Source organism: Rattus rattus, chromosome 3 (genome assembly GCF_011064425.1).
Source record: "Rattus rattus isolate New Zealand chromosome 3, Rrattus_CSIRO_v1, whole genome shotgun sequence".
Taxonomy (NCBI): domain Eukaryota; kingdom Metazoa; phylum Chordata; class Mammalia; order Rodentia; family Muridae; genus Rattus; species Rattus rattus.
Window position 1 is genome coordinate 57,380,813 of NC_046156.1, and position 288,358 is coordinate 57,669,170.

Sequence of the window (288,358 nt, forward strand, 5' to 3'; positions counted from 1 at the left end):
GTTCACTTTTAAGAGGGCATTTCTATTTGCTTGTGTGTGTGTGTGTGTGTGTGTGTGTGTGTGTGTGTGTGTGTGTGTGTGTGTGTGTGTGCGTGCACATGTGTGTGTGTGTGTTAGCATATTTTCCTCCATCTCCTGCTATGCTTACTCCTCCAAGGTTAGTAGTTTTGCCTCCACTTGCCTCCTAGGCCTCACTTCTAGGATCAGGTCTAACGTTGGTGTTTTGATGTTTCCACTTCATCCACTGTGATGTTGGGGACAGCACAGAACCAGCTGTGTGGCTTGGTTCCTGGTCTCGAGGCAGGCTTTGTCTTCCTGCTTCCCTGCCAGGGGGTGGTAGAGCTATTTTCAGACTCCTCTCATTGGCTCATGCACTCTGTCTGGCTCCTGTCCTCTCTACTTTGTTTGAAGTCTGTTCTGTTTTCTGCCACACTACAGGAAACAAAAATCTTGGCTTTGGGGCTTAGACCCCAATGGATTTCTGGCAGTAGACTGCCAAATGCTTTAGGTTTCAGTTCCTCTTCTGGTTCACAAATATGTTTATTTTGTTTTTAGGCCTGATTATGTCCTTTTGGTTTTCTCTTTCTATATTTAGCTGTCATTACTTTTTTTTTAATTTAGGGGGAAAAAAGGTTTGTCTTTATTTTTATTTTAAGCAGATGGGTGTTTTGCCTGAATGTATGTATGTGCACCTTGGGCATGCAGTGCCCACAGAAGCCAGAGGAGGGCATTGGATTCCCCTGGATAAACAGTCATGCGGGCGATGTAAGGAGAATCCTGAAACACCTCTCCAACCCCCTTCATTGCTATTTTCGTGTGGGAAAAGGGATGGTTAAAACACGACCTTGCTATACCAACCTCGGCAGATATATTTCTGTGTGGGCCTCGCTCTCTTCTCTTGTTCTTCCATTAGAGGCTCAGCTCTAGAGAGAAAGGAACTGCGTTTAATTTCCACGTGGCCAACAAGTTCCACACCCTCCTCTGAAACACCAAGTTAGGATGACATAAGAAGACGGTCAAGTGGAGACTTAAACAAACAACTAATACATATAAACTAAGAGACTACTAGTTTTAGATCCATAACCCAAAAGGGCTTGTTAATAGTCTCTGATGGCCCTTGACCTCTACTAATTCTAGCCTCAGAAAAGCTACCAAAGAGGAAGGATCTGCAGGGCAGACATGCTTATCTGAGATTATTGCCTGTGTAGGTCAGGGACCAGGAGAGGGAAATGTGAATGAATCCTTAGTAACTGAGGCCTTGTACCTAGGTTAGCTCCAGTCAAGAACCATGGGAGGATGATGATGATGTAATGTATGTACTCACTTGTCCAGCAAAATCAGTGCAGAGAATGGTGTGAAAAGCCTTAAGTGGTACTTCAGTAGAAACTCCTCTTTCTCCTCATGACATCCTCTAAGGCTTTTCCCATCTCTTTTGTCCTGACAACTCCTATTCATCCCGATGCCTAGGATAAAAATATTCCTTAGTGTACTACATCCCATCCATAGAGGAAGCACCATACTTATCTATTTAATCCTCGAGACAAACCCATGAGGTTTGCAATTTTTAAATGAGGTTTCTCATTTTTAATATTGTGGATGAAGAAGAATTAAGAGCAGGGCACATATTCAAAACATAACATGTAAATGGTGAATAGCACATTAGGCCCGACTTTTCCCAGCACCAGAGCTACATTCGTTTGTTTTATGTAGGCTACCTCACATATTTAAGTCATCTTTGATTCCTTACAACACAGTATAGCACCAGAATACATAAATCAACAAAATATATTCTCAAGCTAGCTGCCCAGAGTAGACTTGAAGTAACTTTAACATAAGGATTTATAAAGACTGTTTGACCTCTCTTGGCATCGGATTCCTCTTTATAAATATGGATATGAGCATCCCCTTTTGAAGGTGTCTGGAGAGGTTGCTGAATTCAATAGATCTCTGTTGTCACTTCTGTGCAGACCATTCAACTTACATCTTCTCTCCTGGCTGCCTAAGGAGATAGCTGTTCTCTTCTGTCCACCCCGCTTAAGTCCCTGCTGCAAGCCTGCTTGTTACTGGAAAGAACGGATTACTCTTTTATATTTCTAAAGTGAGTGAAGTCTATGCTAGCGGCAGCCATGGTTCCTCCATGTCAAGGCACACTAGGTATTGCTCAAGACTTGGTCAAAAGCCCGAGAAACTAATTCCAAGTGAAAAATAAATTACTAGGCCTGTGTAATTATGTTAGAAGCTTCCTGTGACAGATGTTTGAGTTGATCAAGTTAGCAAGAGAAGAGGTTTGTCTTGGATCATGGTTGGAGGCACTGGTTCACGATCCCACAAACCCATTGCCGTTAGTCCTCTGGCAGAGGTACTGGATGACAATAGCAGGGGACACATGGTAAAGCTGGGAGCAACACAGAAAAAAAGAGGAAGAGACAATCTCTTCAAGGGTACACTTTTAACATCTGAAGATCGTGTGCTCCTGGGGGACATTCCAGACCCACACTTGGGCATTCTGCCTGTGGCCTCCAAAAGCCTACGCAATCTGCTCATCTCTGAGTTCCTGGTATTTGAACTGTTCTATGATTGCTCACAAGTCCAACTCCGACATCTCAAGGTGAACTCAGCCATGAGCCTTTATAGAAATCAAAACAAGCTGCACCATTCCAAGGTATAAAGGTACAGTGTAAACATCATCATTCCCAAAGGGAAGGACAGGAAAACAGCAACCCAGGAGGGCTAAACAAAATCTTAACCACTCCATTTCCAGCATCCACGGTAGTGATCTCACTCTGGTGAGACGAGACTATCAGAGAGGCTTTGTGGCCGCATCCCCAGATTCTGCCCACTGCCTGCAGAGCCTCTTAGCACAATGGTTCTCAACCTGTGTGTTGTGACCCCCTGTGGGTCACATAGCAGATATCCTTCATTCTAGAAATTTATATTATGCTTCATAACAGAAGCAATGTTACAGGTAAGAAGTAGCAACAAAAATGATGCTATGGTTGAGGGGGGTCACTGCAGCATGAGGAACTGTATTAAAGGGTCCCAGCATTAGGAAGGTTGAAACCACTGTCTTAGCAGATTCTCATTCCATATTGCAGGCACCCGTGACTTCTTAGGGTCTTCCGTGAGCCATGGCATCACTCTCAGAGTTTTGGACATTGCCCTGTCAAGGTTTGCTTACAGAAACGTTGGCCCTTGATGTCTACTGTATAGCTATTCAGTCTTTCTTTTGACTTATCAGTGCGAACAAATGTTTGGGTTTTGTGTGCGTGCAGAACCTGTATTACATGGAGGAATCAAGGTCTGTTGTGTATGTGAACCGTGTCTGAGCTTGCCTGGGCCCAGGCCTCCACGTGCCTTGCTGGATAGTGATACGAACATGAATTCCTATGCACCTTTGGGCATCCTGACTCTCTGGCAGATCTGAACACTCAAGTGGGGGGAAGGGGAGGAGAAGTGCAGACTTTCTCTTCCAGCTGATTTCATCTTGGCTTTTTTTACGGCAGCCCAACTGAGACCCATAGACTAAGATTAGGGAAAGGATAGTTAGGCAGAGGAAGGGTAGACATGTCTACATTTCTACATCACATAAGTGGGAAACTTATTTTGCATTGAGCTATGGCTGTTTTGCCTGCATGTGGATATATATAATCTGTATCTATATATATCCACAGTCCACATATTCTCCTGCACCACTGCAAGGTCATTGAGCGTGAGGATTCCTACTGCTCTAGTCTTGAGACTTGGTAGAGTCATCACACAGTAGTTCCTCAGTGAGCAGTCACTCATCTCAGAGTGTCTGTCTAGGCTTATTTGGGTTTGCTGACTTTCATGCAACTAACCTAAAAATTTCATAGCTTTGAACCACAAGTTGTCCCTGATCTTTGAGGAAAGTGCTTTCTCGACACAAATAGAAGTGGAAGGAGCAAGGCTAGAGCCTAGTTATTTCCCTAGGCATTCACGAGGAACACCTGGTAACTTCTCTTCTGGCATCGTTCTTGGACAAGTTGGGAAGCAGGTGAAATGCTGAAGGAACAGCTTATGTAAGTAAACAAAAACCCCATCTTTTTGCATTACCCCCTGCTTCCTCCTCATCTCCCGAGTTCTGCTTAAAATAGGGCTAGATGGTGAGACTAGATCTAGGAAGCCCGGGGCAAGGTCAACACTGCTCTGTGTTGAAAACAATGAAGAGTCAGTAGGTTAAACACGCGAGGAACCCCCATGCTGCAATACTTGAGGGGATCCCAGGAATGGTCCTAGCAGTTTGAAACCTGTAAGGATAAATTTTGTTTTGTTAACTTTTAATAATTCTAATCTCCTAAAATAAGAATTAACTTAGATAGATTTGTAAAAAGGGAAATTACCGTTTTATCTGCCACTTTGGAACCTTGTCTACGCCTTTGATCAAAGCCTGACTATGCTTTGAAAATGAAATATTCTCTTTTAGGCATCTGGAATGAAATTCCTCTTTGTTAAGTTCTTACCCCTCTACCCCCACTCCAGTTCACATCTCTGCTTTCCATGGATTGCCCTCAGAGGGTCAGTGTGTGTTCATCCTGTTCTGACTGGGTCCACCTCCTGAAATCTGACCTTAACTTTCTCAAGTACCATTCTTTATAAATTTTTAATTTAATTAATTATAAATGTAACACAAACAGAACACACGGGGGAAATTATATATAATACCAATGTCTTAAGAGTTATAATCTTTTCTAAATGTTTTCCTTTACTGTATTTATATGCATATTCTTATATATTTGTAACCACAATGAGTACATTTGCAGCTTGCTTTTAAAAAAAGCACTAACTGTTTTCTCTTTAGAAGTGAAAGAAGATGGAAGGGGAGACGGGAAGAAGACAGAGGGAGAGTTGGAGAGGTAGAGGGGGCAGGGTGGGGAGAGGGAGGAGGAATTGGTAATGGTCTGGAGGTTGGTTGTAGGAGTGTAACAAAAGAGTTGACTGTATTTGAGTATCTGCAAAAATCTGTAAAATTAACACTTTAATCTCTTACAGAAGAATAGGCAAGGGCAAGAAAGGACAAGGCATGCAGAAGACTCTTCATCGGCTATGAGACTGGAACAGCCAACGTCACATTTGTAGTGTTTGGTTACGGCAAATGTTTCTTGCAGTAAACAGTGTGGGTGTTAGCTAGGTAATATTAACTTCTCAAGATTTATACAATTTATGTTTTGTTCAGAGGGTGGTATTTGTTTCCCTTGAAAAGAATGACCTCAGCTTTCAGAAATCATCGTGTTGGGCTTTCAAGAGTCTCAACATTAGTGATCTGTGAGACAGACACACTGTATAAAGACAGCAGTTTCTTACATCCATTCACAAGTGTCCCACTCAAATCTCACTTTGGATCCAGCACTCAGAGCGGTGGCCCTTAATACTTTTTACATCTTGTGTTGGTTTTTTTTTTTTTTTTTTTTTTTTTTTTTTGGTAAAGCAAAAAAGACTTCTTTTGTCCTGTGGTAGGAAGTTAGGATATGCAGAGCTTCTAGAAATTCCTAGTGGAATGTAGTTCTGAATCGTGCCAAGGAACATGAAGTTTTCTTTGATTTCTGAGGCTGACTTCCCACCCCTGCCATTTATGGGCCTCCTCTCCAATTGCCAACTACCAGTTAGGTAGGATGTGTGCAAGAAACAGAAGGTAAATTTAAAAAAAAATATGCTAAAAGCAAACTAGATGCAAGACTACATATGCATTGTTGAGAAACTATTATACTTTATCACAACCTGGCTCTTCTCAATATTATAGATAACACAACTGACTCAGATTGTTTTCAAGCCTCAACTTCAACAATATTGTCTTTTGGGGTTTTAACACCTACTCATTCATTTTTATTATGTTTTGAGCGGGGGTGAGGGTGACTAGAGTGTCCTAGGGACTGAACCATGAGGTTATCTCCTGTCCGACCCAGGTAGCCGAATTCCTCGGAGAGGAACCCAGTAGAAAGGGTAAAGCTGCCATTTTAACACGAAACCCGCACATGACTAGTGCCACTTCCTTCTTCAACCAGCCTCGCGTGTCCAAGAACGCGTGGAAGTTTGAGACCCTGATGTTGAACCCTGGGCCTGAGTCTCTGTTACTGAGGCAGGCGTTAGCCTTGGTCTCTGGAACCCGTCAGTTCAGAGAACCCCAAATTCCAGGGTCACCTTCGTGATCTGAGTGCCTAGTCCCCCTCGTCTGGCCACCCGGGCTTCTGGGGGCTCCGGGCTCCGGGCAGCGGCCAGGCCCAAGCGGCCCGGCGGGCGGGGGAGGGGCGCGGCGGCCGGGAGCGTGCGCGCGCACCTCACACTCCGCCGCCCGGGGACGCCCACTCGCGAGTCAGGGCGGCAAGCCGGCCCGCGCCCCCACAGCCGCTCTGCTCGGCCCAACCGGTGCCGGCCCCGCAGCAGCTCCGCGCTCGCGGGCCTCCATAGGCCAGGGACTAGCCAGGGGCCGCGGTCTCGCGTCGCCGCCAGCGCGAGTGTGCGAGCCACCCGAGGCCAGGCCCTGCCGGAGCCGCCCTGCGCCCCGCCCGAGGCGCGGCTGCTCGCTCGCTCGCGCGTGCCCGTCCGCCCTCCCGCCCGCCTCTCCTAGGCGGTGCGAGGAATGAGCCGGCGTCGGCCCCGGGCTGTCGGTCCGAGGGCCGCGGCCCGGCTACCTCGCACGCCGCCAAGGCGCAGGGGCTCGGCCGCCGCGGCTGGGCTCGGCCAGGAAGCCGGCGGCGGGGCTAGCTGAGGAGGAGGAGAGGGAGGAGGCGGAGGAGGAGCCGGGCGGGGGCGGCCGCTCGGCAGAGGAGGAAGTTCCGCTCCTGACATAGCGCGCGGCGGCGCGGGCGCTGAGGTGTTCGGGACGCCGTCGCCCTCGCGGCCTCGGCTGAGGGTCGTCGCTGCCACGCGGGGCGCCGCTGCTTGGAATCCGCGGAGGCTTCGGAGGAGACCGAGTGGAACCGACCTGCTGCAACTCCTCGTCTCGCCGGGCGCCTGCCGGGGCGGGCAGCAGCCTCTGAGCATCGCGCCGGGGCGCGGGCATGGCAGAACCCACCTTGCAGCTTCTCTGCAGTGTGGCTCGCCCGGTCCGCTCTCGGGAATGAAGAGGAGACTCGCGATCACCCGGTGAGGAACTGAGAGCCAAATGGCGAGAAGATCTTACCGGACAGAAATCAGCGATCGCTTGGGAGGTCACCCGGGCTTCTGGATGTAATCGGAGACCATGAAAGAGGTGGCCTCGTAAATAATCATCATAATAAAAAAGCACAACAATCCTTTGAGAGGCGGGAAGTTGAGTTTATTCATTTTTTTTTTTGTCGAGGTTTTGAGAAACGGTTCGATGTGTTGTACATTTGATATAAGATGAGAACTTTATAAAGTATTCCGTCCAAGAGCCTAAACGATGACTACCCCAGCGCTGCTGCCCCTGTCTGGTCGTAGGATACCACCTCTGAACCTGGGGCCGCCCTCCTTCCCACATCACAGGGCTACCTTGAGACTCTCCGAGAAGTTTATCCTTCTCCTCATCCTTAGTGCCTTCATCACCCTGTGTTTTGGGGCATTCTTCTTCCTTCCAGACTCTTCAAAACACAAACGCTTTGATCTGGGCTTAGAAGATGTGTTAATTCCTCACGTAGATGCGGGCAAAGGGGCTAAAGACCCCGGAGTCTTCCTGATTCATGGACCCGACGAACACAGACACAGGTTCGTTTGTTTCTCAAATTCTGGTACTCCCTTTTGGGAGAGCAAGGTACAGTTCAGTCTCTCTCTCTCTCTCTCTCTCTCTCTCTCTCTCTCTCTCTCTCTCTCTCTCTCTCCTCTCTCCTCTCTCTCTCTCTCTCTCTCTCTCTCTCTCTCTCTCTCTCTCTCTCTCTCCTCTCTCTCTCCCCCCCCCGCCCCCCCCGCCCCCAGGAAATGATCAGGGTGTTGAACGTTGTTCAGAGCTGGCTGGGTAGAACCATAGACTGGAAGAACTCCTAGGGTTTCTAGGTTTTTACCGGCCGAATGAAGTGTTCAGTTAGACTCGTTTGCTGTGGACAGCAGCGAGCGGAGATACCAGGATTCAGCGTGCGCATATTGAGAACGTGTCTCCTTCAGCCTTTCTGCCACCATGTGAAGTCACTGAATGTTGACAGCTTGCTAGACTTTGTTCACCCAATTCCCAATCTCTGGTTTGTGCTCTTATTTTATTTTATTTTATAATTTTAAAAGATGGGGTGTGTATATCCATAACTACTGTAATTTGGCCAGTTAATCTGAACTTAGCCCTTGGCTGGGTATAGCCAAGATGAAATGAAATGGAAGCTCTGCTTCCAACCTTTAAGTCATTTCTAGACTTTTACCTAAAAGGACACTTTGGAGGCAATTTGCTTTTTCTAAACACTTCTCTCGTAAGCTAATTCTTGAGTATGTGAAAGAGAACTGTGTATGAGACGTCACCCGAATGGTAGAACCCCTGTAGAAAATTGGTAATGGTTTTAACCTAGTGTGAGGATTTTAAAAAAGCCTAGGTTCAAATGTGAGCCTAATTTAAATATTTGGGACAATACATATTGTAATGAGGGCTTTCTCACTTTGTCAATCAGGTAGTTAATAATTACTTGCTTGGTAGTTCGTTGACTTTTGGCCTTACCTTATGAAGTACTTTTAATACAGTTTCATGTCATTTTTCTATAATTTGGGATTTTTGGTATTTTCAGCTTACATACTTTTAGATTTTTTTCTTTAAAACTTCCCTTTGCTTTGTAACTGAGAAAAACCTTACTTGGTCTGGGAAATATATGCTGGAAAAAATTCTGTTTTTCTGGAAACCTTATTTCCCATGGTATGTATATATGATACGATGAGTATTTGGGAAAAGTGTATTTAAGGCTGGCATCAGAGCTCTTTGACAGCAGTGATGTATTAATGCCATTTAGCTATTACGCTCTACTGTCATGTACTAATAAATCGCTTCCTTTATATTTTGTATGAGTAGAAGTTTTTTTTTTTTTTTTTTTTTTGGTTCTTTTTTTTTTGGAGCTGGGGACCGAACCCAGGGCCTTGCGCTTCCTAGGCAAGCGCCCTACCCCTGAGCTAAATCCCCAACCCATTTTTTTAAATTGCAAATTTTTACTTTAAAATTTCTATTAAGAGAGTTAAGAAAAGTTTTCAACTAGTTGAAGCTAAAATACATTTGAATGAAAGTGTAGATATGTGCATTTTACTGCACAACCAAATTTACTGCACAAATTCAAAAGATCTGCTTAAGTCTTGTAAATAACAATTCTTAAACTTTAGAGCCCAGGAATGTGTATGTATTTATTGTCGTTATTCAGAACACCTGGTTCCTGAGTTTGGCGATGGAAACAAAGTTCTAATGGCTAAGGGGTCAGCTGCATTTTTTGTTAGGAAGAGTCAGGGTAGCTCTTGTGTTGCATTTGCGTGGTTACTGAATCAAATAATCAGAACTCGTGTATGGGGAGTTGAAATAGTGAAGGAGCTCTGTGTTACCTCACTATGGCTGTGGCAGGAACAGTTTGTGTTTCTCTTTGTTTACTACTTTGTTGTTGCTTCCTCTCACCTGAAAACAGTCTGTTTGGAATAATTTTACTTTGAGCAAGGATTACATTTAAAACTACAGAAACTAATGTGCAAACATGAACTTGATTAAAAATAATTCAGAAAGATAGTTTTACAGAATTATTTGTGACTTGTTTTGTGTGTTTGTAGTATCTTAGAAAGCAAAAATTAGATGTGTGTGTGTCCTGTGCATGCTAGGGACAGGGTTGAGGAGCCTCATTACTGTGTAATTGGAGGCAAATCGAGGGCACTATTTCTTGGTACTGGTGTTTAAGAGACACTTGTTGGGATAATGTTTCTTTATGAATGCACAGTTAATGTAGTACCTTGGGGCTTTAGTTCAGTAGTTAGTCATTGTACAGTTTCCACTGACAAAAGTTTGTGATTTTTTTTGGAGCTAATTTTTAATCAGCTCAGATTGCTTCCTCTGCATGACATTGACATCTAGTTTATGGGTTGTACTGATGACATAATACATGCAGAGTCCTCAGTGGAGTTCACAATTTCAGCCATAAGTCAGATATTGTTATCACTTATTAGAATGGGAATGTTTGAATTAGGACTTTGCTTTAAGTATTTTATGTTTCTGAAAAGGTAAGTACAGTTTGGTTAATATTTTGAGAGTACACCAGAATGTTACTATCAAAAGGAACATTTTCTAACTATTATTTTCTAACTAAGTTATTAACAACAAATAGAGCCTGCTGTGTGGATGGCTTAATGATTCAGTAGGTGATTTTGGTTTTGGGAGTTAGAAAGTTGTACTCAGAGCAACCAGACTGTCTAGCATTTGGAGTGGAGAGGAATGAGAATAGGAAGGTTTCATTAAGGGAGAAGAGGCTCTGAAACTGAGAAAAAGAAAGGTAAATGAAGTAGTGATGCGAGGCGGAGTGGTCAAACAGGCTGCACAGGAGAGCCCTAGTGGAAAAAGCCTGGCATCCTTAAGAAGTGCTCCTGTGACTGATGTGGTACCGTGTAGTTGTGGCCAGGTGAAGAGAGTAGATGGGGCAGATATGGAGTTACAATTCCTGTCTATCCCCTAGTTACAGAAGCTTGAATTAGTTAACTGCACGAAGTGGGAGATTCATATGGAAGTCTGGATTTCTGGTTTTCCTTAAAAGAATTTGAGACTAGAACAACACTCAAGTGTCTATTTTCTGATGGCTAACACTCAGTCGGAATCTGGCTCCCTCTTGACAGGCATGTGCTCTCCATTTTATGCCACTCACTTAAGGTGTCAAGTAACATAATAAATCAATGCTCAGCCTGCTGGTAGTTAGGTTTGCATTTCTAGGCTGGACTCAAGAGTCTGTTCCTAAGTATTTTGGTCTTCATTCTAAGTAGCTGCTGGGAAGTCACTGAAGCAAAATGAAAAAAAATCATTTTGAGTTTAAAAAGCAAGACCAATTACTTTTGTGCAGGACAACCAAGGTTTGAGGTCTAGGACACAAAATATTAACTGTGGCCATAGTAGTCATACTGTGGAGAAGATACACTAGTGAGAAATGAAGTTGAATTAAATTTTAGACACTTGTGGTTGGCTGAATATAGAAGTTAAGGTAGGAGGAGGGAATTGAAAGTTCTGAATTTTCTTGTTTTTATGGTCTTGGATTAATATAAACTTTTTTTCCTGTTATACCTTTATTTTTATTATGATTTTTGCCTTTATTTAATAATGGTTTTATGTGAAGTTAGTATTTGCTTGAAGATACCTTAGCGTGTTCCCTTTTGTTAAGTAGCTTACACAGTCTTTCAGTGAACTTTTTATATGTTTATAAAGCATTTTTAAAGTGCCAATCAACTGTCAAGGTGATAATAGCACAAGTTGTACTAATAGTTTAGAATTACATTTGTGATTTTAAGTCACCACAAATAGGAATTTGTTATAGTGCCCATTAATGTTATTACAAAGTATACTGGTTTACATAAAGTGTATCTTTCTAACTTGTGTCTAGACAGTTTCTTTTCACTTATCAGTCTTTCATTTTGAAACTGACATTGCTTATATAAATGACATTATACAAATGAGATTAACCTCCCCATGTGTTTCTTTAAAACATATTTGGGGGCTGGAGAGATGGCTCAGCGGTTAAGAGGTCCTGAGTTCAATTCCCAGCAACCACATGGTGGCTCACAACCATCTGTAATAGGATCTGATGCCCTCTTCTGGTGTGTCTGAAGATAGCTACAGTGTACTCATATACATAAAATAAATAAATCTTTAAAAAAAATAAAACATATATTTGTAAACTATCTTTTAGTTGGGATCATGTTAATTCAAGTTGAATACTCAAAGAGTCACATGTGTTTATTTCTAGTTGCTCTCTGTCTGTCTGAGCTTATTACATTACCAAGTACAAATTACACACTTGTCCTGGTCCCTCTGGTAAGCCATCACACACTCAGGACAGGGTTAGGTGGCCTGGGTTACCTTTGGGGGAGCCCCTGTGATTTCTCCAGTTCTCAGGACTGGGAGTCTGGGCAGTGGCTGGTGACTGGGTGGCTGGCAGCAGATCTGCAGGGCAGGGTCTTCACCCTTGGCTGTCTGGCTGGGGCTGAAGGTCACAGCTGCATCATACTGGGCCTCGAGCAGCTTGATGTGCTTCAAAGCCTGTAGAGCTTCTGGGGAGACCTTTTTCATACTTTCCAAAAGATTGTAGTTCTCACCAGAGTCCTCAGACAAATCATAGAGTAGCAGGGGCTCATGAGAGGTAAGAGGGTTGGCAGCATGACAGGTAGGTTCTGAAGTGGTGTCATTGGGCAGAGCCTGGAGTGTCCTGTAGTTTTTTTAAAGGGAAAAAAATGTAGACTTTGGAATAGGAAGAACCTAAAGTGGAATTGTAATTTTTATTTGGTGGCTATATGACAGTGTAGTAGATGTAATCACTTTGAATCTACAGTGATCACATCAGAGTAGTGTGTACTTTAGTGGGTGTAGAGGTGTCTTAATAGTAGCACTCTGGAAGCAGGGGCAGGTGGATCTCTGAGAGTTCAAGGCTAGCCTGGTTTATATAGTGAATTCCAGGCTACCCAAGGCTATATAGTGTCTTAAAAACAAAATAAAACAAAGACCCAAACACATATAAAACCCCACAGAAGTATTGTAATAAGCGATTGTTGAATTCTCTTTCATATTTATTTTTATTTATGTGTATGTGTGAATATCTCTCTCTGGGTGTATGCCTGTGTAAGTGTGCACTTACCTGGAGAGGCCACAGGTGTTAGATCCCCTGTAGCTACTGGCCCTGGAGTTGCAGGCCTTCGTGAGCTGTTGGGATGTGGGTGCTGGGAATTAAACCTTTGTGTTCCTAACCACTGAACCAGACCCTCAGATTCTTTACTCACATCATGATTGTTCGTTTTTGTTTATGATTCATTGTTGCTTTTTAGTGCTGCATTTATTAGTTATTTCCTAATAACTAATGCTAGACAAGAAGTAACTTAAAGGCAGAAAGATTTGCTTTGCCTCAAAGCCGAGGCATACAGCTCATTACGTGGCAGTGGGAGCAGCTTGGACTATAGTGCTGAAGAAGCAGGAGGAATTCCAGTGCATAGCTGGCTTGTTTCTTTTCCTTTTTTATTTAGCCCTTGAACCTAGTCCATTGGATGATGCTCCCCAACTTCAGGTGGGTATCTTATTCTCAGTTAAATGTTTTGGAAACACCCTGGACAGACATAACCTGACATGCCTTGTAGTTGTAGAAGAAGCCCTGAGTGAAGTCTTGAGTGAATGAGTGTTGTTGGCATGGGCTCAGTCTTGCCAAGGACTCTAGGTGGACCCATGGAAAATTGGCAATTGTTCCCGTATGGTTCAGGCTCAGGAAAGCAAAGTTTGAGTATTTACTGATAAGTGATCAGGATATATGAAAGCTAGCAACTACATGTTTACAGCTGGAGACTGCTTGCCAACAGAGACCCCCTGCTGACACTAGGCAACTCCTCCCCATATGCTGTGAGTGATTTCACTGAGGTTTTGGGTTACAGAGGCAGTAGCTACCATTCCATCAGCATGTGTACACCTCCATCTTTGTACATGTGTCTGGATATATGTTCTTTCTTCATTCTCTCACTGACTCTAGTCAAGGTTTCAGGACCCAAGACATGCAGGACGACACAGTGCCTTATTAGTGAGCTAGGTATTTATTAATTTAATCAAGTTGACAGTTGAAATTCACCATCATAAGTTTGCGTCCTTGTCAACTTGCCCAAACACATTTTTTTAGTGTGTTTTTTTCTATCTCCATCCCCTATAGGCTTACGGCTGCTTTATAATGCAAAATACATTCATTCCAACTTCAGAAGTCCTCAGAGTCTTAACAGTTTCAACACTACTCAAAAAATCTAAGATCTCTTTTGAGACTCAAAGCAATCTCTTAACTACAAGTCTCTTGTCCCAAAAAATCCCATAAAACAAACAAAGCAAGGTATTTATTTTCATATACAATGGCACATTATATAAACATTTCTACTCCTAAAAGTAGTAATGGCATAGCAGTGAAAAATAGGGCAAAGCAAGACTGAAATCAAGCAAGACAAGTGCAAATCCTGTAGCTACATGTCTGGTATCCATGGTTCTTGATAACATACGAGCTCCAACAATATTGGGTAGTCATTCCTTTCCAGGTCTGTTGTCTACAATACAGGGTTCTTCTCCTCTTCTTGTGCTGGCCTATGCTGTCCCTGCAGTTGTTTTGGCAGGTACATCAGGTTCTAGCATCTCCAACTTTCCGGGGTTTGTTTTTATTGTAACTTAGGCTTCACTCTCTTAACTCTATGCAGTGGCCTCTTAGAGCTTCCTTGCAGGGCATCTGACCCATGTTGCCTGGCTTCAGTGGATTTCTGGAACCTTGTTAAAGCCTCCATGACCCTGTAATTCTTTAATTTTGCATGCGTGTGAAACCAGCACTGTGTGTACAACACTGCCAAGTTTTAATGCCAAGTCAAAATGTAGTCTGGCGTGCTATTTTACAAGGCCTCTGTGCATTGGCAGTTGAACCTGGGCAGACACTTCCCAGGCAGGTATTTTCTAGCAGGAAACCCCTCAGCAGCATCCTGAGTGCAGACTCTTTTCAAATGAATTTGTGTTTTACAAGCTTAGTCTTCAGTGGGTAGAGTCTTGTCCTAAGAGAGAATATTTCTCTTTTAAAAATATTTTAAGATTTATGGTTTTGTGTGTGTGTGTGTGTGTGTGTGTGTGTGTGTGTGTGTGTGTTGTATACATGCTGTGGTGCACATATGAAGATTCGAGAACAGAATGGTTCTTTACACCATGTGGATTCCAGAGATTGAACTCAGGTTATAGGGTTTTAAGTGCCTTCCAGAGGGACCTTTTTTTTTTTTTTTTTGGTTCTTTTTTTCGGAGCTGGGGACCGAACCCAGGGCCTTGCGCTTCCTAGGCAAGCGCTCTACCACTGAGCTAAATCCCCAACCCCCCCCCCCTTTTTTTTTTTTTTTTTTTTTTTACAAATGAGTGATTTCTCTTTAATTGCCTTACTCTCTCAACTTCCCCTCTAAAATGGTTTTTAGATTACCTAATTATATGTATGTACATAGGTTTGTGGAGGCCAAAAGAAGGTGTTGGATCCCCTACATCTAGAGTTAGAGGTAGTTTTGAGCCTTCTAAAATGGGTGCTGAGAATTAAACCCAGGCCCTCTGCAAGAGGAGAGTGTCCTCTTAACTGCTGAGCTGTCTGAACGCTGTAATCTCCTTAATGACTGAAGATTCTTTGCCTATGTCTGCCATGTCTAGAACTTTAAGCTTACTCCTGTTCCTTTTCTTGCTAAACTCTACATTTTCCCTATTTTCTGTTCTCCCTTGTCATAAATCTGGGCAAAAGCAGTGAGTAGTAACCATGCCACAGCGTCAACGCTCTGCCATAGTGAAATTTCCTCTGCTGAACAAACTAGTCCATTACTTTTGAATTCAGCTTTGCTCAAGTTCTCTGGACACAGGCAAGACACAGCTATATTCTTTTCTAGAATGTAATATGAATGTCCTCTAGTTCAGTTTCCAGGTGAGTTTTTATTTCTGTCTGAGGCCTTGTGAGCTGTGACTTCACTGTCTGCATTTTTATTGGCTTTCTGTTCCTCTGCTTCCACCAGAATGGCCCGTTAAGTTTCATTTACAATATTCTAGGGCATCACTCAAGGACTTAAACTCTTCCCAATTTTGACTTCTGTTGCCCCAATCCACACACACACACACACACACACACACACACACACACACACACACACACACACACACACACACACAGAGGTAGGAAGTATTTACAATAAATCAGATTTATTTAAAAGTGTTCTTTGGCTTTCTTATAACCTTACCATTTATTAAACACAAAAGCAAGTTTGCATACTAATGATATGGATGTGTTTATTTTTACATAAAGAATGAAATCTGTGGCCATTTTAAAAAAAGAAATCTTCCCGCAGCCATGGCTGCTGCCACTGCCTGGAGCTCCATGGGCCTCTCCTTCGCTCCGCCCCGTGTGAGGCCGAGTCCAGCAAGCCATGGCGCCCGGTGCCCTAGCCATCGCGGACCCTGGAGGCTGGGCCCCGGGGCAGCAGCAGGCGGCGCGGGACTACGAGCTGCCTCCAGATTGACGATGCCAGCACGGACAGAATAGCTTATGATGCTTATACCCACTCATCACTTCCGAGACATTGAACGGAAACCAGAATACCTCCAGCCAGAGAAGTGTGCCCCACTTCCCTTCCCTGGCCCCGCGGGAACCATGTGGTTTATCCCCGATGGCTGTGGCATTGCCTGTGCCATTGTCACCTGGTTTCTGGTCCTCTATGCAGAGTTTGTAGTCCTCTTTGTCAAGCTGATTCCATCCCAAGACTACGCATACAGTATCATCAACGGAATTGTGTTCAACCTGCTGGCCGCCTTGGCTCTGGCCTCCCATTGCCGGGCCATGCTGACGGACCCCGGGGCAGTGCCCAAAGGAAATGCTATAAAGAGTTCATCGAGAGCCTTCAGCTGAAGCCTAGGCAGGTGGTGTACAAGTGTCCCAAGTGCTGCAGCATCAAGCCGGACCGGGCACACCACTGCAGTGTTTGTAAGCGGTGCATTCGCAAAATGGACCACCACTGTCCTTGGGTCAACAACTGTGTCGGCGAGAACAACCAGAAGTACTTTGTCCTGTTCACAATGAACATAGCTCTCATTTCCTTGCACGCCCTCATCATGGTGGGATTCCACTTCCTGCATTGCTTTGAAGAAGACTGGACAAAGTGCAGCTCCTTCTCACCGCCCACCACTGTCATCCTGCTCATCCTGCTGTGTTTTGAGGCCCCGCTCTTCCTCATTTTCACATCAGTGATGTTTGGGACCCAAGTGCACTCCATCTGCACAGATGAGACGGGAATAGAACAATTGAAAAAGGAAGAGAAAAGATGGGCTAAAAAAACAAAGTGGATGAACATGAAAGCCGTTTTTGGCCACCCTTTCTCTTTAGGCTGGGCCAGCCCCTTTGCCACACCAGACCAAGGGAAGGCAGACCCGTACAAGTATGTGGTCTGAAGGACCTTGACCAGCATTGCCACTCAGACCACATCACAGCACTCCCATCCGCTCTCGGGAATGTTTAGGCCAAAACTCTTTTTTTTTTTCTGGAGCTGAGGACCGAACCCAGGGCCTTGCATACCACTGAGCTAAACCCCCAACCCCTAGGCCAAAACTCTTAAAACTTTTTTGTCTTCAAAAAAATGGCTGAGCATTGCAGAGAAAAAAAAAAAGTCCTTATTTTATTTTTTAAGAAAAAAAAATCATTCTTTCAATTTTTTGATGACTGAAAAAAAAAAGAAATCTTAGCTAAATATTTGATAATGCAGGAAATAGAACATCTTCATTTTTTCGGTTGACTAGTATTTTAACTTTATAATCATCAGTGCTGAGAATGGTGTTTCACATAAATTAGTATAAAATGGCAAAACGTATAAAAGTATTTGCCTGCCTGCCTGCCTGCCTGCCTGTCTGTCAATCATCTGGCTATTGTATCTATGTGTATGTATCTGAATATGCACATGCCATAGGGCTCATTGGAGCCCATGTGGATGTCAGAGGACAACTGGTGGGAGTCAGTTTTCTCTTACCTCATGGGTTTCTGAGGATCACACCCAGGTCATCAGGCTTGATGGCGACTGCATCACCTGCTGAGCATCCCACCGCCCACAGAAGGCACGTTTAAAGGGCTTTTCAGAAACACCTGGAAATTCTGCCATAACCTTAAGCCAAAATTCATTTAATGATTTTTAAAATAAAACTGAAGTCAGCAACTGACATAGCATTAAAAATCAAACATTTTAATATTATACAAAGATCAACTAATACATTCTGATTAAAATACTAGAAGAATTGGCTTTCATAGTTGACTTAATTATTTTTGTTGTTTAAGGAGAAACATGTACAATACAGCATTGCAGCTCATAACATACAGTGGTCTTGAAACAGTTTATTGACATTGCATGGTGCATGGTGGCACATGCAGTATGAAGTATCCATGCTGTGTATTCAGAATCAGGGGTGCAGTGAAGGCAGGGATGAACTTGGGTGAGCATTGCTAGAGACACCCAGACTCACATGTTTGCCGTTGAGTACATCTTTGGTTATTGCATATTTGCTGTTGCCGTATTTTCATGCCTCCTGTACTCAGTTATGCGTTTCCATCTGTGTTCCTCACCCACATTTTAAGAAGCTGAATTCTACTAGCAGATCCAGAGTCTCCCATCTCCTCCTGTAAACCAGTTCCAAAGGACTCGAAACTGTGTGGACAGGATGTCACAGCAGCGACCCCACTTCTGGTTCCAACTTTCTGTATTAGTTACTTTTCCTTTGCTGTTGCCAAATATCCAACAGGAAGCAACTTAAGGACAGAATGAATGGTTCTTTCTGGCTTTTGGATTAGAGTGAAGGTTGAGGAAGGCATGGCTCACAGTCTTGTCCAAGAATTAAAGAAAGGGACTGTCCATGCACATCTGGCCCCAGCCAGTGGATGTAATCTCCATCCTTAGGGTGGGCTCCTCAATCTATTTAACTGTTTTTGGAACTCAAACGGACGAGCTCAATGGAGTGCCTTATTAATGCCCTCAGTGTTTATTGTTTTAATTAAGTCCATAATTTAAACGAACTATTATAGTATAAGAGTTACAGATTTAATAGCAGTATTGCATTTTTAATTTTCTTTTTTTTTTTTAACTCCTTTGATACGTTTTCTGTGTCTTTAGACCCCTAATATGTTTATTTTCTATTTTGAGACAGAGTCTTGCCATTTGCTCAGATTTGCCGTGAACTATTGACTTTCTGCCTCAGTCTCCCAAGGTGGCAGTGTTACACCAATACCCATCTCCTTCTTAAGGCTTTTGTCCTTTTGAGGGTTTGTTGTTTTGTCTTCTGGTAAGTCTGTTGAATAAATAGTCCAAGACTTTTGTAATATATTTTCCTCTGTTTAACTCTTGGTTGTTTGTGTTGCTTCTCTTTATTTAGATATAAATTAAATATGGACTGTGAGCTTCTTATTTGTGAGCAACAGACTAGAGTTGGTGCTTTTCTTATTATTTTTGTTCTTTGGATGAGAATACTGAATGACTACCTTTCTAAACTCTGTAGCTGAGGAACAAGTGGTTTGTATTCATAGACTTACTATATTGAGGAGTAGGTTTTTATGCCGTTCTCAAGTTGAGAATAAGTTGGTAGTGTCTCTATGATTCCATCAAACACAGTGTAGCTGTTTTTCCTGGTTCGAGAGTTTGTCTCGGATATAATGAAGATGATTGGAAGGTAAGGTAAGAGGTGTGGAGAGCTCTGTATGTAGGAAAATGTAGGCAGTGCTCTAGACTTTGATGGAGGCTCTGACTGAGATAGGGGCACTTGCTAGATGATAGATGAGTATTAAGGACAGCCTCGTTGTTTTAAATCCAAGTAAGGTTATCAATTAGTAAAGAGGGCATCTGGATTCTGATGCTAACTCTGTGATGGCTGCGAGGTTATTGTATGTTTTTGGTTCTTTGATGGTCTGAGTTCTTCTTTGTTTTTTTCCTTCACTTTAAGTCATTCGTTTCTTGCACAAATGTAATGTGGGAGACACTGTGCTGTGAGCTGCTCACTCACAGGACAGCCTTTTGTATATTCTTATTTAAAGCCCAGTTTTCATATGAAGCAAAAATACCTATAACTTGGCATTATTAGTTTTAGCATTTTGAAACCACAGGATGCTTTTTATTCTTGTATTGGTTATTTTAAGATATGAGTATTAGATGCCATAATAGGTGGACAGTATTTATTATTATTGTTATTAAAACATATAAATGTTTTATAAAGTTTGCTCAAACTCTCATTTATTTACTCAAAAAGCTATGTTTTCTTTGGCTTTCTTAAAGAAGAGTTCTAGGGCTAGAAAGTGCATTTCTTAATTTTTCTATTTACTTCCTTATTAAAATACCAAATTTATAATCTTAGGATATTCCTTCCAAAATATTGACATTGATTTATGTTGTATAGATTAAGGTTGTCTTTTTTAAATAATTAAAATGTCACTGATTTTAAAATTGCTATCAGTTATTTTTTTTTAAAGCAAAGGAAATAGAGTTTGCCTCTTTGAGTCCATATCCAGGTAGCTTTTCTGATAAGAAAGGTAGAATAGCTATAATTTAGGAGGACAGTCTATGTAACAATCATTTCAGTCAACATTGCACTCTGGATCTATACAGGATAGAACTCTTGTAACATTAACAGTGGGGCAAAAAACCAAAACAAACACCCAGCCTATCGCTTGACAGAAGCTTGGCGAACAAGGAGTAAGGGAAAAGAACCTGCAGCTGGATCTGGGGAGGACTCAGGGGATCCACAGAAAGAGTGCAGTGGAAGCTTTTGCAGACCTTAGTGAACTTTAAAAGTTTGAAAGCATAAACCCTCAACACCAAAAGGTTTTTGCTTAGTGAAGAAGAATGATGGTTGTACATTATCTGTTTATAAGCAGAATATTATTTTCTATATTGACTGTTGTAAACCCTTGCATCTGTACTTGTGAAATACTTTGAGCATTTTTAAAATACTTTTTTCTAATATTTCTTCTGTTGTTTTTTGAATCCTCAGTTTTTGTTACTATTATTTTATTTATTAATAGCTTGACTTATTCCTTTAGCTCCTCTGCTATTAGAGTCTTTAAGGATTTTTCGAATCTTTCTCATTGTTAGGGTTTACTTAAAGGGTCATGTAATCATTGGTTACTTACCTGTCTTTCCCAATACAGTCTTGAGGACGAATGATATTTTATATTTTATTTCCAATGCTGCAGAAAGGCCCACTTGTAAAACAACAGTGGAAACCACTAGAAATAATTCATATTTGCCCAGTCTAGAACAAACTCAGTCCTTGAAATGTATCTGAAACTACTCTGCATTGAATTTCCATTTTTTTTCTGAAAAAGCAAAAGGGTAGAAACATGTGATGATGCTTTCATGTGTTTAATCCTCTCTAGTTTTTTCATCAGATTTCATCATTTAGTAATCTCATTTTGATACTCTAACATTTGAATCATGTCTAAATTTGGAAAGTTTCCTGCAGAAGCTATGTATCAACGCAGGTACATGTTATATTCCCTACTGATTGAAGATTACCAAAATATCCAAACTCAGTCTGTGTATTTCTTGAGTAGGAAAATGATTTTGTTTCTTTGGTTTTTCTGTTTGTTCAAATTCTGCTAGAAATGTTTATTTTGCTGTTGAATTTTTGCTGAAACTTTTTGTTTGAATATTGTTGAGATAAAATTTATAGTGGAGATTGTTTATTCAAATTGGGCTTTAAGATTTATTTAAAAACCTCCTTCAGAGGATATTTTTTGTGATATTATATAGTCCAGAGGAAGGCATCATTAGGTAGCATTAGACTAAAAGGCAAGAAGTAGAGACTCTGATTTTAGTCTCGGCCTTTATTACTATTAAGATATTCTATTTAATGTTTTTTTTTTTTGTGCCTTGATGTACTTATTTATGAAGTGAAAGAATTGATCAAATCATGTTTTGCTCATGAATGTTAACTAAAAGTAATTTTTGCAATAGGGAACCGACAAGTGTGCGATGCTTTAGTTTATACAGCACACAGACTGAGGAGATAATATGTTCTTTTTTATAGAAATTAGTGTCATTTTTGTACATAAAATAAGTTATAAAATATTTTTTAAAAGGTGACTAAATTTTGTTTATAGTTTGATTATACAGTATATACAAATTTAATAAACTAAAATGAGGGCTAAGATGGTGGCTCATTGGGTGGGAGTGATTAGGGCATAAGTGTGAGGACCTGAGTTCAGATCCCAGAACCTATGTAAAAGCTAGGGGTAGCCATGAACCAGTAGCCACAGGGCTGTGGGGAGTGGACTCAGGAGGCTCACTGGGCCTTGCTAGTCAGCCGGCCAGCCTAGGCAAAAGACAAAAAGGAGGGCTGTAGATTCAGTGAGAGACCGTGTTTCAAGGGAGCGTGCCGGAGAGGGCTAGAGCAAAGCTGAAAACACGTGAAATGGCCGTTTTACAGTTCCAGTTCCTCATTAGTGTAAAGCAGTTTACTGAATGTTTCGTATGTGCCATCTCGAAGAAAGAGTTCAATATATTTACAAAGTGTTTCTAGGTGTCACTTTTCAGAGCTGTGCTGGCAGTCACATGATTTGATTTACTATTTAAGCTGTGAGGGTAGATTTTTGGGAAAAACAGTCCCCGAGTGACCAAGTCACCAAGCCCCTTAAAGGCGTTCACTGCCTCCAAGGCACAGATGTCCTCTGATTTAACACTATCATTTTCTAACCTCAGTGTCGAGAGATGTCCCTGAAAATACCTGCTTTCCTCTGTTCAGCCAATCTTACAAGTCAGGCAGTATTTTTTTTGAAAGGGAATAGGGTAATCTGGGGATGATATGTTATAGTTCTGCCTTTTGGCATTTTGACATTTATAGATTTAAAACCTCATCCTTATTATTTTTGTATCTCTTTTAGTTTCTCCTTAGTGGTACTGATACTACTATTAAATTATTTTATTAAATCATTAAATTATTCAGCAAGTGTTTGAGTTTTTAATATGTACCAAGTAGTATGCTAAGTAATGGGGGTTACTATGAAATACAGAAGATTAATTTTTGATAGTGGACTCTACTGAAATCCGAATATTACATTCAAATCGTAATATCATTCTTAATGCATTTGTCTGTGAGGTTCTGCTTTGATATTTGGATAGCTGCTCGCGTTTGTGTTGAGGTTAGTCATTGCTTTTGCTTTTATTTTTGTTTTCTCTGATATAGTTTATGTTATTAACTGTGTGTTTAATGTTTGGACTGGAAGTAAGTGGCAGGTATGACCACTTTTTTGATTAGTAATGGACTCCAGCATATGGAAAGAGAGGTCGGACACAGGCATAGGTTAAGTAAATAGTAGTTTCAGTAAATAGATATTAGGCGCTGTGGCTTTGTACACTGTCACATGTGCATGCACAACCCCCAGTACTAAGGCAGAGCACTGTGGAAAGTCCGTGTTTGGTATGTGTCTACTGATGTGTTAAAAAAAACCTGTCAAGTGTTTTTCCATCCTTTTGTGATGCCACAATAAACATTTGCCTTTTCACGGCCCAGATTTTCATCCTCTAGTTAAAACTCCAGTGGCAGGACGTCAGGGTGAGGTAACCGTGAGTGTCTGGTTCTCTTGCAAACTCACTGAAAAATGAAAATTGACTGCGCCTTCATGAGAACTTTTAGCTCACATGAGAACGTTATCCTGACAAATTTACAGTGTATTTTTCTTGATTCTGCAAGTCTAGGAAATTATCTCTGGAAAAACCTTGCACTATATGGTGACCCAAAGAAATGTTGAAGAATGTCCCTGGAAGCTGTCACGTAACAGGCTAAATGACCCACATTTCTGTCACTGTAGTATTAGTTAAATAAATTATAATGGCTTCATATTTATAAAAAATGTCTATAGATCTTTCTAGTTACTACCAATAAAATCACAGTTTTTAATAGTTTTGTATCACTGCATTTTAATATCTCATGTTACGTATTCCCAAATCAGTCTTGGTTTTGGAAAAAGTTAAGGGCGTACGTAATAGATGACCAGGCAACAATAAATGTCAGGGTCCCCAGTGTTTAGTGTTGTCAGTTCTTAACATTTCTTGTTTTAGCCGAAGATGTATCTCCGAAGTCGGATTTTGGGCTGACGCTGTCATTATCAGAGCTTGGTTTTATGTTTGTTAATGCCTCACACATTGTTCCATATTATGATTTGTGTATATTTTTGTGGCTCTGTTTCAGTTACCCACTTAGGTATTCTGTTGTGTAGTTAGTGCTGACGTTATGTGTTCCTCAGTAGAGAGATTTTTAGAAAGGATTGGCTCACTCTGCAGGAACATTTGGAGTGTATTATTAGGTGCATCTAGTTTTCTTCAAGATGAAAATGTGTAATTACTGGGTTGCAGTGTTGTTTCAGTAACCTGTGACATTTAGAGTTCTGAGTTGACACTTCAACCTGTGTCTTTATAAACCCTGGTATTATTTGACTACAGAACATTTTACCAGTGTGATCACCTTTAGTTTGTGTTTTCTTGATTATTCATGAAGTGAGAATATTTGTGAACACATTTCTTGGTTGTTTAGGAGAGAGTGCATTCTTGGACACTCTCTCCTTCCTTTTGTGTTTGAGAAGGTGTTTCTTTGTGGTCCTAGCTGCTTTGGAACTTCTGGGCTCAAGGAAGGGAATCCTTAGCTTCAGCCTCCTGTCTCTGGGATGACAGACATGTGACAACTACTACACTCAGCTATGTTGATTTTTCTTTAAAAATTTTTTTTGCCTTTTTCTTTCACATTTGTAGAAATTATACATTGTATGTGAGTTCTTTTGTTAAGTGTGCTAAACATTCCTTCTTGTTATGGGCACCCTGCTAGTGAATTTTTTGTGAACAAGACACAAACTAGACTCACCTCGGAAGAGAAAACCTCAGCCGAGGAACTGCCTCCATTGGATTAGCCTGTGGTCTTTACTAATCGATGGAGCAGGGCCCAGCCCGCTGGCGGGTGGTCGTCCCTGTACCGTAGAAGAGGATAGGCAGCTTGAGGGAGCAGGTCAGCAGGCAGCGTTCCTGTGGCCTCTGCGTCAGTTCCTGCCTTGGCTGCCCTTGATGGGCTATAACCTTTAAGACTGACAGACCCTCTGCTTCCCCAGGTCGCTTCTGGTCAGTGTTTACCACAGCATCAGGCAGCAAAAGAGGACAGGTCCTTGTCTGTGTTTATGGTTTGTATCTTTAGTTTTATGTAAATTTAAAAATTTAATGAGATGTGAAATGATTAGCATTTTCTTTTATGGTCTTACTTTCTGGGTTTTATATTATAAAATTTTCCTGAAGTTACAGCCAACACTTAAATTCTTGTGTTTTTAAATTTTGCTTTTTATTTCTAAAGATCTAATTACTCAGTACTGATTTTTGTAAATGATAAATAATAAGGAACTGATACGTTTTCATATCACCCATGTGCTTTCTTATGAATGTCCAGTTGTCTCTCTCTCACTTATTGAGGCGTCTTACCTATAGATTTATGATACCATTTATACTAGATGATTTGTTTCTGAGTTTTTTTTTTTTTTAACTATTTTATATATTTCCATTGGGACAGTGTAATTTAGATGAGGGTAGATTAGATCAAGTGTGTTCTTCTAATGTGTTCAAAATTTTTCACCTTAATAATTCCAAGCTCATAAGTACTTTTATTCAGGCAAAATTCATTTAATGTGAAACTAACCATTTTAAAGTGATGACTTACTTAATGGCATTTGTAGATATAATACTAACTACCATCCCTAATTTGAAAACAGTTTTAAACATTAAAGGAAAACACGGTTTCCTTTGAAGGTAGGTTTTTCAGTTTCTGTAGACAGCTGTCAGAATTTTGATAAGAGATTACCTTAAAGGCTGAGGATTGCTTTGGGTTCTATCAATACTCTAACGATGTTAAGCCTTGGAGTTTGTGATAGCTTTCTGTTACTTAGGCCTGCCATAAGCTCTTTCTGCATTGTTTATGGTTTTTATTCTCAGTATTTTTGCCACCTTAAATTGTTAAAGGTGAACCCCTGAACTGAGAACGGGACCCCCGCTGAAGGAATCAGAGAAAGGACTGGAAGAGCTGAAGGGGCTCGAGACCCCGTATGAACAGCAATGCCAACCAACCAGAGCTTCCAGGGACTAAGCCACTACCCAAAGACTACACATGGACTGACCCTGGGCTCCAACCTCATAGGTAGCAATGAACAGCCTAGTAAGAGCACCAGTGGAAGGGGAAGCCCTTGGTCCTGCCAAGACTGAACCCCCAGGGAACGTGATTGTTGGGGGGAGGGAGGTAATGGGGGGAGGATGAGGAGGGGAAGCCCATAGAGAAGGGGACGGGGAGAGGTTAGGGGGATGTAGGCCTGGAAACCGGGAAGGGAAATAACAATCGAAATGTAAATAAGAAATACTCAAGTTAATAAAGATGAAAAAAAATTGTTAAAGGTGGTTTTTTTTTATTGTCTCTTTAGCCATTATTAGAAATATGATTGTACTCTTGGCAGGGTGTGGTGGCACACACCTTTAGTCCTAGCACTTGGGAAGCAGGGGAAGCAGTAGGTGGATCTCTGGGAGTTCGAGGCTGTCCTGGTCTATGTGAGTTCTAAGACGGCCAGGGCTACATAGAGAGATCCTGTCTTGAAGTAAAAAAACAAAACAAAACAAAAAACAAAAAGGAAATATGATTGTATTCTTAATTTATTGATTCATTTCTGGTATATTTAGACACATTTTTTAATGTCTGTAATTTATCCTGAAACTTTGATGCATCATTTATTAACTATAGTAGTCCTTTTGTAGGTATTTTGTCATTTCAGGTATGCACACACCATGACATCTGTGAATAGTCATAGTTTTACTTCTGTTCAGTTTTGCATGCTTTTTTTTTCCTTGCTGAAATTTTATCTGCTCATAGAGTACAGTACTGAAAGCTTCTTCATTGAGTGCTGTAGCCGGGGCTTCATGTTGAAGTCTGCATCTTTTTCTAGTTGGTTATTATAAAGGGCGCTGCATTTTGTCACGTATTCCTTTATCGTAAGTAGAGAGGTTCCTTCATTATGTTCATGTGTTACATTTCATTCATTGAATTTTTTTCTTCAACCATTTTTGCATTGCTGGAATAAGCTCCAATTGTTCATGATGTACAATCCTTTAAATGTGTTATAAGATTTGGTTTGCTAGAATTTTGTTACGGATTTCTATACCTGCATTTCGAAGGGGTATTTGGGTCATTTATTTTTTTGCCATGTCTTTGTTTTTCTTGGTTTTCAGGGTAATACTAGCCTTATAGAATGAGTGAGGAAGTATTTCTCTCTCTGAAGAGTTTAAGGATTAATGCAAATTCTTTGGCTGCTCAGTAGAATTCACCTATAAAGTCATGTATTCAGGTAATGGTTGCTTTCCTGGTAAACAAGCAGGAGGACGTCTCAGGAGAAACTACGGCCCATCGGTGCTCAGTTCAGACATAGCCTTGCAGAACAGGGTATAGAGAGGAGCATCTTGCTGCATTTCAGATCTCTTCCCAGATTTCTAAAAGTGCCTTGGTTGTGAGTGCTTAGTGGTAAATAGTAGGCTTCGTGCCAAGTTCTTATATTCCCCGTCTTCTCATCCAGCTATGACCGTTAACCATGTAGCTAGGGCTCCTCTCAACTTTTCAGGGTTTTTGGTAGCTCAGAATTTTCCATTCTACATTGAATTGCCTTATCAAGAATGGAGAACGGACGGATTTGCTTAGTTGTTGTTACTAGACTATTCTGCATTACAGAGCTCCACGGGAGATTACAAATACTGGAAATTACCTGCAATGTATGTAACTGAAGTGTTTATTGAAAGGGAATTGGGTGTCTTTCAGACTTGACAATGTCTAGAGAACATAGATTTGGGAAATAGGCATTAAAACCAGGTATACAGAACCTTACTGAAGAGAGAGAACAGACTAGGGTACCACAGTCAGAGCTGTCGTCAGAACATTAGTGTCAGTGTGATGCCTTTAGTTGTGCGTGCCTCTGTTGCCAAAGTGGCATTCTGAAATAAACTAAGTCCTAATAATATGAGGGTCTGTAGAGTTCTGAATAGTTTTTACATGGATAGGATTTTGAAGAATGAGCGTGAACTCACCACAACAGGAAGAGAGTGAAGGAGACTGTAGGAAAAGACCATGAAGTACGACAGGTGTGGTAATGCTGAGGTCCTAGGTTGAGGTCAGAGGGTGGATCACAGGGGATTTTTCAGGATAGTGGACAATGAAGGTTAGTAAGGAAAACTGGACTTGTAGTTTACATAGGGAGTGCTTGAGAAGGGAAGCTATTTATTTTTTGATTTGAATAGGTAAAAGTCCCACAGCTCTAAGAGCCACGAAAACATTAAGGAACCAGTATTAGCAAGCAGCTTGTGCCTAACCAGAAGAGGTGGAGGAGCACTGAGTGACCATCTCAGTGAACACCAATATATGGTTGCTTTTAAGCAGGAAGAAGTGTCCTGCTCAGAGTAGAACCATTTAATGTATGCTAAGCACTGTTTGGCATTTAACAGCATGGGAGACACTGTACATTTCACAATGAGAGGGGGTGTGGAGTTGAACTTCTTCCAGATCACGTAGGCATCGAATTTCTGTGAGTATATGTAGGCTGATGTCATTATGCAGGTGAAGGCAGGTACAGGATAGAACAAGGCCTGTCATTAGACGAGGAGGAAGGATGGATGGGAGACAACTAATTTTGACAATTTCATGTGTGTACACAATGGATCTTGATTATGTCTCCCCTACCCCCCTACTTTCCTCTTCCTCAGATACCCCCTCCTACCTTCATATCATCTGGCTGTTTGTAACCACTGAGCCCACTCAGAGCTTAAATGCTGACTGATCTCGTTGACTCTATCTTGCGCAGTTAGTTACCCATAGCTGTAGTGAGCTCATGCCTTCAGACACCAAGTCCTGTCCTGAAGACAGCATGTTATAGCATTCTTTCCCACCCTCTGGCTTTCATCGTTTCCATCCCCTTTCTGCGCTCTTCCCTGGCCTTTGGGGAGGTGTAGATGTCCATGTAGGCCTGAGTGAGCACTCCTTAGGTACTTGTTCTCAGCACCTTGACCAGTCCTGAGTCTTTCCATTCGCCACTGTTCGTTGCAGAAAGAAGTTTCTCTGGGCAACGTTGAGAGCGGTACTAACCTGTGGGGGGTGGGGTCTAAACATAAATGTTTAGAAGACAGTTTGACAACATGTCCATTTCGTAGAACAGCAGTACTGTTCCCCCTAAGACCTGTGACCTCAGAGGCTGTGAGATCTTGATCAGGTTTATAGTACTCCATATATAATATACATATTCTCATATAATGTACACATACCCACACATACATATATCTCTATATCTCCGTATATCACATCATATAATATATGAATTCCCTCTGTAGAGCGGAAAGCGTTGGTTACTCCCAGTACCTTTATGCTGCTATTGCATCAGACTCTTTTCAAACATTGTTTGGGTATTCTAGGTCTTGTGCATTTCCTTGTAAATCTAAAGTCAGCTTTCAAGTTCTGTAAAAGCCTGAACATTTTGTGTGAATATGACTTTGGGAGGATAGTTGTTTAACAACATTGACTCTGATTCACAAATATGGTATGTCTTTTTTACTAATTTGGATTTGTGTAATTTGTGTTTATAGTACTCAATGTAAGGCCTTATATGTCTTTCTTTAATTTGTTCTTATAGTAATTCACATTTTATACTACTTTAAGTAGTTTTAAAATGTTTGCTCTTTTTATTTGTTAATTTATAAAAATGTATCTTATTTGAGTATTCACTTCATGCAGCAATCTTGCCTCCCTCCTAGCTCCTATTTGTATTAGTGCTCTCTCTCTCTCTCTCTCTCTCCCTCCTCTCCCTCCCCCTTCTCCCTCTCCTCCCCTCCCTTCCTCCTCCCTCCCTCCCTTTCCTCCCTCCCTTCCTCCCTCCCTTCCTCCCTTCCTTCCTCCCTCCCTCCCTTCCTCCCTCCCTCCCTCCCTCCCTCCCTCCCTTCCTCCCTTCCTCCCTTCCTCCCTCCCTCCCTCCCTTCCTCCCTCCCTCCCTCCCTCCCTCCCTTCCTCCCTCCCTCCCTCCCCCCCTCCCCCCCTCCCTCCCCCCTCCCCCCCCCCCTCCCCCCCCCCTCCCCCCCCCCCCCCCCCCCCCCCCCCCCCCCCCTCCCCCCCCCCCCCCCCCCCCCCCACCCCCCCCCCCCCCCCCCCCTCCCCCCTCCCTCCTCCCTCCCTCCCTTCCCCCCCCCCCCCTCCCTCCCTCCCTCCCTCCCTTCCCTCCCCCTTCCTCCCTCCCTCCCTCCCTTCCCTCCCTCCCTTCCTTCCTTCCTCCCTTCCTTCCCCCCTTCCACCTCCCTCTACCTTTCCCCCCTCCTCCCTTCCTCCCCTCCTCCTCCCTTCCTCCCTTCTTTCCTTCCTCCCTTCCTTCCTTTCCCTTTCTTTCCTCCCTCCCTCCTTCCCTTCCCCCCTTCTTGTTTCCTTCTTTCTTTCTTGTGTATGTATGTAGTCCTGGCTGTGCTGGAACTCAACTCTATAGACCAGGTTAGCTTGAAACTCAGAGATCTACCTGCTTCTGTCAGAGTACTGGAATTAAAGATGTGGACCACCAGGTTGCACTACCACAGAACTTTTATGTAATTATATTATCTGTAAATAAAACATCTTTATTTCCTCCCTCCCAGTTTTCATGCCTTTTACTTTCTCTTTTCTTATTCTCTTAGTTAGAGCCTCTAATATCATAGATGTAGTAAAAATGAGAAAGCTTGTTAAGCATAGCATGAACATGTTCGGTTTTTCATCTTTAAATATGATCTCAGGTGTAAGTTTAACATGGACATTTCTGTAGATTACGATTTTCTCTTATATTCCTAGTTTGCTGAGAGTGACTTTTTTTCAATTAAAAAAAAAATCAAGAGTGGCTACTTAACTTTATAAATGATTTTTCTCTTTATGCTATGTTCATTCCTTTAAGTCTAATGTAGTTTTCTTTTACACTATTAATTTTGTATGTCTCTATGCATGTACACATTGTATGCATGTGTGTATGGGTATGCTTGTATGTATGTTATGCATGTATGTATGTGTGTGCATGTGGGAGTGCTGTATGTATGTGCATGTGTGCCCGTGTGTGTGAGTGCTTGGTGACAGGCAGTGCTTATGTGAGGTCAGAGAATGACTTACAGTTTGGTCGTCTTCTCCCATGTGGGTCACAGGGATCAAACTGAGGTCTTCAGGCTTAGCCATGGGATACCTTTACCTACTCTGGTCTCTGGTCTTGTGTTCTGGTTTTTGAATGCTAATGGATATTTGGTCATTATATACTATTGAATCCTACAAGTGTTTTTCTCTGTTCATGAGATACTGTGGTCACTAGTTTTATTTATTAACTTCTTTTATTTGATCTAGTGTTAAGGTAATACTGGACTCATAAAATGAATTAAGTTTTTCTTCTTTAGTTTACCAAAGTTTCTGTGGAACTGATAGTAATTTCGCCTTGGTAGAAGTCTTTGGTAAAAGTTTTTGGTAAATCCTTGGTAGAAGTCTTTGTGAAGTCATCCTAACAGATTGTTGTGTGTGTGTGTGTGTGTGTGTGTGTGTGTGTGTGTGTGTGTGTAAGATTGCTGTTGTGCCTCTCTTCTTATTTCTTTTTCATTTTTCTTTTTTTTTCGGAGCTGGGGACCGAACCCAGGGCCTTGTGCTTGCTAGGCAAGTGCTCTACCACTGAGCTAAATCCCCAACCCCTTTTTTATTTCTAACATTGGAAATTTGTTATGATTTTAGTGCCTTTTACCCAGTAACCAGTAAGAGAAGGGTAGGGATATAAAACCAACTTTACCTGACATTTGTAGATTACTACCCAATAACAAACAGTAAAGCATACATTCTGTTAAATGTAGATGCAGTTTAGATTTATTTATTTATTTTTTGGCTCTAATTAAAGGACTTGGGTCATGTGAAGTATGTTCTTCGCTTCAGTGAAAGAAAAACACTTTGGTAACATGATGGCATTGGATAATCTCCAAATGGACACCTTCTGAATCATGGGCCAGAGAGGAGATGAAAGTGCAGTTGGATGAGCAGTTAGGCTGTAGTGGACTCGACGCGCTGGACTGTACACTTGAGCTGTGTGCATGGAAAGAAACAATCTTATCCTTATTCTGAGATGCATTGTGTGATACTGATGGAGCTGCTGCAGGATGAAGAAGACATCTTGCCATGTATTTGCTTTTGAGATAGGGTCTTGGCAGCTCAGGCTGATCTAGAGCTCACTATGTAGCCCAGACTGGCCTCAAATGCACACTCCTTGCCTCTGCTTCCCCAGCGCTGAGATTATAGGCATGTGTCATCATGCCTAGTTATTGAGATATGTGTTACAAAACATGCAGTGCACCCATTTTAGTTGTTCGCTGACAGAATGCCAGGCATTGTTTTAGTTCACAGATGCAGAAGTGTCAGTCCATTGTGGTATGGAGGACATGTTAAACAGAGCAGTCTACATGGGGATGAGGCAGGAGGAGAGCAGGGACAGTATACCCACAAGAACCGGCTTCAGTGGCCTACTTTCTGGAGTTTAGTGTTTAACACCTGAAAATTCCAGAACCTCCCAAAATAATGCCACTAACTGAGGACCTGTCTTTTAATAAGTAAGATTGCGTATGTGGTTCATTTTATATTAAGGCCATAATATTCATGTAGAGTTAGGTGGGAGCTTGAACTGTATCCTTTAGGCAGAAGACTTCCAAATTTACCTGTCCACCCTAGGTAGCTGAGTTCTGTGCTTTGGTGACCTTTGACTTAGCATGACTCAAGTCATACTTATCTTCTCACTCTTTCTTTTTATCAGTTTCTTTTGTGTGTGTATGAATGTGCACATGCACATACATATGTCTGTGCATACACATGCACATGCACACGTGTCTGTGCATGTGTGTGAAAACTAGAAGCTGATGTCAGCGTCTTCTATTGCTCTCCACCTTATTTATTGATTTATTTTGAGACAGAATCTTTTACTCAACCTGGAGCTGATAGATTTGATAGAGTAGCTGGCCCCAGGTCCTTTTGTCTCCACTATACCTGGACTGCTATTAGAGGTGTATATTGAGCTTTTTTTTTTTTTTTTTTAAATCAGGGCATGGAAGCACATGCTGCGATTTAAAAAAAACAGTGTATGTGAGTACACTGTAGCTATTTTCAGACACATCAGAAGGGGGCATCAGACCCCATTACAGCTGGTTGTGAGCAACCATGTGGTTGCTGAGAATTGAACTCAGGACCTCTGGAAGAGCACACAGTGTTTTTAGCCTCTGGGCACCTCTCCAGACCTTCGTTGAAATTTCGCCAAGATTACAGGCATGTGTCATTAACCTAAGCTCTGTGCGGTTGGGGTGCGTTTTTGTTCATTTGCTTGCTTATTGTTCTTGAGACATGATTTGGATCTGAGCTTAGGTCCTCATTGCTTGTGTGGCAGGCACTTTACCAACAGAGCCTCCTTACCTTATCTCCTCTCCACCCCCTTCCTTCTTTATTCTCGTGTTAACTAATGATACACCTTTCTTTCAAGTCAGTACAGAAAAATAGCACTTTTAACTCCCTTCTCTTTTTATATTTATAGACCCAAATTTATTTTACTTTTTTTAAAGATAAAACCCCTCCCTTCCCTTTTCATATTTATTCACCCAGATTTAATGATTTTTGTTTTTTTTTTTTTAAGATAAAAAGAAAACTTTGTGTCTGTGTAGGGTATGAACTGTGTGTGAGGAGAGCATTGTATTCCTTGGAGTTGGAGTTAGAGGTAGTAGTGAGCTGACAGACATGGGTTCTGAACTTGGGTTTTCCAGAACAACAGTAAGAGCTCCTAACCACTTAGTCATCTCTCTAGTCCCTTGGTTCTGACCTTCTAAAATCTCTAATATTTAGAGCCTTTTCTTCAAATCTAATTTAGTGCCCCACTTCATATGTATGGTGTCTTTGATCTTCTAATTCCTTTCCAGTCTCTGTTTTTTCTCTACCTAAGTTAGTCTTGACAGCGTCTCAAGCGCAGTTGTGCTGTTTCAAAGCCCTTTAGTACCTTCCTCTTGTAATCAGGAGCTACTGTAACTGTTATTTGTGCTTTTCTTTCCCCACCCATTTTCTTGTTAAACTTAGTCTATCCTACTGTAGTGTGTTTCCTTCCAGCCGACCTGGTTTGCTTTCTTGGCCATGACAGGCAAAGCACTTTGTTTAGTCACTTCTTTTGTGCCACCATACACTCTACTTTCTTGTTCAGCCTGGCGGATTCCCATGCTTTTAATTTCTATTTGACAACCCCTCCTTCTCTGTCTATGCAAATCAGGCCGCACTCCGTATTGTTAACATATAGTTATATCGTCTATGTGTGGTTTATGTTTTCTGTAACAGTTGCTGGGTCCTATTTCCTCTGTTGTCATTTACTCATTGTGTACTTACTCTGCTTACGAATTTGATTCATTCCTATCAGCAAATCGTGTGTGTGTGTGTGTGTGTGTGTGTGTGTGTGTGTGTGTGTGTATTCCCAGAGCCTATTAAAGTTCTCTTTACTTTTGGGGAATGCTGGCTAATTATCATTGAATTTAGTGAGTGGTAACTATTAATTTGAACAAAAATTACTATTAAGAGGAAATCCTATTAAGACTTATGTTAGACTGATCAATAAGTGTGTTCATTATATAAGCAGAAATGAGTTAACAGCCAAATTAGTGATAGTACCTGAAGAAAGACAGTGAGTTTGTGTTGCTGGTCGTGGACTGTGTCATCGTGTAGCAGTCAGTGCTTTGGAGCCTGGGAATCTGGTGATAGATTGGTTCAGTGGTTTTCTCAGTGCTTGACTTCAAATCTCAAGTCTTTTCATGTGGCTGATACATTGCTTGTATTGAGACAGTTAGGCTTCTCCATTAATATGTCTGAAGCAGAGGATTCACTCTTATGGAATGGGGAGTCCCAGTGGTACGATTTGTCCTCTGATTCTTAGCATAATCAGTCTGCTAGAAAATGCATGATTTGGACGACCATAATAGTATACAGAAAGTTCCTTGTTGTTCATGTGAGAGTGCTATTCTGTGCACATAGACTACATCCATTTGCGACTGAGAATCATCTTAGACTGAATTGTGAATAACTCCCTTATAATAGTTGGCACCATGTCATATCCTGGCCACCTCCACATTTGAGAGGTCCTTCTGTCATGGCCTTGAAGGTGAGCCATTTCTTTTTAGAAGGTCTTAATTTTCTTTAGGCACATTGCACTAAATTGTGTAGGATTTCAGTTGTGTTGTTTCACTATTTTCTTTACCAGTTGCCAATTGTTCTCTAGTCATTTTCTGAAACAATTCTTGTCTGTATTGTACATCACTAGCAATTTACATAACTCAACTATTTTTCCTACCTTCTATGAAATTTCCCTTTAATATTATTAAAACCAGATAGTTGAAAAGGCTGTTTCAAAGATAGTTTTAGAATTTTAAGGTGTCAATTTTAGCAAGGAAATAGTAGGCACACCCAATCTCGCCTGTGGAAATAGACACGATGTTGCCATGGAAGAGGCCATGAAGTGGGAGCTGGAAGGCTTGGTGTGCAGAAGGGTGGGGGCAGAGGCTGTGGTGGGTGGAGAGTGTCTGTGGAGCACTGCCTGGAGCTGTGGAGCACTGCCTGGAGCAGAGGCTGTGGTGGGTGGAGAGTGTCTGTGGAGCACTGCCTGGAGCAGAGGCTGTGGTGGGTGGGGAGTGTCTGTGGAGCACTGCCTGGAGCAGAGGCTGTGGTGGGTGGAGGTGTCTGCAGTGCCTGGAGCAGAGGCTGTCTGGAGAGTGTCTGTGGAGCACTGCCTGGCAGACCCCTCCTGGAGCAGAGGCTGCTGGGTGGATTCTGTCCTGCCTGGAGGTTTGGGTGGGGAGGTTCCTGGATGTGGTGGGTGGAGACTTGTGCCTGTGGCAGACCCCTCCTTGGCATTCCTGTTGGTTTGTAGGCTCCTATAGACTTGTGCCTGTGACAGAGGACTGTTTCAACGTCCTGTTCATTCTTCCTTTCAGCTCATGTTTAGTTTCTGCTGCTGACACTTTCCCACCGCAGTCAGGTAGAAGCTGTGATAGCATCTCGTTCACTCATCTTGAAGGGAATGGCTTTTGTAGTTTAGGAGTGATTATACCGAGTGACAAGAATTATATTTGCCTTTGGAAAGTATCTTTTATTTGGTTGTTTTCTCTTTTTCTGCTTTGATAGGAGGTACAGCCATCATAAATGGATGTTGAATTGGACTCTATTTTTACTTCTAATGAATGATTTAATTGTTTTTTTTCTTTAATCTATTAGTGGACAAATTTTATTGGTAGAATTTTCTAAAGCTCTTAATATTTGAGGAAGAACTCCAGTTATGTATTATCCATTTAGTCCTAATGTTTTTCTCTAAAATGCTAAAATTTAAGGAGTTCAAATTCTTATTTTTAAAAGTAATTATAAAATTTATGTAAATTGTCAGTTCCCACATGTTGCTTTCAAATGTACTTCACTTGTGGCTGAGCAATTGAATCTAGCATTTAGCTAATAAAGTAAAATATTGGGAGCTATTACACGACAGTATTATTAACAGCTAGATGTTCTGTTACTAACCACCTCATGAGTTTTAATGTGGGTTTGAGGGTGAACTTGGCAGGTTGCTTGCTTTAAACACTGTTGTTATAGACACACTTTGGCTAGGGCCTTATTTCTTTTTGAGCCTTTGTCGTCTGTTGTGGCAAGCTTTCCATGACAGGTTTGAACAGAAAGCAAAATCTCTGAACATAATAGTTTTTTTTTTGTCTTATTAGAAGAGATATTTATTCAAAAATCTCTTACCATGGTACCAGGAAAGAAAGGATCATGATGCCATGAGACTGCTAGAGAAACTTCTAACCCAAGAGTTCGAGCTTAGAGTCAAAGAAAGAGTTTAAGAGTGCTTTAAAAGGAAGGGAAGAATATGTGCAGGAAGCCATTGAAAGAGGCGTTTAGGGGACCACAAGGGGTGTGGCTGAGCACAAAGGATGTATGTGCATGATGAGTCTGCAGGGACCGAGGGAGGCATATTGTGTAGCCTTTTGTTTTAGTATGGACAGTAAAGCCTTACCGTGTGGAGGGAGTAAGTAAAGGGTTGCAAGTGTGGGTGCCGCAGTTGTATGATTGCAGAAAGCTTTTTGTCCTGCCGTGTTCTTCTCAATTCTCTGTTGGGGAATTAAAACTTTTTCTGGACAGCGTTGAGAAATATTTAGGGAGCACAATGAGAATTTCTATTGGATTCCATTTAGATGATGAGCGCTATTTACTAGGATGAAGACTGACAAAATAAAGAGAGTTTTAGGGATGGAACCCACTATTCTAGTTTGGATTGTCCAATGAAGGCTTCAGAGAAACAGTTACAAACACTGTTTTGGGATTTGGGTTAGAAATAAGAATTTTCCTTTTGCTAAGTGAATAAAACTAATTTTACATTTGCATATGATCTTTGAGTTCATATTACATGCATTTTATTCACAATTCAATCACATTTTCTGAAAGATGTTTTAATTTTTGTAGATGGCCTAAGGCTGTTGGTCTAAGAGACTAATTTTATTCTTTCTTTGTGCCCTTTGGTTCAGATCTTGAAGTAAGACTTTTACTTGGAAGCCTGCTTAGCTGCTGCTCTGTGGGAAGCCGTGTGGTTAGAGAAGAAAATATCGAGACCATAGCAAAGTAGCTGAACTGTAGTAGGCTTTAGACGTGCATAGCCTGGGAGTTTAACATTGATTCATCTATTTTTGGAGGTTTTTGTGTTGAGCAGTTTTCAAGCCATCTAGAAACAAACACAAGTCCTATGCATGAAGCATCTTCTCATGTCTATATGTTTAGGGACCTACTTGAACTAACAGCTGCTGTTCCCAGGGATTTGCAGGTACCACATAAAGAATTTAGGAGTTATAATCTTTAATGGTGGCCTTAAGATTGAAGGTTTGTGCAAATATGAGTGCTGTTATAGACACACATGATCAGAGAAGTGTTGGTACTGGACTAGAGGGGAGAGAGTAGGCACGTCTTATGCTACTTTTGCCTTTTTTTTTAAACATACCTTTTTTATTATTTATTTATTTATTTATTTATTTATTTATTTTTTACAGTTCAGTCATTACCCGCCTCCAGGTCCACCCTGCAATAGTTCTTCATCCCATTCTTCCTCCCCTCCTGTCACCAAGAATATCCCCCTGCCCCAAAGCCAGGCCTCCCCACTCCCTGGGGGCCTCTAGTCTCTTGAGGGTTAAGTGCATCTTCTCTTGCTGAGGCCAGACTAGGCAGTCCCCTGATGTATATGTGTCAGAGGCATAGGAATAGTTAGTATATGCTGCCTTCACTCTTATACCTTTTCAGCTTCCCTAAACAGGAAGAAAGGAACAAATTCTGGGAAAGACTGTAAAAATGTAAAAGGCCCAAATCATCCTAAAACAAGGCCTACATCTTTAAAGACAATATCTATACATGTGTGGTTTTATTTCTGGGTCTTCAATTCTATTCCGTTGATCAACCTGTCTGTCTCTGTACCAATACGATGCGGGTTTTATCACTTACTATTGCTCTGTAGTACAGCTTGAGGTCAGGGATGGTTCTGTTATTGTTAAGAATTGTTTTCACTATCTTGGGTTCTTTGTTTTGCCATATGAAATTGAGAATTGCTCTTTCCATGTCTTTGAAGAATTGTGTTGGAATTCGATGGGGAGTTGTGTTTGATCTGTGGACTGCTTTTGGTAGAATGGCCATTTTTACTATGCTAATCCTACCAATACATGAGCATGGGAGATCTCTCCATTTTCTGAGGTCTTCTTCACTTTTCTTCTTGAGAGACTTGAATCTTGTCATAAAGATTTTTCACTGGTTTGGATAGAGTTACCCTAAGATATTTTATATTATCTCTTCTAGTAATCATGTGTGCTTGGCAGAGGCTTTCTGTCCTACTGAGAAAAGGGGGCTCATCAGAGAGGCGACATATGTTTATTGTCACCCTGCTAATGAAGATACCACAGCCTCACTGATGGCATAGTCAGAGAGATGTCCTTGGTTAGTGTGTTCTGTCTTGCTAAAAGGGCTATGGAGAATAAGGAGACTAAGTAAGTAATTTTTGGAAATGTGTCAGCCATGTCTTTCAGAAAGCTCAGGCCCTGTAAAATGGTCTTCATTCATTGAGAAGCTTTGAAAAAAAACCAGATGGGACATGTTGTGGGCTGTGTCCCATGCCATCCACTTCAGCTCACTCTAGATTGGTGCATAATGCCTGTTTACAGGGGTGTGGTGGTGGGGAGATCTTTACAGTTATACCCGAGAGCCTTTGCAAACACGGTGGGCTTCTGAGTGTTACTCAGCAGTTAGTGAGGCAGTCGCCATGCTGGGAGCTGCTACTGAGCTTAGTGGCTACATACTGTGCCCAATACGTTTGGACACACATATTTTTTTTTTCTTTTTTATTGGATTTTATATATATATATATATATATATATATATATATATATATATATATTTCAAATGTTATTCCCTTTCCCGGTTTCCTGGACGTAAGCCCCCTATCCCATCTGCCTCCCCTTCTTTGATAAGGGTGTTCCCCTCCACACCCACACCCCTTCCCATCTCCCCCACCCCTCAACATTCCTCTACACTGGGGGTCCAACTTTGGCAGGTCCAAGGGCTTCTCCTTCCATTGGTGCCCAACAAGGCTATTCTCTGCTACATATGCAGTTGGAGCCCTGGGTCAGTCCATGCATAGTCTTTGGGTAGTGGTTTAGTCCCTTCGAGCTCTGGTTGGTTGGCATTGTTGTTCTTATGGGGTTGCAAGCTCCTTCAGCTCTTTCAATCCTTTCTCTAATTCTTCTAACTGGGGTCCCGTTCTCAGTTCAGTGGTTTGCTGCTAGCGTTTACCTCTGGCTGTGTCTTTCAGGATCTATATCCGGTCCCTTTCAGCATGCATTTTCTAGCTTCATCAATCTTATCTAGTTTTGGTGGCAGTATATATATGGGCCACATGTGGGGCAGGCTCTGAATGGGTGTTGCTTCTGCCTCTGTTCTAAACTTTGCCTCCACATCCCCTCCTATGAATATTTTTATCCCCTTTTAGGAAGGAGTGAAGCATCCGCATTTTGGTCATCCTTCTTGAGCTTCATGTGGTCTGTGGATTGTATCTTGGGTAATTCGAGCTTTTGGGCTAATATCCACTTATCAGTGAGTGCATACTATGTGCGTTTTTCTGTGATTGGGTTACCTCACTCAGAATGATTGTTTTCTAGTTCATTCTATTTGCCTATGAATTTCTTGAAGTCATTGTTTTTGATAGCTGAGCAGTACTCCTTAGTGTAGATGTACCATATTTTCTATATCCATTCCTCTGTTGTAGGGCATCTGGGTTTTTTCCAACTTCTGGCTATTATAAATAAGGCTGCTATGAACATGGTGGAGCATGTGTCTTTGTTGTATGTTGGAGCATCTTTTGGGTATGTGCCCAGGAGAGGTATAGCTGGGTCCTCAGGTAGTGGAATGTCTAATTTTCTGAGGAACCTCTAGACTGATTTCAAGAGTGGTTGTACCAGTTTGCAATTTCACCAAGAGTGGAGGAGTGTTCCTCTTTCTCCACATCCTCACCAACATCTGCTGTCACCTGAGTTTTTGATCTTAGCCATTCTGACTGGTGTGAGGTGAAATCTCAGGGTTGTTTTGATTTGCATTTCCCTGATGACTAAGGATGTTGAACATTTCTTTAGGTACTTTTCAGCCATTTGATATTCCTTAGTTGAAAATTCTTTGTTTAGCTCTGTACCCCACTTTTTAAAATAGGGTTATTTGGCTCTCTGGAGTCTAATTTCTTGAGTTCTGTGTATATATTGGATATTAGCCCTCTATGAGATGTAGGATTGGTAAAGATCTTTTCCCAGTCTGTTGGTTACCGTTTTGTCCTAATGACAGTGTCCTTTGCCACAGAAGCTTTGCAGTTTTATGAGATCCCATTTGTTGATTCTTGATCTTAGAGTATAAGCCATTGGTGTTCTGTTCAGGAAATTTTCCCCAGTGCCCATGTAATCAAGACTCTTTCCCACTTTTTCTTCTGTTAGTTTGAGTGTATCTGGTTTGATGTGGAGGCCCTTGATCCACTTGGACTTAAGCTTTGTACAGAGCGATAAGAATGGTTTGATTTGCATTCTTCTACATGCTGACCTCCAGTTGAACCAGCACCATTTGTTGAAAATGCTATCTTTTTTTCCACTGGATGGTTTTAGCTTCTTTGTCAAAGATCAAGTGACCATAGGTATGTGGGTTCATTTCTGGGTCTTCAAGTCTATTCCACTGATCTACCTGCCTGTCTCTGTGCCAATACCATACAGTTTTTATCACTATTGCTCTGTAATACTGCTTGAAGTCAGGGATGGTGATTTCCCCAGAAGTTATTTTATTGTTGAGTATCGTTTTTGCCATGTTGGGTTTTCTTGTTATTCCAAATGGATTTGCAAATGGCTCTTTCTAACTCTATGAAGAATTGAGTTGTAATTTTGATGGTGATTGCATTGAATCTGTAGATTGCTTTTGGCAAAATGGCCATTTTTACTATATTAATCCTGCCAATCCATGAACATAGGAGGTCTTTCCATCTTCTGAGATCTTCTTCAATTTCTTTCTTTAGAGACTTGAAGTTATTGTCATACAGATCTCTCACTTGCTTGGTTAAAGTCACACCGACATATTTTATATTATTTGGGACTATTGTGAAGGGTGTCATTTCCCTAATTTCTTTCTCACCCTGTTTATCCTTTGAGTAGAAGAAGGCTACTGATTTGATTGAGTTAATTTTATACCCAGACACCATGCTGAAGTATAGTTTATCAGACTTAGTAGTTCTCTGGTGGAACTTTTGGGGTCACTTGAGTATACTATCATATCATCTGCAAATAGTGATATTTTGACTTCATTTCCAATTTGTATCCCTTTGACCTCCTTTCATTGTCTGATTGCTCTTAGCTAGGACTTAGAGTACTATATTGAATAAGTAGGGAGGGAGTGGGCAGCCTTGTCTAGTCCCTGATTTTAGTGGGATTGCTTCAAGTTTCTCTCCATTTAGTTTAATGTTAGCTACTGGTTGGCTGTATATTGCTTTTACTGTGTTTAGGTATGGTTCTTGAATTCCTGATCTTTTGAGGACTTTTATCATGAAGGGATGTTGAATTTTGTCAAAAGCTTTCTCACCATCTAATGAAATGATTATGCGGTTTTTTTCTTTGAGTTTGTTTATATAGTGGATTACGTTGATGGATTTCCATATGTTGAACCATCCCTGCATCCTTGGGATGAAACCTACCTGATCATGATGGATGATTGTTTTGATGTGCTCTTGGATTTGGTTTGGGAGACTCTTATTGAGTATTTTGGCATCAATATTAATAAGGGAAATTCATCTGAAGTTCTCTTTCTTTGTTGGGTCTTTGTGTGGTTTAGGTATAAGTGTAATTGTGACTTCATAGAAGGAATTAGGTAGTGCTCCATCTGTTTCTATTTTGTGGAATAGTTTGGACAGTATTGGTATGAGGTCTTCTATGAAGGTCTAATAGGATTCTGCACTAAACCTATCTGGTCCGGGGCTCTTTTTGGTTGGGAGACTTTTAATGACTACTTCTATTTCTTTAGGAGTTATGGGGTTGTTTAGATGGTTTATCTGTTCCTGATTTAACTTCGATGCCTGGTATTTGTCTAGAAAATTGTCCATTTCCTCCAGATTTTCTAGTTTTGTTGAATACAGACTCTGTACTAGGATTTGGTGATTTTTTTTTTAATTTCCTCAGATTTTGTTATGTCCCCCTTTTTATTTCTGATTTTGTTTAATTTGGATAGATTCTCTGTGCCCTCTGATTAGTCTGGCTAAGGGTTTATTTATCTTATTGATTTTCTCAAAGAACCAACTTTTGGTTCTGTTGATTCTTTCTATGGTCCTTTTTGTTTCTACTTGGTTGATTTCAGCTCTGAGTTTGATTATTTCCTGCCTTCTACTCCTTCTGGGTGTATTTGCTTCTTTTTGGTCAAGAGCTTTTAGGTGTGCTGTCAAGCTGCTGATATATGCTCTCTCCTGTTTCTTTCTGCAGGCACTCAGAGCTATGAGTTTTCCTCTTAGCACTGCTTTCATTGTGTCCCATAAGTTTCTGTATGTTGTACCTTCATTTTCACTAAATTCTAAAAAGTCTTTAATTTTTTCCTTTCTTTCATTACCAAGTTATCATTGAATAGAGTGTTGTTCAACTTCCTTGTATATGTGGGCTTTCTGTTGTTATTGAAGACCAGTCTTAGTCCGTGATGATATGATAGGATGTGTGGGATTATTCTATCTTCCTGTATCTGTTGAGATCTGTTTTGTGACCGATTATATGGTCCATTTTGGAGAAAGTACCATGAGGTCCTGAGAAGAAGGTGTGTATTCTTTTGTTTTAGGATGGACTGTTCTATAAATATCTATTAAGTCCATTTGGTTCATAACTTCTGTTAGTTTCTCTATTTCTGTTTCCATGATCTGTCCATTGATGAGAGTGGGGTATTGAAATCTCCTACTATTATTGTGTGGTGCAGTGTGTGATTTGAACTTTAGTAACATTTCTTTTATATATGTAGGTGACCTTGTATTTGGAGCATAGATATTTAGGATTGAGAGTTTATCTTGGTGAATTTTTCCTTTGATGAATATGAAGTGTCCTTCTTTGTCTTTTATGATGACTTTTGGTAGAAAGTCAATTTTATTCCATATTAGAATGGCCATTTTTAGCTTGTTTCATTGGACCCTTTGCTTGGAAAGTTGTTTTCCAGCCTTTTATTCTCAGATAGTGTCTGTCTTTGTCTCTGAGGTGTGTTTCCTGTATGCAGCAAACTGCTGGGTCCTCTTTACGTATAAAGTCTGTTGTTTATGTGTTTTTATTGGGGAATTGAGTCAATTGATGTTGAGAGATATTAATAGTGATTGTTGCTTCCGGTTATTTTCATTGTTAGAGATAAAATTATATTTGTATGTTTCTCTTCTTTCAGTTTTGTTGCAAGGAGATTACTTTCTTGCTTTTTCCAGGGTATAGTTTCCCTCCTTGTGTTCGAGAGTTCCATCTATTAACCTTTGTAGGACTGGATTTATGAAAAGATATTGTGTAAATTTGGTTTTGTCATGGAATATCTTGGTTTCTCCATCTATGTTAATTGATAGCTTTGCTGGATACAGTAGCCTGGGCTGGCATTTGTATTCTCTTAGGGTCTGTATGACCTCTGCCCAGGATCTTCTGGCTTTCATAGTCTGTTGAGAAATCTGTTATAATTCTGGTAGGTCTGTCTTTATATGTTACTTGACCTTTTTCCCTTATTGCTTTTAATATTCTTTCTTTGTTTTGTGCCTTTGGTGTTTTGATTATCGTGTGCCAGGAGGAATTTCTTTTCTGATCTAATTTATTTGGAGTTTTGTAGGCTTCGTGTATGTTTATGGGCTTCTCTTTTCTTTAGGGAAGATTTCTTCCATAATTTTGTTGAAGATATTTACTGGCCCTTTAAGTTGTGAGTCTTCATTCTCTTCTACACCTATTATCCTTAGGCTTAATCTTCTCATTGTGTCCTGGATTTCCTGGATGTTTTGGGCTAGGAACTTTTTGCGTTTTACATTATCTTTGATGGTTGTGTCGATGTTTTCTTTGGTATCTTCTGACCCTGAAATTCTATCCTCTATCTTTCTTGGTGACACTTGCATCTATGACTCCTGATCTCTTCCCTAGGTTTTCTATCTCCAGGGTTTGTCTCCCTTTGTGCTTTCTTTATTGTTTCTATTTCCATTTTTAAATCCTGGATGGTTTTGTTCAATTCCTTCACCTGTTTGGTTTTGTTTTCCTGTAATTCTTGAAGGGATTTTTGTGTTTCCTTTTTAAACACTTCTACTTGTTTACTTGTGTTGTGTCCTGTATTTCTTTAAGGGAGTTATTTAGGTCCTTCTTAAAGTCCTCTATCATCATCATGAGATGTGATTTTGTATTTAAATCTTGATTTTCCTGTGTGTTTGGATATCCAGTATTTGCTTTGGTGGGAGAATTGGGCTCTGATGATGCCAAGTATCCTTGGTTTCTGTTGCTTAGGTTCCTACCCTTACCTCTTGCCATCAGGTTGTCTCTGCTGTTAGCTTGTCTTGCAGTCTCTGACAGTGGCTTAACCCTCCTGTAGGCCGTGTGGTGGTGTGTCAGCACTCCTTAGATCTGTTTTCTTTCAGCTGGACCTGGGAACAGAGATCTCTGCTGATAGGTGTAGGCGTTCCTGGCCACTGACTTTCAGCTCTGGTGCAGGCAGAAACCTGAAGGGTCCTGCCCCTGACTGCTCCTATGTCCCTGTGCCCAGGGGGCACAGATGGCACTAGGCAATTTTCTCTTGGTTTGGGAATGTAGCAGAGAGTAGTCTCCTCTGAGTTCTCAGGAGTGTCTGCGCTTTTGAGGGTCCTTTTCTCTCTCCCACGGGACTTGGGTGCAGGAAGCTGTGTGACTGGTTCAGTTCAGTTCCAAGTGTAGGCCAGAACCAGTAGGTTCCTGCTGCTGACTGCTCCTATATTCTGTATCCAGAGGCACTATCCAGAGGCAATTTCCTCGTGGGCCAGGGATGGGGCAGAAGTGGCGGTCTGTCCTGGGGTCTCAGGAGTGTTCGCACTTCTGGGTGTTCAGCTATCTCCCCTACGGGATTTGGGTGCAGGGAGCACCCATCCTTTACAAGCCAACTAAAAGCCTATTTAATAAGGAAAAGCAGAAAAAGGAGATTTCATTGTGGCCACATTAAAAAGGACTTGAGGGGCTGTCACTGGATCACTATCTTTCTCCTCAGTCAGCTCCTTTAACTGCCTTATAGAGGACAGGTGGCTTGTTAAGGCACTGGATGCTAGCCTCTAGCTGCCTTCTTGAAACTTTAGTACTATCTGAAAGACAGAAACTGCCCTTGAAAGAACCCCTAGGCTGTCCGCTTTTCTGAGCCTGTGCGTATCCTGTGCTTGTATAGGAAGTTGGGGAGACTCTTAGCTGAAAGTGTCAAAACACTCACCTGGAAGAAACTCCACAGAAGCCGAAGTCTGCGGCAGGGAATTGAGGGCTCCAGCAGAATATCCGTCTCTTCTCTCTGGTCCTCGGTGGAAGTGTGTTCTCATGCTGATTCTCTCATGGTTGTAGATGTTTGAAGAGAAGAAGGAATAGTTGGGTCACTTTGAACTTAGCAGCCAAAAAAGAAGTTTTTATCAGGTGGCTTTGTTCATTTTTTAATCCATAGAGAAAAGTATTTCCTGGTAGACCCCCTTTTTCTTATTTATTAAATTAGGGTTATGTGGCTATCTGTAACTGTGGGCTGGTGGGAAAGATTTGGTTGGCATAGATGAATTATGATGTGTTACATTGGGCAGGCACAATTCTCTTTTATTTTTAGTAAGATAGCATTGTTCTCTCTGTCTCTGTCTCTCTCTGTCTGTCTCTGTCTCTGTCTCTCTCTGTGTCTGTCTATCTCTATCTCTGTCTCTCTGTCTCTGTCTCTGTCTCTTTCTCTCTCTCTCTCTGTGTCTGTCTGTCTGTATTCTGTATTCTGTTTAAACATGTAGTGAAGGACATCTGGATTTTTCTAGTTTGGACTTATTGTGAATAAAGCTGGCATAAATATTTGAATAAACTTTTCTTAAAATTTATAGTAAAGGATATATAATGCTGTATCCTGTTAGGCACCTCGAAGTGCCGTGGCATTAGGTGCATTCACACTGCTGTACAGCGGTCACTCTTCTTCATCTCTAGACCTCTCTATGCTGGTAACAGAAGCTCTGCACCCATAAAGCAGTGCCTGTGTCACCCCTGCTGCAGTCCCATGCCAGTGTTTTACTTTGCAGCTCTGTAGCTGTGCCTTCTCCACACGCCTCACATAAAGGGAATAGCCTTCTATGACAGGCAGTTAGGAGTGGGAAACACAACCAGCGTTTTCAAAACCCCGAGAACTGAAACCTGAAACATTTGTGGTCTCAATTATTTAGGATAAGAAACACTGTATTCACCACTAACTAAATTAGAACTTTTATTTTTAAAAAAAAGTTGAAGAGCGTTTTAATTAGTCTTGATCAGTTGGGAATCAGCACATTATTAAATCTTGGCCATTTGCCGAGTAGTTTTAGCAGCATATGCTGTACTAAATAAATGAAAGTTTCCTACCTCTAATCTCCCCTGTCTCTTCCCTTGTTCTAGATTCATGTTTTTGTCTTCTCTCTGCTATTCAACACCACTGACTGACTTCCTCTCCCTTTTCACTGGTCCCTCTTGTTCTCCTTGCCCTCTTCCTTGCCCTCTTTCCATGGATCCCTTCAAGTTTCTCAGTTTTCTGTTGTGGAATTAGAACTTTTTTCTAGGTTTTCCCTTTCCATGTAAAATATTCACTCAGTATTTGGAATACATTTTCCTTCTCACACCACCTTATATTTATCCTGTTCTTTGGCCAGATGACTGTTTGTCACTGATAAAACTATCGTTAGAGTTTAGTAGGAGAATTTTAAGGTGTTGAGTACTACTCTGACCTTTAAAATTTTTTTTTTAATTTATTTTTATTTCCCAGGGAAGAAGAAGAGCGTCTGAGAAATAAGATTAGAGCTGATCATGAGAAAGCCCTGGAAGAAGCGAAAGAAAAATTAAGAAAGTCAAGAGAGGAAATCCGTGCAGAAATTCAGACAGAGAAAAATAAAGTAGCCCAAGCAATGAAGACAAAAGAGACCAGGGTACTGCCGCCTGTCCCTGTCCCACAGCGTGTAGGGGTCAGTGGTGGGGACCCAGAAGACGAGGAGATCAGGAAGAAAAGAGACAAAATTAAAGAGGTAATAAGCCGAGGTTGGGATGTGGAGACATGTAGATCCACGTCTAACTGAACATTACTGGTGTTGTATGTGCATCTATGCTCTTCTGTGTAGTTGTGATTCTGTCTCCAGGCCGACAATAAGGGTTGGAGTGCTGTCTTTTTCTTTATTGATCATAATGTAAGTTTTTGAAATTAAAAATGTGATTCAAGTTTGTTTAGATGGTTAGATGGCTTGGCCATGTTAGGGATTTTTGAAGCACAGGGTTTTATAGAAGAGTAGAATTTGTGTATAAGTTTATGAATAAGCAATTTAAAATATTCAGTTTGAATGAGTTATACCAGATGCTCTGCAGAGCCTTTCATAGTTGAGATTTTAAGCAGTTTGTGCTGTTTGAGACATGTTTTAAGGACTGTACTGCTATTAGGACCATGTTCCTTCCAAAGGTTCTTCATGGATTAAATAATAGAAAAAGGTTGATCTCAAAGGTCTTCAAATTTATTTAGCACCAGAAGTCTTTTTATTGTAATTCTATGAATTATAGATTAAGAGAACACCAACTCTAGTGAACTGAGCTAAACTGTGTTTATTGGGGTTCCTGATAATGTTGAGTAGAGTTTATAGTTAAGCTGCTTATGAAGAAGCGTCATCAGGTGCAACAGCATCGTCAAGAATACATTTAATTTATACAGATGGCTATATGTCCTGGTAATGGATACATATTTAATGTATTTTAAACCTGATCTGTGAGATTTTTCTCACTGCCATGACATTTTTGACAGGAGCGACGAAAGGAGGGGGAGGAGGGAGGGGAGAAGGAAGGGAGGGGGAGGAGGGAGGGGAGGAGGAAGGGAGGGGAGGGAGGGTAGGTGGATGGGCTTCTTTGACTCCCAGTTAGAGACATTGCTGTGCTAGGGAAGGAGGGATGGCTGGCCATGTTGCATCTGCAGTCTGGAAGCCAGAGAGCTGTGAATCAGCTGGCTTCTGCCCTTTCCTCCTTCTCTCCCCCAGTTTCAACCAAATGGAAGGGATGGTGCCACCCACTTTCAGGGTCGGTCTCCCTCCTCAGTGCAGCCTCCTGGAAGCATCCTCGTTGACAGAGCCAGAGTTGGTCCTAAGTGTCCCCTTATCCTGTTCAGTTGACGTCCCATCTTGATGGCCGTCACCCGTGGCTTTAGTACTATAAACCTTGATGAGTGAAGATGGATGGACATTTTAATTTTTGCCTGTCATTGGGGTGTGTTTTTTACAGTGGCAACTTAGTATATTTTTCTTGGCAGCGTACTTTTTATGACAGCTTTTTGTTCAGATACTTTTGTTACTCATCTTCAGATGTCAGTATAATGTTTTGAAATATTTTCTTACATATGTAATGATTTAGATGGATAATCATGTGCATTTAAGGGAGTTTCAGGCTGAGGCCCGGTGGTTTGCCAGGTTCCATAGAGGTTCGTATTAGCAGTGCATTTGGGCTCAGCTTGTCCCATTCCTTTACTAGGCTTTCTTTGACTTACTGATTCCAGTGACTTTTTGTAGATAACTTCTGATTACATAATCGTCCTGTTTTGAATAGTAGTACTTTTTCTTTTTCCTTATATCTGTTTCTTAGCCTACTGCACAGGCTAGACCTTGTGTTCACTATTTTTAAAAGAAGTGATGAGAAACAACAGGACTCGATTAGGTGCTCACTCTAGAGCGTAAGTGTTTGGTACGTTGGCAACTGTTGGTACGTTGGTAACCTCTTAGGTTGAGGATATTTCTTTATAATTACAGTTTAAGGGTTTGTATCATGCGTGTTGAATTTTGTGAAATGCTTCGTTTATATTTTTCTTTAGATAATTGTCTGATTTTTTTTTTTACTTTTTTGTTAATATGGTGAATTTTATTTACTTTTTTTAAATGTTAACTCACCTTATATGTCTGGGTGAAACTACATGTAGTCATGTTAACATATTTTCTTTATACAGTGCTAATTTGTTGTGGAAGAAATTTTGCCTGTATTGGTCTGGAGTTTTCTTTCAATGTTTTTGTCTAATTTTGGTATTTGATTGATACTGGCTACATGAAGCAAGTTTTGAAGTGGTTTAATGAGTGGCATGTTGTTAAATGATACACTGCAGTTTGCTGCTATATTAAATGTTGTGTAGCTCAGAACTACATAGGTTGTAAAAAACTCAACTCACGTTAGCTGACACAGAGTGCTTATTAGTTTAATGGCTTCAAATGAGGGCATTAGGGTTGGATGATTTGCCTTTGTCTCTTTTCTTACACTACTTGGTTTTTCCTTAATAGGAGAGAGTTAGCCATGAACAGTTTTAGGATTAAATTATATAAACCCTTCTGATCCTAAGGGAGATCATCTTCTGTGTCCTCCCGTTTAGACTAAGGTCAATCCAAAGGCCTTGATTACCTACTTGATCCATATACCCATCCAGTCACGATGAGAGAGCAAGGCTTGGCAGCTTACGACCTGTGGGCTAAAGCTTTTCATTTGCCTGTTTTTGAAAAATCAATTTTAGTTGGAATACAGACATGGCCATTTGGTTACATATTACCTAGGACTGCTTTTGTGCTTTTGTAAGACTTTAAACCTTTTGGTCTCTGGTCTAAAGGTAAGAGATTGTAGAGTCAGGCTGAATTAGTTGTTGGTAGAAGCAGGGCCTCTTGATTGACAACCCAGTCATTAGTTATCACAGTGAAGAAAGAGGGGCTGTTCCCCAAAGTATTAGCACTTTATGAAAGGAAAGAATGCCAGATAGCTACCTCTCTTTCTCCACATATCTTTCTGATTACATCTAATGTTTTGTTGTGTAAATTAAAATTAAGTATAGTTGTTTTTGTTAGGGTTTCTGTTGCTGCAGTGAAACACCGTGGCCAGAAAGCAGGTTGGAGGGAAGGGAGTATTTGGCTTATACTCCCATATTGCTCTTCATCATCAAAGGAAGTCAGGACTGCAACTCAAACATGGCAGGGACCTGGGCACAGGAGCTGATGCACAGGTCATGGAGGGGTGCTGCTTACTGGCTTGCTCCTAATGGCTTGCTCAGTCTGCTTTCTTATAGAACCCAGGACCAACATTCTAGGGATGGTACCACCTACAATGGGCTGGACTCTTTCCCATCGGCCACTGTTAAGCAATGCTTTACAGCTGGGGAAGCATTTTCCACCTACAATGGGCTGGCCTCTTTCCCATCGTCACTGTTAAGCAATGCTTTACAGCTGGGGAAGCGTTTTCTCATTCGCGGTCCCTCCCTTCAGATAATTCTAGCTTGTGTCAAGTTGACATCAGAGTAGCCAGCATAGTAGGTATATATGTTTTTATAGTGAAACAAATGTTAATTGAATAACAAGCTAATGTAGGAAACATGGCAGAATGGGTAAGAATATAGCATCCCAACTCTAAATTATATGAAGTATAAAGTAGTCTGTGGATAGCTTCAAATGGTGCGTTACAGTTTTTCTCTTTGCAGATGATGAAACATGCCTGGGATAATTACAGAACATACGGATGGGGCCATAATGAGCTCAGACCTATTGCAAGGAAAGGGCATTCCACTAACATATTCGGTAAGGTAACTGTTTTGAATTACTCTTTTCCCCCATTCTCTATCTTTTCAAACAAAATCTGGCTTTTAAAAGTACTCTCCCAGGTCTGTGTCTGTGCAGTTATGCTGACCTGTCTGTCTTGGTGTGTCAGGATTTAGTCCTAGTGTGCTGTAATGTACAGCTTTGTGTTACTCTACTCACACACAGCTACTTCAGACATTTATCTAAGTATTTTGAAGATTTTTTTACCCTGCGTTTTCTTTTGTTTAATGTCATGAAAGGTAGATATATATTTGCAATTTTTTCCCCTTAAAGACAGTAAACTACTACTAGTGATACTCATAAAGGAAAAGGGAACAGTTTAGAGATTCTGGTGTGCTAGAAGCTTAATATGTCACACACTACAAGTAGTGATGCCATGCATTATGACTGTCTGTCTGTCTGTCTGTCTGTCTGTCTCTCTCTCTCTCTCTCTCTCTGTGTGTGTGTGTGTGTGTTGAGGAAGGGGATGAATAGATCTGAGGAAGGTCTTTATCATGGAATAGAGAGTGGTCTGAGGAAAGGCTGTATCCTTCTTGGACGTGTTAGTTTTTCCTGTTCAGCTCGGTTCACTTGTTAACTGTAACTTGCCCTACTAATTTTGACCAGCAAATTTATTAAACCTAGAATTAATCTTGGGGCTTGTCAGAGCTGTTCCTTGTGGTCATCACTCCTTCCTTTTGCTTTTGACTGTTGATGTATTAGCTATCGTGGTAGTATCTGTAAGTGAGAACAGGACCACTCACATGCTGAAGGCACATACACTAGTCACAGGCTATGAAGGTTTTATTATTATTTATAGTATGCCGTAGTAATAATTCAATAACAATAGTCTTGTGAGGAATTTTTCTAATGGCATTTCTTGAGAGACAGAGACAGAGACAAGAGAGAGGTTGAGAACTGAGAAACTGTGTGTGTGTGTGTGTGTGTGTGTGTGTGTGTGTGTGTGTGTAGAAACACTTCCCTCATTCCTCCCCAGGGTGGAGGTCAGTTCTGGTCTTCTACCATGGAGTTCCAGAACTCAAACTCAGGTTGTCCAGTTTTGGAAGTGTCTTTACCTGCTGAGCCTTGTCCCCAAACCCAATTTTTCACTTCTCACCAGCTGTCTCATTTGATATCCCAAATTTCATTATGACTTTATAGAATTAAAATCATAGAGCAATCAAACAAACAGACAAACCAACAGATAAAAACCCTTAAATCCTTCCTCTGTCACTGTACGTCGAGTGGACAGGTTATCGAACTTTAACTCACAGTATTACAGGTTGTAGAGAATTAGTCTAAAGCATGTTTTTCCCTTAGCTTTTATTGTAAATGATTCATTCATGTAATAACTGAAATCAGTGCTCCCTGCCTTCACTGGTTAGTCCTTGCCACCAGAGCACTTTGCAGGTGACAGAAAACCCATCTCAGAATGGCTTGGACTAAAATCTGTTCTGCTGTCTCAGTGGAGTCTTGGTGTAGAGCTGATTCAGCTCAGGCCCACCCCCACCCCCACCCCCTCGGTGTGCTGACTTCCTCTCAGGATGGTTTCAGTATTCGGGGTTTCATGTCTTACTACTTACTCTATTTGTAGAATCAGGGTATCGTTTGGGTTTCTTAGAAATAAGATTGAAGGAATCTTTGATTTTTGTCTTCTCTAACTGATGGGGCATAGTCAAGTGTCTTACCCTCTGGGCCTGCTGCTGCAGGGGACCAGGAGTAGAAGACACTACTGCTGGACATACCTTAGCACTGGCCCTAGCTACCCAGACATGCTTAAGAGAAAGAATCCTTTGATTTTCAGAGACAAAGTTTTGCTTGCTTATGTTGGTCTATAATTTAATATCTTCCAACCTCGGCCTCCCAAGTGCTAGAATTACATGTTTGTATCACCATGATTGACTAAAGTGGTGCTTTTTGTTTTTGTTTTTGTTATGAGACAGGCTCTTTTCAGTGTGTATCTTTTGCTGTCCAGAACTCACTCTGTAGACCAGACTGACCTCAAACTCTTCCTTTCTTCCTCCCTCCCTCCCTCCCTCCCTCCCATCCATCCATCCATCCATCCATCCATCCATCCATCCATCCATCCATCCATCCTCCTCCATCCATTTCTGAGAAAAGGATCTTACTATGTACCTGGGTGTTAGACTTTAGTTCCTGAGTGCTGGGATTTAAAGGTGTACACCACAGGGGCTGGAGAGATGGCTCAGCAGTTAAGAGCACTGGCTGCACTTCCAGAGGTTTTGAGTTTAATTCCTAGCAACCACATGGTGGCTCACAACCATCTGTAATGAGATCTGATGCCCTCTTCTGGTGTGTCTGAAAACAGAGACAGTGTACTCATATACATACAATACATAAGTAATTCTTTAAAAAAGACACTCGTGTGTTCCCATGACACAGCCGTGGTTTTTTCTTGCACTGTGTTTTGCTTTAGTAGCAGGCTGTTGCTCTTTTCAATATTAGTTGTGAAGCACTTTGTTTTTCTGGAAAACAATGTAGAAGATTAATCTTATTTTCTTCTGAATACTTCATATAATTTTCCAGTGAAACTGCAAAACCCAGAGAAATTTTAAAAAGGGTTTTGAAATGTCAGTTTTTCTAATTACAAGGACTATTCCCTTTAACTGTTTCAACCTTGATATGTGCGCGCTCTCTCTCTCTCTCTCTCTCTCTCTCTCTCTCTCTCTCTCTCTCTCTCTCTCTCTCTCGGGGTGTGTGTGTGTGTGTGTGTGTGTACATACAGGCATACTCACACTGGGAATGTAGCTTAGGGCATCTACTAAATTTAAGTATTCTTGCCCTATCCCCAAAGTACAACCCTGTTTATTGGTTTGAAATTCTCTAATGTTAGTATTAAGTGTTATACATTTTCTGCTAACTGCTAAATTTAACCTTTTCTGAGATTTTTATATTTTTATTCAATTAAAATATCCCTGAATCTAGAATCCATATATTGATTTAAATGTCTAAAATCTGAACATCCCTCTAATTTCAGTCCCCCATGTGGCCTGCCATTTGACCCTGACTATTTTTGTGACACTAGTGAGATCAGATGGCAGTTTTATTTTTATTAGTGAATTTATTTGACCATTAGTAGCATATAATATTTGTGCATTGCTTTGTTTCCATGCCTTATTGACAGCTGTATAGAGTAGAACTGTCAGCCTTAACATTGAAGTAGAATGTATTTCATAAAACATGTAGAATGTGAGTGGCTCTTGGGATATTTGATCATTCATATAATTACTGTCCTACTAATCTAAGATTTTGAAATTTATTGTGAAAATAAAGTAAGGCTTAGAATTTTATCTTGACTTTTTTATTTCCTATTTTGATTTTTAGTTTGTTTCTTTCCTTCTGAAATACTAGGTTAGCGTAGATCTATTATGATTTCTTTTATAGAACCGTCTTTCAGATCAGTTCTTTTGACACTTTTCTCTGTTTCTAATATAGTCCTGCCTTTAGCACTGGTAGACCGACTCTGTTTTTCATGCTCGTTGGTTCTTTTCCCTCTCAGTAGTGTTGCGTTCATTTACTTTCGTTTGTTCTCATTAAATAGTAAAAATTTAAAGTCATTACTTTTTCAGAACCTTTTGACATTCCCATAAATTAAACAGCTGCTATATCCCCCGCCCCACCACCCTTTTGAGACAGGATTTTCCTGTAGCCCTAGCTGTTGTAGAGTTTGCTCTGTAGATCAGACTGTCCTCCAACTGAGAGATTCCCCTCCCTCTGCCTCCAAAGTGCTGGGTGGTATTAAAACGTGTGCCACTATGCCTGGCTGTGTTACACATTTGTACTGTCATTTTTCCATTTATTTACTCATAGGTAATTCCAGTTATTTTCCATTTTTTCCCCAGGTGAAATCTTGTGTTATTTAGCATTATGTAGACAGTGATAGCGATGACCAGTAGTTTTGTTTCCACTCATATATTCCTCAGCTCCTCATTTACGTACAGGCCTATCAGTGGAAATAGCTCGGATGGGGCAGAGCAGACAAGGAAAGACTAGTAACTGGGGAGCATGGCTGCTACTACAGCAGGGGAGGGACAGGAACACTGACAGGCTTCAAGGGAGCTCAGGGAAGTGCGAAGAACTTACTAACATTATCTTTTAGATGCATTCAGACAGGTATATGAGAGGCAGGAATACAGGAGTGGTTAAATGCCCCAGTAAAGCCTTTATCTTAGTAAAAAGCTGAAGCTCAAGAAAAGTAAATGAAAACTTTCTGTGTAATAACTCAAAAAGGCCATTCTCGATGGTACTGACACGGACCGAGTTGGGAGAAAACCAAATAATGTTATCAGGGCACTGTATTCTTGTTTAATTAATAGAAAGATAGATGACTGATGAGGCAAGGGAATTATTAGGAACATTTGAGCCAAAAGGTATGTAACTTAAGGACAAAGATCAAAAGATATTTGTGTCTATAGCTTTAAGCCACTGAGAGGGAAAAGTAGTTTTACCTACACCCCAAAGAGAGAGCGAAAAAGGAAGAAAGAAAGACCAGGAAGCCTTCCTGTTTCCTTGTCCTTTGTGCAGTGCCTATCTAAGTATCCGCTGTGTTTGCTTCGTTCAGTTGATCTCTTGTTACCTGCTTTCTGAAGCTCTTTAAAGATTAGAATTGTCAGAGGTGGTGGTTTCTTGTATTTTCATTTTTCTCTATGTACATTTTACTTCATGATTTCTTTTTTTCTATCTGTTTTTTTTTTTTTTTAAAAGAGTATTAACATAGTTGGGTGTGGTGGTGCATGCTTTTAGTCTGAGCACTGGAGAGGCAGAGGCAGCTGGATCTCTGAGTTTGAGGCTAGCCTGGTCTTGAGTTCTAGGACAGCCACGGATACAAAGAGGGACCCTGTCTTGACCCCAAACCCAAACCCAAACCCAAACCAAAAAAAAGAGTAATAAAATTTATTAAAATTAGTCTTATGAATTTTTAAAAGATTTATTTATTTTACTTATATAAGACTTTATTTACATATTTATTATCATATATACCCCTTCTATGAATTTGAACCAAAGGGCATGGCTTATGTTGTGACTTACCCGTCAGTTTGAATCATTGCCCTCCCCTTGCATTTTCATACTTTAGTTAAGTATGTACTCATGTTCTGACCAAGGCAAACAACAAGGAGAATCTACTGTTAGTTCTCACTTATTTTTCTATTAGCTTCCCAAATCTTAACTGTTCCTATTACCTGGTCCAATAGAAAAGTGAGTAATGACATTACTTAAATGTAATCTTTAGTTTACTCTTAATGTATACAAAATTAAAATAGATCATATGAAGGGGATTTTTTCAGTTGTTTTTTTTTTTTTGTTTATATTTCAAATGATGTCCCCCTTCTCAGTTTTCCCTCTCCAGTCCCCCACCCCACTCTGCCTCCCCTTTGCCTCTAAGAGGGTACTCCCCCCACCTACCCACTCCCACCTCACCCTTCTAGCATCCCCTTTCTCTGGGGCATCAAGCCTCCAAGGGATCAAGTGCCTCCCCTCCCATTGATGCCTGATAAGGCCAGCCTCTGCTACATATGTACTGGGAGCCATGGGCCCACCTGTTACTCTTCAGTTGGTGGTTTAGTCTCCGGGAGCTCTGAGGATCTAGGTAGTTGATATTGTTCTTCCTATGGGTTGCAGTCCCTGAAGGGAACGTTTTTAACAACAGCTATTTCTTCCTCCTAAATAGGAAGCTCACAGATGGGGGCCACCATAGTGGATGCTTTGGATACCCTTTATATCATGGGGCTTCATGATGAATTCATGGATGGGCAAAGATGGATTGAAGACAACCTTGATTTCAGTGTGGTGTGTATACTTTGGCAATGTATCTAATATTTAAAGTTAACTATAAAAGGACAGTTTAATGCTCTGATCTGGATATTTATATCCTCCTAAATTTATACTAATCCCTCATGTGTTGGAACTAGAAAGGGTCACTGGGAAGTGATCAGTTCATCAGGACAGAGCTGTTGTGGATATAATTAGTTCCTTGTAATGTAGTCCTTGAGAACTACTTTGCCTCATACGTGAGAGGTCACATAAGTACCATTGTGGGCCAGCTGACTGGTGCTTACCAGTCCCGGAATCTGCCGGAGCTGTTGATCCTGGACTTTCCAGATTCCAGGAAGGTGAGGACACATTTCCATGTGTTGAACCCGTGCTAAGTCTTCATTCTTCTTTTGGGATTATCCTTTGTTTTATTACTTTTCTGTAAGTACTCATCTTTTCTCATTGTCTTCATATTTCTTGCATTTATTTAAGGTAGTGTCTTAGTTAAGGACATAACGGGGGAGAAGGGATGACCTAAAGTCTAACAAACTAATAAACTGCTTTACGTTATAGTGCTTAGTTTATAACATTTATAATAGTAGTGAGAGAATAATTGAGTGCATCTATTGTTACTGTTATTATTATTATTCCAAACTATTGAAGAATTCGTTACTAATGTACATTTCTGAGAAATAGCCCAGGGAGCTGTGTACATGCGACTGTAAGGTAGGCAGCCTGCCTTCTGTTGTGTAGGAGGGAATGTGCTTCACCTCTGCAAAGCTCCAGGACTCTGTTGACCCCACTCATAGTGTTGCAGCCAGTGTGACCAGCTGGGTAGCTGCATGTGGGGATGTGGAGCCAATGCTTGGCGTTAGTCAAGTCTTCCTTGCCTGCTGATTGCTCTCCACCTTATACATCGAGTCAAGGTCTCTCACTCGAACCCACAGTCTACCTGTTTGGCTAGTGAGCCTTCTGTGGGGAATCTCCTCTCTCCTATCTCTGCCTATTTGATGGGACTATGGGGCGGACTGCCATACTTGTTTGGCATTTATGGAAGTGCTAGAGATTGGAACTCCATTCCACATGCTTTCATGGAAGATGCTTTACCTACTGAGCCATTCCCTGGTCCAAGAAGTGTCCTAAGCCTGAAGAGAAGCATTCAGACTTTCTATTTAGAGTGTTTTACCTATTCCCTGGGTATCAGATCCTCTGGGCCTGGTCTTATGGACAGTTGTAAACTGACATTTGGAAATTGAACCCAGGTCCTTTGGAAGAGCAGTCAGTGTTCTTAACCACTAACTAACGCTCCAGTTTCTGTTTTATCTATTGATATTTATTATAAAAACTTTTTACTATGTTTATGTATGTATCACACAGTGTGATAAAATAATAGAGTGGAGATTGTCAGAGAGCTTGGGAGAGTCTGTTCTCTCCTTCCACATTGAAATTATACAAAATAGTTTGTATTACATATGTAAGTATTTGTGATAAATGTGCTTCAGTTTGTTTGCCTTTCAGTTTTGTTTATGATCTTTTCTTGTAGATAATTTATATTTATGGTAATTTTAAATTCATAGTTGATTTATTACAAAAAAATTTGATTTTATTTTTACATATTATCTGCTTTCTTAAGTTTGCCTGTTGTCATATTTTCTTCTACTACTGTATTTATTTTACTTTTTAAATTTCTAAATATCCATTTTTCATTTTGATGTATATGTGCTGTGAATATCGATATTGGTTTCTGACATAGGAATGGGTTTTCAGTAATATTAGTTTATTAGCCATAATTCTACTGGTTTTTGGCATTTACTTTATTAGGTTATGTATTAGCAAAGTACTAAAACTTCATGAGAAGAGATAGAAATAGAGTTGTGCTATAATAATTAAAATAAATAATAGAATCATTAGAGGAGATTTTTTTGTTTTTGACTTGAGATTCATTATTCAGGAAGTGGAGGCCTTCACAGGGAACCAACACTAGTCAGACTTAGTGAGTACTGAGATAATCTCACAGGCTTGGGGTCCACCAAATGGCCCAGTGCTGTTAAGTAGGAAGCTGTGCTGATAGCAATAGAGGAACTTCTGTGAACCAACAAATGGAAGTCAGGATTTGTGACATGAGAAATAAAAGTCCAGAATATCAAAGCCAAACATTCTGTCTGTGAGAAACAAATGAACTGCTAAAAAACTGAAATTCTGAAAACGGTCAAGTGTTATATGTATATGCGTATTTTTACTTTGTCTCCGCAGAACTCGGAAGTGTCTGTGTTTGAAGTTAACATTCGCTTTATTGGAGGGCTCCTTGCAGCATATTACCTGTCGGGAGAGGAAGTGAGTACAGTCAAGTAATCCCTTGTTTGTTTGATTGCAAGAGTTATGAACGGTGTGAATGGAAATGTCTCTAGTAATTTGACTACTACTGAACTAAAGATTTTCTTGTAATATAAATTTTAGAATTCACTTACTGGGTTTTACAAAATTAAAGTTTTGGTTGGGTTTTATGAACTTAGAGAGTTGATAGATTAATAGTTTTGACTCTTGGTTTACGAACATTTTGTTATCATTTTAGAAGTTTATTTTGGTTTTTGAAAAGAAATGCTTATGTTTAGTAGTATCAAGTCCACATGTGTTTCTATACATCATATACCTGCCTGGTGCCTGTGGAGGCCAGAGGGGGGCATTGAATGCCCTGGATCTGGGCAAAAGACAGACAATTGTGAGCTTCCTCGTGAGTATTGGGAATTGAACCAAGGTCTCCTAACCACTGAGCCATCTCTCCAGTTCCTGTTTAGTTTTTTAAAGAGTGTTATCTATTGGTATTTCTTATAAAACATTTTTTTATTATACATTAAGTTTATTACATTTATGTGCATGGAGGTCATAGGACATGTGTGGTAGTCTGTTTTAGATTTTTCTGGTTTCATTAATTCTGGTATCCCTAAATAGAATAGATGCTTTGGGATGTCCTTTATGAAGAACAGTATCATTAGTAAAAAGAGTTGACTTATTTTTCTCTGTAGAGAAGAGTATTTTTCTCACCTTAATGCATTTCTAAGATGTCTTTTATAAAGTTTAATAGGAATTGTCAGAGTAGGCATCCTTGTCTGAATCTTGATCTTAGGGGAAAAGCATTTAGTTTTACACTATTAACATAATGTTGGGTATATTATTATTGTTGTTGTTGTTGTTATTAACTATTATTATTGTAGATACCCTTTATTATCTTGAAGATATTCTCTTACACTCCTAGTTTGCTGGGCTTTCCCCATCAGGAGTGGATGTTTTGATATCAAATTATTTTGGCATTTAAAATTTTTAAACCATATCTCTTTTATGGATTGATTGATTGATTGATTGATTGATTGATTGATTGGGGTGTGTGTGTGTATGTGTATGTAGAGGTTAGAGGACAGCTTGGCAGAGGTCTGTTCTTTTCTTCTACCCTGTGGGTCATGGGGATTGGAGTCAGGTAATCACCCTAGTGGCAAACATTTTTATTCTCTGTGTACATGTGGAGGCCTGAAGTTAGTGTTGAGTGTTATCTTGCTCGCTCTCACTTGAGACCAGAAGTTGTAGATTTGGCTAGTCTAGTGAGTCAGCTGCCTCAGGGAATCCTGTGTAGACATAGGTATTATAGGTAAGCGATCATGCCTACCCTGCTTTTTCAGTAGGTTCTGAGACTCCGCATTCCAACCCCTACACTGTGTAAGTGTTTTACCCCCGAGCCGTCTCTCCAGCCCTTGTCTTTCAATACTTTGTGTCTGCCAGTAATGCTGACTTTTTAAAATGAATTGGCATTCTTTTTTTTTTTTCTGGTAAGATTTGTGTAAACTCGATTCTTTTCCTAAAAGGTAGAATTTCCATATGAGGTAACTTAGGCTTTGATTCCCTCTACTGTCATATTTTATAACAATATATTCAAATTATTTGGTAGTTATAACATAGTTGAAAAATAGAATGTGTTTTGTCTTTGCACAAAGCAGTGTATGACTCTGTGTCCTTACACAGTGATGCCCCATCAGACATGCCCAGGTACTGGTCTCATTTCATCACTGGGAGATTGGCAGTTAGTGAGTAGAGCAGCTTCAGGAAGTTGCTTTAAACACAGCTGTGAGGAGGAAGTTTTGGATCCGGAAGAAAGGTGAGGCCCAAGAGTGGGTGTTCCTCATTTTCCTGGAGAAAATCTAGTTCTCAAAAGCTTTTGGAAGAAGCCCACCTCTTGACCTGGGAAGGAGAAAAGCCCAGACTTCCTAGTTGGATGTAGGCTGTGTCAGAGGATAGGATTGAGCAGCAAAAATTACAGACTCAATTCAGAAGACTGAAAAATTTTGGAGATTTTAGAGGAACTAAGAGTGTGAGCTATAAACTCCACCCTTTTCTAGTTCTGAGTAAAAGCTTTGTGGCAAGATTAAGAGCCCAACTTTGCTCCAGGGCGCAGAGAGAAAACACTGACTCCCTCTGGCAGTCAAGGGAGAGTGAGAATAGCAGAGCAAGAGATCCAGACACCCATGGTGACCACGCTCAGACCCATGGTGACCACGCTCAGACCCATGGTGACCACGCTCAGACCCATGGTGACCACGCTCAGACCCATGGTGACCACGCACAGACCCATGGTGACCACGCTCAGACCCATGGTGACCACGCTCAGACCCATGGTGACCACACACAGACCCATGGTGACCTCGCTCAGACCCATGGTGACCACGCTCAGACCCATGGTGACCATGCTCAGACTGCCTTTGAAACTGTGGCAAGGTCATGGTATAAAATGAAAGCTGTGACTAAAATAGAGTTTTGTAAGCTTTACTTAATAAAATTTAAATCACTGTTCCGTCTACTCTGTCCTCCTTTGGAACTGTTCCCAGTCTTTTTCAAGGTGAAGGACAGGGCAGGAAGAAAGAATCAGGAAGTGCTGAGAGCAGAAAGTGAGGGAGGCTACAGCTGAGACTGGATCTAGCTACCACCTGTAGCGTTTGTTTTTCACAGCTTTAACAAGGGTTCAACCCGCCCTCTAGCCCATCACCCAGCAGAGGCAGTGGGAATCAAAGGATAAGGGGAAGTGGACCTGTTTAGAAATAGTTCTTTGGGCAATTCCAATCTTTGTTGTTCTCAGTCCAGTCCACTAGCAAACACCAAATACGATCCAGCAGCTGCAGTTCAGTCCACTCAGAAGATACCACGCAGGAATCAGCAAGAGCAGGTCAATCCAGAAGAAACTGAGGCTCACCTGAGTGTAGCTAGTGGCAAGAAGCCACAGGAACGACAGGAGAGGTTCTTTGTCGAGTTTCTCTCTATGAAGTCACCACAGGCAAAGCTCAGCAACACAATTGGAGAACCAATACATGCGTGTGGTCAGCAGAGAATAGCGAGGTGAACCAGGCAAACCAGGGCTGCAGCTCCCACTGCCTGTGGGGTCATATCTGTGTTCTCTCTAAACATCATGTGTCCTTTCACGTGTTTGCTCTAGCAAAACTTTTTTTATGTGTGTCTGCTTCAGCAAAATACTCTTTCACCTGTGTGCCCCAGCAAAACATTATAATCAGAGTCTCCAAAGAAACTAGAGATGTACACTTTACCCACCCTTACTAACTCTATAGAAGAGTTATTTCCCCTTCCTCTGCTGGACTCATGGGCCTTGGGGCGAAGGCCAGGCAGAGGCAAAAGGAAGAAAGAACACAGCACTTTCTATTCTTTCTGCTCAAACCTTTGTCAGCAAAGAACAAGGAAGTTACGAAGAGTAGGAAGAGGACATTGTAAGCATTGCATCTAAAGCAGTCCAAGGGCAAGAGGCCGAATCTTGTCCTCCATGCCAGTCTTTCTCTGAAAGCACGAGAAAGACAGACAGGGAAACATGGAGTGTGTGGATGTCAGGAGGGCACCCACAGCTCCAAGGATCCATCCGAATGTCAGTGGGTACCTGAATGGAAAATCATGGGCTTATGTTTATTTTTTGAGAGGGTTAATAGCTAGGAAAGGAGGTCTTCATCAAAGCATTGACTACTTTTGTGACTTAGCTGATTAATCACAGTAGCCAAGATTCTGTATCCTAGAGCCAGCCTTCTTATACCACTTCTGGGGATTTTGTGCATGACCATCCTTTCATTTACACTGTGTGCAGCCAAGATGAGCCCCTGTGTGTTAGCAGCAGAGCTCGCCCAGCTCTATTTTTCTTTGGCATTTGACCCAGTAAAATGAAGAGACAGTGCAGATTAGCCAGAAGCATCATGCTGTCCTGGGAGCCTCTAGACACAGGGAAACACACCTGTAGTGCCTTGTTATTTCAGACTTAAGGCTTGTCTGTGTGTGAGTCCACGTTGGGTTCCCTGGAGCTGGAGTCAGAGACCAGCATGAGTTGCCCAACACGAGAACTGGAACTGGAGCTCTGGAAGAACAATCTGTTCCATTTCTGCAGCCCCTTACTGCCGGTTTTATCCGACTGTTAGGATTTCCTGTTTGTCTCATCTGGTTTTTAATTTCTTTTTAAATCATTTTAAAAGTAATTTAAAAATATGCCCTTTAAAATATAATCTTTGTGATATTTTAATCTCTATAATTGACTTACTATTTGTATTGTATGTGTACATTAGACTATATCCATGGCACATCGTATGAGACAATTTAGTTATGAGCTGTACACCAGCCCTCTCACCCCTCTATGATTATTTATTTTATGTGTTTGGCCTGCATGTATGCATGTATGTGGATCATGTACCACGGTGGTCAGAAGATGGTTTTAGATCTTCTGGAACTGGAGTTACCATGACTGTAATTATCACGTGGGTGGTGGGATGGAGCCCAGGCCCTCTGCCAGGAACAAGCCCTCTTGATTGCTGAGCCGTCCCTCCTGATTCAGACACCAGCCCCTTTACACCTTCAGACCAGTCTCACAAAGTTGCTGAGGTCACTAAAGTTTCCATCTTTTGCCTTCTTCTTCTGAGTACCTGAGCTACAGGTGTGTGCTGTCATCTAGCAAAGCTTCAGGGATTCCGTTGCTGGTGACTTTTGAAAATAGTGGTTCTTTGTTCTTTTATATACAGATGTTTAATCCGCTCTATTGTCAGTCATCGGATCTAACTTCACTTGTATGTGAGGATCTCGTAATGATAGCCTCTTAATTTTTTTGTTATATATTTCAGTTTTATGTTAAAATTCATACTATATTGTTAGAATTTTTACTTCTGATGTCAACTACATTATGGAGCTATTCAGTGTAAAGGGGAAAGGCATTTTTTATTGATTGTAATTTCAGTGATTTTTGTTAGTCTTCATTTTTGTTTACAGGTTTTGTATTTTATCCCTTTGGGTAATGAGTTTCTATAGCATTTTGAAAGTTGATTTGCTGCTAGTGAATTCCTTCTGTTTTTGTCTTTATTTTATCCTTATTTTTAGAAGGTTTTTTGGGGGGGGCATAAAATGTAATTTGAGAGTTCCTTTTAGTACAGTGATTTTCAACCTGTGGGTCACAGCCCCAAATGACCATTTGACAGGTGCATATCAGATATTTATATCATAATTCATAACAGTAGTAAAATTATAGTTCTGAAGTAGTAATTAAAGTAATTTATGGCTGGGTGAGGGAGCTATAACATGAGGAGTTATATTAAAGGGTTGCAACATTAGGAAGGTTGATAACCTCTATATTAGCACTTTGAAGATAGCACTAAATCATCTTATGAAGGAGGGATTATGGCGAGAAATCTGCTTTAGTCTTTACCCTTCTATGTGTAATGTTTTTCTCATTGGCTACCATAAAGATTTTTTTGTTCATGTTTTGTTTTATGTGAAGGATACGAGTGGTTTTACTTTTCTCTTGAGGTTAGGGTAGGGCTTCTTTATCTTACTTGATGCTTGTTGGTCTCAGATTATCTTTAACCTCCTTGAGAAACTTTTTAATTACTATTTTAAAACATGGTTTTTTTCTTTTCTTTTTTTTATTAACTTGAATATTTCTTATATACATTTAGGAGGTTATTCCTTTCCCTATTTCCGGGCAAACATCCCTTCCCTCCCCCCTTCCTTATGGGTGTTCCTCCCCATTGCTGTCTTTCACTGGGGGTTAGTCTTACCAGGACCCAGGGCTTCTTTCCACTGGTGCTCTTACTAGGATATTCATTGCCCTTCAGAGTCCAGGGTCAGTCCAATGTTTTTCCTGGAAGCTCTGGTTGTTTGGCATTTGTTGTACATTGGGGTCTAAGCCCTTCAAGCTAAAGTTCAGTGGTTTTGCTGGCATTCATTCTGGCTTTTGTTTTATCATCCATCTTGAAGGGTGGCTGTATATGTATGGGCCAGAATGGGTGTTCCTTCAGTTTGTTTTTAATCTTTTCCTCTCTCTTCCCTGCCAAGGGTATTCTTGTTCCCCTTTTAAAGAAGGAGTGAAGCATTCACATTTTGATCATCCGTCTTTAGTTTCATTTGTTCTAGGCATCTAGAATTCAAGCATTTGGGCTTGTTGGTGCATACCATGATTCTTTCTGTGATTGGTTAGCTTTTAATTTTCTTCCTTTTGAGAAAGTCTTTTTTTGATATGAGTAATATTTTAAAATGTACCATGTTTTATTCCTCTGTTGAAGGCATCTTTTCTTTTCAGCCTGGCTTTCCTCCTGAACATAGTGGATTTCATATGTTGCATCTTTTTGGGTATTGGACTGATCCTTATTTTCTGAGGAACCTCAGATTTTTCAGAATGGTTGTACCTGCAACCCCACCAACAATGGAGGTTTTTTTTTTTTTGCTGTCACCTTTTTTGATCTTAGGTGTGAGGTGAAATCTCAGGGTTGTTTTTTTGCATTCCCTGAACCCTTTTTAGGTGTTTCTCAGCCATTCGCATTCCTCAGCTGTGAATTTTTGTTTAGCTCTGAACTTCTTTAATAGGGTTATTTGTCCCCTGCGCTCTAACTTTTGAGTTCTTTGTATATTTTGGATATAAGGCCTCTATCTGTTGTAGGATTGGTAAAAGATCTTTTCCTGTTGGTTGCCAAAACATGTTTTATTCCGTTTGCTTTTTTCCTGGTATTTCATTTTTGGACTAAATAAGTTTTTTTTTTTTTTTTTTTTTAATAAGATTTTTTTTGTTAAAGTTTTCAGAGTACTTTAATCATAGTTGAGAGGAAATTATAGAGATTCTTATACCCTCCGTGTGTCCCTGATCCCGGCCTCCCCCTTATGCTGTCTTCCACCATGGTGATTTATTTATTACAACTAATGAATTTACACTGTCAAATCCTTATGTGTAAGCAGTTGACAGTATGCCTCAAACAGTGTGGTACATTCTGTGGGTATGGACAAAGGAATAGTGACATTTATGCCCCATTACAGTGTTACGAACTGTGTTGTCCCTGCTATTCTAGTTAGCTTTCTGTTTCTCTGATAAACATGACTAACAGCAAGTTGAGGAGGAAAGGGTTTGTTTCAGTTTATAGTTCATAGGCTGCTTACAGAGAGGACAGGGCAGAAACTTAGGGCAGAACTGAAGCAGAGACCATGGAGGAACACTGCTTACTTCTTCTCTCTATGGTTTGCTTGTCCTTCTTCCATCACCCAGAACCACACCACCGCAGAGATCAGTCACCCCACATCAGTCAGGGCCAGGAAAATGCCCTTTAGACTTGCCTACCGGGCAATCTCATGGAAGTGCCAATGAGAAGAAGAACATAGGAATGTTTTAAGACTTTGAGTTAGAGGTTGTTATTTATCTGAAGTACTATTTTATGTGTGAGTGTTTGATGTACTTGATTATTTTAATATCAGTAATAAGAACCAAAATTAATTTGAGGAAATTTAGGAGGGAGGCTTCAGACTCTCGGCAGAAAAGTTGAAGCAAAACATTGAAGTTTGGTTGCTGATGTCATGGATAAAACCAAATAGTTAAGGAAATATGTGTTGCTAACATATATTTATTTCTACTTTTGTATAATTGTAAGCCTCAAAGTTTAAAGAAGAAACAAGTGGAGTGGGTTGGAATTCGGAGTTTTGATTTTTCACCTTGCATGACCCCCACTCCCCACCAGTGGTATTTATGAAGCTTTTTACCTTTTGTACTTTAAGTTTCCTCCAGTATAAAAGTCAGCTTGACAGTTGGATTGATTTAGTTGTGGGCAAGTACCTATGTAGTGCTTGAGGACTCAGATGCTGCCCCTGTGGAGAGGTAGAACTCAGGTTTTCTTTGTTGATGCTTTTGGAGGTTTTAGACCATCCTAGCAGGGAGGGCATAACAGTGTAGAAAAGGAAGCCAGGAAAGGAGGAATGTAGGACTAAGCCAGGTTAAAGTAGGGCACCCAAGTGCACGCGCCCCGTGACCTACTTCCTCCTTCTAGGGTGACTTTGTACCCTTCACCACAAGAGCACCAGCATATGATACTCGTTGCTTATTAGATCAGGCCTTTCACCGTGTCTCAGGGAACACGTCATAGCTGCTGTGTCTGTCTTACTACAATCAACTTTGTAACATTAACCAGAAGTTTGTGAGGGTAGTGAAGATTTTTACTTAGTTTAAAATAAGTAATACAAATTCTTAAGGTATGTCTACTCAGGGGTAAGGCCATGCATTTCTTTCCTGATTTTCTTATTCAGTAGACTTGCATTACTATATGTCATCATTTTAATTTGAAAGTCCTCACCAGACCTGTTTCTGTGGCTCTAACATTGAATCTACATCTGTGATGTGCCGAAAATAAATGCATCATAGAAAAATAATTTGAATTTGGCATTATCTGGTGCTGAATAAGTAGGAAGTAGGCTTCTTTCATATGAGCTAAAGTTAACTATAATTTATAATGTGACAGAGTGCTTTTGTTGTATTAGAGGTGTAACCAGAGTAAGAAATGTTTTGTATGTATCCCATTTTCTGGTGTAGTGAGGGTTACATGCTGTCCTAACAAAGCGTTACTCTTTCCGGAGGATTTGTTATTATCATAAATGTGATGTGTTATTTTTCTCAGAAAAAGGCCTTTTCTATTAAATATTCACAAGTTAAGAACTTTTGATGATTTATTCTGTTTACTCGATACAGATATATGGCATTTCTTTAACAAGGTTGTCTCTCTTCATTTTTTAAAATAGTATCAAAGTGTCTTCCCAGCTAAGAAAGCATAACTTATATGGAAAATGGTACCTGGAACCTGTCAGATAAAATAGAGAAATTGTTAGGTGGAGTTTAGTACACACTCATAGATAATAAAAACAAACAAAAAAAAATAACAGCAGTAAAATCTGTCTTTACTGAAACATAAATATCCTGAATCAGTTTAGGAGTATTTTCTTGGACAAATGAATAGCTTTTAAACCCAAAGTACTGCTAAATAAAGTCATGAATAAAGAAAAAGAAATGTTAAGTATTAGCACTTTCTGGTTTAAGTATCAAGTTATTTTGGAAAAAGTGATCTTGCTTCAGAAATTGCTGCAATTTCTATTGAAATTTTGACTTTTTTGTTGTCTACAAATGTCCCAGTAATTGGGTAAAATATTCCCCTAAACTTTGCTGACTGACGTAGTTTGCCCTCTGTTGCTGTGATAAGCACCCTGACCAAAAGATACTCTCCAAAAAGGAGAGGAGAGGGTTACCTCACTTTACTGCGCCTAGTCCATTAAGAGGGGAAGTCTGAGCAGGCGCTCAAGGCAGGAACCTGGAGGCAGGATCTGCAGCAGAGTCTGTGGAGGAGAACTGGCTTGTTCCTGCTAGGTTGCTCAGCTAGCTTTTTATATAGCTTAGGCTTTCTTGCCCAGGGGTTACACGGCCCTGTATGAGTGAGGCCCTCCCACACCAATCATTAAGAAAATGTCCTGCAGACTTGCCTACAAGACAGTCTGATGGATGTCTTTTCTCAACTGAGGTTCCCCTTTCCAAAATAAATACCTTTAAAACTAAATAGTAAACCAACATAAATATCTTTAAATATATTCGTTATTTTCCTCTTCAGTGTGTTGGGTCATATATGCATTTGTACATAGTCTTGTCATGTATACTTGAAAGTTTCAGTGGTAATACTAGTTTATAGCTGATTATGTTTGTGGCTATTGATTTGATTGAGAAGACAGACTTTATAGCTGTTTGTAACAGGTAGAAATTTAGGGTATAATTTATGAGAAGAGAGTGCTCTGGAGGAAAAGCCCCAGATGCTGTACACAACTCTACTTGGTTGGCTGAGTCCTAAAAGTAAGCATGTATTGAACAGACATCAAGCCTCCAAGATATCGCTCTGATCTTGTGTATGCCTGTACTGGCTGCTGTCTGCTGTAAGGAGAGATCAGTGGATTTTGAGTTTAGTTATGTGCTTCAGAAGACGTAAAACAAGCATCTCTCAGAGGATATAACAATATCTAAAGTCTCAGAGTACGATTTACAGTGACCAGGTTTCAGTTCAGAATTACTAATGTGTGAAAAACAAGGGAAAACGTTACTTCCATATGAATATTGACCTGTCTTGGGCTTCCCTAGATTAGTCAATAAATGTTTTATAGAATCTTTCACAGCTAGGCTCAATGACATGGAAATATTCTTGAAGTTACTGCAGAGATGAAAGTTGTAATAAATAGTAAATCTATGAAAAAAGAGCATTAAAAGTCTAGAAAAGAGGAATATGGTATCCGAAATTTTTTTTTACTGTACAGCTGTCATTGAAAGTAACATCACTAGACTTGAAGCTAGAGCAATATATTATTTAGCATGAAGAAAGAAAATAGAATCAGAAAGCAAAAAACTAATAAGTGCTTCAGAAGTTTGGGATAATGTTAAAAAGTCTGATATACATGTACTTTGGGTAAAGATAGTTGAAAGACAACAGCCATATTTTTTCTATATTTGGCTGCACACCTGAAATTGAAGACATGTTTTCTTAGCATGTGTCTTGGTTAGGGTTTACATTGCTATGATGAAATACTATGATCAAAAACAATTTGGGGAGGAAAAGATCTCATAGAACCTAATCGGCCCTACGTCCAGGAGGTCCCACTCACGAAAACACGGAGATGGAGATCGATGCAATAAGCAAGAGGTTTAATGATCCAGTACACTGGGGTGACCCTGTACTCAGGACAGAGGCGACCCCAAAGAACACAGGCCCACACCCTTTATACTGTTTCAGGGAATAGGCTTTAGGTTACAGCATGAGTTGGTTATTTCTCGTTGGTGGCCGCCTATTGTCCTTTGAATTCATTGGAGGCTCTTGGTGGGGAAATACCTTTGGCATGCAGAGGGGGTGGTTAGCTCATTTCCTGGAACAGGGTGTTTTCCTAAATTCTACCTGGTGTTTGCCTAAGGCAGCCTTTGTCCTTAAGTTTGAATCTTATAATCTCTTTCATTTTATAGTCTAGTCTGTTGTGAAGGGAAGTCAAGGCCGGAACCTGGAGGCAGAATGGAAGCTGAGGCCAGGGAGGAACGCTTGTTTACTGATTTGCCCCCCATGGCTTGCTCAGCCTGCTTTCTTGTACACCTCAGAACCACCCACAGTAGGCCAGGCCTCTCTCATTAGTCATTAATCAAGAAATCCACAGTAGTCTTCCTCCTAGGCTAGTCTGATGGAGACATTTTTCTGAATGTTCCCACTTCCCAAATGACCCTGGCTGCGTCAAGTTGACGGAAAAATCTAACTAGGGCAGCATGACTAAGCACACTTAGTCATATCATAGTCACACAGCTAGAAACCAGGGATTAAAACAGAAGTTTGAAAGGACTGATGGGACAAAATGATACCATAGAAAACTATGATTTAAATAATTGAAACCATGGAGATTAATTTTCATCTAAGTCCTTTAAAATGATGTATTAATTAAAAGCAAAAAACAAAACTCAGAATATTCCATACAGTGTTTAACTGTAATGTATATCAGCTATGAAATAATGAAAGACTTCACAATAAAAGTTACCAACAGAGATGAAGATCGCTTCCTGTTAAAGGATGAATACATTAGGTAGATACAACAATCCCAACATTAAAGCAGTAACTCACTTTATTTTGGGCACCTAATAATAGAGCTTCAAATGAATGAATCAGAAATGGATAGAGTTAAAAGATTCCTTTTGAATTCTTGAAGTAAAAAGGCAATTCCCTTCAACAGTGTTTGCAAATTGATAGGACAGACAGAAAATTAGTAATGTTGTATGGAAGCCCTCAGCAGTAGTGATAGCGGTGTAAGTGAATTGATGTTTGTAGGACACTTCTTCAGGAACTACAGGGGACACAGTCTTTTTAAGTACATATGGTATGCATGTGCTGGGCAGCGAAGCACATTTCAGTCAGATTATGAACAAGTTGAAAGCTGCTCATATGTAATGGCTCACTGTAACCCCAGTTCTTTAGGAGACTGGACTGTAGAATCCCAGTCTAGCCTGGCTTGAGGCTTTGAACAGAATGCCTTCGAGTAATATACACACCAATTAAAGAATTGCAGGGGAGATTAAAGATGTTATAAAGTTGGTTCTTGGAAAGTATGAACAAATTGAATGAAGCTTTTAAGCTAAATAGAAGGAAGTAATAGAAGATGGCTTCCGAAATCAGGAACGAGTGCTGTCTCCATGGTTAGGCTTTCATTGCAGAGGCCATGACACTGTTGGGAGGGAGTACGAAGGTTTTTGGGCTCATAGAGAGCACTGTGGAAACCAGGAATACTAAACATGGCCAGCTGTCTTTTCAAGGGAAAAGAAGTTCTACCTGTTTGTCAGTAGCCTGGAGATGTGTGCTGACTGTAGGGCCAGACCTCGAAGAGCTCCCACAGGAAGGACCATAGTGACTAATAGTTCAGGTGACCTTTGCACCATCTGTGTGGTCAGGTACTTCCCCAAGCTCCCACCAGGACCAGGACCAGAGGTGGCTAATAAGCCCAGATGACCTCTGTGCTCTTTGTATGACCAAGACTACACCAGGCCCTCCCCTAGGCCTGTAAGATTACACACAGCCAACTCCAGAACCCATCTTCTTGGAAGAAGTGACATGCATTTTCAGAAGGGTTTCTATTACGCCTTCTTGTGCACGAGGGATTGTATTACACAAGGAAACCCTTGTGCTGTACTGAAGTATGCCTACAGTAAACTGCCTGAGGGCCCACTCTGGAAGTATGAACTAACCTCAGCTAACTGTGTTGATCAGGATTTTTTTCTTGCCTCATGACTCTGATGTTTACCAGTCTGCAGTTGATCAGGATTTTTTTCTTGCCTCATGACCCTGATGTTTGTAGAGACCCCCTCCCCCGACTCACACACAAGACATTAAAAACATAATAGTGGAATGTACCCAACATTGCTTTTCAAACAATGATTTTAGGTAGAATGGACACGTTCTCTGAAAATTTTGTCAAAATTAACTCATTAAAACCAAAAACTGTGAATAACCTCATATATAGTATTTGAAGCGAAAATGAACATTTTAAAATTAATTCCAAGGTAAGTGGTTTTACTGATTACTCTTATCAGATATGAAAGGAAAGAAAATTCAGTCTACTACAGTCTTTTTGACCTGTTTTTCTACCCCATAGGACTTAAATGTTAGGGAGTGGTGCTAGCCCCTCGGGGTCCTGTCAGTTGGCTCTCACACGAGTGTTTCTCTGGGTGGGGCAGGCTGGCCAGAAGCTTGCCCAGGACCTGTCTCTTGGGTTTGCTTCTTCTTGTTGCTGCTCTTCTCCACCTCTTCCTCCTCTTCTTCCCCTTCCTTTCTTTTCCTCCTCCTTCTCATCCTTGTTTCTCCTTTTTCCTCCTCCTCTTCCTTTTTCCCCTCTCCCTTTCCTCCTTACACCTCCTCTTTGTCCTCCTCCTCCACTTTTAATTATTATCTATTAATTGTACAAAGTAAGCACTTTCATCACACCATGTCTGTACATGTATGTGTATAGTGTACTTTGATCATACTAACACTTAGCCTGCTATGTTTCTATCCCCATTCCCAGTGGTTTCCCGTTCACCTTCCCATGCTAGTCCTCTTCCTTTTCTAAACAGTCATCTCATGGCTTTGAGCATTAATTCCAGATGTGGATGAAAACAGACGAGATTTGTCTTTCTGAGTATGGTTTATTTATCTTAACATGAGGATGGTCTAGTTCCATTTCCCTGCAGATGACATAATTTTGGTCATATATGTTGTGTATGTGTATAAACTTAACTATGTATATATATAGCACATATCTTTGATCCATTTATCTGTTGATGGGCAACTTGGCTCTTCTCTTTCAGAAACTCAGGAACTTCTTTTGATGGTGTCAGTGACTGACTCAGGAGCTCCTGGGAACTAAAAGGGTGCTCTGTCCTGTACAGGGAGCACCGTCCCACTCTTCTGAGGCTGTAGTGACACTGACAGCCAAAAGAACATTACAGATTTGTAAACTCTGTGAACATATAAATAAAAATACTGAAAAAAGTTAGTAAAGCTCAACCAGGAAGAATATGGAAAAAAATGTCTCAAGTATAAGTTGGCTTTCTATCCAGAAAGCAATGCTGATTTAATATCAAAGCAAAACAGTTAACATAGTTTTCCATTTTAATTAATGAAATAAAGAAGGAAAGTAATGAACTATTTGCAACAAATTCAGCAAAACAAATGTGATTGGATGGCATATATTAATAGAAATAAAGAGAAATCATATTTACATTTAACTTTGTACTGATGTTGCAGTTTTAAAACAGAGGTAAAGACCATATCCTGTTGTATACGTCTTTTAGATTTCTTCAAGTTTTTGAGATACCCGGTAATATCTTCATTTTCTAAAAAAATTTGTTTTCTAATATTATGTAACCAGAAGTACATCTCAGGGAGGGAGGACGGGGGAGGCAAAATCAAACAGAAACATTAACAGCAACTCAAGGACGTCTGTCCAGGCTGCATTAACAGCTTTTTGTTGTTAAATATATGAAGTAAACGTGCGTGTTGATGAAGATTCTGTTTTTCTGATTTTGTTTTTCTTTTTGTATTGTGTGTACGGTGTGTGCATGTATGTGTGAACACATTAAGTGCATGTGGAACCCTGAATTTTCTTGTGTGTTCATGTGTGTGTGGGTTAGGGGGTGCACATGTATGTGTAAGTTTGTGTGGAGGCCTGAGGGTTGTGTTGGAGTCATTCTGGATTGTTCTTCCAGCCAAAGCTGGAGCTTTCCGATACGGCTAGTCTTGTTAGATAGCTTGCTTGGGGATCTCGTCTTCAACTTCAGTTTCTGTATGTCATACCCACCAGAATCTATGTGGGTTTTTGGCAGTTTGAATGCCAGTCTTGATTCTTTCGTGGCAACTGCTTTAGCTACTGATCCATTTTCCCAGATTTTTTTGCAGGGGGTGTTGGGGGAGGAAGGTAAAATACAGATGACGACCAGAATGTGTTCTTGCTTTGTAACTTCGGTGTCCACTGAGGATATCACATGCCGGAAAGCTTCCTCAGTATGCACTCAGATATCCACTCTAGTTACCATGTACTCTGCAGTAAGGATGACCTGTGACCGCTCACCACACGCCTCGCTCTAACTCGTACATTGTGGTCTGCGTATGGAAGAGGTGGCAGCAAGCGATCCTCCCCTGTAATATTTGACTGATTGTGCTTTTGTCGCAGATTTTCAAGACTAAAGCAGTGCAGTTGGCCGAGAAGCTCCTTCCTGCCTTTAACACTCCTACTGGGATTCCTTGGGCAATGGTGAACCTGAAAAGGTAAACTCTTATTTGAGCATTGATGCTCCAGATGACTTAGCTGAATTTTGACATTTTTGTTTGTAGAGATTTCTGATTGCCTACTCCCACTATGCTTTCAAGACTTATTTTTCCCTTTGTACGTTTAGAAGAAAATCAAAGCCTTTCCTTATTTTTAAGCTCTGTCCTTTACTTTGAGACAGGTCCCCTGCCTGAACTCCATTCCAGTTGCTAGTACTTGTCTCCAGTTCTGTTCAGTGTTACAGTGTATTAGAAGTATTCAGCCTCCCCCTCACTTCTTACACACTACTTACCTTCTTCTAAGGCAAGGTAGAAGGCAGCATGCCTAGAAATCAAGACAGTCTGTTCCTGATGCCGTGCTAAGGATAAAGGAGCACACAGTTCTGATGTAGGATCCTCATTATAAGGTCTGGTGGGTTCAAGGCTGAGCATGAAGCCTTAAAATAATTATTCTTTGTCATCAATTTCATTCAAAGACACTGATTTTTTTCCTTAGAAATGGATGAAATACTTTCTTTGTATTACTTTACACAAGTCATACAAAAATTGAACAATCCCAAATTTTCATTTTCATTTAAATCATTTATGCTGATTGAAACTCTGGCTGTTCGTGTTTTCACCAGGTCATGTTTGCATTTACAAAACACCTGAAAATATGACTGTTGGTCTCTTACACCCAGATACCTTAGAACAAGTTGGTAGTGTTTCTTTTTCTGTAGGCGTGAACCTGTGACCTTCTAGATTGTATGCCCTTGTTGTAACTATAGTTTGCAAGTCTTTTCTCCTTGTTTCATAACCAGCTGCCTTACTAGGCTGACAATTTCCTTTGCTTTGCTTTAGTACCAGTGTAACTCCTGATAGTTCTCCTGTTGGTCTCTTCCCCTTGGCCTTTGACTTGATAAAGCACAGTTTGGAACTTAAGTTCATTATTACTGTTTTTATTTACCTTATTACCTTTCTAAAACAGCTGCTGTGGGCAGCCCACTTACACAACTGCTTTATTTCAGTATTTCAGTGACACTAAGACAGCAGTGATCTGTCTCCAAATGTTTATTATATCCAGAACTTTCCTTTCATATAAGTCTTTTTAACATTAAAAAAATTATCTGTCTGTATGCATGTGTGCACTTGCATGTATGCATGCATCTGCATGAATATTGTGGAATAGTAATAACATGGTCAGAGGACAGCTTTGTAGGACTTTATTTTCTCCTACCATGTGAGTTCCAGGAATCAAACTGAGGTGGTCAGGCTTGGTGAAAGGAATCTTTATCTATCGAGCCATCTTGCCAACCTTCATTTCTTTTTAATTTTTAAAAGATTTATTTTTAATTCTGTGTGGGGGCATGTGAGTCAGAAAAGCATCATGGTCTGGAACTTCTGGAGCTGGGATAACAGTTGGGAGCCACCTGATGTGGGTGCTGGGAATCCACAGGGCTCTTAAGCCATCCTTCTAGCTAGCCCCTGGCTATTTACTTACTTATTTATTTATTTATTTATTTATTTATTTATTTATTTTCAAGATTTAAGGTTTAATCTGTTGTTCTACTTCAGCTCAAAAAGCTTTATCTTGTCATCCAGAGCTGGTTTGTTGGGATGGACTTTTATACATTTCCTCTTATCTAGGAAGCCGTTAGTTGTACATACATTCTTTTTTCTCTCTCTTCTTTTCTCCTTTTCCTGCTTTTTGATCATTTTATTATTTGATTTAATTTTTATGAGTGTTTTATCTGCATATATGTATGTACACCACATTCATTCTCTGGTGTCCAAGGAGGTCAGAAAAGAACATTGAGCCCCCTGGGACTGGAGTTAAGATGGTTGTGGGCTGCTGTGTGAGAACAACAAATATTCCTAACTTCTGAGCGCCTGAGCTTCTAGACCCACACTGATTGATTGTGTGTGTGTGTGTGTGTGTGTGTGTGTGTGTGTGTGTGTGTGTGTGTGTGTGTGTGTGTGTGTGTGTGTGTGTGTGTGTGTGTTGTGTGTGTTTTGTGTTTTGAGACAGGATTTATGTACTCGTGGCTGTCCTGAAACCTTTGTTGACAAAGCTGGCTGTGAACTGAGTGATCTGCCTGCCTCTGGCCCCTGAGTGCTAGGATTAAAAGGCGTGTGCCACACCACTTGGCTCCTGTTGTGAGTTTTCTGAAAACAGAAAGGTGTACATTTGCATCATGGCTAACTCAGGGTGGGGTGGGGTCCATCCTGATGACTCCTGGCCTGCCTTTGAGGTTACATAGAGTAACAGTGTGGGCAGGCCTTGAGGCTTTGTGGAGTGTGCTGTCTTGGTTAGGCCACAGTCTAGAGAATTACTGTTCTAAAATTGAACCTGTCTTAGCATTAAAAATCTTTTAAAAAGTTTTAAAAAATAATCATTTAAGATAGCATATAATGTATAGGCTTGTTATATAGCATCTTCACATATATGTATCCTGTTTTCTGCATATCCCTCCCACTCCCTCAGTGGCCTCCTGAATGCCACCGTATTGCTCTGGGCTGATTTCCTCCTGCCCTTCCTTAGGTAGTCCCACTTCCGTTCCCATATCGCGTATGTTTTATTACCTCTTCCCTCCTTCCCTAAGATCTCGCTCTCTTCTCCATCCACTTTCTAGTTTTAAGATCTATACTTAGGTTCTACATGTAAGAGAGAATTTTTCCCTCTGAGTTTTGCTTACTTAATTTAATGTGATTTCCAGTTCTATTCATTACCCATAGGTATCACTTTGTTTCATTTATCTTTATGGTTAAAAAAACATTTCACTGTGTCCACGTGCTTCATTTTATTTATCTGTTCATCTGTAGGCTGGTCCTGCTGCTTGGTTCTGTACAGAACACGTCAGCACACGTCTCTGCATATATTGACATGGGTATACACCCAAGCGTTATAACTGGGTCATATGGCAGTTCTGTTTTAGAGTTCTAAAAAAAGTGTGTGTGTTTGGGGTGAGGTGTAAGTATGCACATGTGTGTGCACATGTTACTCTAAGACATTATTTTCCAGGAGCCATTTACCTTCCTGAGAGAGGTAAATCGCTGCCTGAGGCTCAGCGATTCCTCAGCTGGCTGACTAGTAAGCCTCAGGATCCGCCGGCCCTGTTTGCCCAGCATTGCCCTGCCTGTGCGTGCGTAGGGTTTGTTTTTTTTTTTTTTTTTTGTTTTTTTGTTTTTTTTTTTTTTTGTTGCTGTTATTATTTTGGTTTTTTTTTTTTATTTTTTTTTTTTAGTGCAAAAGCAAGAGGTTTATTTTCCAGCCTCAGTCCCTCGAGGAGAGTAAATAGAAGGCGACCCCACATGCTGTGCCTAGTTTTTATGTGTGTTCTGGGCATCAAACTCAAGTCGTCACGCATCATGACATGTACTTTAATATCCTCGGCTCTGTGTTGTTTTATTTCTTCATAGCATCTGCACAATTTCACCTCCCGATCGTGCACCAAGGTTCCCCACATACTCACCACCATTGTCGGCTTGTTCTTTCCTTTTCTCTTTTCTCCTACCACCCCCATATGATAGCAGTTCTATGGGGGGTAAGATATAATTTCAAAGTGGATTCAATTTGCATTTCTCTACTTGCTAAGGATTCTAAATATGTTTTTCAAGTATTTATTGAATATTTGTAATTCTTTCAAGATTTTTTTTGAAAATTGACTTCATTATTAGCAAATTTATTGATTGAATGATTTTCCTCCTCTTTGATGTGTAATTTTTGTAGTCCTTTATATATTTTAGCTATTAATTTCCTGTCTGATATATAGTTAGAAAGGATTTTTTTTTCCCATTCTGTAGGTTATCTGTTCATTCTGGTGATTTCCTTTTGCTATGAAGAAGCCTTTTAATTTCATGTAATCTTATCTGTCAGTTCTTGGGATTATTTTCTATGCTATTGGAGTCATTGTGCATCTCCTGAAGAGTTTCATCTGTGTCTGCCTCTGGAGATTCGACACTTTCATGTCTGTGTTAAGATCTTTGATCCATTTTGAAGTGATTTTTGCATAGAATGAGAGATAAGTATCTAATTTTATTTTTGTTAAAGAGGTTATCCTTCCCTCAGTTTATACTTTTGACACCTTTGTCAAAACTAGCTAACTGAAGCTCGTGGGTGTTTCTGGGCTCTGTTCCCTGGTCCGCGTGCCTGCTTTGGTATCAGCACCATGCTGTTTTGTAGTAGAACTTGAGGTCAGATTTTTATCATCTCCAGCCTTTCTCTTTCTGTCTTAAGAATGCTTCAGCCACTCGGGGATTTTAGTGCTTTTGTGTAAACTTTAGGGTTTGGTTTGCTAGTTCTCTATAAAATGTATTTGGGATGTTTATGGGGAATATGTTAAGTATCTGGATACCATTAGAGAATATATGTATTTCATGATATCAGTTGTACCAGTCTGCGAGCAAGTGGGGTCTTCCCACCTTCTGATGTCTTCTTTAGTTTTTCCCCTGAGTGTCTTAAAGCTTAGACTGTAGTTGTCTGTTACCTTCTTGCTTGGGATTATTCTGGATTATTTCTGAAGGTGTTATAGTTGAGAATTTCCCAATTTTTAAATTAACTTATTATTGTTATGTAGAAAAGCCAGTACATTTTGTGTGTTTACTCTGCACCCTGCTATTTGCCTAAAAGTATTTGTCAGTTATAAATATTGGTAGAGTCTTCAGAATCTTAAATTTAGGGTCATGTTGTATGTAAACAGGGTTCCATGACTTTTTCCTTCCCTGTTTGTGTCCCTGTGGTTTCTTTCCCTGATGAGTTGCTTAGGACTTTGAAAAGTATATATTGAGGTTGGCACCTCTATCTTTCCAGATTTCAGAGGAAATGTTCCTGTCTTCCTGCATTTAGTATCTTGTATATCACCTTTATTATGTTGAGATATGTTCCTTCTATTCTTAGTGTCTTCATGGCTTTTGTCTCGGAGAGACTGAACTTTTCCAAAGGTCGTTTGTGCATTGATGAGGGTTTTGTGTGGCTTGTTTTTAAGTTTATTTATTTGCACTTACGTTTGTTGATTTGAAATGTTTAACCAACTTTTAATTCCTGGAATGACCCCAACTTGATCAGGTCTACTCATATATTTTTAAATTTGATTAGCAAGAAATTTACTTAGGAGATGAGCCTATATTCATTGGGAAGGTAAATCTGTGCTGTTCTTTTCTGTTGTCTTCACCCAGATTTGTTATTCAGGTGATAGTGGCTGCACAGAGTCAGCTCCTTTCCTGACTGTTTTATGTGGCAGTTTGAGGAGCATTGGTGTTAGCTGTTCTTTAAAAGTTTGCTAGAGTTGGGCATTGAACCCATCGAGTATCAGGCATTTCTTAGTCGGGAGGTTTCATTATGCCTTCAGTCTCAGTCGGTATTATGGGTCTGCTTAGGTTGTCTATATCCTCTTGGTGTAATTTTGGTAGGTTATACCTGTCTAAGGATTTATGGTGGGAGGTGATGATGCACACCTGTGATCCCAGTGCTCAAGAGCAGAGGCGGACAGATCTCTGTGGGTTCAAGGACAGCCTGGTCTACACAGGGAAACTGCCTCAAAAACAAAGCAAAAACCCCCAAAACTTATGTATGTTCTACAGATAATTTACTTATTTTATGTTACAAATTTTCAAACTATACTATTTTTATTTGGATTTCCCTAGAGTCTGTAGTAACTTCTTTTTAGTCTTTCATTTTCTTAATTTGAGTCTTCTCCACCCTTGGGTTAGTTTGTCTAGTTGTGTGTGTTCAAAGAACCCTGATGCTCTTGGCCTGAGGCTGGCTGGCCTCTTCCTCTGTGTGATGCTATACAGAGTGCTCTCCTTTAGTATTCTCTGCAGTGCTGGCTTAGTGGTGCTTCTGGTGAAATGTTCTCATTTCCCTATCAACTTTAACATGACTGCCCAGATATAGTTTGGTTCTGAATATATTTCATGTGTTCTGGCTATTGGAATTGCATGTGCTTGCCCTTTGTACATGTATTGGCCATTTTCCATTACAGTTTTAATTTGTTTCTTTGTTTTGTAGTATTAACATCTTTTTTAAAGATTTGTTTATGTAATTATGTAGTTTGTGTACATGAGTGCTCTATCTGCATGTACACCTACTTGACTGAAGAGGACATCAGATCCTCACAGATGGTTGTGAGCCACCGCTTGGTTGCTGGGAATTGAGCTCAGGATTTCTGCTTTAACCACTGAGCCATCTCCAGCCCCTTGAGCATGTCATCTTGAGCATGTCATGGAGAAGTTCTTTGGTCTGTTCCTGTGGATTCCAAAAGCCTCTAATATTTTTTCCTTCTAGATTTTGGAACTCTTCTGCCGTGTGGCTTTCTGCACGGAGTGAGGAATGCCATTTCAGAATCTGGGCTATTGACACACTATGGTTTACACTGTGACGGTGTTCCTATTGGGCATGTGTCCTATTTCCACCACACTGATTTCACCTTGGTCAGTTTCCCTCTTTGCTAACAGTGCCCTCTCCTGGTCATACTTAGTATTTCAGTCTGTGGGCCGTTTGATTCCCTTCACTATTGCCATTTCCCAGAGGGTGACTATCTGGGTGGCTAATGTTTTAGCTGGGATAGCCTTAAAGAGCGCTAACGTGTGGAAGACTACAGTACTGAGTTAGGACAGCCAGAGGAGCTGTCATTGCACCATTGCACTTTAAGGCCTTCTGAGTACAGATGGCCTGCTGGAAGGGATGTAGCTGAGGCTATCTCATCTACCCCTGACTTAGTGTCTGTGTCTGTGGGCAGTAGGTAGACTAGAGAGGTGCATTTACCCCCTGCCTCAGGCTCATGCTGTCCCAGTACAGGATACCTTCCGTTGTTGAGATCTTCTAGCATCCGTGGGTAGGCCTGCCTTTACTTATGTATTTATTTACCTGCCTGACTTGAGCTTCCTGCCACATGCACCATTTGATGTGTCATTGTCTGGTAATCCTGCTTTCTGCAGCTGCCTCCCTAGTCCTTCTCTTTATTCAGAGGCCGTGGCAAGTCAACTTGATTTTTAAGCAATAGTGTCTCTGAAGATGGTATACTGCACTGCCCTTTGGTCATATGGAATACAAAATGAAATTCATCCTCATACTGACCCACCCCTTGGAAGAACTCTTGTCTCATCCAGACTTGAAACTGGGTTTGGGGTTGAGAGTGCTGTAGACTTGTCTTTAGGAGGAACTGGCTGCCTCTGGTCTGGCTCACCTCTAGAGGGTGGCTCGTGTTTTTCTTTCCCTCCAAACACCAGGACCGGGGCTCTTGTCTCACTTCTGACCTGGGCCTGACTATCTTACCTTGCTTGTCTCTTTCATTGGCACAGCTTTTGGGTGTTTTGTTGATTCTGAAGCTCTTCCTTCCATCTTTCTTCTTTAGAAGAGAATCTGCCTCCCCTTCTCTAGATCTCCCCTTTAGATCTCTCTCTCTCTCTCTCTCTCTCTCTCTCTCTCACACACACACACACACACACACACACACACACACACACAAACTCTTACAAAGGGACAGCTTTGGAAATCTTTAAATAAATGTTTAAAGGATATTTTCAGTTCATGTAAATTCTAGGTTTATGTTTGCTCCCCTTTGAAGAGGTTGTTTCTATCTTGTTTGAGTTGTTATTGTGTATCCCTTGATTTTTTCCTCTGACTTTGCCCTTCATATTTGCTATTTAGCCGTTTTAAGATGTGAAAAAAATGCCCCAATATCATTTTTCCTGACTTTTGATTTCCTTCTGAAGCTCAAATTAATTACACTCACAAGCCGTCCTACAAGCCCCAGAGTTATTTTTCTTTTGTTTGATAATTCATTTCCCCACCTGTCTTCATATATTTCCTTTTATGTAGTTTCTGAATTTCTTAGGCTCTCTAAAATAATGTATATTTATTTTCTTAACTGAAAATACCGATAGAAAACATGGTAGATCTTTTAATTAATTTATTTAGGAACTAAAAGACTCCAAATATAACACAGTGCTTGAAAGTTGTGCAGCCTTTATTAAACCATTTTTCCCCCATTTTTAATTTTTATGTATTTTTAATTGGGGATAGATATTTTTCACACAATATTATTTTGTATGGTATCCGCTCTCCCTCCTCCTCCTCCTAGTTCTTCCCCACATCGCCTTCTGTCTTAATCCACCCCAATTCTGTCTCTTCTTAGAAAACAAACTGGCATCTAAGGGATAATAATAAAATACAATAAGATAAAACAAAAACCAACAAATTGGAATATGACAAAATAACCAAGCAAGAAAAAGATCCAAAGAAAAAACACAAGACATGCACAGTTGAGAGCCAAGCATGAAGCTCAAAAGACACAAGACTGAAAGCCATACTATACATGTAAAGAGCCTATAAGGCAAAACAAAAAGTGCCCTGATGTCACATTATGAGACAAAGTACCTCCAAAGATCCCATTGAGTTTGTTTTGTCTTGGCCATCTTGGCTGGGCATGGGCCTACCCTTAAAAGTGGTTTGTTTCCCAGTGAGTGAGACTCCCTTGGAGAACACTCATTTTTTATTTCAGATGGCTATTGATTAGAGAGAGAGTCTTGGTGGAGGCATGTGTCAGCTTTCAGCTCTAGGACCCCATCTGGTGCAGACCCATGCAGGCTCTGTGCATGCTGCCACAGTCTCTATGAGTTCATATGTGTGCATCCTGTTGAGTCTGGAAGGCTTTGTTTTTGTCCCCTCTGGCTCTTATGTTCTCTTCTCCCTCTTCAAAGAGTTCTGCCCTGAGGAGAGGGATTTGCTGAGGGACATTTTTTTGGGCCTGAGTGTTCCTCAGTCTTTCACTCTCTGCATGTTGTCTGTCTCTGGGTCTCTGTATTTATTCATATCTGCTGCAGGATAGAAGCTGCTCTGATAATGGTTGAGCAAGGCACACGGATCTATGAGTATAGCAGAATGCCATTTGGAGTCACTGTATTGCTCTGTTCCTTTAGCAGGACAGTAGTATTTGCTTTTTCCCTAGGTCCCTGGCCTATCTAATCTCAGGTTCTTGGTTACCAAAACAGAATTGGGTATGGGTTTTATCTCATGGAGTAGGCCTTAGTTAATGAAATATTGGTTGGTTACTCCCCTAATCTTTATGCCACTATTGCACCAGCGTGCCTTGCAGACAGGTTATCATTATATAGCAAAGAGTTTGTAGCTGGGTTGCTGGTATTTCTTCCCTGGTTGTGTTCGGCATTCCTCCTGTACTCTGTAGACTAGTTTATGTAAGCTAGTTCATAGGAACAAAGGCGCTAGGTAGGTACCAGCTTGACTTCTTCATGTTCAATGAGTTGTGTAGAAGTCATCTTCAGCAATAGAATAGGGCCTTACTTCAGTTTGTGGAGAGCCATCCTATCAATAGTCTGGGTTGTTTAAGGGTGACACCTAGGTCAAGAACTCGGGCAGCTTTTGGTGATAAGAGATGTTCAGTTGGGGTTTCGTCTTCCCTGTCATTTAATGACTTCATTTAGACCACCTTCATATATGTGTATATTTTAGGATGCTTCTATTGTATTAGAGTTCCATTTAACCCCTCAAGTAGCCATTAGTTTTAGCTGTCCCTTCCTGTATTCCCTCCCTACCTCCCTCTTTCCCTTCTTCTCTCCTCCTCCCTGTTTGAGCCTCCCTTTCTGTGCCCCCATATTCGTCCATAACTATTTGCTCTTCCTAGGGATATCAATCCCTCCTTGCTGGTCCCCTATTCTCTACCTAACCTCTGTGGTTATATGGGTTTTTAGCATGTTTATCTTTGACGTAAATGCTAATACCCACATATAAGCAATTGCATACACATTTGTCTCTCTGGATATGAGTTACCTCACTCAGGATGGCTTTTTTTTCCTAGTTGCATTTACCTTTGAATTTCATGATTTCACTTTAAGAAAAAAAGAACAGTTGAGTAATGTTCCATGATGTGAGTGTACCACATTTTCTTTACGTATTGATCCATTAAGGATCATATAGCTTGTTTCCAAATTCTGGAATAACCTGATGAATGAACAGTAAATGAACTCGGCTGAGGAAGTGTCTCTAGTATTTCTTAGTCTTGAGGTAGATCAATTACCATCTTTTTGTTTGCTTGCTTGTTTAAGATTTATTTATTTTATCTGAATACACTGTTGATCTCTTATAACACGCCAAAAGAGGGCATCGGATCCCATTACAGATGGTTGTGAGTCACCATGTGGTTGCTGGGAATCGAACCCAGGACCTCTGGAAGAGCGGTCAGTGCTCTTAACCGCTGAGCCACCTCTCCAATTACCATCTTTTGAGGAACCACCATATTGATTTCTATATTGTATGTGTACGTTTGCACTCCCACCAGCAATGGATGAGTGTTCCCTTTATATCCTTGCCAGTAAGAGCTGCCATTTTATTGATCTTGCCCATTCTGATGGGTGTAAATGAAATCTCAGTGTAGTTTTGACTTTTATTTCCCTGATGACTAAGGATGTTGAACATTTATTCAAGAGCTGGTCAGTCTTTTGAAATTTCCCTTTGGAGAATTTTCTGTTTAGATCTGTACCCAATTTTTTAATTGGGTTGCATTCTTGGTGTCTAGTATTTTTGAGTTCTTTATATATTTTGGATATTAGTCCTTTATTAGATGTGTAGTTGGTAAAGATCTTTTCCCATTTTGGGGTTGCCACTTTGTTCGAATGATAGTGTCCTTTGCATACAGACGCTTTTCAATTTCATGAGATTGCATTTATTACTTGTTAACCTTAGTGCCTGTGGCATCAGCGTTCTGTTCAGAAGGTTTTCCCTGTGACAATGAGTTCAAGACTTAGAGATTGTTGTCTTTACGCAGGTGAAGGCAGGCACAAGATAAGGCAAGGCCTGTGATTAGGCAGCGAAAAAATGAGGCGGGCACAGAATTTTGAAGAGAGGAGAGAGAGAGAAGAAAGAGAAGACCCTAGATGGAGGCAGAGAAGGATGACCCAGATCCATGTGGCCTTAAATGGCCATAGGTAGTTATGAATATTTCATAAGGGCTGGATTTTTATAGGACAGTTTGTCTTATCTAGGTGGGCAGTTTATATCATTATCAATTGGTTGTGAGTATATTGTGTAAACATTTTGTGGAGTTTGAATTTACTGATATTAATCTGATCGTTAACTTACAAATTTATTGAGTTTTGATTTTAGCCGATTACTGGAGTTGTGACTGTAACCACAGGGGCAGATGCTGGGAACGTGAGCAGTGTGCAGCAAGGTGAGACAGGCGGTCTCTGTATGGAACTGGCGTGGGGGCGACCCGCCTCGGAAACTAGAAGGATGGCAAGGTTGCTGCCAAGCTCAGAGAGTAGTCAGCAGCAGCATAGAGGGGATGGGAGCTTGGCGAGTTGGGTCGAGACACTTTGCTGATTGAGACGAAAATACCCCACATATGCCATGTGGCCCACCAGAGCTAGCACTGGTGTGGGTTGGTAGATTTTTTTTTTAAATATTTGCCGATAAAAGACTATTCCCTACTTTCTCTTCTATGAGATTCAATGTATCTGGCCTTTTATTGAGGAGGTCTGGTCTTTGATTCATTTGAAGTTGAGTATTATGCAGGATTATAAGTATGGATCTATTCGCATTCTTCTACATGCAGTCATTTAGTTTGACAGTCCTATTTGTCGAAGATGTTATTTGCCACCTTGTATTTTTTGGCTTTATTTAAAAAAAAGAAAATCGGGTTTTTGTGTTTAGGCTTATTTCTGTATCATTGATCAATGTATTTGCTAAAACAACAATTTAATGAGTTAGAAACACCTCATTATACCAACAACAAGACACTGTTTAGCTGTAAGTAGTAACAATAGGAATGAGGAATAAAAAATAATAGATTATAGGCAAAATTATAGTTTTATATCATATTAACACCTAATTTAAAGATAAAATGCAATTATTTAAAAAGTAATGCATAACTGGTTAGATTAAGGTGAGAAACACGTTTGGATTTGAGGTCATTGTTAGAAGAGTCACACAAGAGGAAGAGCTCAGTCTGCCACAGAGAAGGCACAGCCAGTTTCTAACTGAACAACTGCGCCATCAGAAGGGCATTCCTAGCCATCACAAGGACATCAACCATGTCTTAAAGGATGAGAAGGAAACTCAGTTATTAGCAACAGACTGCCTTACTAGCCAGAATCCACTGAAAATTACTAGACACGCTGTGAAACAGGAGGATGTTACATCATCAGGAGTGAAATCTGTCAGGAGAGAAGCAGCAGAGAAATAGTAATAGAGATGACCTCTAAGGCCTTGGACAGGTTTTGTAAGCGTGCTGAAGTACTTAGAGGGAAGTGTCAGCCATGAGAAGAGTGACGTATAAAAGGACCAAAATGCAGCTTCTAGAGCTAAATACATATGAGGCAAATTCACTTGACAAACTTAACAGTTCTTACCACATCTTGAAGATCTGTGAGTTTGAAAGTAAAGCACTAGAAATCACTCAAATAAAATCATGGAAAATAAAAACTAAAAGGCACAGGCAGGTATGAGGAAGAAAGTTCGTAGTGGTCTCTTGGGCAGGATCATATGGTTCAGTGCACGCATGGGGAGCAAGGGGTTGGGGGTGGGAGCCTGGGAGGAGGAACAGAGGCAGATATTCTGGTTCAGAGAAATAATGTCTAAAACCTTACCATATTTGATAAATTCACAGATCCTGGTATTTCATGAAACTTGGCAAGAGACATAATTTGTCAGAAAAAAAATCGATATTTAAAAAGTGCCTTGTCTCTTCCATTTTCTTCCTTTTCCCACCCTACTTCATGAGATTCAGAGTTATAGACAATTAAAAAGCTTTGAGAATTTGTTTCTAGCAATCCTCTGTTCCTAGAAAAAAATTTAGTGATATCAATAGAAAAGACAGACCTATACCAAGAAATTAAGAACAGTGAAAATGTATTTTATAAAAGGGGTATTTTTCTGTTCCTTTAATTACTATTTTTACAAATTTTTTCCTAAGTTTTATTTTTCTCACAAAATTAACTATTCAAAGCAGAAACAGTAACTTGTAGAGTGGGAAAAGCATGTGGAGGGAAACACAGTCACAGCAGCACAAGCTCTGGTGTGCAGATGGGAGGTACAGGTGCTTCTAAGTGTATGGCGAGGTGACGTCTCAGAGAACCGAAAGTAGCCTATGCAACCACATTGGTGAACAGCATAATACAGTGTGCATTGTTTACCCTTGCGGCTGTGTAGCTGGTTGAGAAGTAGCGTGCTGCTACTCCCCGAATCCTGAGGCTATGTGACCACATACCCTTAGTGCAGGAAAAGGTTAGAACTCAAAAATGAAGTCTGGTTTGACTGAATTCTTTTATACTCAAAAGTCAAAAGCCTCATGAATTGAACTCTCAGAAATCATGAACTGTCTGTACATGTCAGTGTTCTCACATTATATATGAAGTGATATATGGTAATATGTACCATATAAATTAATGATATATGTTATCATCTCTAGGGCATCATAGTTAGAATAAGTTAATAGAGACAGTACTGGAATATTAAAATAGCAATATAGCTATTTTTACAATGTCAATTTTACCATCTCACAAGCATGGAAGATTTTTCCATTTTGTAGTATTTTTGGTTTCTACAGTATTGTAAAATTATCATTGGAGGATTTATTTACTTTCTGTTTGGTTTATTCTAGTTTTTTTTTTTCTTTTAAAAAGGTGATTGGCTTATGGTATTCTCTTGATTTTCTTTTCATGTTACATATATTAGAAAGCTCCTGATTTTTGCATGTTAATTTTGTATCCAGCTATTTTGCTGGGTATGTTTGTCAGTTCTGAGAGTCGTGTAGTGGAGTCATTAGCTCTTGTGTATAGGATCGTCTTGTCTGCAAACAGGGTAACTTGACTTCTTTTGTTTCTGTTTAGTTCTCTTATTTCTCTCATCGCATTTCTCTAACCAAGCTGTCAGGCATAGGAGGAGAAAGCAGATATCCTTGTCTCACTCCTTATTTAGCGGAAATGCTTTCTTTGTTTGTTTAATTGTAACATTGTTTGTTGGTTCGTTGTAATAGCCTTTATTATTGGATTCTGTTAAGTACCCTTTCTGCGTTGAGATGATCGTGTTGCACATATCCTTAAGACTATTATATAGTTTGGCTTTATTGATTTGCATATGCTCAATTATTCTTTTATTCTTAGAATAAAACCCATTTTGGTTAGCATGAGGTAAAATCTCTGTGTGCGGACCTTGAGGATACTTCCATATTTTGCCTCAATTATGCTGTTCTCTTCTTAATCAGAGCTGATTTTTCAGCTCCAGCTGACTAGAACCACTACTTATTAATACAAAATGGTATATTAAGAACCCTGTTAGACTCTTCTCTCAAAAACTTCAAGTCAGCACTCCATCATGTATACTGCTCTCAGCTTTCTCACCCAAGTTCCTTTGGTGGCTAGTTAAGCTTTGAACACTATAGCCCAAAATAACAAAATCTTCCCACAATTTCATCAAAGTGTGGTCAGGTCTGTCAGCAGTATCCCACAATGCTGGTGCCACTTTCTGTTTTAGTTAGGGTCTCTACTGTTATGATAAAATATCATGACCAAGTACCTTGGAGAAGAAAGAGTTAATTTTTAAAAAAAGTTTATAGTTGTAATCAACCACTACAGGGAATCAAGGCTCAAGGCAAAAACTTAGTGGCAGGAACTGGTGAAGAGGCCATGGGGGAGTGCTGCTCATTGGCTTACTCCTCATGGTTTTCTCTGCCTATTTTGCCCAGGGGTGGAACCACCAACAGTGAGCCAGGTCCTCCCATATCAGTTAAGACTTGCCGACAGGTCAGACTTATGAAGGCATTTTCTCTGATGTCGAGGTTTGTGTCAACTTGACAAACAGCAACTAGAGCATCTCTTTTGTCAGATTTTAGTAAGACCGTATCTGCTTACGCTCTAGTTCCCTTTCCTTAGACAGTCCTTTCCTTTCACCTTAAGGCTGCTGTGTCTTTGCTAGTAAGGGGTGTTTCTTGCAGGCAGCAGAGAGATGAGTACTGCTGTAAATACAGTTGCTAGCATTCGTCTTCTGAGACGTGAGAACAGCATGCAGAGGTGGTGTTGAAGGTGTGTGTTGTTGCAGGCATTTCGCTGTTTTTGCCTTGTCTGCCGTTCTTCAGCGGCCTCATTGATGTGTTTACTTTTATTTTACTTCAAAAATGTTTACTTCCTTTTAAAATAATTTAAAAATACTTATTTTTATCTCATGTGTAGAAGTATTTTGTCTGTGTTTCTAAATGTGTACCACATGTACCTGGTGCCCACAAGGCCAGAAGATGTATCGAATCACCCAGAACTGAAATGTTAGGTCGTCGTGAGCTGCCACATGGGTGCTGAGAGTCAAACCTGGCTCCTGCCGAGCCATCTCTCCAGCCCCAATTAAAACATTTTAATTAGTGTGCGGTGAATTAGTTCTGCTTAAAACTATTGCTAAAATAAAATTATTTTAGGAAAGTTAAGGAAACATATATTTAATCCACATTCGAAATTACTAATATCCTCTCTTCATTCTTGTCTGAGTTTGAAAAATATTGTATGTATAATTGTTTCAGAACAAATGATGTATATTTGTACTTTAAACATTTTGCATATTATGGCATATAATTTTTTCAGACCTCGCATTCTCATGATGTAGAAACATCTGAGTGAAATCTGTGCTTCATAAAATGCTTATTTCTATTGATCAGGTTTCTGAGTTTAAGCTGTACACCGTGTGAGTGCTTTCATTTATTTAATTTCTTGGGGTTTGATGGGACAAATATGAACATCAGTTGTTGTCAACCTTTGTTCTTAAAATTGCAATTCACTGGAAGCTTTGTTCTTTAACTAAATAGATTAACGATTTTGTTTGGACTTCGAGGAAAATACAAACTGTAGGTGATCCATTATCAAACAATTCAAATAATTACAGGACCCTTAAATTGATTACTGTGTAATCATCCAAAGTTTGCCAAACATTTCTGTTTCTTATTGCTAATGTTTATCTTAGCAAAGAGAGACGTCTTTTTGTTTTTAATTGTTTGTTTTTAATATTCACTGCACATTTTTCTTACTCATATAAAAGCATTTTAATGTCTCCCTTTGATTAGTTGAAAAGTGTGACATTTGTAGGAGAAATCGTGGTGGTAATAGTTTGGAGCAGCTAATCTTTTAAATTGGGTTAGGCTTTAGTAGTTTTATTCTTTGGCATTTTCTTTTAAGTTAGAATATATAGGAGTCAAATTTTATATTTTAGAATGATGTTTATGAAATAACAAAAACTTGTATAGAATTTGGTCTTTTGAAAATTATTTGCATTGCTTTGAATGATGTTTTCTTTTGCTGCTTTTAGCTGGTAACTTTTCTCATGATAAACGGTGGACTGTTAGACTTGCCGAGGTTTCATTTGTAGAGGATAACACAATCACTAGTTAGCTGAAATTTAGCTGATCTCTAAATCTTAACACTTTACTTTAAAATGTATGCTGCCATTCTTAATTTGTCTTGTGTCCTGTCACACTAAAATATAAATTCTGAAAATTTAGCATGGTCTTATAGCATCCTTGCATGGCGTGGGTGATAGCAGCTCTCTAATTGCATCCTCTAGCGTTGACTTTCTAAACTCCAGCTACTGTCTGTCACCTTTGTTTCCCTCCAGGCCATTGCATCTGCTGCTTTTTTTATTGGGAATTTCTCCTTGGAGGTCTATTTATCAGAGACTCCTCTGCGATCAGGACTCAGAAACACTTTGTCTGATCATAATACAGAAAGGGCCTCTTTTCTGATGAGTTTGCTGTCCTTAGCATTCAGGGTTCTATTTCTCAACTCGGTGTTCTTTATAGTAGTCTTCACCATTTCAGTGGTCGCATTTGTTACAAGAGCAGGAATATTATATGTCATGTTTATTGATGTCTGTCCTGCAGCATAGCAAGTTCTTACTATTTGTGAAAATAAGTGTCTTTCTTACATATTACTATATCCGCATTCCTTTTTTTGATTCTCTCTTGTAGCTATAAAAGAAAAAAATGATAGTGGTATTTGCCTCTGATAATTTCTCTGAGAAAATAGAATTATATAATGAAGGAGCTATAAAAGTTAGTGCTATGTATGTCCAGATGTAAATTTTAGTGTGCTCTTAACCTAGATCATTAACGTATAGTATATTAAATTGACAGCATTCAACATCAGAATAATATGCAAGCATATAAGAGAACCATTTATTACATAGAATTCTCCCCAGCTATTAAAACCAATGAGAAAGCTGCTGTTATGAAGTGATATGGAGGACCAATGAGGCCCATATTTCAGGAATACAGTGCCTGGTCAGAGCACTTACTCAGTGCATTTCGCTTACGCTTTGCCTATAAGAGGTAGACAACAAATGAATGCATTTCTGTGTATTTATGAAAATTCTATGTGTGTAAAAAGCGATTATAGAGTCAAGTGATGATGTAAAGCAATGAGAATAGATAAAGTATATTTGATGCTTAATTTTTATGTTGTCTTGATTTTTAAAACCTGACTGTATTATTGATTTAAAATTTTTAATAAACAAAAATTAAGATAAACTATTATGTTAGATGTAGTGATTTCTAAGATCTATTTAAGATGCTCATGTTTTTCTTTCCCTAATCCTGTCTCTTTCTATCCCCTTATTTCTCAGTGGAGTAGGTCGGAACTGGGGCTGGGCATCTGCAGGCAGCAGCATCCTGGCTGAATTTGGCACCCTGCACATGGAGTTCGTGCACCTCAGCTACTTGACTGGTGACCTGACTTACTATAATAAGGTTTGTCTCAGAACTCTTTCTGTTTGGTATAAAGGACTTACAAGTTGGCCAAAAGATGTCATAGGTTTTCAGGGCTTTGGTTTTATTGCTTATTTTCCTCTTTCACTTATTTTGCCTTTTAAATTTCTTTTTACTTAGAGCATATTTAAAGTATTTATTGAGAAGTTATAACCACTATTTTTATTTATTCTATTCCCATTTCCAATCATGGTTCTGAACTCTGTAGCTAGCATGCTAAGACAAAACAAAATTTAAAAAGTTTAATAATTGTAAAGGAAGAGAGGAAATAATGTTTGTTTACAGAGTTTGAGATTATTCTGCTGTATATTTTAAGACAGTCTTAAAGGCTTTTTGTGGGTTTCATTTTTGAAAGGAAGGTTTGCTTTTTCATTTTCTTTTTGATGAAGTGGATCTTAGCCCAGCGTCTTGCAAATGCTGACCGTTGGCTCTGCTACTAGGCTATAGCAGAATGTTAGAACCTGACTATTTAAATACAAATAACTGCTGTGAACACAGCTCTCAGCTCAAAAGAAGTTAGAAATGCTTATTTCAGAGCCGAATCTGAGCAGCATATCCACCCTCCCTCCCCACCCCAGAACAGATTCAGGTTACTGTCATTTCAACACAGTAATAGATTCATAGAATTTTATAATAAAGTCACAAGTGAAGACCCATGTTAAAATATATTGGTGGAAACATCAGCTGTATGAGTTACAGCAAAGTATGTCTCTTTGTGGGTCTCAGATGCTAATTGATAATATTCTTAGCCTTTGGACTGATAGAAGCCAGGGGTCTCTTAGGACATCTCAAGAGGACCTAATAATCACAAGGAATTAGGTTACATAGAGGTAGGCAAGGAGAGGCAATTAAGAGGGGTAAATATACTTTAAGATAGTTTAGTTTTGAACCCAAAATATTCCAACAGTTTATAATTATGATATTTTAACTAGTTAATAGTGCTTTAGTACCTTTAACATGGACATGACGGCTTCTTTTTCTTAAGTTCATACTATAAACAAACGTTTAAATTGCAGAGGTATAGAATGTAAATGTAGACGTAAAATCTTTAGAGGTTTGTTTATATCAACTGCAGAAAGTAAGAAAGTATCATTTTATAAGAAGAATCTTTATGTGGTAGGAACAGAACCTTGTGTTTACCACACACTTAACATCTGTGGAGGTAAGTAAGAAAGTATCATTTTATAAGAAGAATCTTTATGTGGTAGGAACAGAACCTTGTGTTTACCACACACTTAACATCTGTGGAGGTAAGTTCATGGTAGGGCCAGGGTGGCAGCTGGTGGCGAGTACTTTTTGGACTAGAAGGAAGTAGTGTGCCAAGAAGCTAGGAAAGTATGCTTGCCACAGTCCCACAGGAAGTTAGTCTGTCTGCCTACTTGAGTGAGGGAAGGAGTGACAGATGTCTCTGTCACAGGCAGCTCTAGGTTTCCAGTCTCAGTTGGCCAGGCTGAGCAAAGGCTGGCAGTCATGCTCATAGCTCTGTCCAATCTCAGTCTTTTTGTCAAAACTTTCTGGTGAGCACTTGGGTCAGGAAAACAGATGAGACTTAGTGTGGTGGTGTAGCCTCATGCCAACATTCACAAGGCTAAGGCAAACGAGTTGTTAGTGCCAGTCTGCACAGAGTCCTCCTCCTCCCAAAAAGGGAGAAAGAAAGTGATGATGAAAAATTCATCCAAAAAGAGTAAGTCCAGAACTTGTAGAGATTTATCAAAACAAAAGAAGGGAAGGGCTCCATGGTACACCAGACAGATACCACCATAAGAAAAGCAGGGACCCCCATGCCAAGTTTTGTAGAATAAGAATACAAGCTGGTCCTACAGTAAGAAGTGCTGAGTACCAGAGCAGAAGAAAGCATTACCACCAACAAGAAGGCCAAAGTGGAAACAACACAGGGAAAGAGGGAGCTTGCAATGGGAAGGACTTTTCTAAGACCTGCAGACAGAGCTGCAGAATGCTGATAGCGGCACTGGAGCAAACACACTGAGGAAGGAGAGAATGTGCATAATTATACACAATCTCAGATGCAGGGAGCCAGTTTTCCCATCTTTTCTGATGTCATCTAGAAGTGTCTAAATGTGGTGTGTGGAGTCATTCCCATGGCAGTCAGGCATGATGGCGGCCTCACAGAGGAGGGAAGCAAGGAGCTTAAGTAACGGTCTTAAACTTCTTCCCAAAGCACCATGCCAACCCAGCCACAGAACAGGTGATGAGAGTTCCTGTGTTTAAAGTGATCGGTGTGCTCAGCTCTAGAAAGCTTCCTCACATGTGTATGCCTGTGAGAAAGAGAGTGTGTTCTAAGCCACTTAGAGCATCGAGGTCATCACGCATGTGTCAGGACAGCATGGATACATTACCTACTCAAAATCTGAGCGATCAAATTTTAGTATGAGTAACTTTTCAGAAGACTAAGAATGTAGGAAATAGAACACCTTTCCCTCGGCACTGCTACTGTCCCATCTGAAGGTCATGATCAGAGCTGACCAATCTGCAGACAGATGGAAGTCAGGGCTTTGGGAAGTCCCCAGCCTCTTAATGTAGTTTGTGATTTTTTTGTTTTTCTCCCTTAACTTCAAGGAGATCTTTAAGAATTCAGGGAATATTTTATTGGGAGAACATTTAAAGCCCAACAGTTTGATTTTTTTTTTTTTACTTCATTTACTTCATCACTTATTAAATTGAATACTTTTCATAGAAAGTTTTGATTCCATTTCTCTGGTTACTTTTATTCTTATATTTGAATATCTACAGGGATACATCTGGATTATATGCTGATGCTTGTGGTGGCTAAGTGTGTGTAGACTGAGGATTTAAACTGTTTTATGAGCTCTTTTATTTGCTACTTCTATTATTGTTGAGTTTTAGATAATGACATCCATTAGTAAAACGAATGCATCATTTAAGGAGCAGAAGCCCTTCCTGACCAGCACACATGACAGTAGAAAGTGGGTGTGGGTTCCCAGTGGGGAACCACAGCCTGCAGGCTATTGGAAAGCTCGATGACACCTGGTTTTACTAATTACATTCTTAATTCACTTTGATTAGGTCATGCACATCCGGAAACTACTACAGAAAATGGAACGCCCAAATGGTCTTTATCCAAATTATTTAAACCCGAGAACAGGGCGCTGGGGTCAGTGTAAGTATTTCAAGTGCAATTGCTGACTTGTTAAGATGGTTATTAAAGTCTTTGCTTGATAAGGTGGAAGGTGAGTCATTTGGAATTAAAACTCCAAACATAGGCCTGACCGGCTAGTTACCTGGTAATGCTGCTGCTGCCGTCCATGGGTTTCTGATCTCCTTTGGTGACTTGAGTTTCTGCTCGTTAAAAGGAAGTATCGCTAAGGCGTCTCACAAGAGTATTTTCTTTCTGTACCTGGAAGGACTTTGCTGAAGTGCGGGCTGCAGTTTGAGGGATAATGCATAGTAATTATTCATATAATGCATAGTAATTATTCATATCTTCCTGTAAATAAAAGCACTGCCTGAGATGAGTATTTGTGTTTGCGGATTTCAGAACAGACAGAACTGTGAGTTTTAGGAAGGGGGACAATTGCCATTGGACGGACTTTGTTAGGCAAACATTTAAGAAAAGTTACCATGCATCTGTTCTTCACTAGCTGGTGTCTGAGACTAAAGATGGAGTAGGTAGGCTTTGGTCTGGTTTTATGGAGCTCCCAGGCTAGCAGGGTAGGGGGCATTCAGAGCAGTTGGCATATAGTGTGATAAATGTAGTAGAGAGGTGTTCTGGTTAAGGTGAAACTGCAGGAATAATTAATCCGCCCAGTGGAAAGATGCCTTATTGGCAGAGTTAACAGTGTAAGAGCTTAGAATTCATCTTTGAAGGTATTTGGTTTCAAATGGTAATTGTTTGTGTGGAAATGTTGAACTTATAATTTTAGTAATTATGGTTTTCACAAATGCTATTCTCTTTTTAAAAGTAAAGACACTAAGATAAATGTGAGTAAGAGCCTTGTCAGCCTCCATACCGGGAGCCGGAAGGTTGGCCAGGGACCGTCCTGTAGGCACCTTTTCTGGAAGTCACTCGTAAACCCATTTTTCTCATGTATTTTCCTCTCCATTAGTTTGTGGAGTTCACTTTTCTCTTTATTTTGAAGGAAATATTAAAGCCAATGCTCATAAAAAGCAAAAGGTTGATAGCTGTATTTGTAAAACAAGAGTTTACTTTTCTTCTGTTGTAGGTGAGAGACTGGATTGGATGCCTACTTAGTAATTTTGATGAATCAGATTGTAAAATTTACCCTCTTAAATATTAAGCTTTGGAATCTCAAATGTGGGAAATTGTGCTCAGTTTCTCCAGGATCTCAATGTGTGTGTGTATGTATGTGTGTGTGTGTGTGTGTGTGTGTGTGTGTGTGTGTGTGTGTGTGTGTGTGTGTGTGTGTGTGTGTGTGTGTGTGTATATATATATATATATATATATATGGGATAATTGTATAAATGTCTTAAGATGAAAAACAAAAAGCTAAACAGAGGTTGCATGTGTAAGCAGAAGCTCTTCTTACAATGTACAATGTGAAGCCAGAAACATAAGATGTCAGACTAATCATATAAAGAGTAATCCACATTCTATAATAATTAAAACGCAAATTTTATAGTAAGATACATTTGAACATATTTAGAAAGTAGTTTTCATATTCTTTCTATATTATGATGTCTTATAAGATCATAAGAAATAGATGCTCACTTAAAGATTGCTGATGTAAGAAAACAGAACCTAATTCAGAAAGCAAAACACAGATGATGAATAAGCCAGTACTGTTTAGATCTATAGGTGTTGTGCCTAGTATTTGTAGACTGTCTCTGTAGACCGCTACCTAGAGGCCCTTCCATTCACCGTGCCCATGGTCAGGTCAGTGTACTTTAAACAGAGACACAGTTCTTTGACTATTAGTTTGGTAAAGCAAATCGCAAATCCTGTATACCCAGTGTTTTGAAGAGTGTTATTTTTATGCCTTCTGAATCTAGCAATTACCTGATTTATTTCTGGGAAATTTTAAGAGCTACAAAGTTTATTTGCTGAACTGAGGAATTATTTACAGTTGCAATAATTTTGAAACATTCTAAGTTTTTATCCAACAGAACTTTCTGTAATTATAGAACGTGAGCATAGTCATTAGACAAGTGATAGGTAGTTGATGGGCACTTGAAACATTCCTGTTAAACTTACGGATCTGTGCTTTGAACTTTATTGTTTTAATAGGGCTTTCTTTTAGATTTATGCCCGAGCACGGTGTCTTCCCTCCTACATCCTTGATCTCTCCTTCAGCAATTATTGCTACATTTATATGCATTTATACACACACACACACACACACACACACAGAGTTAATGTGTGTGCCCCCATTTAGCTTTGTTTGTATGTACATGTGACTAGGGCTGACAACTTGAGATTGTCCAGCCCTGGTAGAAGCTCATCTCTGGAAGGGACTGACTCCACACTCCTGGGTAGGGGTGGGACCACATGTAATTTCTTCTGTCTGGATTGGCAGGTCTACTGGTGGAGTCTTTGTCCTGACTGTGAAAGTTTATGGACACATTTTCTCTATCGTGTTGAGAGGATATTATCTAACAGCAGATGTCCCAGGCCTCTGGTTTCCCAGTCTTTTCACCCCCTTTCCCACGGTTTTCCCAGAGCCCTAGTGGGAGGGGTTGTGTTATATCAGTTGGGCTTAGACACCCCATTGTCACTTATTCTCTGCAGTTTGACCAGTTGTAGATCTCTGTAATAGTCTCTTATCTGTTGCAAAATGAATCTTTTGATGAGTAATGAAAGGTACACTTTTTTTGTGGATGTAAGATGAGTATTTAAAAAAGCAAACAAAGAGAAATTACATTGCTTTGGGAACCTAGCAGTATAAAAGGTTCTTTCAGGGCTAAAACCCATCCATACATGGTCGGCTAGGTTTACAGTACCGGGCATGAATTCCCTCCTGTTGAGCAAGTTCAAGTCTAATTAGGTAGCTGTCTGTTCCTCCCAAGGTAAGAGTGCTACTGTTGCGCCACCATGGGTGTCTCGTGGGCCCGCCATTGTTGTGTCTCATCAGCGTTACAGCTGGACAGGACTACAAGTTGTGGCTTGTCCCTGTCCCTGCACAGGTTGGATAGCACTCTTTGATACTATGAGAGCCACTCCTTAGAGAGGGAACTTCCTGGTCAGGTCCAGCTTGATTCCTCTACTCCTTTGTCTGAAAAGTGGGGTGTCTTCAGTAATATAGAGCCTTATCTTCAAATTCTGGAAGAAAACAAAAATTACATTGGCTTAGAAACCTGACAGTAAAAGGTTTTCCTTTCAGAGAGCAGCTGTGGGTATTGTATTACTCTACCTCCTACACTATGTTAATAAGTGATAAAGAAAAAACTTGATAAGTGCTTGAAAAAGACTGGGTTAACTTAATTGTATCATCTATGAAAATGATTTCAAAGTAGATTTTAAAAATACAAACACATTTATGTGACTGAACTATAAAGCCCTTAGATGAATATCCAGGCCAAGATTCCTCAATATGACACCAAAACTAGATAACCATAGGAAAATAAGTTATATATAAATAGAAAAAAATTTTGTGCATCAAAGGACACTATCATGAGTTAAAGATAACCTACCAAACGAATTACATACATGGTGAGGGAATGTTTCCACAATATATAAAATCCTGCAACTCAACAAGAAGGCAACATAAATAAAAAAATAGCCTGCATGATTCAAATAGATATTTTCCAAGAAGATGTGCAAAAGGAAATAAGTAAATGAAACTGTTCAGTGCCCCCATGGAAATGCAAATGAAAACCCCAGTGAGACAGGTACCTCCTGCCTCACAGTTTCCACAGAGGCTGTAACCAGAAGATGAGAAGTAAGCCTTGGCAAATGTGGGAATTAGAGCATTTGTCGTTTCTGGTGGTTACTAGAAACCTCACAGCTAGAGTAAAATCCTGACAGGTTCCAAAGGTAAACACCCGCCAAATGGACAGCCACCAAGTGCACAGAAAGCAGGCTCCGATGCTGATATCCCAGTGTTCACAGCAGCAGGAGCTAGAACTGAGCGGCTTTGCATGTGATTTGTTCTCTAGAGGTGCAGTTGCTGAAGACTGTGGCCCGGGGGAGACAGGAGGGAAACAGTGGACCATTTACAGTGGTCAAGATTACCCGTCTCTGGGAACATTACTCTCATGACTAGAATGCTTTCCAGTGGTACAAGTACAAGGTAATTGGGTCATTAGAGCCCTGTCCCATGAAGGGGTTGGTGCTGCTCATAGCTTTGATGAGGATGGGTTGTTGCAGAATAAACCTGTCGTATATGGCTGGCCCTTTCTATCCATTCCCTTTCTGATTCTTTCTGTGTTGTGATGTAGCAAGATTGACTTCACTCAAGTTAAGTAGATGCTGAAACCATGATCTTGAATCTTCAAAAATGTGAGCAAATAAAAGCCTCTTTTATTAATCCTTTAGACATTTAGTTTTAGCAACAGAAAATAGATATAATCAAGTGTTTTAACAAGAAATGAATAAACTATATAGTGTGTTACAATATAATACTATTTAATTTTTAAAAAAGGAATTAATTATACATACTACAATATAAGTGAGTCCTTTGAAAACAATATATTAAATGAACAGAGACAACCATACAACACACACAAACATACACATTATATCATATATCATTATGATGGTCTGTATACGCTCAGCTCAGGGCCTGGCACTATTAGAAGGTGTGGCCCTGTTGGAGTATGCATATCACTGTGGTTGTGGGCTTTAAGACCCTCATCCTAGATGCCTGGAAGCCAGTATTGTGCTATCAGCCTTCAGATGAAGATTTAGAACTCTCAGCTCCTCCCTCACCATGCCTGCCTGGATGCTGCCATGCTCCCATCTTGATGATAATGGACTGAACCTCTGAACCTGTAAGCCAGCCCCAATTAAATGTTTTTCTTATAAGAGTTGCCTTGGGGGGTTGGGGATTTAGCTCAGTGGTAGGGCGCTTGCCTAGGAAGCGCAAGGCCCTGGGTTCGGTCCCCAGCCCCGAAAAAAAAACCAAAAAAAAAAAAAAAAAAAAAAAAGAGTTGCCTTGGTCATGGTGTCTGTTCACAGCAGTAAAACTCTAACTAAAACAATATCTGTCTGTCTGTCTGTCTGTCTGTCTGTCTATCTATCTATCTATCTATCTATCTATCTATCTATCTATCTATCTATCTATCAGCACAGCAGTCCAGGGACAAAGACAGGAAGGTTGTAAATTTGAAGCTAGCCTGAGCTACAAAATAAGTTTATGTGAAAGTATCTCTTAAAACAAAACCAAATTGACAGATTGAAGAGAGAGAAAAGCAAGAGGAAAAACAGCCTGCTGACAGTCCAGCCCTTATTTTATTTTATATTTTTGCAGGGAGGAGGGGGAGTGGCAGAGAGGTCTCTGAGAATGAGTCTTCTCTCTGCTTACAAACTAGGGTAGTTATGGTGCAGAGGCAAGGCTGGTGTTCAGTTGGCTGTGGCTGGTGGTAACCAGGGAGCAGTCAGTTAGAGAAGGTTAGGCGATCAATAAGTGTTTCTCCCGACTGGCCATTACTCAGTTTATAAGGAGGGCAGTCAAGAACCTAGAGAGACAAGTTACTTAACTTCTAAAAGCTGTATTACTGTGGTTATTGAATTGTTACAGTTCAACCACAGTGGAGGAGTTTTATAAAATGGTTCAACCCTGAGTAACACAAAGGAACAGAACAGAACAGTGGAATAGAGAAGAGAATGAAGAGTTGTTTGCACAAGGTTTCAATTTGTGGTGATGAGAACGTTTCAGGAATGGATAGTGATTGTGGTCTCCTGTTGAACCTACCTGTGTCACTCACTAGCACACTTCACAGCGGTGCCCATGACACCATTTGTTTTATGCATAGATCACCATAAAAGGGGCCTGATCAAAAAGAACTCATTTGTCACTGTTCTTTTGCACAAAATAAATTTAAATTACTTTGTAATATATTCATCATCAGCAGTTATTAGTTTTGAGGATGTTACAAAAAGTGCTATTCATTCGGGGTTTTAGCAGACAGATTTTCAAACCTTAGCAAGTTGCCTTCATATCCCGTTAGCAGCTGCAACCCTACTAAATTGTCTGATTTGTTCTTTCTCGTGTTTTTGTATGTTTTATATCAGCTCTGGAAAGTGTATCAAATTCCATCATTATCTTGGAGCAGTATACATCTGTCATATCTATAAATAGACTGCAGAACAAACATTTAATTGAACTGAAAGTTAACCATTCAGCTTTGGCTAACTGTATTATAATTAGAGTGATGATAATGTCTGACATGCACATAGCAATCAGAGAGTAATTGCTAGTAATTACTTTTAGGATAAGGACTTGGCAACAGATATAAAAGAATATCTCAACGAACCTAAATTTAAAGGCAAATCATTGGTTCTGTTTCTTTTTCATTTTAGTTCTCTCAATTTTAAGTACACTGATTAGCCTATGCCATTTAACGATTTAAAATTAAGGCAATATAGGAAACCAGTCACTAGTAGTTCATTAAGTTTTATAAAACTAAAATTTAAATTTGTTGAAAAAATTACAATGGGTACAAACCTTGTTTGCAGTTTTAGTACAAACCTTGTTTTATCTGCTTAACAGTCTAAATAAAAGGTTGAACTTCTGTGTCTCTGTTGTTTCTCCTAGTGAGCTCTTCAGTAGGAAGCTCATGTGGGTCATGATTGTGCAACACTGTATTTGAAAATGCCTCACACTAGCTTATATTCTACATTTGGAGTTGCTCTAGAAAGAGCTTCTGCCTGACTGCTGAGACAGCCATGTGAGTGGCTGGTAGTTAGGCATGCTTTAAAATGTGTCCTCAGTTCCTGAGTATCAGAAGACTCTTGTAACATATGGTTCATCAGATCTGATGCATAAGTAGTCCCAGGTCAGTGGTTCAAGTAGAAAGCAGACACGTTGTGGTTTTAGATCTTAGGTAAACTTTAGATTTCTAGCTTCTGCACAGCTCTCTCCCAGGCCAGCTGCCCAGGAGTGTGAATGGATCTGTGAGAAGACTGAGATGAATTCCCACAAATTAAGTAGCTTGTTACAGCAGTAGACCTCTACAGTAGTTCAGATAGAAAACACGGATTTCCTGACTCATAGAGCTAAAGACTTGAATCTTCTCCTTCTGTCTCATTTCCTTTAATTCTGTTTGTGAGTTGTTGGTGTTTCGTTTTGTTTTAACCTGTGTACTTGTTAAGTCTTTCTTATATTTATAACAAATCCAGAAATTGGCACATGACACCTAAGTGCAAAACCCTTAAAAAAAAAAAGAAAAAAGTATTCATTTAAAGTACACTTACCGGGGCTGGAGTGATGGCTCAGTGGTTAGGAACACTGGCTGCTCATCCAAAGGATGAGCAATTCCATCACCTACATGGAGCTCACATCCATTGGTAACTCAAGTCCCAGGACATCTAACATCATCAGGCCTCTGCAGGCACTATACCATATGGTTCACAGACACACATGCAGGCAAAACACCCATGCACATCATATAAAATATAAAATAAAACAATACAAATAGAAACGACGGCAGTAACCCTCCACTGAGATGATGCTGAAGCTTACTTGCCGGCCTCTTTACTACTTTTTTACTGTTAATAAATCTCTCCTGGTGATAAACATTAGCCTTCAGGACAATCTTTAGTAACTTTGTACTGTCCTACATTACCATTCCATAGTGTTATTTTTCTCCATAAACTATTCTCTTGCATTTTGTCCTCAGCACATTTCTTTGACCACCTAAATTCAATCCCCAGAGTTGAAGGTGAAGGGAGAGCACAGCTCCGGAAGCTCGTCCCCTGTCCTATGTGCACACCGTACCACACACACACACTCATAATGACAGTCAGAGAAAACTGGAAACTGTATCTCCTGGCTTGAACTGTCAAATACAGTCTCCAGATACATGATATCATAGAAAAAAATCAGAATTTCATCACAGTGTCATAATTACTAGGAATTACATGTTCTTTAAATATAGCAGCCACTTTGTAGACCTGTCTCAGCTGTCAGTCCATCAGCATCCATTTCTTTGCTTGAAGCACTGACTCTCTAGGATATTCTTTTTCATTTTTTCTAGTCTTACTTAGCTGTACTCAGTCTTTATGAATTTGCTTTTTATCATATCTGGTCTTCAGAGCCTTCTTCCCAGGGCTATAGTGAAACACCAGTCACCTGCTAACTGTTGTGTGACACTGTTTTTGAGGAGACGAAAATAAACATCTAGTCACCTTAGAGAACCAAGGGCAGACTAAAATAAGGGTACCACTAAAGTCCAGTTTGGTGAACTAATGGATTTTATTATGGTTACTTAGAGAAATATGAGTAAGGGATCTGAAATGACGGCTGCATCACCAGACTCCATGCCAACAGCTCTTGAAATGCATTTACAACTCGCAGGCAACTCAACAGCTTGGAGACTGTCACAGAGACAACACAGGTGGTCGAGCCTCTTCTAGGCATCTTAACGGATCTCTGCTTCTTCCAGGCAGCTCTGCAGGTCTCTTTCTCCTAGGTGGCTCAGCCTGAGTCTCTTCTAAGCCTAGCATGACTGAGAGTGTCTCTCAACAGTCCTTACTGCTTATATATGCTTGGGAAATGAGTGGGCTAATGAATGTGGTCAGTTTCAGGGACTTTCTGAAGCCTTCGAGTTGTTTACTTCCTGAGCTTATTAAGATACTTCCCCGTAGGATGGAATATTTTACCTCCTTTTAGAATATTCTGTTTCTTAACTAGCTTCCTTCCAAAAGAAGACAGTTTTATCTGTGAGGAAATTGCCATATTTCACTGACAAATCTCAGATCTAGAGTACTAATCTTCTGTTATCCTTGGTCTCCAGTTGTCTGTTGGATTTCTTTATTGAAATACTCAAGACACCTTGTATATGTGAATATCAGTAACCCAGTTATTATAGTTGTTGATGTGATGATGACCAGGTGTTTCTCTAGTTCTTTTTGTTATCAGTTAATGTTTTTTCTGTTCTTTTTTATGCCATAAATCCTAGTGTTATTTTTTACTTCTTTATTTCAAATCAACCTCCATTTTTTTTTTTATTTATCCTTGAAATATACCTGGACTCTAGGTACTCCTTATCTGAGCTGAGTTACTCTCTCCTATTTATATTTTTGTGACAGCACTTTTTATGGCTTAGATACAAAATGTCCTTTTAAAAGACTCCCATGTTGTCTTGGTTGCTAGCAAATGGTCTTATGTGAAGAATGGATCCTGGGGCTCTGACCTAACCTGTTGGTAAAGCCCTTGGGAAGTCACAATGTGGTGGCGTTACTGGGAGGCAGAGGGAAGCAGGCAGAGGACCTAATTGGAGGGAGGCGATCACTGTAGGCATTCCCTGGGAAGAAGCTCCATCTTCTTCTGGCCGCCATGAAGTCAGCAGTTGGGTTCAACTACAAGCGTCCTGACCTAGTATTCTCTCCTGACAATACAGAATCAGGGCATCAGTGACCATGAAGTGTATCGACTGACGCTGTAACACCAAGTCTCCTTTTAAAACTGTTTTTTAAGTATGTGTAATAGACACAATAAACAAACAACAGCTCCTAATTGGTCTTCCTAAGACTGCCTTCAGTCTATTCTAATATGGGACTCAGTCACTTTTTACTTTATAAATTGTGTTGCACTGTGCGACTCTCCAGTGAACTTAGATTTTACTCTCCGGAGTGTAGTATGAGCCTTCTTTGATCTCTTTCCTAATAAGTTTTTGTAGTCTATCTCCATTAACAACCCTACCTTAGTTTCTAGAATCTACCACGCAGGGTTTTCTTTTTTTGTTTGTTTGGTTTTTTTTGTTTTTGTGGGGCTTTTTGTTTGTTTTAATCACAGAGCCATTGTACCTTTCTCTTGTATGCTTAGAACAAACTCCAGAGATAGACATTTACACAGCTCACTCTCTCACTCTCTACAGAGGTTTTCTTTTAAGTTGCCTTAGAAGTGAGTCTTCCCTGCTTACCCCTTCTAAAATTTAGACTGCCCATCTGACTACAGATCCATACAGTGAACATATCTTTGTTCATAGATAGTTAATGAGAACACAGACTCTAAGCAGACTAGCTGACTTATGCCTGCTACATTCCAACTTTGTGACCTGATTATTGAACCACTTTGCATCTGACTTCCTCCTCTAGACAATGTGGGTAATAGCATAATATACTTTATGAGGTTTTATAAGGATAAATTAGCTTATTTATAAAATACTTGAAATAGTGTCTGATACATAGTGGTCCTCATTGTTCACTCTTTATCTTATTTTTCATCTTTCAACAGACAGAATAAAAGATCCGTGAGGGCAAAGTGTTTTCTTAGTTTTATTCTCTTCTTATCCCTAGTGCCTAGATGGGGCACTGGCATAGGGAGGCCATTTAAGAAATGACTAGTGAAAGAGTGAAGAAAAGTTTTAGATGTTGTCTCAGTTGATCTACTTGTAAATTGAAAAATCATGATCATTCCTCAGTTTTTAAACTTGCCTCTCATATTTCCCTAATGAACTTCTAGTTCTAAACAGTTTATGCTGATTCATTGATTGATCCGCAAGCTTACTTACACACGGACTTTGGAGGCAAATGCTATTTCTCTGTCTTTTCCATTGATGGAGAAAATGAAGTGCAGAGAAGTCAAGCCATTTGCACCGAGGTAACGCAGGTGTTGAGTCCAGAGCAGAGCCAGGGTCTGCACAGCAGACTGACTGCAACAGTTATTGCCCTTACCGCTGTTCTGCATGTGCCACACACAGCCCAGGACCTTATGCCTCCTTTTTTCTTCCGCTTGCCGATCCACAGTGTCTACTTTGACCTTCTCCCTATTCCCCCGTTCTTTAAATGTTCATCTTACCTCTAAAGTAGCAGTATATCTATTACTATGAATTCTTGAGTAAACTGGCTTTCACAAATTAATAGCTTGTTATCCAACTTAGCTTTTCCCTGAATTTCCTGCTATCTGATTGCGTTGTTGTTGTTGTTAGATCCATTTAGATATGTAACTAGCATCCCCAAATTCAACAGACCAGTTACAATACCTTTCTCCTCCAGTATTCCCAGCTTTAGGGAGGAGCACATTTGTCACTCTGCTGCCCTTGGAAAGCTGGCGCCACCCAGGACTTCCCCTTTCAGTAGGTGCACCCAGTAGATCGCATGCAGGAGAGCAGTAGTCAGGAAATGATTTAGTTATTTTGAGAAGTTAATAAGCATCAAATGCTAAGAAGCAGTTACAGTTGAAGGGTAAAGTTACACATAAAAAGGGAGAGGCCTCATGAGAAAGAAACTGAAGTGGTCAGGGTTCAGAGGCAGAAGTACTGTTGTAGATAGAGAACAGGTACTCTGTCCTTAGTAATCAAAGGATAAAGAAAGCACAAAGAATTGAAGGAGTTTTCTGCTTTATTTTGCCTTGGCTTTCTGTATTTTTCCCTATCTGTTGTGAGAGATAAGGTCAAACAGTGGGGAACTTAGAGTTCAGAAATCTGCTTTAGGTTACAGGAAAGAACACTAAATTGAGTCATTACGAAATGAGAAGCAATGGTAGGGTTTCTTTTGAGGGTGGCTATTGTGAGTTTGGTGTGTGTAGTGGAGGAAACGGCTGAGTTCGTCCAGAGCTGGTTGGTGTGCTGACGGGGTATAGCAGAAGAGCAGTGGGGCAGCGTTTGTAACTCGGGCAGCCGGCCACCGCATATACATAACCTAGACATGGCCCTCAGCCCTTAGTGCCGCTGGCTACTCAAGGCCTCCTCACCATGGCCCCGGGTGACAGGGCTGGTCACTCTGAACAAGATTCAGGGAGGGGAGGGAGGCGTGAGTCAGGCGATGGTGTTCAAAGGGAGTCTTGCCGCTCTGACTGGCTAGCGGTCAGGTGCTTCTTTATTCCAGATTATCTGATTTTTTTATTACATGTCCAGGGTTACAAGTTCAGTCACAATTAGAAATATAGACAGAACAGATTTTATTTTATTATCAGCTCTATAACTCCAATTTAAGGAATCTGAAGAGTGTCTCCTCCAGAGCAAACACATCGATTATGCGACAGCTTGCATATCGGCTGGCAGCGCTGCAGTTTGAAAGCACGGTAGCAAATAGTAACACCCAACTTCTTTACTGTATGTTCGATCATCTATGCTATAAAGTAGGACATTATTTTAGTCAATCTGTCTTATTTACTGAATTCTGCTCCTCCAGGGGTGTGCCCGGTATGACCCCTATCTTTAAACTACATTTTCAGAGAGCTCTAAGCCATAATGTAAACAAACCTTGAATCTGTAACCTGTTCTCCTGGACAGTCAGAGTTTGTCAGCTGTGTCTGTTTATCATGCACCAATTATACTGTGTGAGTTTGCACAGAGGCAGAGACTCCAAGAAGATTCCTGGAGTAATGGCCTCATCTAGCCATGTGCTTGTCTGTTCTTAATCATCTCCAAGGCATACGAAGACTTCCAAATAATGTCCAGATAAAGTTGGTTTTAAGATTTTCCTAAAAAGACTCAGACACAATTTTCTCAGGAAAAAATCATAAAATGAACCAAAATGCAGAAAATCCCCAAGAATGCAGACTGCAGAGACCCGGTTCCAGCAGTCAGAAGGACAGCGATTGCAGCCATCTCCAGCTTTGCCAGAGCTGCATCAAACAACCGTGCTGGCTTCACGACTCTGTCTCCAGTGGATGTGGCTGTGCCAGCCAGGCCTTACTTAGTTTTAATTAGTGTCTCCCAAATGACTGTGTTAAACATCTTTTTATATGACATTAAGTAAGTATGAAGATCTTTAGTACATTGTCAGATGAGACTTCTTGTGTACTGCTTATTTTTTTAAATTGCATTGTTTATTTTTTTTAATGTAACAACGCCTATGTGAGAAACAGTCTTAAGAAGGCCTTTTCCCAGGATGTGGCTTGTGTTTTCATTCGCAGTAGGGCTAAACAGTATAAAATATCCCAAAGTTTTTTTTTATTGATCTAGTTTTTTTTTTCCCTAGCAGATCGAAGTTCATTTTGTGCCTATACATATCCAAATAAGGTAGAGCTTTTGTTGAAAAGGCTCTTTCTTTACTCAGTACCTTACCCTTTATTAAAGCCCACAGGCGGTATGGTTAGGTTGGGTTTGGATGCTGCCCTGCTGTGTTGCTCTGGTTATGTGTGCCTAGCACACCACCTTGCTCTTTTGAACATTACAGCTTTATTACACGTCTTGAGATCAAGCTGTGCTGACGCTCTGACTTTTGACTCACGCACTGACTGTGTAGTGCTGGAGGCCACACCTAGGACCTCACTATGCTACGCAAACATTCACTGAGCCAGGATCTCTGCCATCTTTGAGAATCATCTTGCCTAGGTCGGTTGAGTCTCTACATCGGTTTGAGGAGAATTGACCCTTAATACTGGTCAAAATTCTCATCCTTTAAGAAAGTACTTCTAGCTTTTTTATGTAGTTTATAATTTACACAGATACTTTCTAATTTTCAGGGCATAGGCCTTTGATTTGTTTTATGGGAAGAATGGCATACATATATCATACTATTATGAATGGCATTTTTTCCAGGCATGGTGTTGCACGCCTTTAATCCCAGTAGTCAGGAGATAGAGGCAGGAGGATCACTGAACTCTAGGACAACCTGGTCTACAGAGTGAGTTGTAGGACAGCCAGGGCTACACAGAGAGACATTGTCTTTAAGCAAAGGCATTCTTAACAGATATTTTAAAATTATGTGGGAGGGGTAATGTATATGTATTTATGTGTATATTAGTACAGTGGCCTAGGAGGCTAGAAGTGATCATTGGATCCCTTAGAGCTGAGTTACAAGTGGTTGTTGTCAGGTCCCAAAGAAAGCCAGGACAAATGGCTAACTGTGGTGTCTTAGTATACCAAAGTGTCTGCTTGGCCTCTAGGCTCACTCAGTACCTGTGGCTCCTCTCAGCCTCCCTCACGTCACCCCCTGCCTACCTTAACCTGTCCAGCCCAGGGGCTTCTCTTTTCCCAGGTTCTCTTTCCTATAGAACCCTGCCTTCTGAGCCACCCGCTCTCCTGGTTTCATTGATTCTCGTCAGCTCCCTCTTTTGACCTTTTTTCCTCTTGGTTTTCTCCTCTCCTGCTGTTTCCCTCACACTTCCATAGCCCAGGTCAGTTTGTATTGTTTCAGACACTTCTGGCTGTCCTCTCCCTCATCTGTAGTACAGTCCTTTTCCTCAGATATACCTTGGAGTGGCCATGTCCTCATTTTCATTACACTGTGAACTGTCCAGCAGAAGTGCTGGGAATTGAACTTAAGTCCGTTGAAAGACTAGCACATTCTCTAATAAACCACTATACCAACTGGACCATCGCTCAGCCCTTATAAATGACGCTTTTTTATTTGAATATCTAATGTTAGTTAGCTATAGAAATAAGTTATTTTTAGTATATTAATCATAGATCACATTTATTTTCAAATCGGTTATGGTTTATTTGTTTGCAATTAGTTTTTTAAATCTATTACACTTATAGGATCCTTCCAATTAATTACATAGAAAACTAAGAATGTGGATATTCTTGTCTTACTCCTGATTTTAGGAAGAACCTGGGTTTTCGTTGTTCTGTATAGTGTCAGCTGCACATGGTTTGCTTTTCAGTTGTCTATTAGGTGCCTATTAATGGATTAAGTAAGGAGTTGATGATGGTAGAGCGTGCTGGAAGTTTGTGTCAGGAACAGTAGATATTACCAAGTGCTTTTCCTGCCCACCCCTCACCTTTTTTGTTAGTATAGTGACTTATATTGATTATACTATTTTGATTAGTAAATCTGTCATTCTTACTATTTGTGTTTACTAATATGTTATCTTTAAACATTTTGTAGAATTGACTTTATTAGACTTGCTCTATGAATCTCTTTTTCCTTTCTATCTTATTCTGGCACCATTGTAATGATTACCTCACAGTTTCAGTTATGAAACATTTTTTTCCTAGTGTTTTGGTAAGAGTTTGTGTAGAATTGTATTGCCCTTCTTTTAAGAATGTCATAAAACTTAATAGCATAACCAACCACACAGTCTAGGCTTTTCTTTGGGAAAAGCTAACTACAGTTTCAAGTTCTTGGGCAGGTCCTTGAGTCTGAATATTTTTCTGTCTCTCAGAATTTGTATATGTTATTCCTTTTAATTTTATATTTTCTTTTCCTTTCCTTTTTGGCTTTGGGTTAACTTTGTTGTTGTTATTTAGTTTCTTGAGGTTGAAGCTGAGGTTCTTAATGTAGGAACCTCCTTTTTCTGGTAAACTCCAGACTAGTTCCTCTAGAATACTACTCTAAACACCCCATACATTGTAACACAGTGTGCTTTCATGTTCTTTTGAGTTTACTATCAAACCCCAAAGTCTGGGCCGTAGTTTCCTGAGATGCGTTTATCCTCCTTTGCCTTCAGAGACTCCACTCCATTGGTTTTTGTGTTTTCATTTTATTTTTATTGCTTTGTGCTTTGCAAAAAAATATTTCGTTGTTGTAAAGTTTGTTTTTGTTTTTGCTGGGATTCTACCCAAGGCCACATGCTGCCCTCTATAGAGTACTGAGCTAAACTGCTAAGCCTTTGGGGTCTTTTGTTTTGCTTTGTTTTACTTTATTGAGAAAGGCTTTCATGTGCAACTTGAATAGACCTCGAACTAATAAATATCCTCTTGCCTTGGCCTTCTTCAGCTAGTGTCATAGGCATTCACCATAGTGTGTGTGTGTGTGTGTGTGTGTGTGTGTGTGTGTGTGTGTGTGTGTGTGTGTGTGTGTGTCTCTTGCCTTGGCCTTCTTCAGCTAGCTTCATTTAAATAACTGCGTGTGGGCCTTCATTCTTCTTCTAAGTCTTCCAGGTCAGCTTCCCTCCCTGTGCAGTACCTAGTCATCTGTGAGTTTCATCTAGCAGTTTTTAAGTCTCTGATATTGTGGTTTTCATGTTTAGAAGTTCAACATGGGTCCTTTATGTCCTCTTTGTCTTCACATTTTAGGCATATGTAACAGTGATAACTTTTAATCTCATATCCCTTTCTGTGTAATTAATACCGTCTGTGTCCATTTCCCCCCACTTGCTGTTGTCCTGACTCTGAGTGTCTGTGAATATTTGACTGTATTCACATGTTATGAATCCCATGATGTATGTTAGTTACGTTGTATTTCTGGCTATCTTGAGGTCTGTTCAGGATGTAGTTAAGTTGGCTGGAAACAACTGGACTTTTTTCTTGTCCTGCTTTTGTGATTTGTTAGGTGGCTCTGGTACATTGTTCAGCCCTGGATCATTATTTCCTCTACTAAGGCAAGATAATTCTGAGTACTTACTGTATATCCTGTGAATTATGAGTATTTCTGCCCTAACTGGTAATAATGGGAACTTTCTCAATAGTCTTCATTTTCACCAGACAATATTTCCTCCTGTTTTTTCATGGTTTCTTGTGACCATATTTCCTGGGATTCCATTTTCTTACCTCATAATAGAAAGCATAGGAAAACAGAAAATAACTCTTTTTGGTAGTCACTAAAATATAACCTTTTCAGCTTATTTAGTCTTACCAGTTCATTTTGGTCTTCTCAGAGAGTCTCTTTTGTCCAGTGTAAGATAGAAATCATCAAAGCTGGAAAGATGGCTCAGTGGTTAAGAGCAAAGGATCTTAGTTTAGTTCCCAACAAATACAGCAGGCAAGCTTATCACATTGTGTAATTCCAGCTCCAGAGGATCCACCTTTTCTCTCCATAGACATCTGCATACAAATGAAAATAAATCCCTTTTTAAGAAAGCAGTCATGATTGGGAAACCATGCATGCCAGTGGAGCTTTGCTGAGACTTGTACTCAAGCACAAAGGTAACAGCACAGAGGGTTCCCAATTCCAGGAGGCAAGGAATAAGGCTTTGTCCCCAAAGGCAGCCTTGCACAGATCCTCAGTTGACTGGTGCACACCATGCCAGGATGTCTGAGCACTGACAGTTGTTAGTTAGCATGGCAGGATGCTCATGCATGCCACTCTCATCTGTACTCTGCTCTCAGATGATGGTGGGGGGCTCAGGAGAGCCATAGCTGAGTATGTGGGCATGCCACGTGTCCTTCTGTTCCAGGAAGGCCTTTGGAGGAGTCATAGGCTCAGAGATAATGGGGGAAGGGAGTAAATGTAGCTTGTGTTTTAGGCAGGAAACCTTGATAGGAGGATGAGGCCCCTCCCTGCTCTGTCCCAGCTATTTCCCTAGTCTCGGACAGGTTTTTCATGTATGCTATCCCAAATACTCAAGGAAAATCCTTGTAGATCTCTTCTAGTGCTCTTCTCTTCTGCAGATTTCTCCTCTGTACAGAATGAGAAAGTTCTGAATATGGGCACGGCCATGTCAGGGACCCCAATGCATCAGCCGCAAGCCGTCTTCTGGCCCATGTGCAGATGTTGACAGTGTATGCCAGAAACATCCTCAGCATCTTTCTCTTTGTTCTCCCTCCACCAGATGTTTACAGCCTCAAGACTGCTCCTCTGTAGTGACTGAAGCTACTGAGAGTGCCTAACCTCCCCTCCTTATCAGCTGTATATAAGAACCGTTCATCTGTATGTAACAAACATGTCGAGCCTCGGGGGTCCCGGGGTTCTTTCATTCTGACCTCAGCTTTTCTGTTCATGTCTGTATGAGTGTCGTTTCTGCAGGGTTTGGGACCCGAGCCATTCAGGGAGACTGTACTCCTCTCTCATGTACTAATTCATTATTTCCTTCCCATCTTCGTTTCTTCAGTTCAGGAGACCTACAAGACTTGGTCAAGTTTACTGTCCCAGGGTCTCTGCCTGCAAATGTTCTTGAGGGAACAGCCTGTGGGCAAGCAGGACTCACTTTACTTCCGTCTTTAAGGAATGACATCCTCCCTTGTCTGATGCTGACTGGAACACCCACTGCGTTATTTTATCTTACAGTTTCGTTGTTTTAGCTTGCAGGGTGAACCTCACAGCAGTTCTCTGTTTTGGTCATACTGCCTGAACCCCAGCAGTTCCTCGTAGCTTCCCGTCTTCCTGTTACTGTGTATTCTTACACTTGATCCTAGCCAAAGGCTGAGAAGCAGTTATGGTGTATTCTTTTTTTTTTTTTTTTTTTTTTTAATGATTTATTTAAATTTTTCAATGATTAACAGATTTTAACTGCCTTTTATTCTTTGACTGCAGGCCTAAAGAGGTTGTAGTCTCCTTCAGATCTCAATTACAGATGGTTGTCCATGTCCAGCTTCACTGTGGACTTGTTAGAGATTTTAATTTCATTGTTTTATTACCTGCTGTTTATATAGCAGTCAGTGCTCTCATAACCACTGATCCATCTCTCCAGCCCTTCCCTTCCCTTCCCCTTCCTTCCCTTCTACTACTTCCTTCTCCTTTTGCTTTTCCCTTCTTCACTGAATCCCTTCTCCCATGTATATCTCCTTCTATTCAATGATTAACCTTAGATTTTAACTACTGTCTTTATTCTTTGTATTTTTCTAACACCTAAAATTAACCATTGTTGTAGTCTCCTTCAGAATGCTATAAAAACAATCTGACATACTTCCCTTCTCCTTCCCTCCATGTCCTAGCTTCCCTTCTCCTTCCCTGTGGACCCTTCTTTCCTTCCCTTCCCTTAATTTTTCCCCTTATTATTGCCCTTTTCCCTATATGCCATTCTCCCTTCTCATAGATCAATATATCTTCCCCTTCTTCCCTCCCCCTTCCCCTTCCCTCCCCTCCCCTCCCTCCCTCCCCTCCCTTCCCCTTCCTCCCTTCCCCCTCCTCCCCCCTTCCCCCTTCCCCCTCCCCTCCCCCTCCCTCCCTCCCTTCCCCCCCTTCAGATCTAAGAGCATGTCCTCTAGTAGTGGGTGCTAACTGTATTGCTTTTGTGTCACAGTGACTAAAATATCTGAAAACAGGTTAAAGGAAAGAATTTTTTGTTTCAGCTCACAGCTTCGGAAGTTAACATAATGGGAAACTTGTGGAGGAACAGAGCTGTTCTTTTCTAGGCAGGTGGGAAGCAAAGAGAGGGGAAGACAGGAAAGGGCCAAGGTATGGTGCAGCCACCTGCATACACAACACAATACAAGACAACACCTCCAGTCACCTCCCTCCTCCAGTTCGCTCTCCACTTCCTGTCTTTTGATCACATTCTAATAATTTCATCATAATAACCATATCTCTCCATTTCTTCTACTACACCCAGATGACCTATGCTCAAAATCAAAACGGAAGTACAGAAGGAGCTAGGAGTGTGGCTTCATGACAGAAAGGCTTGCCCAGTGTGTTTGAACCCTCAGTTGCATCCCAAGTAACATTTAGAAAAATGTCTTTACCAGTGAACTCCCAGATTCATTTGGTTTTACCTCTTTTTCTAATGGAGGAAAGGGCGCTGTCCATTATATTGATCCTTTGACCAGTATTCCAGATAACATCATCTTGCAGTTCTTGAATTTTATTTCCCATTTCCTCCAATTTAAAATGAGCCTTTGAGCTTTCTACTTCCATTTTTTTTTTTTTTAAAGCAGTGAAGTCCTGGCTTACTTTTTCTACCTCTTTTTCAGTGAACTATACCACCATGACATCAAAAGTAATTTCTTATGTGGCCTTTAGCCCCCCCAAGACAACATATTAGCTGTCTACTGCTAAGTAGCAAATAACTCTTTGGCTTAAAATTTACCATTTCTTGAGAACCTTACTGCTGTGAACCTTATTAGTCAAGAGAGCACTGAGAAGAGTGGAGATAATCACCAAGAATAAAAGAAAATAATTATCCCAGAACAGAAACATGACAATCTTTGGTTTGCATGGTGCCTAGCACAGTGAGTATGGAGTGGTGGCACCTTATGCGGCTAATGTTAAAACGAAGGTTCTAGGCCTAAGGAATGGAAGCTGAATGTGAGAAAGTGGGACTATACAGCGCCTGAAAGGCAGCATCAGGTCTCTCACTGGTGAGGAGACAGTGCTTTCGAGAAGCTCTGAGAGAAGATCATTTCTGCCTTTGCACTTAATACCCATATATTATAAAATGAAGTGGCAATATAGTAAAAACATTCTGAAAAACAAGATGTTTTATCTGACATATTCTTTCACTTGCTTGGTTAGAGTCACCCCACGGTATTTTATATTATTTGTGACTATTACGAAGGGTGTCATTTCCCTAATTCCTTTCTCAGCTTGTTCATCCTCTGAGTAGAGGAAGGCTACTGATTTGTGTGAGTTAATTTTATTGCCAGCCACTTTTCTGAAGTTGTTTATCAGCTGGAGGAGTTCTCTAGTGGAGTTTTTGGGGTCTCCTAAGTATACTATCAGATCATCTGCAAATAGTGATATTTTGACTTCTTTTCCAATTTGTTTGACCTCTTTTTGTTGTCTGATTGCTCTGGCTAGGACTTCGAGTACTATATTGAATAGGTAGGGAGAGAGTGGGCAGCCTTGTCTAGCCCCTGATTTTAGTGGGATTGCTTCAAGTTTCTCTCCATTTAGTTTGATGTTGATGACTGGTTTGCTGTATATGGCTTTTACTATGTTTAGGTATGGGCCTTGACTTTCTGATCTTTCCAAGACTTTTATCATAGAGGGGTGTTGAATTTTGTCAAACGATTTCTCAGTATTTAATGAGATGATCGTGTGTTTTTTTTTCTTTGAGTTTGTTTATATAGTGGATTACGTTGATGAATTTCCATATATTGAACCATCCCTGCATCCCTGGGATGAATCTTATTGAGTATTTTGACATGAAGGAAATTAGTCTGACATTCTCTTTCTTTATTGGGTCTTTGTGTAGTTTAACTATAAGTGTAATTGTGGCTTTATAGAAGGAATTAGGAATTAGGAATTCATAGTGTTCCTCCTGTTTATATTTTGTGGAATAGTTTGGATAATATTGGTATGAGGTCTTCTGTGAAGGTCTGATAGAATTCTGCACTGAACCCATCTGGACCTGGGCTCTTTTTGGTTGGGAGACTTTTATTGACTGCTTCTATTTCTTTAGGAGTTATGGGACTGTTTAGATGGTGTTTATCTGATCCTGATTTAACTTTGGTACATGATATTTGTCTAGAAAATTGTCCATTTCTTCAGGTTTTCCAGTTTTGTTGTGTGTAGGTTTTTGTAGCAGGATCTGATAATTTTTTGGATTTCCCCACTTTCTGTTGTTATGAAAAGTCTCCCTTTTCATTACTGAGTTTGTTAATTTGGACACACTCTCTGTGCCCTCTGATTAGTCTGGCTAAGGGTTTATCTATCTTGTTGACTTTCTTAAAGAACCAGCTCCTGGTTTTGTTCATTCTTTCTATAGTTCTTGTTTTGTTTTGTTTTGTTTTGTTTTGTTACCCAGGTCCTTGCGCTTGCTAGGTAAGTGCTCTTCAACTAAGCTAAATCCTCAACCCCCTGTCTATAGTTCTTTTTGTTTCTACTTGGTTGATTTCAGCCCTGAGTTTGATTATTTCCTGACTTGTACTCCTCTTGGGTGTATTTGCTTTTCTGTTCTAGAGCTTTGAGGTGTGCTGTCCAGCTGACATACGCTCTCTCCTGTTTGTTTTTGGAGGCACTCGGAGCTATGAGTTTTCCTCTTAGCACTGCTTTCATTGTGTGCCATAAGTTTGGGTGTGTTGTGCCTTCATTTTCATTAAATTCTAAGAAGTCTTTAATTTCTTTCTTTATTTCTTGCTTTACCAAGTTATCATTGAGTAGAGCATTGTTCAATTTCCATGTATATGTGAGCTTTCTGTCGTTTTTGTTGTTATTGAAGACCAGTCTTAGTCCATGGTGATCTGACAGGATGCATGGGATTATTTCAATCATCTTGTATCTGTTGAGGCCTGTTTTATAATTATAAATAATACAATTATATGATCAATTTTGGAGAAGGTACCATGAGGTGCTGAGAAGAAGGTATATTCTTTTGTTTTAGGTGAAATGTTGTATAGATATCTGTTAAATCCATTTGGTTCATAACTTTTGTTAGTTTCACTGTGACTGTTTAGTTTCTGTTTCCATGATCTGTCCATTGATGAGAGTGGGGTGTTGAAGTCTTCCACTATTACTGTGTGTGGTGCAATCTGTGCTTTGAATTTTAGTAAAGTTTCTTTTATGAATGTAGGTTCCCTTGCATGTGTAACATTGATGTTCAGAATTAACAGTTCATGTTGGTAGATTTTTCCTTTGACGAGTATGAAGTGTCCTGCTTTATCTTTTTGATAACTTTTGGTTGATATTTTATTTGATATTAAAATGGCTACTCCAGCTTGTTTCTTGGGACCATTTGCTTGGGAACTTTTTTCTCAGATCTTTACTCTGAGGAAGTGTCTGTCTTTGTCACTGAGGTATGTTTCCTGTATGGAGCAAAATGCTGGGTTCTCTATATATCCAGTCTGTTCGTCTTTGTCTTTTTATTGGGGAATTGAGTCCATTGATGTTAAGAGATATTAAGGAATAGTGATTGTTGTTTCTTGTGATTTTTGTTGTTAGAGGTGGAATTATGTTTGTGTGGCTCTCTTCTTTTGGGTTAGTTGAAAGATTACTTTCTTGCTTTTCCAGGGCGTAGTTTCCCTCCTTGTGTTGGAGTTTTCCATCTATTATCCTTTGTAGGGCTGGATTTGTGGAAAGATATTGTGTAAATTTTGTTTTGTCATGGAATATCTTGTTTTCTTTATCTATGTTAATTCAGTGTTTTGCTGGATATAGTGGCCTGGGCTGGCATTTGTGTTCTCTTAGGGTCTGTATGATATCTGTCCAGGATCTTCTGGCTTTCATAGATAGTCTCTGGTGAGAAATCTGGTGTAATTCTGATAGATCTGCCTTTATATTTTACTTGACCTTTTTCCCTTACTGCTTTTAATATTCTTTCTTTTGTGCATTTGGTGTTTTGACTATTATGTAACAGGAAGAATTTCTTTTCTGGTCCAATCTATTTGGAGTTCTGTAGGCTTCTTGTATGTTTATGGGCATATCTTTCTTTAGGTTAGGGAAGTTTTCTTCTATAATTTTGTCGAAGATATTTTCTGGCCCTTTAAGTTGGGAGTCTTCACTCTCTTGTATACCTGTGATCCTTAGGTTTGATCTCATTGTGTCCTGGATTTCCTGTATGTTTTGGGCTAGGACCTTTTTATGTTTTACATTTTCTTTGATGATTGTGTTAATGTTTTCTATGGTATCTTATGCCCTTGAGATTCTCTTTTCTCTCTCTTGTATTCTGTTGGTGATGCTTGCATTTCTAACTCCTGATCTCTTTCCTAGGTTTTCTATCTCCAGGGTTGTCTTGTTTTTTGATTTCCTTATTGTTTCTATTTCCATTTTTAGATCCTCAATGGTTTAGTTCAATTTCTTCACCTGCTTTGTTGTGTTTTCCTGTAATTCTTTAAGGGATTTTGTGTTTCCTCTTTAAGGGATTCTACCCGTTTACCTGTGTTGTTCTGTATTTCTTTAAGGGAGTTATTTATGACTTTCTTAAAGTAGTCTAACATCATCATTAGTTGTGATTTTAAATCAGAATCTTGCTTTTCTGGTGTGTTGGGGTATCCTGGACTTGCTGTGGTGGGGAACTGGGTTCTGATGATGCTGAGTGGCCTTGGTTTCTGTTGCTTAGGTTCTTGCACTTGCCTCTTGCCATCTGACTATCTCTGATATTAGCTGGTTTTTTGTCTCTGACAATGGCTTGACCCTTCCATAAGTCTGTGTGTTAGCACTCCTGGGAGACCAGCTCTCTGCTGCCGGGATCCTGGCATAGAAAGCCTGTGGCACAGGGTCAGCTCAGCGCCAGGAGGAAACTGGAAGGATCCTGTCCCAGACTGCTTCTAGTCTCCTGCATCCAGAGGGCTCCAGGCGAGTCCCTTGGAGCAGAAGTGGTAGTCCTGCCTTTGCTGTCAGGTGTGTCAGCACTCTTGGGAGAGCAGCTCTCCCAACGGGATCCAGATACAGGGTTGTGGTTCAGGGTTAGCTCCAGATGTATACGGAAACCGGAAGGTGTCATCTATTCATAAATGTAAATATTCTCTTTTTTGTTACCCACTACAAATGTAGCTATAGATATATTCACCCTGAAACTGAGCGTGCCATTATATTAGAGCCCTCTCTTCTCCTCCAGCCATCTTCTATGATGTTCAGTTTAACTTCAGGAGACTTGAGTAGAAGAAACTTTCTTCACATACTAGGTAGAAAACACGAAAATGGTTCTTAGCAGCGGTAAGTAATAGACCTTAGTTAAAGATGATGGACACTGTATATTCAAGCACTTAGAAAATGTGGTAAGAAAGGTCAGAGAAGTGGTTATCTTTAGGGACTGAGTTTGACTGAAGGTCATGTGAAGTCCTTTAGGATGCTGGGAATGTTCTGTATTTAAAGCTGTGTGATTGTATTGATATATCTTGGGTTAAAATTCATCTACATGTTTGCTTATTGTTTCAGAAAAATAGTGACGTAAAACGTGCTTTAGGTCTCTGTGTGTTGTATGGACATCCAGTGTATTGCTCACACCCTTGACACATTTGTTGCTTTCTACAACAGAGCTTGATTTTGGGTTACATGAAATTACATGTTCTCAGGTTTTAGATATGATGTTAAAACCTAATCCCCGCCCCCCCAGATAATCATTGTGGCTATTCTATTCAAAGACTTTGTACCCTAACGTTCTTCAATATATAATTTTTAGCAATATCAAACTATAAATATTGTCCTCAGCCTGTTCCCTTTCCACACTTAACAGGGTAAAAATAGATACCTTCCAATGTGAGATTACAGACATGTTTGTTCCTTTTCATTAGCACGTATTGCGCTGCAGTAGATTTATACTCTGTTTATTTATCAGCTTCCCTAGATATTTCAGGCTGTGTTTAACTTTTTACAAATGGAAACAGTCCTGTAATAGATTTTTTTTTACACCAGTATTTGGGTTTTTTAGGTATTGCTAGGTGGTAATTCCAGAACTAGGTTCATTATTAAATTTCGCTATCTGCTTCCATTCTCAAAGAATATGAGCTATATTATCAGCACTGATGGTAATAGTAAGTCTTTTAAAATGCTTGAGGAGGGACGAGGATATAGCCCAGTAGTAGAGGCCTTACCAAGTCCTTACTGAGTTTTGTTCCTTTTGTTAAGTTTTCTGTCCTTTCATTGGCCTCACTTTTTGGTCAGCTTAGGCCATTACCCTTTTCCTGTTATGTATGCTGCAATTACCTTCTCCTATTCAATCTCTTTTTTTCACATTTTTCCTATTAAATTTAGTTTGTGTCATAAGAAGTTAGAATATTTTCTTTGTGAGTTCTTTATTTTTGATTTAAGAGCATCTGCCTAACAAAAGCAGATGTAGTCTCTATATTCTCTTCTGCTATACTTAGAATTTTATAGTGCTAACAGTCCACAGGTATATTCTGTGAGCTAAAGAGATAAAAACATGCCATTTCCTGCACGCAAATTCGAGCTTTCCTCATAAGCCGCTAAATACCATCCTCACCTTCCTGTGCTAGTACTGTCTGACTGGTTGGAGGGTTCACATGTAGTGAGGCATTTTTCTTTTCCTACATAAGCAATGGGGATTTTATAATAAAATCCTGCAATGTCCAACAGGACTTGTGGAAAGTGAGGGATGACTGCGTGTGCTTACCTCGGATACTCTAGATGAGGGTTAACAGTTGACCCATGACAAAACAATGCATACTAATGTACTGAATAGTAATGAAGGACAGCATTTAACAGCTAATCAGTTTAGAAAAATACATGACAAAGTAGTCCTTGATATAGAGATAATTATTAGGAAGGGGTGCTTTTGGTTTAGTATCAAATATAACTGTATCATTTAATAATGGCTTTCATGTTTAAAGCCATTATATAAAAGACTTTTTTGTGGTTTTCTTTTTAAAATGATTATTTATTTTATGTATGAGTGCACTATTGCTCTCTTCAGACACACCAGAAGAGGGCATCAGATCCCATTACAGATGGTTGTGAGCTACCATGTGGTTGCTGGGATTTGAACTCAGGACCTCTGGAAGAGCAGTCAGTGCTCTTAACTGCTGAGCCATATCTCCAGTTTTTTTGAAACAGGGTTTTTTTTGTAGCTCTGGCTGTCCTGGAACTCACTCTATAGACAGACTGGCCTCCAATTCACAGAGGACCACTTGCCTCCGCCTCCTTCAAGTGCTGAAATCGAGAGCACGTGCCACCACCGCCTGGCAAAAGATAATCATTTTACATCTGCAAAAGTCTGCGTGGATGACAGAGTACAAATGTGGAATTTAAGAAAAAGACTCATAAATCTGAAGTACCACATACAGAGGAAAAAGGTTTTCTAGAAGATTAGACACACATACTGTGTTGGATCCTACCTAAGTTTGGAATGTGTTGAGAGTAGGCATGATACTATGATTAATTAATCTGTTAAATGTTCTTCATTATTGAAAAACATTATTTTAATTGTCTCTGTCTTCTGTTTCCCTCACTCATATCCTCTCTTCTCTTTTGCTACAGATCACACATCAGTTGGTGGTCTAGGTGACAGTTTTTATGAATACTTACTGAAAGCATGGCTGATGTCAGATAAAACAGACCACGAGGCAAGAAGGATGTACGACGACGCTGTTGAGGTGGTTATCGTTTGAGTCTTTCCTTACAGCGAATGTGTGTACTGAGTGTTAGACAGTGGCTGGACACCATATCTGTAAACACTTCTTTCCAGTGATGGCATAAAGAACTGTAGTGGTAGCCACTCGTATAGTGCCGTCCTCGTGCCAGGCATTGCTCTAGCCCGTTTACATGGACGACTCCACTGGATCATTGTCAGCACTTAAACATGGAGACCTGAAGGTGCAATGGCAGTCGTCAGGTAGCTTGGGGAAGGTCCGAGCTGGTGAGAGTCTGGAACTGAGCTGTTGGCCTACAGAGTCTGTCCTCCTCATCACGGTGTTATATTGTGTCATATATATGTATGACAGTTTAAAACTTAGAGTTAAGGGTTGGGGATTTAGCTCAGTGGTAGAGCACTTGCCTAGCGAGCGCAAGGCCCTGGGTTCGGTCCCCAGCTCCGAAAAAAAGAAAAAAGAAAAAAAAAAAAAACAAAAAACCAAAACTTAGAGTTAATTCTATTAAAATTTCTTGGAAAAAAATTACAAAATAGAAAAATGCTATTCATTTATAAATGACTGATAGCTGGACCGTGATAACCCATGCTGTTTATCCCAGCATTCCACAGAAGCAGATGGACCTCTGTAAGTTTGAGAACAGCTTGGTCTACAGAGTGAGTTCTAGGACAGCCAGTGATATACAGAGAAACCGTGTCTCAAAACAACAACAAGAACAACAACAACAACAACAAAAATTACTGACTTTCCAACCTAATGTAAATATGTAGATCCTTAATAATTTTAATATAACCAAATTCTTCTAATATAGTGATCTATTTTTAGCATCGTAGTTTTATAAAATCAGACCATAGACCTTATTACCCATTTTATAGCCTTTGTATCAGATTTACCACCATTGTTTTTAAAAATGCTCTGATATGGAAGTTAATGTGTGTGATGCAGACTTTGCTCACTGTAGTCACTCAATAAACATTGGTTGAGGGACTGTGTTAACTAATAAACTGAATTAAAGTCTAATAAAGAATCTAGACCTATGTGATTTATAAGACTTTTAATGAAGCCTTAAATTTTGAAAAGTTGTGAAATTTTATTTTCTTCTGCTAAAATTTAAGTCTAGAGAATAATCCTGAAAAAGAGTGATCTAATTTTTTTTACTGTGATAGGTGTCATTGTTTTGAAAGTTAATCTTAAAATTTTAAATTATTGTCCATTAGATATCTCATATACTATATGAACATGCCTTTATAAATCTGTTTTCCCAATCCTGCTTTTTAAATTTAGAATGGGTTCCTACTATTTTTATAAAAATAATAATTGGTCAGATTTCATTGTAAAGCATGATCTCAAGTATACAATGTTTGCACTGTTATCTTCAGCAAATACTCTTGTAAGGAGGTGGGATTTTTGAATTGAGTGCACTCTGTTTAAAATGCTTTCACCCCGATCCTGTTCTCCTCTACTCTCCAGATTCCCATAATCCCAGTTTCTTCAGCTTAGTATATTGTTTTAGGTTTTAGATCAAACTTAAATTCAGTTTCTTTATTTTTTTTAAAGTAGTGTACAAAGCATGCATTTTAATGGCCCTTGAGTGGGTAAGAGGCTTTGGTAATACTAGTGAAGATGTTTAAGAGTAATGTCATTATTCCTGACTGCCATTCAACAGCTGGCATTGTACGTAAGTCATTGTTGAACTCTTTAGAGAGAAGAATGCAGCACAGTTAACTTCGTGAGTCCCAAGGGCAGGTGAAGATGTAAAGCCCTGTCCTCCCCACCTTGTCTTTAGTCCCAGTGAGTTAATGAGCATGTTTGGCTGGCTTAGAGCATGGTAAGATTTGTGCCACAAATGGCAAAACAATGTAAGTATTATGTACAAAGTCATAACTTCCCAGATATGGTGGTGCACACCTTTAACCCCAGTACTCAGGAAGAGGCAGAGGCAAGCAGACATCTGTGAGTTCGAGACTAGCCTGAATTTCAGGGTAAGACTTTCTTTCAAAAACAAACAAAAATATATTATAGCCAAGTCTCTAGGTAGTTATTGTGTATGTTCAAGCCATGTTAATACCATTCAGCCAGTAAGCATGAAAAACTGAGCCCCTCTAATCCGAAGACTAATCACACACACACACACACACACACACACACACACACACACACACACATTTAATTACATAAATAATTATATATAACTTTTTATTGTGGTTATAAAAACAACAAAGACTTAAAATCCAGTGGTCATCTCTATCATTTGATTATTAGCTACTTTTTATTGCCCCATCTGTCTGATCTAATTATGAAGAGCACCATCATTTATACAATTATTATTGAGTGCTTGGTACATTATAGCGGGCCTTCTGTAACATGAGATGATGAGGGCACAGTCCCTACAGCCCTGTAAAGCACACATTGTCATTGCAGAGAATCTAAGCTGGATGCCTTCTAGAGCTGATGTTATTGAGCAGGTCAGAAAATAACCCATAATCAAAATGTGAACTAATCCTTGAAGAAATACATAACTTATTTTAGAAAGAAAAGTATAGGCCGCCTCAGCAGACTCTTAAGGACACAGTCTGGAGGATGCTCATGAAACATCTCATTATTAAAATGAAATGTGATTGCTATACTGTACTTTTTCGTATATTTAGGTTTATTATAAAATATTTGCTTTGCTATCTCCATTATTTCAGGAAGGTAGCCTGTTCTGATGTTGTTTCCCTTTATCCATGACAAAGCATTCAAAACAAATTATCTTACTTTGAGAAACCAATAGTTATGGGATGCATGTTTCAAGTTCCAACTAGTTTGAAAGCCTTACCATGTGCAAGGTTATGCTCTTGAAGATAATTTTGCTAAGTTGTATAGTTACATGAAAAATTAAGAACAATTTTAACCACCTACTAAAATATCATTTTATCTTAACATCAATGTTTGGTTTTTGTTCAGTTTTTGTTGTCTGGAATAGAAAATTAATTGGTAGAACCTTTTGGGTTATAACTTCTTAAGGTGATCTCAGTCAGTTAATTATTATGAATCTCATTCAACTCGAGAAGGCAAGCTATATACAGGTAATACCGTGCAGAAAACACTCAGAGGCCATGCCTCCGCTCTTCTGCTTTGTCTTATAGTAGTGATGAGTGTGTTTGTCCCACGTTATATATACTATTAGGTTCCCATTTGTGAAAGTGACTGCTTTATAAAATAGCATCATAATCAGGGCTTTCTGATGGCCAGAGATCCAGATCTAAACCACCAGATGCTCTGGCTTCATTTCTGTGGCTGTGATACTTCCCTAACGAAAAGTAACACTGGGAGGAGATTTCTTTGACTTATAATCTTGTGTTACAACCCCTTATTGTGTCAGGTCAGGAACTTAAAGCATCACTCTACAGCCAAGAGCAGAGAGGGTCCTTCCTGCCTGATGCCTGCGTGCTTTCACTGGCTAGCTCTCCTCTCTCTTACACAGTCCAGGCCAGCCTGTGAAATGGTGCTGACATATTTGTAAGGGCCTTCCCACCTCAGTTAGCAACCCAGACACTCCCCATAGAGGAGCCATGTCCTCAGACAATCTGATCTGGATAATTCCTTACTAAAACTGTTTTTTGTAGGTGATTTTAGGTTGTTTCAAGTTGACAGTGAAAACTAAAAACGTTTGCATCTAAATCATTTATCTTTTTTTGTAGGCTATAGAGAAACATCTTATTAAGAAGTCCCGAGGAGGTCTAGTCTTTATTGGAGAATGGAAAAATGGACACTTGGAAAGGAAGATGGGTCATTTGGCCTGCTTTGCTGGGGGAATGTTTGCACTTGGAGCGGATGGTTCCAGAAAGGATAAAGCTGGCCACTATTTAGAACTAGGGGCAGAAATTGCACGAACATGCCATGAGTCATATGACAGAACTGGTAAGAATATTAATAAGGCTAATGACTTAGTCTAAAATAACTTACTAAGTTAAACATGTTTCCAGAAATTAGGAAGAAACAATATTTGTACTGTTTACTTCAAAATCTTGTACCTACAATAGCAAATAATTTTTCTTAGCTTTTATTTTAATTCCAGGGTATGTTTCCAGTATCATTTTTTAAAATTCTGAATTTGGGGAAGGAGGTTGTTTGTTTTCTTCCTAAATATTTAGAAAGTAACTGTTGTAAAGACAAAAGGTAGAAGATTTATATGGAGTAATATCACTTATTTTTTAATAGAAGTCCAAAGCTATTAGTTTATATTGTTATGCCTGTACGCTCAAGAAAATAAAAGAAACCAAAATAGATAGAAACCTTGAAAGTACAGTTGACATCTGACCATCGACAGTTTAGTTTGTCTTTGGCTCAATTCACCAGTAATTTTTATATGTTTGCTTAAGAAAATCGTACAGCATTGCTCTGGGAAAATAGATAATATTTTCTGATCCTCTGTGTTTTAGAGGTTGAAATGGTTTTTTTATTGTTGACAAAAATTGAAAACACAGATACTGCATGCATCTACAGATAGATATTCAATACAGGTACAGTGATGAAGGGGGCTACAGAGCCCCGGGTTAGACCTGTAATTTACTTTGGCTTTATAAACATGTCTTTGTAAGTGAAGTAGCTAATGAAGACCTACAAACTTGTAATTTCTATTTGTAGTATCAGAGGTTGAATTGTTGCTTTTCTACAGTAACTGATTTTCTGTTTCAGAGTTAGTTTGTCATTAAGTACTGTGTCACAAACATAATTGGCTTTAACTTGCCTTTGTTCATAACTTTTTGAGTTACTCTTATATAGTAAGGGATGGAATTTAATGTGAAGTTGAGTCTTCAGTTCTCTCTTGGGCTTCAGTCTAGTGGTTCACTTTTTAAAAAATGTAACTCAAAAGGATATTGGCAATTGTTATTTCAGTGTGGTTTAATGTTGGTTATTAAGACAGTGGTCTGGTTAGCAAATAGAATTATGTGAGTGATAATATGTAGGGTCAGTTATACACTTAAAATGTAGTTAACAGCTCAAATGCCCATTATGCACATAAAGTCCCATTGTGCTTCTTTGCCACATTTTGGTCTCTCATTTAGCTCTCATTTGAGTAGAACTGAACATGGACTCAATACTGTATAGTATGGTGTAGAGTCCTTTGAGTATACCAGGAGAGGTACAGTTGGCTAATACAGCAATTCTGCTTTATTTTATTTTATTTTATTTTATTTTACTTTGAGGCACTACCTGTGAATGGTTAGTTTTAATCGCCAGTTTCACCTGGAGACGTCATTGAGAGGCAGTCTTACTGAAGACCGGTCTATATCAGGTTGGCCTGTAGACATGTCCTTGGAAGACTGTCTTGACATGCCAAGACCTCTTGTAACAGTGGGCAGTACCCTTCCCTGGGCTGGAGTCCTGGATTGTACAAAGAGGAGGAAGCAAGCTGCACACAAGCACGCATGCCTTAATTTGCCGCACTCAGGTCTTGACCCTGGATAGAAGTGACTAACTGCTTCAGCTTCCCGCTGCCTTGACTTCCCACTGGGATGGACTGTAACATGGAATTATGAGCTCTAACACAACCCTTTCTAAATGGCATTCCTTAGATCGTTTGATCCCAGCAACAGGAAGTGAGACTTAAGACACCTCACACTAACTCCATAGCAGCTCTGCTGGTTTAGACTCTCACCAGCAAGGGCTCTTTTTCTACGCATCCTCATTATTATTTTTCCTTCCTTTTCCTTTCTTATTTCCCTTTCCCTCCCCTTTCTCTCCCTTCTCCTCCTGTTTGTTTAAGATCGTCATTTAATTACACTTCTCCCTTCCCCTCCTTCCAGACCCTCATATATAATATGGGCTATATATCCCTAAATATAACTGTTCCGTGTGACTTACATGTGTGTTTTCAGGGCTACTTGGCACTGGAGAACAAGTGACTGTGCTCTTCTCTGGGGAGGACCACCTCTCATGCTCCCTCCAGTTGCCCTTAGTTCTTTGTGTTAGGTTGAGGATCGGTACCATTCTTGTTGAGTGGGTCTTAAGTCAGTTGGAGAGCATTTAGTTATGACCGGGTGTTCAGGCCACTACTGCACCCAGAGTTACCGTGCCATGCTGGTTTATGTTAAATCATAGATATCCAGGCTAGGGTGAGGTAGAATCCCAAAGTGGTTTTAATTTGCATTTCCTTAATGGCGAAAGATATTGAACATTCTTTAAAAATAACATTTTGGGGCCATTTGTGTTTTTTCTTTGGAGATGTGTCTGTTCATTTTATGAGTCCATTTATCAATTAATAGCTTTATAGTTTGGGTATTTAAGTTTTGTAGGTCTTTATATGTGGCAGTTATTAGCCTCTTATCTGAGGAATAGCAGTCAGAGATTTTTCTTTCATTCTGTAGACTATGTACTCTACTGGGAATTTGCCTTGCTGTGCAGAAACTTCTTAGTTTCATATGATTCCATTTGTTACTTCTTGGTACTCTCTCCTGTGCTATTGGAGTCCTATTCAGAAAGTTCTTGATTGTGTCCCTGTAATGTCACACACACACACATATATATACATATATATATATCTCCCTGGCTTTTCCTTTAGCAATTTCAGAGGTTTAAGTTTTGAGTTAACATCTTTGGTCTTTTGGGGTAAGTGAAAGATGGATATAAGTTCATTTTTTTCTCTTGGATGACACATTCAGTTGTGCTGCAGTTTTCAGGAAAATAGGTGGGTCCTGGAAAGTGAGGTGACTCAAGATATATATAGAAATATATATACACACACATATATATATATAAAATATATACATTATATGTTCTTAATTATATGCAGATCTAACTTTGAATGTTTGCATGTATGTAAATAAGGAGTTGTAGAATGGGTAGAGACTGTGAAACTAGATAGAAGGCAGGAGGGGTAGGTCACACTGTCATGTGACATTTGTGATGTGAAAGTGGGAAGGAAGCAACTGAGAGTGGGAGGACACTATGTGGAGGATAAGAAAGGGGTAGAGAGTAGGAGTTGGGGATTTAGCTCATGGTAGAGCGCTTGCTAGTAGAGCGCTTGCCTAGCAAGCGCAAGGCCCTGGGTTTGGTCCCCAGCTCCGAAAAAAAAAAGAAAAAGAAAAAAAAGGGGTAAAGAAGAAATGTGGGAGAATTTGGTGGTCTGAATATGCTTGGGCCATGGAAAGTGTCCCTATTAGGAGGTGGGGCCTTGTTGGAGGAAATGTGTCACTGTGTAGATTGGCTTTGAGAGCTCCTAGTGCTCAAGCTCTACCCAGTGAGGAAGAGAGCCTCCTCCCTCTGGCTGCCTACAGAAGACAGTCTCTTTCTTTCTGGCTTCCTTGGATCAAGATGTATAACTCTTATCTTCTCCTCCAGCACTAAGTCTGCATGATGCCATGCTTCCCACTATGATGACAATGGACTGAACCTCTGAAATTGTAAGCTAGCCTCAAATTTAATGTTTGCCTTTTTAAGAGTCACCTTGGTCATGGTGTCTCTTCACAGCAATAAAACCCAAACTAAGACAGAAGTTGGTACCAGGAACTGGGGTATTGATTGCTATGATAGGCCTGATCATATTCTTGTTTGGAGGAATGTGAACTTTGGGACTTTGGATTTGGAAAGCAGTAGAATGCTTTAAGTGGAGCTTGGAGGGATGTGAATTTTGGGTCTTTGCTTTAAGTGGGGCTTGATGGGCCATCCTGGTAGGAATATGAAAGGCATTGGCGCTAAGGGTGAGTTGAATTCTGGGGCCTGGCTCACGAGGTTTCAGAGGAGAAGAATTTTAGTATGTTTCCTAGAGATCATTCTTGTGATCTTTTTGGTAAAGAAGGTGGCTGGTTTTCTTGTCCATGCCTGAAGAGTCTGCTTGAGGCTGGGTAAAGAGATTTAGATTAATTGCATTGACAAAGGAAATCTCAAAAAAGCCCAGTTTAGATTTTATCCTTTGGTGCACTAGTAAAAGGAGCATTTTGATTAAGCATAGCAAGGTTAGAAAGGAAAAATGGAAAATGTATGGTTCAAAGAGTAATGGGGCACCAGGAAATGGAATGGAGCTAAATCCTGTGTTCAAGGATATTAAATGGAATTAAGGGAGTAGTGACCTTAGCTCAAGATCCCACTCAGGTAAGCTTATTGTTTTCAGTTGTACAGGGATACTTATATCCTGATAGGCATTATTACGGCCTGGTTATTGTTTTCATTTGGGCATAAGGAGATATGATCATGTGTCAGATTGACAAGAGGTCGATTGTGATGGCTATTTTGGGTTGTCACTTTGACTATATCGGGAATGAACTACAATCCAGAACTTATAAAGATCTTATGGAAAGATAAAGTCTTAGGACCATGCACAGTACTGCACACTTTTAATCCCAGCATTCAGGAAGCAAAGGCATGTAGATCTCTGAGATCAAGGTCATTCTACAGAGCAAGTTCTACACAGCCAAGCTTAGGTAGTAAGGGAAACCACTGAAAACAGAAAACTGGTGAAGATGTATTAGAACAGTGGGGCCACAAGCAGAACTCTGCAGCTTCAGCCAGAGTCAGGAGTAGAAGGAGTTACTGGAACAGTTGATGCTGGTTAGCTGGAGCTAAGAAATGAATGGTGATTAAAAAGAAACCAGCATCACAGAGAGGACATCTTCTGGGAAGTGTTTTCTGAGATCACAAAGAAACTGTGTTGCAGAGGTAAGACATTGTGCTGTGGCTGGACTTGGTAGTGTGTAAGAATCACTCAGGTGGTACTGGTTTTGAAGGCATGAAGGGGTCATGGAGAACAGCTGAGGCTTGGCACTGTGAGAGGCCATGGAAAGCCATTGGTGAAGGTGCAGCCTTAGTTGCAGTTGATGGCCCAGGACTGAAGGGGTCATGCAAAGAAGTTGAGGCTTGGCTCCATGAGAAGAGTCTGATTGTCAGTTTTACACAGCAAGTTGAACCTGCGATTCTCTTTGTCATGGTGTCCCCAGAAGCATACTGTTCTATTTGTGCCTTGTCCTTTTTAGTTTTTCACTGATTTTTCTTGTTCTTGTTTTCAACTTACATCCTTGGACTAGTAAGTACAGTCTAGTTTTCTTATCTTCCCAGCTTATCGGTCTATACTCTGCTGCATTTTCTTATGGTCTTTTATATATTCTTGCCACCATTTTTAAAAGTCCATCTTTTTCTTGGTAATCATTTCTGCTAATTCGTAATGTAATTATTTCCTTGAGAGTTTGTTTCACTTTATTGTTGGAATTAGAATTAGAAATAATTAAAGGAATCTTCTTAATGAATTTTACCATGTGGTGCACAGAGCAAATTTTAATGTTTAGCTGGGTTTGTGGGAAGCATTGCTGGACTTGATCATGAGATGAGCACTGCCCAGTAGCAGTCTAAGCATGATGTACACTCAGGACACTAGGTTGATGGTTGGTTAATACATTGTTTCAGTTTATTTTAAAAACGACCGGTAAAATACATGCATAGTTTTAGGCTTGCAGTTTTTATTCATAAGTCTGTTCAGGGAAATAATCAGGTTTTTTTTTTCCTGTATGTTTCTGTGAAGTTAGGCATGATCACAAAGCAAAATAATTTTCAGTGAGATGCTCACAATGTTAATTTTTCACAATGTTAATATTTCAGTGCTGGTGTATTGTCACTATAATTATAGTAGTAACTAGCTAATGTAATCTTAAGGTTAACCTTTAAAATCTACATCTGATCTCTACTTAGTACTAAAAATTTTTACATTAGCCTACAAAGTAACAGCTTTCATTCTGGTGTTTTCACTTTGTTTCAGTAGATCCTCCCACACATACTCATGCCCTTCTACCTCTAGTAGTCTCCTTCCCACTCAGGTGGTTCCTATAAGACCCATGCAAACACATACTTCTGTCTGTCTGTCTGTCTGCCTGTCTGTCTGCCTGCCTGCCTGCCTGCCTGCCTCTATACAGAAACAGATACAAATTTACAGCTGGTGTCTGCACATCAGAGTAATATTTGGGGTATTTGTCTTTCTGAGTCTAGTATTCACTGATACTGTAATTTACAGTTGTATCCATTTTTCTGAATATTTCCTTTTTCTTTAGGGGAAGGGAAAACAAGAAATCTAGACCACAACAATCTGCCTTTGGAGTGCTTTCATCTTAATACTTATGATGTTGAACTTGTTAAAAAAAAGTTTTTGTTTGCTTATTCTTGAAGAGTCTCATTATGTACCAAGGATGGCCTTGAATTCAGTCTTTTCCATGTAGTACCAGAAGTTACTAGCAAGTGTAATCAGACAAGAAAAAAGAAATGAAAGACTTTCAGACCAGAAAGAAAGAAGCAAAATTATCTTGATTTCCACATGACATGATTATGTATAATAAAAACTGCACACACATACATGCGTGTACACACACAAAACCCTGTTGAATAGATGGAGTAGTTCAGCACAGTGGAAGGATACAAGTGGGTGTAAAAATCAGTTGCATTTCTTTACACGAATAGCAGTCTATTGGAGGGAGAAATCAAGAAAAGAACCTTAACTTATGATAACATCAAAATGATAAAATAATCAGGGCTTGGAAGAAAGATCTGTAGCAATACTTGCTGTTCACATTTGAGGATCAGAGTTCCCAGCACCCACATAAAAGCCAGGACTGGACCTGGTGTTTCTATAACTCCAGCACTGACAGGTGGAGGCAGGGGCATGCCTGGGGCTTGCTGGTTGCAAGCCTAGCTGAAAACCTGCATGCTCTAGATTCAGCAAGAGACCCTGCTTCAGAGGAACAAAGCAAAGAGCGATAGCATAGGATGCTTAATACCTTCCTTCCCGTGCCTTCCGGATGCAGTGTGTGTACACTCAGACTTGTGTGCATACTCCCCCACCACACACACTCAAGAATAATATGCAATGAATTGCTTTAACCAAGGAGAGAAAGACTGTGTGCTGAAAATTACAAAATATTGAGGAAAATTGGAAATACAAATAAAGAGACAGATAGTATCTGTTTGTATTCAAGGATTGTGTGCTGCAGTCACCTTTGCATTTGGTTCCAAGGTATGACTTAGCTCTCGGTAGAGTCAGACTTAGCAGCATATTGCTGTGTATTCTTTTAAGGAGTACTTCATGCCGGAGCAATAGAAATATTTGTAACTCTGTTAGAAGAAAACCAAATGTAGTTATTTTCAAACAATTCATTTTGTGAATATAGTAACAATACAATAACCAAAGTTACTTCAGGGCAGGAGTATAGCTCAGCCTAGTATGTGAGAGTTCTGGCTTTGGTCTTTAACACCAAAACAGATAAATAAAAATTAAAGCAGTAGGAAGCAAGAAAAGTCACAAAAGATAAAGATTACTTTAGACCTCTTTCTTTTAGAGAGATCAGTAAGTATTCCTTAAAGCACACACATTGTTTATTTGGCTTTTTCTTCACATGTTACAGCATTAAAACTAGGTCCTGAGTCATTCAAGTTTGATGGTGCAGTGGAAGCAGTGGCTGTGCGGCAAGCTGAGAAGTATTACATCCTTCGTCCGGAAGTGATCGAAACCTATTGGTATCTATGGCGATTCACCCACGACCCAAGATACAGGCAGTGGGGCTGGGAAGCCGCACTGGTAAATACAGCAATCTCTCCTTTTGTCTGTGCTGACTGGGTAGGGTGTTTGTTCTCCTCCCAGTTAGTTGATTTTGAGACCTGTACACTTTCATTTCTCTGGGGAAGAAACTGTTCTCATTTGTTTCTTCAACAGTAGGAACTGCCTGGTACTCCTGTTTGCTTTCTATTAGTACTTTGATAAAAGTATGCACTTGCTATTCCACTAAGTAACTCTAAGGAGCTATTTAAAAGGAAATATCAGTATTATTATAAAATAAGCAGTATTTTTATAATGTCTTTTCAAAGTTTAACCACTGGGGAAAAAAACTAAGATTCATAGCCTGGGCAGATGGTTCTTGTTCATGTTATCTTGTATTCTAATAATTCTTGGATAGATCAGTAAATTGTTTCTTAAAAATAGATTAAAAGACAAAATGTGATGTACACACATACAACAGATGTGTGTGTGAGTCTGTGTGAGTGTGTGTGTCTGTGAATGAGTGTGTGTGTCTGTGTGTGAGTGTGTGTATGAGTGTGTGTGTGAGTGTGTGTGTGTGTGTGTGAGTGTGTGTGAGTGTATGTGTGTGTGTGTGTGTGTGTGTGTGTGTATGTGTGTGTGTGTGTGTGTGTGTGAGTGTGTGTGTGTGTGTGTGTGTGTGTATGAGTGTGTGTATGAGTGTGTGTGTGAGTGTGTGTGTATGAGTGTGTGTGTAAGTGTGAGTGTGTGTATGTGTGTGAGTGTGTGTGTGTGTGCACGTGCATGCATGTGTGTTTGGAAGCAGGAATTTGTTATGATTAGTAAGCAAAGGAAACAGTCCATTCAGTCTTAACTAATAGACATTCACACTGAGTGTGCTGGTGCATACTTACAGTCCTAACCCTAAGGGGACTAAGATAGGAGCTGTCGTACGAACAGACTGGACTGCCAAGTGAGCCTAAAGCTTGCACAGGCTTAAACTGTTCTGATATGCTGATGAGCTAGTCTTTACAACAAATAAAAACATTTATTATTTCTGTGTACCCCATGGGTGTGAGTACCTGTGGAGGCCAAAAGGGGTTGTCTGGTCCTTTGGAGCTGGATTTTCTTATGTTTGTGAGCCCCCTGATGTGGGTGTTGAGAACCAAAAGTAGGTCCTGTGCAAGAACAGCAAATGCTCTGACCTGCTGAGCAATCTCTGTCGCCCAATAATGCTGATCGGTTCCTCACATGTTCATCAGGAAGGACAGGACATTTAAATTGTTTAGGTAAAAGCACCAGACCTAAGTAAGGAGACTTTAAAACCCATTGGCAACAAATAAAGCTCTAAGAAGAACTTGGTTAAGCACTTTGTACTGTTGACTAGTTTTCTGTTACAAAGAAGGCCACTTAGACAGGAATGGTAGGGAGTAGAGACAAGCAGCATCAGCAGCAAGGAGTGAGGCTGAGATCACTGCACAGGGTCTCAGGGTGACAGAGTGGGGAAAGAGAGTCCACATGCACCTAGCTGTTCCCGAACACAGCTCTAAAGTGTGATACATTTGCACCAGCAAGATGCTTGGTGACTGTGACTTAAAAGTAGAGTTGTAAATAGACTGTGTTTTTTTTCATGTGTTGACTAATGCATGTTCAAGGACACAAATGGAGATAGAAAGTAAGAATTTTAAATCCCAGTTAAGCATCAGAACATAGTAGTTAGCAGAGAACAAATTGCTCAACTCAGTTTCTCCAACTGAAAAGAGTAGCTGTTAACCTCCTAGGGTTATGAAATTTAAATGCCAGTGCATATGAAGCTCTTAGAATAACCTTCAGCAGATTGTTAGCTCTTAAGTAGTCGCCATTGTCATCTAGGCTTGTAGGTGTGCACTTCCTGCTCCTTCTTACCACCTATGGAGCCTGACTAATAAGGTCCTGGAAATACAGTGTCTCAGAATAGAGCGTGGGTACAGTAAATATTTCATTACCACTACTGTGTAAAGCTCCTAAATAGGGCATTTTTAAGGATGATGAGAATTAGTATTTGTACTTGGAAATGATCACATTGAAAGTCAGAGAGTGTGGGTATCTTTGTGTGTGTACACATACAAGTGTACATGGAGATGGAGTTAAGAATACAACCATATGTTCCTCATGTACCTTCCACCTTTTAAAATAGGGTCTGTCATTGGCTAAGGACTTAACCAAGTGGGCTAAGCTGGCCAGCCAGGCTAGCAAGTTCCAGGCCCCACCTTAGTCTGCATCTAGTAATCCTCGCTGGAATTACGGACATTCGTGCACCGCCGTGCTCAGCTTTTACCTGGGGACTGAACTCGTCCTCAGTTTTCAAGACAAGGGCTTTCTGAGCCATGTCCCATACTCAGCTCCCCAATTTAGAAAGAAGAGGTCAAATTTGACATTTAAGGAAAATACTTTAGAGAGATTATAGTGTTAGAGAGGGAAAGGCGTCCCAGTACACATTGGTTTTTCTAGTACGAGGATATTTCTTTTTGATAACACTATGCTTGGGCTTAATATATTGTCCGTTACATAAATGTCAGATTTTCCTACAGGTTTGTGAGTGTTTGTTTTTGTTTTTAGAAGAGACATGGTTTCAGTATGTAGGCCTGGCTGTCCTGGGATTCACTGTGTAGACCAGGCTGGCTCTGAATTCAGACAGATCCGTCAGTGTGCCTCCTGAGGACTGGAATCGAAGGCCTTTGCCCATCCTTTCTGTGAACTTCTTTTGAATACAGGCTTTGACTTGTCTTTCAGAGATGAAATTGCAGACTTGCCCTCTCTTCTCCCTCACAGGCTATTGAGATCTCTCTTCTCCCTCACAGGCTATTGAGAAGTCCTGCCGAGTCAGTGGTGGGTTTTCTGGTGTCAAGGACGTCTACTCCCCGACTCCTGCGCACGACGACGTGCAGCAGAGCTTTTTTCTTGCCGAGACGTTAAAGTAAGTCCGTCCTCAGAAGTGTTCTCAGTGTGAGCTTATTCTCAGTGCTGTATGACAATAACAACCGTTCTGAATACCGAGACAATATATACTGTTGCCATACAGATGCATATTGAGCAATGTTTAAATCAAATTAATTATGTCTGTCACTGCACATAATTAGTTCTTTATGGTAACAAGTTTTAAAATCCCATCTTTTTGAAGTACATGTAATGGATGAATAATGACCCTGAACTGTAGATATGCACCACGTTCTCTCTCCCACTCAGTAACATTTCTGTAGAGCAGCGTTGCAGTGTGGCCGCTAGATAACTGAATCTGACTATCTATGTCATCGATATATTACAGTGTATTATGTTTTATTGCAAATGGTTTATGTGGGCAAGTAGCAAGCCGTATCTGAAGAGTGGCTGTCAGGCAGCTCTTTGTCAAGTAACCGTTCTGTTGTGGTGGCACAGGCCTCTAATCCTAAAATATTGGAGACAAGACCAGAGCAGTACCATCTCTGGGCCGGCTGAGCTTACCTAAACACGGACGTATATAGCAAAACTGTCTAAAAATAATAGTAAATCAGGGGAAGGAGTGCTTAGTGCCTTAAATAAGTCATTTGCTTCTGCTCTTTGATTTACTCTGTAAGTACCTAGGACATTTCTTAAAGCACAAATATAATGGTCACAACTACAGTCTTACAGGGCTGAGGTGCCTTTGGGCTCAGCTGAGTGTAGATCTCATCTCTTAGGAATGAGCGTACGTGTTTTGATTACTAAATGCTAAAGTAGCCACCGTCCGCCATTCTCTCCTAAGGTCTTATAAAAGGTACGTGGAAAGGGAAGGTGGAAAGGAAAAGGACAATCTGGGCTTTCTACCCAAAAGCCCAGGTGGAGCGGTAAATATGCCGGGAGAAGACGGAGGTGTTAGTTACATATGTATGCTTTCATATGTGTGTTACATATGTGTGCTTTCTGCAAGGCATGCACACCAATACCACTTCCTATCACCAGTATCTGAATTTCATGTTCATGTCTCCTGTGCCTTGCACACAGGAAACATATACTTACATCATTTAATACATATAAGTACATCATTTGCTCAACGGATGTTTACTGCCCAGTACCTCTCAGATCACTTGGGATGCATTAGCAACCCGAAGAACAAGTGTCCCGCTGAGCTCTAATAGGATATAGTTCACCATGTCTGCCCAGCTGCATTCCCCACTCTAATGTAAATGTAGTTCATTTATAGCTGGTATTTACAGCTGAAAAGTACAGAAGCATCCATACTGTTTTTCTTTTATGAATCTTAGTTTCAATGTTCTTCAGTTTCTTTTAGCCTCTAAATTAGTGCTGTTCTGTTTTTCCTTTTGCTAGGTCAGTGCTGTGTGCTTCTGTTTTCTCGTTGCTTCATTTTACTCCCTCCTTCCCATGTCTTCCATGGACCTGGTCCAGCCCAGTTGTTGTGGAGGAGGCTCAGGGCATCTGCCTTGGTCTGAGCGTCCCACCCCTGGGCCCTCCTTGTCCTGTGTACCCTGTTGGTTAGGCTCGTGTCTGTCAGGTAGCGGTAGGAGCAGTGGGCCAGAGCAGAGCGACAGCTTAGGTTATCCTGTGCCTCATCCTCGCTAACTGAACATGTCGCAGCAAGTTCTGTGCTTTCTCTGTACACTGTGGGATTTGACTGAGGGCGTGATGGAATTTCTTTCTCTTTTTCTTTAGCTCTTACACGATGTGCATGTGCAGGCCTTGCTAGTGCACGTTTGGCAAAGCACTGACCACTGACCTGTGTCTTCAGCCTCTTGCCACTTGTCTTCTTGCCACCTCTCACCTCCCTGCCTTAGTGTCTGTCTCTGCCTCTCTCTACACACACATTCACATGTTTTCCTCATTTATAACCAGCATTGTTTTCTGGATGATATGAGAGCTACAGCATTTGGTGTTTTACATGGATTTCAAGAGGGGAGTGGATCTGGTTGGGAGGGGGTGGGGAGAAACTATAAAGAATGGTAGGAGGGGAAAACACAATCAGGATATGTTGTATGAGGGAAAATGTTCCCAACAAAAGGTGGGTTGTTCTTTTTAAATTAGAAGAAAGGGGTATTATTCTACATGCTTACAGTTCAGTTTTCATACTCAGAACCTTTTAACATACATACAGTTCTGTGGTGTGACATATATTCAATTTAAATTTTTTCCCATTATTTCAAGATGTATTTCAGTCTTTTCTTCTTAACATCACAGTTAAGTCTTTTGCAAAATTAACATTTTAAATGTTTGGATTAGTTTCTATGAAAAATATCTTTCAATTATATTACATACTATTTTTTTTTTTTGGTTCATTTTTTCAGAGCTGGGGACTGAACCCAGAGCCTTGCACTTCCTAGGCAAGCGCTCTACCACTGAGCTAAATCCCCAGCCCCTACATATTATTTTCTAATGGTTGGGTTTCTCTAAAGCATTTTTGAATTAATATTATAAATGATGTGTGTTCCTCATCCTGCTATGTGAAAAGGCACATGATAGTAATTCAGGTATTATTGGTGATTTTGTGTTAGCTCATAGATCAAATTGATATTATTATATACCTAATAGTGTGTAATAATAATCTGTCTGAGGAGAGACTCCTGTCCAGCAGTCTTTCTGTGCTTATAGGTATCCTTTGCTTGAGTCAAATGTAGCTGTAGAGACAGTAGGAGATGCTAGAAGTCCTGGGGTCCTTGATTTTCACCGTCATATAGTTTCTTTTATGTGTCTCAGAGGCTGCAATGGTCTATCTCTTTTAGCTTCATCTCTCATCCTTTTACTTGCCCATTCCATCCTTAAACAGGTTTACTTCACATTCAGACGTTGTCATACATGCGGCATGTAAATTTGCCTCTTGTCTGTTTCTGTATTTCACTACGCTTGGCAGGAATGCCTTTGCCCTCCCTGTCTGCCAGTTAGCGCTCCTTTCCTCTCTAAAGCTCCTATCTCACCTGTGGATGACTGGCTGACTCTAACCATATTTCCATTACCTCATGACCATGAGCATTTAGCATGTGACTTAGGGTCAGCACTGGATGGCATTCTGCCTCTCCCCCAGTACACATATGGACCATACCCAGGACATCAGCAGTAGTCTAGGTATCCAGTCACTTACGTTCACTTTCAGAAAGTCACACTTGTGAATCAACATAATAAAAAGGATCAAACAAGAGTAAACATAGAAATAACTATATTAAAACACTAACTGAGAAAGTGATCAACACTGAACTACGGAATTTAGCATTGAGCATCTTGGAAGCTGAACAAGAGGTAGTCATCTGTTGAAGACTGTTCTCCACCCTGGGAGTGGGGAGACCACATTATTTTGACAAATGAGATAATATGTTTGTGCTGCTAATTGTAAGATGACTTATACTGTATAACTCATTACCATATATTGAACCATCGAGTAAACTATGAAATTCCCTTTTTCAAAAGCTAAAGACAGTTGATATTCTCAATCCCACGTGGTCCAACTCTGTATGAATGATGGTAATTATCTTCAGGCAGTGATGCTGCCCCGAAGCTCCTAAGTTCTCTCATCTCTTTAGCTGCATCTCTCATCCTTTCACTTGTCTATTCTACCCTTACACCACTCTAACCCATATCCAGACATTCGTTCTTTCTTTTTGATTTTCCAAGACAGGTTTTTTCTGTGTGTAGTCCTGGCTGTCCTGGAAATTGCTCTGTAGACTAGGGAGGTCTTGAACTCACAGAGCCACCGGTCCACCTGCCTCTGTCTCCAAGGCATGTGCCACCACTACCCAGCTTGTATTCAAACATTTTCGTAATGAAATGTGTAGTTGACATACATAAAAAGCACAAAAATCACAGATAACAGCCTTTATAAAAACTGCTGACAGTGTTAAGATTGGATGAAAGTTCTATGAAGATCAAAATTAACAGTCTGAAGACTTCGCAGAGAATTGCAAGTTAGCATGGCCCCTTAACGCCTTCTCAAACGTGAGTTAACTCAGCAGGCTTTTGTTAGAAGCTGGAGGTGTTGACTGTTTTCTCAGGTTGATTGTTTGGTGTGGCTTCATTAAAGACTAGCAGTTGGTGTATGTTAACTGCTAGATGTGGTGATTTTTGACATGGCAGTGGCATGGTTAAGTCAAAGTAGTGTTCTGGACCTGAGCATTTGCCATGGAAACTGTCCTGTGAATTAGCTGTTGCTATGGCTTTCTCCCTCTAAAATTCAAAGGGCTGCGTGCTGGCTTTTTGTCTTCTCTGGTAGTTCCTATATTAGTTGTTTATTGTGTGTGCTGATGGCTGCTGGTGGTTTAACAGAATACTATCTAATGAGGAATAATGTGCAATAAAACATGTGTGATATGTCAATAAATCACGTGTACTCGGTTCATAAGAGAACCATTAACAGAATGCTAGTCTTTTGGAGGAAAAATAGTTGCTTCATTTGGAGAAAATGGAGGAGACGTGATGCCAGTGGTAGTATTTAAACACTCAGAGTTGACGCTGAAATAGGATGAATTGGTGTTTGGAAGGACAGCCGCAAAACTGACAGTAAATATCATGCTGGGGCTGCAAGCTCCTGCATTGAGTGGTTCAGTGCAGGGAGATTCAGTAAGAAGGAAATCACAGATAGTGTTAATGCTTCCAGGGTGGGGAATTATGAGGACTGTGATGGGAGTTTAAGAAGAAATAGGTTTTCAGAAAAAATAATTAATTTTAATAAATATTTTGAAGGGGCAGTTCAAAGCCTGAATATAAAGAGTAAAAGGCATCTAGATAATTCCTTGGGATTGCCTCTGCCTAGCAGAGATGTTCAGGTCATTTGGCAGACTAAACACAATACATTCATTTATGCTGTCTTGAAAGCCATTAAAATGACTGTAGAACACTAACTAGTCAGGTAACAGAGGATAAGGACACTTCTGTCAGTGCATGTTTAACTGATAGAACCGGACAGAGAGAGCCAAGTACCTGTGTCAGGTTAATTTGGTCAAGCTGGCAAACTGGTAAAACGCTGGGCACCTTTGAAAACTGGAATTTGGGAATGGGGTAAAGGATGCTTACATGGAATGTTAGACTCTTCTTCCCGTCCTGCCTCATCTCTGTCCTGTTAAAGGAGGTCTTATGAAGGAGCTGCACGGAGGCCGTGGACTTTGAGGTTCTGGGCACTGCTGAAAGTGGATACATGACTGAGAGGCTTCCTTTAGGGGAAGTTATTGGCTCACAAGAAATGATAAACCTCATCAAGATAAGATAACTGTGTCCTCACCCACTGCCCTGCAGCAAAGCCCTAGCAAATACCAGCCTGCCTACTGCTTCAGGCTAGCCTTTGGCACCTTATGCTTAAGCGCTGACCTGCAGCACTAGCCTGGGAGTGTGTCTTACTGTGAGGTCTGTCATGTATGTGTGCTATGAGACTGAGAGGATAATTCAGCCAGCTTGATCACACACACTCGAGAGAGTCTTTGAGAAGAAGTATGGAATGTTCACGCATAAGCAGATAATGTCACTCTGCTCCGATCCTCTAATTGCAAGAAAGAGCTGCAGGCTCTTCGGTAAAGGTAACTCTAGGAATTGTTTGTCTGTGGGTTTAGTAAAGTGGCAGCTGATGAAAAGTCTCCCAAGCTGAACAACGCAAGGAATCCACGCTGCCAGGAGCCGCGTTCCAGCCCTCAGGTTGCTGATGAATTTCTCTTCTTGGATTCTCTACTTTCAGGCCTTGGTATCACCTCCTGGCATCAACCAATCCTCTTTACAGCGGTGGAGGTGTTTTCTGACTTGAGCCTCCAACTCCCCCTGCATCTTTCAGTGGGTTAGGCTTTCACAGAACCTCAGCTCAGTTTGCGTTTGTTTGCACATCTGATAGAAATAGCTTGCATATTGCGGTTACTTCACACCCAGTTTTTCTCAGTTATATACACCAGGAGCTAAGAAAAATCAGAGGTTAGTGGAAAGCCCTCTTCTTATTAAATGCATTATTAATGGAAACAAGGCAAAAAGTCCGAGTGAGTTTGCTGCATTGTGCTGGCTACCCTGACAATAAAGAATGTGGGGCAGCAATTGTGTCTAAGTCTGCATGGAAGTCAGTTTTACATTATTTGAATCTCAAATGTTTTAGAATAAACTCACCTGAGTAAGTCACCTAACTTTGTTCTGTAGGTTAAGAACACAGGTTGCAAAGCTAAATGGAAGTTACTGGGAGACAATGGGGATGAAAATGTCAGTACCCCACCCTTTAAACCACTACTCCCGCCCAGGGCCATCGCTTCCTCTTCCTTGCTCTTGAATTAGCTTTACACTCTAGGTTCGCTTTTAAATCCGAATCATCGGAGCATGGAAGAGATATGCATTCCAGCCAACACGCTTGTCGTTAAGTGCCTGACCTGCGTTGGCTGTTGTTTCCGAGTGTCGGTGTGAATCAGTGAGTACCTTGGAGAGTAACCCTGTAGTCATTTACATCCAGAAGATTCTCACCATTCTGCCTGACTTACGTTGTCGGTTTCATAGGCTGCTTAGGAAGACGAGCCATGGGTGGCCTCTGTATTCTCCATCATTGCTCTCTACCCCTCGTCTTCTTCGCAGTGTCACTTCCTAACGTAGATGTGTGTGTGTTTTATCTGCTCTAACAGCAGAATTAAGTTTCACACCAGAGGGACTTTTAAACTCCTTTCCCCTAACATGTAACATGGCACGCAGTGAGTGTTGACTCTGTCAAGTCTTTGCTCTGTTATGTGAAGTAGGAGTTCAACGTTTACATCCATGATTACTTACATGTTTAGTTGTGTGATTATATTATTTCCAATTACACTTTTAAGACATTTTCTGACCGTTTTTGGTCTAATTTTAAGTTGTTCCATAACCCTCCTTTTTCTCTTCAGTCTTCTAACATAGATTTGTGTGTGTGTGTGTGTGTGTGTGTGTGTGTGTGTGTGTGTGTGTGTGTGTGTGTGTTTGTTTTGGTTTTTGAAGACAGAGTTTCTCTGTATGACAGCCTTGGCTGTCCTGGAACTCACTTTGTAGTGCAGGCTGGCCTCAAAGTCACGAAGATCTGCCTCTCTTTGCCTCCTGAGTACTGGGATGAGAGGTGACTGCCACCTACCCAGCATAACGTAATTTTCTTAAACATTACCAAAGCAGAATATAAATTCCCTGGAATAGATTCATGTTTCCTTTATATTTTATTTTCATAAACAAGTTTATATATACAAGTTTTAATATTTAATATATGGAGGATGAAGAGTTGAGTCACTTGACTCACATGGGTGAAAACAGCAGCAGTCATTTTAATAAGGCCTTAAAAGTAGGAGTGAGATTAAGACGACTGCAGCCCACATCCTTCCCCGGCTGTGGCTTAGGGCTAGACTCAAAAATCATTCAGCGCTAACAGTGGCTGATCAGTGGGAGAGGAACTGCTAACACTAGAGCCAGGATCGGCTGTGGAAACTGGAGGGATTGGAGCTGTGGGGCTGTTCTCAGTGGAATTGAGGGTTCAGATGAGCTGAAGAAGGGACACTGAAACAGTAGAACTCTGCTTAGAAGTTACACACGTAGGAAACCTACAGAAGTGGGTCTGGAGCATGCATCAAAATAGTCTCCAAGATTCATCAGGGCTTCTTACTACGGGTTCTAGAGTACGCATTGCTATTAAGCTCACAGGTGCTTCTCACCACTGCTGGTCTTAGGATCGCTTTGAGAACCACTGATACCCACACTCTGCAAAACATTTTGTGGAAGCAATTAAGACTCAAGAACCTGTGACAGAGCCACTGTCACACCATGATGTCAGACAGCAGCCACTGCTTACCTTCTCTATCCATGTCGCTTAATCTCCTTGAGTCTCTGGAGTACTGCTGCCATGAGTTTTCATCCTCAGTTCTTCTAGCACCTGCCACAGTGCAATCCCAGTGTTGGTTACTCGCACACACACTGAATTTTAATTTTAAGCAATTGTAATCATTTATTCACTTTTAAAACCATGTACTTTACCTTGCCATTCTCTTTTGCTTCAGTAGAGGGAGCTATAACACAAATTGTACTAAGTAGCAACAACAAAAATTTTGACTTCCTATTTTTGTCAGTCTTTATTGAAGTATATTAGGTGAGTTTCATCAGATTTGTTAGATTGGATAACTTCTACCCTGCTTAACGTAGTCGTATTCTGAGCAATGGTGTTTTAGTCAGCGGTGGATCACATATTCCTCAGGGGTCCCACAATTTCCTGTCACCTGTCATCTTGGTTTATCACTTTTGCATTCTTAGTTCACATTAGCACTCTAATGCTCACACCCTGAGGGAAGCTCCTGACGGTGCACCCCCCAAACCCAACCCCGTCTGAGACGCCTGAGTGCAGAGGATATATTTCCACCTTCGTCTGCAGTCACTTACATCCATACCCAAAGTGCTCTGCTCTCTGTCACTCTGCATTGCCTGCTTTAGAAACTGATTAGTTTGAATCCTATGGTTTGGGGGTGTTTTGTGTTTGGCTTTTTAGCAGAGTGGTCCATGGTCACAGAGTTGTCAGCAATTCCTCCCTTCCTGGTGCTGCTGGTCCATACGCTGTTGGGGATGCACATTTTGTTTATCCCTTTACTGATGGTCTATTAGAAAATTTTGAAATGAGTGAAGGAAAAAAATGATTGCTCACCATCTGATTATAGCAATCTGTTTACATTTAACTTTTTTCTAATTTAAAATTTTACTCAAACTAATTTTATATAATATTTTATTGTCAATCAGTAATCAAATTATTTGCTATTATGAAATAAAATTTGAATTTAAATGTAAGCGCTAGGGTGGTGAAGGAAAGAGACTAAGACAATAGCTGGTGCGTAAGACGTTAACAAGAACCAGAAAATGGACATCAGTGTTAAAAATTGGGGCTGGAGAGATGTTTAAAAGAATTGGCTGCTCTTGCAGAGGACCTAGGTTCAATTCCCAGCACCCACATGGTAGCTCACAACTGTCTAACTCCAGTTCCAGAAGCTCAAACACTGTCACACAGACATACATAAAATAAAAATAAATATTTTAAAAGAAGTTGAAAATTAAGACTATCACATATAAGCAGCATAAATATATAGAATATTAATGGATCTCCCCCTAGAGGCATTGAGCCGTGGCTGCTCTGTCCCATTTGTGTCAGGTAGAAGAGAGGAGAGAAGCTATGTCTACGCTCAGGGTTCTGACCTACAAACATGTGAATGATCAGTAGCCTCACACTGCCTGGGCTGGAGGGTAGCTGCATGAGACAGTGGTCTGGTACCAGGCAGGCCTCAACAGGGAGCTAGCCTGCAACAGGCACCAGTACAGTCCAGATAGGCTCCCAGGACGAGGCTGGGCGGGTGTTGGCATGTCAGAGAATAGAAGAACCCTGCCTGGGACCACAAACCCTGGGCGGGAGTGAGCACAAGTCAGATGACCTTTGCAAGGGACTCTTTGCATTGGCTGGGCAAAGACCAAGCCCAAGAAGACCACCAGACCACTATGGGACCCAGACAGGGAGCTAACCTGACCTGACCACCAGTCCAGTGCCACACAGGCCTAGGAGGGGCAGACCATGCCCAAGATTGCCCCTGCCCAGTGCACAAGACCTCCACAGACCCCAGACACCACTAAGAAAAGCACAAGTAAGTCATGGAGAAATGGAAGAAAAGGATGTGGGCACTATGAAGAGGGGCAGAATGGAGAGCCCAGGGTAGTGAGGAACAGCCTGATGTGTTAGTCAGTCATGCCACCTGAGATCATGATGGGGTCCTGGCCCGTGCTGCCATGGTCTGGGGCAGGGTGCACATCTGGATCTGTGGCCCTGCAGCAGCAGAGGTCTGTTAACCACCAAAAGCCAAGTGGACATCCTGGTCTGGGCTGCCACCTGGGGGGACATGTTGATATCTGAGGGCTGTGCAGAACTGACCCCACCCCTCACCTGGGCATCATGGAGAGCTGATCCTGGAGGTATGAGAGTAAGAGTTCTGACCCTACCCCTAGTCAGTTGTAATACTCAGGAGAGCAGGTTCATGTTCTCTCTCTCTCTCTCTCTCTCTCTCTCTCTCTCTCTCTCTCTCTCTCTCTCTCTCTGTCTGTCTCTCTCTCTCTCTCTCTGTCTGTGTGTGTGTGTGTGTGTGTGTGCATGTGTGTGTGTGTGTGTGTGTTATTTTCATGGTGCTGGAGATGGAACACAGGCATTGGCCATGCTAGCTGGGCAGATGCTATATAACTGAGATCTACTCAGAGCCCCTGACCTGTATATATTTATGTCCACTTCGATCACCCTTGTTAGGATTCAGATTGGAATTTTCCTAACCATATGAAAGGTGAGATTTTTGGTTCCTCTTTGGTGTTCAAGTGACTACTGTGGTTTGGAGCTCACAAAGAAACCTTTGGCTAGTATTTAATTTCAAACTCCTTATAAATATAGCATGCTTCTGAAAACTTATCAGTAGTTTCCCATACTAAGAACTGTGAAGTTTCAACTATAGTTTTCCTCAGTATTTGTTAATAAATGTGTACCTCTTCATCTCATGATTCTCTTGAACTACCAAAAGCTTATAAACGGTACCATGTGTACTCACTTTAAATGTCTGGAAATCACGACATGTCTTAGTCTTCCCTGTTTCACAGGCTTTGGACAGGTGTGTGAACTTTTCTTAAGAAACCTATTTCAGCAGGTCCAGCTGTGCAGCTTCATCAGAACTGCTCAGACTCAGTTACTGGTTTTCTCTGCAGTCACCATGAGCCCACTTGACCTCCTGCTGCACTCTGACCAGTGTCTCTTCCTTTTGTTTTCAGATACTTGTACCTGCTGTTCTCTGGCGATGACCTCCTACCTTTAGACCACTGGGTGTTTAATACAGAGGCTCATCCTCTGCCGGTGTTGCGTTTAGCCAACACCACTCTTTCAGGTAACCCTGCTGTTCGATGAGCACAGCTGCAGAAGGACCATTCTTACCTGTGTTTTGTTTACATGGACCACTACAGAAATTGTCTGGAGAGGCGGCTTTTGAAAACCTGGACCTCTACATCAATATGCCGGATGGAACTCTTCCCTGCAAGACTTTTCACTTGTAGATATATCAACTTTGAAATTATTCCATTTTATACCTGACCAAAACATGTTCTGGTACACGTAGGACAGAGACCTGATGTGTTTTGATTCTTAATGAGATGGCCACATGAGAAACAATGTCTTATTCTATACTGTCAGTGCAAATCAAGAACATAGAGCACCTTACAGGAGTTAGAGATGGCTTTTGAACCAATTATACATTTGTTTCCTCCCACAGTGGAGCAGCTTTCAAATAAAATATAACACATTGTGTAGCCCCTTTCCTCCATTTTAATAATGGAACAAACTGAATGACCAGGAACAGAGGAACAGTGTAACTACATTGTAGCAAGAAGACTTGGGAAAGCAACAGATACTGTCCCTGTCTGAATTTTCAAGCTCCTCATTGGATTTTTACCAGACTGGCAACCATTTTATTCCCAACCTAGTCATTGAAATCTGTTTAGATTTAGTTTTTCTCTGAGGGGCATGATCTCATGAAGAATACTTTTCAAGTCTTTGTCTCCGTATGATATGCTGAACCTGGTATTTATCATAACTGCTGCTTATGAGCCCAAGTGTGGGAGTGTGCATGTAGCTCACGCTAGCGTTGGGAGCATGGCGGAAGGTGGGGAAGTGCCAGATTGTTGCCTGAAACCTATTTGAGAGAAATCCTTGATTTGTTGGTAGGGAATTATCTTCTGAACCAACAACTGTATCAAGCAAACATTGTCTGCTTTAATCTCACAACACAGTTAATAGAGTCATTTACCTTACACGTCATGTGGCTTGGCAAAATCAACTACACTGTCATGCAGCTCTGTATTTGCTAGAACAAGCCTGATCGCTTACGACTTCCTAAAGCAAAGGCAAAAGGCCGCAGTGTCCCTCGAGCAGGGTCAGGCACTCTACTCGTTACCTCACAGGTGTGAGCTGCTCACAAAGAGTCCATGTTTTTAAGTTTCTCCAAGATATTATACATCCAAAGAATTACTAGAATAGCTTCAAAGTAATCTTCAGAGGCAAATGTGTGATGTAAGAATCATACTCACTAAAACTGACATAAACCTAAGGGACTTAGAGATCTTGTATTGTTTATTTTTGTCATTGTTGTTGTTGCTCTGTATTTTGGCAGAAAAAAAAAACGGTAAATTTTATCAAGAACTATAATACAAGATAAATAGGGATGCGTATAAATTTTCTGTCCCTTGAATTTCTGTGACAACACCAGATGCTCTCCCTCCCTCATTTTGCTCAGACATCATCTGTTGATGTCAGGAACATCTGAGAATGCTATAATTGGATATTCCACGAAACACTGTGTTTATGAACTCTACTGTGGATTTCCGAAAACTGATTTCCTTGGTTGGTGGCTTTTCTTTTTAGCCCCGTACTAGTTTATAGCAGATTTAAATTGTGGGAAAAAGATAATTGGACATGTTATAAGTTGACCCTCTTCTGCCAGAAATCATTATCAGATCCTCAGAGTTCAGCCAGTGCTCCAGAAACTTGCCACTCAGACTTGTTCAGTATTTATAAAAGACAACACGTAGAGAGCGAGTTCTAGCACATTTCAAAGCTATAATATCTTTTCCTACTTGAAATTTTTAAACTGTAAATGAGAAAGGTAGATGGCTATTTCTTTAGAAAAGAAAAATGAAGTTTTGGTTCTCAGAAACAGCAACAAAAAAAAAAAAAAAAAAAAAAAAAGTGAGCCTTCCTCAAACAGTACAAGCCTACTCCCAAGTCAAAGTCAAATGAGAAACCGGAGGTGCCAAAGACCAGCGCAGCAAGCAGGGGACCCTCTATTCACACACATGCAGTAAAGGCGCCATCTTGGTTCCCCAGGAATGCCCAAAGGAGACAAGAGTCCCACCCTCACCCAGTGCTCTGTATGTCCACGTGATCCTAGAGCAGAAGAGAGAAGGCCCAGGTGTGGGCAAGGCACGGCTCACACACAGATCTTAAGACTGTCATTTGACCGTCCCCACCCTCATGATTAGAACTGGAGCCTGTAACAATGCTTTTTCTTCTTTGAATACCAAAGGCAATTAAAGTCAGGTACAAATGACTTGCCAGTGTCATGTTTTATTTTGTTAATAGAATTTTTAAAATATTTTTTTCCAAAATCTACCATTCTCCCATATTTTGCTTCCTTTTTAAGTGTGTGTTTTCTTCCATCCTTCATATCCTTGGCATTTATAGACCTTAGTACTTCAGACTCCATATCATTATGTTGTAAGCCCTGAGAAGGTCCCAGAAGTGCTCACTAACTGATGCTCTCCGAAGGGCTGGCACCTCACCTCAGCTGTGGGCACAGTTGCGCAGAACAGATAATACACAAAAGCCGGCCGTTGAACACCTTCTATTTCCGTATTTATTGTTCATTTTAGAATCACACCTTTTGGTTCAAACCTGAGTTTTAGGAAATTAATGAACCAATATGAAGCCCTTAAAACGAAGAATGAGCCCTTCACCTAGAAGTCTCACTGCGGAAAAGCAAGTCCTGAGTGGAAGGCTCTTTCTTCCAGGTGAGCTGCACATTTGTGCGCCTCCAACAGCGTCCTGTTCCTGTCTTTCCGCTAGGGTATGTATGTGCGGAAAAGCCGGGCATCGAGGAATGCAGTCTTTTGCAGAATATTGACCCTGGTTCCCTATGATGTCATGCAGGGCCCCAAGGCTCCCCCTTGGCAGGTTTTAAACACTCTGAGGTGACAAGCCTCAGCTTCGCATCTTCTTCACTCCTCATCACCAAAGTCTTTGTGGACTCTGACCTTGTTGGTAAAGACCGATGATGCAGGCTCCCCTCACCGGCTTCTCTGTGCGTGCATTCGCGAGAGAATGAGTGAATGAACAGGTACAGAGCACTGCATACGTGCCAAGCTCCGACCTGGCACTGCTCACGCCTTACAGCATGTCATAGGATCCCAGGGGCATGCTCTGTATGAGAGTGCTCCATAGCATTTTAAATGTTTTCCAAAATGAATCGTGTTTCAAAATTCTTAATTTTATATTTCATTTAAATTAAAAAGGAAGATAAAAGGTTTATAATATATTTTAAACACTGTTACTATATAAGACTAACAACAATAATTGTAGTTAATAACTAAAGCCTTTTGAAAAATGTCAAAGAAATAATTGATTTCTGCTGCATCTTTGACTAATTTACTTTAGAAATAAAAACGATCATATTTTGTTATTACTTTAATTACGTTATTAAAGTCAATATTTTGTAGATGTCTGTGTTACTTTATATTTAAAAACAATTGTCCCTTAATTCATGGGTACACCTTGCAGTTGTAAATTGTTTTTTCTCTAGTACACATCCTAATGATGGTAGCATCTGTATTTCTCACATATAAAGAAAATGTACTAAAATTTGTCTAACTCCATTATTAGAGCATAATAGAGGTAACTTCAGGTTCCTCCTTTTCTCTGAGCTCTTTATCCTGGGCTTGGCTGGCTCCTGCCTCCTCTGCTCTTTGCATCTCTGTATATAGAGTTACACAGGCCTGGAATGTGGTCTGCTCACTAACAGGCAGGTGTTAACTGTACCTGCACCGCCTGTCTGCAGAGTATTACGTAATCAGCGTCTGACCAGGAGCTGTTTTGAGTCACTCAGTGTGGTTCAGGGACACTGGGAAACATGCGTCTGTTCTTCAGCCCATCCAGATATACCCCGAAACAAGTATTCTTTTTGTTCTACCTACAGCCAGCAAGCTTTTCTGTAAATGGCCAGGTAGTGTTTTAAGGTCTGCAAGTCATGTAGCTCTCTTAATACTCATTTCTGCTGTTACAGCTATAAATAATATGCAAATGTACGAGTGGAGCTGTGATGCAATAAACCTTTACTTAAAAGACAGACGGACGGAGGCCTGGATTTGTCCCTTATCTCACAGCTGCTGGCCCCAATCCCTAATTCAATTTAAGACCTCTAACCTTTAACCTGCATCTTTCCTCTTTTTATTTGCATAATTCACTTTAAAGCAGAAATGTGTGTGTGTACACTTGTATGTACTCCTGTGTTTGTGTCACCTAAAGCTGTATATTTTGCTGTCTTGGAGGTGGATATATTTTTCAGGGTCTCCAGGTTTTAGGATATGATTGTCACGAAAGAGGCAGAATGGGAGGTAGGCTTTTGGCACCTGTGTCCGTCTTGCTGTTCAGTGTCATAATTCCAGACTGCTCATGAAAAAAAAAAAATCTGTATGGCATCAGAATACTGGTTTCTAACCTTACCTGCTGACTGACCTTGGGATGTACGAATGTATGCGCTCTTCTCTTAGAGCTTTCAGATGAGAACAGGACAGAATTCTAGATTTTGGTGCTGCAGAAAACAATCTTTTGGAAAACCGTGGGCAACACAAAATGGGTTATGTGCCCAATTCAGCCCTTGGTACAGCCACTGCTAGTGTAGGGTGCTCACCACTGTCAGCCCTAGAGCAGCTTCGGTCTGAGTGGAGGTATGTTTCCAGAGGCGCGCCCCCTTGCTTCATCTCATGATGCCCCGCAATGCTTTCCCAAGTATGTCAGTGTGCATTGCCTTGCCATCAGAGCATCCCTCAGCCTCAGTTTTAGACTTGCGCTGTTGGACAGCCAATCGGCAGCCGCAGGCCTCACGAAAGGTAAAAGGTGTCATCTTACTGGCATAGGTGTGATGGCGGGCCAGTCCTAACGGGCAGGAAACTTTCCATGTTCATCCAGTACTTCTCTACTTTAGGAGATAAAACCTGGATTCGGAATGACAGTGCAGAGAGTTCGTCTCTGCCTTTGTCGTGGCATTGATGAACCGCCTTTCCAGCCCTGCCTATCAGAGGTCATTTCCGCTCTGTGTGCCCGTGAGCTCGGTACTCCAGAAACACTCAGAGCATAGTGCAGAGTCACGGTAACTTGTATGCCACAGAATCCTGCATATTGCACACTAGAAAACCATGAAAAGCAGAGCTCCTTATTGACAGAAACTTACAAGTTCATTTTTGCTGGGTTGACTAAATACAGTATCCCTAATTATCATTGTTGGTTTAGAAGTTGAAATGCCGTTCTTTATTCTCACTGGCCTCAAATTCACTGATAATTTCTCCCTAAACTAATAAGTGGGTGAGTATAACCTGTGTTGTTACCCACTGGCTGCTCCTAAACTGGTTTCCAGTCATGTCCTCCATAATGTGATTTTTTTATAAATTGAGGGTAATATTGTATATTGAAGATCAAATAAAGATGTTCTTTAAGTGAAAAGTCTTTCTTTCTCCTTTTTTCCACCCTACAGTGACAGTTTACTCTTCCTGTCTACAGAAGAGCAGCTTTGGCTTGGTTTACAGGAACGGGGGTTCAGTCTTCACTGTTTGAATAATTTCTTTTGGCTCCGTCTGTTTTCGCGATAAAGAGCTTGCTTTATACACTGACTTGAAAGAGAGGTGCATTTCACCCTTACTGTCCCCTCATACATGTTATCCCCAAAGCAGCCTTAAACTGGTCTAGAGAGAGAGTTCCAGCAGCAATCTGGGACAGTTAGGACTGTTTTCCATGCAAACATTTGGGTGGGCATGTATTCATCTCTCTTGGGTATATATGTATCTAGAAAGGGAACTGCTAAATCATGGTACAGTTGTGCATAGCTTGTCTTCGACTGCTTTCTTGCTACAGTGTATGGGGGTGGGGCTACCAGTCTTCATCCCACCCGTCTTCCAACAGGAAGCGGAGACCATTGCAGTGATCTTTACATTTAAATTGTGCATTTGGCTATGAACACGCCACAGTGCAAATGTGGAGGTCAGAAGGCACTTGTGGGAGGCATTTCTCTCCTTCCCCCACGTGGCTCTCTGAGATGGGATACAGGTGTGGGCTCTGGAGAGTGTCTGCCTGCTGAGCCCTCTCCTCAGCACCATTTAGCATTAGTTCCTAGCTCCCGTGTGGCTGTCTATACAACTAGTGCCTTTCTTCAGGGTTAGCCTTGCATATGCCCCGCCCATTTTTACCTCTTACTAAGCTGTGAGTTCTGAGTAAGTTCTGTTTGGTGATCTCTAGGATGTTGACGTACCCTCTGTCTTCATGGTGTCCTTGAAGAACAGAAGGGTTTGGTATCGGTGAAGTGCAAAGTCAGTGTGATCTCTGAAGGATTGTGCTTCTCGCCTAATTTAGTGTCACCGTGCGTTTTCACCAAAAAGCTAACTTGTTTCAGCTCGCACAGTTCTGAGTTTATCCTCGCGTGTGTGGTGAAGACCCACTGGTGCTGTTGGATGTGGGCAGCCCTTGCCCTTGGCATTGCTCTGACACCTGTGAAGCGGCAGTCGATGGCTGCTGTGGGGCTTTACTATTTCTAGGCTCATCTTGCTGACTGACACTTGTCTTCGTAGTCTAGGGCTGTGGGGGTGTTGGTGGGTAGCTGGACAGCAGTGTTTTTCAGCTAGCAGTGGGATTTACACCTCCTCAGTGGAGTCTGCACCCCTCTGTTAGCAGGCAGTGTTCCAGGCATCTGACAGTGGGCCAACTGCAGCTGGTATCTCCCAGGATACTAGGCGGGGATGGAGCAGCTATAAGTCACCTGATCCTTTTACTTAAAAAATAAAAACGAGTTAAGTCATTATTAGAACAACTGGATTCTGATTTTATCAAGTCTTCTCCACCCAAGAAAATGGTATTTTTTTAATCTAGTGATTTGCCTGGATAACTTACTGGTGTCCAACCACCGATATCTGCTCAGTTCCATGCAAATTTCTTGAACCTGAATTCTTGGGAGTCAGCCCTGTAGCATGTTAACTCAGTGGTTAGCCAGTTTTTGTCAGAGGCTTGGAAAGGATTCTGCCCTTTGCAGATCTCTAACACACACGCACACGCACGCACGCATAGGCACACACAGTACAGCCATAAGCAGTCAGCGTTTACTTTAGCCTGAACATTCTCCTGTGTTTTCTGCCCATACCCAAGGCTTCTTGCATAGGCTTTGATATAGCTAGCACTTCCCTGCTCTTTCCTGAATCTGCACTCAGCCTTGTTCCTCGATCAGTACACAGATCCTTCCACCAGGGCCATGTGGCCCAGCATAGCTGCCCACTCCAGAGTTCTGTGGTGCCTTTTGTCAACCAGTGCACAGCTTACCCAACTGGAACCAAGACATCAGGTTACCTGTAGCTGCTTTCCCTGTTCATTTGCTGTTGACACTGCATGTCTCTGCTCTCTTCCTTCTTCCCCCTCCTTCCTCCTCCTCTCCTCATACCCACCCAGCTCCACTCCTAGGATCAAACCTGCATGTGCTACACAAGTTGTTCTACTGATTTACATCTCTGCCTCCAACTGTTCCCAAGGAGCGATGCCTGGGTCCTGAACATCTCTATACTACAGTGTAGACTCAGCCCTCCCCACACAGCCGCCCCATTCTGGTAGAGCTGCTACTAAAGAGGATAGAGGGAGGACTTCATGGGCTCAAATGCTGTGCCTCGTTGTTCTGTTCCAAGGCTCACAGTTTTCCCTACACTAATTGTTACTAAATGCTTATTATTTTTTGGTAGCCTCTTTAGGAGGAAACATCTTCTAAAAATAAGTTCCTTTGTGTCTTGCTCCAGAATTGACTAAACTTTTTACAGAGCCTCCCTTCGCTTCCCTTCTTGCAGGCTCTCCCACACTATGTCTCCGTCGCATCCTGCCTTTTGTGGCACCCACGTGTGGACATGTCTTTACCTGGTTGACCACAGTGCAGCTGCTTCATAACAGAACATACTAGGTATAATTTTATTCCCAGTATTTGTGGAATAAACACCCCAGCCCTTGGAACCCAGAACTCTTCCCACCAGACCAGACTGCCTCATTTAAGGGTGACTACAGTCCACTTTTCTTGTTTCTGAATTTCCTGTCATCAGAAACATTTGCTAAAGCCATTTAACCTGAAGAAAGATCTAACCATGAGAAAAGAGCTAAGTCAAACAGTTTTTTGTTTTGTTTGTTGTTGATTTGGTTTTTCGATGTTTTTATTGTTTTGTTCTTTTGGTACTGCGGCTGCACGGTGAGCCTGGAGGCAGGCTCAGGTAAGGACAACTGTGAGATTTAGCTGGTTAGAAGACAGCCAAAATTGTACTTTATCTTCTGGCTGAGTGTAGTAAACCTGTAGGCAAGTCATTCAACTTTGGGTGTGATCTTACTTCCTGTGAAATGGATCTGGGCTAGAAAACTTGAAGGTGACTCATGGCATATGGTTTCAAACTCTAGCCTGCTTGCCAGGAGCTGTATACAGAGGCCAAAATAAAACCCATACTTTTAGACAAGGATTGACTAGCTTCATATTGGAGAGTGAGTGTGTGTGTGTGTGTGTGTGTGTGTGTGTGTGTGTGTGTGTGTGTGATCACTTCGCATAGGTGGGAAAACAAAGGATAAGGGAAAAAAAGGTATTCTAAGTGACTGACACTGGAACTGAGTTGGGGGTGTTCTTGTCATCGGTCATTGGGGGAGAGTGCCATGGGGTATCTGTGGAGGTCAGAGGATGACTCACAGGGACTGGTTCTCTCCTTCGACCTGTGGGTTCTGGAGATGAAACTCAGGTTGTCAGTCGGGCTGTTGAGAATACTTAGGGCAGTTAAGTCTGTTCTTCCAAAGGACCTGGGCTTAATTTCCAGCAATCATGAGGCAGTCTACATCTGTCTACAGTTCCAGTTCCAAGGGATACAATACTCTCTTCTGGCCCCCATGGGAACCAGGTGGTAAACAGACATACATGGGAGGCAAACACACACACATTTAAAAATAAATAAAACAAATCCTCAGGTATTAGCTCTTCCTTGAAGGTCTGGTAGAATTCCTCACCAAGCCATCTGGCCCTGGGCCTTCTTTTGGTTGGAAGGTTTTTAATGCCTTCTTCTATTTCCTTAGGGGATCTGGGCCTGTTTAGTTTACCTGCTCTTGATTTAACTTTGGTATGTGTTATCCATCTAGAAAATAATTAATTTCATCTAGATTTTCCAGTTTGTTGTGTATAGGCTTTTGTAGTAAGATCTGATTTTTTTTTAAATTTCCTCAGTGTCTATTGTTATGTCTCCCCTTTCATTTCTGATTTTGTTAGTTTGGATACTATCTCTGTGCCTGTGCCCTTTAGTTAGTTTGGCTAGGGGCTTATCCATCTCGTTGATTTTCTTAAAGAACCTTTTGGTTTTGTTGATTCTTTGTATGATTCTCTTTGTTTCTGTTTGGTTGATTTCAGCCAAGTTTAACTATTTCCTGCTGCCTACTCACAAAACAGGAGTAGGGCAGATTGAGCCAGGGTTGAGCAGACCAAGAGGAAACCAGAAATAAAACAGGTTAATCACTTAAGAGTCTTGTGAAGACCAATTCTAATCTTGAGCAATATAGAAACCCCAAGAAGACAGCAGAGTTACGAAATGTTCTATCTGCCTGTTTTCAAGGGCTTTCTGCGTGGTGAATACAGTATACAGGAGCCATAGTTGGAGAAAAGAGACCAGCAGTGTTGACTTAGAGCAACAATGGAGGATGGCAGAGGTTTGCTCAGACATTGGGAGACAAAGATGACATATCAGTATGGATAAGAAGTCAAGTTTCACAGCAAAGCTTTTGACCAGAGCAAGTAGAAGAGGCGTTACTACTTACTAAGTAGGAAGTTTAGGAATCTACTCTTGGTCCTGTTGGTGTTTTTATGTCCTAGGTAATGAATAAGAAGCTAACATTTAAGCCTAGACTTCAACTGAGGTTCAGGAAGAGAGACATTTGCCCAATTAACAGCATGTGGCCCTGGAGGCTTGTCTGGGCAACTTGGGGTGGTTAGGGCAACCAGTAGAGACAAAAGTCATTCAAGGGTGGGCTCTCTTTGTTTGTCTGTCCATCTGTTTGTTTGTTTCTTCCTTCCATTTTAGATTTACTTATTAATGTATACAGTGTTCTGCCTGCATGTATGCCTGCAGGCCAGAAGAGGGCACCAGAATTCATTATAGATGGTGATGAGCCACCATGTGGTTGCTCGGAATTGAACTCAGGACCTCGGGAAAACAGAAAGTGTCTTAACCTCTAAGCTATCTTTCCAGTCCAACCATGGGCTATTAATACTTTGACCTCTTAGCATAGATAAAACTGACCAAAAGCCACCTAGGGAAGAGCTAGTTAATTTGGCTTTACTTCTGGGTGACAATCCATCCCTGAAGGAAGTCAGGACAGGGTCTCAACCACTGAGGCATGTTGCTTACCCACGCAAACTCAGCGAGTTTTCTTACACAGCCCAGGCCCTCCTGCTTAGGGATGGCACTGCCCAAAGTGGGCTGAGCTCTTCTATGTCAATTAGCAATCCAGACGATGTCCTCGCGAATGGTCACAGGCTAAACCAATAGAGGTAATTCTTCAATTGAGGTTTCCTCTTAACAACTCTAGGTTGTATCTAATTGACAATAAAAATAAGCCAGGGCAGGCTAAGACCCAAGTACCCAATGACCACAGGGCATAAGGTGGGAGGAAGCAGTTAGGATCCTGAAAAGTAGGGAGAGGAGAAGCTAGTAGCCAAGATTTGGGGTGCCAGCCGTGACCCTTCCTAGAGACTGTGAAATGAGTCTGAAGAAGCAGACAGGATTTGGATATGGGATGGTGAGTGTGGTGCCAGCTTAGAGAAGGTTTGGAGAGAAGACGTGGAGACCAGTGCAAACAACTCTTTGCAGGCATTTCCTTCAGTTGAGAAACATAAATGTGAGAGGAAATCGGAAAAGTGTGCTTTTGTGTGTGTTCTCTCTCTCTCTCTCTCTCTCTCTCTCTCTCTCTCTCTCTCTCTCTCTCTCTCTCTCTCTGTGTGTGTGTGTGTGTGTGTGTGTACACCTGTTACTGTGGTTGGAGTGATCTGCATAGCCTCCCCTGGAATTTGGTACTGTCACCTGTTGTAACCAAGAGACAGGAAATAGGAAGAGAAACTGGTGAGGGTCGTAGAGAGGTTCGAGGGAGCTTCCGAGGGCTGTTCTTTCTCAGTATAGTAGGGAATTTTTGAGAGTGGGAATGAGAGGTGGCATCAGGGAAAAGTGGTGAGGAAGACAAGAGACTGTCTCTCAAGAACATGGAATTCTGCAGGACAACCAGAGAAGGTGCCTCGGTTCCATCATTCGTCCAAAACTGGGCTCTCTGACAATTCTCCTGTCACAGGCAACTTTAAAAAGCCAAGTGAAAATCTGGGGAAAATGGGAGATGGGAGAGCCGTCATTTAAAAAAAAAAAAAGCATTAAATAACTAAAAAAAATAATGATATGGTTATTAAACCAAAATACCAAAATGTCTCGAGGAAAACCAAAGAAGGAAGGCCTGCACATGGTCCAGCCAGCCGTGGCCTGAGGGCGTGTGCCGATGTGGAGAAGCACCTGGGTGCCTTGAATTTGCTTCTCAGCTGCTCCTCGGCAGCTCTGAGTACTTTATAGCTATCCTGACATGAGGAACGGCTCTGCTGTCTGCTGGGCAAGGATGCCCAAAGGCCCATGTTTGAGCAAGCACTTGCATGTCATCTAGAAATTGGGTCATTTTGTTTGGGGGTACCAGCCTTGGGAACAGGAAGTCTTTGAACATAAATAAATAAATAAATAAATAAATAAATAACCAGATGAGAAGGAAAAAGAAGGTGGGCTCAGGGTGGGAAGTGGGCACTGCTGAGGTAGCCTCTGAATACCCAGGATCATTCAGAGTCATGGCCCCTGCCTGTCCTGCAGAGGCTGTCTCCCCTCACAGAGCAGTGTGCATGGCTTCCAAAATGACATACCAGCCCCTCACTTTTTCTAGCCTCATTGCTTCTGCTTAGCAACTTGCCCTGTATTAGCAGCAGAATAGTGTCTGGGGTAACTGATGGGGAAGGAAAATAAACGGAGCCATGGGCAGGCTAGACAAGAAATGTGCTAACGTGCATGTGCAGGCAGGATGCAAGGATACAGTGAAGCAGGCATTACACATGTGGGTATACAAGCGTTTGTGGATACGTGGTTCACTCTGTGTGACCAGTGAGGATTGGGTATGTGTGGCGTACAAGACAAAGAGTTCCCATCATCTGATTGAGCTCGGCTCATGGAGACAAGGAGAAAGGCTTATCTTACTGCACTTAGCAAGCAAGAAAGGACAAGGGTGGCTAACCTTGTGAACCTGGCCTCCACAAAGAACCCAGAGCCACAGCACCTCCTTTTCCCAGGCAAGAGAGGCCGCATTTCCCTTTGGTCTGTGTCTACTGGTTTCCTTCAGTGAGTGGAGCAGAAGCCAGCTGTTGGTTATGTGGGCATGAGATGTATGAGGACTCGGTCTTCGGAAAGCTGGGGGCCTGGCTTAGAGGATGGATAAAGACCAGGGCCTGAGGATGCCAGACTACAGAACCCCAGGCAGTAAGTATAGTGAAGGTATTTATTCCCTTCCCGCACACCAGTCTAATATCTGTCTCTCATGGCCAGGTGCATAGCCACAGCTGAACTGTGGGAAGGTCAGGTAGATCTATGACTTCCCAGCAGAGGGAGCTTTTCACCCTTTAAGACACGGAAAGGAGAGATGTCAAACTCAAAGGGCCCCTAAGGAGCCTGTGAGTAGTGGGACCACCACTGCAAGGATGAATACTACCTGCAAAGTCAGACAGCTGGGGTTAGGTCCTGGGCCAGTGCCATGTTCTCTCTGTGAGCCTGATCCACTCATACAACATCTCTGTCAGTCTTAATCTTTTCATGATTTGTTGTTAATATTATATACCTCACAGAGCGGGGTGAAAATTAACTAGTACCCCACATAGCATATCAAGCCCCGCCAAGTGAGGCTCAACCCATCATTCTTCCATTTTTCCCATCCATGTTGATAGGCAGTCAAGGGCAGAGGGGCCTAGGACTTCACCCAGGGACTCACCTGGTACCTCCCATGCTTGTTGAGAGGTAGAAGGTTTATGCCCAATCCTGAGAAGTCTATAAAATCCTTCTGCAATCAGAGGCTTGCCATCAGCAGTGGAATACAATGTCCTGGTAGTCTAGTCCTTTCTAAGAGGTCGGATGTTCTGCTAATTACATCAGGAACCGGCCTCATCCTCATACACTGTAGATTTGGTCCTAGAATCACGTTTTCAGATGAGGAACTGGACTGTAGGTCACCAAGCAGCTTCTGTGTCTCTTGCTTGAACAAGGCAAAGATTCGGTCCACTAGGCACTTCCAGAAGGGCCCACTGAGTCCTGGGAGCCTTCTCTGAAAGCCAGCGTTACTGGAAGAGCTACAGGGGTCCTGCCCTTCCTCCATATCTGGGGCCTCTCTTCCACATCTCCACAGTCTGAGCAGAGCCTGTGACCAGACGAAGGTGAGCCTAGCTGGAGTCAGGACTGTCCACCTGACCCTGTCTCCCCTCCCCGCCTCACAGATGGCAGCTATAGATCTCAGCCTTGTAGTCAGAGGGGCTGTGGCCCTGAAGTTACTCCCCATTAAGACTTTGGGGCCACAGACTGGTCTGTGACTTCCAGCTGCTCTATGAACATGTCTTTGGGCCATCCCTTAAGATTATAGAAAATTGGGAATGTGCTGGAAGCCTCCCAGGGCCTGTAAGGATGTTCTTGAAGGGCACCGGCTTGACTCAAGCTCGCAGTTTCCTCTGGGAAAGCAGGGGAGCAAGTTTCAGACCAATTCCCCGGAAATGATCGCCTGTTTGCAAAGGGCACCCGGAAGCTGCGCACACCTGGCTCAGGCAAGGACCAGCCCACTGCATTGTAGCCTTTGGAACGCAGTGTTTCTAAGAAGCATGAGATGAAACGTTCTGAAAGCTGGTGTTTTTTTCACTTGGCAAATATCTGTGATTTATAGGCACAGGGTGCTCCTGGCTCACTCTAGTCTGGTTCTTCCTCTGACCGCATTCCATCCAATCAGCTGGGGCACAAGGGCTAGGAGATCACTCCCCGCCCCCAAAACCCTCCCCCCTTCTCCCCTGTCCCTGTGGCTGAGGCAGAGGGAGTGGCCTGGACAGGGTCCACAGCCACCCAGACCTACACCTCAAGGACCAGCCAAGTGGCTCTAGAAACAGAGAACAGTGTACTCCTGAGCTCTAAGTGGAGCCAACTGATCCCTGGAGACCCCATTTGGCCTGGTCTCTTGGTTCCCACCATCTCAGTGCAGAAGAGGACACTATATCCTCAAGGGGGAGTTGTCTCTGCTTGGTCTTGGCCTACACGAGGTTCGTTTCTGGGAACTTAGACATTGTAATCTGCTGCTTGGCTATCCATTGGGTTGAATCAGAACAACCCCTCCCCCTTTTACACACACACACACACACACACACACACACGAATAATTTGTTGATAATTTTAAAATCAAAGCCTTCCGTTGATAATTTTAAAGTCTGGTTTCGTTGGGGAAAATCACCCAGGTAACATAAAGGCCAAAGAAATTTCAGCTGGAGTTAGAGAGCCAACTGGGGGTTAATTCAATTGAGCAAGCCTTGATGGGACGTTTCTAGACCTGCAGCTGGCTGTGGAGGTTAAGGAGACCTGTGTTGTATCTTCTGTGCTCAAAGACCTCAGTCTACACAAGCCCAAACCAGGGACCCTACCACAGCCACAGGAGAGACATGCTACAGGGTGAGCAGAGAACTGACAGTTGGGACCCCTTCATGAGAAGGTGACACAAAATATGGAAGAATCACCCTAGAAGTGTAGGAGTAGGGAAAAGGGGAGAGAGAGTTAGTGACTGAGAACAGCCTCCCTACCTTGGCACCCTCTTCCATGTCCTTTCTCCCTCTCTTCCTAACCTGGACTGTTCACACTCATTCCTGTGGGCTTCCATCACACAAATACCAGCTATTTACTAAGCTCAGGATGTCTGGAGCACAATCCTAAGACAGAGACACAACAGTGAGACAGAAGTTCTCTTGCTGGATAGGGGCAGGTGGCAACAAACACAATGTATCAGTAGCTGATATACTGCAATGCCAATCTTGGTAAGAGTATGAATAAGGGAAACAGGACTGGGCATGTGTGAATGCCCATCAGGGAAGGCATCGTGCCTTATTTGAAGATGCATTTATTTTTATGTACATGTATTAATGTGGGTCTGCTTGTCTGTATGTGTACATGCAAGCAGGTGCCTGGGGAAGCCAGAAGAAGGCATTAGATGCCCTGAAACTAAGATTACAAGTAGTTGGGAATCACCCAACTACGTGTGTGTGTGTGTGTGTGTGTGTGTGTGTGTGTGTGTGTGTGTGTGTGTGTGTGTGTTGGGGGTGGGGGGACCTCTGCAAACACTGGGGTCCGAAGAGTGGGGATCCACATGAGGTACTGATTCACACTTCTAGAATCTGACCCTGGGCTGTTTATTTTTGCCATGTTTAGGTATAGTACAACTTTACGAAAAGGTTTACAGTAACATTGAAACTCTTTTGCAAAGTCCATGTGACCTCTTCCAAAAAGACGGGTCCTATAGTTCAAGGGCCTGAGGAAGGCTCTAACGTGGTCTTGCTCGCTGAGCTACATAAAGTACGTGTGACCTCTCTCCTAAGAATGGGTTCTGTTGAGTGAAAAGACTAAAGATAATGGTCTAGGGAGGAAGAGTTTGGGAGAAACATACTAGTCTGGGGGGTTCAGGTGTGGCCTGGTCCTCCAGATAGTGCAGGTCATCAGGTTAACTGTATCTGCTCCCAGCCATTTCCCGATGGCTATACATCTCTCTGTTGGTTAAGAAGATACCCTATGTGTTTAACATTCCTGCTTTCTCTAGTGCTTCTCTGGGAGCACAAGGAGCCCATGCCCTTTGTGGGTGCTGGGAATGGAACACAGGTCTTTTGCAGATGTTCTTCTCCAGTCCTTCACAAATCATTGCAAATAAAACAAGGGAAGGTCACCTAATGAGGAAACTTTTGGACAAAGACCCGAGCTGCACAGAGTGACAGAGTAGGCCATGGGGATCTCTGAGTATACCAGGGGAACTCTGGGACAAGACCATTGCAGGCAGATAAAGCAAGCACACAGGACCTGCTTTTGGATGGTCCTGAGGGCAGATTGACAGCGAATGAACAGAGGATGAGACAATTAGGCCGCCAGGACAGGAGGGCCAGATGATGAGGGGCCCAAAGAGGAGCCTAGGTCCCATTCTAAGGATGGTTAGAGCCAGTGAAGGCTTGAACAGGTGAAGCAGTCTGCTTTACAATTCCATGTGTTCTCCTTATAAGATTACTATGGGTCCGGGGTTTAGAATTAACTTTAAGAGACTGGAGAGGTGGGAGAGGTGCGTCAGCAGTTAAGAGCATTTGCTGCTCCTGCAAGACACTGCAGGTTGGTTCCCAGCACCTGTAACAATCAGGTCACAACTTCAGTGACCTGGGGAGCCTGCGTGCACGTGCGCGTGCACACACACACACACACACACACACACACACACACACATAAAAGAAGAAAGTGTTCTAAAATAATTAACTTTTGCAGACCCAGGAAGGAAGCAAAGAGAAATTATGGCATTTGGAAGAAACAAGCTCTGAAGTTGACATCTCTAAGGTGGGGAAAGCAGTTCAGGGAAAGAGTCAGCGTGGGGAGCTAGACTTCCGGCCATCACTCTGACCCGGGTTATGAAGTACTCATGCAGAAGCTGGGTGCATGCATAGGCATCCCTGGTAGGGCTAGGGTAGGTGACCATGAACCAGCATTCCCCGGACTCGATGGCTGGGAAATGCCGGGAACCTCCCTTGCCAGATGAGCATAAGCGGAGTTCAGGTGTGCACCTGACCCGGGGAGCACATTCGTCTTTCAAAGACCCAACATCTGGCTTTGTTCACCTGTTCCCCTTTGTTTCCTATTTCATTGGTTTCTGTTCTTTCTCTTCATTATTTGCTTCCTTCTTCTTTCTTTAGAGATTTTTATTCTTTCTCTAACTTACAGGTATCCTTACTTAATAATTTTCGGCTTCTTTTCTATGACTGTATTTAAGACTGAGGATTTTGAATATCACATATGCTGTGGTCCTTGGGTTCTGACCAACAGTGATCTCACGACCATTTAGTTCTTGTATGTGTGCAGGGACAAGTATGCTGTTCTTTGTACCATTAGTATTTTATAATAAACTGGTCACTGACTGGCCTCCTGTCTTATCTCAAGTATATAATTGCAGAGACGAGCTTACAGCAGAAGAACAATGACAGACACATTTGAGTAACAAGTGGAAATGAAGCAAACAGCCAAAAACAAAACAAAACAAAACAAATGGAACATGTTGAAAGTGAATTTATCCAGAGCAGAGTAAACAAATGTAAGAATAAGGGGGGATGAAAGCAAGGGTAAGAACCAAAATACCTAAGAAGGTTAATGTGGTTGATTGGAATCCCGAAGGCAGTGCAGAAGGGAATATAACACAAATTAAAGACAGAGATGAATCCCCAGATCCAGGAAGTATAATATATTTTAAACGGGAAACAAAAAGAAATCTGTGCCTAGATATAGTCTAATTAAATGGCAGCACATCGAGACAGCCAGGAATACAGGGCAACTGCTTACAGAAGAAGGCATTAGAATTGGAATGGCAGCTGACTTCTCAACACAGCGATGGAGACACAGAAACCTTGGGGAAAGAGATGTTAACCTAGAATTACGTATCCAGCTGAGGAACGGTGAACTGTGAAGCCCTAAGGGTGGAATGTTTATAGAGAACAAAATTGAGAGACCTTACCACCAAGAGAAAGGTACTAAAAGATCAATCTTGTCTGGGGTAGTGGCACAAGCCTGTAAGCCCAACACCTGCGGTGCTGAAGCAGGAGGGTTGTACATGTGGGACCATCATGGGCTACGAAGTGAGACATAATCTTAGAAAACAAAGCAAGGTCAGTGAGATAGCTCAACGGGAAAGGGACCTGCCGAAAACACACACAAGACACAGACACAGACACACAGACACACAGACACACAGACACACACACAGACACACACACACAGACACAGACACACACACACACACACACAGACACACACACACACACAGACACAGACACACACACACACACACACACACACACACACACACACACACACACACACACACACACACCCAATGGCAGTGCTGGTAACATTTTCCTAAACAGGACAGAAGGACTTTGACCAAATAAATAGAAAGATTCTTATTAAATAAACACCAAGCCTAAGGGTGGGTTTCTGCTTAGTAGAAAAGCAGACCTTTTAAGGCCCTTTCTGTTCACCAGGAACCTCTTGCAATCCTCCCAGAATCTCACCTACCCTTCCTCTAAAAGTCAACTGCCTTGGAAAGAGTACCTATCTGCAGATCAGTCCAGACAACCTGTATTAGCTTAGTGCTCCACCCTGCTGATTGTCATGAAAAAGCTGCTTGATTTTCTACCGTCCCATCCTCTCTGCCCCCTCATATGGCCTTGGCAGTTTGATCCCCAATAAATCTTTCTACCCACAGAGTTGAATAGTTTCTCTGTGCTATGCTTATACCTGGGGCCCACATGGTGGACAGAGAATTTTCTGCTAGTTGTCCTTTGACCTCCATATGTATGCCATGGAACATGAATACAAACACCCCCCTCTCACACACACACACACACACACACACACACACACACACACACACACACACACACACAAAATGTTAAAAAAAGACAGACAACAAAACAAGATAAAATTCAGGGAAGAAAACAGTGATAAGAGCCTGGTATGGTGCGAAGCCAACACAGAGTAACCACACCAGCCGCTCAAGCATTCTTTTGCCAGATAAAAATTGCAGAACTAAAATATTCTAAATTATACAATGAGTTCGGAGATGAGTATGGTGAAGCAATTCCAGAGGCGGAATGAAAAAAATCTGAATTAATTTTAAGACGGTCCATACACGTTGGTAAAGTTTGAATATAACCACTAAAATCATAAAAAAAAATAATAGCACAAAAATCTCCCAATTTCACAGGAAAATGAAGCAAAGAAAATACTGGTATGTACATAACTGTATCGTATGTGAGTCTGTGCGTGTGAGTGTAGGTGCCCCTGGAGGTCAGAGAGCGAGTCAGATCGCTTGAGCTGATGTCACAGCCAGCTGGGAACTGAGCTCAGGTCTTCTACAAGAGCGGTCAACGCTCTTAACTGTTGAGCCGTCTCCTCTCAAGCCCTGCTACCCACTCCCAGTGAAGTAGAGGAAATCAATTCCTACAAAATGAAGAAAGACAGAAAATTTCAGGTCAAAGTAGAATGGCGATCCGCTATTCAGGCATAAGTAAATGCTGATGACATGGGAATGTGTGAGCCCTGTCCGGTGGGAGGGTTCTAGGTGCTTGCAGTAGCTGAAGTTGTCAGGAGGGTGGAGGCTCAGTGCTTGCCTAGCACTTGCAAGCTCCATCCCTACCACCAAACCCCAAATAAGAGCAATAATGATAATTGCGGATCTTCATCAGGGCGTGGGCTAGATATGCTAGGAGCCAGAACAAGCCTGAGGCAGTGATAGGGACAGGCAAGGTGGTGAGAGGAGGCCATGCAGCCTCTGGCTTCCTAGATAAAGACAAGGGCTCTTTATGCCCTTAACGTTAAGATGACACCATGGCCTCAGGTCCTCAAGCAGGGCTGAACTGTACAAACCAAGGTCAAGGGCTTGGGAAGGGCGTGAATCTGATCTTCATTCACTTCCAAGTGACATAAGCAGTGTTCCAGCTGGCGAACTGTTGACAGAAGCAATTGCCAAGATGTCACACTGAGTGCCTGTCTCTGGGATGGTCCTTTGAGACTGTGATCCCTTTACCAGGAGAGGAAGAGAGAAGAGAAAGAAGCGTCCTCGTCGTCCTCCTCCTCCTCCGTCTGAACTCCAGCAGCCTCCTGTTGGGGCAATGGCAGCAATCTCGCCCCCAGACTTCCTCCCCACCGCACTGGGTGCAAGCTGGCACTCTTGCCCAGTGGTAGATGGTATTCCTCTCATTTCATTTGATTGACAAGAAATAAGGACCAGCTGGTGTCTTGACCCAGGTCATGCCTCATGCACAGCAAAGCAGAGAGTGGAAGCCAGTAGTGGGGCCAGTTAGTGCCAGTCCGCGGAGCAGAAACCAGCCAGCTCCAGCTATGTTTCCCACATCCTCACTCACATGTCTCCCCCATGCAAAGGTGCTTGTTTGTTTGGCTTTGGGTTTTTTTGTGCTTGCTGTTTACAATCAAATAAAAAGGCTGATTTACAAGCCTGCTTTTACATAACTAACACTATGTTTTCAAGTTCCCATTGGATGCGATTCTGTGATGGCTAAAGAAACTCCATCTTATTCTAGGCACCTATCTTGGTACCCACTAGCCATTTGCCTCTGATTCTGGTCCCTGGGAGATAAATTCCCAAGAACCCTGACCCAGTGACCTTCACCCAAAAATGTATACTCATGACTGTTTACTTATCTACTTGTTATGATGTACTGCTCCTTTGGCTTCGGAACTTGCTTATGCAGATGGATACTTAAAGGTGTTTTGGGGACACTTGGCGGAACAGATTAGTTTTTCTTGTGTAGATATTGATGGTCTTCTTGTGGTTTTTTTCCCCTTTAAAAAATCCTTCCCTCATCCCCTTTCTCAGGTTAATCTCAAATTTGGCTCAGAGATTGTTCATCCTGCTAACAGCTAATCAACAAATCTTTTAACTATAATTGGATTGAGTCTCTGGTCTTTTCCCAGAGATCACAAACTCCATAACAATGCCCAAGAAGATCAACATCTAAAAATTATATAGTTCCCATACCAGAAAAGTAAGACAAACAAAAGTAAAAGATATTAAAATTTCCCAGAGCTGAGAACAAACATGAATTCGCCCACTGAAAGGAGGCTGAGAACAGGCTGTAGTTTGGTTTCATTCACTTCAGACAGAGCTCCTACTCTAGTAGTGGGGGGAGATGCTGTTGGCGGGAGGGTTGTCCTCAGTATAAAAGTGACCTCAGTTCTTTCTTGCCTCTTGTTTTCCTATACATGCTCTCTTGCAGCAAATAAGCCCTCACTAAATGCTAGTCTCTTGATCTTGGACTTCCCAGGCTCCAGAGTTGTGGGAAATACACTTATTTTTCCTTATAAATCACTGAGTTCTGTGGTTTTTTATGAGTTCTGCAATAGCAGAACAAGACAAAGACAACTCAAGAAAGAAAAGCACCTGAAATGCCTCCAGAGCTTATGGGAGGTGGTGGTGGTGGTGGTGGTGGTGGTGGTGGAGGTGGTGGTGGTGGTGGTGGTGGTGGTGGAGTTTTCATATAAAAAGAACCAGCAGTTATAATAGAGTTGGATTTCTCAAAACCAGTGCTGAACATGGGTACCATGGCTGTCAGCATGATGTGGATAAATTACTTCTGAACTAAAAATTTATACTCAGTCAAATGACCCAGCAATTACATTAGCTATAAATAGACTAAATACTACAATTAAAAGGCAAAGGCTGCCTATAGTCTTTAAAAAAATTACCTGTGTTCTGTTTATAAAAGAGTCTTTTAGAATAAAAGGATCACAAAAGTTAAAGGTTGCATATATGATATGTGAAATAAAAACTGAGCAGAGGCTATGGCTGTGAGGAGTTGAGAGACCTGAGAGGAGAGCTTAGAAGTGGGGAGAAGTGTGGAGGAATCGCAACAAAAGCAAATTTTGTTTGAAAATGCCATGACAATGCCTAATACTCTGCATGCTAATTTAAAACAATAAATAAAATGCTAAAATAAAAGAAATAAAAATAATAGGATTAGAATGAAGTATATCATGAAAACAGCAGAAGAAAACCAGAGTAACTACATCACTTAGAATTGTTAACTAATAATAATCTTTGTTACACAGCAAAGTAGATTTTGAAACTGTAAATAACCTGGAATTCACAGTTTGAACACTCTCAACTGTCCAAAATCTCCATTGAAAATTGATCACTCTTCATTGAAATTCTCTCAATAAGTTGACTGCTTACAGCTTTAACAACCAAGAATGCAAACCTATAAGGAATTACACTAAAGAACTCTTGTCATCTCTGCTACTTTGATATTTGGCCGGTGAGAGGGAAATATTTTGTCTACCTCATTTTTCCTAGAATTTTTCATGTGTTTTTCTATGTCTTTCTGATGTCTGGACCGATGATGAATTATTGTGGGTAAGCCTATACATGGCTTTGAGGTTTCGCTTTGTTTTCAAAATATACTGACCGGAATAAACACTTTTTCATAAGTCATGGCAGACTTTATAGAACAAAATGACTGGAAATACAGTCATGCATTGCTGGACATAAGCTATTTAAGAGCATATGGTTTTCATTTTGTAACAGTTTTTGTTTTGTCTTGTTTTGGTTTTACCTATATCCCAGGCTAGCCCGCCGAGAGCTTCCTGCCGATTCTCCTGTCTCCCCTGCAAATCTTGCCACAGGATCAAGTGTGTGCCGCTGCTCCTGGGTTTTCTACATGTGTTCTGGGGATGGGACTCAGCTCATCAGGCCTGTACTGTCGGTACCATGACCCTGGCCTAGCTTTTCCTTTTTTTATTTATAAGAGAAGGTCTAGCCTGGTCTACAAGGCTAGTTCTTTTTTTAAAAATAGATTTATTATTTATTTAATGTGAGTACACTGTTGTTCTCAGATATACCAGAAGAGGGCATCAGATCCCATTACAGATGGTTGTGAGCCACCATGTGGTTGCTGGGATTTGAACTCAAGACCTCTGGAAGAGCAGCCAGTGCTCTTAACTGCTGAGCCATCTCTCCAGCCCCCTACAAGGCTAGTTCTTAGACAGCCAGGGCCCCACAGAGAAACCCTGTCTCAGAAAAGCAAAAGGAGCCAAAACAAAACAAACAAGACCAACAAAAACCTTTGTAGTCCAGGCTGACCTTGAACTTTGCATCTCCTGACTTCACAGTCCCAGGGATTACACAGGGTTACAGCCTGTGTCCGTTATAATCTATGCATCTCCCACTGTATACTCAGTCCACTGTCAACAGTTTGAAACATCGGGACATGACTGTAAATAAGAAAAATGCTGGGGCTGGGGATTTAGCTCAGTGGTAGAGCGCTTACCTAGGAAGCGCAAGGCCCTGGGTTCGGTCCCCAGCTCCGGAAAAAAAAAAAAATGCTAAGTATAAGTTTAAGACAGTTCTGTTCACTTTATAATTATCAGTAATGGAGCAGTGGTATGACAGTTGGAATTAGAATCTATCTAGTCTAGACTATTCCACACCTCCTCTATCATAGCTTCTGGTACCACTTTTGTATTTACATTTTGGCTTAGAAAGGATGTAAAACTCTTCCTCTGACTAATTCTCTGTCTGTCTTAACCTGTCTTAATCTTAACTAATATCCTGATTCCTATATTGCTGTTGGAATGTTTTAATATTTGCTTTTGTATGTAAAATTACCCATGAATCACTGCAGCATTAACATTTTTATATATTACAAATATTCAGTAGACTTCATACTTACTGTCCTCATCAGGGTTTCTATTCCTGCACAAACATCAGGACCAAGAATCAGTTGGGTTTTCAGCTTACACTTCCACATTGCTGTTCATCACCAAAGGAAGTCAGGACTGGAACTCAAGCAGGTCAGGAAGCAGGAGCTGATGCAGAGGCCATGGAGGGATGTTACTTACTGGCTTGCTTCCCCTGGCTTGCTCAGCCTGCTTTCTTATAGAACCCAAGACTGTCAGCTCAGGGATGGCACCATCCACAATGGGCTGGGTCCTCCCCACACTTGATCACTAATTGAGAAAATGCCTTACAGCTGGGTCTCATGGAGGCATTTCCTCAAGGGAGGCTCCTTTCTCCGTGATAACTCCAGCTTGTGGCAAGTTGACACACAAAACCAGCCAGCACACTTAGAAAGCACATAAGGAGATCATTACTCTAATGTAATTACAGGACTTTCATTCAAAGGTGAATGTTCTCACACTAGCAATAATTTGAGTGGCAGAGCTAAGTCCTATTGTTACAAGTTTGTGCTAATCAGCTATGACAACATCACTCAAGGTTATGTCATTGCTGACCGGCACAAACTATGCTTACATTGCATTTGGCTTCCTTTTCTTTTTAAGACTAATTTGTTTTATTTTATGTGTATGGATGTTTTGCCTGCATTCATATATGTATACGTATACGTATACGTATGTATGTATGTATGTATGTATGTATGTATGTATGTATGTATGAATATATGTATGTATGTATATACTATGTGCATGCCTGGTGGCTTCAGATCTCCTGGAACTGAACTTACAGATGGTGGGAGGCTGGCATGTGGTGCTGGGAATGGAACCCAGTTCTCTGCAAGAACAGCCAGTACATTTTTATTTTTCTTTTCTTCTTTCTCTCTTCCTTTTTTTTGGGAGGGGGACAGCCTCCAGCTCAACTTCTCCATGTTTAATAAAGATGTTGCCTTCAGCAACAGGACCTCCCCATCAGTTTGTGGAGAGCAGCCAATAGCATTGGCAAGAGCTTGGGTTGTTTGCGGGTTTCCATGGAGCCCCTTAATCAACAACTCGATTAGATGTGACCCGTGCCCAGCAGTGAGGGACCTACGTGGAGCTTTGTCTCCCCTGTTATGTGGTGACTTCATTTAGGTTTCTTTCACATATGTGTACACTTTAAGAAGATTCCTGTGTCTCGGGTTTCCATACAGCCCCTCAGATGGCCCTCAGTTCTTGCTGTTCCTTACCCTTCTCTTCCTTCCCCATCCTCATGTAACCCTCCCATTCCAGCGCTCCCCCATGTATCCATAACTATCCAGACTATTTCCTCTTCCTGAGGAGATGTGTCCCTCCACTTAGTCCCTTACTCACACTAACTTCTGTAGTTATATGGATTGTAGCTTGTTTATCAATAACTTCACAGCTAATGTCCACATATAAGCAAACACATGCCATTTTTGTCTTTGGGGCTCTGGGTTACCTCACTCAGGATAATTTTTTTTTTCTAGCTCCATCCATTTACCTGAAAATTTCATGATTTCTCTTTTTAACAGCAGAAAAATATTCCATTGCATAAACGCACAACATTTTCTTTATCCACTCATCCACTGACAAGTATCTAGGTTATTGCAATTTCTGGCTATTAAAATAGAGCAGCATTGAACATGGTTGAGGGAGTGTCTCGGCAGCGGGATGTAGAGACTTTTGGATGACAATGTGCATGACAATAACTGAAGTAGATTGATCCCCATCTTTCTGAGAAACCACCACACTGATTTCCAAAGTGGCTGTGTGAGCTTGCACTCCCACCAGCAGTGGAGGGGTGCTCCCTTCACCCCGCCTTCTCGCCAGCGTGAGCTGTCATTTGTTTGGTTCACCTTGGCTGTTCTGACACGCATAAGGCGAAAGCTCACCATACTTTTGATTTGCACTTCCCCGATGACTAAGGCTACTGAGAAGTTTTTAAAGGGCTTCTCGGCCACTTCAAGATCCTCTTTGGGAAACCCTGCTTTCATCATTACCCTATTTTTAAACCGCGTTATTTTTTTTTCTGGGTGTCCAGTTTCCTTGGTTCTTTTCGTAGTTCAGATATTAGCCCTCTATCACATACGCAGTTGGTGATCTTTTTCTGTTCTGTACCCTGCACTTTGCCCAGATGATGGTGCCCTTTGTCCTACAGAAGGTGTCAGAGCCACGGTTACATTTTAAGTTTTAATTACCGTGTCTAAGAGATCCATGAAACCAGACTGCCTCTAACCTGCAGGCCCCTTGCCCAAGGACAGGTACTTCCTGAACTGCTGGAGGCAGTGTTTGTGAGTGATAACAAACCACAAGTTCTCACTCCCCTAAACAAGTTTGTTTGACCCAGCTACACCGGATGTGCTTGATCACCCACATTCAGGAAGTACACAGACAGAAGATACATCAGGATGTATGCTCGCCCCTGACTCGACCTGCTGGAAAATTCAGTAGCATAATGGGTTTATAAGCCTCAGCAAAATGTGACTCGTCATTTTCTGGGAACCCAGGAATGGACTTGGCCAGTATTTCATTCAAGCTTGCTTCAAATTTTGGCTCAAAACCGTGGCGATGGTCTTATTCTTACCCGGTGGGATTAACAAAGCTTTCCCGTTCCATGAAATCCCGTTTGTTAATTGTTGTTCTTTTTATCTGTGCTATTGGTGTTCAGTTCAGAATGTCTTTTCCTGTGCCAATAAGTTTAAGACTATTTCCTACTTTCTCTTCTATCAGATTTTATTTATCTGTGGTCGGCGCTCCTCACTGGTGAGCTACCTCTCCAGGCTCAACTTTGGTTCACACTACATGTGATGCTCCATCTCTTAGGAAGTCTTCTACCAGAACAAATGTATAAGCCACCAAAAAAAAAAAAAAGAGAATCGAGAATTCAAAAAAGATTAGACAAAGCAAGAGTGTCTGATGGTGCGGGTGTACCACTAGGCCCCAGGGGTGGCTAGAGGTCATGGAACCCAGAAGTGACAGATTTCCCTATGAGTCTCAGGTAAAGCATGGACATTGGGGAGCACAGGTGACAGCTAGGGTCGCAATGGTGATGAGGATATGGGACATGGTATATGGCAAAGTACTAAGCTACTTCTGGCTATTCCTGTAGTCAGGTTGAGTGGCTCTTCACTGCCTCCCGTTCTCAGTGGAGGAAGGAGCACCACAGTATGTGATCTGGTCTCGAGTGGGCAGCTCACAGAGGGGATGCAATGTGGAGGCCAAGGGACGAGCTTGTCAAAGGAGAAAGCAGACTATAGACAGAGCTGGGGATGTCAATCACTTCCTTCCAAGGCAGTGGTTCTCGACCTATGGATCGTGACCCTTTTTGGGGTGGGACAACCGCTTCACAGGGGTCACCTAAGACCATTGGAAAATACCGATATTTACAATTCATAACAGTAGCAAAATTACAGTTATAAAGTAGCAATGAAAATAACCTTATGGTGGGGAGGTCACCACAGCGTGAGGGACTGTGTTAAAGGGTCGCAGCATTAGGAAGGTTGAGAACCATTGCTGTAAGGAAAGACCGAGACAAAGCTTTTCCTTCAGCCTCACAGGCTTACTGCACAGAATGTAGGGTGTGCCTTAGTGGCAGCCAGAGATGGTGGCATGTCACTTCTCCTCACAGCAGATTACTGTGGCTCCCTGCCTGTTCCCTGCTCTCACCCTCTCTGATCTGAATTTGCTTCTCCCAAGCAAAGCTTGTCATTTTTCACTCCAGACACCCCTTTTAAGAGGAACTGAACTAAGATGAGCATGTCGTTAAACACTAAATAAGTGATTTTCTTTCTTCACTGCTGTGTCTTAACATCCCTTGTAGAGCTCATGTCGAATTTGAAGGGCTACGGAAGCAGCACTGAGCAATGGGATTTTAAGAGAGGATCCTGTGATGGAGTGACGTAATCCCATAACATCCCACCGTTGGGATCGGATTATTGCTGATACCTTAGGGTGGCTTAGTTACACCGGGGGTACATCTGAAGAAGTTCGGTCCCCTCTAGAGCTTGTGCGTTTGCCTTTCTTGCCCTGTAATTGAAAGGAGCCCTCACCCTCCCATGTAGTCTGTTAAAGCTTCCCAGACTCTGGAACTAGATGAAGAAGATGAGCACCTTACCTAGTCAATAGAATGTCGTCACAGCAGCAGTCATTAAAAGCAGGCTAGCACACTAGCACATCGGTGTTTTACCCTGGAGAATAAATCACCACAAACTCTAGACTATAAAACAGCAGACTGTGGGCTGTAGGGTTCCTCATAATGACCTCACAGTTTCTCCACAGAAACCGTGGGTCTGCAGCCCAGGAGCAACTTGGCTGGTTGCTCCATCCAGGATCTTTCTGGACTGAATCCACATGTGGGACTTCATCCAGTCCAGAACTTGGGGTCTTTTCTCAGCTCTGTGGTCATTGGCAGGATTCAGCTGTATTTGTGAGGCAGATTCTGTTTGCTTGTTGGCTGTCAGCAGGAGGCTGCTCTTAGCTTCAGGAGAAGACTTGTTAGCTCCTCGACACACAGTCAATCTCAAGGGACCTCCCCACAACCTGTGAGGAATCTCAGACAATGTGGAGTCATCCTACGGATGACCTCTATCTTGCAATACCTATTATCATTGGCTACAGATAAGCCACAGGTCCTGCCCATGTGCAGGAGAGAGTTGGGCTGGCATAGAGCAGTAGGCAGAGACCTTAAGAATGTTTAGAATTCAGCCTGCAGTACTTATCCTATTTGCCCAGAGACCCAGAAATCCTCACACACACTCCTGAGGTATTTGCCCAAGAGAAACAAAAATATAGTCACAGAAGATGTGAATGCAAATAGCTTTGCTCCAAATGGTTCCAAACCAGAAACAGCCTGGACATCCATCCAACTGTGAGACAGCTGAGGACCCGTTCAGCCGTAGAAACAAATGAATCACTCTGCAGGTGAGGTTAACAATGTGCTGAGCTGAGACTGGGGGCTTAACTACACCTTATTACAGAATCCAGTCACAGAAAGCCGCAGAGGTAAACCAACTCTCGGTGGCAGAAATCAGATTAGCACTGGCTTAGGAGACAGAATTGAGCAGCAGGGCGCCAGTAAGCTTTCAGGAGTGGCTGAAATGTCTCGAGTCTGTACGCTCATTAAAGACTGGTAAACTTGGCGTTCACTGTAGGCAAATTGTATCCCCAGTTAAAAGAGACTCAAAGACTATTTCAGAGTGGAATGTATTGTGCCTGGACTGACCTAAACCTGGAAACAAACTTCAGGATCTACTGATGAGAGTGGCTTCACCCCAAACTTTCTAGCTCCTACGTCAAGTAGGCAGCGATTGCAGGCAAGGATCTGCATATTTAATGAAGCAATTCAGAGACTCTGCTCTCCTCAAAAAATCCCCCACATAGGCTTGGTTGGTGTCCTCCGTAAAGTTTGTTCGTTCATTCATTCATTCATTCACTCATTCATTCATTCATTCATTCTCACTAGAGCTCCTTGACAGTAGGGTCCCCTGTCAAAGGCTGGGCAGACCTCAGGAAGACTGGCTCCGATCTCCAGCACAGTGATGGAGAGAGCTTGTCCCTCCTGTGCCTGGTCCCTTGTGAATCCAAGTACCATTGTCTGTAGCAGTTTCTGTGTTCAGGAGACCTCAGGGCTGGGGGCAGAGCTTAGTAGAGTTTGCCTGTGTGTGTGAGGTTTGATTAGGAAATCAGGTACAGAAGTGTATACCTATCATCCTGGCACTTGCGAGATAGGGGAAGAAAGGTCAAAAGTTTGAGGTTGGAGCAGCGAGATAGCTTAGTGGGTGAAGGCATTCACCTGGTGCCCTCAGTCTGATCCTTTCCAGCATCTCCTGGGGTGGGTTGAGAGCTGACTTTCACAAGTATACCAAATTAATAAGTAAGTGTTTAAAAATGGAAGGTGAAGTTTATTTACGGCTACATGGCCATGTCCCTGGCCATCCGAGGATATATAAGATAAAATAGATTAAATAGATAAAAAGTGAAAAGCAAGCCCTCTCAAGCAAAGCCCTCTTGGGCACCAAAAAGACAAACATTCCAGGTCTCTCTTCTCGGGCTGGAATCATACAATGGTTTGAGTATGAATGGCCCCCATAGACTCACGTGTTTGAATGCTTGGCACTACTAGGAGGTGTGGCCTTGTTGGAGTGGGTGTGGCCTCACTGGAGGAAGTGTGTCACTGTGGGGTGGGACTTGAGGTCTCCTGTGCTCAAGTTACACCCAGTGTGACACACAGTCTCTAGAACTCTTGGCTCCATCTCCAGCACCGTGTCTGCCTGCACACTGCCATGCTTCCTACCGTGATGAGAGTGGACTGAACCTCTGAAACTGTCAGGCAGCACCATTAAAAGGTTTTTTCCTTTATAACAGTTGCAGTGGTCATGGTGTCTTTTCACAGCAATAAAACTTTAAGACAAAGAGCAGCAGTGGCCTTACCCCTATTGCTCACAACCAGCTCCAATGCTGGGGTGCAGACTGTCCCAAGACACAGTGCATCTGTGGCTGGCTGGTCTGAGACCAGCAGGTCTTGGGATGGTGCTCTCCTATGTCATGGAGGAACCGTGAAGTGTCCCAAGGTTCATATCCACCCTCTTCTTGGTTTAGCATGGGATTACTTCATGTGAAGCTTTTCTCTGTGAAAAAAAAGAAGTACAGCCCCCCTTTGCAGAAATATAGAGCACACAGCAACGAGGGAACAGGGCTGTAGAACCCAGCCTCTCAGTGGTCACCATGAGACTGGATGTGTCAGCGAACCCCAGGCTGCCACTGTGATCCTGTGAGACAGATGTCGTGCATCCTCACCTGAAGGTCCCTCCTGGCAAGAGATGCAAGGCTTGCATCTGCCCCAGGGGATGGCTCTTCCTTGCACCCTCAGATGCCCAGTGCCCTACCGATGTTGGCAGCCAAGTCGGATTGAAAACCAAACAGAGGCAGAACAAAGGCACAGGAAAGCGATCCTTACCTGTGGGAGCTTCCCATGTACCAGTGGTGTGGACTCGTGGTTTCTGAGGCCCGAGCAGGCACAGCGCCTTGTGCAAGGAGGAGAGAATTGTGTAATATGAGGAAGCGCTAACCACAGAATGAAAAGGATGGATACTTAGAAAGCACATACTAAGGGTCAGCTTCCCTACTGGGTGCTTTCTGTAAAGCACTATATAAAAGCAAGCAAGCAAGCAAGCAAGCAAACAAACAAACAAACAAACAAACAAACAAAAAAAGAGCCAGCCTGTCAGGGTAAGCCTTTTTCTCTTGTAAATGAGAAACCAGAAACTGAGGCTCAGAGAGGTTAAGCAACTGGTCAGAGGTCACACTGAAATAATAGGGGATTATGGGACCATTTACTTTGAGAACTCTGTGCCTCTCCATCAATACCCCATCAGCCTTCTTACTAGAGACTTGCTGCTAGAAGTTAGAAAGCAGAGGTTGATACACAAGTCCCCAAGGGGAAAGCAAACAAGCTCACCTCCTCTCCGATCCTGGTACGAGGCTGGCTGGAGGATACCTTACTGATGAGGCAGCACCTAAGACATCCCTGGAAGTGTTTCCACTCTGGCCATTCCCCTCCTCACCACCATCCGTGTCTCAGAACGAGGCCCAGCTTGACCGTGGATGAAATGCTTGAGTATCCTTTCTTTTATTTCAACTTCCAATGCCCGCTGTTAGGCCCTGAGATTTAGGGGTGGGAGGCGACTCCCCCCAGGAATGGCATGGGAGGCTTGGAGCAAGCTCATGGTCCCTGCCAAGTATTTGTGGGTGTGTGTCCTCGCCCAGGTGAGGAGGAAGAGGCTAGGCCAAAAGGATTACTGGCCATTTGAACTCAGCCTCAGAACAGCAAATATTGACTCAAGAAGTTGTCCAAAGGAGCTGACATTTTTACAGTCAACAAATAAAGTTGAGCCCCCAGCCAGGACCCTTTCTCTGCTGGGCTCCATCACTGTCCTTTGCGGGTGGGAAAAGTCCACAGGGACCTGGACGATGTCATCGTTTCCCCTTAGAGGGAACAGGGGAGCCCCAGGTTGCGGGGTGGGGGGCCTCTGGAGACTGCCAGCAGGCCAGCAGGTGTGAGTCCCTTGGAGCAAAGCAGAACTTGGCATCCGAACCCTCAAAGATAACAGACACACCTCCATCCCACATAGCTTGGCAGCCTCCACCTCTGGTGGCTCTTAGGTCCCCCATTCATGGGTGAGTGGGCCTGGGGTCCCTACCAAGAGAGATGGCAATGCTAGATAAACAGTCAGAGGTCAGGGAGGCATGCCCAACTTTTCTGTTCCAAGGCAAAGGAAGGGGAGGAAACTCACTGGCTAAGTTCCTACGCTGGAAGCCAGAGAGCATCTCTGCCAGAGAGCAGTCCCTGCTCTGGAGCTTACAGTGGGATCTCGAGCCTGGCACAGCACTCCTGCCTCCACACTAGGCCCCAGCAGCGGCCTTGCCTGGCCTCCTTAGGTATACATGAAACACTACCCATTGCCCATCGCCTGACTCCTCGCCAGGTCCTAATCTCTTGCCCGTCTCTCTGAAGTCTGAGCAGGCAGAAATCACTGCTTTTCTCTCCCCGGACCCAGACACAGGCTTGCCCCTATCATGGGACACTTGCCCCATGTGGGTTATTCCTTGACTTCTTACCCATCAGAGCTTCTATGTCAAAGCTGCACCCAGAACTTCTCCAACTGTTTAGATTGCTTCAAAGCCTAGAACAACGCTGGGGACTGGGCAGGCAGGTACTTGGAGCCAATGAAATTGAATCAAGGATGTGTCACTCCAAAGCCAGTCTTACAGATTTGTCTTAAGCTGCTCGAGCTCCATTCAGGTGCCTTCGCAGGAAGGGATGTGTGCATAGCCTCTGGCCTCTGTTCTTCCTCTATATGCTCTCTGTATGCCCTCTGCCTGGGTACAAGTCTGTTTGGAGTTTGGGGTTTGGATGGGGGACAGATGGAAGTGGAGTGATGGGGTCCCTGCAGCCCCTTGTCCTGTCTGGGGCTTATGCTCCAAAGACTACTTATTACGGTGAATAAAAATAGATTCTGGGGCCAGTACCAGCTTCCTGATGCCCCCACTCTCTGGCTCACTCTGTACAAGTGCCCGCTACCCACAGCTCTCAGCCTCTGGCCAAATAGAGCTGGGGACCTTCTCTTCCTCCTTCTTATCTTTCAGCTCTGAGTGGCCTTGGGCAAGGTTCCTCTCTCTGAGGTTTCCTCTTCCTTACTATAAAGGAAAGGCTTAGGCAGGCTCACTCCTGAACGCCTTCAGCGCTGACATTTGACGGCTGTGGCTATGGGCTTATTGTTTCTGGGTTTCGAGTTCCTCATACATAAGACAGAGGTAGAGACAGTTCTGACCTCAGAAGGTGGTTGCGAAATCATCCAGGGTCATGCCTGACATATAAGGAATAATACGTGCTTGCTATAATTCAAATAATACAAGGTCCTCTTGTTAGTTACTTAGAAAGAACTCGATGCACCCATTCATACTTTGGCCTAAGATAGGGTCAGCACAAGATATTTAGCACAATAACTATTATATCATCTCTTCAATAAACAGGCATCGTTAATCAATCAGGACATTGTGTACAGGCAGCCAGAGTGCATCCATCCTCAAGTCTCTCTCATGTCAGCCCAATCTAACAGCCCCTATCAGTTAATCCAAGATGGTGTTCTCCCCTCCAGAAAGCATTTCTTGGCCAAACTCAGCAGCAGCAGCAGCAGAAGCAGCCTACATCGATCTCTTGCAGGATTCTTGCTGTGTTCCTTTTATTTTTTTGGTGCCCATTTAGATTCTGAATCCCATGAGACCTAGGCCACAATCAGTCTCTCTCCCATCTAGACACTTCCTGTGTTTAAAATGTAGACAGTAGGCCCTCTGACTGGCAGACAAGTGGTGGGTTATGGAATGTCTTTACTGCCTCTGGAAGTCTCTGCAGGAACTGAACCATTATCCCCCTGCAGGAGCCTGGGAATCCTCAAGTAAGCTGATCTGTAGGGAGGGAACAAGACTGACCAACATGGGGACCTTTAAGACTGATCAGAGAGAGAGTTGTCTCCCAAGACCCAGGTGTCAGCATCCCCTGGGACTCCAGGGCCCAGGGCAGCTTTCAACCTAGCAACTAATGGATACAGAGAGCTCAGGTTCTTGCTCTCTGCTCTCACACACAGGTGTTCGTCATCACCTAGGAGACAGAGTGGAAAATGTGGGTGGAGGGGCATGGGGGAGGAGTTGCCATCTGTCTGATCAGCCAAGGCAGAGAGGCCCACAGCTGGGGTTCAGACAGGTCAGTGCCTACACAGTCCCCTGCTGTGTTCACTGTTCATAGACACGGCCCAAGCTTGGCAGTTTGAGACATAGTTTCCAACGTCCTGTCTTATGGCAGCATGGTGTGCATAGGCTTCTGTCTATGAAGCACGATTACCAGATGGGGTCAGATGGGGAATCTGTATGCGATGTGTGGGCTGTGGGAAGACTTCTGCATACCACAGATACCCCATGGTCCCTGAAATGCCATATGAGAGTGAAGCCAGAAGGTCCACTTTCTCAGTGTACCTCTTGGTCACCTAGCCTGCTATTGCTGCCCAGTCCCCGCCCCCTTTTTTAATGGGAAAAACAAGACTTGGGAAGTTTCAGTGCCTCCTGGGATGACGTAGCTTGGAAAATAGACCATGTGTCTTCAAGCATTGGGGTTTTTGTCATTGAACTAAAGCAATCATCAGCAAGGACACATTGCTCTGACAAAGTGTTGATGCCACTCTTCTGCAGCAGATGAAATCTATGGGCTAGACTCATGGGAGAATAGTAAGATGCTTCTGTCTATGAGCTCAGATGATTCACACAATACCTACTCCTACTTGGGATGGGAGGAATTATTATAAGAGCAAGCTAACCCTGTTCTATACAATCCCCAGGAGACCATGGTCTTACACCTTGCTCCCACCGGAGGCCCTAAAGACCAAACCCCACAGAGTCCCTCATACTGAAATCCCCTCTACTCCAAGCATAGTCGAGGTGTTTATCTGACCTAAGAAATGAAGAAGGAGCTAGGGAGATAATAGCCCAATGTCCAAAGAAACCAGCTGTAGCATGCATGATAAAGAGGTCTCCTGTGTTAAGCTTTTCAAGGAAAGTAACTTCGAGATGTCCAGTTGCCATCCGGTCTGCGGCTCTGCTTTCTTTAGCCCTTGTCCATCAATAAAAGCAGGTTCTTTTGCTCAGTTCATGAGAACAAACAGAACACTATGCCAAATAGCTTTGTGTCAACTTGGCACAAGGTAGTGCCACTTGAGAGGAGGGAATTTCGATTAAGAAAATGCTTCCATAAGATGTAGGACATTTTCTTAATTAGTGATTGATGGGGGAGGGCCTAGCCCATTGTGAGTGGTGCCATTCCTGGGCTGGTGGCCATGGGGTCGATAAAAAGGGACTAAGCAAGTCATAAGGAGCAAGCCAGTAAACAGCATCCCTCCATGGTCTCTGCATCAACTTCTGCCTCTAGGTTCCTGCCTTTTTTGAGTCCCTCCCTTGGCTTCCTTCAATGAAGGCTGACGTTGTAGAAATGTCAGCCGAATAAACCCTTTCCTCCCCAACTTGCTTTTTGGTCATGGTGTTTCATTACAGCAACAGAAACCAGAACTAAGGCAAACATGTTGCTTGCTAGTTAAGGTTTACATGTCTGGAGATGCGTAAACTGGTGGTGGTGAGGTTGGTGATCTCTCCCCTGGGTTCTTGGGTAAATACTACTTCATGCTTGGGTGAGCAATAAGAAATAGCAAGCGCTTACTGTGTAGGGGAATGGATTAGGAATGTGGTTTTGGGCTTTCCTGTCATTTTTATTTCTTCCGTGTCAGACACCACCCTTTTCTGGATTCAGTTGGGGGCCATTCATTGCTCTCCAGAGGATCAGGATTGCCTTTGTTTGAAAATCAAAACAAGCAGATGTAAGCTGGAGCCAATCAGGCTGCTTCTGTGTCTCACTTCCTCCTTTCTGGCTAAGAATATAGACTTACTTTTTGTGCATGACATGGGACATTTTGGGTCTAGACTACTGCCTGATTCTAGAATCCAGAAATAAGGCTTGTTGAAGGCTGAGAAATTAGTTGGCTCTAAATCTTTCTCCTGAAGGTAGCTTAAGTGGATTAGGAATATTATATGCATTTTAATTCCTATCTTTAGTTGATGGACATGACTCCATCAAAAGTTGAGGGGCATCTAGAATCCAAGGAAGAGAGGCAACCCAATTGCATCACACTCATTTAAATAGCGTGAGATCTTACCTTGTTGTACACACTTTTCTGGACACTGTCACTGTAGCATATATGCAAATGAAAGTTGCTTAGGACTTAGTCTTCAGTAAAGGTTTTGTTTTCCTTGACTCGATCCGAGAGCAGAAGGTTGGGTTTGCCTGTGTGGAAGGAAAAGGTAGAATTCAGTGAGGACTCTGGGGCCATGGGTCTTCATAAAGAAGAGGAAGTCAGCGTGAGGGACACTATCCATAGCAAGCTTCCAGTGAACATGACCCACAGAGAACTGCCCTTGTCCCTGGGTGGGTCCCAGAGTTGGCTCATGCCTTCTGACCCTGCAGGACATTACTCAGGGCAGTCACAAGTCACATCTCCCCAGAGGATGGCACCCATTACTACGAGGGACCATCCCTGGATGGATTGAAGAGCAGATTCTAGAATGTTCCTCTGTCCCAGCCCAGTGCAGAGCACATGACCAGACAGGGTCTGCCCAGCCTCTACCTGCCCTTCCTATGCCAGGGACGGCATCACAGGCTCGTGGTGGTGCTGGCTTTGTGATCCAGGGTTTTCATCATCCCTTTATAGACAGGAAACAGAAACTCTGAGAGACTGGCTGTATTACTCAAGATCATGAGGTCCTAACTGTCGAAACTAGGATTCAACTCCAAAGTTCACTGACTCCAGCACTCCACAGCCCTGATACCACATGTTCTGCCTTTCTGAAAGTCTTTCCTCTGTGTGTCAGCAGAGGTAAAGGAGAGATGCTAATGACAGAACCTGGACCCCACATGCTGGTCTGGCCAGACAGTGATTCTACCGAGATGATGTTTAATTAGGGAAAGGGTGAGAGTATGAATGCAGATCATCGAGTCCTCCCTATAGGAAGACAACGGCAGAGACAGGGCTTTGAACCTGTACATACTTAGCATGCTGGAGTCTTGTACTTGACCATCAGAGCAAGGTAGAACATGGTTCCAAATGGTGGCCAATCTTTGGCCATACAGAAGCCTAGCAGAGCAAGAAGTTGTCTTTGCTAACTATCCTTGGCTGAGATATAGAATCTATTCAGGGAAATAAAGTGCAGGAAGAATTAGAGGAGGCTGGGGTTCCTCACCTTTAACCACTTACACCTTGGCTGTGACCTTGGACAAGCTGCTGGACTTCCCTGTTTTTCTTATCTTATGAACTTGGGCTGAGATTCCTGTTGACCTTTGCAAGGATCAGGCCCAAATTAGCTATAGAAAACATTTTTCAGAGAATAGTTGTCAAGTTTTCGGTAGCAGACTTGACATAGGAGAAAATCACTGGCCTTGCAAAGGAATGTGGCTTGTACCACGTAGCGCTCAGAACAAAGGATGGTCTGGGCTCAGTGGGAAGCAGGGATTCTGTAGCAATTCCAGCACCAGACCCAGGCACCGCTGGAGGAGTGCTTGACCCATAGGAATTCACAGGGTCAGAGGTGGTGTCTGGTTGTGGAGGCGCATTCCTGCAAACCTAGCCCTTGGGAGGTAGAGTTGAGAGAGTCCGAGGTTCAAGGACGGCTTCAGCTTTGAGTTGAAGGGCAGTGTCAGCTTCCAGCGATCCAGTCTCGAACAAACAAACAGAAGAGCAAAAGCAACTCTTTGTATCTTCTTTTGAAGAACTCAACAGGAACTTTAGTTTACTTTAGAAGAAAATTCATCTAAAACTACTTTTCCGTTATCTTTTGACTTGAGAGACAGTGCTTATGACTAAAGCTATGTCCTCGCTGCTGGCTTTTACTTCAGAACACGTGAATATAGGTGGAGGTACTGGCCCCAGGAGTCAGCACTTTGAAGACTTGGGCTACACATTAACAAATGGTTTTCCAGAGATGTTATATCAGTTGAAAGTTCTGCCTACAATGGAAAAAAATGGGCACCCCAGTCCCCATTTCCTCCCCAGCACAGAGAATCAGTACTTTAAAAGGTTTTCTCACTTTGTGGATAGGAAGGCAAGCTTGTGGAAATGAGGCTCAGTGTGTTGATTAAAACTCTGGTTCCCAGGCCAAAGGAACAGTTGCCATTCTGCCCACTTTAGGCTTCAGGAGCTAGGAGTCATGCCCTGGCCTCAGCTTCTCTGTCTCTAGGATACGGATACAGCATAAAATCAGTTGAAAGGCCTAAATGAGATACTGCAAGTTACGGAACCATAGATGTGTTTGATAAACACATTGTTTATACTTCATTGCATCATAGTAAATTTGAACCAGTTTTCCTATTTCTTTGACAAATGTGCTTGGCTTTTACTTGTTTTGCTATTGGAGCACAGAGCCTTTTCCTTACTGCTATATCTTAATAAGTCATGACCTGTAAGTTGTATAATATAGGCACTTCTAATTTTTAATACTAAATTTGTAGTATAATCATCCAGGAGCTTTCAATGTTTTGAACGTTGCTTTGTTTGTGAGTGAGAGAGAGGCACTTGCATGTGGAGGTCAGGGGATAATTTGTGGACTTGGTTTTCTCTTTCCACCATTTGGGTTCTGGGAAACAAATTCAGGCCATTAGCCTTGGCAGTAAACGCATGTACCTGCTGAGCCACCCATCCGGGAGCTCTAGATGAAGTCTATCTCTGTGGTAAGGCTTGAGGGTCACGGCTGTTGGTATCGCTTGGGATTTCTCCTTAATGTCAGGGGTAAAATACAGTGGGGCTATCTTAGCACGGCCATTTGCTCCATAATTGTGTTCATCTGTAGCTTGAGGTTCAGACGTCTGGGTGTTTATGTATGGAGCCACATTCATTTTTCCAATGCCTTTGTGAGTCTTGAAAAGCCTTTGTTTATGAAGCTTCTTCCCATCCAGACAGCCGCATGCTCCTTCGGTCTCCTGCAATAGGTCACTTCTTACGCGCTTCTAGGATGGGGGTGCAAAATGGGTGCATTCAATCAGACTTTCCAACGTCTTCCTGGATACTTCATGGGGAAAGTAGTTTCCTGTCCAAATACATTTGGAAGATGCATGTTGACGTGCCAAGGTTCTGAGAAATGGCCCAGTGAAGGGAGGCTACTCTCCAACCGTTCCTGTATGAACGCTCCTCAAATGAACACCAGCGCACACGCTGAACTGTATGTGACGTTCAGAGGCACAGGGTTCGTAACGAGCGAGAGGTGGATGTAGCCCACGAGTCCAGTGAACGACAGTGATGGATGGACAAGAGGAGCCACCACACCTGGGGTCCTACTCAGCTGTAACAGGAGTGAAGTGTTCATTCCTGCTAACCATGAACAGACCTTAAGAACCATCTAAGTAAAAGAATCCGGTCTCAGAAGAACACATACAATAGTTTCACTTGTGGGAAGTGCCCAGATTAAGTAAAGCTATAGACACAGAAAGTGAATTAGTTATTTCTGGGGGTAGAGGGAGGCAGAAGGAGTTGGGGGAGGGGCAGGCATAACTGCGATGGGCACAGAGTTCCTTGGTGAAGTGATGAGGTGTTTTCAAATTAGATTGTGGAGAGGACTATACAGTCCTGCAGACACCCCAAGTCACTGTACCTTGCCTTAGAAAGGGATGGCTTCTGATGGGCCTGGTGGTACTTACCTTGATCCCAGCATGCAAGAGTTTGAGGCAGGAGGATGACAAGTTCTCAGCCAGCCAGGGCTTGATCCTATTTCAGAAAAGAAGGTGAGAGGAGAGGACAGGTGTGCAGGGAGGACTTTTTTTTTTTTTTAAAGATTTATTTATTTTATTTATATGAGCACACTGTAGCTGTCTTTAGACACACCAGAAGAGGGCATCAGATCTCATTACAGATGGTTGTGAGCCACCATGTGGTTGTTAGGATTTGAACTCAGGACCTCTGGAAGAGCAGTCAGTGTTCTTAACCGCTGAGCCATCTCTCCAGCCTGGGGAGGGCATTTTTATAGCAATGAGTTATCTTGCATAATGCGGTTTTGAAATGAGAAGGGCCAGGACTTTGGAAAAGCTGAATGTTCCCCACCCGTACCTCTGCTTAACGCCAGGACCTTGAACAAGGCATTTCTCATAATATTTTCAAAGCCTTGGTTTCCTCATCTGAAAAACACTACCTGCCAAGCTGCTGTGTGTTGGACATGGGACAGTTTTCGTCTGTAGCTCCAGGATGGTTTTGGTCTGTTTCTTGGAGGATGTTAAAGCAACAGCTGAACCCTGAAGTAGCAAAATGGCTTGCGGGGCTATAGAGAGAGGCGCTGTGTAGATTTGAATTTGTTTCTGGCAGGCTGGGAACTCTGAATCATGTCTGTCCAGCATGGGTCTCTGGGTGGCTAAGGTGAGTGTACTTGTGTACTATTCTACACATGAGCACTGTTGTTTGAGAGCCACTAGGAGCTCGAAGGAACAGAGCATGAGATACGACACAGCTACGGGCCTCGGGGAGGGGGAGAGTGATTCAAAACAATCAGTTCCCTACCTAGAGTCCTTGTGAGGCCCCTGGGCAGCTCTTTAACCCCTTTAAGCTTTGTGTTCCTGCCCATTAACATGGTGGGTTGACCCTTACTTCAGAGGAGCCCCTAGGAACTAATAAAAGACAGCAGCAGCCTTACTGCTCAGTGCAGGGTGGGTAGCCTGTATTCTGCCAGCCTCCAGCCCTGCCATTCCTCACATTAGGCCCCCAGCCGTGATGAGAGTAAGAGGTGGTCCAGGCCTGAGTGACTTGGTGCCTGGTGCACCTCCATTTGTCACTGCATTCCCTGTGAGACTTTGGGGTTATTAAAGCCATATACCGTCATGGAAGTGTGGCTCCCTACTTCCCTAGACTCTAACACCTCTCATTTTCTTCTTATTTTGTTATAAAAGACCAACAGTGCTACAATGGACAAAATTAGTCATAAAATTCTGCACACCTCTCTGCTGAGTTCCTCAAGGGCAGATTCCTGGAAACAGAATTACTAGGTCAAAGGGTAAGAACTTGTGTACTGTTCTACACATGAGTTGCCAAGCGGCTTTCCAGAAAAGAAGGGCTGTCATGCCCAGTGGGCCAAACTGGAGATGCCCGTGGAGGAGGGTTGTTGTAGGTGTGGCTGTGGGTCTATCCTGTGGACCTGGGCAGAGATCACCAGGCAGCTTCCCAAGGAGCCTCCATTGTCATAGTCCCAAGGACTAGGTGGTCAGCAGGTCACTAAGGGCTTTCTACCAGAGAGTGCACTGACAACCAGTATGCTGTCTGCTGAGAGGAGATGGAAAACTGTTAGAAGTGAAAGTCGTCCTTGTCTTGCGGCCAGCGCTAACACTGGCACTTACTATCTGCTCAGTACATGGTATATGCTAATCAAGGAATCCCGACCACGATCCTCTGCATTTTATTGGTGTGGACTTCAGCAGCGGCGTGCCCATTTAATATTGAGGATAAGGGCATTGAGGCACAGAACGGTTGGGAAACTTGCCTGAGGTCCTGTGATCCGCAAGCTGATGGTAGGCGAGGATTCACTTCACTCTGAGTCTTTTGGTCAGCAGTCTCCAGTGTCTGCTGAGATCTTTTCAGAACAGCACACAGTGGGCACTTCCGTAAAGTGCAAGACAGGCCAGTGCAGTGGTTCTCAACCTATGGGTCGAGACCCCCAGGCAACCACTACAATTCCTAACAGTAGCAAAACTGCGGTTATGAAGTGACAATGAACATAGCTTTGTGGTTAGGGGTAGGGGGTCACCAGAACATGAGGAAAGGGTTGTGTTAACCAGTCGAAGCGGTGGGAAGATTGAGAACCAAGGATCTGATGTGACAAACAGCCAACAGATGGGCTTCATCCATGCTCTCTACCTTCAGGAAAGGGCGACATTTCCTTGTACCTTTTCAGTAGGCTGCCAAGAGCAATCAGGACTGAGAATCTTTGTGGCCACACAGATCCTCTGGGACCTGCCCAACCAGCCCCAGCCTGTCTGTCATCTTCCTTCCCCTACCTCTAGCTTTTTTCTTCCGCCTCTGTCAGACTGGATGGAGTGTGGGGGATGGTGTCAGCTACAGCAACAAGCACAAGTCTGAGTGCTGTGCAAGGCAGTGCTGCCCTAGCCTCCTGTGGGGATAAGGGTTCTCTCTCTCTCTCTCTCTCTCTCTCTCTCTCTCTCTCTCTCTAAGATGGATAATGAACAAAGGCTGGGTGTGGGGATGGGTACAGTAAGATTAGTGAAGGTATTACTCATTCTCACAAGCTCTGGATGGAGGGCAGGGTCTTATTGCCTCATTCACAGCTTGACTGTCCAGGCCTACAGCTACCTGAGTGTGCTGGATAGCCTTAAGTCAACCTGAGGCAAGCTGAAGTCATCTGGGACGAGGGAACCTCAGTTAAGAAAATGCCTCTGTGAGATCATAGCAAGGATGGTAGGCAAACCTGTAAGGCATTTTTTTAAGTGGGGCAGGACCCAGCCCATTGAGAATGGTGTCATCCTTGGGCCGGTGGTTCTGGGATCTATAAGGGAGACAAGCTGAGCAAGAAGCCACAAGGAGCAAGCCAGTAAGTATCACCCGCCATGGCCTCTGCATCAGCTCCCCACCTCCATGTTCCTGCCCTGAGTGAGTTCCTGCCCTCACTGCTTTTGATGATAACGGTTGTTTGGAACTGTGAGTGAAATAAACCTGTTCTCCACAAATTGCTTTTGGGCATGGTTTTGGATTACAGCAATAGCAACCCTAACTAAGATGCATAGTCAGTGTGGGCCAAACACTGAAGGGATTGCCATGGCGTGGTAGGGATTCTCCAACATATGAATAAAGTCCCCAGTTTGGAGAGTTAGGGAAATGGACATCAGCCAGAAAATACAGAAAACAAAAACAACAGCAACGACAGCAAAAACCCAGCAGTGAAAGAGGTCAGTGAGTTGCTGTATTCGTTTTTTATCTTGTTGCTACAATAAAATATCTCAGAAAAGCAACCTAAGGGAGGAAGGGTTTGTTTTGGCTCACAGTTTGAAGGTACATTCTGTCCTGGCGGAGAAGGCATGGCGGAGAAGGCATGGCGGCGGCAGGAGTGTGAAGCTACGGTTCCGCTTGCATCTGCCACTGGGAAGGAGAGAATGATCGCTGCACTCAGCTCACTTTCTTCATTTCTCCACTTCCGGTGCATGTGGAACATCAGCCCTTGGGTCGCTGCTACCCAATTCAAGGTGGAGTTTCCTTCTTCAGACACACCCACAAGTGTGTTTCCATGGTGATTCCAAATCAGTCAGTTGACACTGATTACCCATCCCGGATGCCACGGGTGAAAACTGGGTGGGGAGGGCGAAGAGAAACCTGGAGATGGTAGGGTTTTCCTGCTGCAGAGACAGTGGAAGGTGGTGTGGGCTAGAGGAAGCTCTGGCTTGGTAGTAAAAACAGGCAACAGTGTGTGTGTGAGCTCCTGACGAGATGGAGACCCATTACAGTCAACTTCCGCACCCCTTTTAGGATAGCCTTCTGGGTTTCTCTCATAGCTTCTGGTAGTTGAATCTGCAGTCCCTACAGTCTTTTTTTTATTTTTTAAAGTTAAAGGAAGATTTTTTTGTCGTTGACAAATTTTATTTTTTTAATATAATATTATTTTTAACACCTCCAAATACACAGTTTTGCAAGATGTAGGTAAATTTTGCCTAAAGCAGAAATTCATTTATTATAAGATACATGTAGATTATAATAAACAGATTTTCAAACCTGATACATTTGTATAGTTAAACATTAGTTCTTTTTTTCCTTTTTTGAGAGGAATTTAGAAATTGACTTCATTACTGAAATAAGGTATTAGCTTCAGGAAAATGAATCAAGTAATTACAAGGACAAAAATAGTTGGGAAAGTTAAAAAGTTGGATTTTCTTTTCCCACTAAATTAAGCTTCATAAGTTTTGTCGAAGCATTCTAGGACTTGGCAGTACCTAGATACACAGAAGAGGTTTTTCTGTTTGATACAGCTGAAATGGTCTAGACCTGAAACACTTCTAATAGCCTTCATTAGAGTTCTAAATAGTCCAGTGACTATTCAGTGGTTCTCAACCTGTGGGTCGGAAGCCATTGGGGGTTTAATGATGCTTTCACAGGATTGCCTGAAACCATCTCAAAACACAGATATTTACATTACAATTCACAACCATAACAAAATTACAGTTATGATGTGGCAATGAAAATAATTTTCCTGTTCACCACAGCATGATGAACTTTATTAAATGGCCATTTAATAGCATTAGGAAGGTTAGAACCATTTAGAATCTAACAGCAACGTCATATTACACTCTATTTCTTAACTTTCTTAATATTATTCTTTATTATTTCCTATAATACTTTGTTTTCTTGATAGTTTGCTAATTTTTTTTTGGATATTTTATGTATTTACATTTCAAACGTTATTCCCTTTCCTGGTTCCCCCTCTCCCACCCCCTGCTTCTTTGAGGATCCTCTCCTTCCCACCCACCCACTCCCACCTCACCAGCCTGGGGAATTGAGCCTTCACAGGACCAAGGGCTTCTCTTCCTATTGATGCGCCACAAGGCCCATCCTCTGCTACCTATACGGCTGGAGCCATGTGTCCCTCCCTGTGTACTTTTGGTTGGTGGTTTAGTTCCTGGGAGCTCTGGGGAGTCTGGTTGGTTGATATTGTTATTCTTCCTATGGGGTTGCAAACCCCTTCAGCTCCTTCAGTCCTTTCTGTAACTCCTCTATTGGGGTCTCAACAGTCTTTGAGCTAGCAGGACAGCTTCAAGTTCAGCACCCAACATGGTCCTGGCCCTGACTCTCCATCCCAGATGTGGGAGGGCTCCAGAGCACGTTAGCATGGACATTCCTTAGCACCAGCTGCTTTCTGGGAAGAAGGTGAAGGAGCAGGAGGCAGTGGAGGATTCTGTGTCACATGCCAGCTGATCCGGTCTGTCTTCACAGGAGAGAGGGGGCATATATGAAGGCACACTGGGGATATTGATATGCCAAGCCTAGCACGCATGGAGGACTCTCCTCGCCATCCCAGGCAGCCTGGGTAGATCTCTTTGCCCACACAAGCTCTTGGTCAGGCTTGAGGAGAGCAGGAAGCAGGTTTCAGCAACCAAGATCCCTGCATCAGCAAATTCCTGAGAAATGCTGGAATGAAGGTCGACACTCACATGCTTGGAATGAGAGAACAAATCCCAGTGCCCGGAAAGGCCAGACTCACAAGACATCTGACTGTGTCCGTCCCTGGCTCCTAGTTCACTAGGAGGCCTGAACCAGCTCTAGAGTGGGACTGGCACCCTTACATGGGAGACAGGAAACCTGGCAATGACCCCAAAAAGTATACATGACGTCCAATGCTAGATTCAATGTCAAAGGACCTCAGACTAATCACCAACTCTCTGAAATTATAAAACTGCTTGTGCAAAGCCCAAACACTGAAACACCTAATTGTGCAGGGTTGATAGGTGGGGGTGCAGGGATGAATCGCATGGGGAAAAATTGGGTGTTCTAATGACACAATATAGGGCCAGAAGACTCCCTGCAAAGCAGCTGTGCCTGACCAAGGCCAGATCTGAGTTGATGCCACTTGCTCTTGAGAACCAGCCTAGAAAACAAGGCTGTGAAACCTGTGAGGACAGGAAGGTGATGGTTCTGCTGGCTCGAGTGTCACAGGATTGACGGATCCACCTGAAGCAGAGGGTGTGATTACTGAGTCTACTGAGTTGGGCCTTCCTTGTCAGGTCTATTTATTCCCACACAGGCCATTCACTTTTGTATCCTTGAGGCCCCAGCTTCCACATCTGATCTCCACTACCCTTGTGTGTGTGTCTGTGTGTGTGGCCATGACACCTTATCCAGATCGTTCCTCATACCTATAAACCCAACTACAAGGAAGGTCTCAGGGACCAGGATGACAATGTCTGTGGGAAAGGTTTGTTTTCTGGCTGGAAAGTACATAGGAAGCCATTCTCTCACAAAGGCAAAAGCAGCAAAGGAGTTCAATCAATATTTGTTGAATAAAGGGACACAAAGGTTACTCACCATGATGTAGACTCAACAACCCTTCTCAAGGAAAGCCGTGAGAGCCATGCAGGTATGCATGGAAAGCTCTTGATCCTTTGACCCAAAGTGAGGCCACTGGAACCCCAAAGAAGGAGACTTCCGGGATGATCCATGGCAGCTAGTATCCCAGCTCGTGGGTACTATACACCCAAGAAAGATCCTGGGAATGGAAGGCAGTCCTATACCAGGGGAGCATCTCTGAGGCTAGAGCTCAGGTGACAGCTTCCATTTCAGTTAGTTGGGGGTGGGTGGTATAGAGTGGAGATGGGAGAGAAGGCCAGACACAAGGAAAGAAGAAGACAATACAATACAGACAACAATACAAACAGGAAGTCCATACAGCAGTTTTCAGAACTTCCTGATGATGGCTGCCCTGGTCAGTTAACAATCACCTAGCTTGGAGCCCTTCTGGCTTCCAAATGGTCAGTGACCTTGTGGCTAGGGATCACTCCTTACCTCACCTAGACTACCCTGTGTGAGAACAGTGTGACTGCAGGCTAGGCCCATCTGTTTGAGCAGCCCTCACCCCTCAGTCAACTGGGAACTGTGTCCCTCTTTACCCCTTTGTCTAAGCCACCTCCTGAGCCAGACCCTACCCTGGCATGTCCTCATGTCCACCCCCTTCTTGGCAATACCAGCGTCCTGTGTATTCCCCATCCCATGCTGGTAGACAGCCTCCAAGCTCTCCAAAGGGGACGTACAATGAGGGAAGGTTGGTGGAGGTGGTGACTTGTCTAAGAGCCTTGGGTAGGAAGGATGAGGTCTTGCTGAAGAGGGACAGATGTCAAACAAGAATGAATAGGACCAATTGATGGTTTTGCTCTCACCCAAGGAAATGCTGTTCACAGAGAATGCCATTTGTCTAGTAATAGCCATGTTTCTGTTACCCTGGCTTACTGACTCCAGAAGCCTGATATATCACCATCCCCTGTCACCCTCTATGGCTTCCTAAGCCTCAGCATCCCAGATGGTGGTGGTGACACCAATACATCGGTTGGACTGCTACAGAGAGAAGCTGTTGCAGAGTCCACAGGTGACCAGAATACAAGTACATCAGCCCAGGCAAGGCTGCTGGGGTGATCCAGCTCCCCGGGACAGATTGATGCTGGCCCTGGTTCCCAGGATTCTATAAAGCAGTTCTACCAAATTATTATGTTAGAAAACGGAGGTTATATTTAGCCTGCATCCCCTTCCTAAGACGGCATCTTAAAGGGTGACAGATAAGGCAGGGAAAGGCCTCTAAGGCCTTCCCCATAGCCAATGGATCTGGAATTCTGGGATGAGTCTGAGGTCGTGAGTGGAGTTCACTCACTTCCCTTTAGCTCCCTATTTTCCGGTTGCTGGGAGTCCAGTGGGTGCCCAATGGTTACTGTAGTCACAGGGATCCTGGGAACTCCAGTGTCACAGAGATGCGATGGGATGATGTCAGATGGTAATTTCTGAGTACTAGCCCTTTAAGGGATCAGCAGCTTCCTACTGAGCTCAGCCCAAGTGGAGCCGGCCAGGCTTGGGAGGGCTCAGTAAGAGAGACAGACAAAACTTCCTATGTGGGATTATACCTTGTTTCCAGTAACTGGAATTTTCTGGGTGAGTGGAATTTTCAGGAAAAGTCTCTAAGCAGGACAAGTACCATTCATTTACATGATACACAGAGGAAGGAGTGTGTGTGTACCTAAGTGTGTTCCTGTGCAGGTGTGAGGCTCCTGTGCGTATTGCCAACCTCTCAGTACCTGAACAGAGAGAGGCGAGGAGAATCCAGGGCCATCTGGAGCCAAGCACCAAGTGACCCGGAGGCAGAACCTCTTGGAAACCCAACCCTCTGTTTAGCGGTCCCCACCTCTCTTCCTCACGTTCTAAATTGAGGCCGAGGCAGGGGCTGGTCTAGCCTCTCCCAGCTCTGCCTCACTGTACTCTCTCCACCCAGCCACACTCATATACCTCTGCTGAGAATGTTCCAGCTACACCATGAATCCTGCTACTGCTCCATAGGAACCTTGGCAGCTGCTGCTCTTATCTTCTAGAATAATCTCCCAGTTCCTTCTGGTTTGTTACTGCCTACTTCCCTGGGCTTCCCCTCACCAGCATCAAATTCTTGTTCTTGGAAGTATTTCTTACAGTACTTGTTTGTTTGTTTAGGGCTCTCCAGTTTACATCTGCTTCCTGAGTGGACCACACAATTTCATGATTTATCAAGATGTTATTTATATAGTAAAGGTCCCCAGTTTTACATGGCCTGTTAAGGGCAGACATTTCCGTTCCTTTGCAGGCAGATGCAGAAGAATCACAAGTTCAAGGCCTGCCTGAGCACAGAAGGAGTTCAAGGCATCCTGGGTAACTCAGTGAGACTCTGTCTCAAAATGAAAAATAAAAAGAGGGTTGGGGATCTAGACCAGTGGTGGGAAGCTTGCCTGGCCTGCATGAGGCAGGAGGCATCAGGCCCCAGCACTGAAGAATTACATACATAGAGCTTGCCAATTGTTTTGAGGCAGGGCCTCATACGGCATCCAGTTGGCTCTGGAATCAGTATATAGCCTAAAATAACAGTTCTCAACCTGTGGGTCACGGCCCCTTGGGAGTTACATATCAGATATTTACATTAGGATTCATAACAGCAGCAAAATTAAAATTATGAAGTAGCAATGACATAGCTTTACGGTTGGGAGTCACTATAACAGGAGGAACTGTATTAAAGGGTCAAACATTAGGAAGGTTGAGAACCACTGGCCTAGAATAACCTTGAACTTAGGAGCCTCCTGGCTCTGTTTCCACGGAGCTGGCCGTTAGGTTTTCTGTAGAGCTGGGGATCAAATACAGGCCTTTGTGTCATTCGAAGCAAGCATTCTACCAACTAAGCCATGTGCACAGCCCAAGACTTGTCGTTTCTTTAAAGGGTGTACATTTCAGTGAGCCTGGACGGACACATGCTGTCTATCACCGAATCGCTACCACAGTCAAGATACTCAACACGTCCATCACCCCAAGAAGTTCCTGACCGTCACAGGGTGGGCTCTGTCTGGGTCCTTCTGTTAGGTTTCATTGCTGTCTCCAGCCCTTTCCACCACCACCACAGAGGAGGGATTGCTGGTTGCAGTTACACAGTGAGGTTTGCGTGTCTTGGTCTCCATGATATCCTGGTGCTCAGCTATGAAGCTCTAGAGAGAAGATTGAGTTGCGGGAGTATGTAGGATCCATAGGTGCCTCCCTTTACCTCGGGGGCAGCGGAGGGGAGCAGTGAGGTGGGAGAGGAGGAAAAACCACTGTCTACTCCTGGGGGCGGGGAGTGCGAGCACAAGAGCGAGCTCTACAGGGTGAATCTCAGTAGTAATGGGGTCCACCAGAGTGCAGGGGAAGCGGGCGGTCTTGTTCATTAATCTCTGTCCTGAATCCCCACAGCTGCCTCCTTTGGAAGGGTGTTCAGTAGGCCCTGATTCACTTCTAATAAGCAGAGACTGTCTGGAGACTCCTGGGTAAAGCTCAAGAAGGGACAGTCTGCAGGCCAGGCACCTTGGGTGTGAGGCATGCAACCATGGTCAGGGAGGATGCTGAAGGGTGGACCCATGATGGGAGGAGACAGGAGGTAGTCAGTTGCAGTGTGGGTCGGGAAGCCCAGACAGCAGGCAGGACTGAGCCGACTGCCGCCCGCCTAGGGGAGCTGCACAGGCAGGAGGACCTTGAAGGAGTTAGGCCTGCATCTTGCCTGGGGTGTCCTTGGAAGACAGTCCTGTGAAAGTTCTAGCTGCACAGCTGCCTGGTAGGGTTGTTCTCCCGGGGGTGGGGGTAGAGTGGGAAAAGTGTAGCCTCCTATCCATGGCATCCCCTTAATACTGCCACCCTCAAGCCCTGCCACACTCTGCCTCTGGTTGTCCACAGGGCTGGTGCCTCAGATCTTCTCATATCCTCTCTGTCAGGATGATCTTCACACCAGGAGTCCCAGACAGCCAGCGTCCTGAAATTCTGCTTCCTGCCTCTCGTTCCCTGTGTTTTCTCTCACAGACACAGGCCCCGTGTCTCTTTGAGTCTGTCTCTTCCCGAGCGTGTCCTTGAACCTCTATGAGGGTGGGCGACACTGGCCCCTGTCTTCATATCCATCTTAGAGGTCTAGTCTACCACGTCTGTGGTCCGATTTCCCATTTGCTGTTCAAGATTGCGGTGGGAGGATTGACTGAAAGACGTTAATGTTACTGCCATTGCTTTGTCGTTAATGTTACATTGTCTGTGCCAAGCTCTACAACAGGGGCTCAAGAAGTGTGGATAGACCAGCCACAGTTCTTGCTCTGTGCAGGAAATAATATATGAGCCAACAAGACACAGCACCCAGACGTGCAAAAATGCAGGGGACACCGCATGATGAAGTATGAGGAGCGTCCTAGAAAGCTTCCTGGAAGAGGTGACATTGAGGATGAGTTCTGAAGAATGAAGAGAAGTACACTTATGGTGCTTAGTAAAGTTGGCAGCTGTTTCAAACCCAGGGAATAGCTTCTGCAGGGCTTGGGGAAGGGAACTGGAGGGGTATAATCAATTCAGAGCTCCAGCTACTAATCCTTGCTGGCTTACTGGAGGGGCCCCAGGAGAGTGGGATGTTCATTTCAGAGGAGGATGTAATCAACACTTCTCCAACTCTGTGAAGCTTTAACTCCGTCAGTGAACACGCGCCAGAGTTCCAGGTCCTACTAAACCTTTCCACGGTCCTTTTTGTCTCACAGATCCCTCCCTTCTCTGGTCCATCCCTCCTAGGGCATCCTGGGAGTGTGAGGTGCTAAGGACCATTCTTGGCCATAGAGCAGGGCCTGAAGAGGTAAGTGCCAGGAGTAGCTGATGCTTGAGGCCCTTTGTCTGTGGCTAGCAAGCCTTTAGCGACAGTCAGGGGGAAGATGGGTAGCAGCTATCCTTGCTCTCTGTGGTCAGGAGAGGGAGAGCAGGACCCTCACTCCCACCCCGACCCCCAGAGGGCCCTGGAGCATGAGAATTGATGGGTGAGAACACAGCAGAGAAACCGGGGCCGAGGAAATGGAGCCAGCCTGGGATGGGGCAGAGGCATCAGACGGATGCCTGGGAGCCTGTTCCTTCAAATCCTCTCTGATGTACTTGGACGAGCTTCTTGTGATGCTTGAGCCCATGTCAGGGAGGGGAAATGGCTCTCTCTACAGGACAGGGGAATGGGCATACTTTGGGTTGTTTCCCCCAAACACTGTTGAAGAGCTTGTCAGGTATGGCAAGCCTAATGTTTTACTGAAGTTCCTCGTCCGTGTCTGGGGCTCGTCTCAGTGGTGTGCTGTGTTTTGAAATGATGACTGGCTCTGTCTTCATCCCGCCTCCATGATGGAGTTCTGTGGAGGGACTTTCGGGTTGTGGCCTTCTCGTCCTTATGTCAGAGATGGCAAGCGGGTTATGAGGAAGTCATGGGCTGTGGATAAGGCCAGTGAGTTGTCAAGTGTGGAGCGACTAGGAGCTATGTCCCTAACCACTGCACTGCATGACCACTTCTCCGGGGTGTTGAGCTAGGCCTGTACAGTCTACAGCTCCTGGACCTTTGCCTTCCACGGTGCACCTTGTACTGTGGCGGTTTAGTGATGGCAGAATAAACTGAGCCTCAGCCACGGGTGGATTAGGAAAACGGGCCACTGGGCTGGGCTGAGACCATTCTGCCTGCCCTACCACACTGAGGAGAGAGCTGGAAGCCCGGAGGTTGGTCTTCCCTCCTGGGTGTGGGAGGCACCGGACCTGACTCATTGAGGATATCCTTGAGATTAAAGAACTGAGACCCAAGGTACCTGCTTGTGGTCGAGGCAGCTGGCTGCCTCGGCCAGTCACTAATCCTAGTGAAATACTTGGTATTTCCAGTCATTCCGGCTAGAATTAAACTTAGAGCAGTCCAGGAGAACACGGCCAGGGGAGTGTGAGCAAACCCACCCATGGAGCCAGGCATCCGGCCCGCTCTCACTTCTGAGATGTGGGGCCCGTCTCTCAGGAGCTGTGTGCAGGAGCCACGAGAGACTGGAGTTTCCTCTGTACCTCTTAGCTGTTCCCTACCTGGACCCCTCCCGCCTATCACATGGTTGGATCACATGACACTCAGCCAGCAGCCAGCCAGGTCTAGAGATCTGGAATGGAACTCCCTTTTTCTGTTGCTAAGTCGCACGCATACCCTTGAGGACCGGGAAGTAGGGCAGGTTAATGAGGACGACCACCGCAACCCAGTTTGCCGGAACCTGACTGTAGCACCGCTGAGTGGCTACTAGCCAGACAGCCCTCTTAGCCTAAGCTTCCTTTTTTTGTTGTTTTTTTTTTTGTTTTGTTTTTGTTTTTTGTTTTCTTGAACTAAAAGATAGTAACAGGCACCTTGCTGGATACTTTATTAAATGGGTTAATGTATACAGAGATCTTAAAGGCCCTGTGTGGTGGTGTGTTGTGTGTCAGCTGTTAGTGTGCTCTGGGTCTCAATTTCTTCACTAGCAAAATGGGGTTCGGGTCACTATTCTGCTGGTGCTCCACAGCTGAGAGTGAACAAGGTCCCGCTTTTACAGGACACCGAGCTCCCAGGGGAGGAGGGAGTTGGAGGGATAGCATTACACATCCTACAAGTGGCACCCTAATCCAACAGCTGCACATAAAGGGTATGTGAATATGCATTTTGTGTGCATATGGGTATGTGTGCATATATACACGGGTTTATGTTTATATAAGTGTGTGCTTATATATGTTGTATATGTTTATTTATGTGCATTTTATATGTACATATGTGCACATGCATGATAATGTGTTCGCATGTATATGAATGCGCGCTCATGAGCATCTGCATTAGCATGGATGTTCACAGGTATGTGTATACATACACGTGTCTGCAGGTAGGACTGTGTGCAAATGTTGGAGTTTGGTATTTTGCTGTGTATTGCAATGCTAAATACTGGCCTCTAAGGTCTGATTTGCCCCAAGGATGAGAGAATCTACACAAATCTACACGTAGACCTAAGTGACCCTATGCGACCTTGCCCCACAAGTTATCGTCAGGTGAGTCATGAGAGCATGGCCACGAGGGCTGGCCAATTGGAGTTAAGAGCAGCCCAGACAGAACATGGAAAATGATAATTCAGAGTTATTAATGGGGGAAATAGATTCTAATAGCTTAGAGGGTAGACATCCGCCCAGCTCTAGTACTGATTAAGGCTTATTATAATAATAAAAGTTGTGTCTCTTTTGTCCAGAAACTGAATTCTCACGGTAAAAGCCCCTGATTGAGATTAAATAATTTCTACAACATGAAAGTAAATGAGTGTGTGTCTATGGGAGAGCACAAAAGCCACCGGGTTCTGTGTGGGGTGCACCCGAGGGAACAGTGGGAGAGACCCAGATGAAGAGGGGGGCTGGGGGAGCCAGTGAGACATATTTGATCAGGACTCATACAGGATTTGGACGGCAGGATCTGATAAGTGAAACCTGTCATGTGGTGGACGCGGGGTGGGAAGTTCCTGGGACTTGCTGCTGTAGTCAGGGAAAGCAACACTCAGAGACTGAGGGATTTGCTTCGAGTTGCAGTGGCAGGACCAGGACTGAGTCTCTGACCTCAGGATGGCCTCCGAGCCCTGAGCTGCTTCTGAGGAGAAAGAGAAACATAACACGATCTCCGATTCTCACTCTACCCAGCTCCGTGTACAGCAAGGGCACTAATCCTCATGTCAGGAAAGCGATTCTGAGCATTGTTTGCACATCTGCCAATGACCTACCCAGGCCGGGGCCCCACCTCGGAAAGGCAGGGTAGCACTGGGGCTCAGAGTGAAGAGTTCCAGTGCCAGCACTGGCAATGGACAGCTGAGTGGTGCCGGGTAAGGCATTGCTCTCAGTTTTCTCATTTGTAAAATGGGATCTACAGGGTTGCTATGGATAAATGCCTCCCAGAAAGACACCAGACTCAAAGGAAGGGGCCAATAGATAGTCACTACTATTGATATGAGTATTGTTTCTCTGGGTCTGCTATGAGAATAACGTGAGCTCGCACAGCTGAGACTGACCGGCTGTAGGGAGATCTGCAGACAGGGGCCATGGACATTCCCAGTCGCAGTTACTGTTCAGTCTGCTTTTCACCTGCGAGAGCATATCTTCGCCATTGACCTTGGACTTGACCACTTGACAGGCTTCACCTGCAGGGACGTCACAGGACAAGGTGTATTCTAGATCTCAGCCAGGCTTCACCACTGACATGCTTGCAATTCCTCCTACCACGAGAATGGCCAGATCCCAGTGGTGGTGGCTCGTGCAGCCTGCACAGCAGGAAGGGAAGGCGTCATGGGGTAGGACTGCAAGAACCACCACTGGCAGCCTCCGGCATGGATGTCCGTGAGAGATGTGCTTAAGTTGTATGAGCCACTGAGATTTGGAGTTACTATTTACCACTGTGAAACTGACGTACGCAGAGTATGTGGTGAAGAAAGACTCTGTCTCTCTCTGTCTCTCTCTCTCAGGTACACACACACACACACACACACAGTAGCCCTCGAGCTCCATGATGTTTGTGCTTTACTTCCGTAAACTGTTGCTTTTTTTTTTTTTTTTTTTAACACTTGGTAGGATCCTGGAGAGATCTGGCAGCCTCACAGGGGTCTCCTCACTGGTCGTCCTATCCCAAGGGCTCTTTCTTTGCTCTTGGCCTGGATTCCTGGATTGTCACATTGAGAAAGGCCAAGCAATCCTTTGCATTGGTTCCTGGCCTGTGTGCTTTTCCTGCACCATTGCGTTGTGAACAGGAAGCAGGCCAACATCAGCACCCCCTGTAGACCAAGGGAAACATATTCCAGCCTCCGGTTGGCTGAGCTTCCCCTCCCGTGGGGCTTCTCTCCAGAGCCAGGTCCATAAACCTAGGGAGCAAATGGTTTGTCACTATAACCTGTCCAACTTGGAGAGGTTTGCCTAAGAGGGGGCCCAACAAGCAAGGGCCAAGGATGAAGTTATCCTTCTGCCCTCCAGCGTAGCATCCCTCCACAGTGTGGTCGGGGAGGGCCTGCGGTAAGCACCGCCATTTTGCTGTTTGGAAGGGAGTCTGTGGATGGATTCCGACCTCATTGGGCAGAGCAAGTTTCCACTGGAAGTGATTTCCAGCCAGGAAGCAAAGCAAACATCTGGTTGCACAGTCCCCTTCTCTTTGCCAGCCAGCCTCCTCGGGGATTCCAGGCATTTATTCCGCCTCCTCTCCATTTTCTTTCCACACCATCTTGGCTTTGGCACCCTTCAGTATCCCTCCCATCCAGGGAACCATTCACAACCTCACTCCTGGCCCAAGAAGAAGTTTTCCTGTGGCGTTCTGTGGTCGCCATCCTGTAATTTACCACCCCATGCTTGCAGGCTCTCCTGCACTGAGGACTTGTGAGCGCATCTTGGTTCAGTATAGTGGCTCTGAGTAACTGTCACCGTCCTTTGAGAATCAGTTCTAGAGCCAACAATACCTGAAGTCACTACCTCCTGGCAAGTGTGCACTTCGTTTCTGTGTCCCCACTGGACCCAAGGTATGTTCATCAGCTGTGTGGGATGCAGGCTATGTCTGAGGAGCACAAGTTACCTCAGGCTGCCTCAATAGGACTCGTGAATGGCCTCTTGGTTCCTCACCAATCAGTCCACAGGGATTTGTTCCCCGGCTTACATGTCAGCACCCTCCATTTCTCACTCTCCATTTGTCTTCGCCCTTCTTGTGACTCAGTTTCTCTCATTTGCTTTTTTCAAAGTTGCCCCATCCATCTCTCTGTCATCCTGTTTTGTTTCTTCTCCTTGCTTGTGGCGTCTGAAGCTTTGTGGTATCACTTTCCATCATCTCCCATGGGGGTTCTCAGCTCTGACCTACTTTGCTTCAATTGTTGTTCAACAGTTGTCCGTTGTGCATGCCTAGTCAGTTACCTCTGGGGAAAAGGATTTCTTCTACCTGCCACTCGGGCACCCATGCAATCATCCCGGTCCTCCTCAGTGTTCTTCCCTTACCCTCTCCTTCAGGGTTCTCACAGTCCATGACAAATGGCACCCTGGCGCGTGGCCTGACCGGCTCTGTTTTCCAGGTGTCGTCTCTACACAACTCCTCCATAGAGTGTGAGTCATCACACTAGCATCCAATGAACAGTGTTCTCTCTCTCTGTGGTGCAGCTTCCACAGACACAGAAAAGAGAGGTGGGAGAGGAGAATGCAGTCTAGGAGGCAGGATGGGCTAAAGAGCCGCAGCAGCATTTGTGAAACCAGGTCGTGGCACTGCCCAAAACCTCACCAGGGTTTCTGTCTGAACCAGGCTCACAGCACCCTCTCTGTGGCTTGAAAGCTACTGCCTGCATCATGCAGGCTGCTGGCTTCTCTAACTCAAGTTTCACTTCTCCTGGTCTACTCAACTCCATCACCCTAGCTTTTAGTTTCTCAAAGATACCAGTCAATCAACAAGATCCATATAGTAGGAACTGGGTGCTTCGTTTCCAAAGCTCCTGAAATAGTGCTTCGTAAATAGAGCTGTTTGGTGAATGCCACGTGTCTGAGTGAGCAGTTTACATGTTCATGTGAACAGAAGTGTGCTTCGATGTGGATTCATATGTGGATTCATGTGTTTAGTCCCCCGTACAGTGGTATTGGAAGATGCTAGGACCTTTAAGGGCTGGGTGGAGTCTAATGGGAAGTCACAAGGCCTCCTCCTTCCCCTCTCCAATTGTGTCAGGAGACTCTTGTTGCTAATGCTTGTCTGCCATTCCTGTGCCATCCGCCATGAGGTCATGTGGCCAAAGCAGTCCCTGCCAGAGCCTGAACCGCATTGTTCAGACCTTCAGCCTCCCAAATGGTAAGTTAGGCAAACCTCTTTTCTTCATAAGTATCCAAATGGGAGGTATTTTATCATAATAAAGAAAACCGGGCTAATTGAAAGTGAGAAATCATTACGTATACGAGAGTCACCAAAGCCATGCTGGCGTGGCTAGATGGAAGGAGGTATGGCTAGACCAGGCCAGAGGATGGGCATCAGAGTAGGAAGCTTTGAATGAACCTGAAAACCTCATTCTGGGGTGTGTGTGTGTGTGTGTTGTGGGTGTATGTGTGTGTGTGTGTGTGTGTGTGTTGTGTGTGTGTTGTGTATGTTGTGTTGGGTGTGTTGTGTGTGCGTGTGTATGTATGTGTGTGGTGTGGTGTATGTGTTGTGTTGTGTATGTTGTGTTGTGTTGTGTGTGTTGTGTTGTGTGTGTTGTGTGTATGTGTATTGTCTGTGTTGTGTTGTGTGTGTTGTCTGTGTTGTGTTGTGTGTGTGTTGTGTTGTGTGTGTTGTCTGTGTTGTGTTGTGTGTGTTGTGTGTATGTGTGTTGTCTGTGTTGTGTGTTGTGTGTGTATGTGTGTGTGTGTGTGTATGTGTGTGTGTGTGTGTGTATGTGTGTGTGTGTGTGTGTGTGTGTGTGTTGTGTTGTGTGTATGTGTGTTGTGTGTGTTGTGTTGTGTGTGTTGTGTGTGTTGTGTTGTGTGTGTGTTGTGTTGTGTGTGTTGTGTGTATGTGTGTTGTCTGTGTTGTGTGTTGTGTGTGTATGTGTATGTGTATGTGTGTGTATGTGTATGTGTGTGTATGTGTGTTGTGTGTGTTGTGTGTGTGTTGTGTTGAATGTGTTGTATGTGTTGTGTGTTGTGTGTGTTGTATGTGTGTGTGTACAGGTGCACACAGTTCCCATGTATGTGCTGAGGTCAGAAGATATCCTTAGGTATCCTATTCTGCTCTCTACCTTGATTCAGACAGGACGTTGCTGCTCGTGGGTGCGCAGGCCATGCTAGCCTCAGCGGATGCTCCTGTCCCTGCCTACCACTTCCTACAGCAGCACTAGAATTATGGATGTGCTGCCACCCCTCGCTTCACAAGGGTTAACTCAAGACCTCACATGTGTGCAGCAAATGTTTGACCCACTGAGTGATCTCCCCAGCCCTGAAGCCCAGTTCTTACACTATAATTTAGAAGCTTTTGGGTTATTTCACCGAGGAAGGAGAATTCTGGCAACTGACAATAAGGCAGAGTGATCTCTGAGAAGTCTGGAAACTAGGACGCAGGTCAGGAGGCCTAGGGAAATACTCCAGGCTTAGCTAAGGTGGTATCGTGTGCATCGGGCAGGATGGTGACAAAGGGGAGGTTCAGAGTTCAGGAGAACCAATGGGACTTGCTGTGAGAAGGAATCAAGTCAAGGACTATGTGGAGGCTTGGTCTCCACCTGTGATGGCAAATTTTATATGGCACCCTAACTGGGCTGAGGGATGCAAGGTAACTAGTAACAGGTCTGTGAGGGTCATCCAGAGGATATTAGCATTTTAACTATCTGGAGGATCACTCTTAGTAGTGTGGGCAGACATCCACTCCTGGGACAGACTGAAGACGTCATGTCTTCTGGCCTCAGTCATCTGACCTCCACGTCTTGGGAGTTTGGATTCAGGGACTTAACAAACCAACAGCAGCCCCGATCCTCAGACATCTGACTCATTCTGAGTCAAACCACTGGCTTTCCTGGTTCCCTCAGGCAGGATGTCATAGGGGTATCTTAGCCTCCATAGTCAGGTAAGCAACTTCTATAATAAATATATACACTAGTCCTATTGCTTCTTTTCCCTGGAGAACCTGGGCTAGTACTATGCTCTCTCGAAGACAAGAGGATGTCAAGACTCTGGGGCCAAGGTTGAATCTGGGACATGGGCAATCATCAGGCCAGGACTGCAAAACAGTAGCCATGTCAGCATAGAATGGACTTACTCTCCAATAGCCCCGAGTCCCTGACCAGTTTTGTTATCTCCTAGCTTGCTGACTGTGGTGGTTTGAATAAGAATGACCCCCAACCCCAAAGACTCATATATTTGAATGCTCGGTCATCAGAGAGTGGCACTACTTGAGAGGGATATGGAGGTGTGTCCTTGTTGGAGAAAGTGCATCACTGGGAGGTTTCTTCCTGCTGCCTTTGGATTTGGATATAGAACTCTCTTCAGCACCATGTCTGCCTGCACGTCACTACGCTTCCCATCATGATGACCATGGACTAACCTCTGAGACTGTAAGCCAGCCCCAATTCAATGCTTTCTTTTCTAAGAGTTGCCTTGGTCATGGCATCTGTTCACAGCAACAGAACACTGGCTAAAACACTGACCTTGGCCTACCTCTTAATATTTCTTTATTTCAGTTCCCTTGTTACCACAGATGATTAACAAGATGTTCTGCTCGTTCCCTGAAACAGTGCTGGTAGAAGGCAGAACTTAGTGCTCAGAATACAGTCTTCAGGCAGCTGACAGCAGCTGCCTTACAATTGAGATTAATAATAAAATACTAATGTTAAGCAAATTGGAAAGTAGAACAACTCACTCATGGAGATCCAGGCACAAGAGCTCGATTACACAATGATGGTTCTGGGAATATGAGCTGCCTCTTTAGATACCCATGTCTGGGCTCTCATGATGTTTGCTCACTTCTTGATATGGGGCTGGGGCAGTTGAAGCCTGCTTTTCTTTCCCGTGTGGCTGGAGGGCGGGGATGGGCCAAGTCTTTGTAAGCTAAGGTGATAAACTTGGTATGAGGTCCTGTTGCTCTGACCCCAGGAAACGTGGGCCACTGACGACACAGCTCAGTGTGGCCTCATGTTTGGCTGGAGATTCTAGTCCCCTTGGTGTGACACCCACAGGCAAGCAGGACATTGAATTCTCTGGTGGTGGCTGCCATGGCAGGAGGTAATCTTCAGCCTCTCACACACAGACAGCATTTCTCAGGCCTTTGCCAGGAGGTCTGTGTTGTGGTGAGTTTTAGAATGTGGGTTCATCTCACTGTGGGTACCAGGTCATCATTACAGTGTCCTTGTGTGACGCCAGAACTTGGAAAGGGAGTCGTCAGTTCTGACTCACAGGGAGCCGAGAATAAACCCAGGCTCTGTCGTTTCTGAACAAATGGGACCTTAAGCCATTCTTCAACTTGCCTGGGCGTCTGAACACGTGAGAATCTGCACAAAGTTCTTATTTGGCAGTCGAGTAAAGGGTAAGTAGTTCTTTAAGTTCCTGAAAAGATGTCATGTATCTTGCTGTGCTTCACCCTCACCATAAAGCGGCGAGATGGATAAAGTGGTTATGACTCTTTCTATGGAGGGACCCATGCACGGAGAGCATGAAAAGTAGAACTAAGCTAACCAAAACAAACCTCCATCACTGAGCGATAAAGTTTGACCCAAAGCAGCCTCCCTACTCTGTGGACTGTATTCTAGTCTGTTGTATAAACAACCTGTAACCTAAAGCCACCAGCTTATCTTTGTAACCAGGCAACGGACTCTCAGCCAATCATAGCAGTTGATTTTCAGCCAATCACAGACTGCCAACAGATCAAACGGTGTCCGCACAAGGCAAATTCTGATCGTATCCAATGGGATGATTTTCAGATGTCACTCCCTCTTCTCTGATTATAAATGAAACCTAACTGGTCTTGCGGCGGGGCAGTCATGCTAGTCTGAAAGGCTGCCTGGTTCTAGAGCCCATTTCTTAACTCACGTAGGCTCCGTAAAGTCTGATTCTTCTCTTATCAGATTTGTGGCAGCTAAATGGTACATCCTTTGCCAGAGGCTATCCATGAATCTCTCTAGCTGCTGAGGATTCTAATTTCGGGTATGTGACATGGGGTCCGGAAATGAGGTTATTAACAACCCTCGGACAATTTCCAGAGCTGGTTCTAGACTAGTGGGAGCCCTGGCCATGACTCCCTTCAGGACTGAGAGGAATAGAATGGGTCACATGGCATCTGTAGCAAACACTTCTCAAAGAAGAGAGCGGCTACTCTTGGTCTTGATATTAAGCTCCTGGGACAGACGTAGAAGGGACTGTACCTCAGAGGCCCTGGGGTGTCTGGAGGGGCCTCTGCCCATGTGAAAGTGTGTTTCTTCTTTTGAGGCCAGCGCTAGAGCCAGGTGGCCTGAGCTCGAATCCTGATTCCTGGGCTTCCTTGACGTGTGGCTCTAATTTATTCTCTCTTACTATATGCAACCGCTGATCTCACTTCCAGGAAGTAGGCCTTAGTATTCCCTCTAGGGCACAACGTGTACTCAGTAATTGCCAGTTACTACTGAGGATATCATACACAACCCCTTACATTCCTCGAGTTTATGGCCAGATTCAGCCTGAAGGGAATAAGCGGAGAGATGAATATGTCTGACCAAGCAAACCGAACCCTTGATTTAGGTTCTCACGTCTGTGTGATATGAGAGGGACCCACTCACTCTCTGGCTGGTATTGACACGTGCCTACAGTGGCCACTAAGAGGCCAGCACTGATCTAGAAGTGAACGTATGCTGGAGAGCAGGAACATGGTAGTGGAATGGATCCAGGCTGCTGGTCTACCCCTTACAGCCATGTGTCTTCCTTATGATCCAGGTAATTTTGGAATCTGTCAACGCAGTGGCAAAAGATGCAGGCCAGGCCAGGCTGGGCGGTCTGTAACCACACAAGTGGGTGTCCTCAGAGCTGTCCACTCTGCCATTCACTGTCCTGGCATCAGGAAAACATCACTAATGTTCTTGATTCTGGAAACTACATCCTCATCTTGGACTTTCTCCATCACCACCAACCCCACTGTGCTTGGATGGTTGCCCTGGGGGATTAGCTCAGTGCAAGACAAATAAAACTGGATTTTATTTTGGGTCATTGGCAACAAGATGGGTTCTAACTGCCCACTAGTCTGTTCAACTGGAAGTGGGACCAAGTGTCACTTCAGGGAACCATGAAGTTTAACCCTCCACCTGGACATAAAGGCTGGAGAAGGACCATGTTTCAAAGGGTTTTGAATGCTATGCTGTGTGAATGGGAACACCAAAGCTCAAGATCAGAGAACAGAAGCGGCTTGCCCAATGTCTCAGCTAGGGTTTCCATTGCTGCGAAGACACACGATGACCAAGGCGACTCTTATAAAGGGTAACATTTAATTGGGGCTGGCTTACAGTTCAGAGGTTTAGTTCATTATCATCATGGCAGGAAGCACGGCAGCGTTCAGGCAGGCATGGTGCTGGAGGAGCTGAGAGTTCTGTATCTTATTCAGAAGGCAGCTAGGAGGGTCTCAAAGCCTACCTCTGCAGTGGCACACTTGCTCCAATAAGGCCACACCTACTTCAACAAGACACACCTCCTAATAGTGCAGCTCATTCCCAGGGCCAAGCATGTTTAAACCACTACACCCAATGTCACAAAACAAATCTGAGAACCAAAATGGGACCCACAGCCCTGAAGCCCAGTATCTCCTGATCCATACATCCTCCAGCTGGTTAACAGTGGGGCCACAATTCATAAATTTTTTTCTCTTCTCTTCTCTTTACTTTTCCTTTCCCTTTCTTCCTCCCTTCCTTCCTTTAATTCTATATATAGTTTTTTTTTTTTTTTTTTTTTTTTTTTTTTTTTTTTTTTTTTTTTTTGGAGAAAGGGTTTCTCTGGGTATCCCTGACTGCCCTATAATTCACTGCATAGACCAGACTAGCCTCAAACTCAGAGATCCACCTGCCCCTGCCTCCTGACATGCACACCACCATGTCTGGCCTTTTAAAGAAAGCCCAGGTATCTGACTACCATGGAGATGCCACAGCTGAATTCTGGTTCACAGAGTAATGCGCAAGCGTCTAAAAACCTACAGTCTGAGAGCATACACAGCATTTTCATGCAGAATCTATCCTTCTCGTCACAGAGTGCCACTGTCCAGGCTCAGAACAAGAGTCAGTGTCTCCTGTTGTCACACATACACAGTATAAGTCATTCCCTGACTCTGTGGCTTTCAGTTGTGCACGCCATCTCAGCCCCACCTCTACCTCCCAGTGACGTGGGGACGGAAGGTATGTGGATCTGGGAGGAGTTGGGCGAGAGGGATGAGCCTGATCAACATACACTGTATGAAAATTTCAAAGAACTAATAAAAAACAAGAAGAAAAATGAAGGAGGGAGGGGTGTGACCTCGGCCTTGTTTACGTAGCTGTGCGCTGCTAGAAGGTTCACAGAGGTTTCTAAATCCTGTAACAGGAAGCCTGCACCCCAGGGTAACAGGCCACAAGAAACATCACCCCTCCTGAGCTAATTTAGTCAAAAAGGTTACAAAATTTGCTCTGTACAGTCTAAAAACACCAGGCCTGTGATTACTTCAGACTCAGTCAGACAAAACAAAGCTCTTGGGTTGGGCGACAGGCCTTGACAGCTCACTGGCACTAGTACCACAGTATTTCTTTTGCTTTAAAGACCTCATGCTTGATGTGAGAGGATCTTTGGATAGTTCTAGTCAAAATAAAACAAGTGGGAAGAGGGAAGATATGCCCTGGGCCTGTGAGGGCCTCAGATGTAGCACTTTAGTCTGCTGTCCCTTGAAAGCCTACGGCCAGTCCAAGCTGTGAGGCCTGGTGCCTCTGTGGAGGGCTGGTTTACCTTTGTGGAGGAACATGTCCCTAGGATGCTCACTGGATAACTGCATCCATTCTGTACTCTGTCACCTGACCTCCTCTGTCCCCTCAGCTGATCATAGGTAGCACAGGGATGGCCAACATGCCATGTCCAGATATAGGTGCTGCTAACACCCTCCCCACTGGATTCTGTGTTTGAGTTTGACTTTTACATAGCAAAGGCACTAGGGATATGGTCTGAGGGGAGAAGTCATTGAATACTTGAGAGGCGGGGGGGGGGGGACAGGCAGAGGAAGAGGCACCCAAGGGTGGCCAACATACTTTAGTTCCCAAATTGTACCCTAGATCCTGGAGGGCTACCTTTGTCTTTGTCTAGCATCACCTTGGGACTCCGGTTTCATTTTTCAGTAACTTTAAAAACTAGTTGTCTTAACTACAGGTCTTATTTTGTCACAGCCTAAGCTAGAGTCTTTCCCCAGCTGTGTTCCTCACTGCAGTGGTGGCTGGTGGCCTCAGGTTTCAGACAGAATAGTGATTCTCAACCCTCTTCATGCTGCGACCCTTTAATACAGTCCCTTGTGTTGTGGTGACTCCTAACCCTAAAATTATTTTCACTGCTACTTCATAACTGTAGTTTTGCTATGGTTATGAATGTTAGGATCTGTGCTTTCTAATGGTCTTACGTGACTCCTGTGAAAGGGTGGTTAGATCACCAAAGGGGTTGAGGACCACTGATAGATGGATAGACAGACAGTAAGACAGATGGGGAAGGAAAAGATATTCACAAGGCCATGTCATACATAACATGGGTTATTTGAAGGAATTCTCATAGTCACCTCAAGAGACATGAGGGGGCTCCCTGTTTTATGTGTGACTCTGATGCCCCAACATAGTAATTTGAATACTCAAACCCATTCTTTATTTACCTGCAGCCAGGCACTCAGTGTGCAGTATGTATGATGACGTCCGAACTCGACTTATCAATGGATCTCTGCCCTTTAAGGTCCTGGGGACATCTGGCAGAAAGCCTTGCCTCGTGCCTTGGAAAGGGCAGGGTGGCCTCACAGTAAGGTTAAGATACACTGGGTGTCTACAGCGTCTTACTCTTTAGTCAGAGGGTCTCTGAAGAGCCTCTGCCTCAGGATGAGACTACAAAGAGTAGCAGTACATCAAGGGTGCACGGAGATCAGTGGCTTGAATGAAGATGGCCCCATAGGCCTACAGGGAGTAGCACAGTTAGGAGGTGTGACCTTGTTGGAGGACGTATGTCATAGGGAGTGGGCTTTGAGATTTCAGATGCTCAAGTCAGGCCCACTGTCACTTTTTTCCTACAGCCTACAGATCCAGATGTAAAATTCTTGCCTCCTTCTCCAACACCGTGCCTGCCTGCACATTTCCCACCATGATGATAATGGACTAAACCTCTGAACCTGTAAGCCAGTCCCAATTAAATGGTTTTCTTTATAAGAGTTGTCATGGTCATGGCATGTCGTGTTAGTTCACAGCAATAAAACCCTAACTAAGAGATCTTCTGGAACATTCTTTTACTTCTCAAGGGAGAAAACAGAATCTCATGGAGAAAATTGTTAATAGTAATAGCAGATTTTTTAAAACTCCGGTTACCACATACCTATGGCACTTGGGTTAGCCATTTAATTATGGACATACCCTGATGGGAGAGGCCTCCTCTATGGCATGACCTTTCCTGGGAAGATGTGAAGAAATGTCTGTTTGCTCCTGTAGGGCACCAATGAGAAACAAGCAAGTGAATGCAAAGAAGTCAAGCTTGATAAGCCAGTGAGTTTACTGGGCCTATGTACAGGAGCATGGGTATTTATAGGAACATGAGAGACTCGGGCAGCTGTCTTGCCAGAAGTCCTCCACCAGTGGGGGTGACAGCCCCCAGAAGCTGCAGCTCTAGATTTCCCTGCACAGCTTGTAGGCACTTCCACTGAAGAGCCTTTCCTCTCTCAGCAAGTGCTTTCTGCTCCTACATAAAACTTCTGGGACTGGAGGGATGGCTCAGCATGCTAAAGCACTTGTGAAACAAGTCTGAGGATCTGATTTTGATCTCCAGAACCCACATGACAGAAGAAAACCAAATCCTCAAAGTTGTCCTCTGACTTCCACATGAACACTGGGTCATGTGTCACACAGACTCAGAGACACATGCACATGCACCAAAAGGAAAAGGAAAAAAAAAACCAAAACTTTTAGTAGGCGACTTGTAAATCTTGTCTTTCGAACTTTCTGGGCTTGGAAAGTGTCCTCAGCTTCCTGCATAGAAGCCTCCCTCCTCCCTTAGGGGAGCAGTTTCAATTCAGAGGAAATAGTCTTACCTCAGCATCATCAGTTCATTATTGAGGTCAAATAGCTAACCCAAAGGAGCAGGCTAGGTGAGACTGGAGCCCAGGAAGTATGGCCTGGGAATGCAGACTCCCACTGTAGTAGGACCTAAGCCCTGTTCTTCAGGCTGCAGCACTGGCTCCTCTGTGGAGACCTTGGGACCAGTATTCCGTTGGGTTACCCGTCCAGGCCTCCACTTCCATTGGCAAGCTGGTGCTTGTCCACAGGTCACCAAAACAGGATTAGATTGGTTCAGAATTCATGACAGCCCTTAAATGGTCTAATGTGACACTTTCTGTCTTGCTTTACCTGTAAGCTCACAAGGTTTTGCATTGGAAAAAAAAACCATTATTTATCTAGGTATCAAAACTGTAATCGGTTGGAACACTTAGAGAGGGTGGTCCTCCTGGAGGAGAGAGGCTTGGAAGCAATGGGGCCTCCAGTCTGGTGGTCCTGATTCTGTTCCTGCATTTGCCCATATGTCAGTCACCACATCCCTGGGTTGTCTGGGGGCAGCAAACGGCAGGAGTTCTGTAACCATACAGCCCACACAGAGGGAAGGGTTGTCTTCTCCTTCCTACATACGCTGAGTAGAGTAGGAGCTAGGACATTGCTTTACCCTGAATGACCCCAGCTTGGCTAATGTGAGGCAAGCCAACTGACAGCCCATGGTCAACTGCCTCAGGGTTGGGACATCAGTTAAACTCAAGTATGTAGCAGCATATTAATGGGAGCTGGGCACCAGTCAAGAACATCCAGTGTGTGCACACTTACAGTTTTTATTTTCAACCTCCCTTAGATGTGAGCACGGTCAGGAAGGAGACTTGGAAATTCCAGTCAGTCAAGCAGCCACCAGCAAGTCCATGAGAGAGCCAGAGGCAGGGAAACCTGTGACCTACTCACGGGGATCTTGGGAGATTAACTAGTGCAAATAACTTAGAAGAGTACCAATATGAGTAGAGGCTGTCTTTAGTAATAACTCTCAACTGCTAGGAGCCTAAAATATTAGCTATCCTTAGTGTAAACATGTGTATGTCTGTCTTAGTTCAGTTTTTCTTTGTTTTTGAGACAGCGTTTCCCTGTATATCCCTGGCTATCCTGGAACTTCCTCTGTAGACCAGGCTAGCCTCAAACTCTGAGATCTGCCTGCCTCTGCCTCCTGGGTACTGATATTAAAGGCGTACACCACTATAGCTGGCCTTAGTTCAGTTTCTGTTGCTACAATTACTATCACAAACAGTAAATTTAAACACAAAGTAAATTAAAAACCTTTGGTTTAATTTACTTTACTTTGTGTTTATAATTTACTGTTTGTGACTTACTTTACTTCGTATTTATAATTTACTGTTTGCGATGACTACTCTGGTTCTTTCTTCCTACCCACCGCATCCACTAAACAACTGGTTGACCTCGAGCTAGCAGTCTAGGTTCCTGGCTCGCTGTGTGAGGGAAACATTTTAAACCAGTCATTCTTTACGCTGACTCAGTATAGTGGAACTCACCAGTGTTTTCCAGCTTAACCAAGTGTATTGGTTTGAAGAAAAAAAAGCCACCAGAGGCTCACGAGGAGTGGTACTGTTGGAGGGGTGGCATTGTTGGAAGAAAGTGTGTCACCGGGGGTGGGCTTTGAGGTTTCAAATGTCAAGCCTGGCCCAGAGTCTCTCTCCTTTCCTGCTGCCTGCTGACCTGCGCGTGCAAACTTCTCAGCTAACTCTCTAGCACTGTGTCTGTGTGCCACCAGCTTCCCTCCAAGACAACAGTGGGTTAAACCTCTGGACTGTAAGACAGCCCCAACTAAATGGTTTTCTTTATAAAGTTGTCACGGTCACCATGTCTCTTCATAGCAATAGAAACCCTAAGACCCCAATAGGTACATTTAAAATTATTTTTTTACTTTTGCACTCATAAACACACGGGAGTACCATGCAGGCCTTCCGCCTTTTACATCCTGCTGAGTCTGGGTGGCATCGCCAATCTGCCTGTGGCTGGGCAGCTCGTATGAGACACAGGCAGGGCTCCCTATGTTTGCAGCAGGTAGGGTAGGTGTGCTTATTGTGCTGACAATTGGCTTCTAGGCTCAGTCTAATGCTTACAGAACTCCTTAACCTAAATCCATGTATCCTGTCAGGTAGCCCTGTGGTAGCCATAGCGACTGTCCCCAGGTTCTGATACCCTGTCTTCTCCCTTAAGGCCCCTGTGGAAATGGCTTCCCATTTCCTGTTAGTTCTATAGGGCTGTCCATCCCTTTAAAGCTGTATGAAGGATTACCTAGATTTGGTTAGTGGGGGTCAGAAGACTAACCCTAAATGTGGGCAGGGCCATTCCACAAGGGATGGTGTCCCAGACCAAGTGAAAATAGAAAATGAGGACAAACATCCGTTGCTTTCTGCTGCCTAACTATGGATGCGATGTGAGCAGCCTTGTCAAGCTCCTGCGGCCAGGGCTTACCCGTCATGATGGACTGCACCCTCCAACTGCGAGCAAGAATAAAGCCCTCCTTCCTTCAGTTGCTTTTGGACGATATCCTGTCACAGTAACAAGGAGAGTCACCAATACAGGTCGCCCTTACCTTTGCCCCTCATTGAGCAGAGACTTTGCCTGTACAGGAGTGGAATGCATTTGCGAGCGCACACAAACACATGTGCACAGCGTGGAAGGTTAAACACAAAAATAAAGGCAGAACTATAGTGGCACTGGTCATAATTTACTTCGTCCTTTCGCCTCTATAGTTTCTGGTTTTTCTACCGTATAGTATTAATGTAAAAAAAACCTGCTTACTAAATAAATCACAGAGATTTAAAAAAAAAAAAAAGTCTAGTCGATTCTGTAACAATCAGGCTGGGAAAAGGCTCCCAAGGCCCCAGATTCCAATCACTTCTAGACAGATGTGAGTCCTTATCTACTTTGGTGGAGGCTAAAGGCATTGGACATGACTCCAGGGCTCAGGTGTCACTGGGATTAATGAGATAAACATGGCCGCAGCTTGGGATTCTTAAGATAATTAAAAAGGAAGTAAGCCTGCTGTCATTCCTAGGCCCTGAGAGGTGTTTTACCCTTGGCTGCTCTGTCAATCAGTCTGAGTTTAAAAACACCCAGGTGTCCAGTAGGAGCTAGAGGGCCACTGTGAGCTGGGACCAGTGGATGGCCTAGCAGCTCTCAGCTTTTCGTGGAGCTGGGAATGCGCCACACGGTCTGTCTTTGGTGCTCACCACACAGCTTCTGGTGGTGCAGGGCTGAGATGGAACCTAGGAATCTTTGCGTTGGAGAAGCTAGCCCTCCCCACTCATATGGCGATCAGTTGTGTCTCAGCCATGAGTTTTATCTGCAAGTCCTGCTTCCTTTCAGAGGGCAGAGAGATGAGGAAAAGAACCAGGTGGATGAGAGGGTCTGGTCTGGTTCGCCTAAGCAAACCTAGTCTTCACCCAGGAGGAAATCCACAAGCAGGGCATCGAGCCCCGCCCGGGCGATTAGTGCTCCGGAAACCACGGGGACCCACTGGAGGCTTTGACTGATGCGGCGTTCTTTTCCATTTCTTCTCTGATTACATTGATCCTGTACTTTTGCTGATGTTGTGACAGTCTAATTATAGACTGCTCAGCTGCTGAGCAAACAGTCGTCCCCTCTTGGTAAATCTGCCTGTTACACAAGCGCCAGCCCCGGGACACTGTCATTATGGGTAGCCAGTCCCGCGAAGCGCCTTGGGCAGCACGGCCCTGTACCCTGCTCTTCCGGACACTCTCTGCCTGAGCTGGAGGCGGCGGGAGTGACCAGGGCAGATTTTCTTTTTTTAACGGATGGGGAAACACCACACACAAAGAGGAATGGAAACCAGGACTTGAACAAGGGGTGGGTATCCAAAGTCCTCCCCCTCCCCTTTTCTTCCCACCAGGCATCCACTAAGTGCCTATTCTAAGAATTTTGAAGAGGAAAAGTGCTACCTGCCTAAGAGAGTATAGCAAGGTAGGGCCAGCTGGATGGCCTCCACCCTAGAAACTTCTCACGAATCCATTTTCCTGGCCTCAGGCTCAGGCTTCAGAAACCTGTTTGCTTTGTGTCCCAGAGCCAGGAAGATGACAGGGTGCCAAACTGCCAGATAAACCTCACAGGAGACTGGTCGGGAAGCTAGAAGGGAGAGAACATATTCCGGCCACTGATATGTGCACTTCTTCCTTCAGGAGAACTTTCTGCTTTGAGAGGCAGAAGCTGGTTCCCAGGGAAGACAGAAATGGCAGCTAACCCACAGGTTGGCCTTCTTTGCCTGTGGGGTTAATCGGATGCATCTTCCAATCCCAGATTATGACGACAAGTTGGTGATGGTGTGTAACAGGGGCATCCACACGCAGATTCTGCTTACCAGGTGGTACAATTACAGCCAATTTTCAGGGTCAGCGGCAGCAGCACCTGCTGCCTAGATCTACCATGATGTTCAGATGTCTCCTGTACCTATCATGAGGTTGGCCTTTTAGGCCACATGCCTTGTAGCATGGTTGATTGGCCAAGTTGATATCCAGCTGTCTGGCTGATTCTGTGGGCCCCTTAATAGATTTTAGATAAATTCCATCTTGCTTAAACCAGCCAATGTCGCTTTCGAGTTTTTGAGACTAAAAGTCCAGACAGACGTGAGGGCCATAAGACCCATGTGTGAGCAGAAAATGACATCTGTTAGGGGAGTGGGCCACTCCCAAAAGCAGGGCATCCCCTTTCTTTGGCAAAGAGTGTGGAGACAGCAGGAGTTGCTAATAGAACGGGCTCCTGTGTTAGCGGGTTTCCACACTGAGGAAGGCTGCAACAGGAGATTCTACAGTGTTGACCCAGGGGTCAGTCACAAGATAGGAGGTGATCAATTAACAATTCACACACACAAAATCTCCTTTCCCAGTAGGAGAGTTAAAACCTTAATCCTCTAGTAGGACATAGGGGTTGTAGAAGTTAGGGCAAACACAAAGAGGGTGTTGAGAATTTATTCTTTGCTGCTGTCTTCTGCCTCTCTTGACCACCTGTCTTAGCCAGTAATGGAATAGAATGCAAAGTAGGCAAAGGATCCTGCCGTCCCACCCCCTTCCTCTGTTAACACACAGCTCCGTGAAGCCAGTAGGTAAATCCCGTCACTGTTTCTGTCTGTGTCAGGAAGTTGGGACTCAGACGGAGGAAGCTGTCTGTTCAAGTGTATAGCTTGGTTAGGACTGGCATACAGGCCCTGCCCTCTGCCCTCTGTCCTTCCCCAAGGACATACCTTCAAAGTAGGGGGAAAACGATTGGAGGTGGCTGGAGGGCAGAGCTTTGATATTCTGTCAGTGCCTCAGTGATCCTTCTTGCTGTCTGGGCCCCACCAGATCCTCCTCACCATATTCCCTTCGCCATCCCTTGCAGCCGTGCCTCTCTGCCCTGCTGTGCCTACTGTCTCAGCCAAAGTCAGCAATGCAGCCACTGCTCTTCCTAGTCCATCCGCTCATACCACGTCCTAGGGTCTGCTCATGCTGGACTTCTGTATTAATTTGGGTTTTACTGCTATGAAGAGACACCACAACGGTGGCAATTCTTATAAAGGAAAACATTTAACTGTGGCTGGCTTACAGTTCAGAGGTGTAGTCCAAGGTCATCATGGTGGGAAGCATGGTGGACACAGGCAGACGTGGTCCTGGAGTGGTAGCTGGGAGTTCTACATCCAGATCAGCAGGCAGCAGGGATGAAGAGACACTAGGCCTGGCTTGAGCATTTGAAACCCTGAAGCCAACCCCCAATGACACACCTCCTCCGACAAAGGCCACGCCTCCAAATAGCGCCACTCGGGGGCCATTTTCATTCAAACCACACAGCTTCCTTACAAATGAAAGTTTTACTACTCCAAACTTAACTTTCTTTTTGCAATGCCAAAACAATGGAAACCCAAACCCAAACCCAAAACAAACAACAAGCACATTGGCCTGGACAAGCCAGAGAGGAAGTAAAGGTCCGTGGAAACTAAACCATAATCCTTCTTGCCCCCCCCCACCCCCCGCCCCGACTCCCTGAGATGTAGACAAAGCATTTGTATGAAAGTATATTATAATCACTTTGCTATTCCTTTCTTTCTTTTTTCTTTTTTTTTCCGGAGCTGGGGACTGAACCCAGGGCCTTGTGCTTGCTAGGCAAGCGCTCTACCACTGAGCTAAATCCCCAACCCGCTATTCCTTTATTTCTTAATCTGTATGTAGATAGCATAAATTTGCTTAGTGTGGAGGGACATTCATTAATCTACGTGCTTACTGAGGTCCTGCACCCCCTATATGCATATTAATAATGCTGAAACTCATCATGTTATGGGAGATGCCTAGAAGATATTTGAATGAATTTTATAACTCACTCTGAGATAATGTAATAAAAAAGTCAGGACATCAGAAACTGGTAAATTAGGGGACACGTGATCAATCTTCCAAGTCTTTCCTACCCAATGAAGTCTTTCTTACTCAACAAAGACAGTAATGGAGGGATTCCTTCGATTTGCTGGAGTACTGAAAATAGTTTTACTGAGACATGGAATTTCTAGGGTTATTCTAAAAGAGGGTACTCTTGCATTTTGAAGGCTGCTTTATCTGTTTTCCCAACTGCAGCTTCTCTAGGCACAAACCAGTGGATTATTTTGAATGGAAAGAAAAAAAAAAAAAGAAAGAAAGAAAGAAGGAAAGGTCTTTGAAGCATTTTGATTGGCTATTTGCCATCAGAGGCTGGAATCTGGCAAGGAGGTACCAGAGTCTTGCGTGGATAGTTTAAATTATCTGGTTCTATGTCCAGTGGGCAGGACCTGGCAACCTCCTGAGCCTCCTGCCAACTTCAAGGTGCCACAGTTGGTGAGGTAGAAAGAACACAGTGTATTTAAAAAAAAAACAGAAGAACGAAAGAAACAAAAATTATCTAAAAAGTTCAGAAAAGCTGTGGGGATTAAAAAAGAAGTCTGAGGAGAAACATACACATGAAGGACTATAACAAGTTTCGTCTCTGGACTGGCCCTCCCCATCTCGGACGTTGAACAAAATGTCACCTAAGCAAAGGGCAGATCAAACTTTAGGTTTAGAAGTTTCTTGTGATAAGAGCACAGAAGGGACTAATAGGAAACAGAAGGACCAGCCAGCTGGGAGGGGACCTGGTAGAGACCTGAGAAGGGACAGAACACAGCATATGGCAAACATATATGTCTGAAACGTCATGATAGAAACCACTAGATTGTATGCTGACTTTTGTAGTAGATGTTTTTACATCTACTGATATCAATAGCTACCTCTGATGACCATATCCATGTCAAAGGCCAAGGTAATAATTTGTTTAAATGTTATTGAGATTGGAGCTTTGCAGAAGGTCAGTTACTTCCTCAAGGCTTAAAACCCAGTTCTTAGAAGAGAGCATAGGCAACCATCTTTGTGGCTTTGGGCTAGGCAGAGATTCCTTAAACAGGGCACAAAACACTAAACATTAGAGATATGCTTGGTAAGTTGGGCTGATTGGAAATTAAGAAACTCTTTTTACTGATAATAACAGTAAACTATAAACCAGTTACAGGTTGAGAGAAGGTATTTGGAAGAGATATAAGAAAGGAGTTATATCCAGACTATGTGAAGAACTGAATACAGTTCAAATGGGCAAAAGACACACATAGACACATCCCCCCCAAAGACCATCATAATGGATGATAAACATTTGAGAAGTTGCTCATTAGCACTGGTCACCAGAGAAATGAACGTCTAATTATAATGAAATACACATCCCGGTTTTTTATTTACAAAGAAAACACTTGGGCCACGGAGATGGCTCAGAGGGTAAAGCTGCTTATGACCAAGCCTGAGGATGACCTAAACTCAGTCCCCAGCTCACACACGGTGGAGAGCTGGAACTCCAAAAAGTTGTTCAATGACTTTCACACGCCCACTGCGGCACGCACATCCCCCTCCAACAACAGTAAAATGTAACTAGAAAAACTTTAAACAGCATGATCCCAAAGTGGTAAATATGTGGGGTCATCGGGAATCTTTACAGCACTGGTTGGAACATTAAACAGATTTCCCGTTCTGCTTTACAAATATATCTATTTTTTGTTTGTTTTATGGTTTACACTTGTTGTCCCCCCCCTTTAGTTATCGTTAATAACTCGGATAACTGGAAATACATTTAAAGTTTAACGTGTGGATACCCTGTGAACTAGAATTTCCAGTCTCCAGCATGTGCCTGACACAACTGAATGCTGTACAGAAGACACAGGGAAGAATGTGGACAGCAATTTCACTATGGACCGTCCAAAACCTGAAGCAAGTGAAACGCATATCAAACAGTCAGCTGACTGCATACATTATTGGTTATTTAATGATTATGTAGTAGTGAAGAATGAAACATGGTTACATACAACACGGAGAAATCTCATTGACGGAAACATGCTCACGCTCTCTTTCCCCATGTGTAGTTCAGATGCAGGTACAGTTGATATATGAAGACTGAGATCTTAATATTGGTAACCCTGTAATATGTTGAGTGGCAGGCGCCAGGGCCAAGCTGGAAATGTTCTGGGTGACAGCTCTGTGGGTACACACACCTATCATTTTGCACACAATAATAGACACTATGAGATCAGACAGGGCTCACATTACAACAACAAACCTGGCCCTATAGCCTGAATTTGTGTTCAAGAACATGTAAGTTCTTATACTGATGTCTTATACTGTTATAGTTTTGAGAATTTCCTTCCCCTACCAGAGAAAGCACGTTCGTGAGAACCCTTCATAGTCTAGCAGACACTGCAGGGCACTCATGCTCCACAGAGGTGCTAAGAGGGCAGAGGAGAGCACCGATTCGATTCAGGAAACCATCTAGCCCCCAGTACCCAGCAGAGGGTCAAACGAAGCTCAACAAGTGTTTATTAGCACAGCTTTCTAATTTATTTAGTAGCTGGCATGAACTGCATACCAAGCAGTGCATGATTAATAACTATTTCCCTAATATCGACCTCACACTTCCATACTACAGATGGGAAATAGAGGTTTTTGGAGAATAGGTTAAGCCAGTTAGTAAAGCTGGGCGTGGTAGACCACGCCCATAGTCCCAGCAGTTGGGAGGTGCACACAGGAGGACCAGTTAAAAGTCAACCAAGGCAACTTGGAAGCCTGTCTGGGGTTCAGGAGGCATTGTATAAAAAAAACCCAAAAAACCAAAGCAAACTATCCTCTTGCAAGGCCTTTCCGGATAGTTAAGAGGTGAAGATTTCCACTCATCAGCCTTAATTCTGAAGCAGAGCCATCAACCACGTGCAAGGAAATTAAGGGCCGTGTGTGTGTTTGGGGGCGGGGATGGGGGTCCCCCGCCGGCGAGCAGTAACAAGCAGCAAAGCCCAGCGCTATTCTCAGGAGGGCTGAGCTGCTGTGCTTAAGGCTTTGGTGATGGCTTCCCAGGGCTGCCAACTGCACACAGGTGTCCCCGCGGCCAGAGAATCAGCTGCTTCCTTTCCCCCAGGACCACGACCTCACCTCCAGCCAATTTGCTCGAGTAACCAGAAAGATTTCCAAGGCCCACTTAAGAGTTTTCCGACTTCACAAACACCGAGCGAGGCAAGCGTGGGCTTCCACTCCGGGATCCCGGAAACCAGAGAGCACTAGGGCGAAGAGCGCCTAAAACTTTGAAAGAAGAGCACCCAGCAGGAAGTTGGGTAGAGGGGAGAAGAGTCCAGGCGAGGGGAGGCTGAAGGTAGAGAGGAGCGGAGAGGACAGAGGGAAACTGTCCCCTCACGCCCAAAGTTAGTTCAGCGCCCACAACCCGTCTCTCTATTGCGCCTGCGCAACGCTGCCTCTTGGTCACCCCGCCCCTTTGCGCCGCGGGAGGTTTACTTGTCTCTCGGCAACCATTGACCCGGGAAGCCAATCAGAGGGCAGCGTTCGTCCAGCCCCCCGCCGTCAGCGCGGGGCGCAAGGATCCCTCGGGGCCTCGGCCGTCGCGCCCCGCCCTGGCTCCCCCGGGAGGCCGGCCGCGGGGCGGGGGCAGGGGCGGGGAGGCGCGGGGGAGTGGTCAGGCCGGTTAAGATCGGAGGGGGCGGCGGCCGGACCGCTCACTCGCCGCAGCTGTCTGGGGGCCTAAGTCTCCGCACGGCTCCTGCTGGGGGCTGCCCACGCCAACCACCTGCTTCAGTCACCTCCTCTTCCAACGCCCAGGTAAGTCCACGCTCCCCTCCTCCACAGGTGGGAGGATGCTGCTGCGGTCCTCCGGTGGGGAGCCACGCACTCTGGCTCCGGGTGGGTCCCCGCAGAGCCTAGTGGGGTGCCCGGGAGATGGAGGCTAGAAGCCGACAGGTGTCAGGACCCGTCCGGCTCCCGCGTCCCTGACGCAGGCTTACCTCTGTAAAGGAGCGCAAACTTTTCGGAGACTGCGGTCGGGCTTTGGGAAACTTGGGCGAGTTCCTGCTGGCCCGGCGGCAGTTGTGTAGGTGGCTCTTTCCCTGCTTCTGCTAGTCGGTACTCTAGCTCTGAGCTGCGCCCCTGTGGCGCGCACACGGAGCCCGGAACCCGGGCGATTTTGAACCCCGCGGTTTTGGCGGCGTAGATGAAGACGCTGCGGTCGGGGGCTAAAGCCTGGCCGGAGAGGGGAGGGCAGTTCCCTGGGCTCAGTGCCCAGGATGGCGGCTGAGATCCTTCTCTATTTGGAACTGTGGGTACCGCGCGTGGTCAAATGATCGAAGCTGTGCGTCTCTCGGAAACTTCTCGAGAATACGGCGGCTGTGAGACCTGGTTCCTCCCCTTTGGGTATCGAAAGTCGCTTACTGCGTAGGCTGAAAGCCATGCAGTCAGTCAGTTGACTCTGATAGCGGTGCTGTTGGTGGCTTAGAGGCGCGGCTCCCGGATCGTCCCGAGCGTCTGCGAGGAGGGTGATAGCCCTTTTCCATAGAAAGAGTTAAGGAACCTGCAGTGCCAGCTGGTAGCCTTTACACCTAGCACTGGCGGACGGGCAGGCAGGCAGGCTACCTCAAAGTCCTGATGAGGAAATGCCTGGTTTTTCAAGAACGCAAAACTTCCACCGGCGTCGATTGTCATACCTAGGTGCTCTGGGTCCCTTTCTCCCCTCTTCCCTTTAATGTGGAGAAACCCTTCAGAAAGTCCTGATCAATTCCTAAGTCTTAAGCCCCTCCCCTCTCAATTCGAGGATTAAAGTGCTTACAACGAAAGACTTAGTAGACTTACTGATTTATTAAGAATAGCTATATATATAATCCTTTGAATTATGACGAGTTTGGTATTCTGAAAGTAAAGTTAAAATGTTCAGATTCTCCTAAATTAGACCCCCAGCTGCCCCAGCTACCCTGGGAAGGAGGGTGACGGTGGCCATTGCTGGCTACAACAACTTCCACTGTAATTTGCTTGGCAAGGCAGCGAGGGAGCCAGAAAGCTAGCCAGGCAGCCAAGAGGGTGGTAGGAGAGCTTACCAAGAATTCTCCCGAGCGAGCTGGAAGTCACTAGAGGTGTGATTGTTTTTCCACATTTTACCCCGCAGTTGAAGGGTGTGGGGTGAGGAGTAAAGAAGGGCCACTTTTCTCTCCCTGCTGCAGCTGGACCAGCAGTGGCCCTGTCCTCTGCAGTCCTTGTTTGTGAGGATGGAGCGCTTAGTATCCTAACTGAAGAGATGGTTTGGTTTAGGAGTTCACACGATAGGAACTTTTAGAAGGATGAGTTCGATGTGTGGAATACTTGTCCCAGTATCTGCACAGGATGTCGATGACTGTCATTAAAATTGTGGGGGTTGTTCAGCGATCTCTAGACAGTTACCAAAAGAAAGGTCCCGAAGTTTTATGAGTGACTTTAGTGTGTGCACCTAGAACAAACAGTCACACTCTTTAGGCTGAGTTTCTCCCATAATACCTACCTTGTATCTAGAGATTAGGTTTGTGAACTCAGAAGGGAGGACTTGGCTCTTGGCCCTGTTGGTCTGAGTGTGAGTGGAGTGCCAAGAGCTCACTCTTCAGCTTTTCCAGTTCTGCTGCACGCATAGCTCCCAAGCTTTCTGCAGAATTTTCAGCCTGGACGTCTCCCCCAGCCCCAGTGGGCTCCCAGTCGGGCACACGCTTAGCCTGCATGCTAAGTCCAAGGCCAGGCAGATTACACTTGCCTTGCACTGCCCATCGGAAAGTCCGGGAACCTCTCAGCAATGAAGGCAATTTAAAAGTGGGCTGTTGTGCCCTGTTGTACTATTAGCTAGGCTCAGCTGTGACAAAATGGGAACGCCGCATTGAATGTTTCCTTCCTTCCTTTCCTCCCTCTCTGCCTCCTGCCCAGCTCCATCCACTAAGTAGTACCCTGCCTTCTTCTCTCTTCTATGCTGTACTGTCTCAGAGTCAGCCATGGAAGAAGGGCAGCCTATGTTACTAAGAAAAACCATAGAAGCAGAGATGTGTTGAGTTAAGATGATGTTTAGGGGTTTATCTTCCCTGTCCTCCTGAAAGCGATCTCTCCCTCTCCCTCCCTCCCCTCCCCCCTCTCAATTAATAGGTGGTGAGGCAGAATGAGGTGTTTCTTGGACTAAGACTGGTCTGTTCCTTTTTCTCATCAATGAGGTAACGGGCAATATGGGGAGATGCCCTCTACCATCCCGCTGTTTTGACTGTAGCTGTTGAAATTGTATTATGACACCAGCCCCTCCATATTTAAAGGTGTGCTCCATGAGTTTAAAGCTACTTGAGGCAAGAGTAAAGCTGACCTCCTAATTTCTTGAACCCAAGGTTTCTCCCTCTTTGAAACCTTTTGATTGGATGCATTCATCGAAAGGAAGCTTAGAGTTCAAAAGGTTTATAGAAAACATCTTCACATAACTCTGTAAGGGAATCTTCTGGACTTTTTCACATTAATATTCTGTACAGCTGGGCCCTGGTAGCTTGTTCTTGAAGTGTTTGCAGAGCTTTTTGAAACAACAGGGACAAAGCCCTTAATAAGAAGAAGTAATTGCTGACACGAAGCAGCAGTGTGTGTAAGGTTGTCCAGTGGTTTCAGAACATTTCCCACTGTGGGTCCTTAAATTGGGTGGTCCTTTTTTCTTGGATAATGGTGGTTGAGTCAGAAAGTGCTTCCTAGGTGGTGTTTGGTGCCAGGTGCCAGAGAGGCCAAAGGAATGGTATGCGAAAGGCCTGTGGAAGAACTTTAGAGGTGAGAGAGCTGGCCTGGCTTTATGATAAACTTGAAGAACTTGTTTTTCTCTCAGTTGTCCTTGCACATGGACCCCAGAAAAGTGGGGTTTGTGGTCACTCCAGAGTCCTCACCCCTGCCTAAAAAGTGCATGCATGGCACATCTATCATGTGAATGCACATTCTGCTGGGGGCTGCCTGCTGTTCCTTGCAGAGAAGGAAGCATGGTTGAAGTAGCTATCCTGCTGGACCAGAGGACCAGATGGGGCTTTTTGTGTCAGTAGCGCCAGATTTAAAAGGCTGGATGGTTTCCTGATCATCTTTTCAGTGAAGCCTCTGCAGCATAGGCTTGGAGCTGAGGAACAAGGTGCCTGCAAATTGATCGACAGCTGAAACTCCTAAAGCGGCCAGCTTCTAGCCCTACCCGAGCACCTCCACCCACCCCGCCCCTGCTCTTCCAGCCCCTGCCCTCCCAGTCCCTGCTCTCCCAGCCCCTGCCCTCCCAGCCCCTGCTCTCCCAGCCCCTGCCCTCCCAGCCCCTGCTCTCTCAGCCTCTGATCTCCCAGCCCCTGCTCGCTCACTCAGCCTTTCTCTCTCCCGTGTTCACTCAGCTGCTAGCTCTGCTGACTCTTCTGTTTTGACTTTTTTGTTTCTCGATGTCCTCGCTGACCTGGTTTAGAGGGGACTGTGGACAGGAGCTAGATGAGAGCATCAGCAAGCCTCCCTATCTCTGGCCAATGCTCAGTCCTTTGTGCCTGGAGCACTAGAGTAAGCGCCCAGGAACTGCCCATCTCTGAGGACTCTCTGCCTTCTTCTAAGATTGTTATTTCCTGATGCTTTCCTTGATGCTCCATGGCCAGGTCTTCCTTAACTGTCCTTCTTTGCCGTGCAAAATACAGACTTAGATATTTGGAGAAAAAAAACTGAACATATAGTCCCTTCCCCTCTGACCTCTGTGCAGGCTCTGACTGACCTCTCATCTGAGAGGACTGCCTTACCCCGCATCTGTCTGCTCCAGTATGTTATATGGGCTTTTTGTTTTGCACATTTTCTTGTTTTTATTTTAATTTAAAATTTTTAATATTGAGCTGAAGGGGTTTGTTGTTGTCATTGTTTCGCCATCTCCCATTGTCTCCCCATCTGGCCCCTATCACGAAAACTGAAAAATTCCCAGGGATCATGAGCCATCCCCTCCTCCCACCCAGTATTCCTTAGCTTCTACCCTTGGCCTTACAGGGTGAGGCCAGGTACCTTCTGTGTGGCCTGGCTGCGTGTCTCTGACCCTCCGTGTGCTGTGGTGACGCCTGCCCCTCTTTGTCATAGAGATCCGCATCAGGATTCCACAGCTGCCTGAGGCGCTGGTGCTAGCTGTGTGTGGACTATGGGGATGTAGAGAAAAGAGTACAGTTAGGACACACGGCTGTTTGCTCTGGGTTGCTCATCTAGAAGCCGGCACTGCTGTTGCTGCTGCTGTGTCCCATTCCAGACTGTTGTAGACTTTGTGCTTGCTTCCTTGCCTCTTGTAGGCGGACCCTTCTCTGGGGGACACCTGGGCACTGATCCTGGCAGACCCCCTTGGCTACTTCATTTCTTTACTGTCATCTATGTAGCAGACAGAATCACTGCTGTCTCAGAGACATGAAACCATTTAAACAGTAAATCAACTTGTCTGTTAAACTATGTTAGCAATCAGTGCAAGAAGATGTAAAACAGATTACATCCATTAGATCAAGCCTTGGGGGTCTGTGCTGTCTTTTGTACATACTATGCACTTCTGTTTGGACCTTCTACCTTTCTAAGCTTGCGGCTACTGTACTAGGTGGTTCAAGTCTGGCCAATACGCGCATGTGTTTTACCCTCAAATCCTGGTTCTCTCTGTGTGAGAAGCAATAGTAAGCTATCCAGAGTTACAGGAGAGAATATATAGGCTGTACGCTCTGTGTGGCCAGGGATCTCTGTCTCCTGCCCTCAGGTCACAGAGTCCCAGGAGAGTGCTTAAAACACAGTAGGGTTGGGTGTCTGAGCAAAGGAGAGGCGGCTCAGCCATCACACTGACTTTCTGGTGAGCATTCATCCTGCGAGGCAGACTTGACCCCTTAAAAATGAAAACCAAAGCAAGCAAACAAACAAAACCCAAAAGACAGAGAACAAAAGACAAACAAAACAAAACAAAAAACATTAAGGACCCCAGGATGTTTGCGTCCTGTTCCTTGCTCCTGATTTAGTAGTTTTTTTCCTTAGAAAATGGCTGGAAGACAAGGAGGTGAAATCTGAGATTGTCAGGGGACTAGGGCTGAATTTTATTAACAGTTAGAAGTTTGCCAATCATTTGTCATTAGTGAGAACTTACCAACAATTAAAAATTCAAACAAACACGCAAGAGGAGTGAGCCATCAAGGCGAAGATGTCCCGGAGATCTCTAGTGACAGTCTGGTGAGCTGGAGTGACTCATGAGGCTCTGTGCTGGTAGGACACCACCTCTTAGAAAGTCAGTGTCCGTGTAAATATTGTTCTGTGGATTTATTTCTCCATGTAATGCACCCCTCCATGATGTATTCAAGTTTAGCATGTTTCTCTCTGCCTGTTCCTATGCTTAGAGGTCTGCCACCTGCTACCTTAATGCCCCTACCCTGAGTGGATGACATGTAGTTCCCAACAGCCCTGAAACAGAGGCCAGCTTGCTCTTAGACATTTGTGAATGGGGTGTGTATACATGTCTTACCCTGATAAGTACTGCATCTGAGAGCTAAGTGTTGCTGGTCCCTTTCTTGATAAGACCCAGGGATGCTACTAGTGACGAGGCAGGACTTGGAGACACTTGTACAGGCTGAAGGTTTTTCAAGGCTCTCAGCTGGAGAACTGGATGGTGATACAGCCGTTGAAATAAACCTGAGGAATGTGGCCCAGTCCTCCTCTACACAGTCTCCTAGTTTGTTTTCAGTCCAGTCCACCTCTAAAACAAAAAAGGACTGGCCCCTGTTCGGGGAGCCCTTTGTGTGAGTTCATAGCAGTAATGTCTGACTTAGAAATGCATGCTGTGGCAACCATTACATTTCTAGTTCAATTTGTGCAGTCAAGGCTTCCTGTTGACACCTTGGGGGGAAACGCTCAGGGGCTTTCTGCCGTGCTGCTAACCCATAGTGTCTGCATTCTGACAGCATTAACACTTACATCCGCAATGACTTCGGGGTGTTCTCTTGACTATTTACACTTTGAGCCATGCCTATTGGAATACCCACCCCAGTGTTTTGATTCTGTTCTGTGCTTTTGAAGTCACAGCATGACTCCTTCCAGTATTATCTCCCCACCCCACACTTGCTTAGGCATCCTACTTTGAGAGGTAGGAAGCAGCTTTCTGTTTGGAGCTCTGTTCAGGTAGTGTCTGCACAGGACACAGTTACTGATAACTACTGGGTATTGGTATCGGGAGGGGGTGTGTGTGAGAATCTTGGCACACAGCAAGGCAGCCCCCTCCCTTTCTATGCCCCAGGGCCTCTGCCGTGGGAAACTGACCAAACTTTTTGCCTTTGGTAAACATCCATGTGAAATGGCTCCTGATAATCCTGAGAAAATAGACCGAGGGCTCCGGCTGAATGTGAAGGAGGCCAAAAGTGAGAAAAGGACATCTGTGAAGGCTGGTGTCTCGCTGATGTCGTCGACATGTCTTCTCTGGGCACAGTTTTCTGGCCAGGGACAGCTCTCGTGAGCTGGGGTAGAATGGGTGGTGGGCATTTGGATGGGTTAATTGTAAATAGGGCTGTGTTACCTGTGGGTATGAGAAACACCTGACAGAAGGGTGTGTTTCGGCTCACAGCTTTACGGTGCCTGAGCATGGCAGGGGGGTACAGCAGTAGGAGAGCGAGTTCTAGTTAGAAAGCAGGGAGAGATGAACCCTGGTCCTCAGCTTGCTTTCTTCTCCTTATTCAATCCCAGACCCAACCTGTAGGGAGATGCTGTGAACATTCTTGGTAGGTCTTTTCCCACCTCAGTTGAACCTCCCTGGAAAGGCTCTCTCAGACACCTCAGACATAGCCAGAGATGTGTTACAAAGATGAGTCTGCAGCCCTCAGGTCGACAACGTAGAGTAATTATCACAATGGCGTATTGGGAGAAAGGTTTGTAGAATATTCTTTATTGCCTTTAAAAACAGTAAGGCACTTGTTTATCTAATCCCACTGGGCTTCCTCATCTGGACTTTTCTGTATACTTGAAGCACACACGAGTGTGTCTGATGGCTGGACTGTCTAACTGTGCTTGGGGGCTGTGCAGTGACTCTTCACTGTTGGGAATCCAGGCTGCGATGAGGGGCTGGAAGCCAACAGACTAAGGGGGCTTCTCTGTTACCTGAGGCCTTAGATAACTTCAGGCCTTTATGATTCCAGAGCTACAGGAAGGGAAGGAGGGAGGACATCTCTTCCGAAGGCCAAATCCACTTCAACCCTGGCTTCATTCTTCACTTCTCAGCTGCTGGCTTTTTATGTCATTCAAAGACCTTGGCTGAAGCCTGGGATGCCCCTCAGTTCTGGAGCACTCAACTTAGTAACACAACTTCTTATCTCATAAGTGCACACACATGGAGATGTCCAAATGCATGTCCATGCACACCTGGGATCTGGCTCTTTTCCCTCAGGTCAAAGACTCTTAAGTCAAACTGCATGGGTGTGCGGGAAGTGACAGATGTCTTATCTGTGGTTGGGTGGCCTTTGTGGTCTGTCCTAGGTTGTTTCTGTTTTCAGGTATGTCCCAGGCTAGCCCTTGGGGGGCTGGTAACTCTCTATAAATATACCTCCCTTTGCTCAGCAGATCCTGGATGCTTTGCCCTCTCAGCTGTAGAGAAGCTTTCTTTAGTCCTGTTGCTTTATCATTGACCAACACTCCTGATCCCCCCAGTCACCAAAGGACATCCTACTGGTTATTTATCCTGTAACTGATGCCCCACCCAGTGCTGACAAATCTTCTGCCATTACTGAAGCCTCTCAGTCCTTTTCAGATCATCTGATTGGCTGGCTCCTTCCACTTCTCTGTTCTTCTGAACTGGCTTCTCATCTCTAACATTGCCCACCCTCCAGCCCCAACTTAGCCTGGATCTTGGAGCACCCATAGGCCGCCTTCTTCGAAGCATTAACTCCTAGTGTAACCATACTTACTATTGCCATTCCGGTAGCTCCAGTGAGCTTGGATATATCTAGCGGAGCAGTTTCTGTCCTGACATGCTCTACACGTGTCTGCCCAGCCTTTAGCACCTGCCATCTGGTCTTGCCTCACTCTAGTGGGTCAGAATTCTCTGCACCCTCTGATTAAAACACCTCCGTGCTTTTTCCCCTGTTCCTTCTACTTAGTGCCACCCCCTCCCATGGCCACCGGAACAGCTAGCTCCTCTGAAAGTCTCCTCCCACTCCGTAATACACCACAGCTCTCTACCTGCTTACCCACTGGAGGGACAGCCTTTTCAGTCCTATTCCTGTCGTGGGCAGCAGTGTGTCCTTGGACAGTTTGCAGTATGCTTCCACTCTTGCTTCCACAGTGTCCGCCCCTGAAATGAGTGGAAACAGCATCTCCTCTGTAGGGATGTCAAGGACCCTTACATATTTATTTACAGTAGAGCATGCGTGTGGAGGTCAGAGGGCAACCTGTGAGAGTCGGTTCTTCCACCATGTACGTTCTGGATCATGAGGCTTGGCAGCAAGTGCCTTTACCCGCTGAGCCATCTTGCCTACCCTGTACTGCTTATATAGAAACCAGACCCGTCAGACATAGAGCCCTTGACATCATTGTCTTGTTGCCTGTCTGGGATGAGGTCCTGAGGCTGAGCACCCAGGTGCATTTCTTGTTTTCTAGCCACAGCTGTAGTGGCTCCTGTTATGAAAAGCAGCCCCAGGGGACCGTGCCTTTGTCAGTACCTGTCTGGCTTTCTGTGAAATGGGTAGAAGTTACCTTGTGGGAAGCAGAGTGGGACTGACTGGAGGATATTTGTTTGAAACCACAGGTGTTCAGCCTCTTTGAGAAGTGGGACTTCCCAGACATGGTGGTCTGTGAGTGATTTCCAGGGTCTCTGTGACAGCTACCACTAAGCCACATTGGAGGCTTTTGGGCCTAAATACTTTGGTTCTAGAGCAGGCAGTGAAGTGTGATCCACTCAAACAGGAGACAATATGTGGGTGAGGAGCCATGGTCAGAGTTAGAAGGCAGCTTGGTTTTTTGTTTTTTTTTTTTTCCCCCTGTGGTTAGAACCACTAACTTTTTGTTCTAGAAATACTTGTCTAAGTAGCAATAAGAAGAGGTTATCTAGTGCACTCGTGGGCTTTGACCTCTGTTCCCTGGTGTCCCCTAACCTCCTGCCCTCCAGGGCCCTTTGAGGGAGGAGTCAACAGTTCCAAGTATTAGGACCTTGGCTCCAGGGACAAGGTCCTGGGCTTTTATGAACCATACTGTTTAAATTGGGGATGGGGGGAACTTGGCTTGTGAAGGTTACCTGGGAATTGATTACAGCAGTGGCTTCTGTGTGCTATTTCCTTTGGTTTTACACACCGTTTACCCCATACTTTATGATGAATAAGAAACAAGCTTGACGGGGGCTGGAGAGATGGCTCAGCGGTTAAGAGCCCCGACTGCTCTTCCAGAGGTCCTGAGTTCAATTCCCAGCAACCACATGGTGGCTCCCAACCATCTGTAATGAGATCTGATGCCCTCTTCTGGTGTGTCTGAAGACAGCTACAGTGTACTTATATAATAATAAATGAATAAATCTTTAAAAAAAAAAAAAGAAACAAGCTTGACCTGTGGTTTTCCCTTCCTTGGGTCACTGAGATGAGAGGCAGCGTGGTGTATGGTGAACATTACTCTCAGTCACTTTTACTTCTACCTAAATGTCCAGGGTTTTAAGTCTCCTTATGTCTAGAGTCCTCTTGTCCACAGGGGAAACGAGTTTGTGCAGAAGATAAACAGACAGGAGCCCTTGCCCTGGCTGGGGATGTCTTTGTTCCATGCCCATATTTCACTGAGAAGCCTCGGGTCTGTGCCCAGGCTTGGTTCTTGCCCATGAATGGCACTTAGCCCAACCTGAAAGCTTTATGAGGAAGACGCACATTTTTAAAAAGAGAGCGTTCAGGAACGGCGAAAGGGAATTCTGCCACCAAGGGGAATGAGAAGCAATGGCTCCTCTCTTCATTCTTAAACCTACAAGAGAGGCAGGAAAAAGCATTGCTCAGTTCCCTCTGGTGTGGATGACAGGCTCCAGGAAGTGAGCTTCAGCTTAAACCAGTGACCAGTTCTGGACCCACCTTTGCTGACTCCCTCTGTGTAGAAGCAAGCAGAACTGTTCCTCAAACATTGACTTTACCGGACTTCAAGTTAATTTGTTTCCTTGCCCCTGTTGTGTTAATTCTGCTAACTAGAATTTGCCTTGGGCCAGGGCCTTTCATGAGCTGATCATGCATGTTTCGTGTGATTCTTTTGTGTGGGAGTTACATAAGTGTTGATTTAAAGCAGTTAATTAAAATGGAAACTGTTGAACTAAGGTCTGGTGTGTTATCTAACCACCAAGGGCTGTAAATTGCATTTATTCTTACAAAAACAATGTTGAAGAAATGCAGGGATATGCATTTGCATTATAACAATTGTATTTTTATATATTTAGAAATTTATTTTTAATTATGTGTATATGTATGTGTCTCTGTATGTGTGGGTCTATAGACGTGAGTACAGGCATCCTGGGAAGCCAGAGGAAGGCCTTAGATCCCCTGGAATTTGACGTACAGATGGCTGTGAACCACTCACCGTAGGTGTTAATATCTGTTCTCAGGTCTTCTGCAAGAGCACCACACATTCTTAACCGCTAAGCCATCTCTTCAACAAGACCATCCCTGCCAAATAATCTTATTAACTTATGCTTTTCTAATGAGCCAAGGATTTCATAGGTATATTGCCTAAATTTATAAATGCATTTGGGTCAGCTTGGCTTTGTCCTGCTTGGATTATGGTGAATTGGGAGAACTAAAACCATGCTATGATTGTGGCATCAACCCACGTCCTATGCTTTTGATGGACTCCATTTCTCCCCTCCCCCCCGAAATTTATTCCACTCTTCATACTTACATCCTAAGAAGTTGTTATGGAGGAAGCCAACATAGAATCTTGAATTTCTAAGCCTACTTACTGCCTTTAAAAAAGAAAGAAGTTCTTGCACTTGTAGCCAGTAATCAGCCAGAGGGCATCACAGAGGGAGAGAGGACATCACAGAGGGAGAGAGGCATCACAGAGGGAGAGAGGGCATCACAGAGGGAGAGAGGGCATCACAGAGGGAGAGAGGGCATCAGAGGCAGCTTTTTGTTTGGTCTGAAGTGAGAAGTAGCTGCCTTGGAAACTGTTGCAAATGTGCTTTGATACTGAGCATTGCATAGTCAAGTCATGGGGAGATGGGCAGACCTGGTATTTTGAGTTTTTCTTTTAACATAAGCAGTGGATGTCTTTTTTATTTTTAAAGTATGTTAGGTAGAAACTTGATGAAAGACCTTCCAGAGGGAAATCCTCCTCTTCCCTGCATCCCCTGCAGAGCTCAATGTTTAAAGGAGGAGGGAAAGCTTCCAAATACATTTGATTTATTTGATGCACGGATGTGGAAATGAGGCAGGGAGGCACTGAAGAAGTTTAATTCAGGGGCTGATGAGTAGAATTCTCATAAGAGAAAGATGTTAGAATGTGGGTTATGAGATTTTAAATTTCTATCTGTGAATACATCCAAGTCCAAAGGGTATAAAAGGCATTTTCTTTTCCACATCCACCCCAAACTGATGATGATGCTTTGTTCAGATGGAGTTATGTTTAGGCACAGAGTTTTGCATGTAGAGTTTTACCCTTTACCACTTGTGATCACAAGCATGCATTTTTTATATTCTTACACACAGAGCAGGCACTGTTAAATCATTTATCCCTCTTCTGCTGTGATGTATGCTCTCAGCTTTATGAAGATCTCTGTGCATCCTTGCAACTATACTGAACATCAGAGGAGAAGGGGTAGAAGCAGAACAGATAACGGAACTTAAAAGTTGAGTCTTCCGCATTTTGGTCATCCTTCTTCTTGAACTTCCTGTGGTCTGTGGATTGCATCTTGGGTAATTCGAGCTTTTTGGCTAATATCCATTTATCAATGAGTGTGTACTATGTGTGCTTTTCTGTGATTGAGTTACCTCACTCAGGATGATACTTTCTAGTTTCATCCATTTGCCTATGAATTTCATAGTCATTTTTTTGATAGCTGAGTAGTACTCCATTGTGTAGATGTACCACATTTTTTGTATCCATTTCTCTGTTGAAGGGCATTTGGGTTCTTTCCAGCTTCTGGCTATTATAAATAAGGCTGCTATGAACATAGTGGAGCATGTGTCTTTGTTGTATGTTGGAGCATCTTTTAGGTATATGCCCAAGAGAGGTATAGCTGGGTCCTCAGGTAGTGCAATGTCCAATTTTCTGAGGAACCTCTAGACTGATTTCCAGAATGGTTGTACCAGTGTGCAATCCCACCAACAATGGAGGAGTGTTTCTCTTTCTCCACATCCTCGCCAGCATCTGCTGTTGCCAGAGTTTTTGATCTTAACCATTCTGACTGGTGTGAGGTGAAATCTCAGGGTTGTTTTGATTTGCATTTCCCTGATGACTAGGGGGGAAACTATCCATAGTAGGGGATATAGAAGCAAAGTTTAGAGCAGCAACTCAAGGAATGGCTATTCAGAGCCTGCCCCACATGTTGCCCATATATATATATGTATATATATATACGTATATATATATATATATATATATATACACACACACACACACACACACACACACACACACACACACACACACACACACACACACACATGCCAAAAACTAGATAAGATTGATGAAGTTAAAAATTGCATGCAGAAAGGGACTGGATATAGATCCTCCTGAGAGACACATCCAGAGCATACCCAAGACAGAGGTCAATGCTAGCAGCAAACCACTGAACTGAGAATAGGACCCCCTTGGAGGGGATTAGAGGAAGTATTAAAAGAGGTGAAGGAGCTTGCAACCCCATAAGAACAACAATGCCAACCAACCAGAGCTTCCAGGGACTAAACCACTACTGAAAGACTATACATGGACAGACCCAGAGCTCCCAACTGCATATGTAGCAGAGAATAGACTTGTTGGGGCACCAGTGGAAGGGGAAGCCCTTGGTTCTGCCAAGGTTGGACCCCCAGTGCAGGGGAATATGGGGGAGTAGTAAGGGGGATGTATGGGGGGAATACCCGTGTGGGGGAGGGGGAGGGAAGGGGATGGACACTTATGAACAGAAACTGGGAAGGGAAATAACATTTAAAATATATGTAAAGAAATATATCTAATAAAAATAAAGTTGAGTCTTACATAGTTCTTCAAGGAGCCTAGGGCTGTACATCAGAGCTATCTGCTGTCCCACATGAGATTAAGCTTTGCCACTGTGGTGGGCTATGAAGTAGCAATGAAAATAATTTTAAGGTTGGGGATCATCATATATATATATATAAAATATATATATGTATTATATATATATTCCAAATCTTCTTCTCCCCCTCCCCTCCTCCTCCTCACTATTCCTTTTTATTTATGGATTGGGTTTTTTTTTTATTTGTTTGCATTTTCATTTGTTTGAGTCAGGGTCTCTATTAGCCCAGGTTAGTCTCAAACTTACAATTCTCCTATCTCAGTCTCTTAAGTGATCCTAGGCGTGAGCTCCATGCGTGACTTCCTTTATTGTTTTGAATGCTTCCTTCTTCACAGTAAATCCGCATATTATTTGATTTACATATTTAAAAATTCTGTCCCAACAATGTATCCTTTTGTGCTGATAGCAGAGTTCCCATCTGTATGCCTCTTCCCTCTATTACAAGCTGATAGAGCTCATTTCCTTTTTTTTTAGAACACTCTGGCTGTTTCTGCCCCTCATCTATTGTGAACCTTACAGCGTATCCAGCCTAACATAGGTTTTAACTTTGAATCTGCTGCCAATATGAAGCTGTGTGAAAGTCTTCACATGTGTACTTTTTGGTGGCTTCTGGATTTTCTGTGGTCACAGACAGCCCTCTGTCCTGTGCTAGAACAGTTCTGACTTTAGCACCACATAGAGGTCCTTTTGGAGATTTCCTTAAAATTATTCCTTTCATCTCACTTGTTGACCACGTTGTTAACACATTTCTCAGAGATGGTGTCAAACGTGTAAGCCTTGGAAGTGCAACAGGTGGCTGACAGCACAAAGCAACTCAACCAGTGTGCCTGACTGAAATCCACCTCGCCAGACTCCAGGTGGTCTAGCTTCTAGCTGTGGCTCAAAACAGGGCTCAAACCACAAGGCCTTCCTGAAATCATTTGAATTTGCTCAGGCGTGTATCTCCTGTACACCGCTCATAAAAAAGGGGGAGACAAAGAACCACCAAGTGTACAGTGAGCACAGAGAAAAGAGAACCCAGCTGTCCCAAATCTGGCTGGAAGGCAAATGCCAGCATCAGTAGATGTTAGGTGTGCATTCAGGCTGTCCATCACAGGCAGGCCATGCTAGGATGATCTAAATAGCTGTGGGCTTTTAAAGCCTCTTTCATCTTTCCCTTGCAAATGCTCTGCTATAGCAAGCGGAGGGGCACCCAACCCGAGAGTCCACCAGAGCCTGCTTCGATCTTGGGTAAGGGTGGGCCATTTCCAGTTGAACAAATTGACAGTCCCTGAACTTTTGTGTTCCTGCACAGGCTCGAGAGGCTCCTGTCACCCCCCAGATTGTTGCTTTCTCCAGCCTTGCACCCGCTTTCCTCCCCTCTGGTGTTCTAGCAACAGCTCACCATGGCTTTGTTATCTTGTGCCCCTCCATAAGTGAACACTTCTGTGCTTTCCTTTTGGCCTCAACAGGAGGACAGCCTCTCTTTTGTCTGTCTGTTATATCTGCCTCCTTCCACCAGAGCTGTGTAAACCATGTCCTGTATTGTTGTCAATCTCTGTGATGGGAACGGTAAAAGCTCATCTCCATGTGACTACTGGGTACCCTGGCACTGTTACAGCCACAAATCCCTGGACTGAGGCAGGCTTGAAATCCATGTTGGAGCCCAAGGAGAATGTACTGATGTGCATTAAAAAGCAGCGGCTTCCACACAATGGGACTGTGGCTGGCTGAATGCTGTCCACACATAGCTTTGCAGGGTGGAAACCGTTCCTGGTGAAATTGGAAGACTGTGTCAAGTCTTTGTTTCAGCCTTTGTATCTGTCTACATGACACTGAATCCAAAGGAATCAACAAGCATTTGGGTTTCTAAGATGCCAATGTCTGCTATTATGTATTGGGATTTCCAGGGCTTCATCATTTTCATCTCTTTTATAGTGAGATATACTTCCATAGTACCACATGAAAGTGTAGCTCAGCGGTAGGCACTTTGCCAGCATGCTCAAGGCCCAGGCTTCAGTCCCCAGTGTGCTACATGCATGTACACACACAGTTATTGGGAAACTTTGTGGTTCCATCATGTGGGGAATGAGAAGTGCTTTCTTTCCCTTCTGGTCTTCCGTTTAACTTTATTCCTCTTAAAGAGCTTCAAAGAACTCTCCTGAGGAAGGCTTTTGGAAGTTTTCCTGCCCCAAGGCCTTGTATTCTTATAGAAGGATATTCACTGCAAAGTAGATCTAACTTCTTCTTGACCACTGCTATTGTCCCACAAACAACTCCACTCTGTCCCACATGACATGATACTTATTGTAGGACAGATTGTGGCCATTTAGGAAAAGGAAGTGGTTGTCTTCCAGAGCTGAGATGTAGCCTATTTGGGGAGAGCAAATGGAGCAGTAGTGTGTATACATGTGTGTTTGTGTGCATGCATGTGTGCATATGTATGTATGTGTGTGTGAGTGTGTGAGTGAGAGAGTGCATGTATGTATGAATGTATGTGTGCATGTGTGTAAGTGAGAGACAGATAGACAGATAGAGAGAATGTATGTGTGTGTGTGTGTGTGTGTGTGTGTGTGTGTGTGTGTGTGTGTGTGTGTGTGTGAGTTGCACTGGTTATTGTGGATTTAAACATCTACCACAGTTTAAGATATAGTTAGGGAGCTAAAAGCAGAAGTAACTTCTATAGAAACCAGAGAAAATTGTAAAACATACAGGTTCTATTTCTCTCTGCCATTAGAGGTCCTTCAGTGTTGTTTAGATGACATGATTAGTTTGCTGTTCTTCACATAAAACAGCCCATTTCACCCCTCCCCCACATAGGTCAAGCGCCCCAGCAGCAGCTAGAGCACCCATGCAGAGCAAAGCAATGCTTTACCACCCTGCTGTCGAGTGAAGCTCGTGCCTTGGTGGGTGTTCTTCTTGGCGTTTGAATGTGTTTCACGGTCCCAGCTGTGCAGAGCGGCAGGCACTGTTGACTGCTGTTTTGCTGGAAGTTGTTCAGAGATAGGTCAGTGCCTTTGCACTGAGTCCTCCACTGATGCCCACTGGAATCCTAACTGGTTCTCACCCTTTACTCTTCAGCTTCCCTGGCCACAACATCCCCTAAGATGGCAGAGGAGGGCAGCAGTACCAAGGACTCCGAGTCCTTCAGCGTGCTCAACTGGGATCAAGTTAGCCGGCTACATGAGGTCCTGACTGAGGTCGTACCCATCCATGGACGTGGCAACTTTCCAACCTTGGAGATAACCCTGAAGGACATTGTCCAGACTGTCCGAAGCCGGCTGGAAGAGGCGGGCATCAAAGTGCAGGACGTCCGGCTGAACGGCTCTGCAGCCGGCCATGTTTTGGTCAAAGACAACGGCTTGGGTTGCAAAGATCTGGATCTGATCTTTCACGTGGCTCTTCCCACAGAGGCAGAATTCCAGCTGGTGAGAGATGTGGTTCTGTGCTCCCTTCTGAACTTTCTGCCAGAGGGCGTGAATAAGCTCAAAATCAGCCCCGTGACCCTGAAGGAGGCTTACGTGCAGAAGCTGGTGAAGGTCTGCACAGACACAGACCGCTGGAGCCTGATTTCCCTCTCCAACAAGAACGGGAGGAACGTGGAGCTCAAGTTTGTCGACTCCATCCGGCGTCAGTTTGAGTTCAGCGTGGACTCTTTCCAGATCATCCTAGATTCTTTGCTCTTTTTCTATGACTGCTCCAGTAACCCCGTCTCCGAGCATTTCCACCCTACGGTGGTTGGGGAGAGCATGTACGGGGATTTTGAGGAAGCCTTTGACCATCTTCAGAACAGGCTGATCGCCACCAAGAACCCTGAAGAGATCCGAGGTGGGGGTCTTCTTAAGTACAGCAACCTTCTTGTGCGGGACTTCAGGCCTGCGGACCAGGAGGAGATCAAGACTCTGGAGCGCTACATGTGCTCCAGGTTTTTCATCGACTTCCCCGACATCCTGGAGCAGCAGAGGAAGCTGGAGACCTACCTTCAGAACCACTTCGCCGACGAGGAGAGAAGCAAGTACGACTACCTCATGATTCTTCGCAGGGTCGTGAATGAGAGCACCGTGTGCCTCATGGGGCACGAGCGCAGGCAGACCCTGAACCTCATCTCTCTCCTGGCCTTGCGTGTGCTGGCGGAACAAAACATCATCCCCAGTGCCACCAACGTCACCTGTTACTACCAGCCAGCTCCTTATGTCAGTGATGGCAACTTCAACAACTATTACATTGCCCACCCTCCAGTTACCTACAGTCAGCCTTATCCTACATGGCTGCCCTGTAACTAACCTTAAGACCTGAGGGTTTCCACAGTGGGAACCCATTTAGGGCAGGGGCTCTCAGGTAGGAGAGCCTCTTTCTAGATGTAGGTGTTTGGCTTTTAAAGGGGACTCAGCTCTGACTCTGTTTTTCTTTGTGTACCCATTGGAATAGTCCACCGACTGTCATGAGCCAACCCTAAAAGGACCCATAGTACAGTGCCACTCGGGGAGATGCAGTAGGAAGCGTGACTTCTCACCATCTTTTTAAGATAGTCACTAACACGTCACTTCCCAGACATTAGCACTTGGGATTTGAGCTCGGCACAGTCTCTGAGATTGGACAGCCAGCGTATGAGAAACAATCCAGGCGCTCTCCTTGGCTGAGTCTACGGTAGACTGCAGGCTCTCTCATTCAGGATTCTCAGCAGTCACGTGAAAGCTGAGCTGATAGTCTCTTACTGTGTCGATTTTAGTCAGCTCCCCAAACTGATAAAACATGAGGGTGCTCTTTGTGACTGAATTTTCACTCACGGGACTAAGTTGTGTATGTCTAGTCCCCATCGGCAGAGCTGAGAATTTCATTCATCAATAAACCAAAGCCAATAGCTGGAGACTTGAGATCTGGTTGAAAGTGGTTTATGGTATATGCTGTGCTTTATCAAGGAATTATGAGATATTGTGGAGAAAAAAATGACCTTTTTTCTTGAAATGTAACTTGAAAACAAAATAAAATGTGGAACATAATGTTAAAGTAGAATTGTGGTGGCGGAGGGGTGGTGATTGTCGATAGGAAACATGAATGTTTTGTTTTTGGTTTTGTTTTTCTTTTCTCTTTAAAGAATTCTTATTGAATGACACGTGCCCCACCCCCTCCCCCATTGGCTCTCTGGTGACTGACTCTCCTTTGCTCTTCTTAAGAGTAAGGAGTGTAGGGGTTGGGGATTTAGCTCAGTGGTAGAGCACTTGCCTAGCAAGCGCAAGGCCCTGAGTTCAGTCCCCAGCTCCGAAAAAAAAGAAAAAAAAAAAAAAAAAAAGAGTAAGGAGTATAAAAAGAAAAAAAAAAAGGGTAAGGAGTGTATTGTGCCTAGAGTCACTGTCACAACTGATAATGTCTTCCCACGTTTTAATTGGAAGCTCATCATTCCCAGTATGACAAAGATTTTGCTGGAGTACATTGACCGTTCTTCACCAATCCCTTCAAAAGTAACCGTTGCATTTCCTAGATAGTTTCCACAGTAGGAGAATCCAGGAATTTCAGGAGAAAAGAGTGGCCAGTGGAACCATTCTAGAATTTCACTTCCTCTCTCCATGTTTCAGGGGAGTAGGGGTTTAGTGTCAAGTCTGGCCCTGTGTGTTCTAGCTACCAAGGCTCTCTGATAGCATTTTGGTGTCCCCGGGGAAGAGACTGGAGAGTCAAGGATGCTCTTCCTTATTCCGTAGATTTAAGCATTATATTTATGTTCTGCACTTTGGAAGGAAAACAGTGTTAATTGCTGGCCCAAATCAACAGTCCACAGGGAGGGATCTAGACGACTATGGCTTTACCTAGTGGGTTCAGAAGAGAGATTTCCCCTTTTGAAATTTTCTGTGGGATATTTTAGAATGCATCACTTTAGGGTATCCAGGGGAAAGATATTCAGTGTTGCCAGCAAGCTCGATTTCTGAAGTGATTCCATCAAATCCATGATCTCAATTGCTACTTTGTTCAGTGACCGTAAAAATCCAAAGATCCAAACTACTGCTTTGTATCTGCTTTAAGCAATGGAGTTTTCTTTATGCAAAAAAGGGTGTAGTAAAAATGAAGTGGCTAGTGATGTGTTTTCAAGTTGCTTCTGAAACGTGCTTTATTAGTCCCGCTAAGAGTTGATCCAAATGTATCTTCACTGTAGCCATGTTAAGTTAGGTCACCAGAAGACTTAGTATAACAAGTTTCTATTGCCCTTTGAATCTTAGTTAGGTTTGAATTGACTTTGGGTTTTGTGAGGGGGACCTGAGCTGTTTCATGATTAAAAGGAAGGTAATGAAAAGGGAACCCAACTTTGAAAACTACCGGTCGTCCATGACCTTAAAAGGCTACAGTTGTAATCAAAGGAGAACATGTTTGCACAGAACTAGGCTTGTCCAATCAAAGCTTTTGAAATGTGTTGGAGCCTCCCTCAATGTAAGCACTTGCTAATAGAAGCAGAAACCAGGACTGCTTCAGTTGACAAGGCTTGGGGACAAGTAAGGGACTGGAAAATTTCCGGCATCTTCTTGGGATTCTTTCTGCTTTATATACATTTTCCCAGTCTGGCCGTATTGTCTTCTGAGGATGAAGAGAGGAAAGAGAAGTTGTAAACCACCACTAGATGCTGCCTTGATAGGTGCCTTTTAGTCTGCCCAGCTGTTTTTGTAGGTGAAGAATTGATGTGTGTCCTAGAACTGTTACAGTGAAAAGTTACATTGACCAAAGCTCCATTTTTAAGATACAAGCCCTAGATTGTGGCTATCTGGACCAGAGTTGTCTCTATTGCTCTGTGTGAGCCTCTGCCAGACCAGAAAGAAACAGGCCAGCTAACCTTGCACCTCAGATGTTGGGATGTTTTATCTGAAACCTGCCTTTTGTGCTCTTCATGTATCCATCAGACACCCTTATACCGAATCCAGTAGTTTTGTGTGTGTGTGTGTGTGAGTGTGTGGGGTGGGTAATGTGAAACCTGGCCTTGGCAGAAGGCACTGAAGGGCAAGTGCAGGCTGTAACCTAAATGGAAGCAGTCTTTCATTTGCTCTTTTTTCCCCCAGAACTCTGACCTGCTTTCTGAGTTGGTTCTCTCAGTCAGGGGCAGCTGTGCTGAAAACTGTGTCTTTACCTTGAGCTCGCAGATGCACACTCTTGGGTTTTAGCCTGGAGCTTCATTCAGGCTCACCCTTCAGCCTTACTACTCCTTGGTGTCAGTCATTGCAATGCGGTGATGAGACCGACTCCTCATGCCTCTAAGTCAAATTCCCGGTGACTGCCTGTGGGTGAGGCATGGCCTGCACCTGGGCCTGACAGATGAGTGCAGTTGAGTAAAGAAGATTCTGATTCTTGTCTTTTTTTTTTTTTTTTTTTTGGCTTTCCAGTGTTTTCCCACTCATGTTTGACTTAATTTGGAACTCATGTCATAGTGCTCTGTGTGTGTGTGTGTGTGTGTGTGTGTGTGTGTGTGTGTGTGTGTGTGTGTGTGTGTGCGGCATTTGTCTGTGCTTTGTGGTAATGCAGTAATAGTTGCCTTGCTAAAGCCCACAGTCTGCTCTCCTTCCAGCTGACCTCTGGTGCTAGCCCTGTTCTTCATGGTGGGCTAGGATTTTACCCAGTACAGCTTCAGTCTTGGGAAAATGGCTCCACTCAAAACCAGCTTTGGGAGCACGTCCCTTCTATCGATCTTTCTTGTACTGGGACCCTGTTTCAGGACGCTGTTAGTCCTTAGCTCAAAGGCTTCCTGTAGAGGTTGGATTAAAGTATAGTTCTCTAAGCATGAAGCAGGCAGCCCTGATGCTCCCCTGACCCCTGGCATTACTTTCTGAGTATCTAACAGGGTTTCACATTAGGGAAAACCCTCGGAGGTGATTCTATAAATTGAAAGATTTTTCTAATTTTCAAAGTTGGATTTACATCACTAATCTGAGACAGAATTTCACAGCTAATTATGTAATGCAGTCTAATTTTGGAATGCAGTCTAATTTAACCAGTTGAATCCAAAGGGTAGAGGAGAGATGCTTAAAAAGTCCTGGCAACCTCTCAGGGTTATTGGTGCAGCTCTGAGGGAAAAAAGTTCTTGTTTTGTTTTTTGTTTCCTTCTTCTTCTTTTTTTTTTTTTTGCTTTTATTGATTTTGGTTTTTTGAATTCAAGTGCCTCCTTGTTTACCTGTCACTTTAAAAAAATACTTTTAAAGTATAAGCTTCAAGAATTTTTGAGTTCTAGAGTTTTGCCTGGCTGTTGAGATTTGGTGCAAATTCTCATGTGTGTTTATATAGGAAGGTGAGTTGACCATCCACTGAGGAGGGTAGAACTAATTAACATAATCTGTGGTCTTTACAAAAGAGAATCCAGCTACCTGGCCTGTGGGTGTGTGTATTTGTGAAAACTTAAATTTCCTGAAGCATCTATTTCCACATTAATATGGATGAAAAGTAAAATTTCCTTTGGACTAAATTGGAAGCTTGCTCTTCTGTATCTGCATAGGCTTGAACTATTCCTTGGCAGTGCCTAGAGATACGGGGTTCCTTCTTGGTACCGGTCACTCACCTCCTTATGTGACACAGATGAGATTTCTTCTCAGTGCATATGTATTAGAACTTGATGGAATAAAAGCTTTGAGTTTGAGAAATAAAGGTATATTTAAAAGTGTAAAAACATTTGTCAGTCATCTCTTTGCTTTTGTTTTTTTTTTATTTTTTGGTCTTTAGTAATAAACTGTAGGTTTTAGGAAACATGGAGATGAAGAGTCTGTCACCACCGTCTACTTCGGCAGCACCATGACAGGTGGCAACTCTTGGTGCTGTGTGGGGACAGGGGGCAGGAGGCCTGGCTACACTGAAGGCCATAACTCTTCTCTCCAAGGTGCCTGACTAACTTAAGCTGATCTTTGCTCTGGACCTCAAGCCCAGTTGCTAATTCCTCCTATAAGTAATGGCTTTCCTTACCTATTTTATGCAAACGAGGATGGAACCAGCAGTCTGGCATGCTCTGCATGTGGTCTACCACTGGGTTTATGGCCGGCCTCACAGTGTTTTAAATAATATGGTTCCAACGGCACCTGGTTTTATCTATTGGCCATGGGTCCGAGACCATTTTAATAAGAGACTCCAAATAGCTACATATCCTATGTGGTTGCTCTTTAAGAAATTTCACTTTAAGAAATATCTCTTTGAAGAAAGTGATGTGACTGATATTTAAAGGGTACAAATAGTTCTGTTCCAGAATGTCCATGTTTTGACTTGTGACACGACATTGTCATCTACAAGTACACTGGACCACATTCAGCTATTCTGGGAGGTATGGAGACTCAGGTTGTTCTGATCTCCAGCACCTCAGATCTGTAACTCTTCCTCTTACCCTATGTTTTAGAAGGCATCCCTTCTGTGATGACATTTAACTTTAACATCTTCACCAAAACCAAGTCTTCCATCTTGCCTTCTTGACCCTCCACATTTGCAGGGCACATACTCTACAAAACATTCCTTAACATTGACCCTCAGTAGAACAGGGTGCTGTGTTCCTGTTATACATTAAAACTACAGAAGCCTTCTGTGCTTAAATAAATGCCATGTCCAGCTCTGTCAGAAGTACCTTGCAGCTAGCTCTAGTCTTTCTGTTCCACCAAAACTACTTCTGTTTTCAGAGATCAGAGCTCTTTCCCTTGCACACTACCATACCCACTTAGCTTCTGTAAATTCGGCTGTCAGTCCCTGTCCCACTTCCTCTGGCTTAGCAGGCCCCCATCCCCTCCCACGTTCCCACCCGTGTTCCCATTAGTGGCCTTGACTGGCTTGCATCGGTGCTTCACCTGTATTGCAACCTCCAACGTGTTTTGCTCTCCTTTGCCCTCCTCCCACACAACTGGCAAAGCTCTAATGCTTCAGATGTTGGACATGGTGTTTTTGTCCCCAGAGCATTGGGACTTGGGCCACTGGCAGCCAGAAGGCCAAAGCTTGGATATTTACCCGGATGTGTTGTAATGCCTCATTCTGATGCCAGAAACATTTGAGTCCAGACTTCGTCTGAACCAATATTTACATGCATAATAACCCATGTGTGAAATGGTGGAATGCGGTTCCCCAGAATGAGTCGATAGGGCCAGCCACTGCGATGTTGACCACAAGCACTTGACCTAAGGAAGGCCATTCTTTAGTCTCCTCCACCCCTTTAGAACTTGTGTTTCCCTTCCAAGTATTACTTCCTCAGCACATAGAGTGAGCCTCGTGCTGTCAACCTGGTATCCAGGATTTCACAACTGCACTTCGGAACTTCTCTGTCCGAGGAGCCACTTGGATGACTAAGGTGGGACAGCAACATGAGCAACATGCTTGACTGTAATTTAGGATTATGGTTGTTGGAAGATGCTGACATTGACAAGACCAGAGAGGACTTCCCACAGCAAAGGCCTGTGCTCAGCTGTGATGACACCACTCCAGCAGCTCACCTGGTAAGTGACTTAGTTCCAAACACACCATGTGGAAGGCTGAGGTAGGAGTGCCGTGGGCTCCATCTAAGATGTCAAGAGGAGCCTGATGCCATGGTAATCTACTCATTCTCCATCTACCCAGAGTCCGAAGAGGGGTTTGTGAGACCTGTGTGACACCACCTAACTTCAAGTACTTGCAGGAGAGTAGACCGCGGTGGTGGTTTTCTCCTCCTGCTTCACGTGTCCTGCTTCATGGGACCTCGGGGATGAGCACACTCTAGAAATGTGCTGCACTGGCAGATGGACCACACACAGATCAGCCTCTTGACTGGACATTCCTTTCTTCGACTTCTGTGAGCGATGCCAAAAGATCTGGAGCAGCTGGGCCTCGTGAACAGGATTGGTTTTATCATGTTTCTGACCTAGTTTATCAGGCCTACCTGTTCTGGGTTTAACTAGATGAAGGGTCTCTCAATCCATGGGGCATTTTCCCCAAAGCAGCTCAACTAGACTTCTCCAAAGGGACCATGGAGAAAAACGAGAATCAACAGTCACCTGCATTGCTTGAGGAACTGAGGTGGGGAGGTGTGTGTGTGTGTGTGTGTGTGTGTGTGTGTGTGTGTGTGTGTGTGTGTGTGTGTGTGTGTGTACACTCCCAAGATTGGTCTAGACAAGTCCATCCTTCAGCATGGATAGTGCATGACACTTTGCTTAGGAGGTCTGTTGAAGCCTAAAACCACGAGGAAATGGAATTCCTTGTGCTTGACTAGGGTCCTAGGACTTCCTGAGTGCATGGGTTTGTCTATATTAACTATGAGGTCTCCAAACCTGAGAGAGAGGGCCATATTCCCATTGGATAGATGGAGGCAGCCAGAAAGATCTGGCTGCAGGGCCCTATTCTCCACACTCCCTGAATTCTCTCCATAACTGCATCAGATGCTCCTCATATACCAGCCCCACTGCAGGGCTGAAGAAATGTTGAATTGCCTGGTTATAGATCCATTTCCATGTAGGTAGGAAGACATCCCTCTGACAGGCTGTCCCTTTGTGAATCCTGTGAGGAGCATCCTCTGAAGGCAGATAATGTCTGGGCAATAGTCACCAAGTTTAAGGCCCTGTGTTATGTCTTAGACAGAGCAACTGTGTACAGACGAGGAGACCAAAACGTCAGGTGATTCTAGGGCTGTGGGTTTCTCCACAGTGCGCTGTGTCCACCCTGTGTTTCTCAGGGAGGCAGGCAGAAGACGCTTCTACCTCCCAGCTGCTTTTGAGAGGAGTGGAGAAGAGGCCAAAATAACTGATTGAACTAATTTGTTAGAAATAAAAGTTAAGGGTGGCAAGCTGGCTTAGCTGGTGAAAGTGCTTGCTGCCAAGCCTGAGGACCATAGTTCAATCCCTGAGACCCACGTGGTGAAAGGAGAGAACCAACTCCTTCTCACAAGTTGTCCTCTGACCTCCACATGTGCACTGTGTGACACCAGTGTACATGAAATAAGTAACACAAAAACATAATTAAAATGTAATACTTAGGGTGGCCGTGCACATGGGTGAGTGCAGGAAGTTACAGGACAACTTGTGGGAGCTGGCTTTTCTACCATATGGGTCCCAGGGATCAGACTCAAGCCATCAGTCTTGGTGGCAGGTACCCTTACCCAATGATCCATCTCCCGGCACCATTTTTGGTGACCCAACACTTTTTAATAGGAAAAACTAAGTGAACGCAGTTCAAACCAAACCAAAGAAGGGTTCTTATTATGTATGGCATTAAGTTTTAAATTAGAATTGAAATTGAAAATAGAAACCACCTTCCCCAGCCCCCACCCCATTCGCCTAACCAAGAATGTATCAGGCACAGGTATTTAGATACGTGGCTGGGGGGCAGGTGTGTGTGGTGGGTGTCTGCAGCTGCCAGAAACCAGTTCACCTGCACCAGAACTGAGAAAGGAGAAGGGAGGGCGTTCTGAAAACGCAGAAGCCAAAGCAGCTCCTGGAGTCGAGCACCTGTGGATTTTCATGCACTAAATATAGTGGAAGCTGTCGGTCTTATCGGTAAGTAAACACTACAGCAGGGCAGAGACCTCTCTGGAGCAGTCTTCACATTGATTGGCCCCCTGTGGGAAAGAAACAGTGCTCGCCTCCGAGTGGCCCACTGGCAGCTTGACACACAGCTGGCTCTGCCACTTCTGCTACTCCAGGTTCCCATGCGAAAGAGGCCTCTGTGGTTCTTCCCTGGTCTCAGGTCAGTTGCCTGTACCTATTGTCCCCGTGCCTAACGTTCCCCTCCCCCACAACATTCAGATCGGTTTTCATGGCCTGCATAGGATCTGAGTGTGGACAGAAGTGGCCCTCCTCCCTCCTCCCTCCTGTTCTGCAGGCATGCTTTTCAGCAGGATTATTTTCCATTATTACTGGAAGGAAAATGAGTCTTTGAATTTTGGATGCTGCTGAATCAGGAGGGGCCCCTCCTCCCATGTCAGGAATGTTAAACCCGAGGCTCCCTGCTGCAGCTCTCCCGATGTGTGCCCAAGGGACACTATTCTCTGAGTGCCTGGCAGGACCCAGCTGGGTGAAAGAGAACGCAGGTGAGGGTGGAGGTTGGGAGACAGACCCAGAGGAGCTTGGCAGCCTGGCGTTTAATCCCAGCATGCTCCTTGGCTGCTCTCCTGCTTTCAAGGTGGCCCCAGGCTCAGCTGTAGACAGTGGTGATGCCAATCTCCGAGTTACTAAGGATGAAACAGCTCAGATATATCTGTTACTTGATAGTCCTTCAGTGGTTCACAGTGTTCTTAGAGAGTTTAATTCTTGAGCCGCATCTAAAGCACCGATACAGAAGTGCAGTGGATTCCTGGGGTTCTGTTGGATGCCAGGAAGTCAGTGTTAATACTCGCTATGATTTCCTGAGACTTAGTGTTAAGGGCCTACCGATACTATGGTCATGAGGACTCTCTCTTCTCCACACCCCCATACCCCCTAACCCCCACCCTTAACAGAAGAAGAATCATGGATCAGAGATGGTGAGCAAAATGCCACAGACCTCACGGCTCCCTTGGCTGATATTTCACACCCAAAGCCAAGGTGGTATGGACCAGGCGTAGCTGCTGAGCTGGAGGCCATGGGCACCAGCTCTGTCTTGGCAGGCTGCCTCTTGCCCATTGGCCCGTGGGTTGTAATCTCATCATATTCTCTTTAGCCTCTCTCTTGCCAGCTCACAGTTCCTGAGAACTTCGATCCTAGTTCCTCAACCCCTGTGCTGGGGGTCAGTGGAGTATGGCAGACCCAGTTTGGCCCGCAGAGAACTCGTCACACAATGGAGCTGTTTTGTGCTTTGACCAAACCACTTCCCTGTACTGGGAATTAGAATCCACACTTTGCAAAAAGCCTAGAAGCCTCCTGCCCGAGCATGGCAGGCCCTTTTGTCAATGTGTGACCTGCTGGTTTTGCTGGGGTGTGCACATTTCTGCTGTAATGGCAAACAAAGAGGACTCTGCATGGCAGGGGCGTGGCCTCCCTCCAAACTGCTGTTTCAGATGCCCCTCTGCTGCTAGACCCAGAGCACCTGCTAGCTGCTCCAGCGGGGGGTGGGGTGGGTGGGGGCTGCCCCCCCCCAGCAACGCTGTGCTGTTGTTCCTGCTCCCCACCCTGAAGGAATTAGTGACTTGGAGTAAAGCCAACAGTCCTAGGCCGGTGGCAAAGGGCAGGTAGAGAGATGCTGCCCCGCAGTGTGGGATGACGGCCTGTCTGACTCCTCCTCTCTGGAAACTAATGTGATAAGTAATCTATTATAGCCTTTAGGAAGACTTCTCTAGATTAAGGCTCAGGCAAACATTTTCTACAAAGGGCTTGAATAGCCACAATTTCGGGCGTTGTAAGCCGTGGGATCTCCGCACAGCCATCCCATCTGGCTGTTATGTCATGAAAGCCTCCAGGGATAACATGAAATGGGTTCAGCAGTGTCCTGATAAAACATTATCTGTCCACAATAGACTTTAAGTTTCATGTATTGTGCAATATTCATTTGTTCTCCCCTACCACCACTTAAAACTCACTCTTGGTGACAGGCAGGGCACCAACAGATGGTAGGACAACCTGTCCCACAGCTACAGTTTGCCAACCCATGTTTAAATGATAAGTCTTGGGGTCAGCAAGATGGCTCAGTGGGTAAAGGTGCTTGCTGCCAAGCCTAATGACCTGAGTTTGATCCCTAGGACCCACACAATAGGAGAGGAACTACTTCCCTAAGCTGTTCTCCCGTATCCACATGTATATGCATGTGCTCCTGCACACCCCAACATACAAAGAAAAAGTCATCTTGAAAACATTTTCAATAGGCTTCTCCACAATGAGATGCCTCTCCCGTTTCTCCTCATCTTCACCCTGCCTCTTACTAAGCTAGAACACAAGTTGCCATTCCCATTCCCCGCACACTATCTGCCCCTGCCCTCTGCCTTCTCAGAGTCTGGCATGGGTACCTGTTGTACGTGCTAGCATGTATGTATAGCTCTGAGGTTGGTTGGTGAGGTCCCAACTATACTGGCACACCGCCTTCTGTCCCTAGTGGTCCTCTTGGCCTACCTTCTGTTATGTCTGTCAGTGATGGATGACATTGAAGGTCAATTTGACAAGATCTGCCTACACCTAGGAGATAAGCCTTTGGGCATGCCTGGTGAGGGCTTCTCTAGTCTAGACTAGATTGATTGATGAGGTAGATTTGCCCTGAATGAGGGCAGTACCATTCTTATGGCTGGGGTCTAGACTACATAAAAGGAATTCATGTTCTCTGCTCCTGATCTAAGGCAGCCAGTAGTCTATGTGTACCTTCCCCACCATGATGGTTCCTCAGGAACTATGAGCTGAAATAGACCCTTGTCTTCCTTAGATTGAGGTTTGGTTTTGTGTATGTGCACGCATGGGCGCATGCGCGTGTGTGGTCACAGCATGGAGACGAGTAATTAATAAAGTCCCACCTAGCTGAGAAAGTTCCTTTTCCATCAGGGTTTCAACCTCTCTGTGTTCTCTGAAAGTGTGAATTCTGTCCAGGTCCTTTGCTCAGTACTTGCCTGGCATGCATGAAGCCCTGGATTCAGTCTCCCAACTCTTCATAAAAGCAAGCAGAAGTGGTGCATGCCCTTGCAGTCGGAACACCTGGGAGGCGGAGGCAGGAGGATCAGGAGTTCAAGACCATCCCCAGTTACGTACAGAGGCCAGCCTAGAATGCATGAGACCTTTTCTCAAATGAATGAAGGAAGGAAGGAAGGAAGGAAGGAAGGAAGGAAGGAAGGGAGGAAAGGAGAAAGGGGAAGATTACAATTCCTAGCAGTCTGGCTCAGTTCCTTAGAGCTCTGCTCGCAGTTCCTCTGGGCTTCCAAATACACCTGTCACAGTTGAGTCAAATGGGTCCTCCTGTCCCCTGGCTGTAGGGTTCCACAGTGCTCCCCCAGGGCTGAGGTGAACTCTTTGTTTCAGAATCCTGGACCACAGCCTGCTTCTCTCAGGGACCCTGGGACTATAGCTGAGCCTCAAAGAGTTACAGCTGCCTGGACCTCAAAGCCGGCCCCTCTAGAAGCTTCTGCTGGCCTGACTCACTTTCTAGACCCAAGAGCTCAGTCTCTGCCTCTGTGTCAACTGCACTAGTTGTCAAAGGTCGGAGAAGTGCAGGCCAGACATGGTTGAGATGCATGGAGGGTCACATATGGACTCTCAGTTTCAGCTCACCCCTAAGGAATCTGAAAACCAACAAACCAAGGGGACAGCGTAGAACAAACTCAGGGCAGCTTTACAGACTCAAGGGTTAAGATGAAGGGGGGCTGCAAAGAGAGAGAGCCCCATCTCTACTCCTCCTACGAGCTTAGTTCAAGAGGGTGCTAGCCATGAAAAGAATAGGGAAGAAGTCCCCACTGCCCACAGGACAGAAAGCACAGAATCCCACCAGACAGACCGCTGTGAGCGCTCAGCTCCCCCTGGGATTCTCTCCTGCTCCACAGGGAACAGATGTTAAATCCTGGCTGGCTGAGCAGACTTGGACTTCGCACTGTCATTTCCTGACCCTGTGACCCTTGGCCAGTGTCTTCTTTTCTTCTGCTGTACAAATGGAGATGCTTCCGCGAAATGGTTTGTACAAGAATTAAAGACCTCAGTGCTAAGTAAACGGTTAGTAAATGCTTGTGTGTGTACCTGCCGTGCCCACGCAGGTGTGTGTATTTAAACAAGGCAACCCTTTACTGCGGGCACGGCTATCATTTGGGCCTTAGAATGTCTGATTAGAGTCCCTTGAAATACTGATCTTAAAGGTTCGGATTCTTCAGACCTTAGCCTTGGGTTGTGAATCAGTAGGTCTGGCAGTGGGCAGAGAATCAGGCCTGAAACATTCTGTTTCTCTACAGCACAGAGAGTTGGAGTCTCCAGCCAATAGAAGACAGGTGTCCAGCCTTGGAAACTGCATTCCAGGGAACTGAACCAAAGCAACAAACACCACCACCACCACCACCACCACCACCACCACCAACAACAACAACAACGCTTGATGGTGTCAATGGAAAAGGTGACAGGAGCATCAGGCGAGCTCATGTCTACACTTGACATTGGTGTGTCCTTTCAAAGGCTACCTGCCCATATGGATTCAGTAAGAGAAACAACCTGGCCGTATCATTGCTTTGGCAACAAGCTCCAAGTGTGGCGAGACCTGATTTTTGTTCTTTTCATCTAGTGTGGACTATAGTTAGTGTGTGACCTTTTCATTTCATACTTTTCCCCTTTGTTTGGGGTGTGTTTGTTTCCGAATGGTTAAAATCAATCAATCACTCAAACAAACAAACAAATAAACAGACATCAAGAGGATATTTGAAACAGTTTGTAGAACAAACCTGGGTTAAACACTGACACCTGCCCAGAGGATCAACAGGAAAGGTTTTTCACTTCCCTGAGTGGGGTGAGATCCAAAATCTTGAAGGATTCACTCTGGAAGGAGACTCTAACAGGAGGAGCATGTGGACAAGCAGGTCTTCCTTCTAGAAGCCCCTCGGCCCCCACTTGAGCAGCCAAGGTGCCTGAGAACTAGGTCTGGGTAGGTTTGCCTAGGGTAGGTTTGCCTAGGGTAGGTTTGCCTAGGGTAGGTCTGAGTGTGCAGAGCAGCTGAACCAAGCTGGATGCTTTAATGAGATAGGCGCTACATTAAAAAACAAAAAAAAAACAAAGGGGAGATAAATGTAGAAAGAACAAGAACTACAAACATAACAATAGAGTGCTGGCTCTGTGTGACCAGATCCTTCTCGCTCCAGTCCATGGCGGGTAAAAGGGCTGGGGCACTGGAGGGACTCACAATGAGTCACCGCTGCTCCAAATCCACACCCTTGACCTCTTGACCCTCTGGTGCATCCGGGAATCTGGGGGCAGACTCCCTGTTATCTTCATCCATGACCCTCCGTTTTTTTTTTTGTTTGTTTTTTTGTTTTTTTTTTATTATCTGTTGAGAGCCTTCCTGCCCCATCCTTTGCTTACACTGCCACTTCCTGGTGAACCAGTAAGCCAGGGCATTCATAAATCAATGGAGGCCATCTGTGAGGAGTCTTGTTCCCTCATGGGTTCCTAATAGTTTGCACTGTGTCCTTCTCTCCTCAGACTGAAGCCCCATTCAAGTCACCTGCTGCTAGAAACCTTCCGGTGCTCCTTCATGCCTGTGGAATAGGCTCACGATCCTTCACTCTCAGCCTCAAATCACCTTTGGGACTAAACTCCCACTCCTGCACTCCTCCCCCACAAACCCACCACAGCTTCCAGGCTACTGAGGAGAGCATATTGGTTGTGTATTACTGTTTCCTGTTATTTTAATGAAATTCCTAGAACTGGATATTGTATAACAAAAAAGGGTTTACTTAGCTCATAGTTCCCCAAGGTCAAGGGTGTGGCATCAATTGATATCAGAATGGCATAGCACAGGAAGCCAGGGCATAGCAGGGTCTCGGGAAAGTTTTGCTAATCACTTCTAAGGGTGATCCCTCCAATGACCTGACTCCCTCTTTCTAGACCCTACCTCTTAGAGATCAAATGACCTTGTACCACTGCAGCAGAGACCAAGTTTGCAGCATATGTATCTTTGAGGGTCGCTGTGGTGGTTGGAATAGGTGTGGACCTCCTAAACCCATGTATTTGAAAGCTTGGCCTATGGGGAGTGACCCACTTAGACGCTGTGGCCTTGTTAGAGTAGGTGTGGCCTTGATGAAGGAAGTGTGTCACTGTGGGGGTGGGCTTTTAGGTCTCTTATGCTCAAGCTCTGCTCAGTGCGGAACTCAGTTTCTCCTTGCTACCTGTGGATCAACGTGTAGAACTCATCTTCAGCACCATGTCTGCCTTCGCACCGCCAAGCTTTCTGCCATGATAATGGGCCAATCCTCTGAAACCGTTAGCCAGCCCCAATTATATGTTTTCTTTTATAAGAGTTGCCTTGGTCATGGTGTCTTTTCACAGCAATAAAACCCTAACTCAGTTGCACGCAAACCCTCACTTTATATTCAGCCATATTTCATGTCCTATAGCACCCAGGTAGGCACTGGGATAAACATAGTAGGAGATCATGTTTGCTGCAGTCTGGATGTGTCCCCAGAGTTCCTGTGTTGGAAACCTTATCACCAGTTCAACAGTGTGAGGAAGCAGGTGTTCTCAGAGATGGTCAGGGCATGATGAGCTTGCCCTCATGAGTGGACCAGTGTCACACAGGAGTGGGTGGATTTATCATAAACCCGAATTTGGTCTCCTCTTGCCCTCCTGCCCTCCACCACACAATGATGCCACAGAAAAGACTTTGCCAATGTCTATATCCTGCTCTCGGTGTACCTGTCCTCCAGAGCTATGAGCCAAGTATCTTTATATTGTTCGTTGTAAATTATCTAGTCCCAGATAATCTGTTTCAGCAACAGACAATGGACCCAGTCCCCTGTTCTGGTGCACACAGCCTTGTAGGTCCTTGGTCTTCACCAGGTGTCAAAGTCCTCATGTGCAAAATGCATCTATTGATCAGCCCATCTGTAGAGGCCTTGCCCACTGATTCCAGCCTATCCTGTTGACACAGCTGCCTTTGTGATTCAGAAGAGCTGTGGGGGAATCAGTTGCTCAGAAGAAGAGGGAATGTAGAATGCTTGCTCCTGTAAAAGATAGGCAAGAGCCTAAAATTTCCTTTGAGCAAAGGCTCTCACAAGGGAGAAATCTGTAACATTCTCCAAGAAGCAACAACGAGTGCTTTACCTTGTGCTTGAGAGGACTGCCGTGGTAGGTGCTGGAGACCCAAAGACGGACAGGAAACAGTCCCTGCTCAGCAAAGCTCCAAGACAACTAGGAAATATAAAGATACCCAAGTATGGTTGCATGAGTAGGTATAGTTGTGAAATATATTTAGAATCTCACTGGAAAACTCCTCATGAGACAGGGTTCTTGGAGCTGTGTGTGGAGGAACGAGTCTGACTTGGAGACAACAGGAAGCTGTTGAGCAGTCAAATGCCCAGTCGAGGTTTGAGTTTTGGAAAGATGACCATGATAGCCATATAATGAAGGACGGGGCAGAGGTGAGGCTGGAGCAGGGAGGACAGATAGGATGTGGCCATGATGAATCATCCAGCCAACTCATTCTGAGGTCCTGCGGGCCTACACAGGACAATACAGAGCCCCTGAGAAATCAGGGCATCACAGAAAAGGAATTGTTCTGTAGACTCAGGTATGTGGAACTTTGTTTTTTGAGACAGGGTTTCTCTTTGTAGCCCAGGCTGTCCTGGAACTCAATCTATGGACCAGGATTGCCTTGAAGTCAGAGATCTGCCTGCTTCTGTCTCCCAAGTACTGGGATTACAGGCGTGCACCACCACCACCACCGGGCAACACTTGGTGTTTTCATGAGTCATTGTAGTTTGTCTGTGGAAATACTCTCTCCTCTAGTCTCAGTTTACTGATTTTCTTCACCCCACCCCTCCCAAAGTGCTATGGGTCACTCCAGCCTCAGGGTCTCCCTTTGCACTAAAAGTCTAGGCTACAGGTCATTTTCCTTTAGCTCATTGACGCACGTCCTCCCCGCTCCTCCTCCTCCTCTGCACCCCACTCTCTCAAAGCTGTTGTGAAGTTCGACATCACACTGACTTTTCTCCCTCATACCTGTCCTTCGAGAGCCTTCCATGACCAAGTGTCCTGCCCTGAGTGTTTGTCTGTTGTACCTGTGTGCTGCGTTCATCTATCTGACTGTGTCTGTCAGAGTTTCAAATAACTGTGTGACAGGTCCTTCACGGGCCATTTAAACCTGAAAATCAGGGCCTTTGGTTATGAGAAATGCTGCCCCGTCCTTTAAAATAACATTTCCCATTTGAAATGCAAATAAATGAAAAAATATCCAATAAAAAATAACATCTCCCTTCCACTTAGTGAATTTTGATTACTTAGATGGTGAGGCTCTGGGCTAATCCTCTCCTGTCTCTGGTTTTGAATCAGAAGTGTTATCTCTGCCTCTATCCCACCCCCTACTTTCTCTCTAGTTTGCTGAATGACTTTTGAACAAACCTTCTGAACTTTCTGCTGAATGTTAATTTTTGCTCAGGATTTTGTTGTTGTTTTTCTTTTTTGTTTGTTCGTTTTTAAAGACAGGGTTTCTCTGTGTAGCCCTGGCTGTCCTGAAACTCACTCTGTAGATCTGTCTGACTTCCAACTCAGAGATCCACCTGCCTCTGCTACCCAAGTGCTGGGATTAAAGGTGTGCACCACCACTGCCAAGCCTTGATTAGGACTTTTTAACTTCTAAAGTCCTTTTAAAAAATACCTTTTGTTTTGCTTCATGTTCCTATTTCACAGACTCAATATCTCTCCTTTCTGTCTGTAAATGTAGGATGTCATACAGGTGAAGGCAGGTACAGGATAGAACAAGGCCTGTCATTGGATGAGAAGGAAGGATGGGCGGGAGAAAAGTTTGAGGGAAGAGGCGGAGACTAGAATGGGAAGAGGAAGCTGCCGAGAGAACATGGAGGCTGATGTTAACCTTTACAGGTTGTTATGAATGTTCTTAAGGGATGGATGTGTATAAGGCTTTGTGTGTATAGGTGGGCAGTTATATCTTATTAGTTGGATCAGAGGTTGTTGTGTTGTGTGTTCTTTTTTTGTGGCGATTTAAGTTTAAGAGAGTATGTGGCGGCTGGGACACTAAGCCGCCACGGAATTGGGATGTGTATGTCTGGCATGGTGGCAACCTGCCTTGGGAACTGGATGGGTAGAGAGATTGTTGCCAGGCTCAGAGAGAAGCCATCGGCAATGTGATATGGGATGGAGCAGGGCGGGTGAGACGCTTTGCTGACTGAGATGAAGATTCTACCAGATATCTTGGGGCACTACAGTGCAGGGTAAAAGACGGCTTGTTTTTATTATTTTACAGCAACATGTAAATATTACTTATAAGTTTTTATAGGGGGCTGGAGAGAGAATGCGGTGGTTAGGAACACTTTCTGGGGACCTGGTTTGATTCCAAGGGCCCACATGGCAGCTTACAACCGCCTACCACTCTAGTTCCAGGAGACCCAATGCCCTCTTCTGGCCTTCACAGACGTCAGGTACACATGTGGTGCACATGCACACAGACAGACAAAACGCCCCTACACACAGAATAATAAAATAAGAACTATAAAATAAACTACGAAAGTTAAAGTTTCTGTATGATTTTCTTATACTCTTGTCCCTTGTGTTGCTTCTCTGTGTGTTTTATCCCTTTTTCCTCCTAAGTCTTTCTTCCAAGGGTGGGCAATCCTTGCTGCTTTAGAATGAGTTACTTGAATATTAATTAGGAGCTCCTGTCAGCTTGTGGGCTCTTTTTCTGTTCTCAGCCATGCTTCGTGAGGCTCTCCCTGGTGTAGATATCTGTAGGCACTTCCTCCTGGCTGGTTCACTTTCCCAGCATCAGTCTTAGCTATATATCTATCTGGTTGCACAAGACCAACTCACAGAGAGGTGTGTCAGCTTGCATTTCACTTCCAGAAGAAAAAGTCTTGGCCATCCATTTATCATTCTCATTATTATTATTATTATTGTTATTATTATTATTATTATTATTATTATTATTATTATTACTGTTGTTAGTTATAGTAGTGGTGGTGGTCATGGCGGTGGCGGCGGCGGCAGTGGTGGTAGCAGTGGAGGTGGCAGTGATGGTGTTGGGGGTGGGGGTGGTGGCAGTGGCAGTGTCAGTGGCGGCGGCGGTAGTGATGGTGGCGGTGGTGGTGGTTGTGGTGGTAGCGGAGGTGGTGGTAGTCATGGTGGTGGCGGCGGCAGTGATGGTGGTGGGGGTAGTGGCTGCGGCGGTAGTGATGGTATATTGTTAGTCACTCCAAAGCCTTTCCAGCTTTCTTTCTGCACTAAACACCCCTCCCCCAACCTTGGTGGGGCAGGAACAGTTGCCCTACAGAGCAGGCTTAGGCATGGGGTTGCTCTTATGGTCATTCCTCATGGTTGGAACCGCTGGCTTTCTACTGCCCAGTATTCTCACTTTTAGACACACCTGGTGCTTGTGATTCCTGCACCTTTCTGAGGCTCTGAAATTCATCCTGCTGGCTTCTTAGGCATTTCTCCCCTTCCCAGCTTTGATTTTAATGTCCCTGGTATGTTAATCAACTGCCACTCACCCAGCCGCACAGCTTCTGACGGCCCATGCATCACTCTCGGAGCTGCTGGCCCTATTCTGACTGTTATTACGGATATTTATCTTTTTAATTCATGTTCTGCCATTTCTTCTGGGATCAAGGCAGAGGCAGTAGCAGCATTTCCAAACTGGTTTCTTCCACTTGTCAGTGTATTTAGGATTCCTCTGTGTCTTTTGTCACTTCTGAATATGCTACCACTGATGTGTTTACTTGTAGCCACACATCTTGATTTCTTCCAAGTTTTAATTATGACAAACAAAACTGACCTGAACACTCATCTGTGGGCAAGAGCGTTCTGTTCGCTGCAGTAAGGTAGGAAGGAGTTACCCTGCTGTGTCTTACAGAGTGTGAAGACATCTTCCAGGATGGCAACACCAGGTTGCACTCCCAACAGCACCGAATGAGGGTCTCCATGACTCACATCCATTTGATGTCACTGGTATTCTAGAACAGTTCTTAAATGCTCTTCTACGTTGGTCAGTTGGTTTCAGACAAGATCTCTCTCTGTAGCCATGGCTGTCCTGGAACACACTCTGTAGATCAGGCTGGCCTCAAACTCACAGAGATCTGCCTGCTTCTGCCTTCCAAGTACTGGGATTAAAGCTGAGTTCTAATTCTGCCGCTGTGTCCGTTCTGCATCTGCTGCAGCCAGCCGTGCTTCTTGCTCTGAGTTATATCTTCCCACCATTTGATAGACCTGATAAATTATTACATTACAGATGTTGTGAATTTTTTCCTCACTGGGTATCTTTGCCTGTTTGTAAATACTGCTGACCTTTGTTCAGGATGTGGTGACTTGGAAGGAGACTGACATCTGTTACGTGAACAGAACAACATTCAGTGTCCTCTGGTCTTGGGGCCAGGCTCTTCTGAGGGCTTTACACAGTGCCCCAGGTTTTTCTGCTTTGTCTGGTGGGAGTAGAAACAGCCTTTGTGGAACATGAGGCACTGCCCTCTAACCCTTTAGTGAGACTCTTGCCCTCCTTGGTTACTGCCTTACATCATTGCTCAGCTAAAGGATCTAGAAGACTGCCTGCAGCTCTCTGCAGTGCCCTCTCAGAAATGTTCTCTGATACACCCTGCAGAGACCTCAGACTTGACCTCCTCAGATGCCTAGCTCATCTCTGTCCTCCATTCTGTCCACCCAGAGTAGAGAGCACAGGGCTCTCCTTTGCCTCCCCACTCAGGAATGAGTGTTGCCTGGATATCCCTTCCTAAGACTGTGACCCAAAGAGGTGCTGGGTCTGCCTTGGGGAAGTCGAACAGTAGAATGGGCTGGGAGGTAGAGAGGTATGGAACCATTGGGAAAGCAACCACAGCATTGGTGCTGTTTAGATTATTAAAATCCGCTCTATTTTTCTTACTTAAAAACCACTTTAGGCTGGAGAGGTGGCTCGGTGGTTACGAGCATGGGGCGCTCTTCCGGAAAACATAGGTTCTGTTGCCAGCACCCTCATGGCAGCTCACAGCCATCTGTAACTTCAGTTCCAGGGGATTTGACGCCCTCTTCTGACCTCCACAGGTACCAGGAATAACTGTGATGCACAGACACATGTGGGGGCAAACCCTTATATTCATGAAATAAAAATAAAAATAAAATTTAAAAATCTTTATGTTTGCCATTCATCGTCATTGTCATAAATAATAAATGCTAAATAAATAAATCAATCTTCTTCTTCTTCTTCTTCTTCTTCTTCTTCTTCTTCTTCTTCTTCTTCTTCTTCTTCTTCTTTCTTCTTCTTCTCCTCCTCCTCCTCCTCCTCCTCCTCCTCCTCCTCCTCCTCCTCCTCCTCCTCCTCCTCCTTCTTCTTCTTTGTCTTTAAAACCTCGGGAAGATAAAAGCTGCAAGGTTAGGCATCTGCCTGGAGTTTAAGAAAGGCCAGGAGTGCAGTGACTCCCTGGCTGTGTACCTCTCTCTGCTCCCCCACTGCGTCCGGTCCATACTGCTGCTGGATCATCCTGTGGCACAAGGATGGAGGCTTGTTTCTCTCACACCCAAAGCTAAGCCCGTTGAGCACCAGCACTTTAAGAACTCATCTTCATGTTAGTATTCTTCTCAAAATCTACAGCACAATTCCATACCTTGCTTAGTAAACAAAGTAAATGGCCATGGCCACCACTAAAAACACACACAGGCACTGGCATGATTCTAAGTGCTTTAAGTGAGTCGATTTACTAAATTCTCACTGACAACCCGTGAAATATATGCAAGTGTTATCAACATGTAGTTAAGAATTAGTGTAAGGCTTTTTATCAACGTAGTTGATGAAGAAACACACCTGAGATTAAGAATCTGTGTAAGGCAATATACATTTTTATCTTCTTGGCAATGATAGAACCAGGGTTCTGAGCTATTAAGCCATACCCAGCCATGGATGAGACATGGAGGGAATCTGACAGCTGAACCTAGATTCCCCTTAGAGTTAGGGTCTTTGTGTTCATAGTTGGGCTCCGGATGGTTGCAATTGGTCTATATAAGAGCCCATGGGGAAGCAAATTCTGGAGGTGCTGTTAGGAGAGAGAGTACAAGGGGGGTAGACCTGGGGGAAGTAGGAACAAGTGGGGGAAGGGATGGTAGGTGGTAGAGCATGTTGGGGTGCATGGATGGTGAGCACCTCAGAATGGAGTAATGGGGATTGAATGGAACCCCTCAGACTTGAATTCACCTGTACTGAAATGGTAATTCTTATAGTTACCCAACCCCATCATGTGTTAACTAATACATCAGTGAAGCAGAGGAAAATGGAAACATTTGGAAGTAACTGGCTCAAATGTGTGCACAAAGTGCTTAGCTGAACGCCCGGAATGTAGCAGACTGTAAATTCAGTAAATGGTCTTAGTTGCTTCTAATGGCAAATTGCTGAAGTGAAGCCAAAAGGCACACTTGTCCCTGGTTATATAATCTGTCCTGTCCAGGAATTTGAATTGAATCTCAGAGCCATTTAATGGGCAGCTCCCCTCTCCTCCCTCCACAGAACCCTTGTTTTCTGAGAGGAGAACCTCTGGTGCTGACTGGAGAGTGAGCCTCCCTCCCCATTTCTACCTCATTGGGAGGTTTCATTGAGCACAGCCCTGTCCTTTCTGACTCCCTGGGTCTTCCTTTGATGAGCTTGCTTCCAGGCAGTCATGTGATGGTCCTCACTGTGTCCATCTTAGGTAGCCTGAACATTGGTGGCCTTTGCCAGCCACTCTGGGAGCCAGAGGTCTGAAGGGAGGCTAGAGGTCCTGAATTGGAGCCTACCAGAGACAGTGGCAGACGAGTGTGGAACAGAGCGTTAGACCTGGCAGCACGTGGTGCTGCTCTGTAGAATCTACTCTGTCACACCTGTGGACCCTGGACAGCACCAACAGCTGGGATTCACCTCCTTGAAGCCGTGCTTCCCAAAGGAGACCATGGATGAGTCAGGGACACTGGAGTTGGTCCACATGACCAAGGATACAACACTTTTCTGGGCACAGAGGTAGGGAGGGGAGAATTAGAAAGATGAGGAGAAGAAAGCAGAGCACAGGGCTTCATTAAGGGTCTTGGATCCAAACAGAAGCCCGAGGAACACTGGTTTAGTGACTAATCTGCAGTAGAGAATTTAAAAAGAAAAGAATTGTCACTATGCTTAAATAGTCTATCTATTAATTAAGGGGAAATGATCCTGAAGGATTTTCTACGCTCTTCCTTCAGCATGGAACCCATTTGCCTTTGGCTGTGGATGTACCCAGCAGACAAAGCAGAGTAGCTGTGTTCTGACTGGAGGAGGCCCTGGTATCCTATGCAGTCTGATGTTGTTCCTGTAGGAAGCCCTACGGCTAGGAACCCCAAGCCTTGGACTTTGAATTCACCACCAAAAAAGTGAGGAAGATGAATTGCAGTTAAATGGCCAAGGGAAGAAGAGACCCTCGTACACTTATGTCCCAGAATGCAATTCACGCTCCACTGCTGAGTTCTCACTAACTCTGCACTGGGAAATCCAAATGAATGAACACTTAAAAAGTAATTTTGAATGCATTAGATGAGAAGTTCCTTCATTTTTCTTCATTTATATCTGGAAAATTCATTTAATTTTGGAGAGTTTCATTAGAATCTAGTTCTGAGATGATTCCAGAGCCCATTCCAAATCCCTTTCCCCCATTTATTATTTTTTGAGGGTATGAACGTGTGCTTATGCCCCAGTGTGCTTATGGAGGTCAGAGGGCAACCCACAGGAGCGAGTGATCTCTGTCCACCTTGTGGGTCCCAGGGATTGAACACAAGTTGTCAGGTTTGAGTCAAGCATCTTCACCCTTTGAGCTAGCTCATCAATCCAGGTATAGCCCAGGCTGGTCTCAAATTGGTGATCCTCCTGCCTCTACTTCTTCAGCTATTTACTCAGATAAATAGAGATGGGAGAGGAGCTATGCAGTCTGGCTCTCAAGTGACTTAACCCCAGGTTCTTGCAAAGCCTTGGAAGCTAGCAGTGCTGGGATCTGAAGAGGGGATGCATAGTGGCTAGCCAGGCCCGTCATATTCTGTGGACAATAGAGTCGGGATGAGGTGACTGTCCAGTGACCTCTTCACTCTCTCCAGAGTTCTGAGGAACCTGGTGCAAATCCAGCCCTGCCCTCCCCCAAGGAAGATGCACACACAGAGTACGTTGTGTGCATTTGTGACATTCGGGGCTGTTCAGCCCTTCTGAGGCTCTCAGAGTACCTCCACAGAGTAAAGGATTTTGTACCTGCTTGTGGGTTCCTCACCACTAACCCTTGTAGTGGAGGGGAGGGGGCAGGAAACAGACTTGTTCAGTGGTTCTGTTCTCTTGGTCTTTCTAAAGTCACAAATACGGTACAGTGCAGGCCCATTGTGAGCCCAGGTGTCTGTTGGTGTTGGTCTCCCGTGAATTCCTGGTGAGATTGTCTAGATAAGCTTGCTCTAAACCCTCTGTCTTTGGGAAGTTCTAAGCCTTCTCAATAGTTGGCTGTTTTGAGTTACCTATTGTAATTAAGTCTTGTCCTATGCCCCTGAATGCACGGATTTTGCTCATGTAATGGTTGAGCTTGTGTCCTGAGTCTTCTCCTCAACTCCCAAAGCTCTATTTAAGCCTCGTCCACAAATCGGTCTCAATTGTGCACGGCATAACATTAAATATAGACTTGATGGAAAGTTTATAGGAGAGACTGTCACAGTGATCAAGGTGACCAAAGTTACATTTGAACCCACAGCCTCTCATCCCCGCCCCCAACTCCGTTCTAAACTAGACATCCCATCAACAATGCACAGAACTTCAAGCTGAACATCCTCTCCACCAGGGATTGCTTCCTGCCTGTCATCTCTGCCCTCTCTGTGGTCCCCAGAACTGGCCCATCCATGGCCAGGCCTGTCCCCTTTGTCCTTCCTGCTTGCATATCCAAATTCTCCTTGGCTCTGATTATGAGCACAACAAAAGGCCTTTCATTCACTCAGGACTGCTCTTCTTGGAAGGCAGATCTCCTCACATACAGAAATGTCATATAATCCCACTCTGGGAGAGAGGCACCAGGGACAGCAAAACCATGTCTTTTGCTCCAGACAGTTACATAGCTCCTTGGTTAAGAAAGTATGCTATGCTGAGCAGGGTATGCAGTTGGCACATATTTTTCCTACCCATACGAACCATAGGTCCTTGGCATACAATGATCAATAGGCTATGGAGAGAGGAGTGAGTGGTGAGTGTGAGCCACAGGACAGGCAGCCACAGGACCCTGTCTTTGGTGCAGCAAGGACAAACTCCCGGTAAACTCCCAGAGGAAGAATCAAACCAGAAGACTTCCTTGAAGAGGTGTCATTTCAGCTAGACTGAGGCCAAGACAGGGGTGTAGGCACTCCCAACTGTAAACAAACAAACAATGAACAAATACAAGGGAATGATAGAGAAGTTGGTGTCCGGAGGTATGCATAAGAGAGACCAGTTAGGTGGACTGGCCCAGAGGATTTGGGGGAAGTGTGGTACACCTCTACTGTATGCACATGTGTACAGCATGAACAGGCTCAACTCCATTTCTTCAAGCTGAAAGGTCAGTGAGTGTTTTTGTTTCCTATGGCATGTGACAAGTTAGTGTAAACTTGATTTCCTGCGTCACAGATCCTGGTGGTTGGATCCAGAACAGGGCTGAGCGGACTGTTGCAGGGTCTCGGCAGGGCTGGAGAGTTCACGTAAAGCTTTGCTGTGTGAAATCCCTGTGTCAGCTCACTGGCACGACCTTTTGCAGAGTCCAGCACCTTGTGGCTGTTGGGCTGAGAGCCTGCGGTGTCTAACAAGCACAGAGTGCTCTTTGTTCCTCATCCCAAAGTGGTCCCTGCTTCATGGAAGAGTGTTGGAGTCTTCTATGTATGTGGTCCACTTAGGACACAACACGCCCATCACCTTTGCTGTGTTCTTTTGGTTTCAAGAAAGCCAAAGACCTGAAAGAGGGAGTTCTTTGACTCTGGGATTATAGGAGGTGGGGCACTGGGAACCAGCTTAGATTCTGCCTATCACATGCAACAGTGGATGACATTGTGCAGGATGGATGATGGATTGGCAGTGCAGGGGCTCTCTGGAGGGTGCTATGCCATATTGGGTGGGAGAAGGGGCAGGGAGGCTATGGTCAATAGAAACCTGCATATGTCGTACACTGTGGCTTATTCAAGCTGGGACCAGCTCATCTTATCTCCCCTAGCAACAGAATGTTGCCTCCTCATGGAAGGACCCTATTGTTTCTGAACTAAACTAATGCTTGCGTTATGATGAACCATGGTGAAGGGCATATGTCTTCTTAGCATGGTTCCACTTGGATCCCTTTACCCTTTTGTCAAAGTTGACGAGGGCATGAGTTATGGTAGCAGTCACAGAGATAGAGAAGAAAGACTGGAAAGAATTTTAGAAGCTAGTCTTACAGCACTGGTAACTGGTTGGGAATGGGAGTGCTCGTGTTGGGTGGCTTAGGATAGGTATCGTTTCTATCGCTGGAAACTGGTGGACAGTGGTGTCATTAACCAATAGAAAAAAAAACCCAGTAGGAGGCTGTGGGTTGCTTTCGTCATCTGAATTTCCAAAAAGGGTGCTGTGTCACCTGCTACTTTAGCCTCGATGCACAGGGGTAGGCTACGAGATGGCTGGGGTCACAGTGAGTGTAGACAAAGCACTCAGCAGGAAAGAGTCAGCCTAGGACTAGTCCATTAGAGAGCATCTACTCACAGGGATGCAGCAAAGGAGGCCAAGCCAGGAGGTCTGAGAAAGGGCTGGCAGAAGGGCAAGTGGAGAACCCAAGAGAGCAGAGTTCAAGAGCAGGGAGGAGTGGGTGGCAGGCTTCGTGGTTAGTACAGACTGGATGCAGTGACTAGAGGAACAAAGGGACAGAGCCCTGTTGTGAGGGGTGGCGGAGCAAGCAGGGACTGATGAGCAGAGGGATGCTCTTGGCCTAGTGAGAAAGGTTATGGGCTGACAGCCCCAGCTCCATGGCCACTAGCTTGGGCTAGGCAGGTCTCGACATCTCAGGACTAGGGAAGAGGTCTCTCTCAGGTTGCCTGTGTGCCTTGGGGCCATACTGATGACAGGACAGGGGAAGTGCCCAGAACAGGTCCTTCCTCTACTCCTGCTCTCTGGATCAGTTACTGGATCGAAGGATGCTGCTCTCTCTGTCTTAGTTACTGTCTTGTAGTCAAGGCCACGTAGCCAACAAGAAGCAGCCTAAGGGTAGAAGATTTATTTTGCTCATGTCTTGCAAGGATACACTCTACCATAGCAAGAAAGCTATAGTAGCTTCCTGGGAGTGGGAATGTCTGGCAGCTGCTAGCTCACAGCTCATCAAATCAGGAAGCAGAGAGCAGACAGGGAGTGGGGCTAGGCTATTAAAACTAAGGCTTAATCCTAGTGACCCCCTTCCTTTCATAGGACCCCATTTCCTAAGGGCTCCATGACCTCGCTCAAATAATTCCACTAACCATCAGCCAAGTGTTTAAACACATGAATGTGCTATGAAGGACAGTCCACATTCAGGCTATTGGAATCCCAAGTCACCTGTCCCTCTTATGAAGAAAAACGTTAAAGCCCATGCCTAAGAAACTTCTTTGACCTTTCTGGGTGCCTTTAACCCTGTTACTGCTGTCTCATTTGAATCTCTGAAGCTCTTAAATACCAGAGTTCTTCTGCGTGGAACCCCTCTTTTACTTATTGTGTGGTATATGTGCATGTGCACACGTGTGCACACACACACACATGCACAAACACACACGCATACATGCATGCATGCGTGCCACAGTGTGCTCATAGAGGTCAGAGGACAACTTTCGGGAGTTAGTTCTGTCCTTCTACCGTATGGATCTTGGGGATCAAACTGAGGTTGTCAGACTTGTGACAACACGAACCATTTCCCTGGCCCTCGGGGATGTTCTCCTGACCTCCCAGGGTTCCACTGTCTCTCTTTCATGCTTGCTTCATAGAAGTGAGGCTCAAATGTCACTCTCCAGAGGAAAGTCCTTGACCCTGACCTCAGATAGGCTCCCTGATAGATTCTTCCAGTGTCTGGAAGATATCAGTCTCATAAGAGGAAACTTATAAACATTTGCCCCTGGAGAACTAGGAATGAACACCATGGTGGGCTGCGTGCCTGACCTCACACCAGTTGCCCCCACTTTGGGATTAGAGTGGCCTCTGATAAGAGGTTGGAAAGAGGGGACAGTGAACTGCTATGGTCTCCAACTTCAGCAGTCTTAACCTTTAGTGCTAAGGATTAAAAGGACAATGTATGTAGACAAACTTGGGGAGGTTAAAAAAGGTGGGGAGGATGATGATCACAGTAGAGGTGTGGGGTGTCCGTGAAGAGGCATGATCAGTCACACGCTTTCCAGCTCCCCACAGGCCGACAGCCTTTTCTGTGATCTGATGGGCAAGCCGGAAGCAGGTAGAATCCCAACCACATCTTTCTGTTTTTAGTACATGGGCTTCAAGGGGTGAAGAAGCCCGAGGAATTCGACAACTCCTGAAAGGGAGGAACTCTGGGTAGCCACATATCCGCACAGAATGGACATATGCCACACACATCTACAGCAGAGGCAGACACAAATGTCTACAACGTTTAGTCAGGGCACCTGAACTTCCATCCCTAGTTCCAGGCCATGGACGGTCTGCCACCCAATTTCTAGGCAATTCTTTGCTTCATCTTTGGGTTTCCCCATCACAGGACTCAAGGCTGTGCTCTTGGGCCCTGGGGATCCTGAGCCTTGACTCAGCTACAACCTGGCAGGAAGAGCGATTCATTGTGCTCTCCAGATGTTGCTTCTATTTGCATCTGCACAGACCAAGAGCGTGAGGGGAAACTGGTTTACTCACTAGAATCTCTGTGTGCAGGTGCTGCTTTCAAGAGAACTGGAAAATGGTGACGTAGGTGACACCGACAGTTTCTCTATTTACAAAACAGGCTAACCAGTGACCTAACTGAATTCTCAGAAGGGGCTGGCAGTCCCCATGTGTAGGTGTTTGTAAGAGAGGAAACCAAGTCATGGGTACAAGGCTCTCTCAACTCCTGCCCCTTGCTCCGCCTCTAAGGGCTTCACTCTTGGAGCCTCCTGGGAGGTGTGGCTTTGGGGGAGGCCTCCAAGGGAATTGACTCTCTGTCTGTGGGCCTCTGTGTACAATTAAAAATGTGAGTTTTCTGTGTCTCTGTGTGGTGGGTATGCATTGTATAGGTTCACACGGCCATAGAGAGTTGGGAACCTGATGCTGGGGCCCCAGTCCATGCAGAAGGGGGCCTGAATGTGATGGGTTTTCTAGAGACTTGGGAAAATGGAGTCTACAAGATTGACTGACTGGCCATTCAAGCTGCAGGCCTTGGTCCAGTGATCTTACAGAGGGTGTGGGTGTGGAACTTTCAGGAGAAAGAAAAGCATGGTCCGAAGAGAGACTAGCAGATCATAACTAGGCTCTGGCTGCCTGGTGATCAAAATAATCTTGCTCTGGCCAGTAACAATGTCAAAACTTTTTGACATGGGAAGCTTAATACATAACTCTGTCTCTGACTCTATCTCTCCGTCTCTCTCTTGCTGTGGATCTGAGAACTTGAGGAGGCAGGACCCTTTACAGCTCCAAGAGATTTCAGAGCTCATTAATCCAGCTGTCTTCCAAACTGCTTAGGTATCAAGAGTCACCTTATGCACTTGTATAAGAGACAGACTCCAACCTGGGTCTCACCCCCGGCCTCTAGAACTCCCCCATACCAGTGGAGAAGCTGCCACATTACAAGGCTCCCCACAGGTTGTTATCACCAGCAGAATCTAGAAACACTGAACGAGGACCAACCACTGTGCTTTATGAGCAATGTTTAGTGACCTAGAGAGAGCGTGAGAACTGTCCGAAGCCACATTCAAGATGGCAGCAAGGCAAGCATGCATACTCACAAGGCTGGTCCACATTTTTCCTGACAAGGTAAAGAGGAAAGGCTGTGATGACGGAGGTGAGAACATATGTATGTACAAGTCTGAGCACATGTGCGGACTGGCGTCTGTGCTTGAAGATTGGGTGGGACTAGCACATGGTCCTCCCCTCCTCCCTTCCCCCAGAGTGCTCCAGTTAGTCCATACATATAGATACCAGAAACTAGGACCCACATATGAGACAGAGCATGTGACTTGTGTCTTTCTGAGTCTGGGTTACCTTACTAAATAAAATACTTTCATTTTTGAAGTCAGTAAGGAAGTCTCTTAAAAAATTAAAGGTAGAATTTCCATATGACCCAAGAACCGCCACTCCTAGGCATCTACGCAAAGGCCTCTATGCGCTGCCTGGGGCGTTCCTGCTGGCTTGTGTTAACTGCTGCTCTATGCACAGTAGCCAGGAAACGGACCAGCCTAGCTGTCCATCAGCAGACGAATGACTCAAGAAAATGTGATACACACACACAGTGAAATCATATGCAACTGTAAAGACAAACCAAACCAAATGTAAGGACATTTGAAGGAGAATAGATGGACCTGGCCAGGTCACCTCCTTTTTAAAGATGAGGATGCTGAGTCTCGAGCCTGCGTGGTAACTCTCCTAAGATCTTGTAGCGGGCCACCAGGAAAGCACGGCTTGTGAAGCCTCTGTGCTACCTGACTCTGCACACTTCTCAGCACACTGTGCTTTCAGAGGGCTCTTCTGGGCAGAACCACAAGCAACGGTCCCAGCTAGAACCTCTGCTCGCCTCCTGCTCTCTGCCCTGCCGCCCGCTTGCTGCTTCTCTCCCGTTTCCACCTCCATCTGGGGTTTCCTGCCTTCGACTGCACTGAGATTTTAAATGCAGGTTGAGCTCCCACTGAATAGCCGGGTGAGCAAATGTGCCTGCCGGACTCTGGAAGCTATCTCTGCGGCAGTGAGTCACCTCCGTCCTTGGGTCAGCCGCGGACAGCATGTGAACGCATGAATGTGACAAAGCACATAAATTCACGGGCTGTAACTTGACTGTCTCCGTCCTTGAAGAATATCTCAGTCTGTGAATTTGAACAGAATCCTATCTGTTTCTGCTCCCGTGGGAGAGGAAATGTGTCTTTCGGGGAAGGTGTGTGTTCGTGGAGAGTCGGACATGTCTGGCCTAAAAAGCAAGAGGAAGGAGCCTAATGCAGTCTGTTTCTTCATTCCTTCTCCCCCAGTGTTCTTGACACCTGCTGTGTGGAGAGCAGCATGCTGGCCTTGGTGAGACAGGGAAAGAAGCCCTGTGTAGCAGCACCTTGTGACTGTAGCACTGAGGCTCCTTAATGTGCTAAGGGACAGGGCTCAGAGCTTAAGGCAGGGAAGGACCAGAGAGGGCTTCCCGGAGGAAGCAACATTTTAGCTGACTGTCAAGAGAAGGCAAGGGCAAAGGCAGGGGCCAGGCCCAAAGCGACACACAGAATGAGACCTTGAGTGGCAGGTTCTTAAGTGCCCTGTGCAGGTAGCATGCACACTTCTGAATTGCCTCTTGGAGCAGAGGGACACCATTCCTTTAGACAGTTTAACATCTGATTTCCCACTAGCAGACGGGTCTGGCTGTCAGTTCTTTTTTTTTTTTTTTTTTTTTGGTTCTTTTTTTTTTTGGAGCTGGGGACCCAACCCAGGGCCTTGTGCTTCCCTAGGCAAGCGCTCTACCACTGAGCTAAATCCCCAACCCCTATGGCTGTCAGTTCTGTTCTGTGATCCAAGTGGCCCCTCTCGGGAGAAAGGGAAGTGTGGTCATAGGACTTCTGGCCACAGGCGTTCCTGCGTATGTGGACTGCCAAATTGACGCAGACAGGAGCAGTGCCAGGATTCATTTCCATTCACCCCTTTAGATTATTCTCTCCCCCATCCCCAGTCTAGGTCTTGGATTAGAGCAGAAACAATGCTATTTTAAAGTGCTGCTTCAAGAGAAATACTTATGATATAATCTTTATTTAAAATGTGAAATATCGGACTACCTTTTTTCTTTGGACATGCAAATCTTTAAATCCTTGCCTCTTGGCCTTAAGAGTCACTGTCACACATCTGAGGACCACTGACTGAATAAATGTAACAGATACTCACAGGGTAGTTTTCACTTTAATGGGTTTCTCAGAATGTGTTCCCTTTGGGAAGGGTCTCTGTCGATGATGGCTGTTAGATCACCGTGCTGTTGGGTCACATCTTTCAGCATGCGTAACAACCTCTTTCCCCAGCAGGGTTGGTCCGACAGCTCAGACAGAAAACTCTACAGCAGGCCTAACTCATGATCTGTGCTGACCCAGGCTACATGCATGTTTGCAGATGGTGACAACAATGACAGAGCGTCTAAAGGCAGTGGTGACAGTGCACAGCCTGTGTCCTCACACCACTCTCCTGGCTCTCTGCCAGGAATTTGAGATGTCCTAGAAAGATGCTCTTGGCCAATGTCCCTGAGCTGCTGACTGGTCACATTGCCCTTGCGCCCTAGAATACACAGCCCAGGGATTGAAGACTCTGCTGGAGGCTGCCTGTTCCCTGGTTGCAGAAACATTCTGGCAGGAGGTGGGGGTGGGCTGAGCTCTGCTTGTGAGAAAGCTGCCAAACTCTTCCCTACCAGGCAGCTTTTGGGAAGGGCCAGAAGCTACTAGACAAGGTCACCGAAACCAGGTCATTTCGAGAGTGAGAATATCGAGGGTGGGCTTGTGTCTGAGGGTGTGGGAGGAAGGGTGTGGGAGGAAGGACATGGGAGGCCAGATGACACCAGTCTACAGTCTAGAATGACAGGGACCCGGGGTAAGGGACTCAGGGTCCTGATAAGAAGAAGGAGTGTGACCTTGAGGAATCCTCTTGCTGGTGTGTAATGCAGACCTGTGCTGAGCATACCTGTTTATCTAAATCACTCTCTAGCATGAAGAGAGTCCTGTTCACAATACCAGTACACAGGTGGCCCAGGCCTCTGAGTGAGGAAAGTAGGAGTCTACTGACCCTGCAGGTGTTTGTCTCCTCCCAAGTTATGATTGTCCAGAGCCCTGGGAACTTCGGGTTCATGCCTTGTTTGCCCAATTTAGCACTGAGACCTGACCACAAACTCTCTTCCGGGGAAGAGGCTCCATGTTGGGGGCAATGCTAGTTCCCCACAGGGGCTGCTGGGGGATAGGGGACTTTACTGAACTAGAATTCTTTAGGCTATCTCTGGTTCTCAAGAAGGACAATTGTGGTGTCTGTGGTCATCTGTTGGCAACTTACAGTGTCCCTGTCACCTAGAACCACATGTGCAATGCAGCCACTGCCTAGCTGGCATCTGGTGGGCAAAACTTTATCTGCTGACAGCAATAGCAGTCTCACATGTCCTTAGGAAGAGAGGCAGTTGCCTTTCATGGTAGCCCTGGAAATTTTATTATTTGGCAGAACAGGAAACATGGGGTAAGCAGGTGCCTTTCACTTAGAGCAGCTGTATGTACAGTGTCTCATGTGAGTGAGCTGGGTGCTGGGTACTGGGCTCTGGAGACATGGTAGGTGGCAGGGTCAGGGACAGACATGAGGCACCTCTTTCTACTGAGGTAGAGGATAGCAAAGACAGTTATATTAAAGGGAGCCAGAAGTCTAGTTAGTGTATCTTGTCTGCCCATGTCTGAGTCTTGCTTGGTCTTTCACAGACATGTTGGCTCAGTTCACAGGTGGCAGCTCTCCCAGCCGTTCAACAGACCTCAGTTACCTCTGGCTGTGTGCAGCTCACCCTAGGCCTTATGTCTTCTCCTCACGACCTGCATCCACAGGTGGAGAAGAACCCGAATGAATTTTCTAACAATAAGTTAAGTACCTCTGGGGCCTGCTGACGAGTGGTAGTTTCAGAAGCCTCAGACCAGGACTGCAGAAGGTAGTCCAGATCTGCCAGGTCATGCTCAGGCTGAACAGTGCAGGTCTGGTTTCCCAGGCCTGACAGGTGCAGAGTCTAGATAAGGGCATTCTGAGACGTCAACTCTTCAGATCTGAGTTACTCTGTTAACCCTCGCTTGAGTAAGTCTTCCACCATACAGCCTTCTGATTGGCCCCTCCAAACTCAGAAGTTGCTACTTCACGAATTTCGCATGATTGACAGAATGTTTTGAAAACATAGGAGTTAATGTAGCAACTGACAGCATGTGTGGGGCTTGGGAGGTGATCTTGAAAACAAAACTGGAAACTCTTGGTTTTGTTTTTCTATGAAGAGTGACGTCAGCAGTTCTAGCTTGTTGAGACATGTTTATATGGATCTGTTGATACACATTCATGTTTGTATGGATAGAGCCACAGCACACATGCTTTTCAATGTCTGTGTGTGGGGGCACACACACACACACACACACACACACACACACACACACACACACACACACACACACACACCACACTTTCACACCTTTTGATTCTGGTCTCTGACCACCTGCTATGGTTTGCATGTAAAAATTTACATATGCCAGAACACAGGGCTTGAAAAACATATGTGTTAGTTTCTACTTATTAACATATTTCTTTCTCAGCCTCTCTCGCAGGTTCCTATCATGGAGATACTCAGTTACAAAGTCCCAGAGTCCTGACGTTTTTCCAGGGGTGGGTGAGGAGGCTATCTTCAGAGTCAAATGATTCATGTCCCTGGCGATGGGTGACAAGCTGTATAACCTCGAACAGAGATTTAATGATTGGAGTCTCAGTTTTGTGATTAAACCTGGGCGGAGATAAGAGATGAAGACAGAGCCCTATGGGAAAACACTTGTTTGAGGGCCTGTGTTTCATTCATAGCACTGCAAACACACGAACAAACAAGCAAAAACCAATTAACCAACTAAACAACTACAACGAAAATGCACAGCAGAGATGAGGACTTCTTTCCGAGTCACAGGGATTAGTTAGTATTGAGATGCCAAACGGGAGGCCAGTGCTTGCCACTTGCCAGAGAGACACTAAGGAACGCTAGCCTCTTTCTTTCTGTGAACCACCACAGAGTAGGAAGGCAGCTTAGAGGGCATAACTAGCCCCCAGTTAGTCTCCAAGCATCCTACATCAAGGAACAGTGAGTCCCAGCCAGCAGCAGGTTTCCGGAGGAAGGGTGTGAAACTCAACCGGACTCAACCCCTAGCACATACACTCTGGCCTTGGGTAGTTCTAGTGACAAAGGTGGAGGTGGAGCTGACCTGTGAAGGTGGGAATCCCTTCCCTGTCAGACATGCGAAGAACTTGGAAAGAACTTTCTGGAAGGAGTGGACACACATTACCCAGGAATGTGTGGCAAGTGTCTTCTGGGAATTATATGAGCTGCCAAACCAGCCTGGTTGTCCTGGGTTTGTTCACAGGCTGAGGCAGAGGACAAGTCTATCCAACAAGATCCTCCACTGGCTGTTCTAGATTGCCGTGAGCCCCACTTTAGAGCAGACATAGGGCATGGGGCACACTTTCGTTCTCTATGGACTCTACCGGGACAACATTACATGGATCTTGCCGCATTGTTCCTAAGCAACAGTTGAGCAGATTTGGTGAATTTGCTTAAATTTTAGCAATCCAATGCTTACGTATCAAGTCCTCACATGAGTGGGTATTGAGTGCCAGGTCTGTGGTGACGTGTGTGGCTCCCTGGTTTCTATCTGATGGCTTACTGGAAACCTCCCCATTCTATGTGAGAGCAGAAAGAGGAAGTGACACCTTGGTTTTATCTCAGAAACTATGGCTGGAGATGAATATGTGTAATTAGTCATCTCAAAGCTTGTTCCAGCCCAGGGCTGTCACAGGGTGGCTGTGTGTGATGGAGGGGAATTGTGAGGCTTGGTTCTAACCTTGGCGTAGGATTTTGGGAAATCACCTATTTCCCTCCCAATCCTAGTTCCTGCTCTCATAGGCAATAAGAGGGGCAGACAGGGAGCTACTTAAGTTGTGTCTAGCTCTGACATTTTGTGACTCTAGCATGACCACAAACCCCAAAGACTCGTGGCATCTTCTTTCCGATGCTGTCATGTCCTGCACCGTCATCAGAAGCTCCTCTTGATAGGGTCCCAGGTCTCTTCCTAGGTCCACCATTTCTGAGTGGCTCCTGGACCTCTGGATACAGAATTTGTTCTTCAGTAACACAGCTGATTTTTTTTCCCTCTTCTTCGACAATTTCCTTTAGATCTAACCACTGTTCCTCCTAGCTGCAAGCTGACAGCCCTGGCACATCGCATGTACAGACATTTTTGATTGCCTATTTGACTCTGCAGATGGTACTTTGCAGGGAGCTTGGATATTTTGTGAGGTTTATTCTGAGGAGCTAAATCATTATATATGATATATATAATATATATATAAGTAAATGATATTATATAATTGATGATATTGTATAATCAATATATATATATTGGATCTTAGTAGGTTTGTGTTTTCTTCTTCTCTATGTTGAGTCACTTTTGAACTTAGTCTTAAAGCATGCCCCTTTCCTTCACCTGAAATACAGCCCCTCCCCCCTGGCTTCACTTCCCATTCCTTCAGTATTGCTCTGGACCCTGGTTTGGAAAGAGCAAACGAAAAAAAATTTACAAGTTTTGAACAGCTTTTCCCAGTACATTGTTATAACTGTTTTATTTCATTGTTAGGTATTAGTGCCAGTCTCTCTTGTTGTACTTAATTTGTAAAATAAACCTTATTATAGGTACTCTTCCATACATCTTGACATTTTTGGTTTTGCAAGCCTAGCAAGCAGCAGAGTTTTTTGGTTTAATATGAGCATGTGGAATGTATACATTTTTAAGGATGCTTTGGCCTAAGCACTGGAAAGGGAGCCGAGAAAATACTTAGAGTTGATTGAGACATGGCCCCTGTTCTCAAGGAGAGGACCTTCTGCCAGGCATTTGGTACTTAAAGTGGTCACGAGGAAGGTGGGGGGGGGTGTCAGTAGAGGTGCTGTGGCCACCATGACTTCAGAGATGATTAGTGGAACCTAGCATTTCTCTCTTGAAATACTGTAGCTAACTGGGAATATAGTGCATTTGCCCAGTGTGCACAGACCCTGAGTTGGGTCCCCAGCACTGTGCAAACAAAAAGTGAAAACTGAACAAATGTGGAAGCATCCTAACAAAGGCAGGGCTTCCTGCACGTTATAGCATTTGAAAAGTGAAAAAATGTTTAAAATAGGAAGTATCCTATATTCCTGTCACGTAGTATACCTCAAGTTGGCTACTATTAATTGTCTACTTGATACAATCTAGAATGGGCCTCTGGGTATGCTCATGGGGATTATCTTGATTGGATAGCCTGGACTCTATATGTAGAGGAAGTGAGCATTGTGCACTCATCACCCTCTGAGTCCTGATCATGGATGTGCTGTAACCTGATGCTTTAAATTTCCACTGCTTTGATTTCTCCATCATGAGGATATGTATCCTTGTACCCTGAGCCAGAGTAAATCTTTTCTCTTGAGAATTTCATCACAGCAGCAAAATACAAAGCCTAAAACAATAGCCATTAAAAATGTCCCCGTGTAAGTTTGGGGGCCTTCAAAGCACTTTTTTTAACAATTATAAGTTGAAAGTATTTGCAGGAGAACTGAAAGGTCCCATGTGCCTGTCACTGCTTCTCTCAGTGGCTGCATGTTAGATAAGTATAGTGCAAACTCCATTAGGAAATTGACAGCAACATGGTGTCCAGATTCTATCCAGCATCTACATTTTATACAATAGGACTTTGTATTAATATAGTGTCCTAATCGACATTAATTGTCAACTTGATACAGCTGGTAGTCATCTGAGAAGGGACTCTCAATAAAGGGGTTACCTAGATCAGACTAGCTTGTGGAAAGGTCTATGGGGGATTGTCTTAACTGTTCATTGAAGTGGGAGGGCACTGCCCACTGTGGGTGGCACCATCCATAGGCAGATGTTTCTAAACAGGAACCTGCAGGTGAGCCAGCAAGCAATGGCCCTCCATGGTTTCTCCTTCAGTTTCCTTCTTGAGTGCTTGCCCTAACTTCCCTAAGTGACAGGCTGTGACCTGCAAACTGAAATAAACACTTAAAAAAAAAGGAAATCAAACCCACTGCACTACAATACATAGTCACGGTAGACTTGAATGTATGGTCCAGCTTTTATTTCTTCAATTAATTTTGTCTCAAAAGGCTCTTTCACTATAGCAGCATTTCAATAAAATCTTTATAACCCTTGCCTACATGTCTGTATAATAAACACCTGTGTACCTAAAGTAGCAGAGGCTTGCCTTGGCTTTGACATCACCTTACTTACTTATATGGCACCTTTAGTAACAGCACTGCTCTGTACCATACAGTCTCTTTAAGAGAGCATACTCTTCTTCTGGATTTTCTTTACTTTTCTCTGAGGATCAGTTCCTGAAGACTGGAGGGTGATACATGTTTAAAGAGCTGTATAGTATTTTTTTCCTTTGGGAAGATCTTAACATACTTCGAACTGGTGCTAGCTGAGCAGAGAGGGGAGCATTGGAAGGTACAAGGGGACTCTATGGTCACACAGGGCTGATGTCCTCCTGATCCCAAGTTTTTGCTCTCTGGTGTCCTATTGCTGGGCAACTTTGGAGTTCTCCCCACAAAGGTGAGGCTTTAAGCTGATAATGAGGCCAAAGGGGCAGCATGCATGATGGAACCTAGACATCAAGAGGCTAGGGCACTTCCACTGCCCTGGCATACTAGAGAATGAGAGCTATGGGGCAGGGTCTTGTCTCCAGCTGCCACAGCCAGAGCCGACGTAAGTTGACCAGCCAACAGATATACTCATTTGATGTACAAAGCTGAAGTCTGTCAAACTACCTGTCTAACCTGAAACCCAGGAGCAGTAAAGCCATTCTATTCCCACACTATTGAAGGCTCTGAGGATACTCGTTATGTAACTAAAGCTGACTGGTGCATAATGTTTAGGATAGAGGGAGAGATGGGAGGGGGGCTCAGGTGTAGGCAGTCTAGGCAAGACTGAAGGAGATACTTTCTATTGAAAATGTGGTGATAACGTTGTGCAAAGATCGGCATGCATCTGCCTAGGATGTTGTGTGGGTAGAAGATGCTCGCACATCTCCGCTGAACCCCTAGCTTTTTTATAAGGGAGTCATACAAACTAATTCTATGTCAGCTAGCAGGGGCAGGAAATCCAAAGAAAAGAGAACTGAGACTGTTGTGTAAGGAAAGCACATAAACAGGTCACAGTAGGAACCAGGATTGTCATGCACAGTTTCACAGACTGTGTCCTACACAAAGGTGCCTGGCCAGGGGCAGCCTGAGATGCACTGGGTTCCAGGAAGCAGGGAGGTAGAGAGAAGGAAAGACCTTCTGTTTTCCCCTTTAAACACATCTGAAGGATTCTAGTTCAGACTCATATTCCTGTTCTCAGGTGATCTCAGGGACGGGGCTGGTGTTCAACACGAGATGCACAGCTTCCTCAGTATATATTAAAAAAACCTAAGTGGCTTTTTTGCTGAAGCCCTTGAGATGTAATAACAACAACAATAGCAACCCTTCCCTCTGCAGATAAAGTTGGTTTAATTCTGGTTTGCTTCTTGCCTCCAAGAGCCACAAGTTCCCCAGATAAAGTCACAAGACAGCCAGAGGGGAGGCGCTCTTCTTGCAGAGCAGATTCCGGTTCTGGAAAGGAGGAGGAGGACACAGCATTCTCCTGCCATGGTTGGCCTCTGATTACTGTGTTAGAAACTTTGAGGTCAATGACTTGGGGGAACCAGCTAGGAATGTCTCAGGCTCCAGCTGGCTAGGGCAGGACTCACTGAAGTTCAGCAGCTCCGAGAGCCCAGGACTGTAAAGATCTGAGCAGGTAACCGTGTTAACAACAGAGAAGAGAGAGGCCTAGAGAGGCCCTGGGGTCACATAGCTCATGCATGGCATCACTGTCATGGCAACCCAGGCATGTCCACTTTTCTTCTATGTTCACTTTGGGAGCAAGGATGGATGGTTGCGACAGTATGATATGGGACAAATGGCCGAGAAGCCAGAATAGAACCCTTCCTGGTAGTAAAATGTCTTGGCTCTAGCTCCCTCCCTAGCTGGAAGACAGGGGCTAGTCACACCCTATGTCCCACAGCCTGGTCCCATGGTGTTTTTGCTGGGATCACATGCTAAGACCTCATTACGCGGACCCAGGTCTGGATTCTTACATACGAATGGATTGGGATCAACTGGGTTTTCAGGTCAGACTGCCCGGCCTCTTCTGACCTTCTATTATCAACAGGGAATAGAGTTAGTGTCACAGACAGCAGAGGGAGGTGACACCAGAATAGGCAGCCCTAAATGTGTGCACTAGAGAATGGGTGGGTGGGGGCAGGGCATCCATTGGCAAGCACACCAAGGAGCTCAGACCCGGTTTCCTCCTCTTTCTGGGCTGTCACCTGAAGAGGTATCTAGATGGTCACTGAGGCCCCTTCAAGATTTGCCATAAGTCCAGCCTTGATCATGTGAAGACTCCCAGCAACTAGCCAAGAACAGCTGTCTCCAGACATTTCCTCTGCTCCACCTCGTGCTTGTGTCTACTTCTCCTCCTGGTTTCCCCCACCCCCTCCCCGCTGCTGTCTGGACAGAATGGCTTGCTCGGTGCTTGCTGTTCATTCCTGGGCCTCTGCTAGTCCAATCTGTTTGCTCGGAGCCCATTGACGCACAAGGGGGCCACGGCCACTCTGCTCTAGGTCATGGTCTCTGGAAGGCCCCGGGATCTCAGGGTGACGGGAGACTCTTCTGATTAGAGGTTTGGTTGGCTGCCAGGCAGAAGGGAAGTGTAGAGGCTGGCTTTGTCCCTAGTGCCTCAGGGTCTGGCCTTCTCCTTTCTACTGTGGCTCTACCCAGTTTGGGGTGCAGGGGTGGCTCTGGTTGCTGCTGCCCCAGAGAAGATGAGGTGGGGGAAGGCCAGTCCCAGAAAGGGGAAAGAAGGTTGGCTCGAGGGTGTGTTCTAGAGACTGAAAGCGAGGCTGGGAGGATGGTGTGCTTTCACAGGGGTCATGAGGCTACAAGCCTGCCTGTTTAGGCTCCTATGCCAAGAGCAGGGTAGACACAGCTGCACCGCATGCACCTCCTCTGAAATGCCTGATCTGGGCAGGAAACTGCTGAACTCCCGTGTTTTATCTTCAAAACCCAGTGGCTGGCATTGGTAGGCACTCGGTAAACATTTACTGACTTTGTGTAATCTGCATCCTTCCAGACCATCTGCAAAGCCCTGGTGTTCTGTGTCACTCAGAGCTTCTGGTTGGCTGCTACTTGCCTCTGAGAAGCAGGGCTGGGGAGGAAAGCTCTGTACGTGTGGTTAGGCATCCCGAGCCACGGCTGGGCCAAGCCCCTGCTTCTTCCAGGCCTCAGTTTCCCTATACATGAAGCAGAATGGAGAGATGAGGCCAGGAGGGCTTGCTAGTTCTGGGGTTTTTGTTGAGATCTCCCACTGGAGCCTAAGAGAACTTACTGAACTGACCATGAAGAAACAAAGGCTCACACAGGCCCATCTTGAGCCAAAGCAGCGGGGACGAAGGAAGCAAATGTCCCACGGCATTCTGACCATTTGGAGACGAGTCCATGTTCTGGCTTCGTGACTATTCCCTGACCTCGTAGGCCGTGTGCGTATCTGTGTCTAAGAGTCTGAACACTGCTTTACTGGTTCATCTGTCCATTCATTCTGACAACATGCCTAGACCGCCACAAGGCAGGAGGCAGTAGGGTCTCTACCAAGGGACTCAATGAAGTGAACGAAAGCGGCCCAGGGTTCGGGTGCTTGACGACGTCTTCTCCCTGAGAGCAGTGTGTCAAATGCTCACACGGAGTTGCTCTCTATAAAGAGGGTGACTCCTCTGCGAGGAAGACCCTGAGGCTCAGAGAGACCGAGTAACTTGCTCAAGTACCTGTCTTCCCCATCCCTAATTGGTGTTTAGGACACTACCTCGTGTTACTACACAACCACAGAGGCGTACATAGCACAACTCACCTGCCTTTGAGGCTCCGCTAAGTGAGTTATTTTTGCTTTATCAAGGCTATTTTGTTTCTCTGTGTGTGTGTGTGTGTGTATGTGTGTGTGCGCACACGCACATGCATATATACAATATATTGTATAATATATATGATGTATACTTTATACTATATATTCATATACTACATACTATGATAAATGATATATATTACACATGTATATGATAAAAGTAGCTGCTCGGCTACTGTATTTTCAAAGCTGAGCAGCTTGGAGTCTTGAATCACTTGAAAAGATGAAGGCACTTTGTGGCTTTAACTTTCTTTTTTTCTACCTTGAGCCGGAAAGCGTTTCCACCCTTCTCTCCATCAGAGCAATGGTCTTTAAGACTTCCAGATAAGAGCCTGTCCCTGGTCAACCATGGGTCATCATGGCCACTGGGAACCCCTTCCTTGCCACTTGAAGCATGTAGGTTGAGCTTGCTCTGCATGGATACTTGTTTCCCTCTTGCTTCCAGTATTAGCTGCTCCTTGGAGAGCAGAACAGAGTCCTACAAACCAAGGCATAGGCGGCCTGGATTAAACCTTTACACTTTGAGAAAGTATGCCTGGCCTGATTAATACTCGGATGGGAGGATGCTCGTCAATGTTCTCAAGAGCAGATGAAAATGTCTGAATCGAGCCCCTCTTTGCTCTGTAACTCTGACCCAACCCTTTTAACATCTCTGAGCTTCTCTGAGCATATCTGTCTCATAGGTACTAGGGTGACAGTCAACTGGCTGGTCTCACCAAGGGATGCCATTGATCCCTGAAGGAGGGAGGGAGAATGAGAGGCAAGGTGGGCATGGATGCTGGGAGGAGGCTCTGAATGTGCCTCTTAGGAGCTGTGATCTTGAGCACACTTTCAGTCTTCAGATTCAGCATCAACGTTGGCCAGAGAAGGGCCCCGCCTTCCCTTACCCTAGGGATGCTTTCAGCCAGCTCAGGGTCCCTGGGTGGCAGTGGAGCTCCACAGTCTCCACACCACAAAGTCCCTCTCGATAGGTTCTAGGTTTCAATGTTTGAACGTTCCACCAAAGCTCATTAGAGTCAGAAAGAAAGCGACCTTAGTCGACAGCCAATTTGGGCGACCCTGTAGGGCCAAGCCACCAGGGCTACTTGGCCGTTCTCTAAGTGCAGTGATCTGCCGCGGTTCCTGATCCCCAGGACTAGTTCTGCCTGCTGGAAACAGACGGCTCCCTCCAGGTGGCCAGTGAGGGTGGAGCGGCTTCACAAATAAGGAAAGCCAGGATAAGAGGCAGTGTTTGCCTCTAGGAAACAAGGGAGCGATAGGGTTGAGATAACCCCCAGGAGACTGTTCCAGAGTCATGTTCCGGTCTAGCCGCTCTCCTGTGCCAGTTTTTAAGAAATGAAAGGCTGTGGTAGCCACCCTCCCTTTGAAGTGTTGTGTCTGTTTGCTTATTTGATGCAGAAAGGTGGAGCCCCCAAGGACTCAGCTTCTGGTGTCTGCTTTCCTTGTAGTGTTCCGAAAGAAACAAAGGTGTGCAGAGCAACAACAACAACAACAACAACAACAACAACAACAACAACAACAACCACCACCTACATGAGAGATATGGACAAAGTAGAAAATGCGCTCAAGTGTGAAATCAGGCTTCCTGATGCCTTGGTGACCCCGACTGCAAACCACGGGTAGCAGCATCTGGGGCATTAGGGTTTGATCGATGCACAGCGTCTGGAAATCCTGACGTCAGAAAAAAAAGGTGGGGCTTTTGCACATGGTAAGAACTTCTCTCAAAAACATTTAGCTTACTAAATTTGCACATGGTAGGAACTGTATGAATATAACATTTTTCTTACTTAGACTGCAAAAATAATCTTAGGAGAGAAATCCATCAACATTTCATGTAAACAAAGGCACGTTCTGTGGTCTCCAGGTACCAGGGCAAACATGGAACGTCACTCATAGCAACAGATAAATTCTAGCCTTCTGCTCAGCTTGCAGAGACCTGAGCTCCGAGGTTTTACAGGCCTTGTGGAAATACCCTTGGAAGGGCACCCAGTAAGGACCCAGCAGTAATCTATCCCAACAGCTTCCCTGTCTTTTCCTACAGGACAGACTGTGGGAGAGGTTCGGCTGGCTGGAGGTGGCCTGTCTCTGCTTCATTTGGGAGAGCCTCAGCAAACAGCTCTCCTTCAGTCAATCCATGGTAGAGCTGGGCCAGGTGCAGTTGGCCTTCACTCCGTCTCACACCCCAACAGCGAGGACAGCCGCTGATTAAATACTTCAGCGACAAGGACCTTAGTGTTTGAGGCAACAATCTGTTTTTACATCACTCAAATGCTTGTCCTTACTCTGAGCTGAAACTGGCCTCTCTGGAAACTTTACCTATGGGTTCCAGTTTCTTCTTTCCTGGGAAGTCTTGTAGAATTCAGTGTGAGCCTTCTTTATATGTCTACTTCTCAAATGTGTGAGACTAGGTCTCTGTCCTCTGTTCCTTTAACTCCAGGGATGTGTTTCTTAATAACCTCGGGACCTTGGACCACACACTAAGGTCTTTGGAAAACAGTATCATCTCTTCAGAAAAATGTACCCGTAAAAGTCTGTGTACACACTTCTGGCAGCCCCTTCCCCCCATTGTGATCCCACCACAATTCCCCAGTAGTCAGCTGACCATAGGGAAAAATCAAGGTCAGATGACAGGAGTGGCTGGGAGCCAAAGGGCCTGCTGTCCCCACATCACTTAGTGTGTGTAGACTTACTGCCCTGGCTTGCCAGCCAAGGCACACACAGGCTTAGCAGGGTCAGGTGTCAATTGAGGTGAGCAAAGGCAGTTCGAGACTGCTTCTGATAAACTTCCTCAAGCAGGGACATCAATTTTGTGTCAAGCCTGTACTCTTTGTTCTAGTCCAGGAGTTTCCTCAGGGAATAGGATGGCTGGATTTGAACAAACCAAATGGTTTTCCATAGCTGCTTTCTCTCCTTGGGAGACAGCTCTTCCCTCAGCTCCCCACTTCCTCTTCATGTCTGAGACTTATCTGCCTCTGAATCTAAAGAGAGGAAGAGTTGGAAGGAAGAGAAGAAAGGAAGAGAGGAGAAAGACTAAGACAGAGGAAGGGAGAGAAGGAGAGGGACATCTGGAGTCTAGGACCTGTGGAATCACATATGCAGGGAACTTAAGCAGAGATAGACTGGGGTGTAGTTCTGCTATTCTTCCCAACACTGGGAGTGATTGCCTTCAGTGGCTTCTCTGGAAACTACCTTGAAGGGCTACTTTTTCATCTCTACCAAGCCCAGAGGTGAAGTGACTTCTTGGAGAGTGGTACCATGGTGAGGAATTGACATAGGAGCAGTGCCCGGCAGCCTCTCTGAATGTCACGTGATCTCTTGACTCTTGAGAGTTGGGTTACCCTTCAGGACTGGCAGCCATTTTGTCAAATAGCCTCATGGAGTTTGGTGTACTCTTTAGATACCCATAAATTTTTTTTTTTTTAAAAAAAAAGTTCCTACTTTTGTTTTACGTGTGCTCTGAAAATTGTTCCAGCTTTACTTCCTCTTGAGGTCCTCCCAGATAAGGCAGGCCTCTCTTCTGTGCCTCAGAGCATGCCTCTGAGAAAGCCCTTATCACCATGCATTGACATGATCTGAACGCTCCTTGATGCCCGGGGACGGGAGCTTATTCATCTGTCTCCCTGGAGCCTAGCTGGCAAGTGATCTGCTCAGGTGATTCTCACAGTGCCCAGCAGTGGCCCTTTGGTTCCAAGAAGGCAGCTCAGGAGCCCTGGGAAGGAACAGCTTGTTTGTCTCACAGTGGAGGTCATCCAGAATGTCTACCCACGGCCTCCAGTTTCCCTTGTTTATGTCCATACTGGGCTTCTGAGAGAGGTTTCCCTTGGGCAGGGGCATGTGAAGGTTTCCTTAGTGTGAAGTACAAGAACCTGCAGTTGAGCCGGGCTCCAGGTTAAAGGGCTGCCGTTCATTCCTGGGAACTGCAAAGAAGGCTGTAGTTGAAGATCTGAGTACCAGCCTACTTCCTTCTTCCTCCTCAGGTCCTGTGTCTACGTAAGTCTGCCTTCCCTTCCCTCCAACCCTTCCCTTTCAGAAAGAGATCAAATACTATGTCTATTGTAGAATGAAATCGTTCTTTGCCCGCGGAAGCTTAAGAGTGACAGGCTAGCAGAAGATGTTTCTAAGGAAGAGGAAGTGACTGTAGCCAAATCACTCTGCCTTTGTTGCCTTTGGTCAAAACCAAACCGAGGAGGATTTATTTATGCCTAAGGGCCTGAAGGGACGCCAGTGTGCACAGCATCTCACAGTGCAGATGGAAATCTAAGACTTAAAACCCGAATACTGCGGCTGCAGAGGTGGCTCAGTGGTTAAGAGCCCTGGCTTCTCTTCCATAGGAATCACGTGAGATTCCCAGCATACACTTGGTAGCTCACGGCTGTCTGTCCCAGGGCATCTGACACTCTCTTGGGGTCTGTCTGGGTACCAGTCATGCATTTGGTATACAACGTTGGATGTAGGCAAAACACCCATGCACATAAAATAGATAGATACAGAGATAGAATAAAAACCAAAAAGGCTGAGTGTCTGGGTTTCTGTGTTCTTAAGGCAGGCACCACTGTAAACTTTCAATGTGGTAGAAAGAACAAGGATCTAGGTCCAGGCAGTTGGAATCTGGTGTCCAGGGCCCACGTTATAATCAGGTTCTCAGATGTATTATTAACCTCGGAGCCTTGGGGCTTTTTGTTATAGGGTACTATATTTTGTTTATCAAATAAGATCTGTAAACATCTCTTTTAAAATACCAAGACCATCAAAGGTGATAATTGATGTCAGTGATAATGCTTAACCTGAAGACAGAACAGGGTGGGGCCAGGGGATACCAGCACACCTGGCTGACAGGGACTTTGGTTGTATGTCTCCCTGTGATAGGAAGTCAGTTCCACTTACAACCTTGGGGTGTAATACCTCTGAATAAAGTGGACACACTGATGAGGAAGAGAACTCCAGACAAGTGGAGCAAAGCTTCCAAGAAGAGCCTGCCAGACCCCGATATGATGTTTAAATGCCCCAAACCTATTGGCAGACTCATCAAGGAGTGACCAACGGCTTAATCACCAGCCACAACTTTAGAAGTGGAGTCCAAGTGTGGGGGCACATACCTTTAGTCCCAGCTACTGAGAGGCAGAGACAGGGGGATCTCTATGAGTCTGAGGCTAGCCTCATTTACATAGCAAGTTGCAGGCCAGTCAGAAACTATCTCAAAACAAACAAGCAAAGGAGCTGTGGCCCAGAGCTGAGAAATGGCCTTCTACACACCAGACTATAATCCTAGTTCGAAAATTTCCCTATGACATCACCAGCCTCTGCTTCCTCCAAGGAGGACACCTACCTGTTCTTCCCCAATTTCCTATTCCTCCTTTTCCTTCAGCTTTCTTACCCAAGTTTGAGTCTGAGTACATCTGCAACATAAATTGTAAGAAAAATAAGGTGTCACTGGTCACTTGTGTTGACTTATTTTTATAATGCTACTTACATGGTATGTATGTAACACTGAATATAAGCTTCTAATTGTGCACTCTAAGGCTAAGGTAAATGTGTAGATTAAACATCATCAAAAAACCATGATAAAGAAGGTTCGAAGTGTCTTTAATGAATGGAGGTGTCGGTTTTGCCGAAAACAGATGGTCATTATCAAGGTGCCATTCTCCGTTTCTGGCTTGTCACATACGGCACACCAGCTGGTTCTAACCAGAGTCACCGCAAGGCCTTGATGTAGCACTATAATGTGACCTTTATGGAGTGCAAACTGTGGCAGCCTGCGGTCCTCAATTCATTTGTTTATGCCAATTAAGGTTCTGCTTCATATTGCCCAGTAATCATTCAGAGAGTGCTTCTACTTTATTATGTGAAACAAGGGGTATAAAGATCCCCCCTGTGACTGTTGAGGCTTCCCTTAGAAAGCTTCTTCTGGTTGCTGTTGTGGCTGGAGGTTTTGCAGAAGGAAAACAACAAAAACAAACAAACAAACAAACAAACAAAAATACACAAAAGGCTCTTCCAGAGAGAGCAGGTGATAGTGGTGGGGGGAGTTGTTCCACATTGCCCCCTGGTGGTGGATTTCTTTGCCAAATACACAGTTCTGGAGCGATGGCTTGAGATGCGGCAGACAGCACTTGGAAATGTTGACATCTTGGCTGGGCTGAGGGGCCTGGAGATCAGGAACAGAATGGAGACCTGGATAACCTAGGCCGTGACTAAATCTAAGGTGTTTTTTTTCCTCTCATATGACCTTTTCTCTCTACTGATTCCTTCTGGTGCTGAGGTCATTGGAAATGTCAACCCAGGAAAAGTGTCGTGGACTGGGGAAGGGGATAGGATCTGCTTTCATTGGCATTTAGGGCCCCAAAGGCAGTGGCAGCGAACACTGTGAGATTTGTGGCTTTCTCTCTGGACTCTACTTCCTGATACCTCTCAACTTTATAGGAAGCTGGACACAGGAGCAGAGTTTAGGTTAGAAGGCCTTTCTGAGGGCCAGGTTTCCCCTGGACCCTAATCTCATGGGTGCTGCTGATGGGTGCTTCTTACTTGGGGAACTTCATGAGACAATTCTCAAATATTCAAAGGCTATAAGCTTGCTATCCTCGCTGTGATAGTCCTCTCCCAAAAGGTCCAGGTCCAGCAGCCACAGGTGGAAGCAAATGAGCTACCATTTTGAATCCCAGCTCTGCCATTCATTCGTCAAGCCTAAGATGCTCTTGACCCTGTGACCACACTAGGGGCTCAACACCTCACCCTACTCTCTTACTATCTCCAGGGACAACCATATGAATCACTGAGGACTCTGCCCTCTTCTCTGAATAAAAACAATCTTTGGCTTTCTTTGGTGACTCATTTTTCCACCCAAAAGACTTCCCATACCCCAGGCTACTGTGCAAACTGTGTCTTGGGCCCTCTTGGGTGTGTGTGAGGCTCCAGCCTGGAATTGTGGTGAAGCTGGATGCTATTTTGAGATGTTCTGTAGCCTTCCAGCTATTTCAGGCCCCA

At 43.6% G+C, this 288,358-nt stretch overlaps 3 protein-coding genes and 1 non-coding gene across 4 annotated transcripts; all 4 read left to right on the forward strand.

The window, feature by feature from the left end:
- Window positions 1-6,299: 6,299 nt before the first annotated feature.
- Window positions 6,300-152,417, forward strand: Man1a2 (mannosidase alpha class 1A member 2). The gene is made up of 13 exons (XM_032897628.1): window positions 6,300-7,680; window positions 47,228-47,483; window positions 50,933-51,029; window positions 56,719-56,837; window positions 59,055-59,135; window positions 74,328-74,422; window positions 92,013-92,136; window positions 95,200-95,293; window positions 121,616-121,731; window positions 125,409-125,628; window positions 133,089-133,261; window positions 136,039-136,154; window positions 146,927-152,417. The coding sequence occupies exons 1-13, from the start codon at window positions 7,379-7,381 to the stop codon at window positions 147,057-147,059; spliced, it is 1,926 nt and encodes a 641-aa protein (XP_032753519.1). The 5' UTR covers window positions 6,300-7,378; the 3' UTR covers window positions 147,060-152,417.
- Window positions 16,055-17,279, forward strand: LOC116896468 (palmitoyltransferase ZDHHC3-like). The gene is given in 3 exon segments (XM_032897629.1): window positions 16,055-16,494; window positions 16,497-17,133; window positions 17,216-17,279. Coding segments are annotated over 2 exon segments (897 nt in total). The 5' UTR covers window positions 16,055-16,166; the 3' UTR covers window positions 17,066-17,133; window positions 17,216-17,279.
- Window positions 145,234-145,361, forward strand: LOC116897575. Its single transcript, XR_004387584.1, has one exon. It is a non-coding gene; the product is annotated as a small nucleolar RNA SNORA17 (small nucleolar RNA).
- Window positions 152,418-222,326: 69,909 nt separating the features above from the next.
- Window positions 222,327-241,244, forward strand: Tent5c (terminal nucleotidyltransferase 5C). The gene is made up of 2 exons (XM_032897630.1): window positions 222,327-222,559; window positions 239,025-241,244. Exon 2 carries the CDS (start codon window positions 239,051-239,053, stop codon window positions 240,224-240,226), a length of 1,176 nt encoding a protein of 391 aa, XP_032753521.1. The 5' UTR covers window positions 222,327-222,559; window positions 239,025-239,050; the 3' UTR covers window positions 240,227-241,244.
- Window positions 241,245-288,358: the final 47,114 nt, after the last annotated feature.

Coding starts and splice junctions, on each gene's coding strand:
- Man1a2 (XM_032897628.1), top strand. CDS start 7,379: ATGACTACCCCAGCGCTGCTGCCCCTGTCTGGTCGTAGGATACCACCT. Junction 7,681..47,227: donor CCCGACGAACACAGACACAG/GTTCGTTTGTTT, acceptor TTTATTTCCCAG/GGAAGAAGAAGAGCGTCTGA. Junction 74,423..92,012: donor GCAATGGTGAACCTGAAAAG/GTAAACTCTTAT, acceptor CTTATTTCTCAG/TGGAGTAGGTCGGAACTGGG.
- Tent5c (XM_032897630.1), top strand. CDS start 239,051: ATGGCAGAGGAGGGCAGCAGTACCAAGGACTCCGAGTCCTTCAGCGTG.